The 250450-nt window shown below is 40.5% G+C and overlaps 7 protein-coding genes across 24 annotated transcripts; 4 read left to right on the top strand and 3 right to left on the bottom strand.

Moving 5' to 3' along the window:
* Positions 1 to 5480: 5480 nt before the first annotated feature.
* Positions 5481 to 9490, bottom strand: LOC134882274 (inhibin beta B chain). Its single transcript, XM_063909899.1, has 2 exons — positions 8886 to 9490; positions 5481 to 8502 (listed from the first exon to the last, which is right to left on the bottom strand). The coding sequence occupies exons 1-2, from the start codon at positions 9235 to 9237 to the stop codon at positions 7721 to 7723; spliced, it is 1134 nt and encodes a 377-aa protein (XP_063765969.1). The 5' UTR covers positions 9238 to 9490; the 3' UTR covers positions 5481 to 7720.
* A 1898-nt stretch (positions 9491 to 11388) lies between these two features.
* Positions 11389 to 59631, top strand: LOC134883397 (R3H domain-containing protein 2). Of its 12 annotated transcripts, none has more exons than XM_063911735.1 (28): positions 11389 to 11644; positions 12011 to 12057; positions 30983 to 31143; positions 31794 to 31949; positions 32141 to 32299; positions 32532 to 32573; positions 33123 to 33209; positions 33388 to 33511; positions 34118 to 34196; positions 34879 to 34938; positions 35471 to 35611; positions 38071 to 38179; positions 39837 to 39932; positions 40292 to 40341; positions 40949 to 41002; positions 43997 to 44232; positions 45085 to 45251; positions 45939 to 46037; positions 46616 to 46909; positions 50672 to 50807; positions 51517 to 51674; positions 52394 to 52533; positions 54066 to 54166; positions 55122 to 55291; positions 55478 to 55622; positions 56326 to 56417; positions 57315 to 57399; positions 58117 to 59631. In XM_063911735.1, the coding sequence occupies exons 5-28, from the start codon at positions 32141 to 32143 to the stop codon at positions 58497 to 58499; spliced, it is 3207 nt and encodes a 1068-aa protein (XP_063767805.1). In that variant the 5' UTR covers positions 11389 to 11644; positions 12011 to 12057; positions 30983 to 31143; positions 31794 to 31949; the 3' UTR covers positions 58500 to 59631. The 12 variants fall into 12 exon arrangements, with proteins under 12 accessions (XP_063767805.1, XP_063767809.1, XP_063767810.1 ...); XM_063911739.1 differs by having other exon boundaries at positions 32077 to 32299; positions 40310 to 40341; XM_063911740.1 differs by having other exon boundaries at positions 32077 to 32299; positions 45127 to 45251.
* A 9948-nt stretch (positions 59632 to 69579) lies between these two features.
* LOC134883192 (SH3 and cysteine-rich domain-containing protein 3-like) lies at positions 69580 to 77331 on the top strand. Of its 2 annotated transcripts, none has more exons than XM_063911448.1 (13): positions 69580 to 69746; positions 70573 to 70654; positions 70965 to 71043; positions 72495 to 72648; positions 72753 to 72850; positions 73002 to 73083; positions 73478 to 73575; positions 73841 to 73901; positions 74156 to 74205; positions 74310 to 74413; positions 74566 to 74617; positions 75192 to 75329; positions 76728 to 77331. In XM_063911448.1, the coding sequence occupies exons 2-13, from the start codon at positions 70638 to 70640 to the stop codon at positions 76824 to 76826; spliced, it is 1032 nt and encodes a 343-aa protein (XP_063767518.1). In that variant the 5' UTR covers positions 69580 to 69746; positions 70573 to 70637; the 3' UTR covers positions 76827 to 77331. The 2 variants fall into 2 exon arrangements, with proteins under 2 accessions (XP_063767518.1, XP_063767517.1); XM_063911447.1 differs by having other exon boundaries at positions 73478 to 73581.
* A 5384-nt stretch (positions 77332 to 82715) lies between these two features.
* LOC134883195 (neurexophilin-4) lies at positions 82716 to 186230 on the top strand. Of its 5 annotated transcripts, XM_063911454.1 has the most exons (5): positions 82716 to 82951; positions 83305 to 83418; positions 105591 to 105698; positions 146431 to 146532; positions 184847 to 186223. In XM_063911454.1, exon 5 carries the CDS (start codon positions 184904 to 184906, stop codon positions 185666 to 185668), a length of 765 nt encoding a protein of 254 aa, XP_063767524.1. In that variant the 5' UTR covers positions 82716 to 82951; positions 83305 to 83418; positions 105591 to 105698; positions 146431 to 146532; positions 184847 to 184903; the 3' UTR covers positions 185669 to 186223. The 5 variants fall into 5 exon arrangements, with proteins under 5 accessions (XP_063767524.1, XP_063767525.1, XP_063767526.1 ...); XM_063911455.1 differs by lacking the exon at positions 146431 to 146532; XM_063911456.1 differs by lacking the exons at positions 105591 to 105698; positions 146431 to 146532.
* Positions 186231 to 187942: 1712 nt separating this feature from the next.
* Positions 187943 to 206871, top strand: shmt2 (serine hydroxymethyltransferase 2 (mitochondrial)). The gene is given in 13 exon segments (XM_063910952.1): positions 187943 to 188086; positions 193546 to 193737; positions 195864 to 195943; positions 197106 to 197306; positions 197516 to 197597; positions 199478 to 199600; positions 201573 to 201712; positions 201893 to 202055; positions 202360 to 202459; positions 203545 to 203700; positions 204930 to 205037; positions 205180 to 205217; positions 205219 to 206871. Coding segments are annotated over 13 exon segments (1506 nt in total). The 5' UTR covers positions 187943 to 188053; the 3' UTR covers positions 205309 to 206871.
* Positions 206872 to 215493: 8622 nt separating this feature from the next.
* Positions 215494 to 221788, bottom strand: LOC134883371 (cytochrome c oxidase subunit NDUFA4). Of its 2 annotated transcripts, none has more exons than XM_063911700.1 (4): positions 221560 to 221788; positions 218557 to 218642; positions 216705 to 216768; positions 215494 to 215713 (listed from the first exon to the last, which is right to left on the bottom strand). In XM_063911700.1, exons 1-4 carry the CDS (start codon positions 221599 to 221601, stop codon positions 215657 to 215659), a joined length of 249 nt encoding a protein of 82 aa, XP_063767770.1. In that variant the 5' UTR covers positions 221602 to 221788; the 3' UTR covers positions 215494 to 215656. The 2 variants fall into 2 exon arrangements, with proteins under 2 accessions (XP_063767770.1, XP_063767771.1); XM_063911701.1 differs by lacking the exon at positions 215494 to 215713 and adding an exon at positions 216216 to 216283.
* Positions 221789 to 236821: 15033 nt separating this feature from the next.
* Positions 236822 to 245648, bottom strand: fam210b (family with sequence similarity 210 member B). The gene is made up of 3 exons (XM_063910477.1): positions 244982 to 245648; positions 239988 to 240169; positions 236822 to 237966 (listed from the first exon to the last, which is right to left on the bottom strand). The coding sequence occupies exons 1-3, from the start codon at positions 245483 to 245485 to the stop codon at positions 237750 to 237752; spliced, it is 903 nt and encodes a 300-aa protein (XP_063766547.1). The 5' UTR covers positions 245486 to 245648; the 3' UTR covers positions 236822 to 237749.
* Positions 245649 to 250450: the final 4802 nt, after the last annotated feature.

Genomic DNA, 250450 nt, shown 5'->3' with positions numbered 1-250450 from the left:
AAAAAAAAAACAGCCCAAACCTGCCAGAATTGGTGTTCAATACACTTGTAGAGATAGTTTTTACTCCACAAAATATGACTATGAGATACATTTCTCTGTCTGTGTATAATTAACTATGACAGAACAATTCGAGGAAGGATAATGAAGCATTTATTTGTTATAAAACCTTTTGAACTTTGTTTCAGTAATCATTTAATTTGGTTAAGAATGAAATGACACTGAAAATGACTTCAGTAATACATACAGACTTATTTTGACCAGAGGATTTACATGTAAAGCTGGTTTATGAGAACCGTTTAAAAGATACATTAATCAACTACTTTGTCCACTTGGGAGCAGCAACACAAATGTAATATACAGTATTATACCGTAGTTACAAAGACTTGCCTATTTTGACAGAAACAATAGTATTAAAGTAAACTTGCGTTATTTGGGCCTGCCAAGTGTGAGATCCATTCATTCTCATTTTAGCTCTTTTTTTGATCCCAAACAAGTTCTGAAAAAATGACCTTACTATTTGCTGCTAAAATACATGCATTTTGAGGGGAAAAAAACAAGTGCTATTACACAGTTGACTTTATATGATATCATAGCATTAATGAACATAGTGGTTTCCCAGCATAATAGACAGTCATTCATTTCATGTTATGTTATGTGTTACCATATTTTTTGTCTCAAAATATGTTTTATTCAGTTATGTATATTTGTCCACCAAAATGCATTCAGCTGCTGTCAGTGAAGATATCATTTCATTGCCTAAATGCTCAGCATGAACAGTGGAAACGGTCAAAATATATATTCAACATGCAGTACACACAATTAATAACACATTTCTGTCTGCCACCATAAATTATATTGGGTGTAAAAGTTAAAAGTGTCTTTATATAAGTGTGTCATTTAAAAATGTGGGTTTTTTTTTCTTTTTATTCAAGTCTCCGCCACCAGAGGACAGCGTAATACAAGCCTGAGAACATGGCAAACCAAAACAACGTACCGTAATACAATGCTGTCCATTATCTAATTGTAACCATTAAAGAGCCCTGAACACACAGGGGATGGTATTATCACTTAGGTACACAGTGTGAAGCACACATAATTTAGTCTATATATTCATTTGTTCACATACAGAAACATACTGTATGCCATTTCTCACTTTTTTTTATAAAACCAAAAGCTGTAGGCTTGAAGGTTGGGACCTCCCATCACACAATATTATACCAAGATACTGCACCTTCTGTTTTATTCCTAGCTTTCCAGTCCTACAAAATAGCTTACTTGAATCAGTGAAGGAGGTTACTAAACCACTGTGGTATCTTTGACACCTGACCAGCTCCAAACAATTGAAAAGCCCCCTGCTGCTCTCTAAGTAATGGCAGTTTCTTCAGAATACTGTGCATTTCAAAGCAAAGACGTTTTGTCAAAAGGGCAATTTGCAGCGGAAAAGTGTGTTGGCTCTGTCAGAAATGGATTTTCCTCTGTTGATTAAGTAAACATCTCTCCCTCTTTTATTGAATGGCACTTTTGGAGTCTGATCCATGCAGCACAAACATAATCCAATCAAGTTTTAGCAACAAAGCAGAGGCTTGGAAGTCAAATGCTACTCCCTCATGACTAGCAAAACAAAATCAACATGTTTGAATAGAATAACAGTGGTCACCATAACTTTAGTCTTACTTTACTCACTACAGGGAAGAAGCTGATTTCACTTACATGACACAGTCATAGTCATATTTCCTTATATTCCATTTTTATAAAAAGTACCGATTATTTTGAAATTGCATTTACTGTGCAGTCTCTGACCTGAGTTATTGGCACGGTCACAATAAAGCAGCAGTTTATATAATTTGTTAATTTAATATTATGATTTTGTAAATCTGTACGATCAATCCCCAAGCCTATTACTTTAACAACATCACCAAGTGGCAAAAACTGATGCTTTGTAAACTTAAATTATTTACGGGCAGTCTACCTAATACTTTGTTTCATTTAAAGAAAAATACAAATAATCTTTAAAGCACATAGCAATAGTTTAAATGTGTAGTTTTCTTTGGAGCAGCTTTTGAAAAGCATCAGTTTTGACAACTGTGTCAGTTGTACTTTTTTTTTTTTTATCATTGTGGGTTTAGTTTTCATTGGGGATGCCGGATAATGTTCTGTAACATGGCACTTCTGGTGTAACAGGTAAGTAGGTCCTCTGTAATGGGATCATCCTGCGGATTAAAAGTTATTTGAAGTGCCACCCACGCTGGGAATTTCCAAACAAATATAAACAAATAGTGACTCCTAAATAAATAGTGAGGCTTACTTAATGCATGTTGACATGATATAAGGTTTGGTATGATATTTTCTAAAAACTATTTTTATACGTTATATTCATGGGACATAAGGATATACAACTTTTACATTTCTCTCTAGAGTTATCGCATCTATGCTTAGCGTGTTTGTGTACAGAGCATTTAACCAGGTCAACAGGTAAACATCTTAAATCACTAAATTAAATAATTGATCTTCCTTCTGCTTAGGGATTCAATTTGACAGTCAACAGCAAGTCTGGCGTGACTTTCGGAATCAAAACAAGGCTTTCTCTACAATACTTTTTAGATTGTTAATAGCTGAATATCCTCAAGCATGATCACTTTAAGGCAAATAATCAATACTGCATGTTCAGTATGGAGAAACGGAGAGTGTGAGAGCAGTTTCTCACCAGGCTGTCCTTTAATGACACCGAGGGTGAAAACCTGACTGACACTTTAAACCTCCCGAGGGGATTTGTGTGGACTGTGAGTGGAATGAAGGATTAGGGTTTTAGCAGCACATGTAAACGGTGGGTTTGGTGGTCAGTGTGTCAGTATATCAGTGAGTCAGTAGGCATTTATTTTTCCCAGATTAGGTCAGCAATCTGCTTTCCATCAGTGGGGCCAATGCAAGTACTTCCTGGTGTGAAAGAGTATGTTTCCAAAACACTCTTTGGACATTGATGAAAATGTGTTCCAAATGGATTAAAAAGTGAACATTTGTGACTATGTTTTTTTAAATATTTATTTATGTCTTTTTTATGTCTTGTAATTGCACTGTTGAGGAACCTGCAATCTAAATGTTTCATACATTACATAATTACACCATCGTGTTTATGTTATGACAATAAACCTTTGAATCTTGAATCTATTCTAAGACAATGATATTTAACATTCATATTTAGATCATATTTCACAGGGATAGGTTATTGTTGAATTATCCATCCTCTACATTATAGATATGAATATTTTGTGAAAATAATAGCCTTTTCAAGCACATTTAGACAAGCTTCATTCATCTTCATTGTAAAAAAAAAAAGGTCTTAGGGTTTTGCAACACGCAGATAGTCTTGGTTTTGTTTGCCCAAGTTTAACTTTCAAAATACCTCCTGCTCAACCATCTTGTGCTCCTCTAATGCAATGGAATGTATAGAATGGAACGAAATGCTTTTGTGTCACTCAAAGCATTAGCTTATTAGTTTGAAAAGTTAGCATTAATGTCATTCTCTGAATAATCTACAGGCAACACTGCTGAGAGTGTTTGTTCCTCACAATCAGAAAAGGGAAGATGTTAATTCACATTAGAGTTCACCATCGCCCCAGATGGGGGTGCTAAATACCTTGACTGCTGTAGCTAAACCTGGAAGCCTGGTTAAGTTTTCAACCAGTAAAGAATGAATGAAGAGAGCTTTTCCTGCATCATACTGAAGCATCCACATAGGAATGCTTGAATGATCCTTAGGCTAATTATGTCTTTAAAAAAAAGTATGTTTCTTTTACTTATTTTTGGTAAGAGGATTTTGTATTGAGTGTGCAAGTTGTAGGACCATACCTTTGTGAATTTGAATGAATGTCTCTCACTTTAAGATATTCACAGTGATGTGGAGCTAACAATGCTGAATAGAGAATTGTGAACTTATAACAACTATATAATGTTAGGTATGTTACTGTTGTGCGTTTCCTCTCAATTAAAACAATTTTATCACAACACACGTACATTTCAGGTTTCCCTTTAAACTCATGAAGTGCATCCTTTAAGCAACTGAGAGAAGACAACAATGTTTTTTTAGTTAGGGAGATACAGTCCAGAGAGATCTGCAAGTATAATATGGATGGGGTTCACCTGTAATGTAGTATTCCCCCCTCCTCAGATAATTAAAAATAATCATGTATTGCTAACATGATAGTTGTGTTTAAGCCTACATATAAAGTCTTTGTTGTCAGATGTATGATGTTGAAGTATCGCTCCAACTGAATTTCCACAGTCTTGACTCTGAATGATACCATTTTACACAGTTTAATACATTTTTGTAATGTTTGCATAAAAAACCCTTGTTTAGGTGCCTTTAAGGTGACAAATAGGTGATTGATATGTCATGATTGAGTCTATCTAACAGTTATGCACAATGACAGTCCCCATAGGTATTGTTATTCATTACTATAAGAGGAAAAACCACAATGGACCCAATATTTGAACTTGCTATTGGTGAGTTATTATTGATGCTTAAATTTTGATCAAATTTGGTTACTCTTATAATAATAAATAACGCATTTGACCAATAGTGAAATAATTCAACCACGTGTGGTTTGGACATGTGGTATGTATTATGCAATATGTATCAGTATAACCTATTTCGTCTGATTATAGTCCAATTTTGACGGTGCAACCACAGCATTGCTGTTGGCTGTAGCAGGGGCGTTGACACATTTTGGCAGTAAAGGCCATGATGTTTAGACTGTTTTCATAAAGTTCAAGTCAAGGATTTTAGCAATTGATCTTTTAAGCATTAACTTTGAGATGGTTATAAAAATTGGAAAAGCAGTTAAGGTAAAATAAGAATCTTTACAATCATGGTTCACCATATAATGATTGTGTGCTCATAGAAAAAAGCAGGACACATACTGTGCAAGTTTATGAACACTACAGTTCATAAGCTTGCCAAAATCAGAAATATCTTCATTGTTTCTTTGATAAATTGATTGTTTATTTCTATATTAATGTTTGAGCTTTAGATTGGACAACCATATACAAATGCATGCTGTGAAAATGACAGCATGCCAAGAGACTGGGACAACTGTTTACACACCAAACACAGACAGTCCATAAAGCCACTTCCACTATTTGTATGAGCAAACATGCCTTTGACACACGGACAGTGCCAATGTGATGACTCTGCATGCAACTCGTTTCTCATGTAGGTTAAATTGGAAGTCTGCTTTAAGAAGAATAACACTGACTTGGCATTTTACTGTGGTTAAATGTATACTCAGACTTCTTTAAAAAAAATGCTTTGAAAAAAGCATAATAAAAACATAGCAAAACTGCGAAACTGAAACTGGTTTATTTTCTCTGCTAGTGAGTTTAATTTGTATCCATTTTCATAACAACCATTTTTCTTTGTGTTCTAGGTTTGTTGTAAATCTAGCAAAAGAGAATATATGATAAAGAAATTTGAAATAAACAGGTCAATTTAAAATATTCATTTATTTATTAAAAATATACTTTTGCTATAATCATATCATGTCAGCACATTGTGACAAACATTGTGCATTGTAGTGATATTACAACTCATACATTATGCATACAATATAGCATTATATAAAAATAAAGACAATAATTACAAATTCCAATTGAAACACAATTCTAATCCTGACTGTAACTGGTTTCCACCAGTTAGAGTATACAGAAACTGTATAAGTGCTCTGCAAACACATGCAATACAACACATTTAAACTCAACTAGAGCTTGAGAAAATAAGATGATTGACATTTGCTTTCTGTCAGCCTACAGTATCAGTAGTTTCCCAGTTCAGCTATAAGAAGTAGAACCAAAAAGCAAAATTTGCTCTAAAAATACAGTAGGGGGATAAAGTGCTTTTTAAGTTATGTTATGATGGCGCCTCAATATTACATTGAGTCATGGGACAGGGGATGGCTTGCAAGATAAAATAATGCACAATAAACTCAAAATTGTATTACACAGGTTTGAAAAAATAATACAAGACTAGCTTTTAGAGGCCACAGACAGCTGAAACAGGTTTGTGGGCTATTTGGACATAAATGTTATGAAACATCTTGTTAAACAGAAGCCCAAAATAAAAATCATATTTGCTTAATGGCAGTAGAATCCAGAAAATCCAGAAAAACATCTTTGGCTTTTACAAAACTCGGTGTAAACATAGGCAAGAAGTAAGGCCTGTGACTCAGGAATTCATTATGAATGTATTGTTATACCTTTGTAGTCTGTTTACCATACATTATTGTACTATATAATTCTTCCTACGATTAAATGACATTAATAAAATGTTAATCGGGTTAAAAAGAAGATGTTTAAAAAAGAAAATGAATACCAGATTGCTCCTAATTTGACATCATCCAAGAAAACTTTAGACTTTGAGATATTAATGGCAGCATGCAACCCTAAATGCTCAGTGACCTGCCTCACAGACCTTCACATTAACTGACACTGAGGCAATAGCTAAATGTTTGCTCATGCTGCTGAGAAATGACCTTGGGTTTATATGCTGTCAGAGATAAAGTTACCCAACTGATTAGCCGACTTGTGTAAATAATACAGTGGAGATGCTGATTAAACAAATTTCAACCTACGGACATCATCGGCTGTGCTCAGACAGAATAGGGTCTAATTGAACATGGTCAAAGCGTGACAAGTTCAAACACTCACCATAACTTCACAATGAAATGTACATTTCCGTTGTGTAATAAAAGAAAAAATCCAATATAAAATACAAATATGTTTGACATTAAAAGACAGCATTAGTCAGCAATAATACTCACTAATACTGGATCCTCTTTGGTATTAAAACTTGTGCCGTGACCCAAGTACTTTAAATCAGGATATTTTAAAAGCCTTCCTTTAAACTTTTGTATTTTTTTAGGTTAAGAAAGGGTGCTGATTAGTCACAGATATAAAAGTTATGTAAAGTACTGTATTACAGTAGGTGTGGAGAGTGGTCTGTGTTATTAATGTAAGAAAATGCTTTGGTCAGTTCTACACCCCATTTCCTGAGATTCACAAAAAAAATGTTGGGACTGATTTCCAGCAGCAATTGGAAAATACAAAATAAATAACCTAAATATGACGAAAATAAAAAAGAAGATGCATCTCTAAAATGCAATACAGTGAAGGCATTATAATAATATATTGGCGTTTAATACGACCTCCATAAACAGTGTCTTTAATATAAATGGGAATAATAGCCGGATTTACTTGACAGCTCTATGTATGGTTTACAGTAATATCACACACATTATTGTATGTATTGTATGTCTTTTAAGGTTTCTTAGTTTATGAACTGTGTTAAATAATGCCTCTGATACATGGATTTAAACAATGTGTCTGCATTGAGACCCTCTATAATTTCACTTAGGTTCTAGGCACTTAACATTTTCTGTCAAACCATTAAACAAATATAATGAGACACAAACTGTCTGATGTATGTGCACAATGCTCAATTATGTGTTTGTTTTTTTGTATTATTTATTATATAACTTTGTTTCATTTGGGACACAGAAAATGTGTTACTTCTGATTTAAGAATACAAATGAAAACAGTAGCATATTTAGAGTTGGTTGTCCCAAATGAGATTTACTTCTCCTCTGTTCATGTATATTATCATTCTGTTTGTCTATTTCTCCCATATTAAAAATGTATTTGTTAACTATACCATGTCTTTAAAAATCCTTTATGTACATCCACAGGAATCCACTATCATGTCAGGGACGTCCGTTTTGACAATGCTGTGCTGGGAGTTGAAGTACACCATTGAGAGCGGCCGTCGCTCAGTAGGAACACAACATGAAGATGCAGCCGTGTTAATGCCGTTGACTTTCAGCTGGCTGGAGACAGTCGCATGGAATGAGGACGCTATGCCAGGGGATCCAGCCAGATGCTGGGGGCACTGACCCATGCAGTAGTTCATATCGTAGCCTTCAGGTGCAATGATCCAGTCATTCCAATGGATATCTTTAAACTTGATGTGGAATTCTCTCTTGCAGCACACGCTTACATCATCACCACAACGTAATGAGCGCTTCCTGAGAGAGTGTTTGGAGTGGTCCTCACGGAGACGCACCTGGGCCACTAGGAAGGGCTGGTTGAGGTTGTCAAAGGAGCCATCCAGGGAGCAAAGGCTGTTCCCATCCTTATCGCAGTTTACTTCCAAACGCAGCTTGTGCCGTCCCCCGTCCAGAAAGGCCTGCAAGGTGCGGGTGATGGGTAAGGTGTGCCAGTTACTCTCCTGGACCTCCAGCCTCTTTTCCATCACCAGTGTACGGTTAGTGCCTGGCACCCCACCTTCTGCAGGGAGAAAAACACGAGCAGACAGGCGGGAGTCTTTATGGCGGTCCTCAGAGGAGCGGACATAGATCCACAGAGAAGACCGGAGAACCTGGATACTTTGGCCTCGCTCCTGTAGAAACTTGAAGGTAAGGCTGAGGCTGGCTGCATCACCACTCTCTGTCTCATCTATGGATCAATGAAATTTTGAGGACAAAGACTGTGAATGTTCTGGAGATGTTAGGGACACCTGTTGCACAAGCAATTGGGAAATTATAAAATGTAAATGTTTTGTAAAAATTGCTCATAAAATAAAGCTGCAGGTTTGCGTCAAAATATAGGTCTCCCATTTCATGCATTTATCTTATTACTTTGTTATGGTTGACTCTGCAGACATATTCTAATTCAATCTCAAAGGTGATGAAAGATATACTCTAAAGAAACTGTTACAGTATTTGGAGGAGTACAACAACCCTAAGTAGGTAAAGTGTCAATTGTATGCACTGATATGCGTGAAGATCCCACACCACACAGAAAAGTTTTTAAGTGTAAAATGAGAATAACAAACTTACTTAGATCTGGAAAGCTGACAATTTCATAGCCTTTATCTTTGGTAGGTATACTGTTTTCTAGTTCCAAAGTACCATGCTGTCTGACGCGCCCCGAGTGCAGTTTGCGCAGCGCGGTGAGGAGCGCTGCCCGGGGAACAGTCTGAGTGATGTTTGGTCTTTCTTTCAGGTTCAGCTTGTCTAAAAGTTGCTGCTTGACGATTTCTATCATCAGACTTTCTTCTGCGCTTCTTTCTACCGCCGGCACGCCACAGGAGGCACAGCCAGGTGATCCACTGACCCAGAGACCTTGCACCAGGAAAAAAGCGAATAAGAAAGAAGGCGTCATCTTCGAATCTAAAGTAAACAAATGCATGCCTTTGCGCAGCGTAAAAAAAAAAATCCTTTTCCTGAGTTTTTCTGAGTCACAAGTTCCACAAATGTTTCAGAAGCTCTGTTTAAAAGCTGCAGAACACAGTGAAGACAAGAGTCGAAGGAATGATGTTTTGCCCACCCTATGGTGAAGATATCTGGGGTAATCCACCAAAACTAGTGACACGTTGGAGGGACGCACCAATGAGCGCATTGTGTCACCGAGGAAATTACTGGCAAAGCATGAGTGTGCCCTGCTCTCGCGCAACACCTACACAGAGAAGGGATGGCAAACGGAATCAGTACGACGTCTGCCATTGGCACACCTGGTACATTACCCACTCACATCTCTGCATTAACAATTTCGGCTGTTTAGAAGTGACTTGATTCATGTTGATAACCTGGATTGTTTATTAGCTGCGTTTATCATGACAGAGTCGCCTGATAGCCCTCTACGGGGCAACTGTAGGCACGCCGATCAAAGTTTAAATTCAGTGCCCTTTAACCCAGTTACAGAATACACGAGCCATACAGCCACCAAATAATTGTAGTTCAAAACATGCCAAAGTGCTGGAGGGTGTGAGGCGGGGGACTGCAGCGCTGTATTTGAAACACGTTCTTTCATGTTGGCATATTATTACTGTAAAATGCTTTGTTTGTGTGTGTGTGTGTGTGTGTGTGTGTGTGTGTGTGTGTGTGTGTGTGTGTGTGTGTGTGTGTGTGTGTGTGTGTGTGTGCGTGTGTCTGCTTGCGTGCGTGCATGCGTGTGTGTGTGAGACTGAGAGATGAGCGGTTAGGAATAATGATTGTCTCTGTCATGCAGTTGTTTGTACAAGTCGTGTCTTTTTGAGACCTCACAGCATTTTATGCATGGGCCTAAAATAATATCCATGTTTCCACATCACGTTTTGTGTGAATCTGTTTGAATTACATGGCTGCTCTTCATATGACATAGATCTACAGAACACATATTAACATTCAATAATCCATTTTATATATTAACATACATGAATCCATAACATGTTACATCTGTACAGTTAGTTTTCAATGAGTTAGATGATGGTCAACGAGTGTCAATAAAGCTTCTGTACTGAAATAGTGACACATTGATAATTAAGTCTTGGGGAGCGAGCCCAACAGCCACGCACACAGAGGTAACATTAATGACTTCTAAAATGCTTAAAAGCTACAAAAATGAACTTTTAAAACATATAAACATTCCACATGAACATTCCTAAAACAATATGTATTGACAATTAACACATTTACTCAGAAATGTTCATACATGTTTGCCTTAGGGTTAAATATGAGGTTAATCGAGGGTCTTAAGATGGCATGGAAGAACTTGCCTGCCGACATGTGGGGAACTTTGGGAACTACAAAAAACTTCACTTATTTATTGGTGCCTTCGAATAAAGTGTAAAAATGTAAGGTAAAGACAAAGTTGTATTTCCCTCAACAGCCACCTTTTCATGAACTTGATATAAAAACAAGTTTAAGAGGTATAATTACTGAATTTTACACTTCAATTTAAATGTAAAGTTACGCATATGTATATATTATATATATGTTGTAATCCCATTCATTAAACAGGATTCATTACATTCTTTTGAAAAATATGTTTTCAAAAAATGTTTAAGGTTTCAAAATGATAATGCCTTTAAACTTTCATTGCTTTACAAAAGAAGTGGAGTGTTGTCAAAACAGAAGAAGAAGCACCTGAAATGTAAGAGTCAAATAGCTTTTGACCCAAGCAAATGAAAAATTAAAAAATACTTAATGATGACAGATAATAATAGCCTACATATTAAAAAATGGTGTTTTGAAACTGTAAAATGATGGTTTTGTCTTCTTGTGACGAGTGGATATGGTAAGATCAGACATAACTGTATTAATCTAAAGCCACAATTGCCAACAAATTAGAACAATGTAGAAATCATTAAAAAAAATTACAATCGAGTATTACAAATACAAAAGTGTATGAGAAGTAACGCCTACACCAGATGCATTAACAACATAGAAAGTTGTTCGGTTGTTTATTTATATTTAGTGTGTAGAAACGGTAGATACTACATATACAACTTTACTGTATCCTGAACGTCTCCCTGCGAGTGTGAAGTACGCCGCTGACGTAAACTGTCGGTGAGGGAAAAAAGTGACGCTGACACACATACATACAAGCCTGAGCCGAGAAGGAGGAATAGCGTTTTGTTTCTTTTTTCTTTAATTTGTGTCCTTTTATTCTTTGGCGTTTTGTTGTTACTTCGCTGTATTCCTGCAACGACTATCAACTGCCTCGCTCCTCAGCTCGTAGGCTACTCTCTATCGTTAACGTTCACGCCGCTCTCCCCTCACGCGGCGCTATTTTGACAGTCGGGGTCGCAGCTAGCAGCTCCATTATATTAGCATTGGTAAGTCATTCGGAAGCTAGCTAACCATTCCAGCTAGCACCTCCTATTTTAAGACCTGACAGTGCGAGCACAGGTTTACAACAAGGTACGCCTTCCTGTAAACATATGCTACTTCGTTGGCTAACCAGTTGTAATATACAGGCAACGTTTTGTTAACATAGGGTTGCTAGCGTACACTGAAAAGAAAAGGCTAGCTAGTGGGCTAACATTAGCTAGGTCTGCTAGGTGCTGTAGGTGGCTAATTATACTCGCCGGAGGAAGCAAGCTAATGCCGTGAGCTAGCTATTGTTAGCGTGTGGGCAAGCTAATATTTTCAATCACTTGCACAGCCACGGCTCTGACCATACTGCCATCTGTTTTCTACAGACACTACTTGAAGGATTCTCCACTCGGTACACACGGACAGGAAAGTGGTGAGTTGAACCTTTTAATGTGACTTAACTTGTATTCGTGTATCAATGGTTTTTAGTCCGATATATAACGTGACGTTAAGCACCATCTTTAAAGTCCTCGATCTCCATGCCTGACACGAGATGGCCATGTTAACATTGTATCCTTCTAATCTTAGCTGGGAGACGTGACTGAAACTCCGTGAAGGACTGCGTAACTAGGAATAAAGTGATAAGCTAATTAGCTGGTCTAATAAGAATGAATTGTTTGGAAATTGTTTGTAGCTTCATGGCAATCACGCTGAAAGCCCACCTTAGCTGGTGACAACAAGGTGTTATTGCCATTACATCCTTGCGGGTATACTGCGTGTTTGTGTCCCCTGATGTTCAGAAACGAGAGCAAATAAGGTGCAGATGTAACAACAAATCAGCTGGAAGTAAGAAAGCCCCTAGCTTATATTGATAATTGGATTTTTGTGGTGTTTGAGGGTGAACTGAAGTGAGTTGATGTAGAAATAATTAAAAACGATTAGACGACACCTCGGGGCTGTATTTATTGCATAAATTTACCATTGCATGTTTACATTTTGTGTGATGCGTTCCTGTACTTCCGTTATCATCCTCAAAACTAAAGTAATATCTGAGGACCAAGGCCTGGCTCCGTGAGGCAATTTCTTTTTTTAACTTGGTGAGATAAAACACACACTTGAGAAGGATTCAATTAGGAATTAGGGTTTTGTTGAGAAAAATCACTTGACAAATGGCCATTTGTCTTTTGTGTCTTGGCTTTAGCTAAACATTTTGATACTCAAGCTGAAAATAGATGGGAAGACTGTTGTGTTGAACTAGGTGGGATCACAGCACAGACTTTCGGAGCTGTGATCCCAACATCTGCTCTGGGAAAACAGCATGTATCCGAAAAAATAAATATTCATTACAATAGGTCATTCATGTGATGCAGGGAAGGACTACAATATAGGTGCATTTGATGTTGCAACTCTATTTTACTTTGTGGAGTGATCCAAGTAGGTATTACAGGTTAAGAGCTTTACCTCCTGAGCTGTCAGTACTTCTATGATAAAGCATTGGTATACACGCTTTTTCTCTTCATTTTTACTTTGACAGCCTTTCTTTTCTAACTAATACAGAGTCACACTGCAGGTGAAAGGGTAGTATCATTGAGAAAAGGCTTATCCCCCCCACATACCAATCAATTGTAGAAACTGATGTTTTTGAGGATAAAAGGATAAAACTTGAAAAGAGATTTGATTTGCTTAGTAGTGTGCATATATTTTTTGTTTGTGTGCAGGATACATAACTATAAACAAATACTTATTTATTCATACATCAGTTGAACATGTGAGTTCATGTGCTGCATGTAACCTACTTGCTTTCACTGTATCCACTTCCTACAATCAAATATTTATACAAGCAAAGATAGATGGTGTAGAAGCATTTTAATGCTGTTTTCTACGGGATGGTGTAATTTGAAATAGGCAGCTATTATCCTATAAGCAATGATCTGTACTGTTAATTGTCAGCGAGGTATCCATATCTTCTTCTGTCTCTGAATTTCTGTTTGCAGCAGCATAAGCAGAAGAGAGGCTTTTTCTAGAGAGATTTGAAGAGCTATTTATAGATCTCTGCCAGAGCACCAAGCGTGGTGCTGTTGCTGCTGCTCCTATCTCTCTCTTCTCTTAACCACTCCTGCTTCTGTTTCTCTGTCCCTCCATCTTTATATGTTTCCATTTTTCCTGTTTTCTTTGTTTTCATACCTCCCATTCTCTTCATGACTTCCTATGTCAGTCACTGTTTTTCAATCCGCCATTTCCATATTTTTCTTTTCATTGCTTGCTTCGATGTAAATTATTGATCAGAGCAGAAGGAGGTGACTGGTTGCATGGCCGTAAGCCTATCCTCAGACTGTGTATAGCTGCCTGATTTACTTCGCTGTAATTGCATCTAAGGTGGAGGGTTTTCACATAATAGTGGAGATGAGGAAAAAACAGAACAGAAATCAAATTTTAAAATGTACCGTTGAATGGTAGAGGGTCTGTTTTTTTTTTTTAATAGATCAGCTGTGAAATAACCCCAAATGTTATTAGAAAGAAAATCTATTGTCTTCATACAGAAGTCCCTTAATTTGATTAGTGGCAAACTATGCCTTGTGTAACCCATTCGGTTGAAGCCCTGTTTGCTTTGTAAATAATAACCATTTGTATATTCATTAATTATAGCGTTACCTCAGTCATGTGTTGCCTGTAGAGACTGCAACATCTTGTGATTGTGTTAAAGAACGGTTTATCTCTTGTATCTTTGGCAACTGATCCCTGTTCTGCTCCTCCCCTTTTCCCTTCCTGCTTTATAAGCCCTTTGCTGTCCTACCTTGCTGTCCTGTGGAAGACGCTACCTTGCTGCCCAAATGCAGAAGAAGCTGCTGAGCCAGGTTTGAGGAATTAGCCGGCATTAGTGCCTACCGTCCTCTTTATCCTAGTCATGTGGTCAAACCTGCTGGGCTCGCAGAGTCATTGGTTGGTTTCTCGTCCTAACTTGGCTAGGTAAGATAGAAGGCCAGCTGTTAGCTAAACATTAGTCCATGTTCTAACTATGCTAAATGTAACTGTATATTAAAAAACAGAATTAGACTTACTTTATTAGCCTGGACAGGTATTTAAACGTCAACCACTTTATCCTAATGCTGAAGAAGAACATTGCCTTGGTAGTCAAACTTAAGATTTGCTACTTTATAATATAAGTGGCAGACATATTGGGGGCAAACACACAGCACTAAAGAACTCGTACACCTAGTCCTGATTTCTGCCTCAATTGTACTGGTTTTGACTAGAGCAGTGTGGTGTCCTTGGAAATCAAGAAGGAAATATTATCATGCTCCACAATTATCCAGTATCATTATCAGGTTCCAGCACAAAACACATGTGTTTTCAAACTTAACTGCTAGAGCTGTAGTAGCAGTAGCAGTAGCAGTATTTGCCTAAAGTGCCCATTTTAACTTTTATAAACTATGAAAAGGATTGTCAAGGAGTCGTACCACAGATGGGCTTTCACATATTATCGATTTAAAACAATGAATATATACAGTCAAAGGGAGGAAAGAATGAGATGATGCACTAAAGGAAAACTGAAAAATCCAGTAATCAAAGCCCAGGGTGTTCATTGGGCACCCAATAACGTCCTCTACTTGGGTTAATTTAAAACTCTAGTTTTGGAAGAACTGGACATTTTCAGGTCACCATAGTTATCTCTGAAAACAAGTTGCTAGGTTGAAGCTTTGACTTATTGGACCTCTGATTATGCACATGTCAACCTGTGTGTTGCATGAATTGAAATAATCTACATTTTTAAGTGAATACATTTGACAAAGGAGTTGATGTCTGGTAGCCTTGACTGTGAAAAAGCATTGAAATAAGACATGTTTATTGTGATGTGTGCACCTGTGCTGAAGAGATAATAGAAAGTAATAGCTGTTTGGTTACAGTTTATCTTCCTGTCTTCATGTACACAAGTTTCGTTCACAAGTGTAACCAATGGTGTGGTTACCTTGCAAACCAAAGATCTTCATCATCTTATTGTGGAATGCTGAAACTGTTGATTAGTTATCCTCAATGTAGCGACACTTTTCTTTTAACAAATCTTGTTTTAACTTTTAAAGTCTGGTCACTGGTACTTTAATCTAATTCAGAACTACTGAAACACTACCTTAATTGGCACTATTGTTTAGATTTGGCCCAACGGAACCTTTTTGCTCCTGTCAGCTTAAAGAACTGAACCATCCATGAGACTGACATACCTGGACTTCACCTTGGGATCCCTGCTGATGTTTCTTTTGATGCTGAACTTTTGACTGCCTCTTCCGCTGCGCCTTTCAGCTGCTGTTGTCAGTATGGGAGCTTCAGGGAAAAGATGCAAATATGTTGTCTTGCGGGATTAAGGTTTTTCCGAGCTAATGAGGTGGTTTCATTATTTTCCCCCACAATTTATTTCCTTCAAATCCCCCTCATTTTTATTATTTATTTTAGAAAATTGCAGCAATGCTCTGTTTCACCAGCAGCTGTCAGCACTCTGAGCTCATTCAGTTAGTTTACACACAGGCTACAGATAAAGCTTCCTGTATCTCAAAGAAACAGAGAATATTGAATGGTGACTACAGTGAGCCTGGATTGTACATTTTGCCTCCCTGCAGATGTATGTTCCTTTTTTTTTTTTTAAGTAGCAAACCCCAAATAATAGTTGCATAGTATATACTGTAACCTCTCGTATATTTCTCCTGTCATATCAAGTGACATACTGTGTTCTCCAAGCAGCCCTTTAAACAGCTGGACTTCTTGCTAGCTCCCGTTTGGCTGTCTTTGCAGTCTTATTGTTACAAAGAAGCAGAGAGCAAACAAGATATGTAAGAGCAAGAGAGAGAATCCACACGAAAGGGAGGGTTGGAGGAGAAGGGAGCGGTGCAAACTGTGCGCATGATAGCATGCGAGCAGTAGGGAGAGAGGGAGGCAGCTAGCAAGGCTTTCTGTTTCCCTGTAGTGTGTGTGCTTCATTCAGAAAAAGAGAGGGGGCAGTCAAAAATGAGTTGTCTTTCCACTTTCATGAAATCCATTAACAAAACAGAGCTGTTGGTACCTGCAGTCAGGGAGGAAGAGTGTAATGGTGAAGGCGAGGAAAGTAGAATGAGCTGAAGAGAGAGACGTAGGTAAACACCCCTGAAACTCAGCTATTCACATGCTGAAGGAATGGAATTCATTCAACTCTGCTACTTAGCAAGATAAAACTAGCGTTATTTTGCTCCATAGCTGGTGCTGCTTCTGCTTCTCCTGCGATTATGTGCTTTTATCTGAGAGACACCTGATACCATCTGGAGATTCACAGAGCTGAACTCAAATACAGTAAGCATGTGCTTTGTGTGTCTTTGTCAGTGGCTATTATTCATTTGTAAGTGGGATGTAACTTGTTCATGTGCCTTTCACAACTCTGAGGCTTGGTTGAATGTGCAGCCATTGTCACTATTATAATTGTATCTTATCTTGACTCTTTTCATTGTTGGTCTTTGTAAAGTTCCTGCAGCAATTCCATTTAATTATGCCTTAGTAACAGTTCAAAACTCATACAATGGGGCTTTCTGGAAGATCGTACCATGCATACGTTTCTGCTTCATTAAGTGCGACTCATTTTGTCATTGTTGAAGCTGGAAGGAAAGGTTTTTATTTAGATGCATTCTACAGCTAACCGGCTCAGAAATGCTATTGGTAAGTTTGTTGTTTCATATGTTTTCTACAGATGTACACAAAATGTGTTTTAAGAGGCAAATGCTGAGGTAATAAGGAATTCCCTTCCACTGTGTCCCTGTGTGGGAGGAGGGAGGGTGGAGGTGGCCTGCTGGGGGTTTAGAGTCACTGAGAAGTAGGCGTCACTCTGCAACACTGTCATACTGAGGGAGGGAGGGAGGGAGGGAGGGGTGCCGTTAAAAAGGACAACCTATGGGCTTACATAAGGCTTGGTGTGGGAAGTCCAGTGTTATGAGCCCCTGAAGTTCTCCTCAAGGATCCTCTTGGCGTGAAGGTGCAGTAATGCATTATGATAATGACACTTTTATAAATGCATTTAGAAGTGATGAATCTTCTTTTTCATCTCTGAAGACACTATATTTACTGGCACAGTGCTTTCTCCCTTTATTTGTGGAACACAATGTGCAGCGAGATGAAGAACAGAGAGGTGAGAGAGGTAGCACACGCGTGAGAGAAAGCACAACAGCAGAGCCCTCTTGAATAAAAAATCTGCCGCTATTAATAGCGAGCTGTCCTCATGGCCTCAGCACTGTTTCAGGTTTAGAAGACCTTACTTTTCCCTCTCTTTTCCTCCTCCGATGGTTATTGCAAAATCATACAGTCCCCCTTATTGCTTCTTCCTTTTACTCTTTTTTTTCTGCACTCGACCCAGATCTGTCTTGTGCTGGATGTTGCCTGTTTATATAATGATTGTGTTTCTGTATGTGTTTGCACAGCATTATAATTAATCAAGATACATAAGTGTCCGGAGCAATGCACCACAATTTAACTAGTTTGATGCTCCTAAAATGACAATGATTCCATGATTCTACTCTCTTGTCAATTAGAAATGCAAAAGAGAGACAACCGCAGCAACCCCCAAATTAGAAAGAAGCTGGCCATTTGGTGTCAGGTTGCCAGAGCTAATGCTGTGTTCTTCCTAATATCTGCTGGTCTACACGTTAGCCCCTTTCCTGAGCCAGAAGGTAAATGGCTTAAGACGCCAAAGCTAGCTGCTCAGCCCCGACTGCTCTAATGGTGTTCATATTAACTTGCATTCAGTTTTTAGTTGGTGCATCCTTGTCTGTGAGCATGACCATTACCTGTGTTGTTTGTTTGCTCGTGACCGGAGTTCTGCTCCCCAGGTAGCTGGTGCCGCTGCAGCCTCAGTCCCGCATTCTAATTGCAAATGCGTGGGAAAAAAGAAGGAGTATGAAAGAGAGAGGGAGAGGAAGGGAAGAGAAAAATCAATAGCAACACCCCCAGAGTAACTGCTGCTTCAATTGCCTTTAAGTCAGAAGGTTCACACTTTATCAGGACCTTTTAAAAAAACAAATCTTAACAGCTTTTGATTTGATTCAAAAAACAGATTATGTGAACAAAATAGTGACAGAAGGCTTGAGAAACCTCCAGAGATTCCCATCCCCTTGACCCTTCTCATAACCGTCTTTCCTCCATATTCTAAATTGTTTTTGCTTTTTCAGTCTCCACTATCAAGTTGTTATGGCATTTGACATCATGTGTGTTACCCTGTTGTCGTCTATAGTGCATGTTGCTTAAAATTACACAATTTAGAAATGGTAGACTACAGTTATTCAAATAACACAAAGCAGACGCTATATGTATGTGAGCTTATAGTAGCTTGCAGGCTTTTGTGGTTATAAAACCCTTTACTACACTTTTTGAAACAATAAAATGTAGAGACAAACTAAACCTTGGTGCTGCTTTATGACTTACCTGCTAGGCCAGAGCAGTCTTATATCAGCCTCAGATGAAAGTAGCATAGAGACATAACCACTTGTTGAATTTCATGGGAGAGAATGGAAGGAGGAACTGAAAGAAAGCATGGTGACAGTGAGCCAAAAGAAAATGCTGTTTCCAAAAATAAATCCTTGATTAGTCATTTATAGAAGAGCTGAGGATGGAAAACATGCTTTACTTAGCCACAACAAGTTTAGGAGCGGTTGTTTCTGATGTCAACGGTTGTTCTATAGATGGAGAGGTTGCCTTAAAGAGCCAGAAAAACAGGAAAGACGGATAAATTGCTCTCCTTAGACAGGCGGAGGATATTGGGAGGGGTTGGCTTTCACAGGTAAACAGATGGCATAGTGCAGCGAGGCGCTGACCTGCCACCGCTGTCAAGTCAGCTACGTGATCTAGTGACTCGCTGCCGTGTGCAGTTTCTCTAACTAACACTACCTCATAGTCTGTGCAGGGTTATTATACAACACATACAACATTGAGTAAATGGCAATCTAAACAACTAACAATGGCAACACTTTTCAAGTGAATGAGTCAAGACTGTAATGGCATGCATAATGTGCATTGCTTTTGCTTTTGCTGAATATTCAAAGCAAAGGAAATTATTATTTTATCATTTGTGGACTCAGCTCTACTCCGTGTGTGTGTGTGTGTGTGTGTGTGTGTGTGTGTGTGTGTGTGTGTGTGTGTGTGTGTGTGTGTGTGTGTGTGTGTGTGTGTGTGTGTGTGTGTGTGTGTGTGTGTGTGTGTGTGTGTGTGTGTGTGTGTGTGTGTGTGTGTGTGTGTGTGTGTGTGTGTGTGTGTGTGTGTGTGTGTGTGTGTGTGTGTGTGTGTGTGTGTGTGTGTGTGTGTGTGTGTGTGTGTGTGTGTGTGTGTGTGTGTGTGTGTGTGTGTGTGTGTGTGTGTGTGTGTGTGTGTGTGTGTGTGTGTGTGTGTGTGTGCGTGCTTCCATTTCATTCAGGCATAGTGGGTGGGTTTTCCCTTATATGCAAGTTGACAAAGCAGCCTCAGTAAGACACTATGTTCAAATGATTCACTCCTCTTTTTGTTTCTTTTTGGCTCCTGTTCACCTCCTTAAATGAAATGTGTCGACATTTTCAGTTTTAAAGATTCTTTTTCAGCATCAGTTGGAGAAACTTGAGGCAAGTATCGTAATCAAAAGTCGAAGTGTTTGCATCGTGACAATGCTCCTAAAGTCTGTGCAGTATGCATGACGCTTTGTGTTCACAGCTCCTACAGACATGAGCAGTGGCTGTCCCCTTCCCCCTTAATCCCAATTCAAGCACAGCCTCGTCATAGTTGGAATGTTACAGTTGCCCATGTCCTGGTGTGATGCAACAAGGACAGAGGACATGTTTTGTTTGTTCAGTAACGTGTTGGCCACTGCTGTTCTTGCTTTTAATGTCCTCTATGATGTGTGTACTAGAGACATCTTGTTTGTGGTGTAGGGGGGGGCTTTTACAGACCCTGACCTGGGGTCTTTGGTCCATGAGGATCCGAGGGGACTATATTTAGCTGGCTAGGTGCCTGGGGAACGGAGCAGGGAGGAGAAAAACTGAATAGCAGTTGAAGGGGATGGCAGACATGGTGTGTTAGTTAGCTGAAGGGAGGGCTAAATGGCTGGATTGTTGCCCTCCTGCTGGTCATTCTGGAGTGCAACAGCCACATTGTAAGAGAGCACACTTCCTGCTGGCCCAAGGCAGGCTGCCTGGCTGTTTGACTGGCTGGCACCACTCGATTCTCCATCACTTTTCTGGCATTGCAGCCCAGTCAGCTAGCCGTCAAGGGTGGCTGTGGCAAATGGAGGTGTTTGTGAGGATCATAGAGGACGTTGGTCACCATCTGGACACTTCCAGCTGTTGGCCAGGGCAATATTTATCATTAACTCAGGTTACAGCTTAGAGCTTCTTTTTCATCATGCAAGTAGAAGTTCCACTCTGTCTGTTAGGGGGTGTTTAGACCAAAAATAGCACAGCATTAGAAAATAACGCAAGGAGCTGCGTTGTTGTGGGTGTGTTGCTACAGGAACCAGAGACATGACGACTTGCGAAGGTTTCCCCCGACTGTAGCCCCTTGAAAGAACAAAAGCATTTTCTTTACCTCGCCCTCACTCCTGCGTTCAGTGATATTCATCTCAGTGTGAGAATCTTCACTGCATCGGTTGTCATACTGCTGCGCTAATTTCTTTCATTTTCTGTCTCTCTTCGGTGTTTTAGAGAAGGCGGGGCTTTGCACACAGCGTAGCAGAGAGTCGGCATTCCAACTATAGTTAGACCACTACCCGATACAAGCTGCTCTGTTTTAAAACTGCTGGGCTTCAAAATCATGCGTTGACTTAAGTATTGAAGCACTGTGAGTAAAAAATACCGCCACTTGGCTCATTTATGCCAAAGGCTTTACCCTTACGCTTTTAGTGGGGGATAAGCCCCATCTTACGCTCTTATCTTTTTATGTTATATGTTGTTGTTTATATTTGCACTGTGGGACTGCCAGAAACGGTATTTCAATTTTCTGTATGTATAACACATGTGGAAACTTTGACAATAAAGTGGACTTTGACTTTGAGTTTGATCTGCCCCCCCCCCCCCCCCCGGAGCCAGTAAACTGAGGGAAACCCAATCACGCAAGTCTAGTAAAACATCCCGCAGTTTGAGTTTAAACAAAATGCTGTTCAAACAAGTGCACTTCTATGTGGAATTTCCACATACTAATGGGAGTTACACTCAGTTTAAAATGAGTTCTAAAATTCAGTTCCATTTGATTAAATGAGATGAAATGGTGAGAACAAAGAGCGATTGCTACTTTTGGTGGCATTTATTTCAACACCAGCAGAGAAATGTATTTGACAAAATGAGTCTGAAATGATTGTGTTGTTCCCCTTGCTATAAGCATTTTAAGAGAGCTAATGGATGTGCTTTAAGTGAGAAGTTGAACAGCGTTTGTAGGGAAACTCCTGGTGGTGCTTAATGGCGCCTGATCCAGCCCTCTAAAGATGTAGATACAGCAGGTACTGTCCCTCGAGTGCTGTCGTCACATAGTTTGTTTCACTGTTGGGTTCCCCCTGTAGTCATCCATCACCCTTCACTATGCTACAGCAGATCTGTCAGTCATGGGTATTGATCTACAATCTACAGTATTGAAGAGGTGGCAAGCTTTCCAAATTGCATTAATTGTATCTATTTTGATCATTCCAGGTATGATAATGGTCGAATTAGGAATAGGTCAACTTCTCTGTTTAGGTTTGAACTGTGTTGACTGACTTTCTGGTAGTTTGGGATGCCTTTTCATATTGCAACGTAAAGACAAAACTCACCATGTTTACAATGGAGCTTAGAAGTGTGGGATTTCTCTGTGTGTGATCAAAGAGCAAACAGAAGTTTTGTGATAACAAAAGGCTTTCAGGGCGACCAGAAATGGCTGCTGCTATTCAAACTGGATATGACAATAAATGATAAATATTTGGTAATAGAGAGACAGCCAAAAAATATAACAGTCAGGGCAGACGGTTAGGGCTTTAGAGGTAGTACTGGATATTAGGAAACTACAATAATAGGTCTGAGGAAGTTACCGAGTTGGAATGGCTGCACCCTATCTGGATCTGGAGGAAGCCTTATGGGGTGAAAAGGTATGCATCATGAGGGCCAATGCCAGCCAGCTAATGACCACCATCTATAGGGAGAGGGAAGGAGACAGCTTGAGACATTCAGCCAAAACTCGGAGGAGGGGCTTGATGCTACTATGAGAATAGCTCTGAAATAATAATAATAATAATAATAATAATAATAATAATAATAATAATAATAATAATAATAATAATAATAATAATAATAATAATAATAATAATAATAATAATAATAATAATAATAATAATAATAATAAGTCAGCCACATAATAGTTCCATCTTAGAGTTGTTGTTGTCACTACAAAAAAGCACGTTCATGCCGAACAGCCACATGGCCAGGGATCCAAAACATATTGGAATTAAATGTGAGACTATACTTATATGTGTTATGAGTCCACCCTTTCCCAGTGATGTACTCAGCCAATCCCTGATTGTCCAATGTCCTCCAATCACTGAACCTATTGCAAATGTATTGCATCATTTCCTTTGTCCTTACCTTGACAAGGAGTCATAGTGGCATGATAAAGTTTCCCTGAACACAGACCTGTGCAGGCTGCCTCACAGTGCTTGTCTGTTGTGCTCTGTCTAACAAAGGTTATAGTACACTTGGGCATGCGTCAGAGTTTCCTCAGAGACTTCACCTCTCAGCATGCATTGCTGGCGTAGCGTCTTCCCTGGATAGGTTGCAGTGAAATATTTGTATCCTTCCAGTATAGTTTTAGGATTAACCTCACCTGTTAGATTGGTGTGCCGTGGTTTACCGCGCCGTATTACCTAGATTTTCAGCTCCCTTGTAAAGCTGACAGTACTTTGTGATGCTCTCATGCAGACTTCACCTGCGCATCTTCAAGAGAAAGGTAGTTACTTGAGCTGAGGTATACTTACTTATTGTGGAAGTCTGTTCCTGTGTGTGTGAGCTCCATCTGTTTAGTTGAAGGTTCGGCTCCACCAGACATGAGTCAGTCACTGCTTTTATCAGGACGGGTGGAACAGAACTGTCTACAGTCGGTGTGTGAGGGGAGTCATCGACCAATCTGCACATTTTAAATAGCTGTGTTTGTTTGTGTGTGTGTGAATGACTTGAATTCTGATCGTGCCTGTGTGTACATCTGCAAGCCCTGTGTGGTTGCATGGTTGTTGTGTCTGTGCTATCGAGCTGTTTTGTTCCAGTCACCAATGATGCTTATGTGTGTTTCAGTATGCAGTTTTATTTGTGTTTACCCAGTGATAAATACACCGGGCCTTGTAATTGGGGAAACGAGGGGGGTCGTGAGAGTGAAAGGGAGAGAGAAATATGGGGGTGTTGAGGGATATGGCTGCTTTTCTCTTGGTGACAGAGCCTGTTGCCATGGAGCTGGTCTTCCCATTGGTGGAAGTCTGGTCCAATCGCTTAACAGCACAGATTGTTTCATCATTGAGAAGTTTTCCCTCTCTTCCAGTCTCACTAGCCACCCCTTGCTCCTCCATTTTTCTCTCCTCTTTTCCTTCTTCTCTCTCTCTTCCCGTCTCTTTCATTGCTTCCTCCTTCTCGCAGTTAAAGAAGCTGATAAATTACAAGGTTTATAATGAGTGCAGGAGCTGACACCCAGTTTGATTTTGACACAGTAATTCATTTATTATCAGCTGCTCAAGTTAAGCTGCCAGAATCTTCCACACATGTCATCTGTGCTTAAGACAAGATAACCCCACAATCCCTCATTTGGTCTTTATGTATTTCTTGGACAGCTAAGAAATCATTTTAAATCGGTCATACTGGCCAGAAGGTTTAAAGAGTCCAATGTGCCCATCTTTTGCACAGAGCGTTTCAGCTATTCAAATGACTCTCTCTCTCCCCTAGTAGTGTTCACAGTCTGATGCTCTATGCTGCTCGGAAGCTAACATGTTGTTGTACTCCAAAACAAACTTGTTCAGGACAGGTCCTCCACGTTTGACATGAATGTAAATAGAAATATTGCATCCCAAAACCCAGGAAAGATTTGGCATAATTAATATAAAGACGGAATGTTTATTTGTATTACAGACAAATAGAAAACTCTATATAATACCACTTTGTTCTCAAAGATTCATTTTATATTTCTTTGTTTTACAATTCAAGTACACCAGGAAAATTGTTGGGTAAAAAAACCCCCATAAAATATCAAGAATTCAAATAAATATTCAAAATGTGAATATTATCAATGAACTTCATGTAACAAAACATTCTCCTGACTCATGGTAGTGGAAATCAGGATGTTCATTTTGGAAAATAGCCTGGCTTGATCTGTTCTGTTAAACACGCCGCGGCTCTCTCAAAAATAGACTAGATGCGTATTATAGGCGGAGCAGAGAGCCGCTTCTAGGAGGCTTACAAAACACACTGCAGCGCAACACCAACACACAGCCTGACGACGCTTTGAATCCACCTTTTATAATATTCCATGCTTTACAGTTCAGTCTGTTTTAGTGATCAGGTTCTGCAATCTGTTGTGTTTACTTACTGTTGAAATCCTCGGGCACTAAAGCTCTACTTTCACGACCCTGTGTATGCTCAAGGTGTTATTTCATCTTAAAACTACTATGGCAGTATCCGTTTTGCCAAGTGAACTGTGGACTGAGCTCCATCAGGGCTTCCTGCATTAACGAACGGGGAACTCCTGTTTCCTTAGATGCATGTTGCTAAAGGTGTTGATTTTAATTCTTCATTGATAAACTTATGGTGGGTATTTTTTGGTAATGTTGCGTGTGGTTGTATGAATTTCACATCATTTGTTTTCTAGTCTAAAGAAAAAGTTAAAAGTAAGAAATGTAAACCTTTGTTTTTTGGTTATTTCATAATTTTCTACATTAATTGTCATTTAATAATTATTATCTATTTGACAGTTTTAATTTTTGGGAATTCCATATGTCACTCACACTCCAGGACTTTTCCCTTCAGTCCCCCCCCACTGGCATTCATTCATTCATTCATTATGCAGGAGGCAACTGTGCTTCACTGGACCAACACCTCTCACCTCTTTCCATCACTTCCTCTTTCTCGATATGTGTATCCTTTCTTTCTTAATACGCTTTCTGCATTTCCCCCTCATGCAGCAGATAACTATAGGTTATAACTAGTAAGAGCCAAAGAGACTTCAAGAGAGCTACAGAAAGGTAGGTAGGTAACTAGGGAGGGAGAGTATGAGTCATAGCTCGTCCCACAGGACTGAGTGGGTTGGCTGAGTGGAGGAGGATGGCGTCAGCAGTAGGCCTGACAATTTAAGAAGACACATTAAAAGAGAAGGAAAAAAAAGGCGAGAGAGACACAGAGAGCTAACACTTGGAAGTGGGTGGATGGGGAGAGAGAGAGAGAGAGAGAGAGATGTTGATGGGAGGGGTTGGTTTGGAGGGGGTGGAAGGCAGGAAGGGGTATCCTCTTAGCATTGAGAAGAAACAAGAGAGGGGGAGGCAAGGAGAAGGACAGAGAGAGACAAATATGGAAGAAGAGAAATCCTGTCTTCTGCTGCGTTTTGGAGTTCACGTCCTCCTCCTCTTTCTGTCGTGGCTCCGCCCTTCAGGATGTGTTCTCTCCATATCTTTGCTGCTCTCATCGAATAAGTTCCCTACCTGTTGTTTCTCAACGGCACCTTAATACCGGTTATACAGCTCCCAACAGAAAATATATACAGTATCCTTTAAGTGTATCAATATTTTCTGTGTGAGGCACGCACAGCTTTGGTGTGAAAGTGCCTGGACAGTTCTTCAAAAGTCCCCAGTACTCTTCCAGCCCCCCCCCCCCAACCCCTCCCTGTGTGAGATTGTGCAACCGATGCAAAGGGGAATCCTCTCTGACAGAGACAGACAGTGGGACGCACACACTGCGAGCGCTGCTGATATATAATATGTGCAGGCACTGAGCTTGCACAAACCCTGCCATTGAGAGAGAGAGAGAGAGAGAGAGAGACACACACACACACACACACACACACACACACACACACACACACACACACACACACACACACACACACACACACACACACACACACACACACACACACACACACACACACACAAAACACACACACACCAGCCTCCACTCCGCGAAGACACAACCTTGCTGCCTTTTGTGAAATGGGTTCTCTGACGTCAAACAGGCGAGGTGCACGGCTGAATACAGAAGAGGCGCCGAATTGGGTCGGACTGCCTGTGTGTGTCTCTCCCACTGCTGTCTGTGGGTTTGTACGTGCTCGCTCCGGCTTCCATTCACCTTCCTCTTCCATTCAGCTTGTGCAGAGAACTGGAGAGGCACGTCTGCCACGCAGAGTTCTCCATTATGAAATTGGAAATCATGCAATGAATGAAATTACTAACTGGTAATCGTAGCAGCTCGCAATCATCATCCGCACTGTAGGAACGGCTCATTCTGTGTTCATGCTGGCTGTCATTAATGAGAAATAGTAGGAAAGATACACACACTTTTATCAGTCTCTACTAGCTGTACTGTAATTGACTGTATTGCACGGTTCTGCTGCTGGCAAAATAATCTAATCCTGTTCAATTGTTTTGTGGGGAGATTTTTCGCCACGTTGTTTTTCCTTGCATTGTGCGAGTTTAATTGGATGATACTTGGGCAATGAATTTATTGATGTAAAAAATGCTGATGCTCATTATAAGATCCCCAAGGTATCGCCTTTTAATTTTCCTGGTTATTAAACAAACCATTTAATTTTCTATTTAATAGAGTAAATGTGCAAATGCTCACAAAGGATAATGTTCAACCATTTCTTTAGATCTTTGATTATTATTTAGGAATTCAAATCATGTAATTGCACACTTTTGATTGTTCTTTCAGTTTTTTTTTTCACTGCCTCACACTCCGCTGGCAGTCTTTGGGGAGGTAACCGGACACAGTGGGCAGGGTGGCCTGTCATCAGAAGGGCCAATGCAAGAGGCTGGGAGGTTTGGTCTGGAGTGTGAGGTGGGTTAGCGTGCCCTGCATTCTGACAGCTGAGGGGGATGATGTTGATTTTTTTGTGTGGGTGTTAGCTGCTGCACAATTAATCGAATTTTAATCACGATCACGATTTTGGCTTCCCACGATCAAAATCGCGTGATCGAGCGATATTTTAAATGTGTCCTTCGGTTCATAGAACGCTCAGTATCAACGTTTTTTTCCAAAGCCAATCTAGCGCTTCTAGCGAGTGATGGAGAAAACAAACCTCGTATACAATACAATACACAATACTGGGTTTTCGTTTTAAAACGGAGGCTTTTGGAAACGCTGCTGGCCCCGGGGCTGCTGATTAGTGTGGACAGGCAGAAACGCAGACTTTTGGAAACGCTAGCGTAGGCACCCATGAGCGCTTTCTGATTGGGTCTTATCGATCACGAGTATCCTTCTCTGATTCGTCACACTCCTACCATGTGACCCTTCCTTACCCGGAAAAATTCAAATCAGCTGGGTATCGGGTCAGATCAGCTGGGTATCGGGTCGGATCAGCCTTGACTACCAGTGGTAAACATGGATAACAAAGTAAAAGCGCTGTTTACCTTGTTGTCTGTGGTAGCAGTTGTTGTGCAGGTAAATTCTGCATTTTATAATGCTGCAACTGCAACCGGCACGCGCATGCCCAGTATGCGTGAATGGTCACGTTTTCGTTTTAAAACTCCGGATTAAAACGAAAACGCAGTAGTGTGGACGAGATATAGACCTATTTCATTTTGATGCACAAATGTGTACATTAGCAGGAATGTAGCACCTGGATGTGAAAGCAGTAATAATGAGCCTATGTGTCAATAAAAAATGTTTTGGTTAAAATTTAACAAATAATCGTGATAATTAATCGTGATCTCAATATTGATTAAAAATAATCGTGATTATCATTTTGGCCATAATCGTGCAGCCCTAGTGGGTGTTGTCGGCCTGTGTAGCCCATCCATGTGCTTCCCCTTGTGTGTATAAAGAAGTTGATGGGGAAGTTTCCCCGGTCTTTCTGTAGGAAGCTGTTGTTTTTGAACTGATAAATGTCCTCATTTATCGTGTTTTTAAGAGATTTTTATCTTTTGGAGGAGTTCCTGTTTCTTAACTAAGGGATAACAGGTTCAGTTTTCTACATTATTTATATATATATATATATACCACTTACACGACACACATTAAACATATATATATATATATGTTTAATGTGTGTCGTGTAAGTGGTTGTTGGTAAAATAATTTGATTGTTCAACCAGATCTCTAAATATTCAGAGTAGCTTGCACAAGAGGGAGACCTGTACTGGCAGTTCAGATGCATACTGATTTAGTAGTGCTCTAGTGCTAAACGTGAAGAGTTGTACAGGTGTATAGTGTTTGAGTTTTTCAAAAAATGGCCATTAACAAAAATAAATCATGTTCCTTTATTGTTTGTGAGCTGCTGGTCATCGACTTGCTTGATCAAAGCTTCCTGCTGTATGACACCAGGTAGCTTGTTAACGTGGTTTTATAAGACCAACAGGATGTGGATAACCCCTTTAGTTGTGACATAACTGGCCAGAGTCCTGTGTGAATCAGCTCCCCTTCTGCATGTCTGCAACCTCGTGTCATGGTGACAGTTGGCAGAGAGATGCCAACATCCGGCCCATCGACACACTGACTGATCTGGGACACAGCAGTGCTGCTGCTGTGATTTACAATGACCTGAATGACCACACATCGTTGTTTGTATCGCATACTCAGAGAAATCTGAGTATGCGTCGCTCCTTCCTTGCATCCTGCCTGGTTCTTCCTGCATCCCTCTCAGTATGTGCACACTGCAATCCACATATTTATTTTTAATATCATTCTTCGCCCTGCTACTCGCTCAACAGAAATGGCAGCAGTTGAATATGACGTTCCCATCTCCTTGGCAACTGTGTGTGTGTGTGTGTGTGTGTGTGTGTGTGTGTGTGTGTGTGTGTGTGTGTGTGTGTGTGTGTGTGTGTGTGTGTGTGTGTGTGTGTGTGTGTGTGTGTGTGTGTGTGTGTGTGTGTGTGTGTGTGTGTGTGTGTGTGTGTGTGTGTGTGTGTGTGTGTGTGTAAGCTGGAGGGAGTGTTGAGAGAACTGAGGACACATAAGAGAGGCATGGGCGGAGGAGGAGAGAATGGGTGAATCTGGTTTATTCATAAGCACCCCATTTCTGGCTCTGATTTACAAATCGTCCAGCAGCTCTCCCTGCCGCTTCTCTGACATCGGTCCGCTCAGCAACGCCATTGACTCTTGTGATAAATGATCCTTTCCTCCTAAACCAAAACCATTCATTCTTATGTTTGTGAGCTAGCAAAAGCTCATTTTTGTCAAAGAGACTGTCAGATAGTGTGTCTGTGTTCTGTGGCGCTGTATAGCTGGCTTATATAAGCAGAGCGAGGCTGGGGTGTGCTGGTCAGTTTGTGTTGTAATGCTGATGCTGCTGCCGATGACGCCCGTGCTGTTGCATTGCCTGGGTCTCCCCACACTGGGAATCCCTGCCCAGTTTGTTCACTCATCTCATCTGTCCTGCAGCACAGCAGTCCAGGCAGGGACATGCATGAATAGCGTTCATCTGTGCTGCATGCATCCAATCCGACAAACCCGCCTCTGACGCCTTTTGTACTCACTTGTGCTTCATCACACTCGCGCATGCATGTGCCGAGCCTACATTTCTTTTTTATTTCAACACAGAGTGGATGCAGCTGTTGACCCTGTGATTCCGGGTGATGTAGGCTTGTAGGACAGATGGATTGTTTTTCCTCTGTGTTTGTGTTTGTGTGTGTACTGCCTAAGGCATCAGAGTAAATGATCATAGCAAGAATTTACCTCAAAGCTGTTTGCAGTTCTGTTATCTTTTTCCATGCTGGGGAAATGGGTTTAATGATGAATACAGGATGGAAATGAGGAATAGAGAATACTGTTACTGATAAGGATATACTTTGTTGATGAAGATATAAAAGTGTGTTGTGATCGGAAGTTTTATTAGGATGAGCATGCAGCTGGACAATACAAGGAGGATGTGGGTTTGAATGGGAATAGTTGATTGTTTATGTTCAAACAAAGCTGGTCAGAAAACTGTACTCCTCGAAGTCAGCGTTGCTGCTAGTTTAAATTCTGGGGAAGAAACCCATTTTTAACTAGTTCTTTCTCAGAAAACACAAATTTTCCATTCATAAAGAGTGTTGCCCACGCTCTAGAAATCTGCAGCCCTGTGTGCTCTGAGCTCTCTGCTGCTTTGTCCCCCTCCCTGCTCGAAGCAGCAACAGCAGCAGCGATGAGTCACTCAGTGTGTGAAACATGACGTCATTCGTGTCTTCCTCTTCTGTTCTTGTTGTCCAGGGCTCCTGACTGGAGGACAGACCATGCTGCTGCACTGAGCCGGAGGGAGAGAAAAAGAGAGAGGCACCCCGGAGGACGCTGAGGTGGTGGCTGGCCTGTTGGTGTGCCCCTCCCCCTTGCCTGACTGGCTAGCTGCTGCCTCTTCAGTTCACCTGATCGCTGTAAATATTGCTGCCTTTCTTTGTTGTGCATGTGGACAGTCTTTTATTATTGTCCGGATAAAGATGTGTCTTTTGTACTGATGTCAGGAAACTAGAATGTCTAACTTCCATGCAGTAGACAATACATATATATAGAATACCCTTTTTGTTACCCAAGGGGAAAATAGAAACAAAATTGAAGAACATTTATTTACATTTTTATTAAAAGATAAATATGATGATGATTTATATTCTTGGCAAGTAGGAAAAGCAGAGGGATTGTATAAATCATTAACAATATTTCAAACTTTTAACAAATACCGCTCATAATGTGAGAGTAGATGGAGGCGGGGCTTTGCGGCACGTCGGTGGTGTGTGTCCACCAGAAACAGGAGAGAATCTATGTATTGAAAAATCATACCAAAATAATTAAACAGCTTGTTAACTTTTAATTACAAAACACATCTTATTTTAGAAAAATAAAATCTTGTATTTATTTATTCATCCATGTAGTGTTTTCTTTAAACCGTCTGGTTAATGTATCTGTTTAGATCCATTTTAAACTGGGTAGCTTTCTTCCCTGTTCTGAACACATAATGAAAACCACTCATCCAACACAGCTAATGTATTTTCTTTTTAATAACATTGTCTTCCACTGTGTTTCCTCTCAGCCCCATCCCGAAGGCTGAGGCTTGCTATGGACTGCGCTTCGCCCCCTGTTGCAGCCCAGCCCAGTACACTACCTTAGTGGGTTCCCCTCATCTTCCTGTGTGGTTCCCTCCAGACTCACTGTACGGAGTACAGCACAGATCTGGTACCCCCTACAGGTAGATATTATATTACTGTACAGTCACACATACTGTACGTGTCTTTCTCTAAAGTTATTCACTGTCAGAATCTTAATTTGTCAGAACCTTGAGTTCTCCTCTCTTTTTTCTGACTCTTTTCTCACAGCCACTCCTGGGTTCTCCACCCCACCCCGTCCCCTATTCCCACCCTCTCCCCTTCCCCTGAAAAGATGTCAGTGAGCCTGACAACAGACATCCAGCAGGAGGGAGAGAGTGGGCAGCTCATCGAGCCCTGCAGTCGAGGAAAGACCTCCCCTCTGCCACAGGGAACTAAGGAAGGGACAGGAGAGGGCCTGGAGCCGGAGGACAGCTCCCCACAGGATGCGCAGGTAAGGAACTGATAACATAAAGTGCTGGTTGTAACATTTACACTATTTATATCGTGTGTATCAACGACGTGTTTCTTTACTAATCCAATACAAGGAACGACATTAGAATGCATTTAAAGGCTCTGCAATTGTAATAATCAATGTGGCCCTTAGTTAAATCTATAGCTGGGGATTTCCTATGTGCACTCTTTGTCTTGATTAGGGCCAGTTAAATAATATATTTATCTTGCAGAAACGGGCTCCCAATCATAGCCATGGAAGGAAAAGGGCCAAGGTAAGCTAACTCTTGTCAGTGTTTTTGATATTTTTTATAAAACCAGATACTTTCTAAACCCAGTAACGTTGTGATCCTGCTCCCGATTTGAACCGCGTGCTGCTGTATAAGGTGACCTCCATTACTAGCCTCTCAACCACAGTGCGCTTCCTCTTATCATTGGCTTAACATCTTAAGTCCCATTGGCAGGTTAAAAGTAGTTCTGTGAATGCCCTAACCAATCCACAAGAATAAAAGAATAATAAATAAAGAGTGAAAGGCTGATTGTGCTCCTGCCATGCAAGCACCCTTTGTTACATGTATTTGAATGTTGTTTATTATTATTATCAAGATACCCAGCAGCTCATTTACACTTTCTCCCCATGTTTTTTCTTTCTCTACTGCCTAATTCTGGCAATTTTCTTTGAGCTATGCTTGCTTGTTCTGAGAGACCATACTGACTTTTAGGAGTATTGTCATTTTTTAGCGGGGGACTTTGAAAAACATTTGAAATCCATAAAAACAACACAATTTAGCCTCACAGGTAACATATATCTGATTGTGTTTCAGTCTAATGCCAAGCTGAAGCTGGTACGGAGTCTGGCAGTATGTGAGGAGTCCTCTGGTCCGTTCTCCACTGATGGACCTCCAGAATCGGTACTGTTTCTGTCTGTAACCCCTAACCTCTTACTCTGACTCTTCACCCCCGCAGTCAGCCTAGCCTGCATTTCCTCTATGCAACAGCAGTTTATGCAGGTTGAGCTACACTTGATAGAATGAAGAAAAATGGAAATGTTACCAACTTTTCTCATGGCAATGGAATGTGGTTTTCCAGGAAATTATCCAGCTTCACATCAGCTGTCCGTCAGACAAGGAGGAGGAGAAGTCCTCAAAGGATGAGTATGAGAATGAAGAGAAGGAGAAGAAGGACAAGGCTCCGCGGAAGATGTTGTCACGTGGTAAGGCCAAATATATCTTCTTGCCATTTTGTAACCATGCTTTTATTCCTGAACAAGACAGAATTATAAGCCGCTAATAAGTTGATCTAGTTGTTTTTGTTTATTCATCTTCTTACTCAAATACAATTATAACGATGTCATTGAAAATGTCCCACATTAATCATTTTTAAAAGGTTCTGACGTGTCACGACTGTAACATGTAAATGTGCGGTCCAGTGTGTTGTTAATACCGAATCTAATATCTAGCTCATTTCTCTGGAAGATAATGGGATCCCTCCCTCTTCTTTTCTCATTACCTACCTCACTCCCTTCCTTTGCTGAGGCCCTCAGGCGCCGTTAGACTCTGTGAGCATCTGAGATGAAATGGCTAGCCTAACTGTCTAGAGTAGTGGAAATGATCCCCGGAAGAGTGATAGTTTCTGTGTGGATGAATACATAAAAAACAGTGAGCTGGTTTCTCATGCTATCTGCTGGTTATGTTTATGCCAATTAAGTTGTTGCCATCCTTCTTTACGGAGGTGTCCCTCGCTCTGTACTGTACCTGACAATTCTCCCAACGTGTTCTCCTCCTTCCCTGCCTCTATTTACCTTTCCCATCTTTGTTAGACTCCAGTCAGGAATACACTGACTCCACGGGCATCGATGTCCATGAGTTTCTGGTCAACACACTGAAGAACAATCCCAGGTATGAGATTATCCACATCTGTAACAACAGGAGCCCAAGAACAAATAAAAACATTTTAAAAAAAAACAATTAAAGGAGATGGAGCTGGTCATTCATGTCCATTTTTGCTCTTTCTCATATTTTTTTACATGACAAACAAATTATTATATATATATATATATATATATATATATATCTATATAAATAAAGCAGTAATTGTATTCAGGTACATACTTTAAAACAGAATCATTAAGACATTCATCTCTCATTATGCTTAAGGTGAAATGTTACGCAGCCTGGTTGCATTGATGCTAATATGCAATAACAATTGCAACATGCATTTACGAGCAAAATACCTGACAACTTGTAAAGCATTTTAAAAGGAAACAAAAAAACACTGCTTGTCTTACGGTCTAATCCAAGGGTTAATATTCCGGGAGGATCTATGCATCGATTGCACAGCATTTATCCTCCATCCTCTGTACCAGTAATCAGATGAATTGTTGATGTCAAATGTCTTTAATCCCCTTCTTTTTTTTTTAAAGAAAGACTCATAAAAACACAATTTAAAAAAAAAGAAATACAAATATTCATCGCTATATATTATACCTTTGATCTTTGTTTCCGTATGCTCGCCGCACTCTACACTGACACACTCCCCCCTCTGATCTCTCCCTCTCCCTCTCCCCCTTTGGCCCAACAGGGATCGAATGATGCTGCTCAAACTAGAACAAGATATCCTGGAGTTCATTAATGACGACAAGTAAGCCACGTTCTCCTGGATTTAAATTTAGACTTTTATTTATAGATTCCTGAGCTAGTAAGATAAATATGGCATGTAGTAGTTGACTTTCTTTTTAAGTTTGGCCTGACAGTGATTCTAGCTCTTGACTCTGTGAACCCCTGTCAGCAGAACAGTGCTAACTTTTTAGAGAGGAAAATTATGGAGGGAAAAGACAGCAGAAGAGAATCCCAGGGTTACAAAAACAAATAATTGGGGTTTTTATTTTTATTTCAGACAGCCTGGTGCTTTGCTCAAGCCCTTAGAATGCAAATCCATTTGTTAACGGAGCAAACATAAAAGGGTTATGTTCTCCAAATATTTTAAATGCTGAAAAGAAATGTACACATTACAGCCTCAAACAAGAGACATAGTTTACCAGTGAATTCTAATGCTGTTTTTCTTCTCTTTTTAAACTCTGCATTCAAAATGTTATTACTTCTAATTTTACAGACCGAACATTAAACACATGTGTTTATATCATATGTTAATCTGTGTTTTGTGTCCCCTGCAGTAACCAGTATAAGAAGTTTCCTCAGATGACGTCCTATCACCGCATGCTGCTTCACCGCGTGGCGGCCTACTTCGGCATGGACCACAATGTGGATCAGACGGGAAAGGCTGTCATCATCAACAAGACGGGCAACACACGCATGTGAGTGCTGCTCTTAACTCCGGTTCAGACTTCAGCAGCTGGAGTCTTAATTATATTTTATTCTGATGATATACAGTGGTCAGCGTAAATGAGTACAGCCCCTTCGAAAAGTAACATTTTAAACCATATCTCAATGAACACAAAAACTATTTCCAAAATGTTGACAAGACCAAGTTTAATAATATAAGTTAGATTACACATTTTTCAGTTTTACTCAAATAAAGTCTCTGGAGAAAAACAACATTTTAGACTACAAATGTCTAATTTAACAATAATCAACCACAGGTGAGTCTAATTACTCATGACACAGGTGTCCAGCAGACAGCTGACTATAAAAGGGTGATTCTTACAGAAAACCCCTTCCCATTTCATGTTGTTAGCAATGGCACCACATGGAAGAGAAAGAAAATCATTTCTTTACACCACAAAGGTGAAGGCTACAAGAAGATCAGCAAAGCTTTACTTATCCGTCAGAATACTGCAGCAAAAGTTGTACAAAAACTTTAAAAAGATGGAACTGCAACCATCTCACAGAGACGTGCAGGTCGTCCACGGAAGTTAACACCTCGACAGGAGCGTTTTCTGATGAGAAGGGTGGAAGAAAATCGGCATGCAAGTTCACTGCAGTTATTTAAGGAAGTAGAAAGCCAAACTAGGGTGACTATTTCCCGTGACACAATACGGCGTACGCTGCAGAGGAATGACATGCATGGGTGCTGTCCACGGAGGAAGCCTCTCCTAAAGCTCAGGCACAAAAAAGCCCACTTACAGTTTGCCAGGGCCCATGATGACAAAGATGAACACTACTGGGACTCTACTCTGGAGTGATGAGACCAAGATAAATGTTTTTGGAACTGATGGCTTCAAAACTGTATGGCCTCGCAAAGGTGAAGAATACAAAGAAACATGCATGGTGCCTACAGGGAAACATGGGGGTGGCAGTGTCTTTATGTGGGGTTGCATGAGTGCTGTTGCTGTTGAGAAGCTGCGTTTCATTGATGGCGTGATGAATTCACAGATGTACTGCTCTATACTGAAAGAGAAGATGCTACCATCACTCCGTGCCCTTGGTCGTCGTGCACTTTTCCAACATGACAATGATCCTAAACACACATCTAAGGCCACTGTTGGATTTCTGAAGAAGAACAGGGTGAAAGTGTTTCAGTGGCCAAGTATGTCTCCTGATCTGAACCCAGTTGAACACCTATGGGGAATTCTAAAGAGACAAGTTGAGCATCACTCTCCATCCAGCATCCAGTCTCTAAAAGAGGTCATTCTTGAAGAATGGAAAAAGGTTGATGTAGCAAAATGATTCTGACCTGTTCATTCCATGCCTAGAAGACTTGGTGCTGTCATTAAAAATCATGGAGGCCAAACAAAGTACTAGATGTAGTAGTTTTTGTTGTGGGGTGTACTCATTTTTGCATCGCCCCTTATTTGAGTAAAACTGAAAAATGTGTAATCTAAGTTATATTATCAACCTAACTTTCATGTTAGAAGTTAAACAGATGTTATATTCAACTTGGTCTTGTCAACATTTTGGAAATTGTTTTTGTGTTCATTGAGATATTGTTTAAAATGTTACTTTTCAAAGGGGGTGTACTCATTTATGCTGAGCACTGTAGGTATGCAAAGCATCTACTAAAAATATTCCAGAATGAATAAAACAGCCAAAGAAACACCATACTTTATTCAGACATTTCTTAATATAGGGAATAATATGGTGTCAAAAGAGGTTTAGATAGGGGCTTTTATATGCAAATTCAATTCAGAAGTAATGTTAACGCACAAAAACTAACACTGCGGTTAACCACAGCACATGGGTAATAGAAGAAGAATGTGTTAGCAGGATGAAGAACCACCTGACGAGCAGCAACATGTAAGGGAAGGTTGTTTAAAAGCTGAAAGCAGCATCACCGCACCAGAGGAATCAAAGCGGCTGAACCTAAACGATTCCAACACAACAATGGGACATAAATACAAGTATTTTTATGATGATGAATCCAGCCAAATTGCCTAGCTTTACCGTGAGTTCCTTTAAGGCAATTCTTCCTTCTTTCAACTCTACGTTCATTGTCAGAGCCAGAAATATAGACGCTTAATGTAAAGACAGAAGGTTAGGAGATCATTCAACAGGCATTGAGGAGGAATGTAGAGGCTGAGGGGAAAAGCACCAACACAAAGACCAACTGTTTGGTTATAAATGCATGACTTTAAGTTCCCCAGTGACAAATCAACCATGCGTCCTTATTTAACTCTTATGGTTCAAATATGGAGTCCCACACATTAAATAGGGGGGCCCTTAGAAACTACTTTTCTTTGATTTGTCAGTTTCTCTGAAAAGTAAAAGTACTTATTTGCTGCTGCCTTGCTAATTTGCTCAATTTCTCTAATGCTGTTATAATATTTTGTAAAGTTTGTATAGGATGCTAAAATCATGTCATCATTGTCCTCTTCAGCCCAGAACAGAGATTCTCTGAACACATCAAAGATGAACGTAACATGGACTTCCAGAAGAAATTCATCCTGAAGAGAGATGACGCCAGCATGGACAAGGATGATAATCAGGTGAGCTGTATTGCGTACCGTCACATTTGTAGAGAACAATAACGACACAGAAGAGAAAGGAAATGTACACATCAGTTAGTTTTCAGTTTCACAGGCTGTACCGCAGCACAGCTAAACGACCCAAATCACTCTTTTGAAAAAACAAAAAAAGGAATCTGGTTCCTGGTTTACAGATAGATAGAAGAATCGGAGGATGAAACCCTCTTTATTAGTCACATACATGCACACAGCAGAGCACACACAGTGAAATTGGTCCTCTGCATTTAACCCATCCTAGTACTAGGAGCAGTGGGCAGCTATTGTGCAGCGCCCGGGGAAGATCTGTGTCTACGAATCAAATGAATCTGCTGTTGTATATACTTTCAAATATATTCTATACGTTACACTGGTACACCGCTGTCAGTCGGCAGGGATGGATTCGATGGAATAATACAGTTTAAAACGTTTCCAGTTCAGATGAAAAAGGCAGAGTCTTCTTTCGAAGCCAACTGGGCTGTGAATCTAACACTCACAGATTTCCAGTTGTGAGCCCACATATTAACTTGGCATCTGGAAGCAGAAGTAGTAGTGCTGCAGCATCATCTGTGAGAATAACTCAAAATAACCCTTTCATTATTTCAAAAAAGATGGGGATTTTAACAGGAGACTCTAACTCTGTGAAACAAATGTAGCTGTGTGTAAGAGCATGCAGAGTTTGAACAGAGATTACTGTTCATTATTTTCGTTTCTCAGGTGGGTGTGACCACAGGGGTCAAAATGAGTATGTGGAGGGAGATTTAACCACCTGTAAGACTTGGTTTGGTGCGAAAAATGGAGGAAACTTAACCGCCACATTTAGTGTTTGTTTAAGTCCAAACCCTCACCGTTCTGCCACCCCTGGTTTCAAGTTACTACACGGATAGAACGACTCAGACTCCCTCAGTGCAAAATGGGTACTAAAATAAGGACAGGGCATTCGGATGCAGTAGATTGCATGTTGTTGAACCTGTCTGTGATGCATTTAATAATATCTCCATTGTTGATTTCCTGAGTGTGAGCCACAAAACTGTGTAGTCCGGACATGTTCAAAACTATCCACACTGCAGACAGACTTAGAAGTGACGCAAGGTCCACATTTTAAACAACATTATGTCAGATATAAGTCTAACTAATAAATTCCTGTGTTGTTTCAGAAGAAAGTTGATAACTTAGTTATTTAGGTTTCAAACCAAACATTATACTTCAAGTTTGTAACCACAGAACGGTTAGATTTGTATAATAAGGAATAGTGTGTTATCGTTGTTGCTGAAATGTCTCTCTTCTTCTTTCATCCCGACAGTGTTTGTTTGAAACATTGACACTTTTTTTTGGGCGCCTAATGCGTGTGCATATTTGTCATTTCCCATTGTTCTATCACGTTCGTGGTGTTAAATCTTCCCACACTTTTTCCCTCCCTCAAAACACTCGGTTTGCAAAGTTTCCATTCTGCTGTTTTTGTTTTGACGGCAAGCAGCTGCTCTCCTATGCATGCTTCTGTGGTCATGTGACCTGTTGCTACTTATCTTTACAGCAGGACGCTACACATGTACCGCATTTACATAAAACTTAAGCACATTTTGGCCCAAAGTACATGATGGATTATAGCTGTTAGTAATTTGATTGTGTCTCTAAATGTTAGATCCGCGTGCCGCTGCAGGACGGGCGACGGAGCAAGTCCATTGAAGAGCGAGAGGAAGAGTATCAGCGGGTACGAGACCGGATCTTTGCCCGAGAAGTAAGTATTGGACCTGGAAGGGTTTTGAAGAGTGAGAGGTCAACATTTATTAATTGGACAAAAAAAATAGTTTGTTTCATAAAGGTTGTTAGGAGAGGTAATACAGAGCATCATCACCAGCTGTATGTCTGCCAGGTGTCATAGAGAGAGTCGTTTTCACCTTCTCTTGTTGTTTCTTTAAATAATAGAGTCTTTCAAGTTTTAGCCAATACAGTTTTCTTATTTTAATGCAGAATATCAAACCATGGGAACAGCTACTTTAATCACCATGCAAAATCCAATTAATTTCAAACTTGTGAAATGTTGTTATTAAAGAAAGGTTGGTCGCCTGGATGAATGAAGCATTTCATAATGTGCAGGTGTCCTTTTTCTTACAGTCCTCTCAAAATGGATACATCAACGACAACAGGTAAGATGATTCATCCTAGTGGAGACTGTGATGTGTGCAGGGTATTTATACTCCATGTCTGCCACCTTTCCCCTTAAAGCTGCAGAGCACTTGTTAGGCTCCAGTTATGTAAAATGGAGAGGGATAGAGCCATGAACATAACATTCTCTATACTGATTTATTTGTAGAAATTTGATCACTTGCTTTAATGTAGCCCCTATAATAGGTTTTATCTTTTACTGAGATTAATCTGTCTGTGCTGAGGTTTCTCTCCAGATGTTCCAGGGTTGTTAGACTGTGAGGGATAAGATGTCTTTGAGAAAGATTTGTAGGTAGTGGAACAAATGTTTTGTAGTTATCTCACACAGCACTTACAGCCAGCCTCCATCCCTTGGCATCCTGGCCATTGAGGTTGAAAGATTAGGACAGAATGAGAGGGAGAGAGCAGCGTGGGTTTTTCAATAGTCAAAGTTTCTGCCTTGTGTGCATTTTTTTTATTCGCAGGGTAAAAGTTCTTCAATGTGCCTGCCTCTACCTCCCACCTTATCTCCCCCTCCCCAAAACCCCCTCCTGTTCTCCAATGCAGTCCTGTAACCCCCGCATTTTCTCCTAATGTTAACCCCAACAGACTCTCCACTGAGGGCTACTGCTCTAGCTCTCAAAAGAGGAGGCAGATCTTTAGGTATTGGGGTGCTGCTGACTCTGACTTGTGTGTTGCCATGCCCATCCTTTCTAAGTGGTTTGGTGATGATAGTGGTGACTTGTGGTGGTTTTTATATCTTTGCTTGGCGTAGTCGGCTGATTGATGGCTATTCCAGCACTGCACCGTGGGGCTTCCCATGGCCCATGCATGGCTGCTTTGTGGTTTCACTGGGGACTGATTGACCTACTTACCCTTCCACTCATCCTCCCTCAACTACATTTTATATACAGTAACTGCATCGCTTCCACAGTAACCTGTTTGTTTTGTGGTTGACTTAGTCTTGTAGTTGTTAACATGTCACCTGTTGCATAGTAGCACATGAGCAAATGTAAGCAGTATGTACGGGCAATCGTGCTGTTGATCTGACAAAAATAAGAATGTAGAGTTCAGAAGGATTCATTGTTGTCTTAATTTAACAGTAATGGTTTTGTTCTAAACAATATCAGCCAATAGTGTTAAATGTGTTAAATGACTCCAAGTTGACACATTTATATTGCTTTTATTATTTATGCACTGAGGATTAACAAAACTATAAATAAACAATATTGCTTTAGACTAGTCCCTTCTGCAATTTATTTTTCCTTTTCATTATCCAGGAGTATCTAATATACACCCTGCTGTTTGTAAACAGGCCTTCTGTTCGCCTTATTTATTTAAACTTTATTTTGAGTATCTGTATCTTATTATTTGCAGACTATTTGTTTATTCCCTTATCACTTATATTTCTGATGCTTGCAGGAATGTCATGACAGGTTGACATATGTAATTTAATAATATGGCATTTATGATTTACTGTCTTTTTAGAGTGCACCTGAAAATAAGCCCCAAACCCAGCAAATGTGAATAAATGATTTTAGGTGTTACAGAACACATGCTGTAAATAATAACAGAATAAAAGCACAGTCTTCAGCTTAATAAAGCAGAACCTCTTTTGTGAGGCATGGATTCATTTAGCCATTAAAACAAAGCCGGAGAGTGGTGGAAGCACAGCCTAGCTTCCCCTGCTTGTGTGTGTGATGGGGAATGCTGTTGTGACGAGAGAGTGGAGATGAAAGATCATGTGATCAGCAGCAGAATCCCTCCTCCTCTCCCTCCTCTCCCTCCTCTTGCTCTCATCTTTGTCTGCAGAGCGAAGCGAAGTGTGCGCCTCCCTTCAGAGAGCGGCAGAGCACCCACCCTCCCTGAAAATAGGCTGTGCAGAGAAGACTCAAAATAGATCCTCCATTAATTACAGTCTCTCTGAAATATTTATCAGCCACAGCCACCTTCAAACACCACTCACTATCGCTCGGGTTTTACAACCCATACCACATCACTGTTCTCGTCATAGAGATTCCCATTATCAGCCTCTCATGTTTTCAATTCATTTCACTCTATTCACATCGGAATAAAGTCCTGCTACCCCTCTTACAGGGCTCAGAGGATTCAAAGAAACCAGAGTTAACTCTGCTGTCCTTAATGTCACTGGTCTCTGTGGACCTGCAGAGCCACATTCACCCTAATGCTACACCACCATGTAAAGTGCAACAACAAAACAGGAGCAAATGTTCAAAGCTGTTCGAATAAAACTAGGTTCAGATAAAAAAGTAAACAGTAACCGAGTATTAGCCAGAAAACAGAGCGGACATTGTAGAAGATCTCTGGTTATAAGGATGTTAATCAATCATGTGATTTAACATTTCTTTAAAATGAACACTTATGACAGTTAATGTTGACGTTACTTTAAATCATAGTTTTATTTTTATTTATTTTTTATACTTCAAATTGTATTAGTTTTATTTTTTACTAAAATAGACCTATAGACTGAAAAGGAGGAACATCTTGGGAGGTAATTATGGTAATAAGTATTAAACACAGAATTAAAATCATACCCCCTAGTGTCTTTGTGAAGGGAGGTCATGTGCAGTTTCAGATGTGTCATTTTAAATCACATTAGGACATTTTCAAATGAAGCAACACTATTCCCAATGCCGTCATGACAATGTTGGACCGAACCATTCAGCTGTGATAGAGGGGTTTCCCCAGGGCTTACTGTGTGATCATTGGTTTTCTTGGCAGCTGCCCTTATCCAGGCCGACAGCATCACAACAACACCATGAGTGTGTGTACACCAGTGGAGTTTACAGAACCATAGTGGTGAACCAGTTGTAGCAATGGTTATTTTGTAGATAGTGTGTGTGTGAGTCTGAGTGTTGATGTACATCTGACATTAATTTACAGGTGTGTGTGTGTGTGTTTCCTGTTTGTATGTCATTGTTTGTGTCCAATATAACATGTTTTAAATTGCATGTGTTACTGTGTACCTCATTTGTGTTTACATCATGAATGTATGCTCATGCTCATCCTGTGAATGGTGTCTCCTGTCTCTGATGGTGTTTGTGTTGAATTCCTGGAAGTCTGTCTCATCCTGTGTTACCGTGAAACCCCCCCCCCGTTGATTGTGTGGAGCATCTTTTCTGCCTGCATGTATGTTTTCCTTTGTGGATGGGTTTTAATGTGTGTTTGTGCGTGTGAATGTTATATGTTCAAAGTGGGATATAATATTGATGGTGGTATGTTGCCTGTGTTTTGTATCGTGGTTTAACTAAAGCAGCCAATGTGCATCAGTGTTGAATGCCCCATCCTAAATGAAGCCTGTCACACTGTGTCCTCTCTACCTGTTGATGACCTTACTCTTCTCTTCTGCTCTCCCTTCTATCTTGTTTTGTCTTTCATTCTATTTCTGTCTCGATCTACAAAATTCCCTTTCTATATATTCCTCCCTCCACCCATGTACATCGTTGTCTCCTTCCTCCTCTAAATGCAACTCTGCTTTCTACTTCTCTCCCTCTTGCTGCCTCCTCACTCTCCTCCCTTTCACTCTCCTGGTACTTTACCTCTTCTTTTCCCCTTATCCTGCTCCATCCCCATGTTATCCCCTTCCTTTCATCTCTTTGTCGCTCTCCTCTTCCTCCCCGTGCTGTCTTTTCTCAGAGGGAACCGTGAGAGCTCCAGTAGGGCGTCTAGCAGTCGTCAAAGCAGCACAGACAGTGACATGAAGTGCCTGGAGCCACGGCCCTGGAGCAGCACCGACTCAGACAGCTCCAACCGCACCCTCCGGCCACCCGTCACCAAGGCTAGCAGCTTTTCTGGCATCTCCATCCTCACCAGAGGGGATAGCCTGGGCAGCAACAAAGGCTCACAGGGAAGCTGCAAGGGCTCTCGCTCTGGTAAGCACTGCGAAGGAAAGGATAGACATAAGGTCTTTCTGCTTGTCATTAATGAACTAACTTCTAACTACGAGACATTAGTAATTATTAACGACCATAACTATTCTTACTTAGGTTAGACACACACAGCTTTTCCCACTGAGAGGCCATCAGAATGATTGTCCTCCCGCTGCTTGCATTTTCTTTTTGACCCTTCTTATACAATTTCATAATCCTGTTACTCTCGGCCGCTCGACAGACGCTTCAGTTCTTGCTGTTTCTGCAGTAAAGACATCAGGAGAAGCATTTGACTTATTGACTCAGGAATTTATTTCCTCTGTTATATAAACTATTGGAAACCGGATTCACTTTCCACCTACAGAAACTGGCTAATTTATCAGTATTAATGCTACGAACAACCCATAATGCAACACTCTCTGTAGAAGCTGTAGGTGGAATGGTCCTCTGAATTTGAAAGTTTTGAATGTGTAATTGTCTAGTCTTTTAATGTAATGCAACACGCCACTTTGTCTTCCTTTCGTGATCAATGTCCCTGAATTTTATTTTATTTTAACCAAAAAATGGTATTTAATGGAAAAAATACAGCAACAAAAGACAAGATTTGCCAAAAAACGATTTCAACAAATCAAAGTTTCAAGATTAATAATAATAAACATTACATTTTAAAGGGATTTAATCTGATAACATATAAATATTCGGGACATATTTTAGATGAATGTTTTAGGTGTAAGTAAGGACCATGATGCATGCATACATCATAGTAAATGACCCTCAGTAGCCAGTATCTCGCTCACAACCCAAAAGCATCTGCAGTATTATTGTTTTGTTTCATGTCTTCTTCTGCATCATTAGGTCTGTCCCTAGTCAGTCCTGATGTGTGTCCTCCACCTGCAGCCTCCCAGTCTAGCCGTAGCCTTCTTCCCTGCCCGTCACAACAGCCTCAGCCCCAGGTCCCGCCCCAGACTGCCCTGCTGCCCACCCCGCAGCAGCACCCCATGGGAAACCACATGATGGCTCAGGTATGTTTCTCCACTACATATGTTTTTGTCGAGCATATCAGTAGAAACCAAGTTACAAAGGACCTCATTTATTTTGTGATCATCTGTCCATCGACCTACGTTAAATGGTTGGATTAAATAATGTTGCCCCTGAGGTAGAGCGCTAACTGATACGTCAATTGAGATAGATCATCAACTATTTCAATAATCAGTCGATTGTTAAAGTACTTTTCCATCTCCTCTGACTTTTAAGAACATGTGACAGACGATTTATTTGACTATTATCTGTCATATATTAGCCGTAATGATGAATCCATTTTCTCGTAAATTTCCCAAGATTAATTGATTATGAAATGAATCATTTATCACAGCCATAGCCTCACATCATTCACATCTAAAGAGAAGGAACATCTGACCAACAAGCCATAGTTATTGAACGTCAACGACAGTATCTCTAATGACAGCCATTTCCTGTTGTGTCTCTCGTGGAGTAGAAGCTCACTTTATTGTTTTGGATAAACTATTTCTAAAACCACACTGGATTACCATTTCTCACCTGTCCATTAACAACTTTTCCTCTTTGTTTAACCCACATCTTTCCCTTTGATTAATTTCTCTTTGTTTCCATCTATCCTCCTGCTTCTGACTCCCGCCCTCTCTCCGTGCTCCGCCTCTTTATTTCTCCCCTCTGTCCGGTGATGTGTGTAGCCGGTGGCAACTCTGCAGCCCTCTCAGCCTGTCTCCTACTCCAGCCCTTCCTGCCCCCAGGTTCTCCTGCCAGTCTCTCCTCCCCAGCAGTACACAATGGTACTGACGCCACTCGTGTTAAACACTGCATTAAGCCCTCACACTATGTGCTCAGAGCTATTTAACCACAATCATGAAAGAATTACTTATTTGCTGACCTACAAATCTAGAGACTAATCTTTAATGTATGTGCCTCTCCTAGTTAGTGTCTGCATGCATGTGTCTTGCTGTGACTAAAAAAAGCAAGAGTTTTACTAAGTTTTATATTTTACCTGACATGGGTTCCCTTTAAACCCATGTCATGTGCTCTTACTGTTGAGGTAGCATTAAGGCTTTAGTGATCACTTTGAATCACTCACCCTTGCACCAACTTCTCAAGAGGCACTGAAACAGTGACGCCAGCAGCTCCAACGTATCTACAGACATAAGAAGCTTTAGATTGTGACGTATAGTTTCATCTATATCTGTCGATGGTTCATACAGTGTCTTGCTCTAACAATGCCTGCTAGTATTCAGAGTACTGGCTTTGAGTGAAATGTGCAGGTATTATTTCTATTATACATGTTTTATGAAATATTCTAGATTCTTGCTAATAATTTAGTGTAGTGGCAGTCAAACATCTTTCTTATTCCTCCCAGGGAGAAGAACTGGCATCGCAGTTCACCCAGATGACTTTGAGTCGGCAGGGCTCAAGTGAGAACCCTGAGCCCTCCCCCATGTATCAGGCTCCTCCCACAGTGCTCTCCCAGCACCCGCCTCCTCAGACCGGCTACATCATGGCTACCACGGGTCAGCCTATGCCGCCTCCGTCTGGCTATCAGCCCGCCACCGGACACCCCCATCCTCCACCTCCACCACCTCCTCCATCCCAGCCCGTCATGCAGGCCCCGCCCCCCCCACAGGGCTACATGCAGCCCCCTCCTCCTCAACAGGTACGCTTTTCTCTCCACAGGTTGCAATGCGAACGCATTAAACACAGGCTTCGTTTGTCCTCAGGATACCAGGAACAGGAGTATCACAGTATTATGTCTGTGATGCTGGGTCAATCTGATACTGCGATACACTTCGATGTTCCTGGAAGGATTTCTTCCTGCAGTAACACAAAAGAAAAAAAAGAAGCATTAAGGCTGGGACATCAACCTTTTAACACAGGAGATTGGACAGTGTAGTTTATATGAATTCTTTCCAGGATGAGCTGATGGCATCAGACTGATGATTGCCCTGTGTACTGGAGGAATTCAAGTATTTGAATCCATCGTTGTTCTGTATGTGTGAAATAGATAATTAGTCCTTTAGATTAAATTCCAAACACGCAGACACCGTCTGATCAGACTGTTCCTGCTTCCTTGAGATATTTGCCACTCTAAGGCTCATGTTCCTTACACCTCATACTAATGAGTGTTAATGTAAAGAATAGTTAAGGAATGAGAGGAGTGCACTGTGTGATCAACAGACAGATACAACTTGTGAGTGACAGGGCAGTCTTACGATAGTTTTCCATTACAGGAACTAAAGAGTAAGAACAAGAGTCCTTCCTGATTCATATCTTTGCATTACCTGGAAACGTCAGTTATTAAAGCGAGGATTATACAACAGCTCAGTTATCTCTCTTTACAGGAAAGGTGTACTGGAAAGTAGCTGCTGAAGCTGTTGGAATAAGACATCTGAGATGTTTGCTAACTGTGTATTCTGGTGCTGTAAAACAAGAGGTTAAGTTACTCAAATCACAACGTCACAATGAGTAATATTTTCCTGGTACAAGGAAATAATAACTGGTGTAATTGGCAAGCCAGATCTCCCCACTGCAACTACATTGTGTCTATTTTATGATTCCAGCTGTGGCACACTAAACCTCTCCTCTGGTGACAAAATGAGGAGGATCTTTTCCTAGTAATATGATAGGTTTCCTGGAAAGAGTTATGTCATTTTGTTGTAATTACAGTGAAAGTACACATTACCATGAAAGAACCCTTTGAACCCGAGTTAATATTCCTTCATTATAGATTCCTTTTTGGAAACCTAATCAGTCGGATGTGCACATTGCAATGTGTGCCTGTTGATAGAGGTGATGCTTTTGCCTGTACGTCTTTGAAATGACTGAAATAATATAAATACCTTTTCTATAAAGTGATTTTCACAACAAGTGTGCTCAAACACAAACATGACATGCTTTAAATACATGTTTTTTAAAACAAAAGAAAAACATGTCAACGGAAAACAACAAAATAAGTCTCAAACAATGAGTTTTTAAAAGTAACATTAAAGAAGATAATGTCTTAGCTTCCCTCCCCAGCTCAGCTGGCCCGAACAGAAAAAATGCCCAGCCAACTTTCAGTCCGACTGGGGAATGGCAACAAATGACCTCCCAAAGGATCTCAGGTTGCATTCAGGCTTATGAGGTCAGCTTTATAGTTATGTGTCAATAACTTCAAACAATGCAATGATTTTAAAACCGGTGTGATGTGTTGTCTCCCTGAACCCAGTTATGAGTCTGGCCATTTGAGTCAGCTGAAAGTCATTGAGGTATGGATTTTTGTTTCTAATTACTTAGAAAAAACTCTGAAATTGTTCTACATTCATAACAATATAATTGGAAAACAGAATCTGCTGTTAAAAGTAGAGGTGGTTATCAAAGATGAAATGGGTTCCTGCAAGGCTTATGTTGACTTGGGTTAGCTTATCCATTCATCAGGCTGCACCAGCATCACGCTGTCCAGAGTTCACATCCATGTTCCTTTCCAGGAAACTGCCTAGGTTATTACAAAATCCATAGAAATGCAAGTTACTATAAAAAGTATCCAGTGATGCAAAAATGCAATAAATATAACAGAATAAAAACTCAAAAGAGTTACGTGTGACATATCAGGGATGTGATTCCTGTGAAGTAGCAGGATTCACCCAGTGGGGGAGTTTGGTTCTCGCGCCCAAAGCTCCGTGTGTCACCTCCACAAGCTCCCTCTCAGTTCGCCTGTCACATTCCTCTGATTGCAGAGGTGGTGACAATAATGAGTTCTCTCACTCTGTCACTCACTCTCTACCTTCCCTCCCTTTAGACTTTTGCTTGAATCCATAAAGAAGTTATTATAATTCATTTGAGCAGAGAGAACTAAATTGACCTGGTCGTTAAACACCCAGTGGGAGACATTAGGTCCTGTAATGTTTCTCTGGAGCAGTTGGAAAGGAAGATCGAGTTTCTAATAGCTGAAGTGACTAAATGTCTTTTTTAATTGGCAATAGTGTTCATATGAAGTGAATATGCGGTCAGGCAGGCCTGCTTAAAGCATCAGAGGGTTTATTGTATCGGCTGCACGTGTTTTAAACCTCAGACAGCAGTGCAACCATAGTTAAAAGTGTTTCCTGTACATGAACTTGCTTTTAGGGTGGGGTTCCCCCCTTCCAGGAGAGTTCACAGACACAATGTCATGTGCATCATCAGCTGGAGATTCAGTCTAAGTGGCATAATATTTATCTGTCGAGGTTCTTAGAGCTCATGGCAACCCCAGTCGCCCCAAGTGAGCAGTAATGCTACGGCTGTGAACGTCCCACTGCATTGTGTGTATAGGTGAGTTGTCGGTGAATAAATGGGCAAGACCCCATGTCCCGTTTGCTACCTGTGTTTTATACTGGAGTAACTTTCAAAGTTAGCCATACTCCAAATTCCTGTTGTCTTATAACGGATCAAAGTGAATTTTTAACATCCTAATCATGGAGTACCCACTCCAATATTTGATACCTTTTTGTTGTTTTCTTGATAGTCCATCTTGTCTCCTATTTTCTGCATACAACTCTGGAAAAAAGGAAGTGACCACTCCAAATGTTTCTTAAATCTTTAGCTCTACATGTATGGCAGCCATTCCAGTGTCTATTGACTTCCAACACAGAGAAAATTGTCAGTAGTTTATAGAATACAATACAAAATAAATACATAATTTAACTCAAAAACAAACCTTTAAATAATAAAACAAGAGAAAATGATAATGCTGCAGTGGTCTCTTAACTTTTTCCACTGCTGTATGTATTTTATGTTTTGCTTTTTTTGCCCAAACATTCATAGAAATTACCCTCACTCCTTGATATATAAACAGCATGGGCCGTTAATGGAGGGAGCTCTGTGTTGTGTAGCGTGTGGGTGGTGGACGGTGCAGCAGGAGTGCAAATCTGAACACCGCTGCTGCCTCCAGATGGGCTGAATAATGTTGTGTATGCAGATGAGGTTTAAGACAGGAGCTATCGATCCTCCGAACAGTCAGCTTCCTCACTGTTATCCATTTTAGGCCTATAATGAACATTATGTATGCTTCATTTAGCCGGTCAGGTCATTTTGTTATTTTTCCGTTTTGGTGCCCTAGCTGCTCACTAAACAGCAGACAGACAAAGTTAGCAACCAGCCAGTAAATATAGTGAATCATTTATGAAGTATCGATTTTACAGCACATCCTGTCCTCAGTAGATGGAACCACTTTCTCAAATGGAAGCCTGTTAATTTTGTGGCTACTATTTCACAACTTTTGTTATGTACACCTCTGAAAACATACCGCGTTGTCCACCTTGCTGAACTCAATGGGTGGACCGCTCCATCAAGAGTGAAACATCAACTGAAACATGTCAGTGTGATTCACAGCGCTTGTGTCTGCTGCTTCAAGTGGCTTCATTTTGTATCTTAATCTCTAAATATTTGTGTTGTTTGTCTCCAGATACAGGTGTCATACTACCCTCCTGGACAGTATCCCAGCTCAGGCCAGCAGTACCGTGTGCCCCAGCCCATCTCCCACCAGGTGTCTTATCCTGCGCAGCGCACTCAGCCCATGCCTCAGCCCACACAGCAGTCAGGTCGGTTTAAAATGTTGTTTGTTTGTTGCTTCTATATTATGGTTATCCTACTTCTCAACAACACTTAAGCTCTGCCAGGTGAAAGGTAGATGTTAAACAACCTGTCCCCCTACATTATTCTGCCAACGCAAATATGATAGGACCAAAATAGAGTTGTTCTTGTTATTTTTTCTCAAGAGCCCCGACACCTTTTATCCCTCAATCTCTTTTTGTTTGGGGACTGTCAAGGTTGGTTGTGTGTTTGTACAGTAAGCAATAGACAGAACCGACTCTGGCTCAGAGTGAAAGCTGCCAAACCCATCATGCCCACTGCAGTCAGTCTCGCCTTGCATCAATCCATGGCCTCTGCGTGGTTTGAAGTTTGAGCTTTGTGAGGGGGAAGGTTTCAGAGACTTGAAAACTTTATTTTTATGAAGCTTGTTGGCTTTCTCAGTATAGCTTCAAAGATGAACCCTTAGTTCTCACAGCGACCTAAATCTCTTGTTGTACTGTGATTATCCCCCCCAAATCAAGGCCCAACTACCCTTCTCTTTTTCCCATCTCTTATACTAAGATAAGATACGATGGACCTTTTATTCATTGTCGTAGGGACATTCACGTGTCATGGCAGCCAAAGAAGACACAGATATTACACATGGAATTAAAATAAATAAAAGTACAATAAAAAATAAACTATACTTTATTGAAATGGTTCCTCTGCTGTCCTCAGGTCTCCAGACCATGATGCCCAGCCAGCAGCCGAGCTACCAGGGCATGATTGGAGTGCAGCAGACCCAAAACCCCGGTCTGCTCAATTCCCAGAGGGCGGGCATGGGAGGACAAATGCAGAGCATAATGGTTCAGTACCCGCAGATGCCATCATATCAGGTACAGACAGATTAAATCAGCTCTAAGACAACATCAACAATAAAACACCAGTTTTATTGTTCCTGGTGAGGAAAACAAGCCTTACCTGGAGACTCTAAGCTCCGCCAATGTCAGCATGCATGTGGCTGATCTTGGCATGGTTAACAGCTCCATCTGGTGCACACTTTGGGAAATGAATTTTACAAAGCCCTTTACCACTCATATAAACATCACTTTATTTTGTTATGGGAAACAAATACATTATCCAAAAGTAAACGTCAATTATATTTTCATTCAATAGCTGCTTATCTGCCGGGTCAGCTACAGCCGACATGCTCCCACAACCAGGGGTGGAGAAGTAATTTCCCTTAGTCCAAGTACAATGATTAGGACCACATTGTAAAATAATTAGGAAAAATAGTTGAAAAAAATGGCCCATTTCAGAACAATAAATATGATATCATTTGATAATATTTCCAGATGCATTAATGTGGAAACATGCAGATAATTGTACCTGCTTCATACATGGCTCGTCAGTTTGACCAGGTGATCGATATAATGTTATCCTCACTGATAATCCCTCTCAATGTATCTCTGGTTATATTTTGCATCCTCACCGTAACTTGAGATATCAAAAAACTGGTCTTGAGTTAATCCCTCTGTGAAACTGTTAAGCTTTGACAGCACTCAGAACTTCTCCTCTCAGGTGTTTTTATCTCTTGCATTTCTCATCGCTCCAGGTCCCAGTGGGGAATGAGAACCAGCAGGTGGTGCAGCAGCAGTACCAGCAGCAGGTGATGGTGCCGGTCAGCCAGTCGGTCCAGGGCCCCATGCCCGTCTACTACAGTGTTATCACACCCACACAGCAGAATAGCACAAGGTACGTCTGAATGCTTCATATGCATCACATTTCTTATTTTACTTTTTGATAAGTCGACAACTTAAGATCCTTTTAACTGACTTTCCTGCGCATGCATATTTTAACAAAGCTTTTCCTTTTAGCCTCACTGAATCGAACTAGAAGTCATGGCTCTAAAACAGGGGCAAACAAACTTAGCGGGAGAGTTTACTTGTTCGGCGTAATGACGTACAACGTCCTCGACAATTTCTGTAGTCCTATTGAGCCACTTGTTAACATCCATCGTTTTTCAGACACGTAAACTCTTCAGAAATCACCAGTGGGGGGGGGTCACTGCTGATATATTTAGAACAAAACGTCGGATCAGTCTCTTAAAGTTGTGTCAACCACCGACCTTATTTCGAGCTATTTTCTAAAATCCTACCGAGAAATCCCATTGATTCTGAGACGAGGGAACCGGAAGTGTTCAAATGTTAACTCACTTCTGGGTTTTAGGACTCATTCCTGCACCACTCTATTGTTTGGTCAATAAAATGTCAGACAAACATACAGCCGCGGAAAAAACCAAGAGACCACTGCAGCATTATAGTTTTCTCTTGTTTTATTATTTATAGGTATGTCTTTGAGTTTTATTATTATTGTATTCTTTAAACTACTGACAATGTTTCTCTGTGTTGGAATTCAACAGACACTGGACTGACTGCTATACATGTTGAGATTGAGATTTAAGAAACATTTGGAGTGGTCTCTTAATTTTTTCCGGAGCTGTATATATTTTTTAACTCCATTGCAGTTTCTCAGAGTCCAATGTGATGTCTTTAAATCGGGGGTGTCCAAACATTTTTCACTGAGGGCTTCATAAAGAGAAACATGCAAAGGGCTGGGCCCCTTACTGGAGCTGAGGTATATCGCCTCATAAGTTAAGTTATCAGTTAGCAAAATCAATCAAATGTAGGTAAATTATTATTGATACTTGAATATGCTTTAGGAAACATCACAGCTCTCCATAGGGGTTCATTTATTTAGTTGGCAGATTATTCCTTAAAACAGAAGTCTCACATTGCTTATAATAAGGGGAAATATGAAGGGTTTATTTCAAGCTTGTTATGCAGTTAAGTTATTGGGCATTTTCCCATCAACTATGATTTATTTGAAAATTTGTATTAATTGATTGAATTTATTTGAAAATGGGGCTTATTAATGCATGAATACTACTGTTTAATATGTGTTTACAATATATTTAAAGAACACTAGTACAGTATAAGAAAAGCACAAGTTTCAGGTGTGGGCCGTATTCCATTGTACTTAGCATTTGCTGAGGGCCAATTAAAAGTGGGCTGCGGGCTGCATTTGGCCCCCAGGCCGTGGTTTGGGCACCCCTGCTTTAAATCTCCTCTTATGTCTGCCAAATCTAAATATATTTACTTTAAAATTCCTTAATTGACAAAGGCTACCTTGAGAATAGTGTTGTTATCTGTTCACCTGTATGTTTGTCTGTATATGTACCTTTCCCCTACATTTACTTTTTCTCCCCTTTGTGTCTGATCCTGCAGCCCGTCTGTCAGTTACCTGCAGCCCCCCAGCTCTGAGCAGTATCAAATCACTCAGTCGCCGTCCCCTTGCAACCCTCAGCAGTTGCAGCAGCAATATTCAGGTGAGACTAAAGGGCAGCTAGTAACACTCCAGAAACAAGACTCATTCTTTAAGTATTATATCTGTATTCGTTGTATCTTGTTTGTGAGCATTATCCTCCCAAAAAGAATGTCCGGAGTATGATGCAATTCAGTGATGCCCTTCACACGAATCAGGGTAAAGGTATTTAGGGTAAAGGTAGCCCGAGGTACACAGGGTTGAACTTGTTAATCGATGTCCTTAAAAAAGAAATGTTTGAAGACATCACAAAGCTGCACGTCAGAATGCCTTTGCTCCCACTGGCCTTAAGCAAATGTTGATCCTCATGATGGTCACTTTATCCTCTCAACCTCTGCTCCTGATTGTGCCGTTTACTCAGCTGTATGTTGATTTGTCCAACAACCTTTGTTATTGGCCGGTTTCTCAGACTCAATTTTTTGGTTTTCAGGATCTGATTTCAAACTTTTCCCTCTGCCTTGATTCAACAATAATGCTTTAGGTGAAGCCTATTAAATGTGTTTGAAATAATGAACATGCTTCATGCAGGTTGTTTGCAGCAAAGCAAATGTTTTTAAGGTACAGGAGTTATTAAAAAGAAAACAAATGTTGTCTTTCACCTTTTATTTGGATTGTTTTTTTGAGATGTTTTGTGTTTCGCTGTTCTATCTGCGATGCATTTCCAGTAGTTCCAGTGCGTCTGAGGGCCATTTTCTGAGTTTATGGCACATTTTGATGATCTTTGAGATGATAATGTGAGATGCAATTATTTTGACCAGGCTAATCGTGTCTTTAGAACGTCCCAGGCCTGCCTGCACTTATGTTAATGATGACAGCAACCAACAGTTTAGGGTTCCATCTCTTCCCCTAGGTACCCAGATCATTTCTCCCTGCTAGAGAGACTTGTTGTTGTTTAGAGCTGCTCCAGTTATCATGTACTGCCGGTTTATCTTATGTCCGTCTCCCTGTGTGTTCCTCAGGCGTACCTCCTCCTGGGCCCGGGGTGATGGTCATGCAGCTCAGCGTCCCCAATGGACCGCAGCCTTCCCAGAACCCCCCTCTGGTCCAATGGAACCCGTGCAAGTACTACAGCATCGAGCAGAGGCCCAGCAAGCCAGGCGAGCTCTACAAACCAGACAACACTCCACAGGTACACACACAATATCTTCCTCACCAGTGGGGGGGCAAATAAATGTGAGAGTTCTCATACGTCCTGTGGTGCATGTTCATGCATTTATTCAACAGTCACCTATTGGTCCAACAGGGGAATAAGAATGGCATGACTCATCTCACGGTTTTGAATGTTTTCACTCTTCTTTTTTCTCTTTGTGTTCAGGCCAGTACCCAGCTGACGAGTCCCTTGGCCTCCCCCACTCAGTCTCCCACCCCGTCTCCCTCCGGCAGCGTCAACAGCGTCTGTCCCGGCCTAGGACCACTACCGCTCATTTCACAGTTTCCCCGGCCTGGAGGACCAGCTCAAGGTACAAATTAACAATAAGACAGCGAGTTTAAACACCTGCACACAGAAACAGCTGTAGTTTCCCCGGTAACAGCGACAGCAATCCTGCCAATTACAAATGAGTGCCACTAAGAGGACCAGGAAGTGGAAATGACTTGTTCTTCTCCGTGGTCAATGTCCTTCTTCTTTAACATAATTAGTTAACTTGCCCTGTTTTGTTCTTAAAGTTGACACAGTCTGGCTATTCTGGTTTTATCTTAGTCAAAAAGAACCATAACTATTTTCGTATACTTTAATGTCACCGCCATTACAAATGTGTGCTTGGACCCTGTTTGACTTGTGCCACAGTGACCTTTTTAACCCGGTCAGGTGGCTTCTGGTCCTGAGCCAACTAAAGCAGGGTCACACGAGTGGCGCCGTGACCTCTGACCGAGATTCCCACACAGAGACCCACAGTTTGAAATGAATGATTAAACGTTTAGTCTTACATCAGTCTTCTACCCCTGTAATATCACCGTGACCCAGCTTTATTCCTAAAGGAGCTGCAGTGGTCCCTTTGACCCACTTCTAATAGCGTCTTGATTGCAAAACCTTCTTTCACGGTTAAATCTATAAAGCTTTAAAGATGGCAGGAACACGGTTTGGTCTTTATATATTATTTATTGGAACGAGTAGTCCATTTTATTTAGGATACAAGAGTTTAACTTGTGGTTTCTGTTTTACAGGTGATGGCCGCTACTCTCTGTTGGGGCAGCCTCTCCAGTACAGCCTGTGCCCCCCCCTCATGCATGGCCAGTCCTCCTACAGCTCCCATCAGGTCAGTACTGGCAGGCCAACGCAACTCCAGCCTCCTACATGTTGAGTTTCAGATGCTGCTCTTACACACATTTCAAGCATGGATCGCTTCTTTAATTCAGTTGATATCTACAGTAGCTTAGAGCCATCCTGAATCACGAGCTGCAAAATATTACTGAACACACTACCGGATCGAATGTACACCTTCCAGTTTGTCAATTGTCAAGTGAAACAATGACATTTAGTTCAATGTAAGAACACAAGAAAATGTATCCTACTATTATTTATGTAAGGGATAATGTGCAGCGAGGCGGTCATTATGGGGAAAGAGTACCCGACAGGTGCACATTATCCCGCTTATTACATGGCCAGATAGTAAACAAACTAACGACTCGACTCCCAATAATAATTCAAATTATTTATTGACTCAAAAATGATTGTATTTCTTCCGCTTAGAAAAAAAAGAGTCTGTTCTACGGTGCAACAACGGCTGGAACTGCGACAACAACTTTACGGCAGCACTGATCTGTGTTTTCTGTAACTGTTCAAGTCTGATCACAGTTTCTGATCCACTAACAAGTCCTTAAACCCTGCAGAGCCCAGACCGTGTTCCTGTTAGTGTTTAATTCCTGTCTGTCATAGAAAGGTGTCAATGTAATTGACCAACTAGTGACCCAGTATTATAAGTAAATATAGCTGGGGGACAGTGGCAACTTTCCTCAGTTACAGACATAACATGTTGGCTGAGGAAATAGTTTGTAACCCTCCTCTGCTGCATGTAACCATTTGCAGTCAAGCCATAAAACACTGAGAGCTGGAGTTTCCATTTACCGAACACTAAGTGCCTCCACCCCCATCTAGTGGCTCGTGTTGGAACTGCTTGTAATAATAAGTCTCATAAAAGCTTTAATGTGTTCAGGGCCAGGGAGGAATGAAACACGGGGCACGAGGGAAGAAACAAACACTCAAATCCCAATCAACAGACCTCGGCACCACTGATGTTGGTAAGTCAGCCGTGCATTGTCACAGTCCATAATATCACCTGCCAGAGTTGTAATTCATGTTTCTGTTAGCTCTGTGTCCTCTTATAGGAACACCGTGCCCAAAACATGTTTATTTTCAGATGAGTTCAGCCTATAGTGTTTCCTCTCACAAACTCCTCCCTATTCCATGATTAAATGAAATAGAGACAAACACATTGAAACCTGTCAGACCCAGTGCCATTTACTGCAATGCCTTTTCAGTTGAAATGTATTTGTTGAATACCCTAGAGCACTTTAGGGGGTTTAATGCAGAGTGAGAGGAGGTCCTGTAACGAGATGGAGTGTTTTGACTTATTTAATAATCAATATTTTGTTATGAACAATTGACTTTCCAAGAAAGAAAAGTTTGATACGTTTTAGTGCATGCTCTCAGTTGTAGTTCTCAGAAGTTAGATTCAATGTAATTGGCACAGACAATACAATACAATTGCTATTAGTTCATCTCCATCATTAAATAGATCATGAGTTGCTGCTGAGGCTCTGCTGGCCTCTGCTCACACACTGCATTTATGTGTAGATCACAGCCAAATTCACCAAATAGATTTCCAAGTTAGAATCCCTCTGGCTTCAGATTTGTGACCATCACAGTTTTCCTGACATGCTCTGAAACGGACCGAGCTGGTCTCTGGATCAGGTTTCTGTGTGTAGAGCCTGCTAATGCTTCCTCTCTCTCTGCAGTGGTGAGTCGAGTCCTGGAGGTGACGGACCTGCCGGAGGGGATATCACGTCCGGAGGCTGAAAAGCTCTTCAACCAGCTGTCCATGTGCGGTGCCAAGATCCAGTGGTTGAAGGAGCCCCAGGGAGGCCGAGGAGGAGGCTGTGGCCCCTGCCCTGGTGTCGGGCCTGCAGGGCCGGGAGCCTCCGCCGGGCTCGGGGCCTGCATGGGAGGGAAGGGCGAGGACCCGGCTCACCTCTACACCGTCGTGGCAGTGTTCCCCAGCACCATGGCCGCCCAGAGTGCTTCCTTCAAACTGAACAACAGCGGAGCCAGCCTCTTCAAACTGAGGGCCGCCAAAAAGAACTATGACCTGCGTGTGCTGGAGAGGGCCAGTTCTCAGTGAGAGCAGAAGAGACGGGGGGGGCAGAAAGAGGTGGCAGAGACAGACAGAAAGAAAGACTCTTGGCGGAAAAGGAAGGAGAGCTGGGGCGGACAATTGTGTAGTGTACAATTAAAAACAAAACAAAAAAAATGTACTTGAGTTAAATGATGTGTCAAATGTATAAAAGGGAAGAAGGTGTGAATCATGAGGTGGCTGGTGTTCGGTTGCTAATTTGATTTTGTCGTTTTGTTTTTATTCATTGTTTTTGTTTTGTATTTATATAGCAGATGAGCACACAAGACACGCGACCATGTGTTTCACTGTTGCCGTGGAATGTGCGCTGCCATGATACAGAAACACATGAAACTACACACACACAGACACAACACACAACACACAGCACACACAGGCAACAGGGTCTCGTAGCACATAACAAGAACACACTGGACAGTCGCCCTCAGTCAAACCTTTTCCTCCCAACGCTTCCTCTCCTTCCCTAACTCTCCGTCAGCCAGTCGTCTCTTAATCCCACATATTTATACATTTTCATACGCACAGTTGCGCACTCGCTCTGCTTCCCCCCTCCCCCCAACCGCTCTCTCTTCTTGCCATGTCTCATCCTGCCCCCTCTCATGCTCCCTCACTGCTCTCTCCTCTTGCTTTCTGTTTGCCTTACTGCTGTTGTGGGTTTCTTGTATTGCGCTGTTCTGTTTTTTTTCTCAGAATTTTTTGTTTTTGTTTTTTGGGATTCAATATATTTATATAAGTGATGTAAGGAATAAAAGAAATCTATATATTCAGTGATTTTTCTTTCTTTCCCCCTGAGTGAAAAAGTTTAGGTCTTCCTTTATCCTTTACTCCTCCCCTCTTCATCGCCCTCTCCTCTCTCCTACATTTGTTTCCTCCTTACTGCCCTCTACCTCACTTCTTCGGCCCTCTCCTCTGACCCACATCCACTCCCCCCCCTCCCACCCACCCAGCTCCACCCTAACTCCCCTTTGTGTTTGTGTTTTTTTGTTGACAGCTGTGCAGAACGTTCAGAAGAAGTAGTTAAAGTGCACAATGATTGCATATGTCTACTGTAAATTTTATTTAATCTGTTATTTTTTGTTTGTTTTTAAAAATATAAAAGTTGAGAAAAAATCTATCAAAACATCCTCTGTGTCATGTGGTTCATTGTTTGTCTTGAAGCTGACCTGAAGTCTGAGCCAGACAGCTCAAATCGGGTGTGTGTGTAAGTACAGCATATGCGGACGTACTGTTGGCAGGAAACAAGATGTCCTCATGTGTTGGGCCAGCTACAACAGCTTCAGTGTTACTTGGCGTCGGTCTTTTTCATTGAGTGAGTAATGGCAAAATTACAATAGATGGATTAGCATATTTCAACATGTTGCATAACTGTCCATTGAAGGAAACACATTTCATTGTCACTGGTTGAAAGGCTCATCCACTCATGTACCATTTGTAAGTACAGGTAATATTGCATCCCCACAAACACAAACAAACTTATCCCTCTTAAGATCTATGGATGCTGGGTGATATAAATCTGCAGAGCTTCATCAGAATCAGAATATCACATAATATTTCAAACGTAAATTTCAATTTACAAGTAACGTTCATGATACGTTTCCAATTTGCATGTTGCACACAAGTGTTATTGCACAACAGTGGTGTCACACATACTAATGTATAAGTAGAACTGTACATGTATTACATCTGCACCAGTGTTACAGAATACACAGGATTCAGAAACATGTATCATTTTAACCCTTTTTGACTTTTCCTATTAATCAATTCCGATATTGGCCACACACAGTATTGGACCTGCTTGTCATCAAACATTACCTTATATTTAATAGGCGAGAGAATTGGCTGACTGAAGACTGAATGTCAATATGTGAATGGAATGTGGAACGTTGATTCAAAAAAATACAAAAACGCAAAAACGCAAAAAGCAGAAGAAGTAAACACTGAAGATGTCTCAACAAAAACAGGTATTTATTGTACTTTACTTGAGTATTTTCTTTATAAGACTACTTTATACTTCTACCAAACAAAGAGAATTACTGTATTTTTTATTGCATTTGATTAATTTCCCAGCTATGAGAACTACTAACTTTTTAGACTGTTTACTTACAAAAAATATGAGCAGTTTATAAAATGTGATGCATTGTTTCAGATTAAAACAACTGTATATGAAGCTGTTGAAATAAGCCTTAACATTTAGGTGCAGCTTATATGATAGCCAATATCACGGATCCAATAATAATATGATATCACTCAAAGGGGCCGTTCCGAGTGCTTGTTTGTTACCTGTGTCTTGATGCTTGAAGCAATCTTAATACTCTTTCGACTAATAGGGAAAAAATATTTTTAGAATTGTTGTTTTCAGCTAATGTGACTCCAGTTGGTGCAAATACCAATACACATGAATCACATACACTGGTAAACTGGTGAAGAAGGCAGAAATAAAGCCATAAAACCAGTGAACGTTTATTTTTGAACACCTTATAAGGTTTTTACATTACCTGCTTAAAGAAAGTAACATTATGAAGTCAATCGGTCATTTATAGTCATCACTATGATAAGGATTACTCTATATGTGCTTGGTGGCAATTGTAGTACTACTACTACCTGTATTTTACATTTTGTCACTGTTTCTTTCCAACAGAAGGTTTGAAAAAAAAAAAAAGCCCTCTGGATCCCGATATAATGGAGAATGAGGCAGAATATTTCATTGTCAGCGAGACAGATTTAAACTCCTGCCCTGCTAGCAAGAAAAACGAGAAGATGGCCTCCTCCACTTCTTCTGCCACCTCAGTAACCTCTGAAGTTGCCAGCACTATCGTCTCAGAGTTACTGGAACGATCTACTGGGAATTTATGGGAGTTGTTGCAGTCTATCTCGAGGTGGGAGGCAGAGGCAGCGTTCCGAGTCAAAGGCTAATGGAGATGAAGATAAATCCTCTGTTGCTAGTCGTGTTAACCAAAATATTGAGAATGAGTTGGATAGGTTTTTTGGCCTCCGGCGTCTCTTTGCAGAGTACCAGGGAGAGAAACTCGAAGACACAGACAAAGACGTTGCTCTTGAGATGGATTCAACACCAGGACCATCGGTACAAGAAGGACATGAGATTACATCTGTCAGTATACAGACATATGGTGATTCTGAGAGGATAGATGAGAAACCTGCAGGCAGTCAGATCTATAAGAAAATTAAATCTGCATTAAAGCACTGCTTTAAACTGGAGAACAAGACAGCAGAGAAGAACTATGATGGCTTTTCATGTCCTAAAGAAGCATTTCCCTCTGCCCACATACCCCCCAGTGAGGACTTCAGGGATGCAACTGAAGAACAGAGCCCTGTCCTTCGGCAGGTGGTTGATAATGTGGACCATGAGAATTTGACAGTGCAAAAGACTATAAATACTTCCTCACACACGGATGATATTGTCGGATTAGACAGCATGGAATCAACATCTAAAGACACTAACCAGCAAGAGGTGTGCTTCCAGGAGACAGATGCACCCTCCCAGAACAAAGATGTCTGTCGGACTGCTCTGACTGTCAGTGCACAGGACATTTATAAATCTGACTGGACAGATGTGAAATCTGAAAGCAAACGTGAAAGCAACATCTGCAAGATGAAGTCTTCACTAAAGAGCTGCTTTGAAACAAAACCAAAGAAGAAGGTCCGACTAGCAATTGAAAAGGATTTGGATGAAACTGTTGAGTCTTGCTCTACATGTCCTGAAGAGGCATTTCCCACTGCCTCAATTGGCTCAAGTGAGGACAGCAAGGTTGCTGAGAAAACAGACCTGAACTCTGTCCCTCAGGTGTTGAATAATAATGTGGAGCATGAGGACGTCCCACCAGAGAACGAGGAGGTTCCTTTAACTTTCTCGCTCACTGGCTCCACTAAACAAGTTGAGCATGGTGAAGAGAGCTCTGATGTCATGAATGAAGACCTTGTCGCTAACATAGAGTTTTCATCAGGACCCCCAGGGCAGGATCTTGAACCTCCTCATGTCCACCTGGCAGCTGAGCAAAATCTGGAGGAAATTATCCAGACAGCCAACAACAACTCAACATCCAGCCGTGAATCCCCTGAAGAGGTGTCCATCACTTTCTCCACTGGCTCCAGTGAGGACTTGAAGGTTGCTGAGGAACAAGACCTGATGGATGTGGCAGAAAAGTTTATGGAGAACAAGCTGGTCACAGTAATGGAGGCAACACCAACTGTTCCCCTGGTGCTACCAGGAGCAGAACATGTGGATAGGGAGGTCGAGTCAGCCAGTAGCGACCTGACATCTGAAGACAGCTCTCAGTCAAAACCAAGATCCCTGTTTTCTGGAAAGTGGTCTTTTATGGAGACAGATGCACCCTCCCAGAACAAAGATGTCTGCCAGACTGCTCTGACTGTCAGTGCACAGGAGTTTTATAAATCTGACTGGACAGATGTGAAAACTGCAAGCAGATGTGAAAGCAATATCTACAAGAAGATGAAGTCTTCACTGAAGAGCTGCTTTGAATCAAAACCAAAGAAAAATGTCCAGCTGGCAACAGAAAAGGATTTGGATGAAGCTGTCGAGTCTGAATCTACATGTCCTGAAGAGGCATTTCCCACTGCTTCAATTGGCTCAAGTGAGGACATCAAGGCTGCTGAGAAAACAGACCTGAACTCTGTCCCTCTGGAGATGAATAATAATGTGGAGCATGAGGAAGTCCCACCAGAGAACGAAGAGGTTCCTTTAACTTTCTCGATCACTGGCTCCACTAAACCAGCGGAGCATGGTGAAGAGAGCTCTGATGTTATGGATGAAGACCTTGTCGCTAACACAGAGTTTTCATCCGGACCCTCAGGGCAGGATCCTGAACCTCCTCAGGTCCCCTTGGCAGCTGATCAATATGTGGAGGAAATTATCCAGACAGCTAGCAGCAACTCAACATCCAGCAGTGAATCCCCTGAAGAGGTGTCCATCACTTTCTCCACTGGCTCCAGTGAGTACTTGAAGGTTGCTGAGGAAGAAGACCTGACGTCTGTCCCTATAGACCTGGTGGAAGTGGCAGAAAAGTTTATGGAGGACCAACTGGTCACAGTAATGGATGCAACACCAACAGTTCCCCTGGTGCTACCGGGAGCAGAACATGTGGATAAGGAAGTCAAGTTAGCCAGTAGCGACCTGACATCTGAAGACAGCTCTCAGTCAAAACCAGGATCCCTGTTTTCTGGAGAGTTGTCCTTTATGGAGATGGATGCACCCTCCCAGAACAAAGATGTCTGCCAGACTGCTCTAACTGTCAGTGCACAGGAGTTTTATAAATCTGACTGGAAAGAAGTGAAATCTGCAAGCAGACGTGAACACAACAACTACAAAAAGATGAAGTCTTCACTGAAGAGCTGCTTTAATTCAAAACCGAAGAAAAATGTCCAGCTGGCAACAGAAAAGGATTTGGATGAAGCTGTCAAGCCTGGCTCTACATGTCCTGAAGAGGCATTTCCCACTGCCTCAATTGGCTCAAGTGAGGAAATCAAGGCTGCTGAGAAAACAGACCTGAACTCTGTCCCTCTGGAGATGAATAATAATGTGGAGCATGAGGAAGTCCCACCAGAGAACGAAGAGGTTCCTTTAACTTTCTCGCTCACTGGCTCCACTAAACCAGCGGAGCATGGTGAAGAGAGCTCTGACGTCATGAATGAAGACCTTGTCACAAACACAGAGTCTTCATCAGGACCCCCAGGGCAGGATCTTGAACCTCCTCAGGTCCACCTGGCAGCTGATCAATATGTGGAGGAAATTATCCAGACAGCCAGCAGCAACTCAACATCCAGCAGTGAGTCCCCTGAAAAGGTGTCCATCACTTTCTCCACTGGCTCCAGTGAGGACTTGAATGTTGCTGAGGAACAAGACCTGATATATGTGTCAGAAAAGTTTATGGAGAACAAGCTGGTCACAGTAAAGGAGGCAACACCACCAGTTCCCCTGGTGCTACCAGGAGCAGAACATGTGGATAGGGAGGTCGAGTCAGCCAGTAGCAACCTGACATCTGAAGACAGCTCTCAGTCAAAACCAAGATCCCTGTTTTCTGGAAAGTGGTCCTTTATCGAGATGGGTGCACCCTCCCAGAAACATGACAAAGATGTCTGCCAGAATGCACAGAGGTTTGATAAATCTGACTGGACAGATGTTAAATCTGCAAGCAGACGTGAAAGCAACATCTGCAAGAAGATGAAGTCTTCACTGAAGAGCTGCTTTGAATCAAAACCAAAGAAAAATGTCCAGTTGGCAACAGAAAAGGATATGGATGAAGCTGTCGAGACTGGCTCTACATGTCCTGAAGATGCATTTCCCACTGCCTCAATTGGCTCAAGTGAGGACATCAAGGCTGCTGAGAAAACAGACCTGAACTCTGTCCCTCTGGAGATGAATAATAATGTGGAGCATGAGGACGTCCCATCAGAGAACGAAGAGGTTCCTTTAACTTTCTCGCTCACTGGCTCCACTAAACCAGCAGAGCATGGTGAAGAGAGCTCTGACGTCATGAATGAAGACCTTGTCACAAACACAGAGTCTTCATCAGGACCCCCAGGGCAGGATCTTGAACCTCCTCAGGTCCACCTGGCAGCTGATCAAAATGTGGAGGAAATTATCCAGGCAGCCAACAGCAACTCAACATCCAGCAGTGAGTCCCCTGAAAAGGTGTCCATCACTTTCTCCACTGGCTCCAGTGAGGACTTGAAGGTTGCTGAGGAACAAGACCTGATGGATGTGGCAGAAAAGTTTATGGAGAACAAGCTGGTCACAGTAAAGGAGGCAACACCACCAGTTCCCCTGGTGCTACCAGGAGCAGAACATGTGGATAGGGAGGTCGAGTCAGCCAGTAGCAACCTGACATCTGAAGACAGCTCTCAGTCAAAACCAAGATCCCTGTTTTCTGGAAAGTGGTCCTTTATGGAGATGGATGCACCCTCCCAGAAACATGACAAAGATGTCTGCCAGAATGCACAGAGGTTTGATAAATCTGACTGGACAGATGTTAAATCTGCAAGCAGACGTGAAAGCAACATCTGCAAGAAGATGAAGTCTTCACTGAAGAGCTGCTTTGAATCAAAACCAAAGAAAAATGTCCAGTTGGCAACAGAAAAGGATATGGATGAAGCTGTCGAGCCTGGCTCTACATGTCCTGAAGATGCATTTCCCACTGCCTCAATTGGCTCAAGTGAGGACATCAAGGCTGCTGAGAAAACAGACCTGAACTCTGTCCCTCTGGAGATGAATAATAATGTGGAGCATGAGGAAGTCCCACCAGAGAACGAAGAGGTTCCTTTAACTTTCTCGCTCACTGGCTCCACTAAACCAGCAGAGCATGGTGAAGAGAGCTCTGACGTCATGAATGAAGACCTTGTCACAAACACAGAGTCTTCATCAGGACCCCCAGGGCAGGATCTTGAACATCCTCAGGTCCACCTGGCAGCTGATCAAAATGTGGAGGAAATTATCCAGACAGCCAACAGCAACTCAACATCCAGCAGTGAATCCCCTGAAAAGGTGTCCATCACTTTCTCCACTGGCTCCAGTGAGGACTTGAAGATTGCTGAGGAAGAAGACCTGATGGATGTGTCAGAAAAGTTTATGGAGAACAAGCTGGTCACAGTAAAGGAGGCAACACCACCAGTTCCCCTGGTGCTACCGGGAGCAGAACATGTGGATAGGGAGGTCGAGTCAGCCAGTAGCAACCTGACATCTGAAGACAGCTCTCTGTCAAAACCAAGATCCCTGTTTTCTGGAAAGTGGTCCTTTATGGAGATGGGTGCACCCTCGCAGAAACATGACAAAGATGTCTGCCAGAATGCACAGAGGTTTGATAAATCTGACTGGACAGATGGGAAATCTACAAGCAGTGGTAAGTGCAATATCTGCAAGAAAATGAAGTCTTCACTGAAGAGCTGCTTCGAATCAAAACCAAAGAGAAAGGTTCAGCTGGCAACTGAAAAGGATATGGATGAAGTGGTTTTGTCTGGCTCTACATTGACATTTGAAAACAATAATCTGACAAAACCAGGTTCCCCGTTTTCTCGAGAGTTGTCCATTGTGGAGTTGGATGCACTCTCCCAGGAGATAGACAAAGTCCAGTTGAGAACCAAACAGGATTTGGAAGAAGCTGCTGAGTCAAAAAGCAAGGAATCAAAATCTCTCTCTCCATGTCCAGAGGAGGACAAACTTCCTGAGGATTTCGTAGAGGACATTGTAGAAGCATCCCTACCCCAGCTCACTGGCCTGAAAAACATCTTCTACACGATCAAGGGATTCAGTGACAGCGTTACTGAAGAGTAAGTTATTTAATTTTGAAAGTCCTTTGAACACTTTAATACAATTCACATTTGTTGTGAATATTTTTTGTGATTAAGCTTTGTTTAACTGTTTTTTTTTCTTCTATTTTTAGACAGCGGATAGATATAGAAGAAGGTGCTTACAACATTGACTTGAAGGACCAGCTGGCTAGCGTGTGTGCGGAGGGGCTGAGTGTCGTCATTGAGACAATCACCGACGGCCTTTCACAATCTGTGAATCCATATGCAACACCATGCAATTCCTTGACCTCTTTGCAGGCATGTGCCAATTTGTTCTCAGAGACTCTCCAAAATAAATGTGTCATCATCGAGGACAACCTCCAGCTGACTCTGAAAAGCTCCTTTGCAGAGGCTCTCAGTAGAATTGTTGATGCTGACATGTATCTTGGCATAACTCCAAAATTTGCAGAGGGCATCGTGAGAGCGATCAGTGATGAGGTTAACTCTGTTCAGTCAGAGAACATAAATGCCTTTCTGAGTGGAGGATCCTCCAATCTTCACTCTGACACCTGCTGCAAGTCCTCATGTTGCAGATTATGCAAGAGGAAGATGGCAATCCAGGAAATGCAATCCCTCTTTCCACAATACAAGGTAACACCACAACAATCAGATGCAAGGAATAAAGATGAACATTTTACCAGCGCTCATACCAGAAAAGTGCAGGAGAATAAGTTGGAGTGGTGGGTCTGCTTTCGTCAAACGAAGGAGAATAAGATCCACCCGTTTTCCGATGAACAACAACACAAGGAGGCCAGAGCGTCATTTGGACACAAACCCCCCTCGTCTTCTCGAGGAGCCCCATCTAACATCTGCACCACGCCTCTGGAGTTAGTTGATTATGAAGAATCGGATGAGGATGATAGATCAATGGACACCAGAAACATCCCATCTCCAGACTGGTTTGGCTTTTTTAAAACAAATTCCACGGAGGAGGAGGAGGAGGAGGAGGAGGAGGAGGAGGAGGAGGAGGAGGAGGAGGATGTCATGGCAACCGATAAGAGCAAGGTAGGGATAGATTAACCTGGGAAATAAATTGATGAGACTAGTTTGAAAGAAAACACAAGACTAGATTAAACAAGTTGAGACATAACAAGTTCATAGTTCAGTTACATTGTATAAAAGGGCGTAACTAAAAGGCCTTTACAGCTCACTATAGTATATGTATATGAATTATACTTGATAGAGCAACTTTGTGTATAAAATTACTGGAATTGAAGTTTCCTTTTGTGGAAATTAATATTATGTTTGCAGTTTTTGAGGATCTGAGGTTGTGAAATGAGACCCTTCAGTTTGCTTCTTTTGCAGATCTCTCATGTCGTCTTTATGCTGAACTGTACAGGTATATTGTTTTCAAACTCTTTATTTATGCTGTTTCTACATTTTTATCACAGGCTCAGAAAGCTTCAGCTCAGGATCAGCCTGACGAGACCAAAAGGCGATCTCTGCTGAGAAAGATGTTCTGCTGCTGTTCCCTCAATGAGTGACTTCTCAACTCAACTTCTTATCTTTTTTCTGCCTTAACTTTACTTTAACTACAGACACAAAACTACTGCAACTACATTCTACAAAAGAGACTCAAAAAACAACAAAGAGACACAAATATTCTGCCTCACCACCCTTTTTTCACTTGTCTATTTTTTGATAAATAATAAAGATAGAACTGCAGGTTAGTGTAATGTTTTTCATTAATTCATTAATGGTAAAAACAATGTCCAGATTCTTGAAGTATGTTGTGTTTGTAACATGCCAACACAGCTAAGGGTTTAATTTTAGAACTTCTCATGCAAAGAAATAGGTCGTTTTTCACACATTATAATGTAGTGTATTATTATACAGGGCTTTATACTTCAACCATGACAAAGGGGTTAGGTGACTAGTCTAGGCAAGTTTATTTATAAAGCACGTTTCAACACAAGGGAATTCAAAGTGCTTTAGAGCCTTAAGAAATAGTGCAGCAGAAACACATTATAAAATGCATTTAAAAACAGTAATTGAAAAGCAAAGACAATAAATAAACATAAAACAAGCTAACATAGAATATGCAATACAATAATACAAGTTACAGTGCAGTGTAAGATATGAGCAGTTCCACATCACAGCTAAGCCAGTGTTCTCCTTTTAGAATAACATGAATGATAAAAGTGGGAAGCCCTCAAAAATGTTCCAACTAAAGACATTCCTCACATGTTATGCTGTAAAATCAGGGAATACGATTCTAGAAAATCATAAAGGCTCCTTAATTTATCTCTTTTAAACATAGATTTGATACATTTTTGTCAACTAATTATATTTTTCCCAGCTATAAATCTGACCTCTTACAAGTAATTATAACTTTTGTGAATGAGATACTTACTAAAGTTACTAAACATGTTATTCATATTTGGTAGAAAATCATGTTCATCTACTACATCTACGACAAGATTTCTCTTTCAAAACTGACAACATATATGAGGTGCTCAAATTGTTTGGGAGTGTGACAATATTTAACATGACGCTTTAATATGCTGTGAGTGAAGCAACAGAACTGAGCAGAGCTTCTCAGCTTCAGTAGTGCTCAGCTGTCCCAAGCAATCACACACACACACACACACACACACACACACATATACACACACACACACACACACACACACACATACACACACACACACACACACACACACACACACACACACACACACACACACACACACACACACACACACACACACACACACACACACACACATCCACCCACCCACAGGGCATTACTCATCCCACCTGTCGGAGTCTTATTTAGAAAGCTGAGCATGCAAAGGACTGATCAACAAGGCTGGCAGAAAACGCTAGAAAAAGTCCAGGGAAGTTTGAAACTTCAGGGATTCCTCTGTTAGAAACAATCTGACTTTAAGAAGACGTGGAATTTCCAGTTTCACGGTCAGTTGTATGAACGATCTCCCCCCCACCCTCTTTTTTAACCTTTTACTAACACTCACTGCTAGTGTTGGATCACAGAATGTTTTTTGTTTATGTAATTTAACATGAATAGAACTGATTCCCAACCTGGGGATTGGGGGTGTATCCTTTTCTATGATATTCACATGACCTTTATCTCAGGATTGAAGTTATTTAGGAGAAAAACCTAAATGAATACATTTGTAAAGTTTGGATCACTATTTTTGTTCCAATGTAAGGACATACGGTAAGGAAAACCTGAGCAAAAGATTTCTTTACAGAGCCTTCATAAAAAAACAGCCTTGTCATGCAAAAGAAAAGTAAAAAGCTGAGGAACCAAAGAGATGAAGAACAATGGCCAAGCCCAGGGAGTAGAAATGCCTAATTTGTACTAACTTCATTCAAATGGCTTTTTTCACACAAACTTTTTGCAGTTATTGTGTTGAGTTTTTGGATACATTGGACAGTTAATCACTTTTTCTGTACAGAAGCTAATAATAAGATAATATGAAATATGTTATTGGTTGTCGGGTTAGTTATCAAAAGAAAGGGTCCATTGTAAGGTAAGGAGCCACTGATGTAGAGCAACCACAGAAGGTGGAACCCTCTAAACTGGAATGTGTGGATATGTTTGCTTTACATCTTATAACAGGTCATGAGAAAGCCTGTTTAACTTTTCTCCATCCATTGATCATTTATTTTAAGTCAAGCTGAAATAAGTCGCTTTAATATCAGATACTTACAGGGATTTCAGAGGACACTGTTTGTGGAATCACAGAAACAGTGATGCTTTGTGTTTTGTTGACAGTGCCATCTGCTGGTCCAGACTCTGAATATCTGGAGGAACTAAACCTCAACTGACCAAAAGACACCATGTCGAACTACGACTTGTAAGTTGTGGATATGTGGATAACCGTTACAAAAGGACACATTGTAAAGTAGGGATTTTTAGGAGTTTTCAGGCAAGTATCCCTATGTGTAGTCTTTATAAGGTAACATTAAATCTCATGTAAATATACATACACCAACACAAAACAGGAATGTAAGAAACCCTTAAAACCCCCCGGAAAAAAACCCAGAATGTGACTTCTAGGGCATTCAATGACACAGTCAGACCACCGTGAAATGTAAACCACATATTTGTCTTTTGCGTTTAAACATTTACTTCTCTATGTGAAATTTGATACCCGATGATGACAGGATGGATGACAAGAACTCTGTGGATATTCATGACGATCCCCCTCCCCCTGATAATGTGATGAAAGAGGAGGACAACACGGTGAGACATTCAATATCCTCAACATACCATGTGGTACACACACATGAAGGAGCTGTTTACTGTTTATACACGCCAAGAAACTGTACGTAAATGTGACATTGCATTGGTAAATTTGAATGTCTGATCATCAACATTGAAGCTGATGCTTTATCCAAAACACTGGTTGAATACAATTTAAAATAACCAAAAAGAAAACTGATTTCTGTTTTATTGTTTATGTACTTTTAGTGGACATTGGATTAAGCACCATTGTTTATAGTTTATTTTCAAATCCATACACTTTCTTTAGTCGAAATTATCACTTTTCTAAATCCATTACATTTGTTAATTTGTATTTATTTGTTTTGTTATCACTCAAATGTTTGGACAGATATCATGTCCCCTGTTTTAAAGCTCTCTTGATTTGTGAAATATAGCCAAAGTGGGTTTGAATAAATCGACTCTAAGCTGAGATATACTGAGACAGTGTGGGAGGTTTGTTTAGGATTTCTGACAGCTAAACAGAGTTGCAGATTGATGGCGCTGTAATGTGTGAACTGTGCCGGGTATTATCAGGTATTACAGTTTAAATCCACAGCCGGCGGCCACAGGACGCCGCTAATCCTGCCAGGGATGGAGAGGCAGAGCCAGTGCAGCCTGTCAGGCGTCCCTCTGAGTGTGTGCATGTGTGTGTACACATCATTGGATGTGTGTTTGACATCCGTATGGCTCTGTTTGACTAGTCTGTAGTATATTTAGGAGTAGGTAGCAATGTGGAGCTTTGTTACATTCAGATGGGGATTCTGTCTGGCTCTGGTGAGAGCTATTTTGAGATCTACATAAGTCTCTCCCACCTGTGGATTGATTGTGTTTGTGTGTGTGTGTGTGTGTGTGTGTGTGTGTGTGTGTGTGTGTGCGTGTGCGTGTGCGTGTGCGTGTGCGTGTGCGTGCGTGCGTGTGGGTGTAGGTGTGGGTATGGGTTTGGGTGTGGGTGTAGGTGTGGGTATGGGTGTGGGTGTGGGTGTGGGTGTGGGTGTGTGAATTCATTATTCACAGCTCTGACTCTGGCTGATATCATACAGTTTGTGAGGACAGACACCAGACAGCCTACATATGACTCAGTCCGCAGGGTGCTTCAGTATAATAGCATCATTCTTTGTTGTGGGTTGTGCAGGCTACTAAGACTGATGAATAAGTAATAAGGCAAATGTAGGACAATAGTAAACAGTTCAATGAAATCCTAAAACTGAATCATTCATGAAGAATTCATCTTTCTTTTCCCCGGCTTTGCATGATTGAAGCCACAGATAAATGGCCCATAGGCTTTTTGACATTTTCCATTGCTGGCTGCTGTTACACTAAATCTAAGTTCATTGTGTTTGTGTTATGTTATGTACACGTTAAACACTGTACATGTATGACCCATATAATTCTTCTCTGTTGTGTTGATATTCAACCCTTTCCTTTCCTAGGTCTATTTCATCTATGATGAGGAGGTAGAGGTGGAAGAAAAAGAGGAACCTCCCATAGAACCAGTGAAACCAGTCAACGACAGTCCTCACAAGTTTAAGGACCATTACTGCAAGAAGCCAAAGTTCTGTGACGTCTGTGCTCGCATGATAGTTTGTACGTCCACCTCTCTTCCTTTGTTGTATGACAAAAAATGTTGGACTCCATTGCATATTGATCTATCATGATGTCATTTTGCTTGACCTTGTTTTTCTCTTCAGTAAACAATAAGTTTGCATTGCGATGTAAGAACTGCAAAACCAACATCCATCACCAGTGTCAGTCCTATGTGGAGTACCAGAAGTGTTTTGGCAAAATTGTGAGTTTATGGAATGATATGGGCTTTAATTCAAAAATGCCCTGTAGCTAATTTCCCTTTAGATATTCTCTCCTCTCCTCTCCTCTCCTCTCCTCTCCTCTCCTCTCCTCTCCTCTCCTCTCCTCTCCTCTCCTCTCCTCTCCTCTCTCAGCCTCCAGGTTTCAGGAGAGCATACAGTTCTCCTCTGTACAGCACTCAGCAGAATGCCACAATCTCACAGCTGCTGCCCTTTTGTGAGTTCAACTTGTTTACATTTCTTACAGCTAAATGAACCATTTTTGTTTTGCTTAATCTTATTTTGTAAATATGCTTCAACAGGTAGAAGTATTTCCCTGATCAGATGTTGCAAAAGCACAAACACTTTTGGATCAATCTTTTAATTTTGACCTCCTACTCATTAATATTAAGTCATGTATTTGAATTATTATCAGAAAAATGGAAGTATCAATCCAAACTCACTAATAACATACAGACTAAGATCGCTGGAGTAAAACATCCCTGTATTAAGTCCGTCACTGCAGTCACACTAAAGCTGATTCTACTTAAATATATTTTTTTAGAACTGCATACTCGTCTGAATTTGTGTTTTCTCTTTATGTTTATGGATCAATGGTATTTGATGCGCAGCACAGTCAAACCGCACCGACCCAGTGTTTGAGACGCTGCGTATCGGTGTGATCATGGCCAACAAGGAGCGTAAAAAGGGGTCAGAGGAGAAGAAGAATGTCAGTGTAAATGCACTAACAAGTATATTTGTATTGTATCTTTTCGTAGACATTAATGTCAAAGTGCTTTACTCAATGTTTAACATATCATCTACAGTACATCTACACTGCGACATTGCTGCTTTTTAAAAAAAGATCTGAGTACTTTGTTGACTACTGTCTACTGTGTTAACTAGTTCACTACACTTTGATTTACGAGTATCCCTGGTGTGTTATGGTATATTTTTTATAATGTTTTATGTAATGTTTATCTTAAATTGTTTAGATAATGATGATGGACGATGATGAGTCTCAGCCTAAACAGGAGGGTGAAGAAGTCGAAGAAGGTGAGTGAGAGCTGAAGAGTTTTCAACATTGGAAAGTTTTTTTTTTTCCATATTTGAAAGAAATGTTGCTGTGATAAATCAATGAAAAAAAACAAAACACATTCCATTTAGTTTCTTCAGATTTTGGCCTTTAGCTAGTTTTTGGGGAGTTGATGTAATGTTAATGTTTAACAACCACATACTGTAAATAGAATCAAATGATTACATTAAATGATTTGTTTGTTTGTCTAATTTGTATTCTTGTGATGTACCAGCAAACACAGAAGGAGACACAAGAGGAGACAAGGCTCCTGTAGATGACAAGGTATGAACATGTGTCAATGCATGATGATAACAACAACAATGATGTAAATGAAAACTAAACTATGATACTTTGTTAAGGCAGCACTTTGTGTTTTTGTTGATCAGAATAAAAAGCTTAATGTAGGGAAGATCGGCGTGTTCAGTCAGGCTCACTACTACCTGGCTCTGTACCGCTTCAAAGCCATAGAGAAGGACGACCTGGACGTTCAGTAAGCCATCCCGCCCCAACTCGCTTACTTCGTCTCACAGTGTCTGTAAAGCACTTCTTTGTTCTTTTTACCCTGAGTGTCTCACTGTCACCAAACATAGTTTTTTAAATCTTTTCAATATTTAAATATTTAATATCCTGTGTGTTCCCAAGTGCCGGTGACCGCATCACAGTGATAGATGACTCCAATGAGGAATGGTGGAAGGTGAGTCCTAGATTTGTTTTCTCATTTTCTTCAGGGTGTTGTTTTTTTTTTTTACTTTACAGAAACTCCTCAATCACTTTATTATCAGTTTGGTAGATTTTGCTCATACTCCAGGATTTTGTTTTTGAAGAAAGAAGTGGATTTAAAGAGGTGTGAAAATAGTGAAAAGTTAAACTGTGATATATAGATCTGCAGCTTTGCAAGATGCTAAGTTTTGACCTTTGATACTTTACAGTGATACTTGAAAAAAAGTTTAAAACATACATTTAGAATTTGCAGTTTCTCAACTTCAGCCACACTTGTATTTCAGTCACCCTGGTCTGTATGGTTAACTAGCCTTTTTCTTTGAATGAACATCAAAGTATGTAGGCTGCGCCATACAGTACACTGTCTATCTACACCTGATTAGATAGACAGTGTACTTACAGTCCTGACATTGGTCTTTGCTCTCAGGTCACTCAGGTTTCAAAGCTACAATGAGCAACATGTTCATGTTTAAATTGAGCCACCAAAGAACACTAAATTAGAAACTGGGGGCGGCACCTTGTCACTGTAAAAGCTTTCAATCCACCAGGGGAAGATCAGAGAGAGAACCGGCTTCTTCCCGGCCAACTATATCATCCGAGTGCGAGCAGGAGAGGGGGTCTACACTGTCACACGCTCCTTTGTCGGCAACAAGGAGATAGGCCAAATCACTCTGAAGAAAGACCAGGTTAACACACACACACACACACACACACACACACACACACACACACACACACACACACATACATCCACATCCACGCACGCACGCACACCCGCACGCACACACACAACCACACACACACACACACACACACACACACGATTAGATCACCTTACCAAATATGCCTCCTATGAATAAATTTAATCCCAGTATCCCTAAACTGAACACACTAAAATAAAGATATAAGAGATTGAAATATATTGTGTATATCTATGAAATACGTTGTTTGAGGACAGTTTATCCTCATAAGTACAGTAACCCAGCCCACCAACACACTTACATGCGGCCTAAAATACTGTGTGACCAGTTCTCAGATAAATTCTCTATAGATTGTTTGCTTAATTAAGTCAAACTTATTCCAGTGTTTTGCATAGACTGGAACGTTTTGGAGTTGTATAAGCCTTAATAATTAATAAACACAATGATCCAAAGGAGGAAATCAAAAATAGCAAACACAGTAGTCATACAGTTCTTCACACAAGGGTTTTAAAACAGTTAAAAACAAAAACAACATGCTGCTTTTCAGTTCAATTAATTCCACATTTTCTAGATATTCAGTTAGATACAGACATAGTTTGTTGACATGATGAATATAAAATCATGATTAGACAAGCACACAATCTCTCACACACACACACACACACACACACACACACACACACACACACACACACACACACACACACACACACACACACACACACACAGGATGTGTGACATGGAGAGACAGATGTTGACTGCTTTGGGTTTAATGGCTGACATCTATAACAGTGTGGAACTTCACAGCTGTCTTGATGTAACCCTGGCCGTAAATTGTCGGCACATTCACTTTAAATTCTTGTTCCTCTGTTGTAGACTTGATCTTCCATACATAATTGCTTTAACAAATCTGCAAATCAAAATAAGTTAAGAGAGTTTAGAAACAAATCCAGAATTTTAAAGTGCACGCTCTTCAAAATCTGTCTTCACGTTTTTCTCCAACTGCAGCTTAAGCAAGAGTAGCTTAAAGCAAAACCCCATATGTAAATCAATTTTGGTCAAATCTTTTTTTTATTATCGGTCTGTCAGATTGTACAAATCCCCCTACTGTTTGCTTACATCCAGTGACATAGTTCCCCTAAAATGGCTCCAAACATGTTCTACATTTCTGTTCTTTATTGCCATTTGTTGAATGTGTTCTGCATTCATAAATATTTCACTTAACTGTTACATTACAGTTACATTTTTGCTCAAAATTCTTGTGTCAATAGATTTGTAATTGATATGTACTGTAGCGAGAAAAAAACACATCAAGCCTACACTTGCAAGACATATTTAAGAAATGTCCCAGTCTAAGTGTGTTTGCTGTGTGTGCATTCTCAGATTGTAGTAAAGAAAGGTGAGGAGGTTAACGGCTACCTGAAAGTCAGCACAGGACGGAAGCTCGGCTTCTTCCCCTTCAACCTGCTGCAGGAGATCTGAGGAGGAGGGCGGCATCACACAATCCCTCAGTCAACTTTCATCTCAGTTTCATCACCTGCTCTGGCTGACACACTAGTTTTCTTCCAAAGACTTGAATCTTGATTTCATCAACCTTTTTTTTTTTATGTTAATCGCACAACCTGACAAGGCCTGTGTAAACTGCAATACAATCCTGATGAATTTACTCAGCGTGCGAAGAGCCATCTATTAAAAAGGGAGATTAATAACGAAGTAAAAGTTTAAAAGGTCTAGTCTTTAAAAACTTATATCACTGTCAGCAAGACTGTGCAGCACACAGGTCACTTTCACTCATTTATTTTAAGGCTTATTTTGTATTTCAGATATATTCTGACGACATTACTGAAAGTTATTTTTTATATTCCAGGACATGCTTTATTGGGGAGCTCTTGTTTTTAAGTTTTTTTTAATTGCAATTTTTGTTAACCATACTGTGTATTAAGCATGTTTTTGTGATGACAATAAAAGGAGGATGTTGTTAAAGCTCTTTCTCATCGTCATGGAGTCACTGAGCCTTTCCCTGAAGAATCTGAGGCTTCGTAGTTGGATTATTTGGTTGGGCTGCTGTTCCTTTTTAACAGTTACTTTACATTAATATTTTACACACTATTGTAAATGTAAAAAGAGAATGTATTCTAAACCAGAGTTCTGCAAACTGGACACACATTTGTAGGCACAGAATTATAATAAATAATATGCATGCTGCTGTTAGTATGGACGAGACAGTAGGTATTTTCCCATTCACCATCAATGAGATGAATTGCACTGGACTCAGTTCCCTGTAGCTTTTAAACAATGTTAAATGTGACATTTGATCAAACGTATCACCGCACAAGCATCTAGAATTAGGTACCTTCTTGTGAAAATAACAGCCCTTTCAGACATTAAATGTGTTTTGTTATACAGTACAGAAACAAAGAGGTGAATATGTGCTGTATTTCTGAGCCATTTCTGTTTTTGGAGTCATTTATAGTGGATGAAGGAAAGCTTTTATTTTATGTATCATTTTGTTTCTCAATTCAAATGAGACATAGGCATTTCCAGAACTTCAAAAGGATGCAGAGCTATTTTCTGAAGCTACCCTGAGTGCAGTGTAATTATCCTTAGGAAACACTGTGGGGATGGCTCGCTATGTAAAGGGACTGCTCAGTCTTCAGGTATGCAGGGAATGGCATCTGCAGGTCCAAAGAGACATTCCACTAGTGGCTGCAGGCCTGGATAACATGACAGCGAGACAGACAGACACAGGTTCACTTTTATTTTTCACATGCATATCTATTTTCCCTTTTTATCTTGCGTTCTGATTGTTGTTAATACAATATGTTCTTTAGTTCTTGTGCATTTGCTGCGTCACTGCTGTAGGTTAGATTCCCCCTTTGTTTCTGTTTGTTTTGTTCTCTCCCTGGTTTCCTCTATCATTCTTTCAACGTTCACTTTTGGATGCAGATGATGAGTTGCCTGGTCACGTCTCCTTCCTCCTCTGTTGTCTGTCAAAGGAAAAAGGGAACTAGCGTGGCCCAGGCAGGTAGCGCTGCCAGGCTCCAGCAATCCTCTGATAGGACAACAGGGCACCCCTTCAGACATGGGTCATTTCCTCCTGGGAAACAGCCTCTGCGTCATGCCGCTGTGGACCCAGGGACCGCGTTGGAAGATATCACAGCTGCCATGTTGTCAAACCCGACCTCCTGACCCTGCCACTCCAGAGGAGGGTTGCCAAAATGTTTGCGGACTGGGTGGGTGGATGATTTTATACGAGTGTGTGTGTCTGTGTAAGCGGGTGCACTGATGAGAGGTTGAGGGCATTGAGTGGGGTGACGGTCTGATGCTGTGACAATGAATCTGTTCAATTCAAGAGAATTTCATTTTCATTGTGGACACCACATCAAGAGCCAAACATAGAGTCCAGCTGTAGTTAAACTTGTATGTATTTGCTCAGGTTTATATCAAACAATGACACAAACATAACATTGAACAGTTAAAAAAGGTTCATAACCTCAACGTAAATAATAAAGCACTCATTTTTGCAGTGCACAAATCCTCAATAACAAATTTAATGTGGAAACAAATTGAAACTCAATCTAAATTGAAGTCATAAGAAGACTTTGCATGTGTAAAAGCAACACATATCGCAACAATATACTACACACTGAAAACAAAGTGTGGTCCGGAGACACAGTGATCATGCAATGATGACTTTACCCAACAGAGGTCCCCATTGCCCCATTTAGAGCCTACATTCGTATTGTGAATAATAGTTGTGAAGGGAATGTGGGGGCTTTCCAGGCCAAAAGATCTCACGCTGGCAAATATGAAGAAATCATTTTATGTTAATGATAGTGTGGTTTTAAAAGAATGTGCAGAGGTGCTGGAATAATTATTTTGGTCACTAGAAAACATGATAAATCCCATATATCGTGTTTATGTGATTTTGTGCCTTTATAATATAATGCAGACTTTTTAATTAGTTCTCATCACTATCTGTGGTACTCCACAGAGATCACATAACAGTTAAAAGCTTGATAATTCCCTCTCCTTTATCCATGATACCAAGTTGTTAATGATCACACCCATGGGTGCAGTTTGAGGCACACAGCTGGTTACTCTCCATGCATATCAGACATCTTCTTGAATGCATAATTTGCAGCAGGTTTGCACAGCATTAAAAGGCAATACAACTTTGTGAGGTGTCGAACTGCACTTATGGATGTGTAGAATGTGGCGCATCCATTTTTAAGAGTGCAGGCTCTGCATCATCCCATTGACCCACGGTGTTCAGAATCACATTTAGCATCCAGTCGAATAGAAAATCCATCTTCTCCTCCGCCAGCCGCTGAGAAATGTAGCAATGTGTGAGGAGAAATAATAACATAAACTATATTAGAGATCCTCTTTGCCTAGCAGAGAAGGTATTGATTTTTTGAGAAATATTTCAGAAAGTCTGTTCCATGGGCCAATGCTTAAGCTGCCTCTTTTATAACTCCTCAAAGCAACATAACAGCATTTTAGGCCTTTTATGAAGCTTACGGACCTGATTTATTTTTAGGATGGTTTTATTCTTCTTGATCTCTGTCTGTCTCACTTTTTGAGACACAAATGTGTGTAAGTGTGCATAGGAGAGTATCAAATCTCATATTTCCTGACATAACCTCTGAAGCATTAGATTAAATCCTTTACATGATCCTTCAAGAATAACATCCATTTTATTTCCATCCACTTTTCATTGAGGCGCCAAAATTCAATTATTTGATCTGATTTGTATGATTATTAATCTCCCTTACTCAAACATTCAAAATGACTTTGCATTTTCATGTGTCTTTTTTAAAGTAGGATTGTAATGAGGTATGGTGATAGTGGAAGATTTGCTCCTTGCAGGGCAGGGGTCAGAGTCAAAGACTTGATGGACAGGTAGAGGGATGGAAACTGTTTCCTGTCTGTCACTATTTTACAATTCACAGTGTTTATAGGCATCGGCCAAAATGACATCGCAGTTGCAGACAGTGAACAGTGTGTTTCAAGGTTTCAAGGTTTTATTGGTCATATGCACAGCATATACAACGTATATGTTGGCAATGAAAATCTTATGTCCCATGCTCCTCCAACAACTCAACATACATGGTGCCAATAAGATAAATAAAATAGTGCAAAAAGAGAGAAGAATATTTACAATAACAACAATAAAGATTTGAGGATGTGAAATATATACATATGTGGAATACATTGAAAGTATTTAAATACTTTACATTGTTGAATGAGGAGGTATGGACAGATGCATATATTACGTATAACAGATGTATATGGCAGATATGTATAATATATAGATATGTGTACTATAAACAGATATGTATGGCAGATGTGTATAATATATATATATATGTATGTATGTGTGTACTATAAACAGATGTGAGTAGACATTCGCAGAGGTCAGGAGTTCAGCAGGCTTATAGCCTGTGGTATAAAACTGTCCCTGAGTCTGGTGGTCTTGGTCCGGATGCTGCGGTACCGTCTGCCAGACGGCAGCAGACAGAACAGATTGTTGCTGGGGTGATGGGGGTCCTTTAATATCCTACCGGCCTTCTTCCTACACCGCTGGGTGTAGAGGTCCTCCATGGATGGCAGCTCCGTCCTGGTGATGTGCTGAGCAGTTTTCAACACCCTCTGTAGAGTCTTACGGTTGAGGGCAGTGCAACTGCCATACCAGGAGGTGATGCAGCGAGTCAGGATACTCTCGATGGTGCACCTGTAGAAGTTGCAGAGTATCCTGGAGTCCATGTTGAACTTCCGCAGCCTGCGGAGGAAGAAGAGCCACTGTCGAGCCGTCTTGGATATATGTGTGCGTGTGCGTGTGTGTGTGTGTGTGTGTGTGTGTGTGTGTGTGTGTGTGTGTTTGTGTGTGTGTTTGTAGGCAGAAAGACAGAAAATGCTGGTGTATAAGTCTCATTTCATGCTTGTGCAAGAATAAATTAAAGATAGTGACGACACATACACAAACAAAAACACACACACTCAAACACACCAAGAGAAAGACAAGTTTACTGAGTGAGTCCCAAGGCCCAGAGAGAGATTGAGGAAGAAAAAGGAGGGAGGGAGGGAGGGAGGGAAAAAAGGCTGGAGAGAAGACTGCAGGGTTGGAACCAATTAGGACAGGAGAGGATCCCTCCACCTGCACTGCGGGGCCCCCGGGGGAGAGCCCTAGTGACAAGATGAGGGATCATCATCATTACCATTATTTATTTGCTAAGCAGAGGCCGACTCTGGGGCCAATCCTAATAGGATTTGCGAATTACAATGAGCGTCTTGTTTTTAGGGCATAAGGATGCTTGAGGAGGAGGGGAGGGTTAATGCATGGATAAAAGCGAACATGCATTTGGAGACATCAGCAGCAAATGCCCAAATAAATGCCTTTTAATCAATTATGCACACCTATTACAAGCTCCCATAGCATCAATAATATATGTGGTGTCCCTGGTAGTTCAGTATGTGTGAAAAAGTGAGGTCAAACTGTCCCCTGAAATCTATTCTGTTTATTTAGGTGATTATTATTGAACTCATATACGACCAGAATGCTAATATATCTATGGCTTTCAAGTCATATTATTTTGTGTAATGTATTCAAAATATCAGCCCAATCTTTTCAGTAATGTTTACTTCCATTACTATCCAAGCTTTATTTTGTATTTCTATTTTCTAGAAATGCATTCCCTTTTGCATTTTGTAACTTTAAATGATCAGGGCAATAGGGTCCATGTCCTATAAAAAGTTTGAGCCCATGCATTGAGGCATTACTATGATATTGGGCTTTAAAAATAAACTTGAAATGACTAGTTGTAACGCAAAATAAAATATATATTTAGTTATTTTACAATTTTCCTCATATTTCTGAGGAAATATAATCAACGTTTCCTTTAAAACTTCTGTTATTAATGCTAGTGTTTGGGAAAGCATTTAAAGAAAGAAAATCTGTCAACCAATTCGCAGAGAACATCTGTGCTTAAGGGATGTTTCATTTATTTATTCATTTTAAACTCACTCTGATGTATTCTCCTTCTCCTAAAAATGGAACTGGCTAAGTGTTCCTTGATGTGCCCGTAGTTTCATATGTAAAGTCATTTTCTGTTAGATGTCCAACATGCATTTAGGCAAAAACTCACATTAACACGCACCTAAGCACCATAAATAAACACAGAAAATAATCTACTGCTATTCAAAATTATAATGATAATCCATTCAAAATAAGTGAACGAATGAATGAATGAATAAAAGAATGAATGAATGAAAAAATAAATATACGTGTGGGCTGTGGGGGAACGGAAGCAACGGAACACAGGTGTTGAAATTAACGTAACAGGAAGTGCCTGCTTAAGTGGACTAAACTAGAAGTAAGCTAACATCAAACACGTAAACTCATATTTGTGTTTATTAACCCAACTAAGACACTAGTAGCAGTTAGGCCACTGGCGAGACATATTAAGTGAGAATAACAAGTTAGATAAATTAGTCGAGTTTGTTGATCATTTTATGCTAAGCTAACAGTGCTAACAACGCCTGTGGACTTCCTCAGACTGACAGTCCGAGCCATGGACCCGGAAGTGCTGTTTGCATTGCACAAGGTAAACTGTTGTTGTAAACGCCATGTAACTAATGTACAATCTGTAATTGTAAACGGAGAGGCTACAAGTAGCTTTTCTGCCAATATCTCCCTTGTAACAACGTGTCCCAGTCAAGGTGAATAAGATCATTTTACCTATTAGTGCCCAAACGTATGCTACGTAAGGATTTAACAGTCAACTTTTGTCATTCTTAGATTAGCTGAAACATTTGAGTAATACCGTAGCCTGTAATACATTATTGTCTAACAGATTAAATATTAAATTTACGCTGTTGGCCCATGCATGTTTACTTTTGAGTGCAATTTGATTGGATTTCATAAATACCCAACAATGTACAATATTTCACTTTGCAGCCTGCACCTGCAGCCACATGATGTCCTGGTTACTGCTGCTGAGCTTCAAAAGAATGCCTGAAAGGATATTACCAGAAGGCTCACCAGCACTTTCTGTCTTTTTCCATTTTAACGGTGAGTCAAGCTGTATTTTTTTTCTAACAATGTTTATTATTGGGTGTCTCATTAATTTGTACATCACACACATCTGTAGCGATCGATGGTGTTGAAAGATTGATGTAATATTAGACAAGAGTGTGATATATATTTATATACTTTATTATTGCCGTATAAATGAAGAAAAACTTGTCAGAGGTCACTGCCGGATGTACATCTGAATGCTAATGAGCAAAAGCACAAGAGGTTTTAATGATACCTTTTAAGTCAGTTAAAATGAAGTATGTTAACTGTGTGTGTGTGTGTGTGTGTGTGTGTGTGTGTGTGTGTGTGTGTGAGAGCAATTATGAATATGATCAATATGTGTGCGTCCTTGTTTTTGCACAAGAGGGCTAGTGTGCATTAGGGAATGCTGTGTGTTTGTATTCTGTTATGTGGTGTGAGTGTTTGTTTGTGTGTCTGCTTTTGATTCAGGTGTTGTGGAAGAGTGACTATAGTTAGTCCATAACTCATGATGCTCTCCATTCAGAAGACACCTTAGGGCCTGCATTACACCCAGTGAGACTCAATCACAGCCTACGCTAAATCGATAATCCTGGAGATAGTTGGTGGGAGGGAGAGAGAGAAAGATGGAGGGAAAGTGGCTGGGGGAGAGAGACGAGAAGGAGGAGAAGGGGAAGAACAAGTCTAGGATGGGAAGATGAAAGATGAGGGCTGGTTTTCCCACAAACTCCCAAAGGGCCCTTTTGCTGACTGTGTTTTATCTGAGAATGACAGGACATTGTTTGGGTGAGAGAAGAGAAAAAGGAAGAAGAAGAGGAGAATGAATGTAACTGAGAACTCATCAGGAAACGCTTGGAGAGCAAGTAGAGATACTCAAAAAACAAGATGTCGTCTGCACCTTTGTATGAGAGCTTGCTTTAACCTTAGTTCATATAATTGTGACTCAGCTCCTGTGGGTTGCATTTTTTCAGATTTAGAAGAAAGAGTGACAAGAGTTTAAATATCACTGATTTTCCATTTAACTGCCATCCAAACCAGTAAAAACCTACAGGTTAGTTCAACTCTAAATACTGTTTGACTACCTGGTCTCAAATATAAATTCTCATAATAAAAATAATCATTTATTTGAAAAGTTAATACTCAGGCATTGTAGTTTTCAGCAAATTTGACTAAAACAGGAATAAGAAGTGAATTTCGTCAGGACAACTTTCAATGTGGAATTGAATATAACTTGGTTTTGGTCTTTCGATCGTAATTACCAACTAGCCATCCTACCCTTTAAAGACTTTTTTAACGCCATGGTATATTCACACTCCTTAGGACTGTGCTTAATTTCACTTTCCTGTTCCTGTTCCTGTCAGTAAGAAGAGATTAGTAACCATATAGTTGCCTGTACTGGTCTGTATAACTTCAACCTGATCAGCAGAGGTCTAATCACCACAATGATTGAAAACACCTGTGTGGTACAGCCTTTACCATGCATGGGCCACCTGGTGGCTAAATGGTTTTAGGTCATCAATATGGGTTCAAAATATTACAAGTTCACAACAAAAATTACATTAACAAGCTTTAAATGTCACAGTAGCTAGCAAAAAAAACCAAAAACCTATTATCCTTTATATTTAAATGCAACAACAGCAGATGTATTTCTTTTTGAAACAAGGAGTCCCAAAATGTATAAACATCTCAATACCTTTACTTAAAGAAGGCAATCTAACACTATGGTTTGTCCTACAGGGAAAAGGACAAATGAACTGGCATTGATGTACATTAAACGTATAGTCAGAAGAAATCTATTGTTCGTATGTAAAGCTTATAATCACCAGCATTTTAAAAATATATGAATTTAGGTCAGTTGAAACGGCATGGTAGTCATAAACAAGGTTTTTCAACAAGACCCCTGAAAGTGTCGGGGGGGGGGGAGTTTGCTTTGGCTGAAATGAGTGGCTTAAATATGTGAAAGCAACGATTTAAGATACTTTTAATGTAAAGAGAGAAAAAGCAAATCTCTAAGACTTTGTGAATTCAAACCATTTGCAAACTTTTCCCCTTTTATTATTGGGATTGTGGTCTGCAAACCGATCAGTCTTTCTTTGTTACTGTTGTAAAAGGAGTGTGAGCAGTCTACTACTACTATTTGTATTTTTTGCAAAACACAGTAGTGAAGAAAAGAGGATTGCAAGTAGGGCAAGCATAGGGAATTAAACCCTGGTGAGATTCGATCATTGGCTGGTGGGACACTAAGGCAATCTGTGGACACAACAGGGCAGCCCCAACAGGTTGGCTCAGAGATGAGCAGCAGAAAATCTCAATCTGTTTCTTCCTTTTTCTCACTGTGTTCAGCCCTCTTTCCATCACCCCTGCGCTCTGTCTCCTAACCCTCGCTCCCTCATTTACTTTCACTCACACCCTTCAACTCATTCTTGCATCTCCCAGTCTCTTCAGCTCCCCCTTTCCTCTCTTTCTCTCTGAGGCGTTGCGGCGTATGTCCCCCCCCCACCCCCTCTCTTTCCCTCTCTTTCAATGACTTGCTGTTGTTTTTGAGTGATGTGCGGCTGATGGCGAACGCTGGGCGATGACAGATGGATGTGACAAGCAGATGGTTTTGCTTGTCGTCTTTAATCACACAAATTCAGTCGGCCATGAAGCCAGAGCTCTGTCTTGTCAAAGAAACACAAAGTGGAGACAAATTTATCCAACACGCCATAGATTTTGATACAGAAAATGTGTGGGCATTTGTAAAGGGAAGGCTTTAAACGTAAATGGGGGTCTTCATGTGGAGGTCGGCCTTGATATTGTTTTGATAAGTGTCTACTTTGGTTTGGTTGCATGGCAAGAAGTTGAACTCATCTGACAGCTATGTTGATGTGAAGTCGAAGCTGGACAAACAATAGCTCCCTGCATTGTGATTATGGAATTGCTTGACATTATTATGAGCTTCACTCATTATATGCCGAGTGCAATTTTATTACAAATGCGGTATTGTGCTAATATTAAAGCAGTCCATTTTATTAGTTTGCAGTAGTCCCTACCTTACTAATATCTAACATGGGCTACGGATTGCTTTCAACTTTTAAAATATTTGACAATATAATACCTGAGTTTTTATACTGATTGATATTAAATAATATTGATCAGTTTAGAAATAATAAAATATATTTTGGACCATTTGATCTTTTCTTTCTCTGAATGGCCATCAAAAACATCCTACACACACTCGAAGCCAAGGTGGTTGCCTGAGAGACTGATCCCCAAGGCTTTACAAATGAGTGGTGTAATTAACACCTAAATGATCAACTCAGCAAAACTAGCTGGCAATTGTCTGATACACACACATAAACAAACACACACAACACCATATCCCCCCTATCTTCACTTGGACAAGAATACACAGATTTCTCCATTTGTGTAAAGTTAAGCCAGCAGTAGCATCATCATCACCATTTCCCCCTCCATTTCTCTCTACTGATTCTTCCGCATTCCACTATCAGCACAGTTCTTCGTTTCAGTGTCAAGATTACAACGGCTCTCGATTTCAAGGTTAGGCTTGCAAGGTCAAATTGACTTTAGATTAATTAACTGTCAATTAAGGGAGTAATTGTTTCATAATGTGGTGTGCCCCCGGGACAAGGTGTGTGTGAGTGAGGCCAGCACTGTCAGAGCTGGTTTGAGCCGATAAGGTGGTGAGTGAAGCCTCTCGGAGAGCTGGGGAGGGGGAAAGGATACAGGTGAATGTGTGGATGTGCTGTATGAGAGGACAGAGAGCAGTAAGAGGTGTGTGAGAGAGAAGGATAGAGCCCTGTAATGAGAGAAACGAGCGATACATCCTCCATTATCCCATAACAGCGGCGCTGCTGGACATCACGCTCCGCTGCCATCAGGGTACATCGGGTCGCCCAGAGATGGCTGCACATACAAACACACACTCGCAGACACACACCTGTGATAGTCACATGCATACACAATGGGGGTTGTATTTTTCATTCAAATCAACATTTATCAGCGCATACAGAAAAGGAAAAACATGTATCCTCCACCACAGTCCACCAAGGGAAGGAGAAACGAGCTCAGGGAGGGAAAGGAGTGATGAAATTAGAATAAAAATGAGAAATGGAAGAGGAAAAACTAAAATAAAAATGAAGAAAACATGAATAAAAGAGAGAGGGGAGAGGCCATTCAGTGAGCGTTGATGAAATGGTGATTGGCTCTGGCTTGCTAATGGTCGGCCTGGAGGGGTGTCAGAGAACACGTGCAGCTAAGCGCTTCCTCTGCATTTTTGCTCCTCTTCCCTTTATTACTAGTAAGGTTCACCTTTGCAGACTATTGCAGATGTTCCATTGAGAGAACAGAGGAAGAATCAATAACAATTTAATAATTGAAATAGAAAACCTTGCAGTTCACCAATATTCACTTTTCCCCTGAGGGTAATAACATACAGAGCCACTGCTTACCGCATTGGTTTACAGCAAACTGTATTTTCAGGGTCCATTTTCATTACCCCTTTTTCTGGAGACCTTCAGTGATATTGTTTTTAACACCAAAGCTGCTTTTGATTCAATATTATGAAACGTAAAACAAACAGGGAAAAGGAGAACAGGAAAAAATGAGCATTAAAAAGAAGGGACAAGTTTTTAACTAACAGAAGGCGTACGACATTATACAAGGGGACATTAGTGACAATTGACTAAGCATTGCCATGCTAAATTAAGGATAACGTTTAGTGGCCAAAATAATTGGAGCAGTTTAAAGTTTGAAATGGATGATTCAGATACAGATATCCCACTTATCACGTCGAAAATCATCACCCACTCAATTATTGCACCCCAAAACTGAGCTTTAATTTATTTGCATACACATTTTAAACCAAGATGATACTGGAGCTAGCTGAGTTTCAAAGATTCAAGATTCAAAGGTTTTAATATCTAATGTTTTTAAAAGTCCTGAGCTTCAAGATGAAGTTTGAAGTTTACTTAAAGATGTACCTTATGGTGTTTGCCGCCCACTTTGATACACCACTAACATATCAAGAAATAAACATTCAAACGTTTCAGACTCATTACAGAGATGCAGTTGATCCTACCAGCAACTGGCAGTGTGGTGGATCCACACAGACACATGGCACGTTTGTTGGTACCAGATGGGTGATTCGAGCTGTACAGAAACGTCTCATCTACGGGGATTTTATGATAAAATAATATATAAAAAGCCGTTTCCCAAAACTATGCTTTAATCCGCAAAGATTCTGCATTTCAACAGTTTAAAAAAAAAATCCCTGCCTTACTGTACACGACACAGGAGAATAATCCTTAAACACTAATCCATTTCAATTACAGCGTATATCTGTGAACAAGTAATTGATTTTAAAAGCGAGACTCTCTTGGTAATCAACTCTTTGGAGCAGTGTCTGTACATTGTTTTCATCAGTGGTTTTAATTGCTTTCCCCTGTTGCTGTATTTTGCATTTTCCCACATCTACCGAGTCACCGAAGTGACTACAGCTTGCACGGGTTATTGATTGAAAAGCTCCTCTGTTTTCCGTTTGTCTGTTCGGAAGTCTAACGTAAGGTCTGCTGTGTTCATGTGAGGCACTTTAAACAACTTAGGAGCAGTCTTGATGGAGCCGTTGGAAACTGATGGAAGCAGGCGTGTGTGTTAGAATGGATGGATGGATAGATGATAGACAAATAGATGAATGATGGGAAGATAAATGGATGGGAAGATGAATTGCAGGATGGGTGCTCAGATGGATGTGTTGATGGACTGATTATCTGAAAAATGGAGGAGAGGCAGAAGAATAGTGGAATGGACACAGTTGGTTTTCATCAGATGAGCTGATTATTAAATGGGCAACCAGATAGGTGGATGGCCTGGGAGAGATTAATAGGTACTTTCCTCGGTGGGCCACCTGCACCCTCAGCATTTAGAAAAGTGTGGAGAGCAGATACTCATCTGTAATAGGGGTAATGGAGCTCAAAATAAACTCACAAACAACTCTATTTCGTTTCTCCCCACCTCTTCATCCTGTCAGCACACCCTCACTCCCTCTCACACTCTCAATACGAACATTTCTCATGTACCTGGCACATAACTTTGACATTTTATTTTAGGGAAAAAATATAGAGTATGCTCTGTAAAAATAACAGACAAAATGCGAAATGCCCGTTCCTTTCCGCCACATCAAACTCTCATGTGTTTCCTGTATTTTTTGGAATACGATAAAAACAATTCCAACTTACTATTATTGTCATTATCAATTAATCTAAGAATGCTATTTTTATTCCATTTATAACTATTTGACTCTGTGACAAGCCAAAAATATAACAGTGGTAAAAAGATTATCCCCATTTCCCGGTTTCCAAAATAGTCGGAGGTCTTGTTTTTCCCCAAGCTAACCGTCCAAGTAATTATTTAGTTAAGAGTTGCCGTAATGTAAATGCAGTACCGATTTAAAAAAAAAGTTTTTGTAGGCAATGATTCAATCTTGTAGTTATTGTGTGATGGTTTGAAAATCTCTTCTTGGAAAGTTAAAAATATGGGTTTGATAAAGAACTGCCACTGTCCTGCAGCGTGGTTTCCACCGTTTTCATGCACAAGCCTTTGTGGATGTGTGTCGAAATGTGGAAAGTGCTTATACTGTACATTTCTCAGGGTTTTCTGAACTAACATAATGTTCTGCAAGCATAAGCGTATGTTCATCAGTTTTCTGTTATATTCAATTACAATACTTTATGCTCTCTCAAAAGTGACAGTTGACAGCGAAACACATTACTGTCATTTTCTCCTCTCCTCTCCTCCTCTCTCTTTTGCACGGTTTCATTTCGCTGTCCTCTCACAGCAGATGGGCCAGACACAAACTGCTGGTTCTGTGTGTGTCTGGTAGTGTGTGTGTATGTTGGCTACATGTATTTATTCCTCTCTTTTGCTCTCTCTCTGTGTGTCATGTGTTTATGTTAGTGGGTGTGTGCGTACAGTGTGTGTTGACAGGTGGCAGTGGATGTGGTAACGCCGCCATCAGCCACAAACTATGAATACATTTCCATGTCTCCCCCCCCATCTCACTTAATAGTCATCCTGGTGGCTTCTGCGTTCAAACCCACTTATGCTAATGTATTTTGGGGTATTAGACTGCTTGTTCTTTAACCAATTTATATTGGCTCTATTGATCATCACTTCGCTGCAAATAAATGTGCAGATAACTGTTATCTGTTGGCAGGAAACGCAGGACATACAGATGGGCAGAAAAAAAGTGAGGAGTGTGCAGAATAGGAGAGGGAAATAAAAACAGCAAAATCAATGGAGCGTAAGCAGTTTATGTTCTCTTGAGAAAAGTTTAGGAAAATCACCACGATGCCTCTCTGCAAAACACAGTAATTCAAACCAAGGAAAAGGTTGGATGTCTAAAGATCAATAAACATTCCTGTTAATTGCAATTGTAATTAACATTTGGGTTGGAGAGACCTTGACCAACAGTCCAGTTTTTTTGTTTGCAAGCAGTTTTTAGTTCACTGTGATAGAATAAGTCCTGTTCCCCTTTCTGCAGGTGTTTCTACACTTACACCCCTTTCTTATGAACCTTTATTCTATTTAAATAGCTACATGCAGGAACCCTATCCGGATCACTTTTTCAAACTTGTTTGAACCTTTCCTTTAAATATTTTAAGTTGTGGCAGTATACAGCCCTTAAAAGAAGCAGTAAAGTGACAAAGGGAAAGATAGATGGGTATTGACTATTGTGTTCAAGTCTTTATCTTTTGCTAAATCACTTGTATTGTGAATGACAGAATGATCAACAAATTCATCTGGAGAATATACCGGGCCTTTACACACAGATTCTGAGAGATGAACCGTCAAATCAAACCTGAGGGAAACATTGTGTGGGAACTCATAGTTTAGATTCTACATGAATCTCAGGATTCTGGGAGCACATATCAACAAGAGTTATGGTGTTTTCCCCCTGGGGGAGTATTGGACACCAATGGCTATTACATATTTAATTAGATTTGTGTAAATTTAGTCACACTGAAGGTAGGGCTTTAGTGATGGCCTTTGAGTTGGTCTTGCGCTCTTGACTGAATGAACTGTCCAAATGTGGACATGAATGGTTCAAAGAATTACTCTACTTGGTGAATCACCTTTGAACACAACTTAATTTAATCATGTTTTTAATGTACACAAAAATGGAAATATGCAATATCAGCAAATGAGATCTTAATAACGTAGGAACACATTTTATAGGTGGAGTGTGTACAAACACATGTTTGTGGAAGATTAAGAAAAGAGGATTTACTAATATGTAATCCTTTCTGTCCGGCAAATTAAAAAAAACATGTCTCCAATGCCAAACGCTTTGTTCATCAATCATTGATAATTGAGGACCTATTTGTTCTTGCTCATTGCACCTTTATGTCTACACAATCTGCCAGACTGATCATATTATTCTAGCATTAATATACTTATTACTAAATCATTTTTTGCCAGCATACTTTGAGGTGTTTGTTTCAGGAGTGATAAACCCAAAGTCGTTATCTTGTTGGTGCTTTATTTTTTTATGGAATTAATTAAAATGAAAAATCTATTTATCACGTTAAAAGCTGCTAACAAGGTGAATGAATTTATTAACACCGGGTGCAAGTTTTTCTCATATTGCACTTCTTTTCCTACCCTTACTGGGGGGAGGGGCAATTTTTATCACTCAGATCTGCACTTCGACAGCCTGCCTACTAAGGTAGAAGTACTGTATCTGCGCCGAGAAAGGACAGCAGTTTTCTGTAAAGAGAGGATGGTGACCATCTCTGGATCTCACACAGTCACTTGACAAGTAGTCCAAATGCTGTTGAACATTGGGAAACAAAATGATCAGTGTTGTACTTGCTGGTGTTTAACCAATAATGAGAGTTATGTCTGTTAGTAGGCATTATACATTATGGCTAAAAGAATACCAATGATTTCCTCCATCCCTGGTGTGAATGTTTGTTTTGATTCATGTTTGTTTAATTAGAGATTCAAAACTAAATTGTCTGGCTGATATAATCCGCCACTAATAGCGTTTTTACAGATGTATTTAGTTATGGCAAATACAGTGGCCAGTAAATACCAATACAGTGCAGCTGAAATAACAAATATATGTTGATGGTTATTTTAAAACTGTGTCTCAAGATGTTACATTTTCAACTCTAGGATGTCCTGCTTATTACACAAAGTACCTTGGTCATATACTCAGATTTAAAAAGAATGTTTTACTTTTAGAACACATATACAAAATCACCAACAAAAAGAAAACTATATACATTATAGTTTTCAGTACATACATGCTATAACCTATATATATATATATATTGTTTGTGCAATGGCCTTTTTCCTGCCTAAATTTCAGCATCAGTATTGCCATGTTAAGGATGGCCATTTTCTCAATTTACTCAGCCCATTAATTCAGTAATTACTGGTGAGAGATATGTTACCCATGCATTAGTTCCAACTCGTACATGCATTTAAGTATTCAGTTAGTGCACACACATTCACACTCACGTGCAGTTCTTTGGGTTCTTGCCTTAAAGGCAACGCAGTCAGGGTCGTATGTTTGGAAATACAGGCTGACCTCCACAGCCTCAGGACTGATAGGACTCAGTGAGAGTTAGGGTTGGAGAACAGTGTTTGGATGCCAAATGTTTAAAGGTGCCATAGAATAGAAAACTGTATTTACCTTGGCATAGTTGAATAAGGAGAGTTCAGTACATTGAACTCACATACCGTGAACCTCAAACACCATTGTTTCCTCCTTCACGTGCAAATCATGAATATGCATATCACAGCGGTAAAACGGGTGAATTACAACAATCCCTGTGTGTGACGTAACACAAAGTAGTCCAGCCCCAACATTTGCATACACCAGCTACTGGAAACACTAACGCTAACACTTACCACTCTGTAACGTTGTTCTCCAATCTGGCTGTTCTTCAAATTCATCCGTTTCCTCCTCCGATAAAGGCTCAAACATTTAAGGTTGGATGCCAATAGCCTCCATGGTTCATCTCTCACAGTTTCGCGAACTTCACTTACTTCTGTGGGCTGAGGCAGCCATGGATTGCTCCTTGTAAACCAGCCAATCAGAGCAGAGCTCGTCATAATTATTTAAATGAGCCCCAAATAAGGCAATTCAGCTTGTTTCATTCTAGCACCAAATCATAGGGTTGTAAACTGGCCTGTAAAACTGCATCTGGACATTTTTTGGATCAACCAAAGTTATATACCTTCTTTGTAGACATCAGAGAACAATTTAAAATACCAGATAGATGCATTATATGGCCACTTTAAGGACATGAATTGTTCAACAGTACTTGGGAGGGCAAGTTTGAACCATATTAAGCATACACAATAAAAACAAACTGTATACACAATTTAATATTTCCCAAAAATTTAAAAACAGGACAAGTAATATTGCTGGGGGTTTCCAGATTGCAGTTGGCATAGAAAAATATGGGGTCAGTCTTTTGATAAAAGTTGCCAGCTGGTTGCTTCTCAATTGCTTCATTGTGTGGCTTTTCTGCCCAACACTGTTACTTTATGACAATCATTTTCAGTATTTTTTGTCCAAATGGAAGTGTCTGATAACCAAAACCCCAATCAGAGACCTAATATTATTGCAATGCCCTCTGTCCAGACTTTTTACATCTCAACCAAGAGGAAATCATTTCATAGTGAACACTGATTTAATGAATAAATGAATGAATACACTCAGATTAAATCTGATACTATAATTAAAGAATTGATTGACAGAAATGTCACATTCAAAGTAATTACATTAATCCTGTAAATGCAGTCATAGAACCGTATCATTTCCAAGATAAGCATACAATACACTACATTTCTCTGGCTATACACAGTGATGATGACCTGTCAAACTGCCCTGACCTACTTCAAAGTGATACCCCTCTGTTTCTTTTCCTCAATTGCCACCATGACAGACCAAGGTTTCAGGTTGGATCATTAAGGTGTCTGACCCCTAACAAATGCTGCCAAATTGCTTAGCAACTGCCCATAACTCACAGAAACCACATTAATGAACCCTTAGTGCAAAGTAACAGAGCATATAGATAGCCTCTGTGGTTTTCAAACCATATCATCAGATAGTCAGAAAAGTAATCCTAAATGTTGAGAATGGAGAGGTTTGACACTATACTGTGTACTATTAAAGGAGATGAGTATGCTGCAGCTCAAGCACAGTTTTTAAAACATAACACTTGAAGTCATATCTTCCACTCCTCACACACAAATCATGTAGCAGTGCCGTGTCAGTATTTATACAGTTGTGACCTTCCCCTCTGTGACCTGCTGATCCTCTTCAGCATGTATAGTTTACTGGCTGCCTGTCCCACATCAGATAAATCACATTTGATCTGTTCTTTATCTCTCTCTACCTCCCTCGTGTCCCCAAATACTGCTCTCCAGAGAAGACATGTGAATACCAGGTAAAGGCAGAGACACGATAGACTGATGCTGCGTGACAGAATCAATGGATCCCGCTATCAGCAGCGGCCAAAAACTAGATGCAGAGAAAGACATGTGTTCTTGTTTGTGTCTATTCCTGTAAATGCACATACATGCATTTAAAAGTACAGCAGGTGACACATCAAAACATTTTTAAGTGAGTCCTTACTCATTATTATCAAGTATATTCTCTTTGGTGTTTTGATATGGTTGGTGAAAAGTGCTGTCTAACATGCTGGTGTTCAACTAGTTGGAAATCAGGTAACTGAAAATGCCACAGCTTATAATTCATATAATCTGTATCCACATTAATCCATACCGTGACCCCTTATCTCCATTCAGTATAGAAGCAACTGTTTATGTTTTTCCATGGTTTTATGCTTGGTGTATTTTACCATTCAATAGTTGCACCATATAACAAAAATGAATGAAATCAGTTGTATAAGCTCAATCTACTTTGATTCATGTTTGTGAATAAGAAGGGGTCAACTTTATATCTACAACTTTTTTGCAGCCTTCCATCTTAGAATGTATTACACTCTAGGTCCTTTTTTTGCTAAGATATTAATATTATATGACCTTCCTAATCCCACCTTTCCCAAATACTGACATGACTGTCCAGCCGTCTCCTGTAGTTGTCACAATCACTGCCGGTTCTATTTCTGGATGCAATTTATCTGCATAATAAAACATTAAGCTTATAGTTTACTTTATCTACTCCAACAACAATTTTGTAGACAAGGACACAATTTTGAGCTCAGATTCCACAAGCCATCATTTATGTCGCTATCTGTTTATATACTTCCAAGTACCTGCCATTACCAGGGACTTTAAGAGGATATATTGATGTACAGTATAACAATTAAACAGCGCAGGGAACAGACCTGAAACTGCAAGTTAATTATTTATTGTCCGCTCATCTTTTATAGAGAAGTGTCCACTGAAACCATGGTTGTCTCTTGGGTGTTAAGGCTATATACACCTGTCACCGCTCCATGATCAACCTGGAGTCGGGAGTACAAACCTTTCCCTGATATTTAATAAAAAGCCCCTGTTACCTGTTTGAAATTTAAAGTGTGAACACAAAGGCTCAGTCGCTTAGAAAGAGGCAATGTGTACCCATTTAACATCTCAAGTGTAGTTAGAGAAGGGGCTCCAGTGCGTTGGAGGCCTCAGGAGACACATGTTGACAGGAAATAATGAATCAGGAGGAACCCTCTGGAGGTTCAGGAGATGAGGAGAAACACAAAAAGAATGATGAGGGAATGAAGGGAGGGAGAGAGGGGAAGATGAGGAAAAAATGGCTTTGGGCTGTTGATGGGAAAATTCCATCTTTACCTGCGTGGCATTTTTGTTGCGTGTGAATTTGTTTTTTATGTTGCTTTATCCTGAGTGAATGTGTCTGTTTCTATTCTTCAAGTAAGCTTTGGTATCATATTCATATGGTCCCTTGGGAACATTTTGTGACAGTCAGTCATATCAACATCAGACTGGAGTGATAGATTAACATCTGTACATCTATTTTTAGACATTTGAAGCGATTCTTTCACAGTAATATTTTAATCCGGAGGAATTTAGAAACACGGGTGAGAAGAAAAGGCAGCACTCTCGGATAAACGAATAATATTAAATCTGACAAGTGGCCAAGAAAATGAATGCATTCGTCAGTGCCACATTATAAATGCAGACAGTTAACATACAAAGGTGACAATCAGAAACCATCGTTGGGAAAAAGAAAAAAAGACGAGACATTCTCTGGAAACAAAGTCCCCTCGTTTTATTGAAGAGAAAAATGATTGTGCTTCTGCATGTGGGGAGTAATAGGAGATAAATCCTGTTTCAGAAAAATGAATTAGTTAGTAGAGAGTGTCTGGTTGAGAAATGGCTCTGTCAGGATGAGAAGGCACAACAATGGTGATAATAAAGCAAAATGATCTCTGCAGTATGGGTAGTCGCAACAACAGCAAACCGTATGGATACAATGGGACCAACTGGTCACTTCTCAAAAAGCTGATAGTGACGCTGCCAGTCTTAACTTTGTGTCTATCATCAAGTTAATGGCTGTTTTGAGATCTGAGCCTCACAATCTAGTAACACTAAACAGTTAAATTATCTGTACGTAAAATAGTGATGATAGTTGTATGTCTTTGAATGTACACCAGTTTACATCACTTTATGGTACATGGTTTCCTGAGGGTGGAAGGTTTTGCCAGTCGTTGATTAGCGACCATAACCAGTGCTTTAAATGTATTTTAATTGGGGATTTAAATATTGTATGAGAACATTTTTTACCTGTGCCATAAATATCCACTTATCTGCAAAGATTTGTTATAATACTCTTCTAATAATAATGTTTAAGAAAAATGGATATTGACATGGACATCTTTGGACATTGTCAAAGAGAAGCTTTGTCATATATTTCTAAAGTTACAACATTAAAACTTGCCATTTACTTTACATTGGTACATCTTAGTCATTTGTTTGTTCATGCATATGTGATTGGGCGAGCATGTGGATCGTGTGTACATAGCACATGTGTGTACATAGCACATGTGTGTACATAGCACATGTGTGTACATCTGTCTTTAATTTTTTTCACACAACCCATATGTGAGATGCTGACGTCAGCTGGTCTTAACTAACACATTTAGCCGTGCTGATGTTTGATTAACCAGACAAACATGCTCTGATGTACAGGCATGCTGAGATTGGCTTACAAAACACATGCAGACCGAGGGCTGGCACTCTGGCCTCTGTCCTGTTCCAGCTGGGATCTTATCAGAGTGTGTGGTGGGTGGTAATCAGAAGATATAATACATCGGGCAGCTGGCCGTCCAACTACGATGGAGGGAGCATCGCTCGTACAGCCACACTCTCAGCAGCCAGTGTCTTTGAAATAGAGAATGAGACTGAGGTGGAAAAATTAGAAGTCCAGATGATGAGTTTGACCAATCCTGTCCACACTCAGTCTTTTTTCATGGTCAGATTGGATTCCACATGGGGTCATCGTCTGCTGTTAGGCTGGTACTGTATGACTTTACTGCCAAACATTTGAAATAGCTGAAGAATTTTTGTAATCTTCCTGAAAGTTAAAACTCTAAAGATTTCTATGATCTCAAGCCCCAATGTTGATACTATGTTGTGGGACATGTATGATGGCAGTAGGCACTCGTATTACTTATATGTAATGTAATCTCCTCTGTACGATACAGTAGTTTCATATTACTGTGTCTGCTTATCCTGAGAAGGTTCAAAGTGAATGTCTTGGCTCAAAACTTTAAAATGTTATGATGTTATTAACCACAGCCTGCATTCACACATTTCACATAATGTGGACCACAACATGAGTTCAGTACTGTGTTAGAATACTTGGTTCACCGTCTTCTTCAAATTCACATTTTCAAAGTGAAGATTTGTGATTAAAGTATCATTGAAAATTGAATCTTGTAGTTTTCTGGACCAAAGAAGCAAATAAAAGACGCCTCAGGTTATGGGAAATTGTGATTGGCTCTGTTTACTTATTTCATAAAATGTTTAATTAATTAAAATGCAATATTTAAAACCTTCTCACACTTTTTTCAGACATCCGCTAGCATAAAGAAAAAGACAATGAATGGTTTTCGTACCAATCTCTTAAAATGTCTTTATACCAGACACATCTATTCCTTTCCCTCCCAATACTTCAGGTACTACAGTCCAGCTTCACCTCTAAGGCGAGAGCACCATCAACACGGTGACATTGTGTGGTGTGGGATTGTTTAATCTAAATTCCCTTATTCCATCTGCTACAGTGCCTCTCTCCAGGGGTCCACGACTTCTCTGGTGCTCGCTGTCACTGCTCTGCTCTCTGCCTGCCTAAATGAACAGCCCAGCCTGCGTCTCAGGGTCACCTTCCCAAGCTACAAGCCTCCACTACCGCCACCTAATTTCACCTCCTCTCCTTCTCTCTCCTTCTCTCCCCTTCTCTCCCTATCTGTTTTTACTAGCTGTGCTTCCCTGTCACACACTTTATCCGTCATACCCTTCCTTTCACTTTAACTTTCCTGTCAGACAAGGGTCCATGTACTGGTGTAAGACTTGAAGGTCGGCTGCAGAAACAGCATTTCATTAACTGCTGTTGGTATCATACAATGAAAGCACTGATTGCCCTACAGCATAGCCAATACCCATCCTTAGAAAGCCTAGTTAAGCCCAGGACAGGGTAGACTCTTGAATCTTCTTTGTTTTTAACTGTTATGAACCATCATGTTGCATGCATCAAGCCAGAATCGGGTATTAAAAAACTCACAAGAGCTCAAGTTAAGCACACAATGGTAATGACTTACCTTAAAGACTGCAGTAGGGATTTGTTTGGACTCCTGTGTGGCCAAAATATCTCCCCTGGTTCCATGACAGCTTTGATAAAGCTAAATCCAATACTTGAGCTACTTTTCGGTCCACATGATTGACTCTAGTTCCCAAGCCAAGTGTGCAGTCAGGTTATGTTGTGCTAAAAAGCAACAAAGTTAACTTTTCTATCTTGGACATAATATGAATCTGATGTGATTTAAGCATGGTTTTATTTAAGCCGTCTGAAAAGATTTAATTCCGACCCACGCAGTTATTGTATACACGGTAATATTACTTTTATTTCAATTACTTGCCCTAAAAAGTCACATCAACATGCTGCAAATTAGAAACACATTTTCACCAATATTGACCAAGAGGTTCCAATTAAACTTTTAATATTCCCAGTAATTACACTCTGTTCAGGATTTCAAGTTCTACTCAAGAGTCTTTGGATCAATGGATCAATCCGGCAATTAATCACCTCATTAATTACATCAGTTGCTGATTGTGATCAGGTTGAAGGTCTAACCGCAACGACAGACTAGACTGTATACAACATGGATGCTGCTTTTAAAGCAGGTACTGCCAAAGTCTTCATGGTTTCCTTAGATATTTAAAGTAATTTTTTGTAGCTTATTTTTTGTTTATATTAGGTAAAGTGAATGTAACGTGTTAATTACAAACCCACTGTCCCTGTAACTCAGCCTGTCTCACTCAACAAAATGAACACCACAGTATTCTCATGTCACTGTTAAATTAGACATAATCTTTCACAGCAGATTCCAAAATGACTTTAAGATACCGACATACACTTTAATAACATTTCAACACGCACTGCATTCCATACATTTCACCTATTGATACGGTTGTGTTATATTTGTATTTATTTATTTCACAGGGATAGTGCACCTCCTTAGCGTTTTACCAGAGTGAGCTATACGTTTATTTACATCTGTAGTCCCTCGAAAATAGAGAATAACATCTCTCTAGTGAAAATAAACAGTAGAAAAACACAGACACTCAACAGTAAACATTTAATATACCACACCTTCAGTAACAAGATAACAACAACATCAAGACATACACACATCACAACAACAACATGAATGTAGAGCAACAACAACAACAACAACAAAAATGTGAATCCTAAAAAGGTGATTTACAAGCTGACTTTTCATCGACTCCTGAAGAATTTACATGGTTTCCAGCTCTCCACCACCACAACAACAATAACCACACAACATCAAGCACAGGAAGTGTTTGTGTTTAAGCATAATGGGTTCATGACTGAATAGATTTTAGCCATGATTTCATATCCTGGTTCAAGCAACACATGGCAGGAAAAAACCCTTTATTGCTGCGATATCTCTGGCAGTGTAAACACTTCACAACTATAAGTGTTCATCAGATATGGAGCGCCGATAGTGAGTGCAAAACTGACAACATTTCACTGAGATCTTTTCCATGATAGCACACTGTTCACCTTTATTCTCCCTCAGCCTTACCTCACACAGAAGACTTGATAACACCAAAGCTGCTTCATAGCATTACTCCCTCCACCCGCTCTCCCTTTTGAGAGGACCTCATTGTTTATCAAGCACAACCCTGAAACCAGCGTTCTTTCCCTCTGGGCAGCACTCAGTGTTGTGTAAGTGATATGGTTGTTGACTACTAATTGCATTTGCCAGCGGGTTATTGAAGTTTGGCTCTAACTTGTGGTCAGCACAGAAAAGATGACCTCAGTCACCAATTCATTAGACTGAGCATCAGTGAGTGCAGGCAGGCCGGGCGGTGAGTTGTGCGACCCAGCGTGGTTCCCATTAGTGTCAGCCACACAGGGAAATATGGAGGTCATTTAACTCCAAGAGAGGGACGCAGAGTCGGGATCTTAACATTGAGCTGTCGTTGTTAAGAGGCCCCCTGCTCTGTGGACTTCTAGCAATGTAGATTGGGTGATGATTTTTATTCAATTGATATTGTTGCATGAAAAATTTGAATATGGCCCGTTTACATAATGTGAGATACACCCTTCCTTGCCTATTCCCCAATCTTTACAGAGTGAACTAAGTACAATTACTTTTTAATACATTAGATCAACAACTATTTATTTTGAAAATTGTTGTCTCCGAGCTACCAGTTTTATCAAAGGAAAATAAAATGAACACCCTGAAGTGATCTGTGTGGGTCGGATGTTTGCAATTAGTTTTAATAATAACATTGCTGGGTAATTAAATTGTATGACTGCACATGGAGGGGGCTGATTAAGAGGGGGATTCAGAGGGCATGGAAATGACAGCAGGTCATTATTTAAGCCTCGGGCGCTCTATCTAGATGTCTTAAAATGTGTGGACGCACACAAACCTCACACTTAACATAGAAGTGCATGAACTAATATATCATATACAAAAATAAACTGATGCCCTTACTATATCCTTCTCATCTACAATTCTCCAAATGGGCAGTAAACAAAGGAGGAGTCACTGATACCGAATGAGTTCAAAACACATTTACAGGCAGTTGTAAACCCAAAAAGCTACAGCGTGAAGTGTGTTCACCAGGGTGCTTTTTATCTAAAAAGGGTATTTTCTTATCCTTTCTTCTCAAAGTAGCTGACTGTCACTGGGTTATGGGGAGCAGGAGACCATTTTTGTCATTTTGTAATAAGATGTATTAAAAATAATAATTAAAGATGATGAATGAAAATGTGTTGAATAGGTTAAAGAAAAGGGGTCAGTTTACAACGCTACTAAACGCACATCGATAAAAAGTACATTTGTTCACTGTATCCATCTGCAGCGTAATATATTTAATGACATTAGTCGGTGTTAAAATGAACATAAAGGCTCCTAGGAAAAAGGAGTTAGGTTACCTGGGACGTGATCTCAGGTATGATGGCGAGACAAAAGATTACAGGGGATATTATCTTTGCTTTCTGGACTCGCTGCAGAACAGCCTGAAGAGTCTGAGTCAGGGTGCCGAGGCAATTCCAATTTGTCGAGAGGGTGTCGTTCGTTGGTCACAGGGAGTTAATGAGGCGAGGCCCTGAGTTCTAAGTCATCCTGCCAACGCTGCCGATCCCAGACCTGATTACTGTAATGAAATGGTCAGGAGATTATTAATCAAACATCGCTATATAGCCACATACTGTACACACACATACACACACACACACACATGGATTGAATCTCCCAAACAAGACAAGACAATTTAATTGAGAATAAAAATGACACACGACTGATGGAGAGTACGTAACCAAAAACACAGAATACACACACTACATCACTGAACTGTTCCAGGCAGTCTTCTCCACTGATAGACTGGAAGTAGTAAATGCTGAGAAATGTATTTTCTAGTGTGTAGGAAAATGTTTAAGTGCTATGACTTCCCCCTGCAGTCAGGATTTGTTTTGGATTCTGGTGCCACAAAAGGATACTTTATATATACATTATAAACTAAATGAAGTATTTTTGGGTTAATCTAAAGTTCATTTTCAATTCATGTTTCAGGATTTTCTTGGGGTGTGTGCAACTGAAAACACAGTTTGTTTTTTTTACTGTAAAAGCCTTTTTCAAAACATCATTTTTATACCGAATTATCTCTTAAATGGCATGTTCAGTATGCTTTGCATTCCTTCTCACCATTATTAGGGTTATGTTGTAGGTTCACAATATATATTATATATATACTTCTTTATTTTGCCTGGCTGCTACAGTACGGGCTTATCAATTCAGGTTTTACTCATTGCTCTCAATAGAGTTCACTGAGAGAGAAATTGTGTACTGCATACTCTGGTAAACCCCAAACATCTCACTCTAAATCAGCCATATTTTTTTCCCTCTAGCCTGTTTTCTTTTCATACACATACCCTCAATTAAGATTGACCGTAGCCTTGACACTATTAAAAACTCATTCTCGCAACATCAATTCCCTTGATCAGATTTGATTGTCCATCCACCCTCATCCCATTTTGATCCCAATACTGCCAAATCTTTATTAATGCGCAGAAATACACGAACCCTCTTTTTTTTAATACTGATTTTTTGTAACACCATAAACAGAGTGTAGAGCAAACAAAACAATGAAACAGTTTTGTGAAATAGCCAAAACTTTATTTTCATTTTTTTCACGTGCCTTAGAATAATGTTTACAAGTCACAGGATATGTTTATCAGGTGTGCCATCCTTCTCTTTGGGTAAAGGGTTACTTTTTATTGTTGGCTGATAGGAGTAGGGTCGCAGACAGGAAGCCTAATTTATAACCTTTGTCGTTGGGCCTTTTGTGGAACATTGTGCACCAATGAGAGGAATTGGCCTGTGTATCGAGCAGACCGTTTGTCCGTCTGCCGCTTTGCTTCCCCCACAGAGAGGAGAGTTATTTTTCACTGAATTATCTCCCCTTAATGACCAAGGGATTCTAATTAAAGGCATGATTAGGGATCGTTCTTAAGCACCTTATTGGAAATTAAGTACAATCCATTCTGCCTGACAGCGAGTTTCTAGAGATACACTTTTGCTGATCACCACCTGCACAGCAGGGGGGGGGGATGCACGCACAGTCTCTCTTTTTTTGTTGACACAGGCACAACAGGCCAGGCTTGTGGCCAGTTTTATCCACAGAAATATTTTTGGATGAGTATCTTCAGATAAGATAAATGATACCCCCTCTATTTCCACCAGGACTGTTGAATGGATTATAATGCCTTTTTATCTCTCCATTTTCTTAATAACCACCATCCTCTTTGGCTATAAGGTTAATGCCTCATGTTTCATCTAAGTTATTTCACAAGTGAGATCCCCCAGGGTGCTAAGGCGCAGTGGGAGAGGTGCTTTATTTTCAAGGTGCAAGTTAAAGGTGTTCAGCCTGTTCTGTAAGACGTTACCTGACACATCCTGTCCCATCAGAGCTGTGAACAAAAAAAAGGCGAAGATATTTGAAAGGAATGTTCAGAAGATTTTCAGATTTCCAAATTTACATCATATATTGACAATGAATGTGTTTATGTTTTGGGATTTATTTCTCTTTAGTGTGCAGTAACATACAGAAACAATAATATACTAAGGAGGTTGTTTCACAAGCACACATGTTTAATATTTGAAATAAGATGTGTATATCTCGCAATTAAAATAAATAATTGATTATGAATATTTTATGACTATGTCCTTTGGCTACTACCATTTAAATCCTACAGCTTGTCCCATCTATACACACACACACACACACACACACACACACACACACACACACACACACACACACACACACACACACACACACACACACACACACACACACACACAAATTAAATGAACCTCCAGCCGCAGTGTTATCTAAATACAAAAGAAAAACAATTCTATTACAGTCTATTGATTTGCTTGATGCAGCAATAACAACTGTAGAGTATTGATCCCACCTAATTTGGCTCTGTATTATTTGAAATGCACTTGAGGTCTGAAATGCTTAAACCCATCTTTTTTATCCTACAATGTCACTTATAGTTACACTTTTATTGTTTCTTTTTGTTTCAGCACAGTGATAACAATGGTAACAGTTAGTCTTCCTGGATCAATTGTTTAACATGCGAGGGCACTTTGCCTACTTCTAGACTATTCTTCATGAGCGAAAAAATAAATAATTTCTTGATTTTCTCTCAAGACCTCTGACCGTAACCATGTGACCAAACAAAGAAATCCATACTGTGAATTTTAAAGGTGTTAGCTCTGCAATTACTGCATCGTTCACTATTCTGACAAAGTTTCTTGAAAAGGTCACTGATATCCTGCTAAAATTGAAAATCCTTTAGGAGAAGATTCTCTACCCTTTTGTAACCTTTACACAAGAATTCCCATTGGGTTTACTCATTGTGCAGCGGAGGGTCTCGTAAATCTATATCCTATGGAATGGATGTCTCTAATCAATGGCTTTGGGTGCTTGTCTCATTTAATCACCTGGTCGCACCCATTGATCATGACAGCTGGGTCAGAACTAGGAAAGCAATTACCAATCACAATACCTGCTGCTTGTGAGCGGTGTATGCATGTGCATACGGTAATTATGTGCCTACTTCAAAGCCTGCAGTACCTGCACAACTGTCTGTGAGCTAATTGAGCTGCATTGGTAGTAAATGGATTGTGGGGCCTTGGCTGTACCAGCTGAAGTGTGGAGTGTGTGTACGAGTTTGCAAGTGTGTGACAGGAAGGGTCAAATGTTCCCTGAGGGCAGCAGGCACTCCTAACCCTCCTACAACACCAATTTAACCATCGGTTCGTCCATGTGTGGCACGAGGTGGGCTGTCGATGGTGGGCTGTCTCCATGTCTGAGGGTTTGTGGATGTGTTCGGGTGACATCTTAACTAAGTCTGTTCCTATCAATTACAGTGAAGAGGCAAGAGGCTGCAGCGCCAAGGGGAGGACAAAGGTGAGAGAGGGACAGAAGAGAAATATATTGAAGAAACGAAACTGCAAGGCACAGCGGTGCAGAGAGAGGTGGGTGTTCAGCGAAGCCCTTAGATAACTACATTGGGATTAAAGTCTTACTTCAGTGAGTTGGAGGGTGATAGAAAATGGCATATGACTGCACAAATAATCATTAAACTTCTCTAAGATTTTTTAATCATATGGATAAAATAACGTCTTTAGCTATTGCTCTGTCTGTCACTAATAACATGTATCAGAATCAACATGCTGGACGGGCTTTAAAAAGCAAATTTGAAGGACCCTGATCATAAATATCTTATTTTTGAGGTCAAATAACAAATTCTGGCAGATAAACCATATTATAATCTTGCTTTTAAAAGGGTTACCACCCCCTGATAATTTAGTTTTTCTGACCTCTATCGGTTTAATTCTTCACCTTGAAGAATTCATACTCTAGCTGGAAACCTGAAATTCCTTTCTCTTAGTTAATGCAGGACCCTTTTAGACCCGAAACCAGTCACTGTTACCTGGAAAGTGTTTGTCTTGCTTAACTGTAGTAACATTGACTTACCCAAAATGAGCCTTCAGTTTGAGCTTGTAGTCCGATGGGGTGATGTAGAAGTGTACTCAGGGTTTTTTTCAATACACTGAGAGATCACTGTTAATAAAGCACATTTCCGACCTCTTCAGAATAACTCAAGCAGTGAAGTGTCCTCAAACACAGATTAATTTAGCTTGGTTAAATTATTCTCAACTCACTCTTCTAGCCTCAGAAATCCAGGGTTAGTTTGGTTATGCTACACACCAAAATGATTCAGTTATAACATCTTATAATAAGATGTAATTGATGGGAATTTGGCTGATGAAAACCTTCATTAAATTGTCATTATGGCCTTGCAATGTGAAATCCATACAGACCTGTATGATAATGAGACGACCCTCAAGGGCTCCTTTGACTCTTTCATGGCAGTTTGAACACCTCTTTCCTTCCCTTTATTCTCCTTCAGCCCTTCCTAATGTCAAGCCCATCTTTACGCCCTGCATATATAAATAGCCAAACATATTGTACCATAGGTCATTTTGCAAGTCAGTAAAGATGCATGGCCGTCAAGCAGAGACATTGAAGCTCAATGTTTGCCGACAGATTTTACATTGTGTGAAAGACTACACAAGGCAGCAGTTTCATATTTACCAAAGCGAGACATTGTTGGTGTTTTCCCAAACAATTTGTTTTACTAAATTTGTCTTTATCAAGTTCTTCGTTCACCTTCCTTTTGATCTATTCCAGAAACACTCAACAACCACTAGGACTGCAAACATATTTTCTTACATGCAAATCAGATAGAAACAGATGAATAAATGAAATAAAATATGAATGAAACGACCAGCACAGTTTATAACGCGAGAGTTGACATCCTAATACATACTGGCCATTGAATGGGTGTTCCATCACAATCAGCCTCAGATATAGATGTAGTGGGCTTCTTGTGTATCAGACAGTGCCTCATCAATCTTAGCGGCTCTGTCCCCACAACAAAAAGGAGAGGAAAGCAAATTGCTGTATTTAATTAATGCACTGCCTCCTTTGTTACACTGCTGCTCAGCATCTTTCAGTCTACAGTAAGGGAGGAGGAACAAGAGAAACTCATTCACACAGCGCTGTTCACACACAGCGAAAGCAAAAAAAAGAGAGAAAAGGTGGCAAAAAGATGGAGAAAGAGAGAGAAGTTCTAAAAAATGAATGGCTGAGCAGAACAGGCTGCATCCATCGGCAAACTTTATAATGAATGTCTAAGTTTGGTAAGCATGATGGATGAGTCTGGAATGGTGTTTGTCACAAATGCAATCTTCTTTGAATCGCTCTGCTGTTTGCTGGTTCAGGGCAAGGCCTCGTGTGCTGTGCTGAACCAGCTAGAGCGTTACCCTAATCATGTCATTAACATTTAATGATCTGACAATTAACTCAACGACTACAGAGTACATATGTATGACTGATATGTCTTATCAGTGCGTGTAAATGTTAATCTCGTTAGACTTGTTTACAGTAACATATTGGACAATTAAGGCAAAGCCACAGAATATTAAATTAGCTTTGAGTGATGTGTTGTAGCTGCGGAACTAAATTGACATAACGTTTATACAGTATGGGGGGTGAGCTCCCTGTGTTTGGTCAGAAATAAGGTCAGCTCAAAAATCTTTTGATGGTTGTACTGTAAATGGTTTTGTCAATATAAAAACATTATTGATGGTATAACTCGTTAAGTTGCAGGGAAGGAGATTAGACATTTTTCACATGTAGGTTTATAATACTTGATCTTTGAAATGATGACTTGAGTTGTCAATTCATGTACTAAGGACTCTTATCTGGCAAACTTTTTTGTTTTAAATTCAAATGTTAAACTTTATCCTTTATCCCATGCAACTATAGAAGACAGAGAGACCATACTATACTGTAGTATGTGTATGTGTGTGTACATTATATTATCCTCAGGCATGTGTAACACTTTTATGCCATAAAATTGCCAACAACTAGTGCTATACTCCCCTGACCTAATGGTACCTTTCATATTAATTATCCCATAATGTTCCCAGCAGTGTGATATACATATTTCTGGATTAGCGAGTGGGAGAGAGCTGTCGATGGATTGATATTCTGTATTGGAATTGAAGTATTTGACTCAGTATCAATAAAGGCTGCGTTACTTGTTTAAACATTCAAGGAAATCCACAATACTTATTTAATTGATTGAGTCCAAATACATAAAGGTTGCAAATTTGGTTTCGAGCTTGTGATTCAGTTCATTTACACTTGACTAAAATTATCTTACCCACGGTCTGGTAGTTTGACTATGTGATTTTGCAATTGACTTGAAGCTTCTTTTTACTCTTAAACGAGTATGAATACATATCTGTCTACAGTTGAATAACTTATATCATATACAATATGGAGTTAATTAAACTACAACTCAAATGCACTTTTACCCATTTGTGGAAAAGAAGCTCAAATGTTTCTAAAACTATTTCAGTTTCAGAGTTTCATATGTGAGCTGATGTTATGGAATGCTGTTGGTCGTCATACATTTTATCATAACTGCCCACCGCTGCTGTCTGTGTGTCCGGGCAGAAGGTCTCCTGCAGTCTGCTCGGTCTAAAGGACGAACAGCAGGGTCCATTTCTCAGAGATGTGGGTGGCCGGCTGCTTGCCCACCCATCAATATCATGCAAGTATGTTGCTGTGACCCGCCATGCGTGTCACCTCAGCTTAGATCAATAACATGAACAGATTGTACACCCCCCCCACCTCCACTCTCTGAGGGATTAGTGTGTGCCTTTTCAACATCATTATCATATATCCCCTCTTTGAAAGGGCCGTGTCAGCTAGGCTGTTGGAACACTAAAGCAATTCAATTGACAGTATAAGCTCTGTGAGATATAATGAAATAGATAGTAGTTTAGTGTAACAGATGATGAAGCAGTCACATGATCTGAGTGAGGGCTCTTTTAATGAATTTTATTGAATATATATCTCAGTACAGCCTCATCAGTTCATTTTAAAACATTGTGATACACGTGTGGGATAAGAAAGGCAAGTTTTTTTATTGTACACTCTTCAGATATAGAAAAAAACAGAAAAAACAAGACACAGGATATCATCATTCACACACACTGGGTCAAAAACAGACCAAAAGTAGACGGACCACACGCATCAAGTCTCAGTGGAAAAGAGGACACATGGGATGAAGGGGGAGAGAGAAAAGAGAGGAAGGAGAGGTGTTCACCTTGAGAGTGCTCATCCATTACAGGAAGGCTGAGGCCCGCTCTGTCACATTGTCACAGTGATGCCACCTCTACACCACCCGAAAGGTCACCCAGCACTTCACTGCTCTGCCTCAAACATGAAATACACACACACACACACACACACACACACTCCATTCGTGTATTTTACAAAAACGCAGATGAACACACTCCCATCTGTCGCCCTATCACTGACAAGTCGCAGCCACACAAACAAATAGGCCCAGATATGCAAACAGCTACTGTTATGGTGAGAGGAAGATAATGTTCCACCTGTCACTTTTAAACAAAAAAAATAAAACATTTAAATATGTTGTGCCTGGAACCACTTCTCCTCTGCAGTGTGAAGGGCTTTTCCTACTAGTCTTTGCAGCCCACTAATATAATCCCTATTTTATATGTATATTACCTCATTTACTATAAATCTAACCTTGTTGTGCATGGTGCTGTTTTGGTCTCAGCCTGCTCCTGTCTGTGTGTTAGCAAAGTGTATCAGGTCTGCAGGGAGCACATATTAGGACATTTCTATGTATGAAATCACACCTTTATAAAAGATACAGCATCTATTGATGTGCTTTTGTTTGGATTCCCATTGTACTACATTTTACACACTGACCTTAATATTCCTTTTACACCGGAGTAAACGACAGCACAGCTCCATGATATTATAGTCTACATCTCCTGTGCATCGTTATAACTACATTTTGGTTATTTAACTTTAGATTTCTGTGATTTTATATGCCTAAAGAGATCATTTTGTGTTATCTGTTTAGTTTTTTTTTGTAACCGCAATGTATTTATTACCCTCCATCCGTAGTCAATTAACGAAACGACAAAATGTAAATCTGACAACAATTAGAAAAGCAATAACTAGCTTTCCAAGTAAAATAACAGATTGTTGGTACTAAAAAGAGATGGTAGAAGACTGCAGTGTATAAGTTAAATATGTGATTTTCTGTTCTTGAAACAGATGAATGGATCCCAAACACATTTCAAGTTGGACAAACACAATCAGCATGTGTGTGTGTGTGTGTGTGTGAGTGTGAGTCATCAGAGAGCTGCAACTGCTCCCTCACAACGCAACACTATGGTAGAGGGAGAGTATTGAGATTCTTTTTTAATTAAAAATGCTAGGCAAGGCAATTTACTAATACCACATTGGAAAGATTGCCCAGTATGGGCCGAACAAAGTTGTACCATAAGAACAGTAATCCTCCTTTTATAACACTTAGTAAATATGGACAATTCTTTACATAACAAAACAGTGAACTACAAGCGTGTGTAAATAACTCTAAGTTACAATAGATTTTTTGGGGAGCTTGTTTTGTTGAGGCTAGCTCAAGTCTTGTCTCGTCAGTGACTCTAACTTTTACTATCGCAGACCTCAGTTCATATTGGGAACATATGGAAGTAGAAAGCGGGATTGGAGAAAAGTACCTCAAATTAGTACTTCAGGAAATATACCGCAATCCATCTTTATGGAAATCGCAGGCTGGTGATAATGCACCTTAAGCTGTTGGATAACTGCAAAAAAACAACACCACAAGGAGAGAAGCGTTTGGACTTATATTCAGTCTCTAACAAAATCCCATGGATACATTTTATGTAATGCATGAACTAACAAGCAAGTGAAAACTAACAAGCAAGTGAAAAACTCAGACTCAGTAGCGATATGTATTCTCTTGACCCAAGATGCTGTAAGTGTAAACGAGGTGTATGGTTTTGGATCCCCTGCCGGAGATGTTGTCCTTTATTTTATTTTATTTTTTGCCACCCCCTTTAGAGCAGAATACACTGCAAGCTTCTTTAGAAGACTTTTATTCAGCCAACATATATTTGCTTTACATGTGGCTTTTTCTCTTAATATTTATCCGCTTATGTCCCTGTAGAAATAAGTGAACAATTATCTAGACTTGAGAGATGAAGGAAAACGGTAGCAAAGGTTGGCGAAAGAGGAGTGTAGGAGCGGAGTGAGTGAGAGAGGGTATGGCAGGCGGACGCAGCTTCTTTAGGATCCGGAGAGAACAGGTGGTGTTATGATATCAGCATGGTGCTTTAGAGGCTGCCGAAGCACAAATGTTCATCTAAGCGGCCAGTTAGCGGTTACCTCAGCATCTGCTTGCAGAGAAGAGCCTCGCAGCAGGACATTTAGGACCATCAATAACCCAGTAAACCTGCCAGCTTTCTGCAGTATGGAGTTCAACAGACTGCATTTTAGGGATGCTGGGTCCAAGATCTATTGAAACAGTAGACTACTTTGTTTATGAATAATGACACTTTTCATAGTCTGGTTGCTTATAAATGTTGACCTTTAGCATGAGGCTATAACTTTTCTTCCAGACTTTCATATGTTTCACTATATCATTATTAGTTGGAGCTCAGTACATGTTTTCGTCAAGGTGTTGCTGTTTCTAGTGGGTATTGTTTCTTTAATGCAGCAAAACAATGTAGGTGTCAGAAGTAAGAATAATGTTTGCTGACAAGACTTTCTTTTAAGTTGTTTTTGGTTTGATCTTGTCAGTAACTGTTTACTATCCCATATCTCACTTAAGGGGACATATCAAAGTAGAAAGAAAAATACACCTCAAATGTGTACATAAGAACAGTTCTTGAGGAAATCTAGTACAATCCTCTTCATGAAAATGACAGGTTGACGAGGATAATGCACCTAAAACGGCTGGATAACTGCCAAAAACTCCAGAGGAAAAATAATCTATGCAATTTGGCATATCCATTCCCAGTCTATCACAAACACAACGAGTGAAAAACAAGCCCTCACTCTCTTGGAGTAATTTTCTTGGAATCATTTTAATGTAACTTTGCTTTTGATCCAATAGTTATGTGATCAGTTTTTCATTGGTTTCTGCTTCTTTAATACCTCAAAACAATGTAAGTTTCAGAAGAATAAATCATTTTGATAACAAAACTATACTTTAAACACAATTTCTCCATATTTTCATCACAGATATTACATTTTATTTGCTCTTAATCACAACATGTGACTTGCATCATATTGCCCCGCAGTGTTCAATAGCTTTTATGTGCGGACAGTTTCCATCAGCATCATATATAATCCACTATATCAGTAAATGCCGCAAAAAAAAAATACTTACAGCTCACAAATAAGAGACCATATATATCACTATGTAACCCCCTTATTAACAGAAGAGTTACCATAGCAACCATCACAAAATTGTTAAAAATGCTGTGCTTTATGGAAATAATGGCACAGCTGGGTGTGACTTTAAACATTCTAAGTGCTCGGGTTAAAACCTCCTATTAAAGGTAACTCTTTTTTACATTCAGGAAACAGTCAATTATGAGGCTGTCAATTATAGTTATCAGATAGTTTAAGTGCATGTAGTCGGAAATGTTTAAACATGTCTGGTCTATTTTTGAGTAAATTTGTGCTGTGAATGAAACATTGACGTATGTTAACCAACTGCACCAACTGCAGCCCAGAAAATAAATTGAATGTTGGATGATTATGCAAAAAAATCATGGACATTGTTTACTAATAAAGTCATTTTGAAATGGTAAAAATGTTACTCTAATCTTTCTACAAAATCTGTGGTATCAAGGTTAGAATTGTGTTTCTGTCACATAAACTATGGTTAATATTAGTCAACTAAAGATAGTGGTTACAGTTAATAAAAATCCAAACGTTGCACTGACGCTAATGCTCTGATGTGCTGTTTGCTCAAAACCACTACCCTTAGCTGCACATCTTCCCTTACTAAGCAGTTTAGTACTCTTTAGTTGTCTATATTCTCATACGGGGAAACAACAGTAACATTACTAAAACAAACCCTGCCATTTATGAATTAACTACACTAAATCCAACCTTTGGTAAACGGTAAATTCTCTCTGCTGCCTCTTGGACAAATTGTCTGTTGACACTGCCACCATTCTCACTGCTTTGCCAAAACCACTCAACTGTAACTCTGGATCAGACAGACTATCTGTCCATAAACCATCCCGTCCTCACCAACTGTGTTGTCAACATAAAAAGCCAAGTGCACTAAACGGCCCTGAAATGAAATGTGATATCCTTGAATCCTTGATTGTTTGTCCTCCATGTTCATAAAAACGTGGTCGGCTATACTTTAATAAATAAATAGTCTAGAATTTTATATGAAACCCAAAGACTGGCTGTATTATTATTGCCTCTGAACGGCTAGGGTACATGTCCTCCAGCCTGTTTACTGCCCTGTGGTTGTTTCATCCTGTTACTGTTACTTCCCCAGTTGATGTATTAGGAGGCCTTTCACTTGTTATTTGGCCTTTGGGAAGATGGGATGGCGATGAGGTCTCCATCTTGAATCCTCTTCAGTCTTGGAAGATTACTCCTTGCACTCTGGTAACATTTTGAAAGTACTGTAATATTACCTTGTTAGGTACAGTGCCTTGCAAAAGTATTCACCCCCCCCTTGGCATTTTTCCTATTTTCTTGCATTAGAACCAATAATAATAAAATATTTGGATTTGGATTTTATGTCATGAACCTTACACACAAAACTCACACACCATGCAAGGAGAGCATTGATCAGAGGCAACAAAGAGGCCAAGGATAACCCTGAAAGAGCTGGTAAGCACCACACCAGAGAATCTGTACATAGGACACATTAAGCCGTACAGTCCACAGATATGGGCTTTATGGAAGAGTTGCCAGAAAGAAGCCATTACTTAAGGAAAATACAATTTTGATGCAATAAAACAAGAAAAATGGCAAGGGGGGCGAACACTTTTGCAAGGCACTATTGATGTTCATATAATCCATTTTTTTCATATTTTCACATCTGTTTCTATTGTGAGAAGAATGGACAACACCTTTATTGACTGAAATCAAGGACTTGATGGCTTAAAAAGCGCTATAGGTGAGAAGTCAATCACCAAGCTATGAGTTGCCTACAATTTAGTATAGGTGAGCTTTTGGTTTCTTTTGACAAAATGTGTGGAGAAAACAAACTCAAATGTTCACATTTCCTCGTTGAAATCATAAAATAAAAACACAGAGAGTTTTAAAGTATTAAATGTTGGAGTTCCCTATTTCCTAGCATTGTTTTAATTTCATGTTAAGTTGCCCGATAACGAGCAGCAGCATGCAATTGAGCTAACTTTAATATACTTTTGAGCCTTTGACATTTAAGTGGAAACACACATTTACAGTAGAGCAAGCCATAATTGCAACTGAACGTGGTTAATGAACAAGATGCGCTTTAGAAATTGTTCATGTTGTGTTGAAAGAATAGGCAGCTTGTGATTTCTCTGCAAATTAGCATCACAAAAATATTCCAACCGAAAGCACAGGTCACTCCGTGGTGCCAAGCCCAGTCGTTCAGAGGAAGAATAAAAAGAAAGAAGTGAGAAGAAATCTAAAACTGTAAGATTAAAGCCTAATAAGTGTCGGGGAACTGCAGCTGGTGACAGCTCCAGTCAGTGAAACCTGCTGCCCCCGGTCTGCAGTGAGATAAAGGAAAATAGAGAGAAAGAGAGCGGCTCTGAGAGAAGGAAAAGGTTAATTGTATCTAAGAATACTTACGACTGTTTGCATTTTCCATCATTCGCCAAGGCCCACCTTGAGGTTCCCTGACCTTTTGTTTGCTGCCTAATGAAACTTGTGTAATAAATCACACCCTGACACACCTCTTCCTGCTCTCCTACTCCTACTTGTGTATTTACTGCTGCTGGAAGTCCATGTGCTACCTCTCTGTCTCTCTCTAATTTTTCTTTCCCTCTCTCTTCTTTTCTCTCTCTATCTCTTTATCTGTGTCTCTCTCCCTTTTGTGGACCCTGAGCCTGCATTAATAACACTGACACTCCAAACAGCGGAGATAAAGGGAAATAAAGATGGGAACCAGAGTCTCTCAATATGTGCACTTCATCATATACCAGACAGTCTCTGAAACAAGTTGAGGGGGATGCAATGGAATGGGGAGGAATGAAGAGAGGGGGCTGTGGAAGGAAAGGGAGGGACTAAGAGATGGAGGGAAGGGAAACTGGTAAGGTTGACTGTAAGCAGGGAGAGAGGAATGGGACATTCGGGATAAAGGGGTCGACAGGATTATTTATTAAATAATTGTTGGTAAGGTCCTGGTTAGGTGGCATTCAAAATAGTATGTCATGAGATCCAAAGCTGCGGGATAATGATCACCACCGAAAAAAGGGAGGTTTCTTTGGTGCCAGTCAAGGACCTATTTTTTAAATAAGAGCCCCTTAAAGAGGAACTCAGAATAGGGCTGTTTTTAAAATAAAAGTTCCAGGGAGTGACTGTATCCTAACAGGAAGGGCCGGATGAGGCTAGTTTTTATTATGCTCAAATTTCAGGTTTCATATTTGTGTTTTGAGCCTATACTGATGCTGCCTATGCTGCAGCACCTCTTTTCACCCTCTGTCTGAAACCAGGGCCCATACTTTTCTGATTGCTTAACTGGCCAGCTCTGTTACAATTGGTCAACCGCATGGAAGAGGTCCCGCCCCTAAGCTTATCACGCACAATGTGATGAAACGCTAGACAAAAGAAATGCAAATGTCACATACTGTAGTGGTGTTACAGCAGTAAACAAAGGAGTCCATTCAAGGCGTTTCAGGCAGGGGGGGAGAGTGTGGAGGAAACGTTAGAATTTTATCCTTAGATCATTTTTCGTGCACAAAAACCTATATAACACCACAGAAAAGGGAAAGGGAAAACCCCAAAGAGAATAATAGGGCCCCTTATCTTACAGTGTAACTGCCTCAGCAGGGAACCCTTCATACGGCTTCTGCTGCTTTATAATGAATTCATATTCAAACTTCTGATCCAGTTTACTTATTTATGTTCATAGTCCAACTGTATATATATATATATAGCTATATATATTCATAATACTGGTATTTTTATTTCTATTTCTTCTGTATGTTCATACTCTAGAATTGTTTTGTATTGTATTATGCTGCTGCTACACAAACATTCCCCAGTCTGTGATTAATAAAGTAAAGTCTTATCTTATATTATTCTATCTTATCTTATCTTATCCATACGCCACTCAAACCATTCAAGGGGATAGGCGATAGAATTAAAACAAATAAGCAAGTCTATATGTTATATCCTTTCAACAAACTTGTGGTTTTTTTTATCATCATATCCTCATCAAGTCATTGTGACATTAGCCCTGGTGCCCTCTTTATAATTGGCACTGTGTTCACACTGAGAAATAATCCTGGTGAAGATTAATGATGTTGTACTGCTAAAATGCATGAACATAGACCAGTAGTAACAATACAATATAATATAATATAATATTTTATTTTTACCTTCTTCACAAGTGGTAATTTGCTATTTGGACATATTATGTCAGTGTTGTGTTTATAGCTTGTTACGTTGTCCCCAAGGGCCAAAACACCCATTTAGCATTTATTGAGTTGGTTGATTTGAGTAATTCTAAATCTGGGTTATCCCAGGACAGCATTATTATCTTAAAGCTCCCATATTATGCAAAATGCACTTTTTGCTGTCTTTTATACTGACATATGTGTCCCCGGTGTATAAGGAGACTCACAAAGTGTCAGAAAATACAACCCTCTCTATTGTCCTCCTAACCCATATCTCGGGGTACAAACGAGCTGGTCCAGATTTGCTTCGGTTATGACATCATATCCGAAATGAGGGCTGGCTTTACATTGAACTCCTGGCAATGTCTCGCCTACGTGACACATCCCAACCTATTGTCCCCCATATACAGTCGGCGAGCTGAATCCCCTCTGCAGCACCTCTGTGTGTCTGTGTATTCATAGAGCCGGCTTTATATAAGTGAACGAGAGGAGCCGGCTGGCTCCCTTGAAAGAGCCGTTTAAATTTTTTTTTTTTTAAAAGTAATGCATGCAGTGACTGAATGTCACGTGAGGAAAGAAGGACCATGCCACCAAGCAGGGAGGGGCGGGGTGCGCTGCTGTAGCTGAACAGAGGGAGAGGAGTGCCAGTTTGCGCTGCGCTAATACGATCATGAGTGACAGCAGGAAAAGAAGCAACATTTTAACAATTGTGCAAACACAAAGGCTGAATGCAGAATTAGCTAAATTAAGCTCTCATATAGAGCAGGGTCTACAAACAACCTCCACAGGCACATGAGAACTGTGCATCCAACAGTTCAGTTAGATGAAAAACGTCAGGCCAGCATGCCTGCTTCTGCCAGTGCCTCTACTCCACCTGTTGTTGCTGCTGCTACAGGATCTACCCCCCATGCATCAGGTACACAACAACCAACAGCAACACAGAGCTCAATAAGCACATTTATGTCAAAGGCAATGACCCCAACAAGACAGAACATAGGTGTTGCTATCTGCTTTGTGTAGCGTGGTTCTACAAGCAAGTCAGTGCATTCATTGGGTGGTATCAGAGTTACAAGGTCTGTAAATGCAATGAAAACAATTGGCCACAGCAATTCATTTATATTAAAATGTAATTTTTTACTTTTGAATACTTCAGTACAAAGGACTTATTGAATAAATGAAGTGCTTTATGTGTACACATAAAAATCATTAGTCAAAACAGGGCTACATTTGATTGAATTATAAAAGGTATATGTGATAAAATGAAGAGCCGTTTGGGAGCCGAGCTAACTGATTAGGCTCACCAAAAAGAGCTCCAGCACTTCAGGAACAGGGCTGAAATAGAGGGGTATGAGCATGGATGTATAAGAAGAACCGGGACCTCGTTCATTCCTATGCCTATGAGAGCTGCTCATTTGCGCACGAAGACAAAACAACTTTAAGGACCTAAGGTTTTTAATAAGGGCTATAAAAGGGTTCATACTGGCTGGTTTATTTGATTTACAGACGTCTCTTTCCCAATGTAAGTCAATGGGGAAAAGTCTTTCTGGGCCGGGTGACGTCACAGACTGATACGAAAGTTGTAGTAGCCGCTGTTTGGCCACTACGAATATTTTTCTCGAAGTCCGGAGCATTTCCTGGGGGCTTGGGTATGAGGCATGCTACTATGGGTGATCTGTTTGATATTTTGAGCAAAACACTTCACAGACAAGTTTTTCATAGATATTGCGCTACAATCTATTGTTCAAATATAGCATAATAGGAGACCTATTTTGTTGACGGGTAATAATCTATTGTTTATTCATCTCATATGTATTGTCTGCGACTGAAAACTTTGATTCTGTTTCATTGTATGAAATATAAATAAATTGTAGGGTTTTTTGTCCAGTGGTTTTGGAGTGCTCATACAGGCTAGGCTGTCAGAAAGGATCAAGCTATTGTTCACATAATGTAAGTGTCAACACGAAGATTTATCCGTCAAAAGACAACTTAATGGGTTGTTAATAATAAAGCAGATCTACAAGACAATATCATTGCCATTATATTAATCGATCACCTTTCACTTGCCTCCCCCAGTTCAAGGAATTGAGAAAGTTCCTTCCTCCCTTCTTCCCCATCCTGCAGCCATATCTTTAATAAATCTGTTGAATTACTTTTTTAAAGAAAATAGCAGAAACTTTGTTTTTAGAAGCAGATTGTTCAAAACTCCCACCAGTAATTAACAAGCAGAGACATATGGAGAGCGAGAGGCAAGCAGAAAGACAGATTCTCAGTGGCTTTAATTGGAACAACATCTCACACTGTACAGAAGTGTCGTAGCGTTCCCATCATCAACAGCCCCCTGTTTCCCTTCGTGCCTCCCTGTGCTCCGCTTTTTTTCACTTCTTCACTTTCTCTTAGCTCGCCTTCAATTAGCACTGGCCAATCAGTAGCCCAATTAAGTATTTTTGTGACTTCCTGCCTCTCTCCTCTCAAGCTGATCAACATTCAGCTATCTCCCAATTAGAGGGATATTAATTAGGATTAACGAATTAGGGATCACTGACTGCAGGCTCATCATCTCACTCACTCTCTGCATTGATACATTTTGGAGAGTTTTTCTCATAATTAGAGGTATTGACATTTAGTGAGACACGTATGAGGACATAAAGTGGGTGCGTGTACACATTATGAATTCCCTTATATGATTTAGTCTTTTTTTTTGGCACCACACATTTTACCATGTTTCAAAACAGCCTTGACAACCAGCATAAAAAGATTCTCCCCAAGCCAATCCTAGCCAAACCCAGCCTCTTCCCGTACCTCCTGTTGTCTGCCGCGTTCCTTCACAGGCAGACAAAGTAGAAGCAATGAGTCAAGGCAGCCATGCGAGGCTCCTGTGTGCGGCTCTGTGAGCTTTGTTTGAGCTTGAGGATGCTCAATGAGACGCAGAGAGTGTCATTTCTCAGGCCTGTCCCACAGGCTTGCCGAGAGGGTGGAGAGGGGAAAATGGAAGTGTAACAAACAGACTGTTCAATTAGGGGCGGAATAGTGTGAAATTGCCTCCAAATGATAAGCCTCTATTATAGCAGTGGCTGTGTACTTGCCTGGTAGGTGAGTAGTTATGTATCCCAGAAAGAGAAAAACACACATTAAGGAGACGCTATGCGAGCATGCATCTTTATGATTATGAAAAACAAGTATTATAGCTATGGAACATTGTGCAGGTCAGAAAATGTGATGAATACAGACATTATTTAGTTAGTATAAGGGGCTTTTATCAGACTTGTGACAAATGAGGATACAAAACTGAGCTTTCATCTGTTATTCACTACACACAGTTTCAGTTTATTAGGTACACATAGCTCAAAGTAATGCTGTGTATATCGAGTCCTGTAATAAATCCTGCCTTCATGTTCAGTTTTTGTTAATACTGTTGTATAAAGGTGTTAATTCCACTCTATGAAAATTGTGGGGGTGTAGTTTGTGGTGTACGTTGAACTTTATTGCTTTATACAGACATTATCTTCTGTTAATATAGCCTATCCTCATTGATATGGGGTTTCAACAAAAACTGAACTTCTTAAATTTATGAAAGTAGGATTTATTGGAAGACTGTTTTATTACAATGTATTAGCTTTAGCTAGGTGTATGTACTGTAATTGAACTGGCCACATATATTTTAGTACGAATACATCGTTGCCTATCTCCAGTGTCATCCTTAAGCTCTTATTATCAGATGGTTTTGACTTTTTTTTTTTTAAAACCCATTGAATCTATTATCACTAATGACCCACTAGAACCCTAACCCTGTGCAGCGGTGTTTAAAAGATGTAAGATCTTAAATAAGATGCACTGGAATCAGACACATTGGAAGGAGAAGAGTTCAATACTTCCCACTTATACATAGTTTAATTATTTAAAGCCAATTTAAAACATAACAGTCCTGTTTATGGCTTTCCCACTCCTACTGTGCCATACTTGACTCTGCTCTGACATTACGAATGTGCAGGCCTGCAGCCACCCCTCCTAGCTCATACATCACCAGATAAAGGTTAAGGAACAGAACCGTCCTCAGACAATGGGCCCAGGAAAGGGCATGTGTAAAATATTGTGCAGGGCTTTCTTTTTTCCCTCACAATAAAGAGGTTCAAATGAACTATTGAAACTTCGCTGAGCACAATAACTCATAGAGAACTACAGCTGTGCAAGTACTTTTACCTTGAGACAAACATTGATTAAGACGCATTATGACTGTGAAAATCCAGATGAGGCACTAGGATAATTTCTCTGGCCCCTATTTTCTACATGGTGTATACTCATAGTAAGGTCAATACTCATACAAAAAGGTTCAACTAAGTAGAGTTGTGCAGAGGCGGGAGAGGAGAGGCAGAGGAACAAATAAGTAATTGGCTGTGATTTCTAAAAATAATACTACAATAGCTTTTCAGTTTCAGTGCACATTTATACCAAAAAGTGTCTTACTTTTGCAATTGGATGGTTGACCTTTACTGTGCAGAGTTAGACTAGTTTTTGAAATTCATCTGCAGAAAGGTTTATCTGTGCTCATTTAACATCAAACTCATGCACTTAAAAGATCCTTTAATCGTGACCTCAAAAGAAGTTTGAATCAATTGTGCTTCAACATGTACTGAAATGAAACCTTAAGCCTCATGAACATCTACAGACTAACATTGGAAATTAGATTTCTTGGTTGAGGATATAAATAGTTATACTTTAACAACTTTGTAACTATTCAAAAATGTCATAGAGACTTTTTTTTCTCAGATGGTTGGTTTATGTTTTACATGCTCAAGGGACGCACAGGCAACCAAGTGTGCAACTTTAACAGTGGTGTAGAGGTACTTGTACTTTACTTGAGTATTTCCATTTTATGCTACTTTATACTTCTACTCCACTACAATTCACAGGTACATCATGTACTTTTACTCTACTACATTAATTTAGTACCTTTAGTTACTTTGCAGATTTGGATTAATGATGTGAAATATAATCAACACTTCAATCAGACTTTAGTTACATTTAGAGTAAATTCACAAGCTACCCTGCAGTATACAAAGTCATTCCAACTAGCTGTGCCTTTACCAGTCGAGTGGCACTAGGTGACCACAGAGGAGGTGTTTCTTAATGCATGTTCACATTGACTTCTTCACTCAGCCGTGGTAGTTGCTGCTTGTATTTGACCCAAATTGTATCTACAAATGTAACAGGGTCAGTGTGGTTTATCCCCAGTCAGTTAAAGCTCTGCAGGGATTTGAGCTCCACCGCCCTTTTGATATCTTCACCACCAGAGCCTAACATCAGCTGCCAGAACGCAGAAAAATAATAATTACATTTTTATGGATGACTTTATCGAGCCGAGTAAAGAGGCTCTCACACTAACAATGCCGCGCAGGTATGATGGTTAAAACTCTATCCTGCTGAAATCAGCAGAGCTTACCATTGGTGTTTTTTCCTCAAGCAGGTTCCTGACAATGAAAAATGTCCGTATTCTCAAAGTGTGTGTGTGTGTGTGTGTGTGTGTGTGTGTGTGTGTGTGTGTGTGTGTGTGTGTGTGTGTGTGTGTGTGTGTGTGTGTGTGTGTGTGTGTGTGTGTGTGTGTGTGTGTGTGTGTGTGTGTGTGTGTGTGTGTGTGTGTGTGTGTGTGTGTGTGTGAGAGCTGGAGTCAGTTACAGAGAGAAGAGTGGGGGAAGTGAGTAAAGAGTATCAGAGTATGCATGAGCCTATAGGTGCTGCTTACTGTGGTGTAAAGACCCTGCACAGTGAATTGGTCCAGTTAGTGAGTGCCTTGCTTCTGTTATCCTTGATCAATAGCATGAGGTGACTGAATGGGTCCCTTCACAGTGTGTTGAGGGGCCAATCCTCATCCTCCAACCAGCTGGCCCTTGCAATGCCACCTAAGACAGATAGCAACATTACACATGCATACACTAAACCATCACATTGCCACACACCTATCCCACCAAAAGAGACAGGATTTTATTAACAGATGGGCAGGACGAGGTAAAGCCCCCTGCAACCATTCTGCAGCCACTCGATTACTAAGGAGTCATAAGATTTATGGCTGACAGGCTCTTAGTAGTTTTTTTCATGCATTCCTTCACCATCTCCACTTCTCCTTTCCCTCACTCGCCATAGCTTTTGTTGATCATGCTGACATAAGCAGGAAAACCTCCGGTCTATGTTTGTGTCCTGATTAAACTCCCCTCATGAAAAGCTTGCGACCTCTACAGAGAAAAATGAAGACAGAGGCAAGGTGCATCTAGGAAATGTTTTAATAATGTATCCGGTAATACTAAGGTAAAAACTGAGACATGGGGGTTTAAGGAGGAGGCTCATTGATATTTCCTGATGATAAACAACCATTTTATTCATCTCTCAGCACTTTTGTGCATCGTTTCCTGCTACAGCAGGTGTTCATTTGCCTGATGAGCATTAAAGAGCAGCATGTTACTGTGCATGAGAAACGTGATACATTAAAAACGCCTATAGCTATGATTACATACATAATACATTTGAATCAAATAATTCATAACTTTATGAGGTTGGTGTGAATCTGTTTAAAAAATGTATCTTCCCCATGGCTTTTATTTTAAGTATCCTTTTTATGATAGTAATAATTAAACGGTTTAGTATTACCCAACAATGACAATGTTGGTGGATTAACACAATAAAATTAAATATCTGCAAAAGGAGTAGCAACCAGAAGGAGATTAACTGGTCCCTGTAAGGCTTTTGGGGGGTCTCCCTTTCCTGTGGTGTGTTATACAGTATGGTTTGTGTGCATATAAATGGTTTGCCAAGGCTAAAATCCCCAAATTCCCTTCTTTGTTTATTTTGTTTCAATGGTAATTTATGAACTGTTGTTTTACCACTCTTGTTTTGTATTTAATATTCATACCATTCTAATGATGGACCATTTTCCATGGTGTTTTTAGACTACTTTAGATTAAATGCTGGTGCTCTTGTTTGCTGGTACATTCAAAAGGTGTCCCCTCCTGGAAACTCCTCGATAGTAGTACTTTGTTTACTTACATGACACAGTGACATCACTATCTATCACTCGCGCTTCTATTGGCTAGCACACTAACACCAGAGCCGGCCAGATATCCAGTCAGAGCAGACTGGGCTCTAGTTTTCAGACAGTGGGTGAAATTAGATTCTGTAGCAAAGGGAGTATGACAATACAAATAAATAAACCCTTTAGAACGTAAATAATCAATTAACCAGGGTTGTCTACTGGTCTGAAAAAATAGGCGAATTAGTATAGACTTTTTAAAAGGGTATTTTAAAAGCGTATATACAGTGGAGGAAATAATTATTTGATTTTTATCGTAGGTTTATTTTCACGGTGAGAGACAGAATATCAAAAACAAAATCCAGAAATGTACATTAAAAAAAAGATATAAATTATTTTGCATTTAATTGGGGGAAATAAGTATTTGATCCCCTTGCAAAACATGACTTAGTTCTTGGTGGAGATAGCCTTGTTGGACAGTACAGAGGGCAGATGTTTCTTGTAGTTGGTCACCAGGTTTGCTCACATCGCAGGAGGGATTTTGGTCCTCTCTGCAGATTCTCTCAAAATCTAAGGTTTGGGGGCTGATGCTTGGCAACTGGAAGATTCAGCTCCCTCCACAGATTGTTTATGGGATGGAGGTCCGGAGACTGGCCCCTCCATCACCTTAATGGGCTTCTTCTTTAGCCACTCCTTAGTTGCCTTGGCCGTATGTTTTGGGTCGTTGTCGTGCTGGAAGACCTATCCATGTCCCATTTTCAGTGTCCTGGCTGAGGAAAGGAGGCCAATATTTTACGATACACGGCCCCCTCCATCATCCCCTCGATGCGGTGAATCCCCCTGTCCCCTTAGCAGAGAAACCCCCCCAAAGCACAATGTTTCCACCTCCATGCTTGATGCTGGGGATGGTGTTCTTGGGGTAATAGTCGGCATTTCTCTTCCTTCAAACACGACATGTCGAATTGTGGCCAAAGATCTTGATTTTGGTCTCATTTGACCACATCACCTTCTCATAAGCCTTCTCTGAATCATTCAGAGGATCACTGGCAGACTTCAGACAGACTTTGTACATGTGCCTTTTTGAGCAGGGGACCTTGCGGGCGCCGCAGGATTTTAATCCATTACGGCGCAGTGTGTTACCAATAGTTTTCTTGGTGACTGTGGTCCCAGCTGCCTTCAGATCATTAACCTCCTGTGAAGTTATTGGCTGACCCCTCACCTTTTTGATGATCATTTATGCCCCAAGAGGTGAGATCTTAGATGGTGGAGCCCCAGATTGAGGGTGATTGATGGTCATTTTGTGCTTCTTCCATTTTCTAATAATCAAACCAGTTGTCTCTTTCTCACCTGTTATGCCTCGTCAAATCTGTTAGTTATGCTTATTTATTATGTCTGTCCTTTCATGTTTAATCAACTATTTATGTCATACCAAGTGAGGTGTTCATGTATTCACGTCATGTCATGTCTAGTCAAGCCCCTGTGTTTCATGTTGTGTCTCGTTTTCCATTTCCTGTTTTATTTTGTACTTACCTTGTTTCTCATTGCAGGCCCTGTTACTTTCTGTCTTTGTGTGTTTTCCCGCCATTGTCCGCATCTGCCCCGCCCCTGATTGTTGTCACCTGTTGCACTCATGTTTCTGCCTCCCCTCCCCAGCTGTGGCTTGTGTTGTGATTAGTGTCTTTGTATTTAGTGCTGCTTGCCCTTGTGTTCTCTGTCAGTTCGTTATCGTCTTTCATGTGTTCAAGTCAAGTGTTTCTCATGCCCTGGATTATCGTCTTCATGTGTTCAAGTCAAGTGTTTTTCATGCCTTACCTAACTTTGGATTGTTGTAAAACAGCTTTGGAATAAAGCTCGCCTTTTGTTTCTACCCATACCTGCCTCCCTTGTTGCTGCACTTGGGTCCTATTTCCCCAAACCCTGACAGAACGAACTGACCAAAAGATGGACCCAGCAGACAGACTCTATGAGGTAACTTATAATCTAACTTGCCTAAAAAATGACTGTCGATACGCCTCCAGTACAGAGGAGAGGCATGCCATCATGGCAGAGGCACGCATGGAGATGTGTTCGAGGCCGTGGCTAAGAGACTTATTACCCGAGTGGGTGGAGGAGTTTTTTGGAAGCTGTGAGGCAAAACTTGTTTCCCGGCCTGCTAGCCCCAGGCATACTAGCTCCCTGCCTGCCACAGCTCCCCACTTGGAACCTTATGTGGACCCTTTTGTTGGCTCCCGCCTGCACCTATTCCGTTGGGGGTCCTGCCGTCACCTGTTCCGATGGGGGTCCCGCCAACACCTGCACCTATTCTGTTGGGGGTCCTGCCGTCACCTGTTCCGATGGGGGTCCCGCCAACACCTGCACCTGTGCTCCATGTCCCTGTCCAGTCGGGGGCCCGGCTGACCCATGTCCCTGTCCTGTCGGGGGTCCCGCCGACTCAAGTTCATGCCCCGTTAACTCAAACTCATGTCCCGCCGACTGTAGTTCATGTCCCGTTGGTGGTCCAGCCGATGCCAATACTACCGGGGGTCCCGCCGAAGCCATCGCCTGTCCCTTCCGAGGTCCTGCCGACTCAAGCTTATGTCCAGTCAGGGGTCCCGCCGACTCTAGTTCATGTCCCGTCGACTCAAGCTCATGTCCCGCCAATCCATGTCCCTGTCCAGTCGGGGACTCCGCCGACTGAAGCTCATGTCCCGCCGACTCTAGTTCATGTCCCGTCAGTGGTGCTGCCGGCCCCTGCACCTGCCTCTTCCGGGGTCCCGCTGACACCATTACCGCCCGGGTTCCCGCCAAAGCCATGTCCTGCCTCTTCCGGGGTCCCGCTGACACCATTACCACCCGGGTTCCCGCCAAAGCCATGTCCTGCCTCTTCAAGGGTCCCGCTGATTCCAGTACCAACTGGGGTCCCGCCGACAACAGCTCATGTCCCGTCGGGGGTCCCGCCGACTGGTGCTCTTGTCTCCTCGGTGGCCCTGCCGCCTCCCGCTCCAGGTGCTCCTTACTTTCGTCCAGAGCGTCTCGCCGTCCTACAGCCCGTCGTCCAGAGGCGTCTCGCCGTCCTACAGCCCGTCGTCCAGAGGCGTCTCGCTGTCCTCCAGCCTGTCCTACAACCCGTCCTCCAGAGGCGTCTCGCCATCCTACAGCCCGCCGTCCTACAGCCCGTCGTCCAGAGGCGTCTCGCCGTCCTACAGAGGCGTCTCGCCGTCCTCCAGCCTGTCCTACAGCCCGTCGTCCAGAGGCGTCTCGTCGCCTTCCAGACCGTCCTCCACAGCTGTCTCGCCGCCTTCCAGGGTGTCCTCCGGAAGTTTCTCGCTGCCCTACGGAGCTATCCCGCTGTCTTCCAGGCCGTCCTCCGGAGCTGTCTCGCCAACTTCCAGGCCGTCCTCCGGAACTGTCTCGCCGCCCTCCGGAGCTATTCCACTGTCCTCCAGGTCGTCCTCCAGAGTTCCCTCGCCATGGTCTACGCCTTTGCCTCCGCCCCTGTCTCCGCCCATGTCTCCGGCCTCCGGAGTTCCCTCGCCGTGGCCTCTGCCCATGTCTCCGGCCTCCGGAGTTCCCTTGCCACAAGGCCTGTCCGTGCTTTGTCTCATGCTCTGCCTTGCCCGTGGGCCGTCGGCCCGAGACACCCTTCTCATCCTCTGCCTTGCCCCCGGGTCGTCCGCCCGAATCCCGCCTCCGGACCCCCTCCACCCACCCTTGTGGCCTTGGTCATGCGTCCCTCCTCCAGACCCCCTCCACCCACCCTGTTGGATTTTTTGGGACCCTGTTGGGATGTCTGGAATCCGCCCCTAGAGGGATGGGTACTGTTATGCCTCGTCAAATCTGTTAGTTATGTTTATTTATTATGTCTGTCATTTCATGTTTAATCAACTATTTATGTCATACCAAGTGAGGTGTTCATGTATTCACGTCATGTCATGTCTAGTCACGCCCCTGTGTTTCATGTTGTGTCTCGTTTTCCATTTCCTGTTTTATTTTGTACTTACCTTGTTTCTCATTGCAGGCCCTGTTACTTTCTGTCTTTGTGTGTTTTCCCGCCATTGTCAGCGTCTGCCCCGCCCCTGATTGTTGTCACCTGTTGCCCTCATGTTTCTGCCTCCCCTCCCCAGCTGTGGCTTGTGTTGTGATTAGTGTCTTTGTATTTAGTCCTGCTTGCCCTTGTGTTCTCTGTCAGTTCGTTATCGTCTTTCATGCGTTCAAGTCAAGTGTTTTTCATGTCCTGGATTATCGTCTTCATGTGTTCAAGTCAAGTGTTTTTCATGCCCTGGACTTTACCTAACTTTGGATTGTTGTAAAACAGCTTTGGAATAAAGCTCGCCTTTTGTTTCTACCCATACCTGCCTCCCTTGTTGCTGCACTTGGGTCCTATTTCCCCAAACCCTGACATCACTAAGCTTTTTACTGATGGTCTTGTCTTCTATCCCAGCCTTGTGCAGGTCTACAATCTGGTCCCTGATGTCCTTAGACATTTGTTCCACCATGATCACAAGACCTGTCTCTGGTCTTCCCATTGTGGAAAGGTTGTAATCTGATTTATTGACTGTGGACAGGTGTCTTTTATCCAGGTAAAGACTTGACATCAGGAGTATTTTCTTAAAGCAAGAGGACCTATCTAACCGCTCCGTGGGAGCCAGGATCCTTGTTTGTTGCAAAGGGATCAAATGCTTATTTCCCCCAATTAAATGCAAATCAATTTATATATATTTTTTAATGTACATTTCTGGATTTAAAAAAAATATTCTGCCTCTCACTGTTAAAATAAACCTACATAACAATTACAGACTGTTCATTTCTTTGTAAGTGGGTAAACTAACTAAATTGGCATGGTATCAAATACTTATTTCCTCCTCTGTATACAGTGGGGAGAACAAGTATTTGATACACTGCCGATCTTGCAAGTTTTCCCACGTACAAAGCATGTAGAGGTCTGTAATTTATCATAGGTACTCTTCAACTGTGAGAGACGGAATCTAAAACAAAAATCCAGAAAATCCCATTGTATGATTTTTAAATAATTAATTTGCATTTTATTGAATGACATAAGTATTTGATCACCTACCAACCAGTAAGAATTCCGGCTCTCACAGACCTGCTAGTTTTTCTTTAAGAAGCCCTCTTGGTCTCCACTCATTACCTGTATTAACTGTACCTGTTTGAACTTGTAACCTGTATAAAAGAGACCTGTCCACACACTCAATCAAACAGACTCCAACCTCTCCACAATGGCCAAGACCAGAGAGCTGTGTAAAGACATCAGGGATACAATTGTAGACCTGCACAAGGCTGGGATGGGCTACAGGACAATAGGCAAGCAGCTTGGTGAGAAGGCAACAACTGTTGGCGCAATTATTAGAAAATGGAAGAAGTCCAAGATGACGGTCAATCTCCCTCGGTCTGGGGCTCCATGCAAGATCTCACCTCGTTGGTCATCAATGATCATGAGGAAGGTGAGGGATCAGCGCAAAACTACCCGGCAGGACCTGGTCAATGACCTGAAGAGAGCTGGGACCACACTCTCAAAGAAAACCATTAGTAACACACTACGCCGTCATGGATTAAAATCCTGCAGCACACGCAAGGTCCCCCTGCTCAAGCCAGTGCATGTCCTGGCCCATCTGAAGTTTGCCAATGACTATCTGGATGATCCAGAGGAGGAATGGGAGAAGGTCATGTGGTCTGATGAGACAAAAATAGAGCTTTTTGGTCTAAACTCCACTCGCCGTGTTTGACAGAAGAACAAGGATGAGTACAACCCCAAGAACACCATCCCAACCGTGAAGCATGGAGGTGGAAACATCATTCTTTGGGGATGCTTTTCTGCAAAGGGGACAGGACGACGGCAGCGTATTGAGGGGAGGATGGTTTGGGCCATGTATCGCGAGATCTTGGCCAACAACCTCCTTCCCTCAGTAAGAGCATTGAAGATGGGTCGTGGCTGGGTCTTCCAGCATGACAACGACCCGAAACACACAGCCAGGGCAACTAAGGAGTGGCTCCGTAAGACGCATCTCAAGGTCCTGGAGTGGCCTAGCCAGTCTCCAGACCTGAACCCAATAGAAAGTCTTTGGAGGGAGCTAAAAGTCCGTATTGCCCAGCGACAGCCCCGAAACCTGAAGGATCTGGAGAAGATCTGTATGGAGGAGTGGGCCAAAATCCCTGCTGCAGTGTGTGCAAACCTGGTCAAGAACTACAGGAAACATCTGATCTCTGTAATTGCAAACAAAGGTTTCTGTACCAAATATTAAGTTCTGTTTTTCTGATGTATCAAATACTTATGTCATGCAGTAAAATGCAAATTAGTTACTTAAAAATCATACAATGTGATTTTCTGGATTTTTGTTTTAGATTCCGTCACTCACAGTTGAAGAGTACCTATGATAAAAATTACAGACTTCTACATGCTTTGTAAGTGGGAGAACCTGCAAAATCGGCAGTGTATCAAATACTTGTTCTCCCCACTGTATATGGTAATTGATCAAAATGATTTGCCATAAGTCAGTGAGCATCAATAGTTGAGTATTTGTTTTCAATCCAGCTCTCTGAATGTGGGTGACATGAAATTAAACAATGGAGTTGTTGCTTTAACTCAAGTAATAGGTACGTAAATTGCTTATAGATGTGTAGGCAAGGTAACGCAGTAAACTACCTGTAATGTAAGAGTGAGCAAGTCAGTCTCCCAGTAGTCAAACAGATCAGCTAATTAGAGATTGTAGAGTAATAAATGTAGCTCTCCAAACTCTGATTATCGGTCGGATGACAAGGGTGAAATCTCCAGGGCAGTAAAACGAGATGGAAGAACGATGATGATGAGATAAGCCCTAAATTGGAATATGTGGCCTATCTTTCTGTCTAATGGCGCAGATGAGATGGAGGAATAGAGCATTATGTGTTCAACTCCCCCCCCCTTCCCTGGAGCTGGAAGGTACAGATTTGACCGTCTACTCCTGTCGATCAGCGTCTGCCAGGCGCTGCTCTCTCTCTTTCACCTCCCAGAACTTTTCCTCTGCTCCGACTCCCGGGCTTTAATTGAGCCTTAGGCACTACTAGGCAGCTTCTCTCTGAGCATAAATACATAATAAACATGAGAACAGTTAGACGTATACAGACAGGTGGACAGAAAGGCTCATAAAAGTCATGTGCCACACACACACACACAGACACAATAACATGCAATCAGTTATTATAAACACAATTAATTTGAATGTAACACAGATACAGCTGAGGTCTCAGGGTTCCTCAGTCCAGCTAGTCAGTGAGTCGTTGTCTAGGCTCGACCGCCTCTGAATATAAAGCATTATGGAAGCTTTGCTTTACACCCCTCTATTACGAGCCCAGCAGCATGTATAGCATACATATCTGGGAGTATTATTTGTATCGACCATTAACCAGGGACAGGGATGAGGAAATGATTTGATTGGCAGTGTGTGGGGAACACGACTCCAACACAGGCATGCAGAGACACATTTTAGATAGCTGGTATTGTGCCGGCACAACTTTCACTGACAAGGTGAGGGAAGCATGCTCCGAGACTAAATTATAACCCTCGATCAGACACAGCCCGTGTTTCCAGCACCTTCAGACTCCATCATTACCTATTCAGAGCCTTTTCCACAAGACTGTCATGGGACTCATTACTCCGTTGCTTTGTGAGGCTGCAAACAGTCGCGGGCTGTGCGTTGGGAAAGAGAGAGAAGGCGTACCATGACCCGGGGCACAGTGCTGACATGCAGTGTCTATCAACACACTCATAGACTACACAGGGTTTGACCGCACTAAGGGAGGTTTAGAGGTAGAATAGTCCAACCCACTGCTCAGGGCTGGACTCCATGCAAGCTGCACAGAGATGATGTAATATTGTGTTGGAGCAGCGCTGGTGTGAAGAAATGCAAAGGCTTCTCCCAATGTATACTGGGAAAAAGACAATATTAAAGGATAGATAGTATTTTTTTTCAAGTCTACCTTAAGGCACAATATTGTTCTGGTGTGGTTTGTAAACACATCTTTCAAAGTTGTCCCCTGCTCAATGAGGGTAGGGGGTAAAGCCAACCCTGAGAGTTAAAAGTGTTGGAACCAGCTATGCCTTAAATACTGATTTTGTACTAAAAACAGTTAAAAAAACGGCCCCTCATCTGAGCCATTTAAATGTACTTGGTATCCAACAAGTCTTCCATGATAAGCAAGGGAAATAAGAAGCTGTTCTTGTCCTGGATCGATCACAGTTTGGGTTAAAACTAGAAACTAATAAGGTTTAGGGGACCTTTGTCATAATAACAGTAGGAGAAAGTTATTACTGAACGACATTTCTACTGCTACTGTCATACTTTTTGGGAGGGAAGTTAAATCCCCTTATCCCTTATAATAGCTTGAGTTAGAAAGGAATGCTTTTTTTACTCCGTGTGTGTGCGGGGTAAAGAGGGAGACAACTGCGGTGTCACAATGTGGCATCAGACGATGAACTCGTCTTTATCGCGAGTCTTTCGCCTCACTCCTCTAGTGTTCCTCTCCTCTTTTCTCCTACCACCAAGTTCTCATGACCAGGGGGCCCTGAGCAATTTGCTATCAAACATGCGCCTCTCAATGGACCCAGTTGGTCGAACAAACCAGAGATTAAAAGTAATCGAAAGGAAAAAAATGTTAAAACAACAGAACCTAAGAGCAAAAATGTAACAGAGACTTGCTGAGATGGATGTGAACGTGCACAGCCATATAGAGAACACATGCATGCAGTCACACACACACACACACACACACACACACACACACACACACACACACACACACACACACACACACACACACACACACACACACACCGCACTGTGTTATATGATCCAGAAAGAGCAGGGTAATGGAATAGCCCTGGGGGTGTGAGAGGATTGTGTCTTCTCCCTAGCTACAACTCTCCAGTGTCCGCCACCTTACAATCCCTCAGACCACTCCACTGAAACCTTCAGCCAAGCTCTAAAACGCTCATTAAAGCTGTGTTGCTACAAAAAAAAACTTAATTTGTTTTTAAAAAAAAGCTATTTATTTAATCTGTATCTATGGAGTGGCTGCTCAGTTAACCAATATCTTCCCGGTTATACATTTAGATAAAATGATACATTGTTGGATGGTTATCGAAAGAATCCCGCATTGCAAATCCAAGAGGAGAGAGGAGATCAGACCAGCCTTGCTTTAACCTGGCGGCTATTGCAGAATATATCCTGCTCCATAGATCCAATTCCTTTGGTGGCGACTAGCTCAAGATGACATGAAATTAGCCCACCTTAATTAGTGCCACCATTAGTGGCTCATTAAACAGGTGTGCCATCCCTACATCAGAGACCACTTGAAAATGTCACAATATATACACACAGATCAGCTCTGTGATCAGACCCCCTGCCCCTCTGTTTTACTGCATCTCTTCCTTTCTCTCTTCCCCTAATAGAAACAAATAGAAAACAGCCACATTATAGTTGTCAATAAATGTCTCTCTATAAATTGTATCAAAAAGATCAACCTGCTGTAAGGTGGGAGGTTTTGGATTATCCCCTCAGACTTTTTCAGACCACCGTACCCAGGTATTTTGCTTAACGACATACAGTATATGCTATTTCTACACTGGCTAGATTAAATTAAATGTGAAGGAGATGTCTCTAAATACCTTAAAGTGACATTTTGTATTTGCTGCCACATTTTAAAATCAGAATCAAAAATCCTTTGAGTCCACAACGAGGACATTTACATTGTTACAGCAAAAGTGGCATAGCGGGTATAAAAAAAAGGCATGCAATAACACAGAGTAAGCTAGCATTATTGTATAGAAGAAAAGCACACATTAGTCATACTAGAATACAAATACAGACTACCAAGTAGACATCCATGGCTAAAAATGATGAGCAGCAACTTCAGAACTGAGTGACATATGTTATGTAAGGTGTTGAGAAAAATAAAACATGTTGGGACATTAAAACTGAGCTGTAATAGATTCACTTTATTTCGAATTGAGTACTTTTATGTACCTGATTTGCTGTGGTGGTATTGTTGTGGTTATACAAGACCGATGTTTGAGTTTATCTCTTTATCCCAACATCAAATACAACATCTCAGTCCCAGGCCAACAGCATTAACAGCATCCCACCAAGTCCAAGTTTTCTTGTTTAGAGAGAACACAAGTACAAATATCCCAAATATTTCCTCAGCACACAAGGTAAAAATACAGGCAAAGAGAAATCCATCCTTCTGGGATGACTGAGGTTTCCGTTAAAGGTGATGGTAGCAGACTTCTCTTTTATTAACGGATAGTAGAAATTCAATGCACAAAGTATTTAATTCAACAGTTGGATTATAGTAAATCAAAGATTATTATATTATGTAATGCAGGCAATAAAAGAGTCTGTTAGGTCTAATTTAAATGTCTGATGAATAAGTTAGATTTCATATGACATTTCAGCAAATCAATGTTCTTTAAAGGACAATATTATAAATAACCGTGTTTTCCAAGTTTCCATATCGCTTGTAAAATAGGCTTCACAAATGTAAATATACTATAGTTATTCACCGCATAATTAACACTGGGAACTGTGTACATTCATAAACCATTTTAAGTTATGTTTATATTGTGTAGCTGGAATTAATGTATTCTGAGGTCAAACCTGGGCGGACTGTAGGCTAGACTAGCGAACTGCAGAACATGTATTAGCAAACATTAAAGACGAAAGTTAATAATGTCAAACCTTCATTTAGGTGTAATCATTTTGTGTTATTAGCCACTCTAAAAAAATAATATTAATGTGAGTCTGTGTTTCAGAGTGAGTGTCACCCTGACTTATAAGTACCAGTCACAGTGAGTTTTTCCACGGACAAGCTTTTATTTGGAAATGTATTACCGTCAGGCATTTTCATGAGCATGTGCTTAGTTCTGACAGTTTCACATGAATGGTGTTGAGATACTCTACACTGTCAAACAGAAGCCCGGCTGCATTAACACATTTCATCCCAAAAATTGTTAATGGTCACCCCCTTAGCACTTCACGAAACAAGCTCACACATCTCATGAAGTTGATGCCACAGATTTAATAGCCAGCTCTCCCTTGTGTTTATAACACAACTTTAAATACGAGACTTTTGTGTCAAAGAAACAAAGTAATCACTATTAAACTACCATACTAGCTTTAAAAAACAGTTAGCTATAGGCTACCTGTACTAATTAGCGAACTCTGTACCTCACTTTCTGTGAGTGCACCTCTCTTGTTAGTGTTCTGTTCCTGAGAGTCTTAGAGAGGTGCCATGAGCACAAGGAACATATTGGTGTGCTTTATGTGGAAACTCGTTTCTCTATTCTCACATATTTTTACTTTTCTTAAATCTAACAACACGTTTGTCGACTCTCACATCTTCATCAATCTCTTCTGGCACCTTTTTCTCTTTCTCTGTCTTACACTTCTGGGCCCTTCCCTTTCTGAATTTTCCGGTAATTCACATCAGAGGGTCTCAGTTCAAGGGAATTATAATGACATTGGGGGTTAACAGTTTTCTTCAATCCGCCAAAAGAATATTAAGATTGAATTTACCCTAAAATGTAAAGAATAAAGTGGCCAAAGAGTAGTTCATAATTTACAGCTTTAGTAAAAAGCTGCATTGTTTGTAACATAACTCTTCTGTCAAACAACAGCTCTGACGTGCTGTGTGCCTTTCTAACACAACAGCATTTGCCACTCCCAAACATTGTGTCTTGCTTATTTAACAAGTGTAGAGATAGAACATGTTTATACCAGGCAGCTAGCTTAAGGTTTGGTCCTTCAACAACGATCTTTGCTCCAACATTAGTTTATATGTTTGCAAGCTTCCTTGTTTATGTCTACCTTTTAATCAAGTTGGATGTTGTGTGTTCTACATTAAGTAAATGATTAGGAAATGTTACCTTTCTCTAAAGCTATAAAAAGGTAAAGTCTCTTACGGAAGGGCGGTCTCACAGTTATTGAATCTACCAGATGATAATAATAATAATAATAATAATAATAATAATAATAATAATAATAATAATTTGAATTTCTTTAGCGTCTTTCTAGGTACCTAAGGCCGCTTTCCATTTTGTGAGGACAGACAGAAAACAAATAGACAAACAAAAAACTAGGGCAAATAAAATAATAGAAAAATAAAGTAAAATACAATAGAAAACAAAAATGGCAGTTGTGGTAGAAGAACGGGGGACTAAAATGAGTGATTGATCAAAGGCTATGGTGAAGAGGTGAGTTTTTAATGCAGATTTGAAGATGTCCTGGGAGGCAGCATTGCGGATCTCTGCAGGAAGAGTGTTCCAGAGGGTGCGGGCCGCAACACTGAACGCCCTGTCACCAACGGTTCAGAGGCGAGTGTGGGGAATAGAGAGAAGGCCCGTGTCCAAGGACTGCAGACTCCGAGTAGGGGTGTAGGTGTATAGGGATGGAGGGGGTCTGATAGGTACTGTGGAGCGAGGCCATGGAGAGACTTGTAGGTGAGGATGAGGGTTTCCATTCAATGGAGATCTCTATTTCCAACCATACCTTCTTAAATGAAATACTATTCCTCAGCAATGTGATTCTGCATGGGACAGAATGTGACACAGATTGACAGTAAGGATGACGAACACCCTTTTTTTTAACGGCTGTTTATTACCATTATTTACTCATGTAACATACCTCCTACTGAACATTTGCGCAGAATGCTGCTCCTGAAAATCCTTAATGCAGAACAGTGACATATAAAGTTCACAAAAAGTTGCTGCAGTTTTCTTTACTCTCATTTGAAACTGCATTAAAGCTCCCGACTTTGTTTCTCCTCCATTATCTCCATCTCTTACCATCTTCCAGCAGTAAATATGCAAACTGTATATGCCTCCTAATGCATTTTAGCCTGCTCTCTTCACTTCTCCTCATCCTGTCATTTTGATCCCTCTTAAACGTGTCAGACTCTGGATCGGCTCCCCAGGGAAAACCACTACCGCCAATCTGAAAACTGAGCATCATGCCTGAATAGCAGGTGATGTGGACGGAGGGAGGAGAGGGCAACACGAGAGGGGGAAGCGGCTCAAGTGAGGGAGGGTGAGAGAACACCTTGACATACCATAACTTTGGAAATATGATTGCTGGCAGATGATTGTTTTAAAGGGAATGCCTCTTAATAAGCTCCCAGGGTGCTAAGTAAAGGGGAACCCGGCTCTGCGCTGATGGGAAGGCACCAAGGAGCTCATTAGGAGCCACAGCTAACCTGCCGTCTCCTGCCCTAACCTGCTCCATCCACATCTCTCACGCAAGGATAGGACCTGAGCCTTGCATTCAACTTTGGAGCATGCATGCTAATGAACCTTGTGCATGCTGCTGGGAAGGGTTTGGGTTGTTGGTAGGTTGGTGGTGTCTCTGTGTGTGATTGCTTACTGTGTAGCGAAGCCATATTGTTTGTTGTGAGCGCCAAACGCATTAACATTGTGAGTGAGCATCCATCTCAGATCCATCATCATAAATTCATGGTTTACAGCTTCATGGTAACTGGAAACTATGCACACTGTTTCAGGTGGACTATAGCCATCAGCTGTAAAACATTAAAAAAGGTATTTATTTCATAGCTGCTGATTTCCCTTTTTCTTTCTTCAGTCTTTCTGTATGCTGTACAGTTCAAGGTGTAACATATGTCTTCTCCAGTCACAGAACCACTCTTGGATTACAAACACATTTAATTGCTTGTGCTGTATGATGTAAAGGTTTCAAAGCCTTTGATATAAATAGCAAAGAGAAAAACACTGGAACATCGTTAGATGTGTTTTGAAATGTGCAGTGGGTTTATTTTTTCAACAACAATGCAACAGGCAGCTAAGGGCCTTCAGTTCAGAGGTTGATATCACATGGACCTTACTATGTCATTCAGAGGTCACAGCTGCTATTTGAAGCTGTTGATTAGTCCTAGAAGAAAGTTATCAACTATTGCTTCAAGAACTCACTTTAGTTCTTATAGTTATTGGTGATTGGGTAGTCTATAATCCATATAAATGTTGGTTATGATTAACAATATTTGTTATGTTAATTTTTTTAACTTCTAAATAAACAACAACAAAAAGAATTAGCCAGACATGTAATTTGTAGAAACAGAAAATCATGTTTTCATTCTTACATAAAGCTCCAGCCAGGTCTTTGGCTAAGTAAAGAAGATATGTCTCTCCTTCACAAAAATCCTCTGGAAGCTAAAACAGCATAACTATCAGGAAAACAAACATGTAGAAAAGGCTTTAAGCAAACAACTTTACAGCACAATAATCATGTTGTGAAACTAGAGGCATAATCATGTTGGTTTTGATCGCTGTGCATTTAAAAGGACAGCTACATGGTACATTTAATGTAAATTATACAGTGTAGTTCAGTGTATGAATGTGAATCTTTGAAACCTGTGGCATCAGTTTAACCACACGTAAGGGAACTTAAATGCCCTAAAGTCTGCAGTCTATAAGTAGTAGATTTAGATTGTGGGGCAAAAAAATATAATCCAATCTCTTTCCTCCCTGTTTAAAGAGTAATAATGAGCGCCAGGCTGCAACCTAGACCTGCTCCTAGGTGGCAGCCTAGAGGACATTCACACTAATCAGACCGGTGTGAAGGTATTAGCCTTGCCTGTCTGCTTCGACCGCCTCATTAAACACCTCAACTGGTGTGTGCCACCAACCAGAACTTTACCTGAAGTCCCTCAACCTGACCCTCTCCTTTATGATGTCCCTGATGTCATTGGCTCCCTGGGCAATATTCACAACTCTCGAGTCCCAAGAAATTGGTGTCAAGAATGTACAGATACATTGTGTCCTTCTACAAAGTGTCCTTGTGCAGTGCTATATACAGTATTCAAGTTCTGCGCTATTGTCTTTTGTTTTAAAATAGGCCTTTTTATTTATTTAACAAGCAATATCTTCATAAATCTAAATGCTGCCTAGTTTAAATCCAAATGTCTAATGGCGTGTTCAGACTAGATGACGTCAGCCTGAGAATAGGCAGACTTGTGTGACGCATCCGTGAAAATGATTACAGGCCAGAGAAAAAGGCTAGCGTGTTAGAAAATGCTTTCCTGATTATGACATATACCACTTCATGTTTCCTGGTGTTGAGCAATAGGAACACAAAGTATTCCTCTGTGCAGAACCTGTAAACATGGTGGAAGAGGGATGAGGATGCTGATGCTGTTGAATGAAAAATATGAACCAGAAGACAGTTCACTGTCCCTTTTCTTTCTTTTACAATAGAGCAAGCAAAATGGCAAACATGCTCCTGTACAAGGCAAACAAAGGGGGAACTTTCCACCTTTTATAAAATGGTAGGAGGAACAGGAAGAAATGCAATCCTTGCCCCCCATCCCTCCCCTTGTGGCTGCTGTGGTTATCTGAGTATTTGCTTTAACAGCACGGCGGATCAGGAGTTAAGTGGCTGGATTCATTTGTTGGAGTGCAGTGGGAGTGCTCAGAGTGAGGAGTGCCACAGAGAGAGGAGGAGGGGGAATCAGTGTTAAAGGATAAAGAGAAAGGCAAGCCGTGGGAGGTGAGAGGTAGATAAGCCAGGAGAGAAAAGAGACAGACGGACGGAAAAGAGCAGGAGCAACACAGGTAGTGAGAGGACGAGAGAGGGGGGAGGAGAGGCTTCAGTTCCCGGCGATCGCAGACAGGCACTCTTCCCCAGAGACTTCTTATCTACAGGGGGCATCTTTGACTTGATAATCCTGCTCCTCGTCACTTTTACCACCATGAACCCCCCCCCCCCCCCCCCCAAAACACACACACACACACACACACACACACACACACACACACCACCTCTGCACCCCTGCCCAGGGGAGTGAAGAGCTACCTGTCACTGTGCCTATACCTCCAGGCAGCTTGTGGGGCAGGGGGGTGGGGGGTTGTCACTGTGCCCAACTTAGAAGTCACCTTTCGGGGATATGAATCTTAATAAGGTGGGGATGAGGGAGAGGGGGGGCTAGAGGAGCGGGGAGCAGATGCATGCTGCTGCTGTTACAGTTTGTGTGTGTGCTTAAGTGTGTGCACGTGTCTGGCTATGTGTGTGTTTCTTTGCATGTGTGTAGGTGTGTGTGTGTGACAGATGGGGAGTTCCAGAGTGCTGACAGGCCCTCTATGCTTCCTGGGTGCCAGATTATTTTTGGTAATTTATAACCATTGTTGCTTAAAGGATCTTTTATCTTCAGCGGTATAACAGCACTCCAGCAGAAGCCATGCAACTGGCTCCAGTAAGACTGCCTCTCCGGTTATTTGTGTTTTTATGCTTTCTCTGTTTTTTTGCATTTTTTGTGGGGCTGTATTTGTATGCGGTACAGCACTGAGGGTAGAGGTGCTCTCACTCAAAGATATCAGTCTTTCTGAGAAGATGTGCAGATAAACAGACAGGCAGATGTACTATTCTGTTTGTGAACCCAGAATGTAAAGGCCAAATAACATAACCGCTTGAATTTATGAAAAATGACTCTGATTGTGATCACTGTTGCTTATTGTATGGTAAGTATCGCTCGCTCATTCTTCCACTGCTTGTGTTACAAACTATGTCCACTCATATTGAGCACAGAACCTATTAGTCTAATATTAATGCTTGATTCTTCTCTCACTGAATTGTGATGTTTGTCATATGATGTGATCTGGCCACTTTAAAGTTCTGCCTGATAATAATAACTACTTTCCGTGATGTTGGCTTAAAAAACTCAGATTAGAATTTAGATACTTAGATATTTAATAGGTATGTCACTGTAAAGGAATTGACATAGATCAAGTGATTGCTTGGCTCTTGCCTGCCATTCTTTATTACATTAGTGTTTCGTCTTTGATTGATGCGGTTTTCTTGGGGAGCTTGTTTAGTTGCAGCGCGGTCTGCAGCAGTGAAACAGAGCACAGGAGACCATTTATAGTCAACGAGACTTGTTATCCTGCTTGCTTTACGTTCTGGTAAATAGACATTTTAACTGTAATACCATTCCCTCCTGTTATAGCAAGAAAGAAGGAGCGCAGCAAACAGCTGTTTTTTCCCCCCTGCAGTGGCCTTATGTTGTTATCTAGTCATTCTGATCGCCAAAATACTGTCCCTCAAATTTTGAAATACAACTGAGTAGGATGAAGAAGACAAAAGATGTCAGCATCATATAAAGGCATTATTTTGCACAGAAATTGCTTTTTGTTTCTACTTATTTTGCAGCAACAGACACTCTTAGTCACTGTGTCACTGAGTCAATTTTTTATATTTCGCAAAAACCCAACATGCACCTGAAATAGTACAACTCAAATACATGATCTGGAGAAACGGGAGTGGATCGTCGAGTCAGACGGGGGAATGAGATTATGTTTGATCAAAGTGGCTTTTAAATGTATCTATTGATGATGTTTTGTCTACAGCCTCAGTGTGACATGATGGATTATGTGCATGTTGTCAGATGAGTTTGATGTTATATATCATCTGATGCATTTGGACACATCAGCGATGTAACCTGAGGTCACACAATGCTTAAGGTCTTTCAGCATTAAACAAACTCAGCCATGCCTCCAGGCCAGAATCGATCAGTACCAGCTTCTGTCAGAGTCTGATCTGTGGGCCTCCAATCAGTCTTCATTATTCATGGCCATCCCAAGGTTTTTTATAGAACCCATGTTGGTTTCAGTGAGTACAGTAAGTAAATAATCTAAGGGGGATTCCAAAAAACAAATTCAGCTACTGACCGTTCTATCTTATCAGAGCGGCATAAAGAAAATTGCATAAGATGATACAATTTTCAAAACATGTAGTCACAGATATCTCTCACTAAGGAATATTTAAAAGCTAGGGTAGGCAATTTATTTTAGAAGCATTATTTGTAACTTTTTAGGGGGGCTTGGCTTTGGAGGCATGCCTAAATGAAGGCTAGGATTTCTTAGTTTTGGATACATTTAAAATCTAGTTTACTGTTGCTGGTTTGTCCAAAGTAGCTTACCCCAGCTTTAGGAAGACTGAATGCCACATTGAGACCAACTTTGGCTCTGTGTAAAGAAGGGCAGCCTTCTCATTCATTTCACTTACCAGTCCTGTGTGCCGAGCGGGAGTGCCAATGTAAGGGGGTACAGCGAAGAAACGCATCCTTTTTTAAATTTGGAACGCGACTCAACAAAACTTTATCTGACATTGCTTTGCTAGAAAGGTGTGTTTACATTGTTCTCCTTCAGTATGCTTAACTAAAGATTAATTGAGCATTCTAAAGTCCTGCCTCAGAGAATAAAGTAAGTAGAGCTTATTAAAACTGTCAGTAATGCAGTTCTACTTGAGAATCAGTGTTTCCCCAGTGGAAGCAGGCTGGAGCAGCTACAGGCTAAAAGCTAATGTATGCCTAGCATGTTTCTGATAACTTTAGATCCAAAACATAAAATTGCGTATTTATCTGACCAACAGACAGACATTGGCTGGATTCACTTGAGTCACGATGATAGGATGGTCACAAATCTCAATTGAGACAATTATCATTCTCTTGCATCGGACCAACTTCACAAAGAGCCTTCCACATGGTGACAATGTCAAAATAATTCCAGACGCATATTATGTCCTGTCCTGTTCTGACAGACAGACGTAATCAAATCCAATTATACCACTTCTCCCTTTGCTCCCTATTAGTGCTCATCTCCCATTCTCCTCTCAAATTCCCTTCCTGCAACAAAACATTTGAATGACAATGGCATAGTCCTAACACCCGCAACAGGCACGGCGCTCATGCTCTTCTCCTGTGCCTCTCTCGCCCTGCCTTCTTTCCACACATTCTCTTTCTGAAATCGATAGAAAGGAAAACAAAATGACAGGGTTTCATATCACTGCTGTGATACCCTGAGACTACAGAGGGAAATGACTATTTCCACACACAAAAGGCTCCATTACTGCCAGGTGACCCCTTGTCATTGTGTTCCTTAACCCCTGAGTTAGACAACCCAGAATCGCAGCTTCAGTGTATGTGTTAGCACCCCTCTCTCTATCTCTATCGCTGTCTTTCTATCTCTCTCCTTCTATCTCTTTCTGTGTGCCAGAGCTCCGCATGCAATAGCAAGGAATCTGTCATTCATACGACTCTTTTTTTTCTCATTCAAAGGCATGGCTCATTATATTTTTCATTTTTCAAGGCATGCTTGCAATTACATATCATCATCCAAATATTTCACCTTTTGAGACAACAAAAGGCTATACTCAATTAGGGTGGCAATTGGAATGGTTTCCAACTCTGCAATTCTGTCTTATGCTGCGTTAGGATTTTAGTGTATAGACTGTCTTAATGTTGTGTATGTCAACATATTAACAATTGCATTCTACCGCAACACATTTTTATGAGCAGATTGGATCGCTTTTAGATATAAAAAAAAAAGCTTGAATGCAATAAAAAATCATTAAAGACAGAATGAAACCAATTGTCCAAAACACATAAGATCTGCTTTGAGGTGCATTCTGCCAAGATGAATAAAAGATGAAAATGTGCCTTTCTCTTTAAGAAATCGTTACTACTCCCAAATACAACTACATTTGTACGCCTCTGGAAATAGACAAGGTCTGTCCCCTTAATAAGGCACTGAAAAGGCGCTAATATTAGACACTGATATTAGCCATTGTTCTTCTGATTTCATTACAGCATCAGGGAAAAGGCGCATTCACTGATTTCAACACATGCGATCATCCAGAAGCAAGTGTGTTTATCTCCTGTCAAATCACCCGGGGTATTTATACATATAAGTGAGTGGGCAGCGTGAGTAAAAGCTCTTGTCTCAATCATAGACCATAGATGGGTGCCATTTTCATGTCTTAGGTAAAGAATAGATACTAAAGAAGCTAACTTTACTAACATGGTCCAGTGCCATCCTACCACTTTCCGCCTACCCTTGATTGTCAGGATTCTTTTTTACAAACATCTTGATTTTATTCAGATATGAATCAAGAGAAGTATGTTATTAAATCACAATATACAATCCCCCCTCAAACTCATGTTGAGACGAGCCCATTGACTGTAGTGTTAACCTTCCTGTCTGCGTCATCTAAATGCTTCTGTCCTTGTCCCCGTTATACGCGTCTGCTCTTAAAATGTGTCTTTTATTTTTGCCCTGCTTGTGATTTGTCTTGCTTTGTTGTTTTTATCAGTGTGAGTATTTCTCATTGAGAGGGGACCTTAGGTGTCCTGGAAGGCATCTCCAAAATAAAATGTATAATAATAGTATTGTACATGTCCCTAGTGTTGCAGTGATGATTGGTATAACATGAGTTATAATTGGAAACATTGACAGTATATTATTCAGTTCTTTGAATCCACAGAACCCCCCCCTTTCTTTTAATTCTTTGTCCCTCTTTCTGCTCCTCCTCCTGGTTTTTCCCACCATCTCTCCCATTCTTCCTCCCCAACTCCTTCCTATTATTCCTCATTTGCTGATTCTCCTGTTTCCACTTGCTGCTGCATCTTCCTCCATACTGGCATTGTTGTCCTCCTCATTCATCCATCTTTACCACCTCCAACTCCGCCTACATCTGCTTTTCTCTTAATCCAAAAGGCCATTAATAGTAAAGTGCTTTGATGCTGCTTAATGCTTGAATATGTGTAGACTTCTAGATGCACTTAGATTTGGCTGTAATTTATTATCTTCAATGATACATACTACTTTTCACTCAACATGAAGATGATAAACAGAAGCAGCCTTTAAGTGTGCAGTTTTGAAATTGATGAAAAGTTTTTTTCCTGACAGTTGGGGAGGAGGAAGAGGAATAATGATGTGAGGATGATATCTGTGAAAGTAGATGCACTCGGCTCTCGCTCAGAGCATGTTCATTCATTTACTATAACCATGCTGCGACCGAGTGACTCGAACAGGAGCATTGCTGCTAAGTGGAACAGAGAAGGGGAGCAGCTGGGCGAAATTCACCTGCCACTTCCAATGTGGATCAGAAATTGCATTTACACCAGCTACCCCTCTCCGACAGTGGTGGAAAAAATTTAGGGGGAAACAGGACGACAGAGTGTGCTGTGGCGATACAAATCAGAAACAGTAGATTGAATGGCGGGCAGTGATGGAAATGGGAAATGGTCACATTCTTTGAGACCTGCTGTGTTTGATGGACACGTTTTCATGGTCGACTGAAGATGAAGCAATGGGTGATACACGTTGATTTACAGCAGCTGCAAGATTGGTAGAAACCTAAAGAGAAACTTACTCTGAAGGACTTTGATGGCCCCTGTGAAGTAGCTAGGGAGAAATTAAGTCAGATTAGTTTTTCCATCTGAAAAAGGTCCCAATAAGTTTATCACAACTCAGTCAAAGTGTGTCTGTTTATGTGTTTATATTTTAAAGGAAATGTCACTCAATCAGAGTTCTGTACCATATCCAAGTTGTATGAAGGTGATCAGTAAGGTACTATAAATATATTACCCATAAAAGCGAAGGACTTTGACAACAGATCTAGAGTGTGTATCCTGTGTGGAGTTTAAACAATTAGTGTTTTAAGATTTTAAAAAATGTTGTTCAATTGCAGTTAGTAACTTTACAAATAAATAACTTTTCTTTATATTTTCACTAACTGGTAATCAGGTTCCTTGGCCTCCCAGCAGTGCTCCATATGGCATTTGCAAAATATCACCGCACAGGAAAGAAAACAACCAATCAGTGCAGAGGAGTCTCTAGTGTGTATTGCTGCTCGTGAACTCAGATTAATCTGTCAGGTTTTTCAGTGCTGTTCAAAAATAATCAACATTTTTGTTGCTGTATTGACTATTCTAACCATAAATATCCTCAGAAACATTTCACAGCGTTACCATGATGGCTAGCTCAAAGACTTTTTCATTTTACAAAATGGACTGAAATACATTTGTGTAAACATTTGAGGTGAGGTATAGGTAATGTGGCAGAGGAACATAAATGTTGTTCCTTTGGCAAGTACTCTAGGGGGTGTATGTATAAACACCATGAAACACTGGTAACGGCGACTAGCACTGGTTGGCTATCAAACGGACACTGTAGGTAAAATGACATATTTCGCCATCGAATGCTTGCAGATGCTTTTCATGTCATTTTCACTCCTTTTAAAGATAAATTCAATGAAAATATTATTTAATAATGTCAAGTACAATTGTCTGTCATCACAGTATGTTTTTCCTCAAAGCACATTTGTTGTTGAAAAATATCTGGAAATACAGCATAACTTTTTCTTTTTGGAATAATGATCTGGTATATTCTGAACTCTAACTCTCTTACCTTTAGAATCTTTTTTTTACTGAAGTTGATCATGCTCTCCTTATTACAACTACAACAATTGCTCCAAGATTGTTGCAAACTTATTTTGCTATCTAGTGTTATTACCGGCCCTTTTTGTTTCAGCAGTTTGATAATCCAGACTTTATTTAACAGTAATTAACGGAATTCATTCCTGAACTATTTTTAACTCTGTTGCCCCTTCATTCCCTCCCTTGTGAAAACACAGTGCCAAGTGTACAAGCCTTTCTAAGCACTGAAGTTTTTCCCTGCATGCAATGACACTTCGCCTCGCAGGGAGGCAGCGTTGTGTCATTCTCACACTGAGAGCCACAGACGGACTGCAAACAGCCTGCATTTCAAGGACTGATAACAGATTGCTAATATACAATATATAGAGGCACACATAACCACAAAGCAGCTCGTTTTACACTGACACTCCTCTCCATCTGTGACAGGGTCTCACAGAAAAGGCCCATCAACATGATGTGCACTTTGGCCAGCAGTCCCAGAGACGGGCCTCATCAGAGTAAGAATACAAGTGCAAGGACGTGCCACAGGTGAGCTACACACTCTGATATCAGATGAGGGAAGTGCTGCAATGTCTGTGGTTGACCATCTTTTGTTCATAGTGTTGTTTTCTTGAAGAAGACAGTGAAAAGTAGTAAAGCATTTGAAAAAAAAGGAATTGATTTACTAAACATGCTGTAAATATTTGGAAAACAGAGACATAAAAACGGATGAAAAACATTGAGACAGATGGGTAGATAAAGGTGTGTTGGAAAAAACAAGTAGACAGGTAGCTGGTCAGTCAGTCATTCAGACAGATAGTTATCCAGGAGGGACACACTGCATCATAGACAGAAAGTCGAGACATTATGCTTATACAGAGGAGACGTCTGCCAGTCACTCAGTCAGATATGTTTGACTGATTGACAGCATCATATTATTACGCCACACAGTCAGACACACTAACAATCCTGCAGACAGATATGCTTATCTCCACATGGATAAACTGAGACGGGCGCACCAACACTCACTGTGCATCCCAGATCAGTTCATTTTAAAGGTCCACAATCAGGCAGGCAGCAGCTGGGACTGGCCATCAGGGAGAGATGTGGGGCCACGCTGCCCCAATATATCCACGCAACATTAATATTTCAAAATTGTTTTTCTAGGATTTTATAGTCGGGCTAGCTTGTGAAGTTGGCCTCCATCACACACAGGCATGCAAATGAGGCAAAGTTCATGTCTTTGTGTGTGATAATGATTGTTTCCATGATTTACCTTGATTACAGGTTGATTCTCCAATCTGGTACAACTTTATTTCAGTTCGACAAGTATTTCATGACAGTTTTATCATTTCAAAAAGCTTGTATAGTTTTCAAGCTATAGTTGTCAACTATCTATCCATCTCTCTACTGTATCCATCCATCTCTACTGTACCTGTCTGTCTGTCTGTCTGTCTGTCTGTCTGTCTGTCTGTCTGTCTGTCTGTCTGTCTGTCTGTCTGTCTGTCTGTCTGTCTGTCTGTCTGTCTGTCTGTCTGTCTGTCTGCATACTATTTTGTTGGTTTGATTCCTATTAATAATTGCATTTATTATATAAAGCTAACAGTTTGTAAAAATTCAGGCAGAAACAATATTCATATTGTTTTGTTAAATTTGAGGTGGTTTATAAAAGGGGCTGCAACTACAAAACTTGTTTTTTTATTGATAGTATATCCATTTTTTTTACAAGATGTCGTAGATATTAATTGGAAAATCTTCACATAGATTGTATGTCTAGCCATCACAGAGCAGTTTGGCTCTTCGATAGGCAAATGGATGAAATAATGGTAAGCATGTTAAAGTCATATTTAAATCCAACTTCTTTCTTTGATTGCACACAAGCTTTAATGACTCTATGAAACAACTCATGACATCCTCTCTCTGTTGAATTACCTCGAATATAGTCAATATCCAAACATTGACAGGAAAACATGTTTACATGCTGTTTTGGTCACTGTGGTTAAGAATGAACGAGAGCTGCGGTGCGCCATGGCACGTGGAGAGAGAGAGAGAGAGAGAGAGAGAGAGAGAGAGAGAGAGAGAGAGAGAGAGAGAGAGAGAGAGAGAGAGAGAGAGAGAGAGAGAGAGAGAGAGAGAGAGAGAGAGAGAGAGAGAGAGACAGAGAGAGGAGAGAGAGAGAGAGAGGGAGAGAGAGAGAGAGAGACAGAGAGAGAGACAGAGACAGAGAGAGAGAGAGAGAGAGAGAGAGAGAGAGAGAGAGAGCATTCCTCTAAATCAACCAGTCAGTATCCTAAAAGCACAAGTAGCGCTGGCGATCTTCAATGAAATCCCCTCCTCGCCTACACCCTCCAAACTGACCTCGTCTCCGCGCAAACTTCCAGCAAACATCCAGCATGAGCGGAGGCACACATCATGGATGTGCCACATGAGGCGGACCAGACTAACTGAAGCCCCCGCTCAAAGTTTTGCCCCACAGAGACCACTGTGACACTGACTGAACAAACACTCAACTTTACTTCATCGGTGTTTCTGCTTTCCTGATACTTTTAACTTGTCGCTTGCCTGTTGGGATTGCTTGGATTCCGCGCTGTCTCTTATATATGTTCAGCCAGGGAGACGTGTAGTTTTTCGGGGTGGTCCGCTATAAGGAAGCTGACATGCAGGTTCTCGGTTGGACCATAGTTTTCCTGTGCCAGTGGATCCTACGGAAGGTGAGTTCACTATCCTCTTGAGACAAAAAATACTATAAATCCAACCACAGTAATGTGTGTTTGGAGATACACACCTGCCTTCTCATTTTGGATGTTAGTTCCCTGGAAATATTCCCTTTGCATATTGCAGTGATACCTGCAATAATGGTATTTATACGCTTTATTTATTGTTGATTGTTGAAGGTGCCGTACATGTATTTTCCCCTTGAACTTGATTTAAAGTTGTTAATTCTTCAAGGGAGCTGTTGAGTTTACAACCAAAACGCTATTTCATATTCGTAATTGTGTTTTGTTAGTTTGAATAAAAGGCTGTGCGACTTTTGCCCGATCAACAAACGCGCAGATTTCCGCTGGCTGAGCGTTTCCGCTATACTCCCAGTTAAGCAGCCCCCTTATCTATTTATCTAGTTGCGCTCTGAGCAACTTCCTCTAATTTTTCTTCAGAAGTTAAACATGCCCCTGGCTTGTTTTATTATCTCGGCATCGCTATGGCAGAGTTTTGAAAGCCTGGTTGCTGCAGCTGCTGATTATGTGTGGGTTAAATGCGTGCGTGAATGTGCGCGCACAGTCATGTTGGCTGTTTGCGTATTATATTAGAGTGTTTTCCCGATAGCTATACATATATATCTGAAAATCCCCCATTACACAATATGATACAACAGAATACAATAGAATACTGTCCCAGTAGATCCATGTCTTTTGACTCGGCAAGCAATGAAAGAGAATAAAAACATGACCTTTCACCATGATCGTCTTCCTCACCTTTGACTCCTTGATTTTCTTCCTCCTCCGTTTGTTTTTTCTCCTCTCTCTTCTTCCTTTATGCATCATCTCCCCTGAATGATTTTCATTTAAAAGACACTTGTGTATCTTCAAAGTTGTACAAATATTGTAATGTATCTTTCTACACTTTCAAACGTTTTATTTATGTTTTTTACTTACAAGGCCTAAACTGCAGCTCTGAAAGGATAAAACAAGTTATTAGCAGAGGAACATCTCTGAGGTGGCGGTGGATTGTGAACATTCACTGCTAACAGATTTGCTTAGTGCACGGCCCATGGTTGCCAGCATTCTATCCAAACACAGGTTTTAAAAAACTGCTAGCAGATTGGGGCTTGTTGTATTGTGACAGGTAATGACACCTACGCTTCTTTTGAAGATTGAATGCAAATTATTCCTGCTACAAAGGGGAACGGCTGTGCCTCTTACGCATGGGAGTGCAACACTGGTTCAAAGATTAGCATCGACTTGGTATTAGATTATATCAGCCATATTTTTCAGTAATGTGCCATTTGAAATCAAATTGGATAGTTTTTTCTTTCTTTTTTTTTTGAAAAGTGGGGTGGGGGGTAAGAGTTCTGTTTGTTTTGTATGAGGTGTAGATGGCACCGTGATATGGCTGACATAACATGACAAGTGACAACCTTGGGAGTGCTATTAGCTTGAGGGACTAATAAGACAAGAGGTAAAGGAGGCAGTGAAGGAAGATGAAACATTTTGTTAACAGAGAGGAGGAAATAGAGGAATTAGAAAAACAGGAACCAGCAGAGGAGAAGGAAGAAAAGGTAACACTAACCATCCTCCTAACTTCATTTAATGGTCTATTTGAACAAAACCCACCCTCAATGGCAATTTACAGTAACTTAGAGGTCTGTTTAAGTGCATGTGTGAGTGCACAAGTGAGCATATGAAAGTGAAGAGGATATTGCAGGGAGGCAAAGAGATAAAGGCGGAATCCCTTCATGAAACCTTCAAACTCAATCATTTATATTTTCATTAACAATGCTGCATTAAAATAAAAAAATGTCAAACATTTTTTTTTATTATTTTGAAAAGTATGCCTGGAAAAAAGAATTTGTTCCACCATACAGGATAGGATTGGGTTTTTACAATGCATTTTAAAAAACTACCAAAAACACTGCCTGTGATGTCCAATGCTGCAATATTCAATTTTTTTCCACCTCGTGCTTTGAAGCGATATCTACAATAACAGCACTACAAAAGAAGAAAAGATGTGTGAAAAGCTTCTTTGCTGTTTTATGCTCCCAGTAGAAACAATAGCATTAGCCGGCATCTCAACCTGACAAAATCCTCTTATCTCCCCCCCCATAAAACAACTAGCTATATACCCCAGGGATATTACAGCAACTGAGTCACTTTAATTTCATTATACTGTATATCCTACTTCCTTTGCAATCGGTTTCATATTTTCTGCATACCTTTGCATTTCAGTCCCTGCACCATTGAAATGTGTATGACAAATACAACCGAGTGTTTTGCCATGCCTCATGTTTGTGCCTACATGTTATGCACTTACATTCAGCGCCATTGTGGAAGGGGAACAAATTTGAGCCATCAGAAGAGAAGAATCAGATGTTCTTCCACCATGAATTAAACCAGGTGGATGTTAGTTTAACTCCCACTCGCTGATGTCCTGTCCATCTGTCCGTCTGTGGATCATCTAAACTGTCAACCCCTGGCTTGTAATCTGTGTAAATTATATTCTCTATTCACGAACCGATTAGATATGTAATCTGTTAAAAACATGATGACAAAAGCAATCACATTACTGCTATTGCCTATGAAATTGTTCCCTGAGATCAAAGCATCCTTTAACCTAAAAAAAATGGCACAGATTCATCCAGTGCTTTAATGGATTCTAACATGGTTTGCTTAAGGTTAAGCAACGATCCATTTTTATTTAATTTGTTTTCTCCCCTTTCAACAGCCCTGTGCCCCATTTTTGACAACCCATTACTTTAAAAAATGAGTTATCACTGGCTTGGTGCAGTGAACAGTTCCACCTCAGGCTTTGTATTAGCCTTAAGGAGAGGGGAATTTAATTTAAATGTGCGAACATGTCATATGTTTTTGACTAATGTGAAATAAAACATTGTCACGGACATGGAGATTCTGCTTTGTCCCAGCATCTGTTATCAATTTTCAGTTTGTGAAGCTTATGTAGGACTGTCAAACTAAACATAATTGCACTTCTGCTGATTTAATTAGAATGTTCTTATATCGTTTTAAGACAAAGTGTGGCATGTATTATAACTCCATCATAAATATCATTACTATTTTGCCATTTTTTCATGATCCTCTCTTAATAATGGAGGCAAACATCTTGCACAGGAATAAAGTACATGTTGCCAAAATTCAATTACAAACATGTGCTCCCTCTGTTTGACTGACAGCTCCACTAGACCTGAGGTTCTAAAAAAGGAAGCATTATTTTTAAAATGATTGATAAGGAGATGGTATTATTTTTAATGCAAAAAGGAAGAGAAATCCAAAAACATTTTCTGGAGCATTACCAGCAGCTGCTGCAGCTGAACAGGACTGTTGTCTGCGTTTGGTTCTCTTCCTATTGGAACTACCTGTTCCTGTTTGATATGCAATGTTAAAGGTGTTGCTGGGTCCGAGGATCAGCTGCTTATCATGCATAGTAAACGCCTTTCATCACTATTTTTTAATTAATCTCGGAGGTGATTTCAGACAGGTGAATGTATTTAGATTACTTATTAAACAACATTGTATATAGAGCCTCACACAAAGGATTCCTCTCAATCATCTCTTATGACCCACTAGAAGTGTGTGGCGGTGTGTTTGCAGAGGCCCTATCCTATGCCTGTCTTTTCTCTCTCTTTTCCTTTTGCTGTTCGGATGTTCCTGGGTGTCTTTGAAAACAGAGCATCTAGGTGCCAGATTGTAAGCATGCATCCAAGAAGAAACTCAAAACATGTTGGACACCACATAGGGAAAAAAAACAAAACCAACTAATGCAAAAAAAGATCTTTAAAAAACAAGATTGAATCTTGAGTTGGCTTTTACCAGTTGGCAAGCACAGTCACCTTTGCTTAGGTAGAGAGAAGGGCCCACCTCTGAATGTTGCGTTTACAAACCTCAAGCAATGGATCCCACACATTTCAACTTTTACTTGAATAAATACAGTAATGCCACACTGTAAGAGCACTCATTAAAAGATCAACTACTGCAGTTACTCCTCAATGCTTCATTTAAAATCCTCAGAGGGTAAACTGGACCTGTTTTTTTTAAAGAAATGAAGATAATCGCGTCCCACAATTCCATGCAGCAGCAACATTTAAAGCAACCCATTTGTTTTCCTATAAAGTCTGCTGTTGTTATTTAATTGTATCTTGTATATGGATAAATCATGGATAAATTGAAAACATGCTTTTTTTAAAGTTTGGGATTATGTTTTGTACAGCATTGAGTTGGTTGCAGTATCCTACTCATGGTATATGTATTATAAATAAAGTAGGCCAAAAAACAAATTAAAAAAGTAAATGCAGTCCAATTCTCTTAGCATCATGAAAGTCCTGATCTCCTTCACAACTGTCCTTGACATTTTTCCATTGAAGTCAAGTAAAAGTGGCTATGAAAAGACATTGGACATCATTTATTTCCACTGCTTTACATGATTTCCATATTCATAATGGTTTACCCACCGGGCAATATGACTGTTTAAAAATGTCCTAGCACTGGCAAAGCCATCTTTAGACGAAAGCTCCTGACCATACAGCCCCACTCACCCATCTTTTTTTAAAAGCAATACATTTTGATGTGACATGTTAGTTAGTGAGTAATATTAGTAGCGATGTTCACAATGAATCTGCAGATCATTGAGAAGAAGGTACAAGTCTATAATCAAGGCCCTGTGTGCAAACACAGTTAAACTCACCACAGTTAAATGATCTATCGGCTCCCTACATTCACCCTGCTAGTACCATCTCCTGCTATGCACAGTTGCACCCTGGAATGATTGATGTGACTGCTAATTTCCAGCAGTCTGCTACTTTGTTTTAACATTTGCGGACATTTTTAGAGTGCTTTTCTAACCTTGTGACGTATTTGCTTTCCTTTTGTCCCAGGTCTGAGCTGTTGTTCATAGTTATTTCTAAATGAATCCTTAAATAGGACAAGGTACTCACAGTGAGAAAGGACAGGATTCTGTGAATAATCAAGTACATTTTCTGTTTAATTTTACAAAGTAGCCTCCAGCTGTCATAAGAGTCTTGCTTTGGTTTGGATTGACTTGTTGTGAATGCCAGATGGTGGGCTTTCACATAACTGCAAATAACATTGGCAATTGGTTGAAGCTTTTATGTTGGAAAGAAAAACATGGGAATCATAGAAGCAGAAGCAGACAACTTAAATAAAACGGATCCTCCTGTCCCGTCTGGGCTCTCTCTGGTGTTCCAAAAGCTCAAGTTAAAATAAAATGTTAAACATAATGACTTTTTCATAATACCAGTTTATGGCATCATGGCAGTGATCACAAACACCAAATGTGTTTCCATTTGTTTCTTGTTGAGTGATTCACTAACGAACTGGCTGAATTCAGCGTGTATATGTTTTGTGTCAGTTTGAAATCAGTGGTTTTTTGAACAAACAAAAAAACAAACAATTATTATAATGTTTGCATATAAAACATGTCACAATTAACTCTGATGTAATAAAGTCCTGCTGAAAAAGGAACATTTTAATAGCTGCACAGATTGTGTTTGCATAGTTGAGAGTCTACAAACAAGGTATACAGAACCTAATCAGAATATCATAATGTTAATGTTTGAACATCCTTTTGGACAACGAATGGGAATTTAAGTCTTTTGCAGAGCTTGGTTTCCTAGCAAAGCTAGCATCCAAATAAACTTGCATTAAAGCGCAAAACAGGGAATACATTTGCATAATGTCATGGCTGTCATTGTAATGTGGTGTTTCTTTCAGGAGAGCACATCGTTATATTTCTTGCTGATGAATTTAAAGCATGTGAATCACTGTTTGTTTCAAGTAAGAAGGGAGAGTGAAACTTTAGTTTTACTTATGGAAGGTTGTTAAATATTTTTCTTTAAACCCTATCATTGACATAAAAATGATGTCCAAATGTGTTTGATACAACCAATAAATACTAAAAGAACAGTGATGGCAGAAATATTTAGACTTTCTAAAAATTCAGAAAAAGACTTTGACTGTTAGATGTTAAATAGATATATATATTGCTGGATTATTGTGGCAGTTGCTCTACCATGTATGCTGTATGTATACTATTTGTAAACTTCTTATTTCATAACTTCATCAGATGTTTTGGTCTTTGTGTAATATCTTTATCTTATATAAAACATACTGCAGTAGTCAATACAATTCTTTCCCATAAATGGTGGGATTACAGAGTATCATATACAGTAGTACTGTATATCAAACACTAATTTGAAGTGCAAGCATACAGTACATCAAAATTGTACTTGCATTTGAATGTACATAGTTTCCTGCGAGGAGAGACTATCAATGTAGAGTTTCAGAGGGTGTAACCAACTTCAAATTTTAGCTTCATAATTAAATTATATGAAACGCTCTTTAGAGGTGAATTTGATCACTGCCAAACATTTCGCAAATAATAATATTCCTATTACTGTATATCTTTGAATAAAGAGCTACACATGTAAAGCAGTCATTGCTGCCACTGATTGTAGGCACACAAACAGCAGTATAAATCCGAGGTGTGTCCGTCAGAATGACACCAGAAAGACTCTGAGTCACATAATCACTCTGTGTTCTGCATCATGGCAGCAGGCTAAAGAAAATATGAATTCTAGGTGAGAAAAAAAAATAGTTACCTTCCTACATTTATTCAAGCCCAAACAAAGTAATACAAGTAGTGGTTAAACAGTCACTGACAGCACAAGCATACAATAATAATATAAAACATTTCCTGTTGTTGGAAATATTAGCTCCTCTGCTTCAATCAAAACACGGCCAGAGAGAGTCAGAACTCCGGGCTCCACATCAGACCATACCAGGCTCTCTCACTGCCAGGACAATCTGGGGAAAGAGGCCTGTAGACAGCTGCTGCCTCAACCCCAAGAGGGTCTCACATCTCGTGGCCTGACCCCCAACCAGGCCCTACCCAGCCTCCAACACACTCTTTTTGTATCTGCCAGCTTGGGTGGTGCAGGAGGACATGTTGATGATTGAGATTATTGGAGACTTTTAATGATCTTTGTTAATAAATTGCAAAAAGGAAGTCTTTGACCCAAATGTTTTCCCTATTGTTCTAGTTTGTGTATCATTATGCTTGTTCTATAGTTTATCCTTCATACTTTCTCAACTTCTGAGTTTCCTCGGTATCATCTGTTTGCTCTCTTCGTCTTTCGGTCTTTTCTTCCCGAGTGAAGGAAAGGAGGACGAGGGCAGGGCAGTCAAAGCACACATGGAGGTCCAGGTCAAGATAACCGCATCTGAGCTGTCTTGTACTGAGCTCTACCCAAACCGCAGAACATACACTCACATAGCATTTTAATGCATCCTCGCCTGCCTCAATGGATGGGCTACCATTATTACAATAGTGCTGTGTGTGACTCACCAAGCCTTACAGAACGACTGGGGAAAATTGCTCCCCGAGAAGAGTTGCGGAGGGCAAAAAAAGGGAATGCATGAGAAGACGATAACGCCTGAAAAGGAATCAATTTGAAAATATTACTCGTAATCTGTTCACCGAAAGATATATGAGGCCCAGGCGTGCATATATAGAATGGAGCTGTGATAAAATAAATTATGCCCAAGCACAGTCATAAACACACGTATACAACAGAGATTTTAAATTCACGAATCCTACCTACACGAGTGCCCGATTGTTCATGTTGTCATGACTGAGGTGGGATAGACGAAGAGCTTATCTATTACGCGACAATTACCATTAAGGTACTATGGCCATGATGGCAGAGGAGAGAAAATGAACACTTAGCTACAGCCGATAAAGGGACATTACGACTGGATGTGCCATGGCCCTGTAACGTTGTCTGCTGAGAGGGCACACATCCATCACTGCACAGTGTCCTCCTGAGCAGAGAAGGGCAGGGTGAGCTCCATGCTTCATCCATCATTTCACTTTTAAATGTTTGCTTTACCTTTGAGTGCGGCAAAGAAATGTTTGCTTACACTGTTTAATATATTCATGCTCCTTAATGTTAGATCAATCCAACCATCTGACATGGTTCAAACTCATGTATTTAAAAGATCATTGAATGACTGTTAATTCATAATCTTGTTTACTGATTGTTTGAACAGATGGTTACTGATTTAGATCTTCTTTTCAATTCCCAACTTTTTTTTGCTAAGCTCCTCTTAAAATATGTGTTGTTACTAATGGCAGCAACCTGGACCAAATTGGCCAGTCCAGTCCAAAATATCTTAACAACTAGAGAAAAGATTATCCTGACATTTTGAAAAACGGGGATGTTTCCAGGAGGATCACCTAATGACTATGGTGATCCCTTAAATTCATATACGGGCAAATATCTGCAAAACTTGAGACACCGACTGTAGTTTGTTACGTGCTAGTTAGCAAATCAGCCTACTATAATGCTGAACTAAGATGGTACATTTAGTAAACATTATATCTGCATTACATCATGTTAGCATTGTCATGAGGAGCATATTAGCTTAATAATGTTATGCTCAAAGCAGCCGAAGAACATCCTCACATCCCCTCTATCATGCCTGGCGACTCATGACACTTTTCATATTTCAAAACTTAAGTGAACTTTTAAGAACAACATATTGATATTTATAAGAGACAGTGAAAAGAGATTTTGTTTTAGTGTTGTACTGAAGCTCAGTTTCCATATTGACACTAGTATTGAAAAGCTGTAAGTTTGTGTAAATAGAAATACTTCAGCTTTTTTCGAGGTGGCTGGTTTTAGTTTGTTTTCTTTAGAAATTTAGCCTGTTCAAATATTAGTTTGCATGGATCTCCATTGGGTTTTGTTGTTGTCGTCCTCTTTTGCATGACTTAATAAATAAAGCCGCAGGGGGAGATTCTGGGTGTAAAGCGGTCAGCCCTACTTTGGATTGCTCTACTGGTGTTGCTCCACTTTGAGAGGTCCCCAGTCCTCTTGGTGATGTGAGCAGTGTGTTAATCTCTCTCTCTCTCTCTCTCTCTCTCTCTCTCTCTCTCTCTCTCTCTCTCTCTCTCTCTCTCTCTCTTTCCTGGCTGCGAGGAGCAGAGTTGAGCTTGGAAATAAATCACATCAGAATGGACGCTTGGCTCCTGATGATATGCACTGTGTTTGTTTCATACATGCATGATGAGTAGCTCAGCTCTCGGTGGGGGCCACCAGTTATAGCATCACAGCGCACGGGCATTGCCTAGTCTCGGCTCCCGCTGGGTGAAAACACACGCTGATTTTCATACTTTTGCTATTTGATATAGCAGTGTGTATTCTGATGCGGTCACGTTTGTTTATTGGTGCGGGAGACAAGCATGAGAACTGAACATGGCTCACGCTGAGTGCTGAATTGTTGCATAAAAAAAGAAAACAACAGGTCATGCGTGTGTGTTGGGTTGTGGGTGTTGAGGGGCAAAATGTTTAATTATCTCTATATATACAGTCGATTCACGTGTCTGTTTTTTTTTTCCTACACATGAGCACAATGTTTGTGCACGAGTCTGAAGGTATTAGACAGCCTTGGGTTTTCACGTCCTATGATTAATAGTGACACACCTGGGGGAGATATATAGAATAGCATTTTGTGCCTTTAATGAAATATTAAAGTGTTATCCGAGTGACACCAAATATCATAACTCATGGTGCAGGCGGCAGAAAACGCTCAGGGTCAGTATGGTGTGAAGACCCTGCCACAAATGGGGCTTTGGAGGAGGGATTAGTTTTTATCATTTTTAATATCTTCTGCATGTCATGCTATACATTAATTCAGACATGCATTTGGATTTATTGGAGAACTGAGGCAGTATGAGAGTTTAAAAGAGCTAAGATATACGTTACCCAGCTACACTGGTGACCCATCTAGTAAGCCTGGATATACACTGGCAGCATCTTAATAAATAACAATCCTGCAGAAATCTAGTGGACATACCAGAATATGAGGGATTCAAATCCCTGAGATATTGTCCATGCATGTAATAATGGAGTCTTTTTTGCATTCTTCCTCATCCTTTCAGGATTTCAGAGGCTACATGGGATGCATTATTAAGATGAAAGCCCCACAATATGCTACAAGCTGTGATTTCTTTTGGAGGGATTTGTTCTCCTAGACTGTGTTCTCATGTCAAAACTTCCTATATTTATTGTTTACTGGACTCCAGCTTAATGGACAGTGGTCAGGAGATTTCAGGGGAGAAGTGAGCACTCCGCAGAACCATTTGGTCACACATGCCTTGCACCTCTCAGTCTATTTCTCTGTCTTTCTCCCTCACTGTCTTTCATCTTACACCTTTCTCACCTGCCACCTGCCTGTCAAAACCTTCACAATCGAGCTTCTATCTAGCGCTCTGCATCCCCATTTCTCCTCTTGCATGCACTTCGCACTTCCTCCTCTCTCCTGCTCCCTCCGCCTTGATACCGGTCATGCCCGGACTGCATCTACTTTTGTGTCTGATTAAAATGTAGGCCTGGAAGAAATAAAATATGTGAGTAGAATTTCATAGTTTCAGCTTGGAGCTCCTTGCGCTCTGATAGCTTGTACTTTTCTTTTCTGGCTGTAGTTACCATGTTTCTCTCTGGGTGTTTCTGGATCAAGACATGGCAGTTCTCGCTGCTGAATTATATAAAATCTCTTGGTTGGTTTTTAGTTAATTAGCTCTAGCAACGAAGAAGCAGGGGGGATGGGGAGATTGATGGCAAGAGGGAATGGAGTGGTGTGTGCGGATGCGGCAAGGGTAGACTTTCCCTCCTTTAACTTGGTCCAACTTGGCCCAAAAGAGGTTGCTGGGCAGGGAGTCTAGGTCAGGGCTAGGAGAGAGAGAAGTGCAGAGCAAACTCAACTTGAGGCTGTGTGGGCAAAAAGGGGAACATCAGGACATCACCTCACATTTTAACTGCCCTCACATTGGTAACTTCACTTCATTAGTCCCCACGCAGAGCTTAACTGTCAGCGTATGCTAGAGGACCTTGACATGTTGTTGATGTTACCACAGATGCTGAACAAGGAATTTTTATATTAACAGGCTGTTCATTTTTAGAGACTGTCTCTGCAGAAATGACATTTGTTTTACTCGCTGCAGTCTGACAAGCTAACTATGTTTGTTTCTGTAAGAGACATCGGCTGGTGTAGACAAAATACCTTCCCTAGATACTGTTTAATCAACGGCCTGATCATTTACTATCTGAAATAGAGCGGCAGTGATCAGTTGACTTGTCTTTTAGGCGATCAACAGAAAACTATATTGATATTTTATTTATTGTTACTCTTGAAGTGATTTTTTCTACAAAAATAGCAGAAAATGCCATTTTTTTTGCAGCCTCCCAGTTATGGAGATTTCCTGTTTTTATATCATATTCATCTGAATATCTTTATCTTTTGGAATAAACAAGACATTTTAAAACATTTGACTTGAGAAAATGGACATTTTAAAACCTTCCTGTACCACAAAAACTAGCTAGTTTTAGTGAAATTCAAATGTGTTTCTCTGCATGTCCTGGTTAGAAAAACGCAGATGGAACCAGTTTTCTGAAGCCCGGTTCACTTTGCTCACCAGATGTCACCCTCCCCTCAACAGACACTTGGACCAGACCCCAACCTGCATGTAGCGACATGACCAGTCATTGACAGTGACATAATGTGGCACCTCGAGAAACAGACAGACAGAGAATGAGGGCTGGGAAGTGACAGACAGAAGGAGAATCACATATGCTGCAGCAGCAAGAGGTTGGACGTCTCTCTGCAGACGACTGTGCTTCTGTGTGTTCAGCTGAGGAGAGTGTGAACAGTCTAATGCAACATAAACAATGGAGGGCATCACTGGAATGAGTGTAAGCCTCCTAAAAACCAACTGGTGATCAAACTCTTCCTCCTCTCTGTATGACTTCAGGCAGTGAAGTTGGCAACAGTGTGAGCCTATACTCAGTGCATGTCTGCTGTAGTGATAAATGTTGCATGAGTGACTGCGTGAAGTTCAACTAACTACAGTTTAGGGATGACAGACAGTGATCGCTTGAGTGAATTAAGTTAATTTGCAAGTTCTGTGATGCATTCAACTCATCCTGTACACACTGCTAGACGTTTGAAATCTTCATTTTATATCATTCTGTTTTTTTGTAAAAAAAGCTTTAGCTATAAACCAATGTCCTTTTTTCAGTCGTTACTGAATTTAGAGCCTGATGTTTTCCCCCCTGCTTCAGGAAACAAATATGCTCTATAAATGATCGACTATTTTAAGAAGAAATACCAAGAATGGAACAATTTATATTTCATATTTTTAGTTTCATGACCATGTTCCCAGTGTTCTCAGACTGTTGCTACTTTGTCTACATAGACAGACATAATTTGTATTTGTTTTGTTTGTTTACATTGACTACCCATTTCCCTGCTGGCTCGGCTGTCAATCAAACACTGGCCCACCCACTTAATGGAGGAGCATTTCTGATGATCTCTATCTCCTCTGATGATCTATAAAGACCTATTTGTATTTATTTTGTATTCCTATTGCTAAGCTTTATATTTTTCTTCCCTGTAACTAACTACAACTAAAACATTGGTAAGGTATGGTTTCTGAATTTGATAATGTTAATATGGCTCTAGAGACTATGGAGACCCAAATCCATAGTCAGTTAAGTATGTAATGTATGGGCTTGTGTATATACTAGTCAGCTTCTAAAAAGTATTCCATATGATTTTTAATCCAAATTCGAAAAATGTCCAAATTGGATTATATATGTTTATGCAATATTCAATTGAAATCCAGACTTCCCATCTGATACTCCGTTGAGTGTGCTCGAAATCTTTCTACAACTCGTAATTTATTGCAATTAAATTCAGTACAAATGCTCATGTTATCCCAACTTGTTATAATGTTTGTATTCTTGTCCTTTTTATCTACTCATCTAATTATATCACGCAACCAAACTAAAATAAGATGATGCTTTTTGGTGTTAGCATTTAGCTCATAGCTTTGCAGAAGTAAAGCCTCTTCTTCTACCACCTCCTCCTCTGCTCTTCAGTGTAACCCCTATTCCGATTGTTTTCCAGGTATTCATTTCCTTTACATTTTTTCTTTGTCACTCTTTATGTTTGGATGTTTTCACGTGGTTTAGATAACAAGGCTAGTCTTGCTAAATCAGACAGGAAGAGTATCGAGGGGCCAGCATCGTGTCCTGATCGCCTGCTGAGCCACATAAATCAAACACCCGCACACACAAGGACGGAAAGAAAGAGATTGAAAAGATATCTGTGAGAGATTGACTGCCCTGTTGCCTTGTAAAATAGATCTGCCAACAGATTATTATTTTTTTAAACATACTAGTGTAAGTACGTATGTGTGTAGTAGGCTGGTATCAAAGATCCTTGTGTGGACCTTGAAAGAGTAAACGCTCGCTGAGAGAGTGACACACACACCCACAATTTATGCCGTTATTTACTTTCTGAACATCATTCTTAAGATGGACTTGAGGACTTCACCTAAGAGTAACATCAAATATGATGCATCCACAAATTTTGCTTGGACATTATTGTGGGCCTCAAGGTTTATCACATCTTGCAAAATCTCATCAGGCAAAGCAATTTGTATTTAACTGGATTTGCATTATTTGAAGATTGCCACATCCACTAAATACAGATTCAAATGAGATTTACAAATGAATGTTGCCGATAAATGTTTTTTGTAATTTTCTCTGTTTAATCCACCAGGTCAGGTGCTTCCCACAAGCCTCCCTGTGTCACCCATATCAGTATTTAACACCCCCCCCCCTCCCCCCCCCCACACACACCATTTTCATGTTTATAACAGATACATGACCTGCTCCAGGTATTTCTTTTCACAGAACATAGATTACAAATTGATCTGACATTCAATGTGTGTTTCTGACCACTTTCTGTAACATCGGCAAAGCACCTTTGGAGTCTCTCTGCACGTTGCCTCTACATTGAAATGATTTCTATTTCGGCGCGAATTGATTTCCATCTGTGATAACAAATGTTCTTTGTCTTGTATCAACCCACCCTCACATTTTCATTTACCAAGTCTGATGTAGCAAAGATTACATTCTGTTGCCGAATGATTCAGTAAGTGATTTGATTCTTGTTGATCATTGAGTTATCAAACCACTGTGTCACATTTTCATTGTAAGAAAGGAGAGTACAATCTGTCGCTAAAGAATTTCGGACTTGTTATGTGGATTAGTCTGAATGCCATGTGAGATGAAGAGGTGTCAATCCTTTAAGTCCCAGAGGTTTTCCCACATATACATCCAGTAATTTACTTGTGAGACAATATTGCTTGCTTGATTCTCTTCCTTCTTTTTTTAAGCATCTGGAAAATCAAGAAAAATGGCAGGCAGATTATTGAATTACATATAAATGCAAAGCTGTATTCAAAAAAAGCGTTGTCAGTGTCAATATGTAGAACAATTAGCATCATAAAAAAGGTCTGGCATGACTGGCATGCACAGACATTGAATCAACTTGTAAATGAGAGATTTTAATAGTAAAACCTATTTTGTCGGATTATTTAAAACAATTGTAATGATTAAGTATTGATTTATATGTTTTTTGGCAGTCACCCATTATGTTTACGTGTTAAAAATGTTCAATATTTACTTTTAAAAATACTTTCTGTAATCAATTCTTATAAAAACAAGCTAACCATGCTGTTTAATGAAACGAGATGCGAGGGAAAATTCTGTGAGATGGTGTTGAAATAGCTTGACGTTTGTGTTCCATTCATTTAAATTCAGTCATCTGCATTAATTCTTCTCATATTTGAAGGTGTATCTTTTTATACATTGTGTCTCTAAAACAACTCTAAAACACATTAAATAAAAGGGAAATCCTCTATTGGCAGAGGATCCCTTCTTGTCATTGTGTGTTCTTATGCTTAATAACTTAGAGCAGCACAAGATAGTTACCAATAAAGTTACGGTTTCCTCTGCCAAGCAAAACAGCTTGACTGGTACCTATTTAGGGTTAGGTGTTCACAATGCATCTACTGTATTTTATTTTTTAATAGCTTCGACAGATGTTTGCCCCATTACGACTTCTTTGTAAGACACTAACTGTGTAACATAAAAATGCAGTGTGATAACATTCAGTTGTATCGGGGGTTTTTTTTTGAGCGTCAGAGGAAAATGTGAAAATGGTGCAACAGCAGAAGAAAAAAAAAACATATCCACACAGCATTTCATTTTATAGTATTTTCCAAACCCTATTATAGGGTTGCAATGCTATACACTGTGGCATGAATTAACTTTTGCCTACTCTACTATAGTAAATTGACGTTGTGTGGTTTGTTTTAATTCTGACACAAGCAAAAAGGCTCAATTTCATTTTAGATTTCAATCACCAGCTAATTGGGGAAAGTCCAGAGGGCATGTGAACAGCTTTAGCAAGACTGAAAACAAATGTTTGAATGAAGAGTGGGCTGCTGGCTTTATTGAATTGAGAGTGTATTGGCAGAGCTACCACAGAGCTTAGGTTGTTCTGTTTGTGGCTTAATTTGGCCCTTGAGACCAAGCAAACTGTAATGAGACGATCTGAAAGGCCCCTCGTCGTTTTGGGAAAGGGCGATAGTTACAAAGTGTGAAAAGAAAGTACCTGTCGATACTTTGGATCGGTTGTGATGCGAATTTTAGATTCATATGTTAGGGGTTAAAGATTAGAGGGGAGGGAAGGTCATCACATTCTTTGCCCTAATCTGTGGTGTAAAGGTAACATCTACTCAAGTAGGGTTCAATTCTGAGGGACTTTTATTTTAAAGCTTCTGCATACTCTTACTCCACTAAATGTATCTGAAAGCTTACTCAGTAATACAAATGAATAATTTCCCAAACCTGCAATCAACGTAAAGACAATGATGTCATTGAGTTATTTCGTTGAACCAACAGTTCTGTAATAACTATAGTTGGCTTGACCTCAGCAAGCTACGACATTAAAGGTGTTACATGTCACTGCATAAAAAATAATATTAAGAGCTATTTGTTATTAGCGCTGGGATCAGACCTTGTGCCTGCATTTGGTACTTTATGCTGTCCATTTCTTCAGATAATATTGTTCTTTTAAACAGTTATTTCAGTTTCAGGAGTACAGCGTCGATGCTTTTACTAAAGTAAAGAATCTGAATATTTGTTCCCTCATTGGTCTTTTTAAACTTAATCTCACAGAAAATTGTTTCTGAAAAACACTTTAGCTTTATAAAATGAGTTAGGTAAGAAACATCTCAGCAGCAGAAATCCAATGACCTGGTCAAATTGAGCCAAAATATTTGCGTGGCTAAATGCCACCAAAAGTTTGATCAATTTTGTTGTTGTTTTTTTTGTGCATTGAGTGAACTGACTCTGAAATATCACATTGAAGAGTGTAATTACTTAACGGCATTTGGATTATCAATCGTGAACTGCTCGTTACATTTGTGTGAGAGTGAATATCTTTCTTTTGGTGCAGTGAAGGCAGAAATCAGAAGCTAGAAGTTAGTGTTTGCTTTGCTGAAAGCTTCAGAGTGCAAGATGCATAATGTCATTACGGATTCAGTCAGCAGAGGGGGTTGTCAGGAAGGATGGAGGGAGTGGAGGAGGAGGAGGAGGAGGAGGAGGAGGAGGGTGCAAAATCTCTGCCAAAATTAAAAAATGCTACAAAATGAAATAAAGATGAGTGCTCCACTGAGCCACCGACTGAATATAAAAGACAATGTTGTGAAATATACATGGCTGGCAGGAGAGTTGAGCAGAATGCTAAGCTCCAAACTCTACCTGGAACTCACAGCGCCGGCCCTGATCCTGAGCCCGCTGATCATCCCTGAACATTTAGGGATCAAGCCAACTGCTGCGATTTGTCCAATGGAGCAATTTCCTGCTCACCTAGGCAACAAGAGACAGGAAGACATTGAAGAGAAGAGACCATCACCCATATTTAATAAGATTTGGTGTTATTTTTCCCTGTCTGTAATGCCTTTATTATTGCAGATTAGCTTAGCGGTGAAAGGTATTGATTGTGAGCCAGAGCCCCAACTGGGAATGAAGAGGCGGAAACTGCAATGCAGGGTGTGGGCTGTTACCAGCAGGTGATATGTGTTTTTAAAAAAACATGTATTTTCCCCGTCCTGTAAGGTGTTTATTTCCAGAATATTTTACTCAAGCAAGCGGGGTGCATTTATTTATTTGAATAATTCAAAGCAGTTGTACTTCACTGCCTGACAACCTACTGTACCTCAGGGACATTTTTTCTAACACGATTTGGCATGTAGTGACAATCTAACAGTAACAATAGGTGTGTGGACAAGTTAATGCTCAACAATCTATCTGTACAAGTTGTCAGGGAGTCTGAGAGAGAAAGAAAATACAGGGAAAGTGATTTTTCGTATTAAAGAAAATAAAACACATTGACCTCATATTTATTAGTCTTTCCTGACCAAAAAAAAGGAATCGCAGAAAAAAGGAAAGATATACAGAGAAGATGAGTGAGTTATTGTGTTCCTGTTCCTATTCCTAGCCCTGTGGAGAGGGAGCAGGACTAATGATGCTTCCCGACCTTAATGCCTAGCTCACAAGGTCAGCCCTCCACTGATGCATTGTGGGCCAGGTGTCCTGGACCGCTGAGGAGCACTGCCAGATTGAGTTTGGTGGTGTTGTTGTTTTTTCCGTGACTTTGCCCCAGAATCTATCACTGTTGTTCCTTAAAGAATAACAGATACAATCGCAGAACAAGCTATTTATTCAGCAGTGCAGCTCTGAGGGGGAACTACCTGCAGTTACTCTGCCACTTACACACTACATTTATCACAGTTTCCTCATGTTATGCACTGATGATTTCAAGCTAATGAAAAAATAAGACAATAACTTTTCTAAGACATGGCTAGCTACTGTATAATGTAGCATCTTGAGAATTTGACATCACTCAGTCTCAAAGCACGATTCGACTAACACTTTATTCAAATGATTGTGAGAAAGACTGACCCGACACCAGTCATTAACATGAAGATGCCTGTATGAATGTCTGTGCCTTGTCATTAGGTGTCATTGGTCAATTTTAATGCAAAAATAGTTTGGCGCGTTTTGATTATGAGAACTTGACAATAACCCAGACAACATAGTCATGAAGATCCCATAGCTGGCCATAATATCCAAACTATTTAGCTAACTGTTACTGCAGTAAGCTAGTGGTCAGATTAGCTGTCTCGGCCCCGGGGTTTGCAGAATGAAAACCACCTCTGAACTGTATTCCTCAATCTGGCCTCCATCTCTCGAAGGTCCATTGTGCAACCTGTTTTTTATTGTAGATTTATCTAATTTAAATTTGCGATAAATCAAATCAGATTTTGGTTTATCTATTGAAACGTTACAAAACATTTTCATGTTGTTGAAAAGTTAGTTTTTTAAATTATAACATTTGTTTAAATGATGATTTTTCTTGCTGTTCTACACAATCCCTTGGATTTTTTAATTTAGACTTAAAAAGAGAAATAATTTACATTCATGACACATATTTACAAGTTTGACCTGCTCATCTCCACCTACAAGCAGCATTTTAGTTTACCAATGATGCCTTTTTTCTAACATGATAAATGTGAATGCTCTCACAGCGTTGGAGGAGCAAAAAGTGCATAAAAAGACAAAGCAAAAAGGATTATAAAAATAAAAGCCCAAACAAAGAATAAGAAGGAGAAGCCAATGCAGGGGAACACACAACTTGGAGGAGGGCTGAATGTTGACTAGAGGGAGGGAGAGTCAGCCTGTCTCACTTGCTCTGATCATTAATTTGTGTTCTAATTAGCGGGAATGCCACAGTTGGAATGTGATGCCTGCATAAGGAAGAGAAGCGGGCGTGCGTGTGTGTGTGTGTGTGTGTGTGTGTGTGTGTGTGTGTGTGTGTGTGTGTGTGTGTGTGTGTGTGTGTGTGTGTGTGTGTGTGTGTGTGTGTGTGTGTGTGTGTGTGTGTGTGTGTGTGTGTCCTGTGTATGTGACCTGCCCTGGCTGCAAGTCTCCTGGCTTGTTAGAAATGACAGATTGGCGCTCTCCTGCACCCCCTACCCACCAGGCCAACCTACCCATCTGCTCTGGAAGCACGCCAGATCCTCATGCCCGTCTTGTGTTTTCGCCGTGTGGGCGTTTGTCAGTCCGCTCAGTTTTTCTGCAGGTGTGGTTGTACCAGTGGGGAGCTTGGGAAAATTCTACTCGTGCTTTTGTTGCATCCATCAATTGTTGCTTCTGTGAATCCCAAGGCCTAGCTGGTTCTGTTTATCTGACTGTTTAGCACATATTGTCCAAACTGAGACTGTGCTACAGGGAACAAAACAGCAATGACATCCTTTGTTGGAGTGTTTGCTTAAGATGCAGATTAAAAATCCTTGGATTTAAATTTACAAAATGACCATTTGCCAGCCGAGTGAAACTAGGAATTCAGCTAAACCAACTAACTGTCAAAGAATATCTATTAAAATAGCAATAATTGACTCCATAGGTCACTATTAATTTCCTGAGTTTCCTCAGTCATTGTGGATAAGCTGCTTCAGCCAAGCTTTTCATCAGTTGTCCCCTTTTTTTTAAAGACCCATGCGGTGCAGTGAGCCTGATCCTCCTCAGGGCCTGAAAACATTCATTTAGATAGTGCCAATATCCAATCTTCCGATGCGTTTCTTCTGGACATATCTTTAAGGGAAAAAACGAGGGAGAGAAATGTATCAGTGTTGATATCCTTTGGTCAGTGACATCACATTTATAAAGGCTGTGTGTGCGTGCTTCAGTGTGTGTGTTTGCTGAATCCATTGCAGTAAAGCATCTAGCCCAGGGACAGAGGAGAGCTGCTCCATGCGGTAATTGAACCACAGATCCTGCTGGACTATTAGTCACAAGTCTCGGCCTGTCCAGAGCCTTTTATCGCTGTTGGATGAACACAAGCACTGTGAACGAGAGCAGGTCAGTAATACAAGCTATCATAGCAGTGTGCCACATTTTACTTTCTATATGAATCTCTTGCTACAAGTTCTCTGAAAAACTATTAGAGGTTTTCTTTTTGCAGAAATCAGATGAAGGTGGGACTGACAACATCTATTTTACCTTTATAATTATACTGAGAATAATTTATGTATCGTACCTGGTTAATTGCCAAAATATGGAAACACAAAGACTTTGCTTAAAGTGAGTCATAGGGGGCAAGACAGCGCTGCTCAAAAACTAGTGATTTGGATAATCTGGTTAATCTGTTGATATTTTAATCTTTTTGCAGATTATATCTGCAGCAAGGCTCAAACAATAGCCAGGCCAGTATAGCAGCCAATATCTGCTTATCATAAATTGAGCATTTTTAATGGGTTTTGGTCCTAGTTGGTCGGACAAAACTAGCAATTTCTAGCAAAGGCATTACTTTGTGTTCCAGAAAATTGTGATATATTCATCAAGAAAATGAGCTGCAGTTTTGCAATGCGCCCTTTTTGCATCACTGAAAAGGTTATCACTTTTTCAAATATTTCCTTACTGATTTCAACATGTAAAAAATAGGCTGCAGCAATTAACCCATAATATGTGTATTATGAATGTTGCTATCTGCGATCAAGGACAATGTTTGTATGTGCGTGTGCAATTCAGATTATATATCAGCCACCGGGCAGCACGCTGCAGGTGAGATGATCTGAGCTAAAACAAAGCTACTGTCCCATTAGAGAGAAAGTGGAATACTGCTGTCTTCAGTGATGTTTTCGGCCTGATGGAAAGACAGCAGGCATGCAGGCGAGCGGCACGGAGAGATATAGGCCGGGAGGAGTGGATAGCATGACACAAATAACCGCGCTGGACACAATTGTCTGTTGAAAGACAATCCTGTGGTTCTCATTTCTGTTCATATCTGCTCAGATATTGGGTCTCGGAGTGTGAAACCAAGTCGAATGATGGAAGGACATCGTCTCTGGAGGAGCGCGAGCGAAGGCAGAGTGTGAATGAATACTTCAGACAGTTCTGGTTGAGCAGAGACAATGACAGCTCCTCTCCCTTTTTTTGTCTGTTTGAGACGCTCTCAATTTATCAGTTCTAGAGATATTTCAAATCCTGTACACTAAGCAGTATTAACATTGATCAGTTTTCTTTCTACAGTATACGCCCGCCCCCGATCTTGCAGTTCGTCCAGAGGAACAGAATGAGAGCAGGGCCACTGGTCAGCACTCTGTTTTTTTTTTCGTCCAGATGGTGGATGTGAAAGATCCCAGTTAGAGGTCCCAATGCTGCGTCCTTGAAGCCGGGTGATTTATACACTGGCAAAGGCATTCCAAAAGGCAGAAGAGGAGAGAACTTGCCATACATTGTTTGTTTTGAATCTTTAAGTCTTGTCATATCGTTATCTATCTTATGTTTCGTGTTATTTCCAGCCCCTATTAATCAAATTAATGATAGGTGAAGCTAACGATGCTTTCTATGCAAATAATATTACACAGCCTCAGTAGCAGGTGTGTGTTATAGTGTGCATAACCTTGAAGTGAAAGGGGAATGACGCCCTATCCTGCTGCCAGCATCTCTGAGGGGTTTTATTCATTGGAACCTCCCACTGTTTTCTCTCCAATTATCTCTGCCATCAGCCCCAGTGAAGTCAGTGTGCCCCAAAGCGGAGGGCCTCCTATCCCCTTCAAGGTTTGAGCTTTGCCCCGCAAAACCCCACTAAGCTTAGGTCCCATCACGTGGAGAGCATCCTTCGCAGCAGGAAAGGAGCAGACATGGAAACGCTTAGTCTTTTCATCTTTGTCTAATCATCCTTTTACATCCCAAAACTCGGCTGACTCCCAAATCAGGGAGAGAGAGGCTGGGAGGCCTGGGCTCTGGCAGCCGGATGAAAGGGAAGTGGGAAGGAAAGAGGAATGGAGGGATTTATTTAAGGATGATGGGTTGTAGAAATGAAGTAATGAAGTATCAGGAGTTAGTCATGGATGACTTAATGGACCGGTTGGCCGGATGGAAGCAGGTTAATAATCGAGGTAGGAATGGGAAAGGGTAGAGGGATGAGAGGAATGAAGGAGAGAAGACGATGAAAGGAAGTCATGTCAAAGGATGGTGGAATGGGGGGCGGAAATAAACAAGGGAAGTCATAATAAACTAAAGAAGGACTTAGACATCAGAAAATTACAAAAGAAACAGTAGGATTGTCTTTGTCGCTATAGAATTTTTTCTGACAGAGGTGCTATCAGGGCGCTTGGGAGAGCCTCATCACACCATATGACCACTCTAACCGCCTTTGTCTTAAAAGACTTGAATTGGCCTTTTGCTTTTTATTATATTCTGCAATTATCTATTTGTCTGACATTGCTTTGACCATCAACCAGAGGATGCACATGAGCTTGTCACAGCTCAGTCAGGCAGTTGTAGAGCAGGGAGAACAATCCGCATGTTGCAAGGTAAAATAAGAAAAACATTCACCAGCAGCAACATTCATCCGCCTGGTCAATATACTCCCACAAATGGGCTTTTAGGTCTTTGTTATGAGGCCTTTGTTTTTGTCTGACATATTTAGGTAAGGACAGACGGACACTTCCAAAAATGTCCTCCATTTTAAAAGAAGGGCTTATCTGAGAAGCTGAAAGATATTCAACAAGAAACTCGGGTAGTGGTCGCACAAAAAATGGCGGAGCGCTCAGAAAAGGCGGTCGCATTCAAAAGCAAATGCTACGATATTGTATTATTCAATTCTTCCCAAAGAGGATTGGGAACAATTGAACGAGACGATGCAGTTGGAAAAGATTTTTTTTTTTTCACTAAATGTAATCAGCGCCCATGAATCAAATGAAAAAACTCAAATCTGTTAATGGGTTTGGCGATGGCGGCTATATTATAAAGTGAACATGTCTGCTACATCAAGCAGCAGAGTAGCATTTCTGATGTGACTGTGTTTTAATACTGTTGATATAACAATAATCTAAAGGAAGGAAGAAAAATGAAATGGGTGGGTGGAGACAGCATAGGACGAACGAGAATTTAGGGATGTAGCAAGTTGAAGGGAACAAGAGAACAAAGTAGAGAGGGAACAATTAAAAAAGGAAAAACCAAGAGCCAGTAATGTTGAAGCTATTAATGTTTGGACAATTAGACAAGATGCAAGAACAAGGAAATGAAGGAAGAATGGAAAAAATGAAGGGATGGATGGCATATCAGAAATGGAATAAAGAAAGGATGGAAAAATGAGGGCGAAGGAAGAAAACAAACAACGGCAGATTAAAACAAAATGAAATAGGTTGTAGGCAGTGGGACCGCAGGTGGCTGGGAAAGAAGCGAAGGCAGGAAAAAGAGCAGGTCTTTATTATAGTGAGTAACTCTGACATGCTCGCGTTGCGCCCAGCGCCAGTCCATCCGTCATCCAGCTCTCCTACTGATGAGCACTGGAAACAAATGTGAGGAAGCCGGGCTTATTTTGCCGCCTGGGTGACTTGTCGGAGTTGTCACAGGCCCATGTGTCCCAGTATCCCTCCCCAACTGACATCTCCCAGGCTCAGCCTCACCCGCTGGGAGTCTCTGCCTCTCTTCTCATCTTTTCATTATGCAGATAGATAGTCCTTCTTCTTCTTTGCCAGTCCCCTGTGTTTATTTGATTCTTCATTTATCTCAAATGTTTCTGCTGTTTATTTGTGTGTTTGCAGAGTGAGTGTTTATATGTGCTTGATAAGTTGTGAAACACAAAGGGCATCAATCACTGTCACTTAGCTGCTCCACCCGTCGCTCATGCTGCCAGAGCCCGAGCACCTCCTCGGAAACAGGCTAGCTCTAACCTTGATGAATTTCAGACTTGTTCAATACATAAATCTATGGGAAAGAGAAGAGGGGGGGTGGAGGTTGTGGGTGATAAGGACAAGCGCTTTTGTGCTTTTGCAATCTAAGTCAAATATCTGTTTACACGTTTACAAATGAGAAATCCAGTAGCGCCACGTCAGTTTTCATATTCCCCACGCCCATAGCAGCCTGTCTGGCTGTGGCCCCCTTTGGAAGAACACTTCTGCAACAGTTATTTAGATGAATGATTAAAGTTAAGGCACAGCCGGCGAGAGTCTCACCACTCTTATTTAAGGAAGAATGGGATGGCTGTCATCTTTTGATGCATTGCCTGCCATCCCGCATGCAAACGAGACACCCTCATCCACCAATGCCTCTCCGCTCCTCGGTTCCTCCCTTCCTCCTCGACGGGTCCCCAAAGAGTTGCCTTGGGTGATTGATCAGGTGCCATGGCATCACTGCAGACATGTGGGAAGTCTGCCCACCCAGCCAGGTTGGAGAAAACACTCCAGCATGCTGATCTGATGTGATCAGGAAGATAGGAGGAACAAGGGAGGACTCCGCATGCCGTGATCTATGGCCACTGAAGTCAGGCTCCTGAGAGCAAAATCTTTTAATGACTTTATAGATAAAGCATACCGCGGTTGGTATTCACTCCGTGTGTTGTCTACCTTTCGGCAAACGGTAAAGAGAGATGTGAGAGAAAACATGAAATGTGAGCTCTGTTTTCCTGGTCCTGTTTGTCAGTGATTTAAAAAAGTGATTAGGGTAAGAGTGAAATACCGAAGTTAAGTTGCAAGACTACAATTGACAAGCATAGAGTCACTTTTTCATTTTCATGTCTATTTTATCCTTTATTTTTGCCATTTCCCTTGATTTGTCATTCATATACAACAATAATATTGTTCAGTAATACTTGTTGAACACTATGATTTATCCATTGACTTACCTAATGTCATCTCTACTTATTTACAGTTTGGTAGCATGTCCATACTGTATGAGTCTTACTTACCTACAACCCTTTAATAACGTGCCGAGGCTTACTCCCAAAATAATATATCAGACAAAGAATACCAAAAAAACTCAGAGACACTCTCTTTTTAAACAATTAAAATGCCTTCAAGGCTTGCTGCAAAGACACGTCTGAGTTGTTTTTAGGTCCAACATTAATATACAAAGTCAAAAAAAGGAATTTTAATTGCCTGAAAAGAAGAGTTGTATTAGTATTTTTTTGGATCCTTTTAGAAAGAGCATCACACTCTACTTCCAGGAATTCATACTAAACTAAACTAAAACATTATTTAAAGAAATAAAACGATAGAAAATGCATTTTTATCTTCACTGACATTTCCTATTAAGGCCTTTTCTAGGTTTAAAAATGTTTTGTTTTATTAAGTTTTTTAGGGTATGTGTTTGTTGTTTGCCTGTATTTGTGCTTTTGGCAGATTTCACCCCAGTTAGGTGGCTCCACTCCAATTCTCATTACTTTGTTACCTGGTTGTAAACCTTTATATATACAATAAGGCCTTTACCACAGTTTGTGAGATTAACAGCCTACCTTGCTACAGGCATGACCGTATGCCCTGAGGAAGGCAATCCAGTTGACAGCTGCTGTTAAACTGCTCCTATTATCCCTCATATTGGCTAATATTAACCTGAACTATGTAAATACAGGAAAGCCTGACTGATCTCCTTTAAGGGCTGTAGCTACATTTTAATTAATTGTTTATTTTCGTTCATTCGAGGATGGTAGCAGTCCAAAGGTTTTTTTCAGCTGTCACATTTGGCATTCATGTCAAGCCTGATTCTGCTGCGGCAGCATTGTGTAAAAACATACATGAATGAAAACTCCCACTCACAATACTGGCAGCAATGCCCAATGCATTTGCTTACATTAGCAATGATTCATACACTGGGTGAGTGTGCAGTGTCCTGGGTTAATATCTTACACCGCTCTCTAATGCAACCTTGTTTTACAAAAGGGATGGTGTGCTAGGGGTCAGTTAATCTATGTTTATTTACAAACTTACTTTATTTCTTGACGCTATAGAGGTTGTTGTTGTGTCATACCTCCAGTATTTAGCTGTGGATGTTTCTTTAAATGAGTGATCCTAATGTGCAGTGGAATACATTACAGCTGAGTGTGAAAGCTGGCAGCAGTTTAGATTATGATGCGTGTGTGTTAAATAGTAATAGACCTATTCTTCGGCAGACCTTTTGACATAATATACTAAGGAAAGCCCAGGTGTATTCAATCCCATGAATTATAGCTGCATCCCACGCATGTAGAGCCATCATTAATGTTAGCAATTTCACCTGTGCTTTTTCTACTATGGCAATTCAAAATGTCTGGTGTGAGAATATGGCTTGAAGATAAGAAGATCAATACCATTTTATATCTGTCATATAATCATCATTACCTATACGGCTTCAGACAAGTTATTTTAACCAAGCATAAAGACCAGAAACAGCAAGCTTAGTCATCATAGATCCACCCCTTCCTGCATCACTGTAGCTGGGCTTAAGCTAACCGGCTGCTAGCTGTAGCCTTTTGTTTACGGGACGGTAATGTTATTTGTCAAATATTAATTAATATTTTAAAAAGAGAAATACTGCTTTAACTTTATGACTGTCTTCTTACATGATCTGTCCATTGCAGAATAATATGGTCTTCTAATTGACCTATAGCAAGTGGGAAGATTCTCTTTTTGATAGTATAGATAAATAGATAAACCCTGTATATCAGAAGCTGCCCACTCTCCCCCTCACTGGATCTCTTGTGGCTAAAGACTGTTTTTTGATTGTGCAATAATTGCCAAACTCACCAAGTGGAATCATTTTAAATCTAAAGGTGGATTTAGGATTTGATATGACATTTAGACAAATACAGTAAAACATATACATTTAAAGAACCATAGAAAGTGTCCTAACTATGTAACAGAAATGAAAATATACCTTGGAGGTTTGTATTGCAATACTTTCAGATTGTGTCCTGCATGTGTTTCCTTGCACGCCACGACAGGGGCTTTACATTTCCCTCTCAGTCCATTTTTTGTGGCATCTGCAATATTGACAGCATATAACACTTAAGCTAGCACACAATACCTTCCTTTCTTCCTTCCCTGTTGATGCTTGATCTTACTTTAATAAAGCTTTATCCGTGTATTCGAGTAGATGTTGGCCTATAAGGAATGTACAGTTTCTGTTATATGAAACTTTTGCTCATGATCAACCAGAATACTTTTTACATTTTGACAGATACACAAGAAAAAGACTCCATTCCGTTTTTAACTAAAAATAGTTTCAGAGCTGAGCTGGTCCTCTCTAAAACAATATTAAAGATATTACTTCTCAGAAACCTGATTCTCATTTTTGTCTTATTGCACTTATAATCTCTCTGTGTGTCGTATATATATTGTCTTTTTACCTTTTCTTTCCTTCTTTGCAGTTTCCCCTCACATTGTCTTACAGTCTTCTCTGCTTTCTCTACACTCGTTCTCATATTCGTTTTCTTCTTTTCCCTTACTGTGTTATCTGTCTCGGCTCCATTTCCTTGCTCCCTGATACTCCCTGAGTCAGTAGCTTTCATTTTCATGATAATCCAGCGACACCACTGGACTGCGAAATCGCTTTTACTGCCTTTTCTTTTTATTCGCTCTCTCTCTTTTTCTCTGTCTCTCACTCTCTCTCTCTCTCTCTCTCTCTCTGTCTCTCTCTCTCTCTCTCTCTCTCTGTCTCTCTCTCTCTCTCTCTCCATTTTCCCCCCACTGGTTTATCTTTTTTCCTCCTGGCTTTATTTTGCTTTTTGTAATTAAATGTCATTTTCAGTTCTTCATTTTTTTTGCAAGAAGGAATAGAAGTTATTTTTTTATTATATGATCGTTATCAAAACAGAGTGGAAGTCACTGCTAGGAAAATTGGACATGTCGAAGCCACAGCAGCACATTAACATCACCTAATAAGTTGAAGTATACCTTATCTTTTTTATTTGCTTCACAAATTGGTTATATTATAACAGCAGCATGGAGCCTTTTGTCAAATTAAGAAATGCCAATCCGGCATACTGTAGGCTCAAATTGTATCATATCTAATGTGTCCCTTGACAGCTCTGTCCAAAGACATCTTGATCAGTTGTGAGGGGAAGACGATTTTCTGTTTATTCGCCTACTATGACATTTCCAGGGTGTTGCGGGGCAGATGGGACATGTAATCCCTTGGATGAGACCTATAGGTCAGCCCTAGGCCGCTTCAATGAAACATTATGATGCTTCAACATCTGTAAATGGCTAAAACCCCTCAACCTGCCCTTTTCAATGCAAGTAGCAACGTCTCTACTCCATGCTCCACCCTGGAGGTTTTAGTCTCTCAAAACAAAAGTGAGCCTAAACACACACAAAACAGGATACACATGTTTACAGTATGCCTGTTGTAGATACGAATAACAAAAATGATCTGAACCCAAAAGTGAGCCCAAATACCTAACACTCCAATTACGAGATGTGTTTTCTTCATTCGACTTATTGTTTTGTTTGTTTCCGTTTGTATCAACTGTTGCCTGTTGCCAAACAAAGGCTTTTAAAAATCAAAGTCTGCTTATGGGTCTCACCTTTGACACTGTGATATCAGCAAAATGTATCCATTATTCAGTATTATTTGTTTAAGTTAATCGACCTACTGTAGCTATACCAAAATGCATCCTTATTTCCAAGGCCAAAAATCTGATCGATGAGACCTATGGGTCAGCCCTAGGCTACTTCAATAAAACATTTATGATGCTACAACAACTGTAAATTGCCAAAACCCCTCAACCGGCCCCTTTCAATGCAAGTAGCATCGTATCTTCTCCATGCTGTACGCTGGAGGCTTTAGTTTACAGAATCAAACCAAATCTCACAAACTGTAAGATTGACAATAAAGTTGAGTTTGACAAAAGTGAACCAAAACACACACAAAAGTAAGATACATTCACGCTCACACACACAAAATCAAACACATGTCCACAGTATGTCTGTTGGAGATACGAATAACAAAAGTTATCTTAACCGTGAGTGAGCCCAAAAACCTGACACTCCAATTACAATATGTGTTAACAAAGGCTTTTAGATTTCAAAGTCTGATTAAGGGTCTGAACTTTGACACTGTGATATCAGCAAAATGTATCCACTTTTCAATACTATTTATATACCAATACGCATATATTACAGCCCAGAGGCATCAAGTCTGTTAAATAACTACCACTACTCCAGAAAAATGAAAACTTCATTTGAGCAAATTAGGTACAATTAGAAAAAGTGAAATCAGTAGAGTGTATTTCTCTGTCAGGAGTGTCTCCCACTCCCTTAACAAACAAAGAAGAGTTTAATCTCTGTCCCGTACAGTCAATACTGGAGTGAAGATAACAGGGAAACAGGGACTTGTTCATCTCTTGTGTGCCTGAGTTTATTGGATCATAACATATAGGGTATATAATTGATCTTTTTTACATGGATGTAAGTTTTTGAGCCACTAAAAAGGCTAAATGTTACCTGCAACCAACTTGGTTAGGCTTGATTTTAGCCTAGACAAATGCCAGAAATGCTATTTGCCACCTATCGTAGCCCCTAACAGTGGGTTAAGAGGAGTGGAGAGTACGCTGGAGGTAACAGCTCCAGCAGAGAGCCCCAAACTTCTCTTTCCCTGGCCACATCAGCCAGCTCTGACTGGGGGATTCCAAGGCGCTCCCAGGCCAGCGAAGAGATATAATCCTTCCACCTGGTCCTAGGTCTACCCCTCGGTCTCTTCCCAGCTGGACGTGCCTGGAACACCTCCCTAGAGAGGTGCCCAGGTGGCATCCTTACTAGGTGCCCGAACCACCTTAACTGGCTCCTTTCAACGCAAAGGAGCAGCGGTTCTACTCCGAGTCTCTCCCGGATGACTGAACTTCTCACCTTATCCCTAAGGGGTAAATCCTATTTCGGCCGCTTGTATCCGCAATCTCGTTCTTTCGGTCATGACCCATCCTTCATGACCATAGGTGAGGGTAGGAACGAAAATGGCCCGTTAGACAGAGAGCTTTGCCTTCTGGTTCAGCTCTCTTTTCGTCACAACAGTGCCGTAAAGCGACTGCAGTACCGCTCCCGCTGCTCCGATTCTCCGGCCCATCTCACGCTCCATTGTTCCCTCACTCGAGAACAAGACACCCAGATACTTGAACTGCTTCACTTGGGGTGAGGCCTCATTCCCTACCTGGAGTGGACAGTCCATCGGTTTCCTGCTGAGAACCATAGTCTCAGATTTGGATGTGCTGATCCTAATCCCAGCCGCTTCACACTCGACCGCGAACCGATCCAGTGAGTGCTGCAGGTCACAGACCGATGAAGCCATTAGGACCATATCATCTGCAAAAAGCAGTGGTGCAATCCTTAGCCCACCGAACTGCAGACCTCCTCCCCCACGACTATGTCTCGAAATCCTGTCCATGAATATCACAAACAGGATTGGTGACAAAGCACAGCCCTGGCGGAGGCCAACCCTCACCGGAAATCGGTCCGACGTGCTACCGAGAACCCGGACACAGCTCTCGCTTTGGGAGTACAGAGATTGGATGGCCCTGAGTAGAGACACCCTCACCCCATATTCCCGCAGAACCTCCCACAGTATCTCCCTGGGAACCCGGTCATACGCCTTCTCCACAAAGCACATGTAGACCGGATGAGCGTACTCCCAGGCCCCCTCCAGGATCCTTGCGAGAGTAAAAAGCTAGTCCGTCGTTCCACGACCAAGACGAAATCCGCATTGTTCCTCTCAATGTGAGGCTAACAATTGGCCGGACCCTCCTTTCCAGCACCTTAGAGTAAACTTTTCCGGGGAGGCTGAGTAATGTGATGCCTCTGTAATTGGCACACACCCTCTGATCCCCCTTTTTAAAAAGGGGAACCACCACCCCGGTCTACCACTCCTTCGGTACTGTTTCCGACTTCCACGCAATGTTGATGAGACGTGTCAACCATGACAGTCCCTCAACACCCAGAGCCTTCAGCATTTCTGGGCGAACTTCTGGTAAGAAAAGAACAAATCTACAAGCTTCAAATCAAAGTTGTGTTATTTAATAATGAGTAAAGCATTTAACAGGATCAAGTTCCAGCTGGAAGGCGAGTTAACCTGCACAACCAACATAGTGCCAGGATCTGACCCGGCATTACAGAAACGACAAGTCATTTATACAGAGGAGCAGGTAACAAAGGGACATAAGACATGCTAATTATAACAGGTGACATCTGTATGATATTTTGCCTGACAATGGTCCAGTGCGACCTCCTGTCTGACGATTGCTAGACATAAAGTTGCCAGTGTTTTGTATAAAAGGGGGTTATAAAAGCCTGGGAATGACAGCCGTGGTAACTATGAATCCAACCAGGGAAGTAATTACATGACCTATATATATAATTAAATAAGACTTATGATACATTTCTATGATAAGAACTTTATTTATTGTATAACTAGAATACATATGTATTTATGTGTTCCTCTCTTTAATAGACTGCTCGGCAGTGTGATTAAAATAACACATCCTTCTTCAGTAGTTGATAATATTTTTATTTTTAATAACATTAAGCTGTCTTTGGGTCTTTCTGCTGTAACAATGCAAATTTCCCCTCTGTGGGACTATTAAAGGTATTCTGATTCTGATTCTGATAATAGTGTGAATCTGAAAAGTAACTGGTAACTGATGTTGTCAAATAAAAACAGAGGAGTAAAAAGTGTAAAGTAGCGTTAAATGGAAATATTCCAGTACAAGTACTTGAGTAAATGCACCACTTATTATATAAAGTCTGAAAAGAAAGACCACCCTCAGACCCCATCATAAAATACAAATAGTATCCTTGAAGTTTAGAGCTACGGAAAATAACTTTTTTTGTAACTTTAAGATGTTCCACTTTTCACCCGCACCTTGAAGAGATGTATGGCGCATTTAAAGTGAATAGTTACTTCAAAGTTAAAGCTGATTTGCATTCAACATCTCCTTGTGAATTTTTCCCCTCTAACTGCTTATAAATAGTTTGTGGCCTCTCTTTCTCTTCGAGAGGAACAATGAGCTAAACCTGAAAATGTGAAGAAAAAGCAAAAGCTATTTTTGATTGTAATCACAACAAACAGTAAAGTAGAAGAAACAAAGTATAAAACTCTCAGTAGCTGACATCATAGCCTGTGGTTTGTAGTGCAGTGGGAGTGTAACTGTACATTTGATTCTTCACTGTGACAGCAGATCAATGCAGCCTGGAGCACAGATAGACATTAATTGATTGTCACCAATAAAACTCCAATTAAACAAAGGAACAGGCCTTGGAGAAAGCTGTGAGACAAGCATCTCTCATTTTCTCATCTGTCCTCAGGGGGGGAGGATGGGCGGCAGGAGAGGGAGTCGGATGTGGGCTGGGGGAGCTGATGAGCGAGGTCCTTTTGCTCTGAGTACTCTCGCTATCAAGGAATTGTAGAAGTTGTGGATAAAGGTGAGAAAGCGTGCTGCTGACTGAGATCAGATACCTGATAGACAGCAAGAGTGTGAAAGAAAGGGGGAGCAGAGGTGCTGCGATTGATCCAACGCTTCCCTTAATGATGCAAAGAGATCTTAATTTTGGCGGCATGTCATATCAGGTCTCAGCAGTCAATTCTACATCTCGTCTGACCTTCTCTTTTTTAATAAGTTAGTGCCCTTCACCACACAGTCTTTCACTTCCTCTTTATAAACCCTTCCCTATCTGCCAGTATGTGCGTATTCTTTTTCTGTCACTCGGTCGAAGCCACACTCAAAATGTTCTCATTGAACAATCTCTACATTTCATTCCTGCATGTGCTTCCAGGTATAGGCCTCCCACCTCAGCAGCCACTAAAGATGCTTTTTTTACTCATATGCTCCTCCAAATGAAGTTAAAGATGATTAATGTTCGGCATTCCTAGAAAATGTACAAGAGCCTCTTACTCTCCCTTCTCCTCATCTCACTTCTCCGCTAATAACATTTTCTTCACTATCTCCCTCTATCTCCCGAACTCTGTAATCTGATTGTTCTTTCTATGATTGTGCTGTTATTGAGTTGCCTGTTTCATACATATGTATAAGTCCACCACAATACTTATTCCATCTTCTGCCACAGTCCCCCCCTGGCATTAGAGCCAACAGATATCTCAAACATAAATGGAGGAAACACTAATGCTGTGTTGACACATGTAGAGCTTCAGTATGTGGGGGACACTGCAGGATGGGAGCCCAAATAACCACAAGCCGAAACACAAAGTCAACTTTTCTCTAAACTTTTACAACATTACTACATTTAATTTTTAGTGTGCTGATTGAGTTAAAAGTGACATCTTCCTGATATGTTTTTTCATTTATAAAAAGAGATATTTCAGCAAGACTCTGCGTAGTTGCTTTATGTTTAATGTGATAATAGAGAAATGTGTGGTGTTTATTTTATTGAATTCAGATTGAGATTATTAGCCATGCATGTGCCCTAGCTCGAGGCAATGTCATCAGGTCAGTTCATACTGAAATATGTCTTCAGATATTGAATTGTCATGAAATTTGGTTCAAACATTCGTAGCGCCCACCTTTGTAGTTATATCAATAATTGGATTCATCGCAGTAAAGCGTTGTACATTTAAGTGGATCATTTCAAATTTGAATACATTTGTAATCCTACCTTTTTAAGTATAGCCATTACAAACTTTGGTTCGTGAAAAAAATACTTACCATATATTATCCTACTAAACACCATCATGTTAACATTGTCTTTGTTGTTGCTGTTTTTATCATTCACTTAAAACACCACTTTACCTACACTTTAATACAGCCTCACAGGAATTACAGAGGATTATTTAGTTTATCCCTGCTTAATTTCTAAATATACTCACCTGCAAGAGCGAGTGACCCATGTTCAAAGGCTTAAACCGTGAGCTGCTGTTCTATAGTCAAAGTGAAATTAAATCCTTAAAAAAGCAGAGTGTCAAACATAGACTGATTCCTGATTATGAACCTCTAGATTAATAATTATTTAACAAAGGCAATAAAAAAAAGGACTAAATCCATGCATTAAATGGCTAAATTGATTTACTTGCTAATCTCGACTTTTCCCAGGTAACAGTAGATTTATATATAAATTACTAATTAATTTGGCGTACTATAGCATAAACTAAAATGTGTTTAAATCTACTACGTATATGTCTGTGTGTGTGGGTAGACTTATGTGCAATAAACACCTCTTCATCATCCCGGCAACATCTCTTCTGCTATTGCTCTAAAAGTCACTTTTCACACATTGTACCCTAGGTGAATAGTGGCTGAGGAGGAAGCGTGAAACTGCATTTCTCAAACCGTCAATCTCTCGCTGGTTGTGGCAGCCTGATGTGACCTTATAGCAAACATCCGCTGTTTTGCAAAAAGTCTATAGCTTATGGATTTCATGTCAAAAGAAAATATCTGATATTTCTTCTAACAAATCCTCACCCTTTAAATAGATTTACTGTCCAGTACAAACATATTTCATATTTATGCTAATAGGAAGTCCATCCATTCATTGGCGTCTGTTGGCATTTTATTACTGTCGTGCAACAGAAGAAGAAGAAGAAGAAGAAGAAGAAGCCCTCTCTCCATACGCATCTTTTCCCACTCGATCGATGTTTGTTAAAGTTGCTGACTGTGTATGGATGCTTTTCCCCACTCACAAATACCCGCACCGACGTCAGCCCCTTCATACAGCTGACCCTGAAGGTTAGGTTAAGGTTCTTGGCGGGATGTAGCCGCTGAAGATGGTTAAGGATTATGATGATGGTGCTAGTTCGGGCTCTGTTCGCCATCAGCAAGAGAAATGATTAGGACTGCACCAGCAGAGTGTTAGCCTGACAGATGGCAACACATGGAGCTCGCTGACAGCACTGCTGACAGCGCATTCACAGAACGTCCCCATCTAGCATGCACTGTACACACCGTTTGTTGCTGTACGTTATCTGGTGTTTTTCTGCCATCAACAGTAGCTTATCCCTGCCTGTCAACACCAAAGTCGGCTCACATCCCCAAGTTCACTGGCTTAAAATCACGAGACCACTGCATAGGCATCCTAGCACGGCACCAAAGGGAAGTGAGGTCTGTTAAAACGTTGGCCTCCTAGTCACTGGTCATTTATCAACACCTGTCCTACTTTGGTAATTAATTCCTCCAGTAGTCAATAATCATTCAGTTATTTCCCCCTCAATCAATCTACTTAGAAATCAGATCTGCGGGCATGTTAATGAATGGCCAAAAGAAGTAGATACATTAATTGAATGACTGAATACATTAGGAGCCGCATTGAGCGCTGCACTTTTGCCTCTGCGGATAGCAATATAGAGTTATTATTAGGTTCAGTGATTGATGAAGTATGAGGATTGTTTTGGCACAAACCTGTCTGTTCCACTGCCCTGGATAGAAATGAAGGGAGGCGGAAACTGTCCTTGCATGAGTAGACACAAAGATCTTATCCTGTACTTCTTTAGAAAAGCTGTTTTCATTTATTTCTTTGGTTTGTTTATCCACCAGAACAGTTTAAAAACTATTTCCAAATGCGTCCTCAGGGGAAGCACATGTAACCTCCGAATCGCTGTATTTGTTCTCGCTGTCACTTCATGACAGCTTCGAGCTTGAAGTTTGCATGTGTGCGAATGTGTTTGTGTGCTTGGTTGTGTGTGTTTTAGACTGTGTACATACATGCATATGGATGTGAAAATGGCAATGATGTGATTGATTAGACATGAAAGAGAGCAGGGGAACATTTCCAGTCAATCAGCGCAATGAATAACCACCTAGGCTGTGGATTAAAGGCAGAAAGCTGTCTGAACTAACAAAGGCTCACATCCATTACCTTACATGCAGAGTTGTTTTTCTCTCCGGAGCAACACTGACAACAAAATTAAAGTGTGTTAACAAAAATAGATGGTTTTGTTTTCTTGAATTCTAGAGATGAAACACAGCCACATCTAACAACTTGGGTGCTTGTGGAAATAAAATTCACGTGAGGCAAAGAGTCTCTCTCTGATAGTGACCTAAACAACACTTGAGATTATGATGATGTGTGTAAAATTAAATTGGACAACATGGATTTGTTTTTATTTAAATAATTCCGCCACTTGATCTCGTATTCATGGCTGCAGGTTGCTGGTTAAATCCTAGTACTAACAGAAGTGTTTTAAGACTATAGTTAACAATAGTGTAATCAGTTTTGAAATGAGCAAATTATCAATTTCAAACTATAACCAGCTTGTTCCAACATTATAAGACATTCTTTTTGCAAGTTGTCTTGACAAATTGTGGAAGTAATACGTTTTAATCCGTGCACGACTGCTGCTTTCTGTTCTGGAGAATATTTGAAAATGAAAAAACCTTCGGCCTACTGTAACTAAAGTTTAATTTTTCTTCTTTTTTCTGTGTCTTCTTTTCTTCAGGTCCAAGGGTTGGAGAAGCAGGTGGAGTTCTCAGACCTGGGCTCAGTGGGGTCCGTGATGAAAACTCTTCCCTATGGCATAGGAGGAGGCACAATGGGAGGATCGTCAGGAGGAGTGGTGAAGCCTCCATACCAAACACGTATCTTCTCCACTTCCATCGACCAGCCACCTATGAAAACCAAGCCACCCACCTACAGTGTCTATAGCCCTTACGACACAGCCCGAAATCAGTCCCTGATGCTGGACCAGACAGGATACCGCTCTAAGCGCAAGCCCTCGCTAAAGACAGCCATGAAGACCAAGAAGATCTTCGGCTGGGGAGACTTCTACTTCAACGTCAAGACCATGAAGTTCAGCTTGTTGGTGACAGGGAAGATCGTGGACCACATCAACGGCACGTTCACCGTTTACTTCCGCCACAACTCGTCCAGCCTGGGGAATGTGTCGGTCAGCATTGTGCCGCCCACCAAAGTGGTGGAGTTTGAGGTCGTCCAGCAGCAGCAGCAACTACACCCTCACACTCAGCAGGTAGTCCAAATCCGAGAGACCCAGCAGTCCACCGTCGACCACAAAGAGACAAAGACCTTTAACTGTCGGGTGGAGTACGAGAAGACCAACAGATCCAAGAAGCCAAAACCCTGCCTGTACGACCCCTCTCAGACCTGCTTCACAGAGCACACCCAGTCCCATGCCGCCTGGCTCTGTGCCAAACCCTTCAAGGTCATCTGCATCTTCATCTCCTTCCTTAGCATCGACTACAAGCTGGTGCAAAAAGTGTGTCCGGACTACAACTTCCAAAGTGAGCACCCTTACCTTGGATAAGAAAGGCAGCTTCAAATTCAGAGAGATAAAATTAGAGACAATGTTAACGATAACAACGATGATGGTTATGATGATAATGATGGATATCATAGTCATATTGATTACGATGAAGAAGCAGGGGACAGTTTTTTGCCTCTTAACTGCTGTGAATTGTGGATTTAAATCAAGTATAATCAGAGTTTTGAATGGTTAGGATATGGCTGATTTCTCTGACTTATTTTTCAACTTTGTATTTGTTAACCTCTGTTTTTATTTGCTTTTTTCTGTAAATAATGTACTCAACCTCAGCACACTTATTGTTTTTAGATATTTGTTTCTCAGTGTTATTACTTTTTGCAGTTGGAAAATTCGGTTGAAGACAGCTGGAATCAGAATTATGCCCTCCGAGTACAAGGGGAGCCTCTGAGGCGGCTGTGCTGTGCCACCACTGTACGGCAGAAGTAATGTTATGGTAGACTGACTGTTAATCATCCTCTCAGCTCTACTTTCCCTGGATAAAAGAGAGTTATATGTATGAGAAATGCTATGCTGGATATGCATACAATATACTGTATGAAAAAGCACATTAAAATCTCTTAAACTGTCTGTGTTTTACTGGCTGAATGTTTTCGTTCTGCACTTCAAGCTAAATTGCAGCACAGAAGCTGTTATCTAGCTAAGCAAGCACACTATTATGAATTAAGTTACATTTCCCTCGGATTGGAAATTCCTGTCAAAGCCTTCTTTGAAGATATGTAATTTTTAATTTTCTGAAACATATCGAAGGGAAGACTTTTAATTTTAACTTGAAAACCAACCGTGACATATTCTTAAGATGGTGATAATGTTTGACTGCTTTCGAAGGAGTTGTTAGGTACAGTTATCGAAACCGAGAAAGAGACATTTTTTTATTATGTACCCTAAAACTGAGAAGAGAAATAATTAACGTGCTTGATCGTGTTGCACATCTAAACAAGCATTTTTCAGTTACACTTACACCTGCAGGTTCACTGCTGTGTTACTCAGGACACTGTTATTATCTCAGCTAACTAATAATGTTTACTTGCTTTCTTCATGGGAAAATGCTTTAAGCTTGTGAAAAAAATGGGCAGGATGCCATCACTATTGCTAAGAATGTATTTATATTCTTGCATCAAGATTAGAGGTTAAAGCGAAAACCATAAATCAACTGTGCCACCTCTAGCTTGATTTAATTAAACAAACACAATTGGTACATCTCCGCATAAGAACTATCTCAGATTGTTTCTCTGCTTCCTTGTTCACAAATGTTCCCTCTCTCAGCACAGTCATTGGCTCTCTAGACATTTGAACAGACGATAATGGTGCTCAGAATTTCCTTAGAAAACACACAGTCGATGCTAATTGAATCTTCACTTCAGAATTGCTCAATACCCTATTATGCTTTTGATCAATGACTTGAGATGGAGTTCCAGGGTGGTCAATGTGTCTTACACAAGTTGCTTTTGATACTCTGGACTCGAAGATTGATGAAGACCCTTGAGTTCCCCTCTTTGTAACACAGATTCCTTACAGTGTGGGATGATGAGGATTCACTGGACAAGTTGTTGTGGACAGATCGGTAGGTCTACCTTTTCTCCCAAAAAACACATTTCACATACTTTTGAAGAAAATTGAATATAAACTTGCTGATAACACCCCCGACAGCTACTGTAACTTCACTGAGATTATTGAAGGCGCAAAATACCTGATTTATCAACAGTGTTGGAAGGAGAATATGTTTTACTTAAAAGTAAAAGTAAAGTGGAAAAGTAGCAATACTACATTTTAAAAATTACTTTGTTATAATTAAAAGTCCGGTACTCAACATATTAAGTAAGTAAAAGTGCAGTTGCCTTTAAAATATACTTAAAGTACCAAAAGAAAAAGTACTCCTCATGCATTAATTATATATGTATATGTATACTAGTTACTGGGTTACTATCATGATTATTAATGTCTTTGTATCACAGCTTGTAAAGGTGGGGTTAAATTGAATACCTTTAAATGCTGCTACTGGATATTTATGGATTTATGTCAATGTTTATTTAATAATTGATTTATATTTTGTATTAGCTAATAATCTGAATCTAAAAGTAACTAGTAAATAAAAGCTGTTAAATAAATGTAGCGGAGTAAAAACTACAATATGGCTTCTAAAATGTAATCGAGTATAAGTTTAAAATAAATGGATACTATTCAGGTAAAGTACAAAAGTATTGTATATTTGAGTAAATGTTCTTTCTCAACGTCCTACAATTCCCGGCAGCCCTTTCGGCCGGATCAACGTAACCAGCCGTTGCCAACAATTCCAAGTAGCATTTCTCAGCCTGTCAGCAGTGAGTCGCCTGGCCGTGCTGCTTCTTCCTCTGGCCTGAGACTGGAAACATGCTGTCCTTCGCTCTCAGACAACTCACACGGGTATGTGTATCACAAACAACGGTTTTTATGTCATTGTTTATTTAAAAGGCGTGTTAGCAACTTCCCCCTCTCTGTATGGCTGAACTGTTAGCTAGCTTCACGTTTCAACACGCGTGGGGGTCTAAATGTCCCCCCTGTGCTGTATCATGTCATCAAATGTAAAGGTATTTGTAGTTGTGAACCATAAACTACCATTTCTTTCATCTTGACATCGCATATTTCACATTTTGGCAGTTGTTAGGTGGCCGATAAGCTAGCGTAGCTGTCACTGCACGTTACATAGCTCCAGCTGTAGTGTCCATGTAATGATGCAACAGCGACTGCTCAGTTTCATCATGTTAGAAAACAACACGGAATATCAGGAAAAACTTTAGGTTTAGCTACTGGTGTCTGTCTTTGCGGTTGTATTCACGTTAACTTTACCTACTTGTTTTTATATTTATCAGAATTGCACAGTTTTTTTGTTTTGTTTTCATACTTAAAGGGGTTTATTGAACTGAAATGCTTCAGTAATGGTCTCTCTATGGAGACAACACATTCAAGAGAGGGTTATCAGCCGGTGATAAACAGAAGGACCTTAAATAACGGCCAAAGTGCAAAATACGGCTGATATACAGCAATAGCTCTGAGAAAATATTAACTTATCACCCTGAGACAGTTATGTAAAAGATAAGGCTGGTTGCTCAAAGCAATAGTCATAGTTTCAGCAGTGTTGGCAGATTGTGCAACAAATACTTTAGGGTAGCTACAATGTACGCTTATTAAATATGTATTAATGGTGAATCTAAGCTACACAGTCTACCTTTTACATTCACTTGCAGCTTTTTAAATAGCTTAAAATAATACTGAAACTATAATATTGACCTCATTTTCTTTTTAATAATTGGGTTGGGCAAAAAATATTTCCTGCAAAAGATACAACAATAGCTCACAGTTCCACAATCTGCAGCCATCTTTGACCTTAAAAAAAAACCCCTCTCAAACCAGCTCAAACAAAATGTAAACATTATTACCTTCAAGTATTTATTGAGGGCTTGTAAATATTACCTTCAATAAACATATTTCTTGCGGTGTGTGATTTTTTAAAACATTTAACAGATAATGCTAATGTTAGTTGATCATTTCTAAGTTATATGAAGTTTTATATTTTGACAACTTTTTTGAGACTCAATCAGGGTGACTAAGTTGGTCCATGGCTATTTCTATCCTAATTTTTGCACTTTAAGAAATGACCCATCTTGAAATTGTATGTTGTGCAGAAATAACTAGGCTACCAAGTTTATGCCAAATTCTGTGGCATGTGTGCAGACCTTGTTTTATTAGTCACTGTCAGTTTGTCTGAAGTTTCCTATTAAACTGAATTTTTCACGTGCTTGCATGCTTTTCCTATTGGTGGTAATCGGTTCAGTGTGCATCTTAATTGAATTTCAAAAGGACTCACAAGATTCTTTATTACATGTTTGGTTACAGTTTGCAGTGTCCTCCTCACAGGTTGTGTTAGAGAGAGTGAGTTTACATTCCTGTCCAGTTATTTCAAAGTGCTGCTGACACCAATGTTAGAAGGACAGTTTGAAGCTGTTATTAATTGGGGATTTATTTACAGTTTATTGGTGTAAAGAAGGGAATCTCAACTTTAAGACTTTTTTTTTAAAGGGTAGATCTGTTGCTGAAGATGATACTGTAATGCTTGGAGCAGGTCAGGAAGTTTAATAAGTTATTATTTTCATGAAAACATACCAATCACAACCTGGTCTCAGCTTCAAAAAGGAGAGGATGTGATGCGTTTGTACTCTAATATTTTTAAAATTAATTACTCCAAGATTCACATAAGGCCTTGAGAATTGATAACAGACATGTTTCACTAGTTTCAGACATTTTATAGACCAACAATTCATTGATTAATCAAGAAACAATCAGATTAATTGATAATGATGATCTTTGTTAGTTGAAGCCTTAGTTTAGTCGAGTTTGATACACTTGCCCTTTTTTACTAGATATTTAGATTACCGGGAAATAAAAAAAAACAGACAGAAACTGTCCTCCCTTTACTGGTGATATGAAGTAACTTTTATAACTGATTTTGGATGATTTCTTAAACTCAAGATTTTACAATGCAGGAAAACCCAGTTATCATCTTTGATTTTTAGTGTGCGCTCGACGGGGACAATGAGAGGGTTGTGAGTAGAGGTTCTCTCGGACCATGCCAACAGTTCAGTCCACAGCATGCATCTACACTCCATGAGTCACCAGAGAGCCCAGTGTGCAGCCCTTCCACCATCATCTCAAAAAGTGTTGTGGCGGGATTACAGCATAAATCTAACGTTCCTCCCTAAAGATTGGCTTTGTTGCCGGCATCGCTTAAGTCTTTGATTGTCATCCTGACAATCCTTTGACCCGAATAGAGTGAATCCGCCCTGGACTCAGACTCTGTCCCTTCACGCCTCTTCACCCCGTCCAGATTTCTCAGTCTAGTGTTATCCAGACTGAATCACAGGGCAATTTGTAACGGACAGCCCAGCTATTAGTCAGTGACGGGGAAAGAAGCAACTACGTGTCAGGCTGACGGATGCTGCTGCCCTGTTGACACTTCTTCTTACGAACCTTACATATCTTGTTTTTTTTCTCTCTCTGCTGTTTCTTCTCTCCGGTCCCTTCTGTTTTGCTCCTGTTACCTGGCTGATTGTTGTTTGGTATAGCCTCTGATGGACAGCAGTCATCTGTAAAATTGACTCGCCTCAGGAGCTGCTCCAGGAAACAGAAGAAGTAATGCCACACTAGTATTGAGGGACTGATTCTCTTCTTGCCCTTTCTTCTTCTCTGTTGTTGGTCTTTGGGCCCAGATGTTTAACTGGAAAGGTAAACTGCCAACAATTACCTTAGCGTTGTCACGCAGATGCCGTGCATCTGTGACTCTGCCATCCCCTTGTGCTCAGCGCAGAGTTTGATGTGGCCTATCCCGCCCCCTTTTCACAGCACAGTTTTCATCAAGTTCACCTTCAAACGACAGCATCATCTGTCGCCCTAAAAATAGTCCCACTCTGACATATTTGGTGCTTGTATCTTGGCTCTCACTTTCCTTGGATGAGTTTACCTTGTGCTCATTAATTAATCTCTCGTAATGATCAGGGCTGGGGAATGAGGCAGGACAGTGAAGAGGCACACCTTAGGGGCTGACCTGTGTGTGTGTTTACGCTCAGTGCTGTCTCATTTGGACACCGTTGAAATGATATCGAAGAAGAGACATAGGGATAAAAACGCCACATGAATGCTAGTCAGCCGAGTGTGTTAAGCAGCCTAGAGTGACAGGATGAGGATGGGAAAAGAAATCCAGGGATGGAGGTGGAGGCGAGGAGGAGGAAGAGGAGGAGGAACCTTGTCTGTTTTGCAGTCTTGGAAAGCATTATACCCATGGTAGCGTTAGCTTGCTTGGGGTTTTCCTGCCACTGCTCTCCCTTTCCCCGGCCTTGGTGAGTCCCAGCAGAAGTGCAGACAGCGAAGGACAGTTCCCGTCAACATTTAATGACCCGTGTGATTTCTCAGCGAGAAACTCGTCCTCAGAGGCTGCCCAACCTGTCTCCCCAGGCCCTCGTCTCTTCCAAAGCACAAAGGGAGGGGCCTTCTCCCCCTGCTACTGGTGACAGAAGCCCAGAGTAGTGACTGTTAGGGATCGGCCATTAATATGCCAGTTGTCTCCCCCCTTGTGTCTCACTACTGCCCCCTCCACCACCCCGGGGAGCAGATGAAGAGGAGCAGTGGAGAGGATGGGCCTTACAGCGATGCCCTGGATAGACTATCTGCCCGTTGCTCCTCAGGATAAAGTGCTCTTATTAGCTTCTTTTTTTTTTTTTTACAAAGGATGTGGAATTATGAGGCTATGGCTGGTCAGCTTTTATTATTTCTTCCCAGCATTAACGCTCTTAATTGTTTTTCTTAAACAATCTCCAGTTACTGCAGCTGGTTCACAGTGCAATAAAGCCGCTACAAAAGATGAATTACCTCAACATTTCTTACACCACATGGAATAAGGGTAAATTGCATTTTTCGTGTTTTTGTTTTTACAAATCGGTGTCCTCAACCAGTACTGAGCATTGTGTTAATTACTTTTTAATGGCGCTATTAAAGGGAGGTTCTCCCTCTCAGTCCTGCACACCTGTACACATGATAACTATGGGTTGGCCGTGGTGGGATTGATCTCCACAGAGTCCTCGTCATATTGCTGATTAAATGATGGGAGAGGGCCAATTTGTTCTAAATGCAATCAACCTGTCAGGGATTTTTTTTCTTATTTTTGGAGTGTTCTCCCACACAGTGCCCTCGCTGGGTTCATGCAGAGATCTGAAGCATAGAGGCGAACACGTAAAGCTTTATTACATGACCATCATTTGTGGCCTGGAAAGGTTTTATGTGTAAATGGCAGTGAAAATAAACTACTGAATGGAATACAAAGCCAGAAATGTAGTGTTTTATTATCCAGGCATAGTGCGTATAACAAACAGGGTTGTACACTCATGTTTGACTCTGAAAAAATGGGAAAGACACTGAAAATTGAATGGACTCTGCACGCTCACATGATCGGGCATTGCAGCAGCAGCAGGAGAACTGGCAGTCCAGATTAGATAGCAGGAAGTGCTGAATCTGTTCTCTATGTTCCTCCTTCGGTACACTGAGGCTGTAAAAGTCGCTCCCTCAGTTTGTAGAAGTGCTGATAGAGGCATAATTGGACAACCGTGCTGATTATTGATATCATGGAAACACGCCAGTTTCTAATTATACCGAGCTACATATTAGAGAGGAACAGAGAAGGGGACTGTCTTCTTATTTATATAGGACAAATCAGGCTGTTAAATATCTCTTGATTTCATTCCAATTGCTTTTTTGTGACTGAAGCCCCCAGTAGTTAAATCTTCATATATAATAAGCATCTAAAATACATATTGTTGAATTTTTGATACATTTAAGTCTTGCTAAATGTTCCTGCTAAAATAAAAATCAGCTGCTAAACAAAGACTAAATGTAGTCCTATATTTTTACCAAACTTTTGTAAGCTATGATGATCTTCATTGCAGTTAAATGAGTGTGGTTTAATTACATAAACCATTGCCACTTGTAACACTTTTTTTTTTTGTGAAATCATCCATTATTACAACATGTGTTCATGATAACTGTAAACACTTTAAATAACTAACATATAAGGACACCCCCAATTAGTCGACAGAATGTTTTACCATGCTGCTATAATAACATTCTCTATCAGCCTTTGAAACTGGAACCATTTTGGGAGAAGGATAATAATTATAATATATCCTATACCTGGGACGATTGGTCGATTAATCGCCTGAATTGACGAAAATTAGTTGACTAGAAAAATCTTTAGAGGGCAGCCCTACGTACATACTGTCATTTTTGTTCTCAATCCTCCATCATTCCCCCTAACCCTCCTCCTCCTCCTCCTCTCACAGCCACTCTGCCAGCGAGCCCCCGTCCGTCTTTGTGTGCGTGGCCAGCAGTCCCACGCCGCCACCCACTCAGTGGATGAAGATCGCCCATGGACAGGCCAGGAGAGCCTGGCTCAGGATGACCCCGAGATGTGGGACCTGCTGCTGAAGGAGAAGGACAGGCAGTGCCGCGGCCTGGAGCTCATTGCATCTGAGGTGAGTCACTTTCACCAGGATGTTTAACTTAGAGTGTTCCTAAATGTTTCAGGACAGCTGGATTAAAGCGTTCAGCATAAAGGCCTTTATAAGAAGGAAAGTGACATTAAACACCCCAAGCTTGGTTAATATTTTCCTCAGCAAAAAAAACATCCTTTACAAATGTTGTACTGATTGAGTACTGGTTGACTCGTTTTAAAATAAAGACAGTCAATGAAAACACTGAATGCGTAAGAGCTGGCAGCAGCTATCCTGTGTGTTGGCAGTGCAGATCACCTATATTTAATTTTGGGCAAAATGAATGAATGGAGACTTCCTAGCTTCTCAGAGATCCTGGTCAAATGTGTTTCCATATTATTGCTGGCAGGCAGCCCTGACAGAAAAGCTCTTATAAGGGTTATCGGGTCTCATGCTGTAGATAAACGCAGTACATTAGTACAAGACATGATAATGATAGCATTTTGAAATTCTTGCACTGCAGCATGTGTAAATCATTGTTTCTTCATGTCGATTCCTAAATCTTTTTGCTGCTGTAGGTTTTAATATTCTATAGCAGTACATTTGGTGTTTTAAAAAATATTTTCAGCAGCTACTTGGGCAGAGAAACTGTGACCCTCTGACTTGAACATACGAATAATAAAACGGATATCATGCACTCTGAAAAGTTCACATCAAGTTGTTCAAACTGAACACACGCAGTGGATACGGTACCCTCTGTACGCAGGGACCCCTGAAACATTTGAGTTACTCTTTGTTTTAATTCCAAGGCCGAATTATGTGAAATTGGAAAAAAAATACCACTCCAAAAAGCAGAAGAGGGTTTATCTTGTGTTCTTTCTCTCTCCTCCTGTCTCGCCACAGTACTTGTTCAGTGGAGTATATCAGCCTCTCTACACACAGCCGGACCGCTGTAGTGTGAGATAAAGTTGATAGCTCTATTCTGCCTCCTACCCACCTTACTCTGCTCAGGCAGGCATTCCTTGAATGAAAAGACATATGTTTACACACACACACACACACACACACACACACACACACACACACACACACACACACACACACACACACACACACACACACACAAACACATAGAGCAAATGTTCTTATTGTAATATATGCACAGTCTTGGGTATGACAGACGGACGCAGCAGAGAGCTTTTACTGGAGCAGTTATCTCCCTTGATCTCTCGGCTTCTATGTGAAGCATTAGCATAACTACACACACACACACACACACACACACACATACATTAACAAAGAGAAGAGAGTGTGGAGACTAGACTGTACTGTTTTGTGACTTTATTACTGGACAGTGTGTTAATAAACAGTACAGAGTGTTGTGTCAGGAGGCCGTACCAAGCGAGGTGTGGATAGTTAGATGAGCAGACAGGATGTACAGTTTTTTAAACAGGAATTCACTCGAGGTTTTATATGTGTAACTAATTACAGTGTACAGTGTTTTAAGGGTGCAAAAAAGTATTGTTGGACATTACAAAATAATTTAGCTAAATAATAGTGGTACTTGTTTTAGTTCTAGTAGGATTTCCAATATTAAGCACTCCAAATAAGCAACAGTCCGCTATAGACATTCATTTACAGTGATTTTATAACCACTCAAACAGATCGTCCTTCTCTATCTTTTCCATCTATTCCATCACAACAGGCAACTCATTAGTGCAGTAGTACCTTCATCTGTAACCGTGTGGTTAACGATGGTGTTGAACGCGGCTTAGCAAAACACAACATAATCAATTAGAATGAATCCTAATTCAGCTGAAATCAAGCTAATAAAGCCTCAAACTATTTGCCCTACCCCTTATGCAGCAAACCGTGCTCACTTAAATTAGTTTTTCTTGGAAAATGCATTGCAAAGGGATTTTAAAAAGGCCGTACCAATGCTTTTCAGCATGGGCAGAAAAGTTTATTACATTATCTTGTATCCTGCAGCAGCGAGGCGATAAGCATTGTGAAGTGCAGAGTGTTAGTCTATGGAAGGATCGTCTCTAGCTGGAGGGGGTATCTCTCACTATCACTTAACAGACTTTAATTTGCAGTCCTTGTCCCTTCTGTCCACTCGCGCCATTGATCTGAGTGTGTGTTTTTGCTTGTGTGTGTTCTCGCCACAGAATTTCTGCAGTCGAGCAGCTCTGGAAGCTCAGGGCTCCTGTCTGAACAACAAATACTCTGAAGGCTACCCAGGGAAGAGGTGAGTGGTTATCCGGCCACGCCCCAGCTTATTACCACTGCTGATATTGTGCGCTTCAGGATATTTGTTACAGATGTGCACACATACACATTCACTGGCTTATATGCTGTTCTCTAGCTTGCCCTCAAATAATACAACCACACAACACATAGGCTAATCCACTGCCTCTTTGCCAAAGATTCCTCAGGGGATACATAGGAGGAATTGCCCAGGCTGATGGTGGCATGATTTCTATTTCCAGTTGTCCTTTTCCTCAGATAAATTCACATTTATCAGCGGCAAACAGAGAGATCGCCTGTTTTTTAAATGTTTCTCATTTGATGATTTTGATTCCTGGAATACAAACTGATACAATCTCCCTCCCACTGAATATGTTTTTGATTTTTGACCCCCCTCCCCCAACATCCTACTCATCTTCTCTTCTCAGTTAGATGTAATGAGACAAAAGGATAATGTCATTGAATGAGTGGATTGTGCAGGAGCCATCTGTTGCTTCTTCATCTGTAATTTCACTGATGAGAATTCTCACCTGAGATGTCCCCGAATCCACTGTGACAGTGCTGCCGACTTAGAGCGGCTATAAGCAAAAAGTGTGGATGTACAGCATGTGAAAGGGGTCATCTGCAGCTCCACTGACCTTCATAGCGAGATTCAGCTCATTGTTTAGCTGTTTGTTATATAATCTTACTGTTTTTGTCCCCTCTGACCTCTTGCGTAATATTCAGCAACGTGCTTCCTGTTTCAAGTGACATTCCCACTGCAGACTGTTGCTTAACACCGAAAGCAAACAACATTTTTTAGTGACTAGCTGGTTAAGCATGTAGCTGCTGAAGAGACACATATTTCCCTCAGGAGTTAGTAGAGACCAAATAAAGAACTAAACTGATCAAAATTGGATTTTGAGGCCAAATTTGTTCAAATGAATGATAATGGTACCCTGTAACTGCTCTATGTGTAAATGGGCAACTGTACACTAACCAGTTTGCGATATGACCTTAAAAGGTGATATGTTAGTGTTCAAAACAGGTATTTTCTGCCTGTGGCTTAAGAAAGAGTAAATTATTTAAGGTTTAAATGTAATTATAATGAAGTCCTAACCTGAGCAGTGTATGTGCAAGAGCATCGGTTGGCCTAACTCTGTATTTTGTTTCTCTGCACTCAGATACTATGGAGGAGCAGAAGTGGTGGACCAGATTGAGCTGCTGTGTCAGAAACGAGCCTTGGAGGCCTTTGACCTGGACCCAGCTCTGTGGGGAGTCAATGTCCAGCCGTACTCCGGCTCCCCCGCCAACTTTGCTGTTTACACCGCCGTGCTCAATCCCCATGACCGCATCATGGGCCTGGACCTGCCCGACGGAGGACAGTGAGTAATAACTACTGCTTTCTCCCCATTACACACCTGCACTCCTTCACTTATTCTATCTAACACTGTTTGAAGCTGTCCTAGTTTATTTGTTGGTCAACACTAGTGTGCCATCTGCACCTCCCTTAATCAAATAGTTTGGAATGTAATTCAATATTCATGCTATTTTTTTTTTACGTCTGTTTACATGTTCTTCTGTTTCACTCCAGTCTCACCCATGGCTACATGTCTGACGTGAAGAGGATCTCAGCCACCTCTATCTATTTCGAGTCCATGCCTTACAAGCTAAACGTAAGTAGAGACACACACTACTGATATCAACTGACATGCTGGGGACTTTCTTATACCAGTTAATAACGGGGCACAAGTTAAACCAGAATGGGACAAAGTGTATATGAAAAGATTTGAACGGGTTAAATAATGTGTGGTTTTATTTTGGTTGCATGTGTCTAAATATGTCTTATCCTCTTTCATTGTCAGATAAGAGGGTTTTTCTTAACTCCAATATTTAAACAACATAGTCGCTGGCAAGGTTTTAGAGTCAGCTGTTTCTCCGCTTGACCTTTGACTTGACCTCCACATGAACCAGTTCTGTGGGTCAGAACTGCCCATATGCCGGGGCTGCAGGCTTCTCACTACTGCAGCATTCTGTCTCACGCCTTTCAGTTGTACTGTTGATCATCTCTTGTCAGTTTCTTTCCTTCATTTTACAGTTTTGTTTACAGTTAATGTTTGCACGAAAAAAACAATATGTTGTGTACGTTTGTTTTATGCAATCCTTAAATGTCACTGTAAAGGTCACAGGGAAACTGAAAAGACTGCACAAGACCATTGTGCCACAGTATGACCAAAACATAAAGCATATTTTCTGCTTATAGTAAAACATTTTTTGATTAATGTTGCTGTCATTAGGTTGGCAAAGAAGTTTCAAATGACTATCTAAATTAATGCCAGATATTTTAGTCTTAAAATCTTTTTGAAAAACAATTCAATGACAGGATATTGATTTAAATACACAGAAAATCTAGGGTAAGAAGCTGTAATCGCTTTTTTGGGGAATCCTGTTTGCTTTTTGGCCCACACAGGTAAAACACAAGGCAGTGTGGGTAGGGATTTGATAGGAGTCTAAATTAAGAAACCTTAGCCGACAGTGCTTGCTATGGCCTCTTCAGTCACAATGCAAACGTGCAGTCCTTTACGTTAGCACTGTTTGTGAAACATTCAAAGTGCTTTCCAACTAAGTACAAATCATGACGGCCGGGATCCCTCCGATGCAGGCCTGCCTATATTAGTGTATAGCATTTTATTCCGGGGGTCATAGTTGTGTGCTGGGGTTGGTAGCGGCTGATGGATGGCCCTGAGGGTCTGCATGTCCAGACCTGCTGATGTATGGGCCGGCAGCACCCCTCTGCGAGAGAGATAATGGGAAATCGACAGGCTGGCCAGCACCACTGGCTCTGTCTTCTCAATGAGCAGCGTGATGGAGTGAGGGGGCACCCATAGATGTGCTCTGGAGATGGGAGATTATCAGGTTGTCTAAATAAAGCTTTCCCTTCTCGTCTTTTCTCTTCTTTTTCTTGTCTGTGTTTTGCTTTATCCCTTTTGTCTTTCACTTCCTGTTCTTTGCTGCTGTATGTCCCCCTCATGTTTGGAGTACGGGGGTGTAAATGCAGGATTAGGCACGCAACACACAGGTCATTTTACATTCCAGACTGACTCATTTTACAAGGCTCAGACATGCATGCCCTGAATAATGGATTTCTAACATATATCTCAAAGTGCTTATTTCAAAGACGAGAGCAGATAACTTCTCCAACCCAACCTCTGATCTGTTCAGCCTCATCACACCAGTTGAATAGACCCTTGAAACGTTGAATTAGGATAAGTAGGGGTGCTTTGCTGCAATCTTCTTCCTTGATATTATAGGTTGAAATGTCTCCTTTCGATAAATCCCTTCCTGTTTTCAAGGTAGCCAAAGTACTTCAAATGCATCCGCTTCAAATGAGCTTCAAATGGAAATAAAATCTCTCTTCCGTGTTGATATGTTTGCTCTTGATCCTCAAGATATCTGAAATGTATCTCGTGTTCCTTTTTTTTTGCTCCTGAACCTTACTCTCCACTTCTTTTTTCTTTTTTCTCTCTTCAATCTGTCTCCCTCTGTTTCTCCGCAGACTGCAACAGGACTCATAGACTACGACCAGATGGAGATGACGGCCAAGCTGTTCCGGCCCAAGCTCATCATTGCTGGCACCAGCGCCTATGCCCGCCTCATTGACTACGCCCGCATCAAGAAGGTGCACGGAAAACTCTCTCCATATTCAAAACTCAACCAACTTTTGTGTGTGGGGTAGTGTTTTTCTCATCCTCTCCTGCGTCCAATGTTATGAAGGTCACACCAGTTTTGTCCTCAGTCAACTTTTTCCACTGCCGTGTCAGGCACACCTGCTCCTCTTACTGATAGCCAGGATTGCTCCAGACTATATTTTTAATAATTTCTGTCCACACTCAGAGGTAGAAGAAGTGCTCTGGTCTCTTAGGTAAGTAAAATAAATAATCCAGCAGTCTAAATACTCCTGCATTCAAATTTCTACTTCTAAATGATTAGTTCCCTCAGTAGGAACCTGTTTGCTGAAAACACTGAGAACATATCAAAACACCAACACTTTTTCTGCTCTTTCACACTCGCGCTCAACATCACAGATGCTCTCCGTTGCCTACTCATCCGAACTGCACGTGGCTTCACGCCGCTGACTCGCGCAAACACTGCAGCAACTTTTAACTGCACTTCACCGCTCTCTCAGGCAGCGCACAAGAGGCCCCTTTATCTGTTTTGTTATACCAACCCGCGGATTCACTTCATTCCCTCCCTTTGTTGCAGAGCCTCACTTTAGCTAGTACCATCGGATGGAGTGTCCCTCCATTACAGAGCTGTGTTTTTATTAAGCACCATAACTACACTGCCACTAGGCCTGAAGTGGGGCCATATTTCCCCCTGGCATGTCTCTGTGGAACTCTTCACTGGTTTATGGCAGCAGGCAGGGACCCTCTCCAGGTTTTCAGTGTTGTTACCTAGATTGGAGCAGGCATCTTTTTTTAAATCTGAAATTTGTTTCACTATCAACGTTCTATCAGCTGCCGCACATCACCCTCTCGTGTTCTTTCCCCCCTCCAGTAACCCTGCCATCCTGCTGCCTTTTTAATCTAATAAACATGTGCTGATCCAGTTTAGATATGGGAGCAAGGAAGATTGTCGTGATAATGAATATTAATTGGAGCACTAAAAAAGATTGTTTACTGCTCTGATCCTTCGCCAACGAGTCATTTGCATGTTAGCAAGCTATTTATTGTGTGCCTTTTTCAATAAATGCTGGCAAGAGACACCAAGGATTTATTGAATTACACTGTAATACTCCGGGCCTCTGAAGACTGCCGAAGAGTGTAATAACACCAGCTCAGATTTGAAATATATGCCTTTTGAAAAGATAGGTAGTGCTTACAAATGTTGAGTTATTCTTTAAATGTTAACCTTGGGGATAAAATGTAAATTATTGGAGCGAAGACTTTCTATCTCACTTTCTTGTATCTCAAATTTCAATTTGAAACATTCAAGTAAAATATGGAGGATCACTTATGACAAAAAGGCAAGTCTAAATATGTAGTTAGGTTTTATAGTAACTATTATAGTTTATTTTACAAGTGTATATATCAAAAATACTACATGCATATACAGAGAAGTTAATAAATATTTGCTCTGTGCTCCAGGACACTTTAAATTAAACAGTGACTGAGGCTGAAGGGCCAACTTTCAGTTTGCCAGGGGATTGAGTGCGTTCAAATCTATATCTATGACTCTCACCTTTTTCGAACATCGCCCCCATATTTTAAAGATACTGAAAAGGTACCTGGAGAGGTTTGTTAAGCCAAACACTGGAATGTTCATAGCAAGCTAAATCAGTCACCTTAATATAAGGTCGATGGCAGGAACACATCTGAAACAAGCAGGAAGTGAACAGGGCTGAAGAGCGGGGTAGACTTCAGGCGGTTAATGACTTTTTAACTCTATTGGACATATTCTGAACTTGTCTCTTGTCTATGCAAAACTAGGGCCATTATTCCAACACTGTTACTAATCTTATCACTTTAAGTTGTATATTTTATAACAATTTAAGGTCTTGTATGTAATCAATTTAAAACTAGAGATTTAAAAATAACTTCCAGCCCCATGTTGTACCTTTGAGTCCTAACCATGTGTTTGTTCCCCCTCAGCTGTGTACCGACATTAAGGCCTACATGCTGGCTGACATGGCCCACATCAGCGGGCTGGTGGCAGCCAAAGCCATCCCCTCTCCCTTTGATCATGCTGACCTGGTCACATCCACCACACACAAGTCCCTCCGCGGAGCCAGGTAAGAACTAGAGGTATATAGCCTCTTCACTGAGCAACAGGGAAATTATGACTTGTTTTTAAGGGTAGTAATAGTAGTCAGTAGACGGCTGATGTCATACAGCTGGGGACAAATCAAAAACCCATGGATGACTCCTTGTTTGTTTTTTTAGAGAAAAGTCAATAAGTCTGTTCTGTCCAGGGCTGGCCTTATCTTCTACCGCAAGGGTCTGCGCTCGGTTGACAAGAAGGGGAAGGAGATCATGTACGACCTTGAGGACAAGGTCAACTTCTCTGTGTTCCCCTCGCTGCAGGGCGGCCCTCATAATCACGCCATCGCTGGTGTGGCAGTGGCACTCAGACAGGTCAGCTCAGCACACAAACACACAATTTCAATTTAGAAATGTATTTGTGTTGATGTAACAATGTATCACCACGGTCTGCTATTTCCTATAGACGTTTAAAAATGCTTAATCGCATTTTGCAGTGAAACTAAATCTTACCGCTGAGATGCTTTCGTACAACTTCCAGAACTATCTGGATGTTAAGGCTGTGCAAGGCAGCTATTGACTTGCACCAATTGATGTTTAGGTAGTCAAAAACTAATTCTTAAAACCTCATTAATAATTTCTTGGCCTCAAACTTAAAATATTGGTATTTCGTTTCCAGACACTGTCTCCCATGTTCAAGGAGTATATCGGCCAGGTTATAAGGAACTCCAAGGCTATGGCTACAGCTCTTCTCAGCAAAGGGTACACCCTGGTATCAGGTAATCTGATTTGTATTTAAGCATTTGTTTTGTAATTCCAGGGAGACACTGGCACTGCAAACAGCAGAAAGAAACACAGAAGAACACACAACACAGTCAATAAAGAGAATGTCCTGTCACAAAATGCAAATAATTCAACAGAAAGGCATTTAAATTCATGATGTGCAAATAGGCTAATGTCAGTGCAGCTGTCCTGTCAGTCAAGGGACTAAAACCAGATGAAGGTGGTCACTTTCTGGTAGTGAGCAAGTGCTGGAATCTCGTACTGCATTTAATTTGCTGGCCTCAGCTCTTTTATGATGCATGGCCTTCAATTTATACCCTAAAAAATACAGACTTGTCCTGTGCTTACACTGCATTGTGTGCATGCTCCTTTTTTCAATTCCTTTTTAGATATGTGCTAAAAAAACAGAAACAAGGTCACAATCAATAGCTCACTTGTAAAAAGGATTTTGTATTTACTCAAATAAGCTTGTTCTATTAACAGCTGAATGAACATGTTATAGAGTTGTGTTTAATGCCCAGTTTCCAGTTTGTTATTCACCTTTACCTCAAACAAATGCAGTCTTATAAAATAGGCCTGTAGTAATTCAACATTTGTGATGATTATGTTTATTTTTTGGCGACACTATTTTGGTGAGGTGTTGATTAGAATGTGTGATATAAAAGTCTCTTTCTCTGTAAAACACAGTTCAGCAGCACCATTGACTGAACCCATGGAACTGTTGTATTAAACTTGATTACCTTTAGTTGGTTAATATCCTGCAGGCCCAAAGTACGTTTTGCTTAATCATGATGGCAGTCAATCAGTGATAGTTTAGTTAACTATGAAAATAAAGCAGATATGAAGACAAACACGGACAAATGCATGAGAAAAAATCAAGCATTGGAGGCACCAATAACAAACTACCTAACGATAATTGAGCTTCATCATTAACTGCTTTCAGTTTCATACCCTACAGCTATCAAAGAACATTACCTCATCATAAACTAAAGTAAAGGTTTGAAAGTGAAGTTTGTTTCTACGAAGCCTCAGACTTTCCTGCTCTTAGATTTGTTTTTACAAAAAATGTTGAATATTTCAGATGGGACTGATAACCACCTTGTCCTGGTTGACCTGCGGCCTAAGGGCATCGACGGAGCGCGGGCCGAGCGGGTGCTGGAGCTGGTGTCCATCACTGCCAATAAGAACACCTGCCCCGGGGACAAGAGCGCGCTGACTCCTGGTGGCCTCAGGCTAGGTAAGGAGCAGCTTCACTCTACATTACATTTAACTTGACTAAGACCAGCTCTGTTTGACTTATTATTAGTAACCACAAAAAGTATGGTAATCTGTATATTCAAGATTTTAACCTAAGTAACATACTAATGGTGCGTTCACACCGGACGCAATGCAAATATTCGCATCGATCCTATCGCTCGAGTTCACCGCGGCTGTCAGTTGTGTACCTGCGCCTTTCAAATACTATGGTAGATACCAACTACATCAAAATGAACATATTTTACCGGGATTTAATTGTACTACACGTTTAATAATAATGCTGAACTAACAACACACTGATACCGGTTTGTAAAAACCATGAATTAATGCTTTACCACGTCTCTTCACAAGACGGCAGATGAAAAACCCTTTGAAATATGTGTTTTTCGAATGGAGATCGGATCAATCGGGCACACACTCACAACATCATGCAGACATAAATAAAGCAGCGACTGTATTCACCATGCCATAGACAGTCTGTGTTTTGTACATATATAACTTTTCTCCAGTTTCTGAACAAACATGAGGAGCTCGGGGCTCTGTGTGCTAACGGCTGATGTTTTGGTTTACTGATTCAACGGCAGGCTGAGATCCGTACCGCTGATTGGTTAACGCGAGAACACGTTAGCGCCGCGGCGTCCTCTTCATGCACGCCGCTGGAGCGAATCCGCGTCTTTACATAGACTATACATGTAATCGCGACGAGCCCAAAAATGCACTTGGGTCCGGTCTGAACGCACCATTAGGGTCTTTGCAATATATTTGTGTTGAAATGTTGGTCAGCTTTTCAGCAATTTGTGTCACGTATTAAACTAAGTCAAGTTTTTCTTTGTAAAATATGCTTTGCACTTTACTTTGCATCCACTTGCCTTTATTATTTGCCATTTCCCTCACTGTGTGAAAATGTAGTTCTGCATATGGAAATGAGTCAGCCACCGATTGAGCCACAAGCACTGAGCAGATCATGGTTTATTAAATATGTTTGTGTTTTTAATCATCTTCCAGGAAGTTCAAGAGCTCCACATCTACGCTGCCACATTTATAGCATTGTCTTCAGGCGATTATCGTTTTACCTTTTTAACCATAGGGTTCCTAATGAACGGAAATGCAAAAAACTTTATTAAGGAGAGTCCAACCTGTAAAAGCGAAAGGAACCACTCTTTACTTTGTGTTTTAAGATGCTGATTTTGTGTTCTTCTTCCTTCCCAGGTGCTCCAGCCCTGACATCCAGACAGTTCAAAGAAGCTGACTTTGTGCAAGTTGTTGAGTTCATGGATGAGGGCTTCAAGATTGCCTTGGACGTCAAGAAGAAGACAGGTAAGCACGTAGTTGTTAGAAAGGCAACAAAAGTACAATTTGCTGAATGTTATATTAAATTATTGAATGCTCAAACAAATGTAGCAAAAAGGAAATCAGAATATGCTGAGCTTCCGTCTCTCTATTCTGCTGTCTTCTCCAGGAAAGCTCCTGGACTTCAAGAACTTCCTTCTCCAGGACCCGCGAGACCGTGGCTCGCATTGCCAGCCTGCGCCATCGCGTTGAAGCCTTTGCCAGGCCCTTTCCCATGCCAGGCTTCCACGACCATTAAACCAACCAACGTAGAGTCTGAGGGGCTGTAACAGCCAGTCAGCAGAGAGCTGGCTGGGCAGGAGTGTGCCTGTGATCTGGAGGACTCCCTTTCCTCCAATCACATCTGGAGGGTTTTTTTATATTTGTTTATTGCAGTATTCCATCAATCTGTTCTTGTAAAAATTTGGCCTGGTCGAGCTCAACAAAAAATAAAATGTGACTGATTTTGTAGAGCCGAAGAACCTATTTTCTATTGTATGTGTGAAGATCTTTCTCAGATGTCTGCGTTTTTTTTATGTGGGAGAAAAAAAGAACATGTCAACCAACAACTCTGTGGCTTGATTAGCAAATAATTTGTTATTAAAATAAGCATCACTGAGAGGTCTTCATGCTATAAGACTGTTAACTAATGTCCCGTATGTAGATTATTAAATTCACATTGAGATGTGTGCATGAAAGCTTTCCTTTCTGTTTGTGAAACCAGGTCAACAAGAAGCCAGGTCATACCATGTTGTGTTGGCCTTTACATTTCTGTAAAGCCAATTTTGATGATCACAAACCAACCCGAAAGGTTGTCAAAATATAATTTATGAAAGTTAGCTCTCTTCAGAATTGTGCAACTTGTCTCCAAAGGCAAACTTTGCAGGAGTGGTCTAAATCAAAGGTACATATATTAATATCCTATAGTAAGGCTATACCAATGAATTTTTACAAAGGGAGTTTCTAAAAGCAAATGATAAAACTCAAGAGATTCAGATAGTAAAACTAAATGGTTATTTGTATTAGATTGTTTTACAAAAGGACTATGTCCACCTCTATCCCTTAATGTTTTTTGTTTTCCATCTGATGACTGCATCATCATTTTTCTTTAGGCGTATCATTTAGTCAAATTATAACTGCTATATATGTTGTAATGATGGATAAATTAACAGATTAAATAACATAAATGTCATCCTGAATTATTTTATACTTTAATTTTAGTGTGTTTACAGAGAGTATATACTTTTCTATGAATTATTTAAAAATAATTGATAATGTAACATCCGTAATATGTTAAGGTTTCCAATACCAGCTGAATTGTTGTACTAGAAGAAGGACTATTTATAGTGCAGTCTGCCTGTTTTTAGTGTCATTTATTTCACCACAGTGTTCAATGATTGAAACTGTGAAGCAGCTAGATTTAAAAAGTGTATTTCTGCTTCACAGATTGGAATTGTTGTCATTATCGCTGCATCAGTGAGGAAGCACGAATTCTGTTTGTGAAATGATCGTACAGCACAATCAAGAGAAGGGTTAGAAATGGAGTGGTTACTTTCTTTGCACAAAACACAGCTTCCAAAGTGAACCAAATAATATGATTATTCACAACACAAGTTTTTGACAGCCAATAGAGTAGATTTTTGCCAAAATTACACCAATAAGTACTTAACTACAATGTTCATAAATCTGCTATTTGACTGTATCATCTCTGATATGTTGCCATCCTTTGTACATCAACAGTTTAAACTAGCGTTCCTTCAAGAACTTTGTTTAAACATTTAGTATTAGCCTACTCCTAATAAAATCAATAATGCAAACAAAATGTGTGTTTTTTATTTGATAAGGAAAATCACTTGTCAAACACTTTGTCACAAACACACCAGGCTTTATATTGTGTCAGATGCAGTCATGTTTATCTCCACTTCTATGAGACGTCTGTTTTGTTTGTTGTGGAGGGAAACACGAGTTGAATGATAAATTCTCAACTTGTTATCGTACAGTAGGCCTATTGATTAGGAGAATCACTCTGAATCAGCGGATTAGTGGTGGAGTTGTACAGTATGTAGTTTATCTGTCAGGTTGAGAGTAACAAGTACACAAAAGCACCATCCTACATTTCATTTAACCACTTTTTATTTTATACTCGGTGAAATGTAGCAAAGTGCATTAACTGAACAACAATTATATGTTTTAAACTACTCATGCTTTAATTTAACTGTAACATATTGGGCTTTCAAGAAAATGTATAGCTTTCTTAAATGTAGCTTTAATGTTTTTGGACAGAATAGGCTATTCTATTATTATCATGCTTCTGGCGTATAATTATTATTTCAGCAGTTGAGGCCTACGCGCTAACTGAGCTAGGTTGTTGTTAGCACAGTTTTAGAGTTTGTTCCAAAGCTTGCCGCTGTATTCACACCCTCCACCGGAAAGAAGGGAGCCTCATTCAGCTGCGAGTGTGTCTACAGACGGAGTTCACTCCATCATGGTGTGGAAGTGGGTAGGGTGTGGTTTGGAATTGAGCCTCTATCACACATGACTCCACACAGCGGCAAGACAAATCAAACGCACCCTTTCTGATGGGGCCGGTTATTGTATCGTTAATTCCCTGTCCATATCAATTAGCTCTATCCATCTGCTGCTTCACAACTAACCTGTTATAACTGTACTAAAAAAACACTTGGTGCCCCTACTATTGCTGCTTTTGATGCTCATATAGCATAATGCAAAATATAATAATACTTTTACGCAATTTGTGATCAACTGCAAACGGATAAAAACGTACCTTGTGGAGGACTGTTCTGCTAGCTGCTGTGATCGAGTGTTATCGCAAGCTAAAGCAATGAACCATGACTATTGGGACTCTTTCAAATGGAATAACTTTCTGCTAAGATGCCGGAGTTCACTGCTGCACAAAGTAAGTGTTTTTAGCTTGTGCTGACTATGGTGCTAACATGGCTGTCATGAGTTGATGTTTTGGCCCTGTTTACATCTGTTGTTGACCTTCTTGGCTTTTACATCGGCTTTAAGTGTTGCTTGATGCCTTCTGGTTTCCGCTGCTGCTTCAGACTTCTAGATACTGATGTTTTTGTATTACTTGTGAATTAATTTACTCTGTCAATGTGGATAAAGTTACTTTTTCTTCAGTTGGTTGTTTGGCAACTGCATTAGGGTCATTTCATACTTGAATTGAAAACTTGTGAAAACTTTTATTAAATTCACAGGACCTTGCTTAATCCTGTAGCTCTGCACCAAATTCTTTCTGGTTCTGAATATTTAAAGTTTTGGAAGTTTGTGTATTCTAAGCCTCACCAATTCTTTATTTATCACTTTATTGGACCCCAAGGACAGGCCAGGCCTATTGCATTGTAATAGCCTTGCACTACTCAATACCAGATAAACATTTGGTAGCAAAAAAGTGAAAACTTGGAATATTAAAGATTTTTCGTCCCTGAAAATATTATAATTTCATTACTTTAAAAACATTCAGCAAAACAACTGAATACAAATTGAAAATAGTTCTAAGGGAAAATGAATGAATGTGAATTAATCATTAGTTATTATATACATCTTTTCTAGATGATCCATGACATGAACTCGGGAATCTTCAGAATCAGAATCAGAAATGTATCCCAAACTGGGATTTTTTTTCGTTGCAGCAGTGAAATACAAAAAGAAGCAAAACAAATAACAAATAATTAGAACTAAAAATAGAAAATAAAAAAGAAATATACAAATGTACAAATAAAGCAATAATGTAAATCAGTATAATGTAAATGTACAATGTTGTGTGAAGGAGTGCATGTTAAGTCCAGTTCACAAGAGAGGCTACGGAGCAGTCAGTTGTCTGCCAGCCAGAGGGAAATTATTTTACAGAGTTATTGCAGTGGGCAGGAATGTTCTCCTGTATCTGTCCTTGTGACAGCAGAGCTGGAGCAGTCTGTTCGAGAAGGAGCTCCGCTTGTTGAGTTGGTTGGAAATAACCTGTTAAATATTACGCTATTGATGTTTTCACAAGTACAAAATGCATCTTAGAACATGAATGACATGACCGTTGGGCTCTTTAGGTTATGCAGCTCGGGTGGGGGGTATATTTTGGCAGTCTGCTCATTTCCAAGCTCCTCTGTAACACTGCTGCCTAGCTTTATGGCAGCAGAGACATTTAGGATGATTCCTGATATTTCTCCAAGGACATTCTCCTTCCCTTTTAACAGCTGAAAATGATAACTCAAATTATTTTTGATTACAAAAAAGGATGACTAAAATCCCAATTGGATTGTCCTGTTAATATGAATAGCCGCAGATACAGTTCACATTGGGTCACTCCTTCCATGTGATATTTGAGCATCAGTATTGAACAATTAACACTAATGGGTTATCCAAATGTGTTATCGCTGAACAATATTTAATCAGGGATTGTCTGCTGAGCTCTTTCTTTTTTCCATGTTTGTCAACAATGACTTCTGAGACCAATATTATCCCAGCAGTGGGGCACAATATTAAACAGAAGACAATGAAGCTTTCCTGAATAGCGCTGTTAATGGAAACTGCTTTGAAAAGCTACGATATTTATATGAATGAACATGCACGCAACCTGCAGGCAGCATAAACCTGTTGTTTATTTATGAAGTGGAGCCTTCTCTTTTTTCTTAGGGGGATTTAATAAATTGGTCCATTCCATAGAATAAACCCAGATGAGCAATATCTTTTATCAGCACAACTGATTGTACAATCTGTTAAATGAATGGGTCAACAAGTAAGAAAAAAAGCAATGAAAAAGTACGTACTCTTCAGTTGTAATTGTCATTATTGTACACACTATAACACATCTGGTCCGTTTCACATTAATGTTGGTCATATATCAAAACTTTGAAACTCCCCTCTCTGCCCTCTGCTGTTTAAACCAATGTTTCATGAAAAGATGATCAAATTCACTTCTCTTGCTAACTGATCAGATGATTAATCATGTTGGTTTAATGAGGAGAGGGATAAATGAAAATGTCAACAACTAGAATTTTATCAGTCTGTCATATCTATGCGTGTGACAGAGTATGTGTATTTACATTATGCATGGTTGTACTTCTGTCCTTATAATACCTTTCATAAATACACCTTGCAGTATTTAATATAATGTTGAAAAACATCTAAATATAGCCAGTAAGAGCTGCCTGGATGTAATGAAGTTGCAAATCCTATTCAGATATCCAAGCCACACTAATGCGCTGTAATTATCACGTAATGAAACATGAGCACTCATAGTGTTGGGCTGTCTGTACAATAATCCTAATGCCTGTCCTCATCTGTCTACCCTACACCTGCTGTTGCTACTACTGCCACTTTGCTGTCGACACAGTAAGCCAAATGCTGCACACTAAGGCATACCAAAAAATCAATGGCACTCAGACAGCTCATACCAATGCCAAGGCCATGCCCTGTTGTGCAGTATTAATGAAATTGAAAAATAATTAGTTCTGCCTTGTTTTTAAGATTCGCTTTTACATTTGATGGATTCTCCCTTGGCCTCTGCTTCACCTTTTTACCAAGTTTTGTGAACATTTGGCATGTAGTTCTTCTGTTGTACTGCTGACAAACAGACTCAACAAATGGGAAACATTACCTTTTCCTAGCAGAGGTTATAAAAAAGACAATAGAAATAAATAATGCAATCTAACTTCTTTGGCAACTTCAATAGCTTGGAGACATTGTTAAACTCAATATTAATGCCTGTGCTTTTAAGTCTAAATAGTGTGAAAAGGGTACATTTTGCTCATTTGTTTAATAAAAAATTGTAGCACCTTCAACTTGTGGATCCTGCCCATGTGTGCTAATGAAATTAAGTCAGTGACATTGTTCATATGTGTTTAAAAGAGCCCAATACACCTATTTTGTACCCAGATATTCCTTTATTCCCTTAACCTGCAGTTAACCTGTAGCAGGAAGCTAATTATTGAAAACCAATTTTTTTTTTATCACCACCTCTAACTTTTATGGAAACTTGATTCACTCCTGAAGCAATGAGAGATTCCAGGAACAGGAATGTCAATGCAGCACAATTCTTTGTCCTGCTTTTCATACAGCCCTAGCTATTCTCATGCTGGATATCACAAACATGCCACTGGCATATTTAGAATTGTATAATAGCCAGGATGCTGCCTAGTACATTGTCATATTTTTAGAGAGATGTGCTGTTTGCTATCTGCAGAATGTTTGTACAAGGGGCTCACTTTTGGTGTAGTTTAGCACTCTGCATTGGTCAGCTCAGCATCACTTATCTAAATGTTGAATTCTTCTCTAAAGCAATAAACTTATCACATAAAAACTGATATATAAAACCATTTTGCCAAATGCCCCTAGTAGCTGAAATATTCTTATGTATGAGTTTAATAATATTCATATTTAACTTCATTAACACGTTTTTTGTATTACAACTACAGAATAATTTCAGTTGTTAGGCTATATTCACAAAAGTAGATACCAAAGCAAAGTATTTTTTCATTTATTTGAAGAAAGTTTACAACACCTAATGAGTAATATAACTGTAAATCTATACAGAACAAATGTATATATTTTTGTTTAAATTGTTCAACCATTTACTGAGATAATGGATAAATATGTGTATCACACACAAACCCACACCCACCCCCCCTCACACACACACACACACACACACACACACACACACACACACACACACACACACACACACACACACACACACACACACACACACACACACACACACATACACACACACACACTCTCTTGTGATAAAGAGTGTTTTTTTCCTTCTTGTTGTGCAGTTAACTAAAAAGTTTCCCAAGATGTTGTTTTATGAATCTGTCATTACTATATCAACCAATGGACCTTGTCCTCTTAGACTAGGAGTATTAAGTAGATAATTACATTAATCAAAATCCAACCTAACAACGTTATGAAACGTGGCTCCATTTGAAGGTCTGGACCAACACTGGTTTGCTCTTGTATTGTGATGTTGCACCTCTGGGAGAAAGCATTAGCCTAGCGGATGAAAGGCCTCACTATCTGCAATGGATCAGTGGATCTGCCCAGGGCCTCGCAGCGACAGCCACACCACCCCGACGCTGCCACCGCTGCCTCCTGTTTTCCTGCATGTCCTATTTACTTATTTATCCGTCCCTCCTCCACCAAAGTCTACCGTCTTATCCATCCATCCATCCATCCATCTTCTCCCGCTTTTCCGTCAGGGTCGCGGATCCGTACCGTCTTATCTCGTCCATTAAAATTAATCCTCATCCAAAAATATCTACTCTGCCTTGTCAGAGAGGATGTAATCGAAGAGGAGACTGTCTCTATATCTCCCTCGCTCTCACTGACAAGTGCTCAACTTATCTGAGAAAGTGCTCTACCAACGTCTGCCGTAGTAAAATGACAAATACAACCTGTGTTTGTAAAACGGAGATGCTAATCACACACTGCAATACTTTGCTTCACACTGAGGCCTGGTGCCTACTGCATGTGTTCTTTTCATGTTTGTTTTGGTGAAGGACTGTTTGTTGACACACACACTAACTGTTGAAGCCATATTGAATGTAGTAATTTAGCTCCATAGGGCTGTTTTTTGGAACAACAAGCTGGAAAAACGTCTAAAAGCCAGGCATGCAAAACTTTTGAGAAGGGACTGTGTGTTGAGATGATATAAAAAAAAGTGTTGACCAGCATTAAAAATGACATGTATTCAATCTAAGAAAAACAATCTCACAATTCTATGTTTTATCCTAAATGGTAGATTGTTGGATGGCGAGCCTCTTTGTTGTCAGCCCTAAACTTTTGCCCTGACACTAATACAGCGAGGCAATGCGATCCCAGCGTCCTGGGAAGCTGCTCAGGTTGGATAATATCCGTCCCCCCTCTTTGTCCGTGTGTTTGTGTGTGCGTGTGTGACCTTGTGATTATGCCCCAGTGTGATGCTTTGGCCCGGCTGATTACCTGTCAGCAGGTTTTGTGCATCTGACAAAACACACACATACACACACGAATCACCACCCAGCAATAGACAATACCCACTGGGCAGGTCACCACACTGTTGCAGGAAGCATATTGCTGTTTAAAAGGAGCAGACGCAAACACACACACACACACACACACACACACACACACACACACACACACGCTACAAAAGCAAAGTTCAGACAGAAAGTATTTTTAGGCAATTCCCCTTGCCCACACACACACACACACACACACACACACATAAATGGGCCCATGCAGGGTCTGGAACATAGATTGTCTATTAAGGAGTGTATTAGGAGAACCCAGGGGTCTGGCATTGAGACAGTTTGTGTGCCATTAGAGAGGGATTTTATGTTGCTGTCTGGCGAGTGATATTGAGTGAGGCCACACACACACACACACACACACACACACACACACACACACACACACACACACACACACACACACACACACACACACACACTCACACACAGGTGCTTGCAGACACAAACATTCATCATTCAATGAACTCTCCAACATGGGAGAATCATGCCGACAGGGCGCATATTTGGAAGAAACTACTGATGCTGTCATATTCCTGCTTCATACCTTTAGTGAAAATAATGTTTTGGTTTTTGAGGAGCAATGATCAAACAGTTCAGTGATTTGTCTCCTTGGGCTGCATTTTTCTGGGAATGGAAACTGGTTCAAAAAAGCTCTATGACCACACAAATACTCGTCTCTTATGATTGATTTCTATTTCGGTCCCTCTTCATCTGCCACTTCATATCTTAGCTTGTGTGCATGTGTGACTTACATGTCTCAGAAATGCTGGTTTGTGATATGATGAGCTCATGGAATATTGTTTTTTCCAAGGGAAATTTCAAGCATGATTTTGGTTTTGTTATGAATTCGTTGACACAGTCAGCCGCCGATATTGGCCATTCATGGTATGCCCAATAATGTCCCACTTTAATACGTGTAGCTGTTTGGTGGCATAGTGAGCAGGGAGATGATTTACCAACAATATAGGACCCGTGAGGGCTGTCATTTTATGATAATATCAGATAATCATATTTCTTTAATATCTTTTTTTTTTTGTTAGTTTTTCGTAACTTCCAGCCATCAAAGGGAGCCACATTTGTTGTTTGTTAGCCACAAATGTGACCAGTTGAGCCAAAATGTATGGATTTTAGATAAAAAGCTATAAAGATCATTTTTATGGATATAAGATCTGAGGTATAGGATTGCTGTTGGAAAAATACTTCTTTAAATGAAGGGAAGCCAGACATTTAATATCACAGAAGACATGCTATGCACTTTGAGGATGGACATTCATCTGACTATGAAAGAGTTGTCTGCATTTCTGTGGGTTCAGACTTTTGGAAAACCTTTTGCATCTTCTGTCGGTCCAATGTTGTGAGTAAACAGACAACCCGTGGCCAGATTGAGTGATCAAGGTCAAAGAACATCCCTTTCAACTCGAGACTTCATGCGACCAAAACTTTACGAACCTGCCAGGCTTTGGCATTAGCTATTTCATTTATCTCTCTATTGTATTTTACAAACCGGGAAATCATGCTTTGACATTTACAGTGACCGATGACACATCTTGTGCGTCACCCAAGAGAGAAATCACAATAAATAAACAGCTTACCTAAACTTCAATTCAGTAAATCCTCCCAGGATCTTTTTCACCCTTCTCTTTTTCTTTTTTTTACTTTTTAGTGTAAACATTGCTTACAGACAGTGCAGATGCTCCTGCCCCATTTTATTTTGTTACAAGAACATGCAATAGGTGTTCTCTCAGGGTGTCCCAAAATAGCTTTGCGCTGTTAAGCCGATTTTCATTGTTGCCATTTTGCCCCAAAAATATTTTTCAAGTAGAAATGAAAGAGGGTTGGTAATGTTTTTTAAATGACTTACTTATTAACTCATTACATTAGGTTAGGTTTTAAAAAATCAGTTGTACCCTACTAGAGGGTTACTCCCCCTGCTGTTCATATAAGTGAGCTGTGACTGAATGGCTGGGAGTGGGTGTTAAAGAAAAAGCCCATGCCCTTGCTCTTTGGGCCCCACGGATGCTGAAGATCTAGGTATTTTTATGCGTGGTGAAATTCTTTGCATAACAAATTTTCCCAACAAGCGACCCTAACATAAATGTAGTCATTTGATTCATTGCCAATATAAAATATTGATCAGTGAAGTCTTAACGAAAGACTTTGTTATTCACAACAACTGAAAACTGTTTTTTCACACCCTGACTTGTGACCTCTCAGCTGAGGGGTTAACACATGAAAGAGAACTAACAGAAAATATGTAAAGAGATTCAACATCAATGTTACTGAAGCTGAAATTCAAGATTCATTTTCATCTTCAACATCGACCCAAAGTAACGGTTGTTTTTGTTTGTTTGTTTTGTTTTTTTAATTAGCAGCATCTTAATATTTGCAAAAAAACATTAACCATGAACTGAAGAACCAGCCTTCTGCCTTGTGTAATCTTTAATAGTTTTTTTTCACAGGGAGGTTACTCGGAGCTGTTGTCCTAAGCATGAGGTGAAACGGTTCCCATCATTAAGGCGACAGCAGGAGGTCCTGCCAAACTTGGTGCCCCTGGAGTTGCCTGGAGGACCTTTAGAAGTCAGGGCCCTCTTTCTTCAGGTTCTTGTAGTCTGTGTTGACGGCCACAAACTGTGTGAGGCAGGAGGAATACATTTAAATCTGCTTTGCTTAAATTAAATTCATCAGTGCTGTCTTTAGGAGAAAATATTGGGGGAACCAAACAGGCAGGGGTGAAAAATGTTTTCCCCTCTATTGCAAATATAGTCTCAACAAAAAACTTAATTCTTAATGATGCTTTATAGCTCATTTATTTTCCAGATTTGCTTTAGGATAACAGCGTGCATATGTCATGGATAATATATATATTGTGTGACTGCATGCCTATGTTCTGCATACATCACAACTCTCCAACCATGGAAAACGCACATTAATGCGCTGGCAGTGATTATTTTCTCCCTGTGTTTTTTTCTTGATCGGTCTGCCATTAAAACTCTCGCCTCCCCACACCTCACTCCCCTTTTCCCCCACTTCCCCCCTCCTCATTACGATCATTGTTTGGACTTAAGTGGAATTTCGATGCGAGACCTTTGCCTTCCTTTCGAGAATTAAACATGCCTTGTCCTGACCTTTTGTCTGCAGCGACTTTCATTCCACTGGCGAGCGGCGCAGCCTTGAAGCGCTCAGAAAACGCTCTTTTCTCTGAAAAACACACCAGCATCAGATCTCCTCTTCCGGGACTTGTCAGTCGGTGGTTTTTGTGCTCTATTTTAGGTCAGCGTTGATTATATTTTGTTGTTGAAGAGTTAAGGCAAATTGTTACGGACCATTAAAAGCTCCCGGTTCCATCTGCCTTAATTTGCTTTTGAAAGACACTCTGTTTTCCTTTTGTTTTGATCAAATATGAAGGAAACAAGGAAGCGGCCATGTTGATCTGAAATAACTTTGCCAGCAATGTTTGATTCAGATCTATTTTGGTTTTGGTTTTTAGGTTTGTGATGAAAGTAAGATTTGCAGTGACTAAAGTAAACAATGGCATTTTTATTTCTGGATTAGTTTTCTGGCAGACATGATGGTTCTGAGCCAGAATGGGGTCATACTGTATATGAGGGGGAGCAGCTACCTTGTACTGGTAGGTTGGGTCGAGCTTGTTCCAAGGCTCCGGGTTGTTCTTCTTGTCCCACATGCTGCAAATACGGATCGATTCAGGGCAGGAAAAAAGCAAAAAGACAGATAAGACATGATAAACAAGGCATACTTTTACATCAGAGCTATTCAATTCATTTAGAATGGGGGCTGGTTGACTTAAAAGTTAAATAATGGCTTGTAATATGAGCAATCCTATAGCTACATACGCTACTACAACAACATAGTTTTGCATATATTGTATTAATTAAAAGAATTACAACAATATGCTGCGTTGTATTGAAACAAGGCACATGTTTAACTTATTTAATCTTCAACATAAAAACAGAGCAAACAAAAAAACGGGCTTGTGTGCACAGTATGGCATTGAATAATAACTTCAGTATTTTATACAGGCTAATTATAAAATGCATCAGACACCTCATAGCCTCCAGGTAAGCCATATGTGTAGAATTTAACTAAGTGTACACAACATAAATAAAGCATGACTGCATAAAATTTCAGAGAAAATCAGCATTTTATCAATGGAAATATTTTCTATTTTGAAATTGCATTGTTGCATTGTAACCTGTACATGATAGAGGCAAAGAGCTCAAGCAGAGAGAGGGAGGACTATCAGAAAACAAACAAAACAAGAAAATAACGTATAGGAGCAGAGAGGCAAAAGCAGAGAGACAAAATGAGATGAATACATAATTCTGAATGGAGACACAAGATGAGGTGAACTTGGCCCAGTGACTTGGCAGTGCTCCCCTTTTCATTAACCAGCTTTCCACTGTGGCCATCCACCCCTCCTCGTCCCCCCATCTCTGGCAGCACGTCATGCCACCAAAGCATAAACAAAGAGACCGGGGGAATGATGGCAGAGCGGGCTTGCCCCCCCCCCCCCCTCTCTCCATTACCGCAAACACTAGACAGTCTCTGAGAGCGAGGCAGCCGCAGACCTCAGCACTCATCATCAGCCGCTGATGAGGTCAGGCTTCATGGCTGACCCTCAGAACAAGTGGCTCTGTGTGGCCCCAAACAGGACAGGAACAGCATGTGTTCAGTCACTGAGTTCAGTACAGCCATGCAGGGTTTAGTACAGCCTGCAGTGTTTTTTTATTAACTTTTTCAAATTCAACATTTTTGTAGCTGTAAACAACGCTTTGTTTCAATACTCGTATCAGATTTGAACTTCACACCACATCACATCTACTGTATGTATTCATAAGATATGTTGGCCAATCAGAAAGAAAAAAAGTAAATAAATGATTGTTAGCCTTTAGTAACTGAAGTTAGAGGACACACTTGATTAAAAGGTGTAGCTTTCTTATCATGAACATCTTTCTTCTCACATACTTGGCCCAATAAAAGGATCTCCACATCCCAAACTTATTAACTGAAGATTTTTAAATATTGGTATGATATAATACCAATAATACATTCATAATACATCAAATCTAACTAGGAGGTTCTGCTATCACTGACACTTTAAAGAGGCCCTATTGTGCTTTATGGGTTTTCTCCTTCCTGTGGTTTGTTAAATAGGTTTATGTGCATGTAAATGGTCTGCAAAAGCTAAAATCTCATAGTATGTGCACAGAATTGCAGAATTTTCATTAGAAAGAATAGTTCTTGTGGACAGTGGCAGCCTTTCCAGCTTTTTACCCAAATCAGAAAGGCCACTGAACATCTGAAGGATTACCAACTCCAATGTTACTCATCTTTATGTAACCAACGTTTGCATTCAGGTGACAATGAAGGAACATTTCTATAAAATATCACAGTGTCAAAGCAAGGTGTAAGATACTTCAATGGCTACAAGATTAAGCAGACTAGCATCTTACGTGACATGAGGTCCTCTTGCCAGGCGGATCAGATAGAAGGTGGCCCCTGTGAGGCCCATACCCAGGAAGAAGAATTGCGGGATTAACTGTGGGGAGGAGGAATGCATTAGAGCACAGAGACAAATGAAGGTAAACAAACATATTCTATCAAGTGGTTGCCTGTGAAACGCACCATGAACATACACCTGTGTGAATTACACACACAGACACACACACAGGTAGTTGTTATTCCTATTTTTCCTCCCCCTGTCCTCCTCCATATGCATGAGGCCCAGGCCATGTGTGAGGCAGCTCCCTGTCAGCCTGGGTTGAATGGGCAAGGACGCTGTCTGTGTGTGTGCGCCAGCCTATCCTCCTCTCAAACCTATGCCTGTCAGACTGAGCGACAGCATTACACGCACCCACACCCACACCCACACCCACACACAATGAGAGGTATGCATATAGACTCACACACATGCACGTAAATGAGCTTACACTGAGAACTCAAACACTGGAACACACACACAGGCAAACACACACACAAACACACTCTCACGGATACATTTCTATTTGATGTGATGATGACAGGAATTAAAATAGAAAAGCACATTTGGGGGGACAGGGGGATAATGTGATATGTCATCTTATACACCTAAAGCTTAGTTGTGTCAATCCTCTCCCCATGCAGCATCTATTCATCAACACCACACTGCCTTACATTTCCTGTCTGCATTGCTACATAGTACTTTATCTATGAGGCGGGGAGAGAGCGGGGGAGAGAGTCACGCTGCTGTCGAACAGCTGTTCTCAGCCCACACAGATCCAGTCAAGCTGTAGAGAGATGACAGTTTGATCAGGTTGAACTGAAGGATGTCTCTACTCAGCTGCATCTAGACATCTGTCTTCTGTCTGATTGCTTGCCACTTGCCTTGCTGTTGATTAGGAGAGTGATAAAACTTGGATATTCACTACCTTAAAGCTGTGGTACAGAGGCGAGGAAGTACCTCTCCCTCGGCTACACACTCAAACCGCTCAGATATTTGATAACTCAAGTATGAACTTCCTGCCTGAGACTTTGACTTTTTGTAAGTGATCAGATGCCCAAGTTGAAGATTCTGAGGGCTAAAACTTACAAATATTAAATGGTATACTAACTTGCAGATTATTTTCCTAAATCATCGTTTTAACATTTTCATTTAATAAATTTTTTTTTAAAAAGTAAACTATTACAATCTTCCAGGACCCAAGATGAGACACATTTTATTCAACCATCAACTCATAAAAAACTGGTTTTAGTTTAGTATTGTTTAAAACAAAGGAATATGCATACATTATTCTATTATTTAGGAAGGTGGATTGGAAATACTGCTTGAAAACAAAACACTTGATGGATTAATACAAATGTTTTCTTTATACTTTTTAGTACAACATTACATTCTTACCCATCACAATTTCCCAGGGGCCAAATGCATGTCAACAGTCTAGTAACCCAAACTTTTGCATTTGGAATTATGTAAGAAAGTTGCCTAACATGATTTACATTTGGCTTGCTGAACAATGGGTATGTTTTTTTATTCTTAAATGACTTTGATTAATAATTGTTTAGTATAATAGACTTTAATTGCCTTAACTAAGTGATTTACTGTCTAATTACTGTACAGTTCGTCAGCAGTAGTCTACTTTCTTACCCTGCATGGGTTTAATCATGTTTGCTGAATAATTCTACAAGTTGGTTCACTGTGAACTCCACGACTTCTCTCCAAGCCTACCCTTAGAAATTAAAGTTAATTTTGAACACCAAGTTTTCACTGAAACACGCGTACACACACACATCTGCACGCTGGATGCAGACATTCTTGGACATTGAAGTAAACAGAAACTCAAAGACGCACAAACAAACACACAGAAGCAGGTCAGCTTAAACACATCACACAAACACACACACACACACACACACACACACACACACACACACACACACACACACACACACAGCGAATAATCAAGATAGGCCTGTGTGTTTGGAGCTGTCCACTCCCCAGTGCTGGTATCTTCATATCGTGCCACGCAGTGAGTGTTCTGCATTTCAGCATTGAGCCTGACCGATATACGATGTGTTTTAAACTTGCAGGGGTTCAATACTCTTGCTGCCCTTATTACTTTTCTGGTGCACTGCCAAGCCAACCCTGTCAATCCATGAATTTGGGTCACCCTCAGCATAGTTATGAGGCAACAGAGAAAAAAATCAAGCAAAGACAGCCTCTGTGTCTTTCCTTTTCTCTCTTCCTACATTGTACCATGATATCAATAGAGCGCATTGACATGCCACTGATACTTAGTAATTATGTGCAGTCATGGTGCTTGTTTTTAATGAGTCAGATGATCAAAATCATTATGAAAGAAAAATGATCTCAGATCAAAGGTCCTCTTAGCTTTTGGAGTATTCAGCTGCATTTCAAAATCTACTTGAGGTTCTAAATATATTCATATTATTATTTAGATTATTCGTTGTCAATGGAAAGTTAGTAAATAGTATTTACACACTCATCACAAGTCGCAAGAGCACAAGGAGACACTTTTTAACTGGTTGTTTTGTCAGACCAACAGCCCAAATTATATTTTCTCATCAAATCATCACATTTTTAAAATGAAAATTGTCAGATATCTACAATTGTTGCTTGAAAAACATCTCAAATGGGATGGTTTGAGTTGAACAGATGTTTGGTTCACATGAAATAAATTGTTTCTTTCAAGTATACTAATAACAAAGTCAAAGTAAATGGACACTTGCTTTTTGTGCCCATAAGCAGTATGCACATACGGTACATATGAACTGATGTGGTACTGTACATGCATACACCTTTCAGTGAATTCAAAACTTTCATTTTAAAGACCAAGAGCGCAAAAAAGCTATATACTGTACAATCATTATAATAAATAAAGAAACCTTGTGTTTACTTAACTCTATGGAAAAACAATAACTACAAAGCTCTATAAATGCCTGAACATGATGCTACCTACCCCTGGATATCTCCTCGCTTGTTCAACCAAGGTCTTGATCATGTTTATTATTGTTCCAAAAGACAATTCAAATAAATCCACCAAATAAAAACTCCACTGAATAAAAGGAACGGCTAACGTCTGAAAAATGTCCCTGTGCGAATTAAACTCTGCGTGCAGGTTTGTAGACAAAGCTGTTTGTTAGCTGAAGTATGAAGCATGTTGGCCAGTGCAGTGAGACTTAGTGCCAATCCCCTCAGCTCTGTCCCTCACCCTCCCTCCCTTTTGGGGAAAGATAGGGTCAGAGAGAAGAGGGAGAAGGGGGTAGAGCCAGTCTAATCCTCATAAACTGATCTGTTGAGGACACTGTATGTTTCCGCTACGGTTTATTGGATACACAGTGTACTAAACGTTTGTTATACAACAACAAACTGACACAGCAGATACACACATTTTGTCCTGGAGGTGCAGCAGCAGTGCAGCCTGCTCCTGTATTAGCTTCGTATTTAGACTGCTTTCTTAGACCGCCACACACTCTAAAACAGTGAGATTGCTCCCCAGACGCAGATGAACCTTGCTATATTTGCAGAGCATCTTGTTCAGTGTAAGGAGTAGGATATATATGCAGTGTCCAACATGTCCCTGGGGTCGAGACCTTTGTACCTGCCATGATGATGGCAATTGATTAGTCAGTGATGCAGCGCCTGCAGACCTTTCAGGTTCCCTAACTGCACTTTGCAACCTAATGTAATTACGCCAAAATGCCAAGCTTTGCAAAATGCACAGGTCATTACTATTTCTTAGTTAGGTGCTTAATGTGTGCTCACCATTTGTCATACTTAAATGGAAGAAGACAAATCATTGCGTTCTTAGGCCTTCTGGTTTCGTGGCTCTAGGGATGTTGGTCTGTCAGTCAATTGGTCCACCAGTTTCTTCCTAACTGACCTTTGATCTATGATTGTGAATCCTCAGAAAACTATTGGAAAGAGGAGTAACACTTCTGTTCACTGTATAACAGTTGTCCAATATTTGGGAGTGATTTATGCTTCCATCCTGCATTCTTGTGAGCCACCACAAGTTGTTTTACCTGACGTTTGTCAGTGGAAAGAATACTATTTCAGTACCCCACATGACAAAAGTAATGGGTGCCATTTTTCACCCGGCAAGGATAGAGAGATTGATGAAGGTTGATGGGAAAGGAAAGGTGTTCAACAAAAGAGGATGGGTGAGGTAGTGTGTGGAGGGTGAGATGCATTAAGACGAAAGGGGAGCAAGAAAAAGTCAATACACGCTCCCCCTCCCTCATCAGTCTACTCCATTGTTCCCCATAACAGATTGCAGGCTGCGTGTTTAAAAGAAGAAGCAGAGAGCAATATCCAAATCTGTTTCCCACTGGTGATGTGGCTGAGAGGGTGAGTGGCTGTAATGAGATTTCCTCTTTAGGAATTGAAACAGTAAGCTGGGCCTGCCTCCACAATATCCATACACTTACATTGAAAACAATTAACATGTTACTTGTTGTCTTTCTTTGTTGCACACTTAAAGCCGCTGCAATCAATATTTCTTATGGTACATTTATATATATTCTCTTTCATTGTTTACCTTTGGTTACAATTACTTTCCAAATCACTGCTTTGTAGCAGGGTGGATTTATTCAACATGGCACTTGGTTGTGTGGTTTTGTTTTGTCTGTTTTCCCTCTCACGCTCACTCTTCAATTTCTTTTCTTGGCATTATAAGTTATTCAAAACACTGAGAGCTACCTTTCCATCAGAAAAGTTACTAGCTTTTATCAGGAGTTGTTTGAAACCATGAGTTAAAGGACATTGAATTTCAGATTTATAAACAGAAGAACAGAAACGTAAATGAGTTATGTTATGCTAACGCTAATGCTAACTAGTTTTCCACGTTAATAATAAATGTTTCAAAGACAGGGTTGTGTTCACAGCTTGTTTCCGTTGCCATAAAAACAGTTATTCTTTATCTCTTTTCGTTTTAATTTTCTGTCTTTCCTGCTCCCTCCGACCCCCAGACACTAAAACAAACTTCGGCAAATATACACAATGGGATAAACACACACCTCAATACAGCGGGGTCGTGCAACCTGCTGTATCCCAGAAATCCACCACATAACCCGACACGCACACTCAGATTTTCTATACATTTCAAGTGTTCTTTCAATCCTTAGAGAGTGGTGAGGAGTCGCAAGTACCCATCAGTGAGACGACTTGGAAACATCCAGGGAAAACATCAGCGTTATCCAAACTGAGTCTGCCCCACTGTACAAATAAGCAGTGACCCCAACAAGTGACCCCACCAGGAGAGCTCTCAAATAATAGATGGCTGGGATAGGGATTTCTGTCCTGTGATTGTGACTCATCAGCCTACAGTGATTAACTGTTAGGGCGGTTTATCTTGGATTTAAACCTCAATTTATTTAGATATTGGACACAGGGGTACATTATTAGATTCTAGGTCCAATAACAAGGAGAGACTGCTCTGATTCATAAAATGTAAAGTGAAGTTTCATGACTTTAGGTAGCAACCTTTTTGTCTCCTTACCTGTCATTCTTTATGTTTTTATTGTAATCAGTAATACAAATCCTTTAGTGATCCTTTATTGGAAATGAATTATAAAGAATAGCGTTTAAAATGGACAAAAACAGAGTCAATGTTTATTATATGTATTTTTAGCAGATCAATAACATGTATAATCTTGTCCTCTCACTGCATTAAAGTTATCAGTCTGGAAAAAAGTAAATGTAATCTAAAGTTATTTAGATATTTATTCTCCTGCACTTTTTTGCTTCTTCTGTATGTTCAGACCAAACAATGCACAGCATTAATAAACACTGTATAATAGAGGTTTGTGGGTGGGAGGTTGGAGTGAATACATTGTTTTGTTTCTGTAAATCCCTTGTTATCTGCATTTTCTGTTGCTTTCAGTCTGGGGAATATACTACTACTTTCACTTTGTGTAGATTGGAAAAATAAAATTGGACACATTTCCCAATTGCAAAACTTCTCCTTTTGTTGAGTTTGATCTTGCGTTTCATGTTTTATTCAGGTTCAAGTCAATGGCCTTCCACAGAGCTACTTTCAACATCAGCATACTGCATTAGATACACAATAGTTTTGAATTACCGTACAGAGCAACATTATGGTAAGTTACATTTAGGGAGCAATGCAAAATCCTCCAGTGGGTTTTTACCTCAGAAACAGAGACTGCAGGGAAAATATAAACAGATCAGAACATTGTGGCTCTATAAAAAGCACAGCTGTAGTCAGTCTGCTGAGTGAGGCCTGAAATAGCTAGGTGTGATGGGCTGAGGACCTGGTTTTGATATGGAGAGCAAGATATATAAATTATGCTGAAAAAGACTATTCAGAAACAATAGCAGGTTATTTCTAACAGTGGCGCTGTGCCCTCTTAATTTCGTGCGGTCTCATACCAAAATTCATTTTCCCCAAAAATGTTTAAAGTGATGCCAGAAAACAATAATTCTGTTGGTAAGAAACTGAATAATGATTCCAAAATATCGTGTAAAATAGACCATCAGATGGCATAGACAGCTTTGCTTTTACGGAGCTCTGACTTCGCGTTGTTGTTTATGTCCACAGTGCCTCGTATTTGAGCGTCATGTTCTCACGAGAATTTATATATATTATATATAAGATCAGTGCCACAGTATTGCCCTCATACTATTTTTTTGTAATAGGATAATAATTTTTATTTTTCCAACTATCATTTTCCTGCTTATTTTATGTAGATCACAATTCTTAAATTTTTTAATTTAATGGATTCTTATTTAAAATTGTAATGTTTTGACTTCAATTTACTGATTTAGATGATAAGTTGATTAATTGATTAATCGATCGAAAACGAATCAACTATTTTGATTTTCAATAACTTTGTTAATAACAAGCAAAAATAGCTAAAACCTTCTGGTTCCAGTGTCTTGAATTTGAGGATTGTTGCTTTTCTCTTTTCAGTTATTTGTAAACTAAATATCAGGATAAAATAAGTTTGTGTTGTCAATGGCTCACCTGAAATATCATATTCATAAAACAATTTAGCGGTTAAAGAGAATAATTGGTTGTTTCCCCTGCAGATTATTTCAATGATAAAGCACTATTGAATCAAATAATTCTACCATAAAAATCCAGTATCAGTCAGGGTATTGATATCTAATTAAAAAATATAACCACTGTAACATGTGATTCACCTTCAAACATAACACATTAGGCTAGGGCTGTCCTGGACTAGGGACTTTTTAAGTCAATTAAAACCATTATGACAGATTAGCCGACTAGTTGGATTAGAGAGGGCGGCCCTAGTGTAGGCTTACTTACCCAAAGAAAGGCAGAAGTAATAATAGCAGCTATGGTAGTAACAGCATGAGCTCCGCTGCTTTAACCACACAGAGATTAACTTCTTTTCCATTTAAAAAAAAGTCTTGGTGAAGAATGACAAAGCAGCAGATAAGTGAAGAGTGGGACATCTGTGGGGAATTATACATCTGCAAGTGATCTCATTTCAATTCCTAACCATCAGGGCATGTGTAAGAAAGTCATAGTTAGACTGTGGCCGTCGTTATTTACGATTTCTCCGACAGAAAGTGGAGGAGAGAGTTGTTCTTAAAGCAGAAGGCGTTTCAGCTAATAGCCATGTGTGAATGTAAGCATGTCAAACAACACAATCTGTTTTTCAAGAGGCATTAAAATACAGTCAGTGACAAACAGTTTCTGTACACAGAAGCACACACACATTTTACATCTAGGCAGGCACATCCACAAACATTACAGGAATCTGTGTAGCCATGGTCTGGCAGGGCACTCGTTTTTATTATTAAGTGGCACAGTAGCACATTTCCAACCCTCCACTATAAACAGCAGCTCCCTTCCTTCCTCACCACTGCGGTTTGGATGATGGTCACGACTCTGTGTGCCCAAACCCGGTCCCACGAGTTCTGCAATTGCTTTGATGCATTTTTCAAAAGGGCTGTGACATGAATGCCAAAAACACATAGCTTCCAACTCCTCCAGACAGCACACACTATCCTCACCATTTCTCCTTTGTCACATTTTCTTTGCCGTACAGCAATTTCTGTAAGAATATAAGTTCAGTAGCGAGCTCTATACTGTACCGTCACACTGCCAGCTGACAGCACTGTGGCTGTGCTGGAGCTTTGTGTTGTTGCACTTTGTAATGAAACTCCTCTCTCCTCCTTCTCTCTTTTTGACTCTTCCTCTATAATGTTTTGTAGGTGAGACCTGATTTTATGTAGGGTTGTGTTTATCTAGACCTCTGCAAAAATATAGCTAGGAAACCTGGATATTGTCTCAGCACAATATCCTATTTCTATTAACATTATTGTGTCTTTTGTTATTTACTTTTACTCTCTAAATGTTGGTTTTAATTAAAGCTGCACTAATAAGTATCCTACAGTAGATCAAATGGCCATGTGAAATTTAAAAAGGTGTTGGTTGTCGCGACAAACCAACAGAATATTTTTGCCCAAGCACAGAGCTTTCATTTTAGATTTTTCTGACCCATCGTTTTGATTTCTGGGCCACAAACTCTGCTCTCAGTTATTTTTAAACAAAAAAAAGCATTTATGAACTCACTGTTGCTACCTAATTGGCCTTACTTTGAAACTATTTGCAGCTCACCATTATTTTGTTTGCTCATTGAAGGCTGCCTCAAAAAACAAACACTTCTAACTTTGACAATGCACGAAGAGATTTGCAGACCACTCTGAGCCTCAATGCCGGTCCTTTAGAATAAAAACAACTCCACTCCATTGCATCATGTTTTACCGATCAAATGCTTTTAGTGTGGTAAGAGAATCAAACATCTGGACCGAGGTCATATGGGCAGAAAAAGCTTAAAACATTTGCCAGGAAGTGGAACAAGGAAGATGGAGATTGATACAGATATATATTGTTGTAAGTGTTCTTACAGATACAGTATCTCACAAAAGTGAGTACACCCCTCACATTTTTGTAAATATGTTATTATATCTTTTCATGGGACAACACTGAAGATATGACACTTTTATCCAATGTAAAGTAGTCAGTGTACAGCTTGTATAACAGTGTACATTTGCTGTGCCCTCAAAATAACTCAACACACAGCCATTAATGTCTGAACCGCTGGCAACAAAAGTGAGTACACCCCTAAGTGAAAATGGCCAAATTGTGCCCAATTAGCCATTTTCCCTCCCCGGTGTCATGTGACTCGTAAGTGTTACAAGCTTCTCAGGTGTGAATGGGGTAAATTTGGTGTTATCGCTCTCACACTCTCATACTGGTCACTGGAAGTTCAACATGGCACCTCATGGCAAAGAACTCTCTGAGGATCTGAAAAAAAGAATTGTTGCTCTACATAAAGATGGCCTAGGCTATAAGAAGATTGCCAACAACCTGAAACTGAGCTGCTCTCTTGAAAATAGACGTATGACTGCTGCCAGCATTGCTGCAGAGGTTAATGGGGTAGGGGGTCAGTCTGTCAGTGCACAGACCATACGCTGCACACTGTATCAAATTGGTCTGCATGGCTGTCCCAGAAAGAAGCCTCTTCTAAAGATGATGCACAAGAAAGCCCTCAAACAGTTTGCTGAAGCCAAGCAGACTAAGGACATGGATTACTGGAACCATGTCCTGAGGTCTGATGAGGCCAAGATAAACTTATTTGGTTCAGATGGTGTCAAGCGTGTGTGGCGGCGACAAGGTGAGGAGTACGAAGACAAGTGTGTCTTGCAGTCAAGCATGTTGGTGGGAGAGTCATGGTTTGGGGCTGCATGAGTGCTGCTGGCTGTGGGGAGCTACAGTTCAATAAGGGAACCAACATGTGCCAACATGTACTGTGACATACTGACGCAGAGCATGATCCCCTCCATTCGGAAACTGGGCCGCAGGGCAGTATTCCAAAATGATAACGACCCCAAACACACCTCCAAGATGACCACTGCCTTGCTAAAAAAAACTGAGGGTAAAGGTGATGGACTGGCCAAGCGTGTCTCCAGACCTAAACCCTATTGAGCATCTGTGGGGCATCCTCAAACGGAAGGTGGAGGAGCGCAAGGTCTCTAACATCCACCAGCTCCGTGATGTCGTCATGGAGGAATGGAAGAGGATTCCAGTGGCAACCTGTGAAGCTCTAGTGAACTCTATGCCAAAGAGAGTTAAGGCAGTTCTGGAAAATAATGGTGGCCACACAAAATATTTACGCTTTGGCCACAATTTGGCCATTTTCACTTAAGGGTGTACTCACTTTTGTTGCCAGCGGTTTAGACATTAATGGCTGTGTGTTGAGTTTTTTTCAGGGCACAGCAAATTTACACTGTTATACAAGCTGTACACTGACTACTTTACTTTGGATCAAAGTGTCATATCTTCAGTGTTGTCCCATGAAAAGATATAATAAAATATTTACAAAAATGTGAGGGGTGTACTCACTTTTGTGAGATACTGTATGTCTTTTTTGTGGTCAATGTAAAAAATGTGTGTCTGGTCATATACCAACTAAGCTATACAGCTCAGTTGGTAGAGCTGGCGGCCAATGCACTGGGGCTTGTTCCCCATGCAGTTGACCCAGGTTTTGAATCCAGCCTGGGACCATTTTCCGCATGTCTACACCACTGGTACTGGTTGCCCAAAACAATTTAAAAACAGAAAAAAAGAATGTGTTGCTAGCATCCAACGATTGACAGTAGGTGAAGAGCAGCTGAAACTTAAATAAGGTTGTGGACTCAGCTATGAATTTTGGACTAGGAAAGTACAGGTATAAAATAAATGCTAAATGTGCTCCGTACGTGCTGTATCTGTAAATAAACAACTATTTGTAACTTTTTAATAAAAATGTACACGTGGATAATATTCCAAGGATGTGGGTTCAACTTCTTTTGTTGCGTTTTTTAATAATATAATGCTTAACTTGCAATAAAGTGTTCTCATACTGAAGTGTGAAGAAATGTGAATTGACACTTTCTAATTCAAGAGTCTTACACCTTTTTAGTTTCCTTGTGTTTAACACCTGCTGTAGGCGTATTTCAAGGCACCACATGTGTAAAAGGTTGTCTGAGTGGAAAAGAATCTAAATAACCAATTAAATGGTTTCTTTTCTCCCAGCATTCAGCTTTGAAAGCTTTCACATACTTTCTCCTCAAGTATTATAGATTGATGCGAGTGTCATAAATTCTGCCAAATAGCCTAATATCATAATATAAGAAGCAGCGTCAGTCTGAATGTGAGAGGAATAATAGGTTTTCCTCCATCTGTCTGCGGGTCTTGATGAAAACCTCATTTTATCACCACAATCATAATGGAATTATCTCCAGGTGTGATGAGGGCATTTAATGAAATCATTACAAAGGATTACTTGCTCTTTTTCATGGGCTTATTAAAAGGCCCTTTGTGAGCGAGGCTGAGAAAGAGAGGCTGTGTTTTTTCTTTCTCTTTTTTTCCCTCTTCACTCTGAGTGATTGCATGTTTGTCAGTCTGGCAGTCGCACCATTTGTGGCTGGCATAAAAGCCTGCAGGGAGCCACCAGATCTGATTGGGAATCTTAGGGAAAAGAAGGAGTTGAAAAAAAAAGGAAAAGATAAAATACATTGGCCGCTGCAGCGTTGTATTGATGTGTTTGAACATAGGGCTCTCATTTTCATGCCCTCAAAGCACACATAAAAATGGTTTTTCAATAAACGCTACACTTTGATGCATAGTTTATCTGTTCAGGCTATAATAATGGAGTTTCTCTCTGCCTCTCTGTCTCTCCTCCTCCTCTTTTCCCTTCTCCTCCTTTTCTAAATGTCCCACTTCCTCTCCATTTCTCTCAACTCCTTCCTTTCTTACCCCTTGTTGTATCTGACCACCTCACCCATGTGGTTTCACCTCTCCTAAACATTGAACTGTATTTAACCTACCATAGTAAATCCACTTCCTATATGGCCCGGGGGGAGATGTAGATTATGGGTGTAAAGCTTAATGAGCAGCAAAGGCAAATCACAGTCCTATTGCCATCCATAATTCTCTTTGATTGAGTCCTGCATTGTTAAATCGATGTCTCCTTGCCCCATGTTCACTTGTAGTTGATATTTCTTTGTGTGACAAAGCAACTTGGTGTCTTCCTTCATCAACCAGCGGTGGCCTGAGGATCTCACATCAGAATTTGACAGAAAATACACTGAATAATTTATTCATCTTTATTGTTGTTATTGACATTACTGTTATGTCAAGGTTTTCTGAGGGAATTGAGGGGCCCAACAGTATTTGATCTCATCTCACTTTAACTAAAACTACTCATTCAGTCCAGTGGTGGAAATCAAAGCGTACATTTACTTAACTTGCATTTTTGTACGTTTCAGAGAGAATTATTGTACTTTGTTGATACTTTTTTACTTCTTTACATTACTTTGACAGCCAAAGTCACTCAGCGTATAACATATTTTCGGTTAAGTTTATTAGTTTTAAGATTGTGCGACCATGCAAACAATAAGTGTCAACTGGTGTTCAAAAAGATATTAAATGACAATCTAGTAAAAAAAACAGTTGTAACTGTCATTCAATAATAATATTGAATGGTCTTCATTGGAGAAGTTATATTGCTGACATATACAACACAGTAATAAAAACCCCTGCAAAACATAATTACAGCTACAGTGTGTTTATGAAACGTTTATCACATATTTCTCCTACACACTTCTTTACATTTATTTCAATTACATTTTTAATGCATGCACAAATGTAACTTATTTTTAATTGCTCTTTACTCAAGAAAAGGGACTGAATATTTCTTCCACCACCAATAAGCCAACAGCCGTTTAGCAGTGACACAGAAAAAAGACAAATGACTAACCGGCCCACTTTGAACCGCTCCAACAAACAAAGAAATGTGTTTTAATTAAACCTCATACTATCAATAAAGCATACTGTAAATATAGGAAACAAAGTAAAAACTGAAGTAGTTCAGTAGGCTGCTGAGTGTCGGAGTCTTCCTCGCTGCAGCTGACACTGAGGGTGAGTGATGGTCACGTTCACAGCTGTTGTCAAGCTGTGATGAATAGCTGCGCCTAACTACTCAGGAATAATGCTTAAAACAGAAAATGAATCCAAGTCGTGAATAAATGTATTAAACATTTGTGTTGTGCCTGGTCAGCACTGAAATCAGTTAGCTCAAGGAAGGAGGTAAGGCGAGGAAAAAAGGAAAAGAGGAGCAGGCGAGTGGTATAGTGGCACAAAATCAAGCACTCAGCAGCTCCACAAAAGCCCATTAGTCTTCATTTTCAGCAGGACATGCAACAGGGCCCTTACGTCTTGAGGAACAAACTAAAATGTATTGGGCCGGCCAGTACGGGCTAATTGAAAGAAATTGTCTGTCTTTTTGCTTTCCATTAGGTCTGTAGAGGGTGGTGGGGTGGGGCGGAGCAATGATCTGGGGCCCAAGCGTGTTGCCCTCCGCCCCACACCCTGGCCCGGTTTCCTGTTAATGGTTTGATCCATGAGCGCCCTCCACTGAGCAGACAGTCTGAGCTGTGGGAATCATTTAAGGAGGAATCGTTTAAGGAGGATTTATGAGATGCATTCATTACGAAGTGTGTACAGGCAAACAGACTTCGATCGGTAATGGCAGCTCATCGGGCGGTTTACAGCACTGTTTCTGCACTTGCTGTAGTTTTAGTTCATTTAACTCCCAAAGCGCAAACACACTGATTATGACTGATCATGTCGGCCCTGTGACTTTGGAATAATGTTGTAAACCACGTGAGGATCTTCCATAAATGTTGATTTAGGATTCCTGCTGGTTTAACTGTGAGTCTTTAGGTTATCAGGTTATTGCTTGTCATTGTTGCAGTGTTCAAACTAGTCAAGGCAATTGTTAACATTTTAGTTTTTGAATCTTAAATCCAGTTGTTTGAACTGAACGTGTGACCTTTCGAAAGGTCATTTGAAATGGCTACACGGAGCAGCCACTTTGCTTTAATCACTGTGACATGACATCTATTTTCCCTCAGACAGGAAGATGATGATAAAGACAAATAATTAAAGATTTAACATAAATAGATTACAATCAAACATTTAAACAACTCAGAACTTAGGGTGCGCGAATAAGGATAATATCACTGTCATGGTATGATCCTAGAAATTGTTTAAGATTCTAGATATTGTGATATGGCAATAGTGTTTTCTTTTTCCTGGATTAAAAGTTAGAGTAAAGAGATACACTTTTTTGAACTTGAAGCCAGACTGTTTGTGTTATTTGCACATCGACATAAATATATAGGAAGAAAATGTAACACTTAAACATAGCAAAATTGTGTACTTTTGCATTCATACTACACGGTTATTAAAATTATCTTTATGGAAAGATCGAACAACTTTTTTTCTTTGCTTGTCATCCACATTGCTAATGTCAATGTCATGCTCTTTGAGGTACACGAAGGAAGAAGACAGAATAATACAAGCGTAGATAACAGTTTAACAAATCAAATGTGTGATGTGTAGCACCTAAACCACCAATTGTATCTGATGTGAAGTAGTCCTGCATCTAAGAATGATTTTCATTATTGATGCATTTGCCAAATATTTTCTAGATTAATTGACTTGGCGTATAAAAAGGTTCCAGTTCTAGAAAGTTCAAGATTATCTCTTTAATGTGTTGTTTTGTGATATTAAAGATATTCAGTAAGTAACTCCAACCTTTGAGGTGAATATTTCTCTATCTTTAGGACAATCAATCAATCAATCGCTGCAGCTCTAATGTTGAAATATCTCATTGCACAACCAATTTTGGATGGGAAAGTAACCATGTGAAAACAGCAGATGTAGGAGGGCTGGTTGTGTGTCATGTTGCATTCAGTCTGTCATCTCATGTTGAATATGTTTTTTGTTTATTGTGAGTAAATCTTCACCAGAAAATATTTTTGAAAAAACAAATCCCATAAGCCATTTAGCCAAATTAATATTGTAATGCCCACAGCGTCTGTGTACTTTTAGAAACAATATTATGACTCCAACGAAAACAGAATGGGGACCACAATTGTAACTAAGAGGCGGATCATTAATTGGACTGAAAAAGTATGTAGTCACAGTATGCTGCATCTGAAGTATTGCATTAACTGAATGCCCCAGCTGCCTGTTGGTGACAGGCCTTCAGCTAAGTTACAGTAACAGACAGTCGAAAACATAATCCACAACTGCCAAAAACACTTTGACAATTTATGCCTGCTGCCACCTCTCCCTCCTCTTCTCTGTCACAGGCTACAAAAACCCTCTGCCTCTTCCCCTTCAACCTCGCCTCCCTCTCTGCTCCATTATAATTACTCACATTTAACAGCTGAGCTTCTGAATCCTGAGGAGCAATGAGGAGGAGGTGGCAAGCTTAAAGATATATTATGCACGCATCTCTGGCTGAAATTGACTGGCACCGGTGTTTAAAATAATAAGATGCAGCTGTTGATAGTAGCGACTGTCTCCAGGTTTACTTCCCCGTGGCCCCTGTGGCAGCACAGGAGCCATGATGAAGGCAGACAGCTGACAGGTGCTCCAGGATGATGCTGCCATCAGGTGCATCTGCTAAACTTAACTCGAAGACAGGAGAGGAGAGATAGCGAGGAAAAAAGAGCGGAGGAAAAAGATGCTTGAGAGAGACACTGAGTGGGGGAGAAGGTAGAGGAGTGGCCAAACTAAGGTTTCTAGAAACAGAAAAGAGGCGCAGCATGGAGAGAATGCCAAAACACACACAATAAGTGTGATTGTGTACACAGCGTGAATGATTTTAGCACCTTAAAACTATATGACACCCTTTCTCATAAAAATAAAATTCACAGGATGGCTTTAAACCCGGGAGTTTGGCAGTCGAGGTGCTTTTCTGTCTAGACGTTGACACTATGGAGGGCCAACAATTTTACTGAGCGGGTCACGAGAGGGGAAGATGGCTGGGGGAAAAGGTAATAAGGGGAGATAATGAGCTAGTGCAGAGAATGATGGGAAAGGAAATGGGAAGAAATAATAAGAATGAGGAAATTTAATAAAAGAAGGTGCAAGGGAAGAAGGCAGCTTGTGAGGGAGTTTGTGTCTGAGGTCTGCGTTTGTGAGGAAAAAGGTCTTTGCTGTTGCCATATGTTTATATATCCCTGCATGCATCAGCACTTTGCAACTGCTACACAAACATGCCTTCCAACTCTGGAGTCACAAACGCCATAATGGATTCACTATGTGTGCCGCTCCGACAGTGGGGGCGCTGACGGTGTATCTGACTTTAATAAAAGCTGCAGCGGGCACAAGTCCCCCCCCCCCCCACACACACACACACACCTACCCACCCACCCACCTCATGCTGCAGGAGGGGCAATTCACGAAACTCGAGGACAACCAGATGAAGTGTTCACCCGTTGCACGACTCGGTTCTGGGCCGAGCAGAAAGGTGACGAGGAGTGTGACAGAGTAGCTGATCCTGCTCCTCTTCTTTTTCTCATGTGTCTCTAGATTTCCACACACACAGACACACACAGTTTCATACGCAAATGCACAGCAGTGTGGAAGGAGAGGAGCCTGACAGAGCCCAGTGCATCGCAGGTAGCCCGACAGAGTGGCTGGGAGCGCTGTCACCAATTTGTTCCTAGCCATGGGGGACATGCAGGGGATGGAGAGGCGATGGCAGCTCCCTGTCCTCATCATGGCTAATGAGGCCCAGGCTTCTCCTTCTTACTCTGTGTGGATCTGTGTGTGTGTGTGTGTGTGTGTGTGTGTGTGTGTGTGTGTGGGCGCGCGCGCACGCGCGCATGATCGGTTTGTATCACTTCATGTCACAGCGCTGCCGAAGCTCACACTCCTGAAAAACCCGGGTGGATATCTGGCACACACCACCATGCACTCTTAGTTCTCCATATACAACCCTTCTGGCTAAATTATTCACCGGGGCCAAGAAACACACTCACACACACTCTCACACGGACACACACACTCTCACACGGACACACACTCTCACACGGACACACACACACACACACACACAGGAGATCAGGTCTTGTTCAAGGCACCTTCCCGTCTCTTCAGGGTAACACACCAGCTGAGGTTTGCTGGCTGTGCTGACTGACCCTTCACACCATCAAGGAAAGAGAGGTGGTGAAGAGTAAGACGGAGAGAGGAGAGGAATAGGATCATGCCTCCTGTGATAAAATACAGCCAGAAATAATGAATTCGTTTGAGTGAAACTGGTCAGCGTGTAACTAATCCACTTACACTTATGGCACAGCATCATCACAAGTGCTTTACTTAAACCTTTTAATGATGGAGTTTTTGTTTAAAGTTTAAGTATCATCCAGTTTTCTGTGACAAACAGAGTAAATTATTTAATGTTTTGAGTAATCTCACAATATTTGCACACTGACTTTATCTTTGCTTTGTAGACACCGATCTGTCAGATGAACAACACTAGAGAAGTTTGGGAACATAACTGCGGGACGCATGAGGAGTGATGCTCCTTCTTGTGATATAATGCCGTTATCCATCTTGAAGACATTAAGAGTACAAAGACATTCAATCATATGAGAGATGAGAACTGTATGATGCGGCTGTTGCGCGCTGTTGGAGTAATGGGGAAGAGCGGCGGCTCATTTGTAGATCAAGAGCTCCCCAGTGTGGGAGGGAAGGAGAAGTGCAACATAATGTGGCATACTTGAAAAGTACGGCAATGACAACATGGTAAATATTGTTGAAAAAACTGAAAAATCTAATGGTACTACAGGAAAATAAAATGGAAAAAATGTATATAAAAAAATGTGATTTTCACAGATGACAATGGGTTAAAATCTGAAGAAAATGTTCAAATGAAATCAAACTGGTTATGTCGTCCTCTGGATGAAAAACTATTACACGAGAACTTTAGTATGAACCACAATCTACTACCATTTTGTTTATATGATGGTCACGTTTGCTTAGGGGTATTTATTTTCCTTCAGCATACACAAAACAACATTGAGAGTAACTTCTGTATTCACTCTATCGTAGACAATCATCAGTAATAGAGTGGAATATCTGGCTCTTTAGCTGCTCATTGCTCAAGTTTCATACTTTACTGCCGTTTGGTGCTAGGAAGGTAACGTCCAGTGGGTTTTTAGAACTGTATTTGTTTTAAACGTTGCTGAGTCTGGTAAGGCTGAATTAAAACAGTGACGTTTGGAGCCGGTAACAAAACTAAAGGATGAGCATGAAGAGTGGAACAGAGAAAAGAAGTCAGGGGCTAATCCCATTTACATTTGACAGAGGTAATATAAGAACATTGATTACAACAGCTTTAATCCACAGAGGCCAAATACAGCAGTCATTATAACTGTACTGCCTTATTTCCTGATGGTATTTTTAAAACACAAAGACAAAAACTATAAAAGATCACTTTTTTTAATAGTTAAATACAGTCCATTCACTAACCAACCTTTTTCATCCAAGATTTGGAAATAATTACAATCAGATTAATGGAATCGACATTAATGCTTGGGCAGAGGCCTTTACAAAATAAAAAAGCAAGAGGGAGTGAAGATAGAGAGAAAAAGAGGAGAGAGGATCAGCACAGGGGGGAAGGGAGGAGGAAAATGGATGCCAGGAGGAGAGGTGTTGAGGAGAAAATTAGCAGGGAAGCAAACAGTAGAAATAAAAACAGAGCGTAGGCGTCTGAGCAGGGAGGGAGAAGCATACAGAGAGGAGCGAGGTAGGAGACAGAGAGAACCTGAATTATTCTGCTGATTCACACAACACCGGAACATGGCCAGTCAGCTAGCAGGGGACAGTGGAGGACAGAGGAGCTTTTTTTAAAGTGTCCCGACAGGGAACCTCACAGCATTAGAGCCAACCCCGCCCACTGACAGAGCTTAAAACCCCTGATCATACCTCTGATTGTAAATAAATATTTGAGCTGTATCAGTCTTTGCTTCTGGAACGCACAAACATCGAGACATGACTCCAAATGTTTTGTTTTCAGAGAGCAGTCACTCTTCAGACTTTTTAATCCTACAGTAACACAACTAAACACCTTGGTTCTGCTGCAACAAGATCTAATGAAGAACATGTTTCACTTCACTTCACCACCGAGAGAAGATGAGGCATTTCTAGATGAAGGCAATGAGTAAGGATATTTTCAGGCTTTGTAATTATGGCTTTAAATGGTCAGGATGTTTGTTGTTTAATGACGCTGCAGAGGAAGGGGGGGGGCTTCAGGGTGCAGGTGTGGGTGGCTTAAAGAGACCAGTCTTTCTGAAGTAGCGCACGATGAGAGGCACTGACACCAGAGTGATGCTGATGCGAAGCGGAGCGAAGAGCTTGTGGATGGCGTAGGCCAAGACAAACATGCTCGTCCCTGCAGCCATCTTCGAGCGGACGACCGTCTCACTGAAGCCCACTTTGCAGAGGACAGCCGCCATATCGATCCCACTGAGGAGACAGAGAAGTGGTTAGAAGCACAAAGAAATGTTGGGTGATGACTGAAAAATGATGTTGTTTTGACATTTTTCTATGTCTTAAATGATTGGCACTACTCACACACACAAGACAGACTTCCTCTGTGTGTGTGGTATCTGGGATTATAATAACCTCAACTAAATTATTAGGCATGTTATTTACTATAATTATGTTTTTCCTGAGGCAACCGAGGAAAAAATAAATGAATTCAGTGTTTTAAAACAAAACAATAAAAAAGGTCAAATCAAGTATACAATAAAGTAAACTAAAAAAGGAAAAGCATACAAATTGTTAAAAAGATTCAGAGTTGCTTTTGCATGATTCTTTTCTGTACAAAGAAATGTGTCGATTAAATAAAATGAAAGATTCTACAAAAAAACCTAAATGGATTAAATTGAGGACAAATACCTTTTTGTGTTTTGTTGTTCTTTCAAGTATTTAAAAGTGCAAAACCCCTTCATCTCCACCAGAGGGAGCTGTGTTCAATAACAGATTGCTGTATAATCCTTTTCTTTCCTATCTTACAGCCTTTTGAACCACTTAAACTGATTAAATTAGCATAAGAAGCACTGCAATGTGGAGTGCATGAAATCAAACAGAGCGTATCACCAAGCTACATGTTTTACTGCCTTAGAGACAGTTCTGTAGAGTCCTGGCTTTTTCATCTGAGCTATTCTGGGGAATAAATATGTAAGGAATGTGTTAACACGTGGCTTCGAGCGGCCCCAATAAATACAACTCTCTCACACATTAACAACTCTGTTGCACTCAGCAAACTTGAGTCAGCTAAACACAAGAATCCTTCTGCACCCTGCCAAGTGTTTCCTCTGAACACAGCGCTGCATTAGATGAGGCCTCACAGTGATAATGCTCTGAGGTCGTTACAGTCGGAGTAGGTTTTCAGTTCAAGGGTCAGTTTCAGCTTTATGAGGAAATGTCTGAGCTGTCAGATAATCTCTGCTAAGTCTCTCTGAAATTCGAGTCACTGGCAGACAAAGGCTTGAAATCTGTTCGGACTGATAACTATGGTTTGTGCTGCTTTAGCCTTTAACTGTCTTCCATCAAAAATGCACAATGCTATGTTACACTACTAGCAACATAGCATCAGGCTACTTGTCATTTTCAGTGGACGATGACATGAAGCTACAATCTTAGAGCGGCACTAGTCCCTGTGCTACAAGAAGAGTTTTACAACTTTTGTTATCACTTCAAAGACGCAGTGGAGCGTAAACCAATCATGTTTTTGTTTCACTATCCCTGGTCCATTTTCTTTTGCCTTCCATGTCGTCTAAAAATATTTTAAGAAAAACAGATTTTTTTGCCGTGAACTGGTGCCCAGCGATATTTGTTAAATAAATACGTAAACAAATGCTTTAACAGCGACTTGGATGCCAGTTGTGTTGCTGTACTGCTGGTTGTGTGAACCTAGCATTTGATTGTTTGATGGCCTATACTGAAAGGACATTCTCAAGTCTCTTTTCTGCCAATTTGTAGCAGACATGTTGCATTCCTTGGAGTACAAGCCGCCCACGGGTCAATAATTTCCTGTGCACAGCTTGAAATGTGACACTGCTGATCATATCTCTACGTGATGTTTTATGCATGGCAGAGATTTTATAATACGTTGTAATCTTGTATATTATTACTTCAGTCAGTGGTTCAATTAATTTCCCCAGATACTTAGGAGAATTTTCATAACGCGTTACATAATATTGATTGTTTTGGACTATTAAGGTTTGTCAACAATAAAAGGAATCTCTCCATGCTTCTCCTGCTGAAAATCAATATATACACAAATAGAAATAAAACAAACTTGTTTCATATGAAGTCGACTGAGATAAGAGAAAAGTGTTACAAAACGTGAACACAGGACCAGATAAGGTTGAGGTCTGTTTAGGGGTACTAAGTTGGCAATGATTTTGAACTTATAAGTCAACTTCATAAGTTTCTCATCTTAGTTTTTAGAAGAAAAACACAATCTGATGTTTTGTCACCTGGATACAAGGAGGTAGAACATTCCCAGAGACATGAGGGACATCCCGATGTGAAAGGAAACTCCCACTGCTCCATACTCCTTGAACACTTTCTTCAGCTGCTGGGTCTTGTTTGGTTTTCCTCCCTCTGGCTCCGTCTCCCCCGCGGTCTTCTCTGTGGATGAGGAAGTAGTAGGGGCCTCCTTTATATACAACAAAAGAAGAGAGCAGAGTCAGAGGGAGTGATACGGGTAAAATGAAACAAGAAGATGAAAGAGAATCTATCCCCGCTGCTACAGGAAGCAGAGGAACAGGAGGCAGACTATACTTCCAGACAAAAAGGGAGAATAGATATGAGGCGGATTTTGGAAATTTAGAAAGCATTCATGTTAGTATTCCAAGAGCTCCCCCTAACTACAAAACTGACAAACTTCCAGATGCAAGTGGCACTTCTTTTTTGGAAGGAAAAAACTTTTTCAACAAAAAAAAAGTTCAAAACAACAACCAAAATCATGGTTAGGTTTTTATGTTTTAAAATTGAAAGGAGTGCATCCTTTTTGTTGACGCTCTGCCGGGTCACAGACAAAGATCTATGTAGGAGATATTTTGCACAAACTGAGCAACAACAAATATATATCATTACATTTAATGTCTCTATAAATATAATGGCCAAAAAAAAGGTCACACACTCTAATATTCGTTGGACCGCCTTTAGCTTTGACTATGGCACGCATTCGCTGTGGCATCGTTTCCACAAGCTTCTGCAATGTCACAACATTTATTTTTGTCCAGACTTGCATTAATTTTTCGCCAAGATCTTGTATTGATGACGGGAGATTCGGATCACTACGCAAAGGCTTCTCCAGGCCATCCCAAAGATTCTCAATCGGGTTCAGGTCTGGACTCTGTGGTGGCCAATCCATGTGTGAAAATTATGTCTCATGCTCCCTGAACCACTCTTTCACAATTTGAGCCCGATGGATCCTGGCATTGTCATCTTGGAACATGCCCGTGCCATCAGGGAAGAAGAAATCCATTGATGGAATAACCTGGTCATTCAGTATATTCAGGTAGTAAGCTGAACTCATTCTTTGGGCACAGAACGTTGCTGAACCTAGACCAGACCAACTGCAGAAGCCCCAGATCATAGCACTGCCCCCACAGGCTTGTGACTTTTTTTTTAGCCGGGCAGTGTATCGCCATGCGTTATCAATATAGAAAACAATAGTTTGCTGTGACTGTGTTAAAAGTGATCCAGCTCATAGAAAGCCTGAACTTTTACAAACATCCTTTACTGGTCTAGAGCCGAGTCAGCTGATTAAACACAGACGGCTGCTGCTGTGCGGTAAGCTTATTCACATTATCACTTACTCTTTCACAAACTCACATCAACAAAAAGTCTCTCACTCTCTTACAAGCACGCACACAAAGAGCTTCTCATAGCGCACAAACACACTCATTACGGTGTGTGCGTGACCTCCAGACACACCACTCTGCTAGATGAACAATCCAACCGTCTGACATGTAACAGGGAGCAGGCAGGTCACGCCAGTGTGTGCTGCAGCTAAACTGATTAGTGAACTACAACACACTCAACAATGACACAGCAGACGGCATCAGAGAGCTGACGGTGTATGAGTGACTCAGGGAGCAGATAGGTAAGCAGGGGGGTTTCTTTAAAGAGTGAAAGCCTGCAATAACTTTGACAGTTCAGCTGTCAAAACATATTTCTCCAGTTCTTGAAACACAGGAGAATTACATTTGATTATCTTATGAAATACTCAGTATGTGTAAAAAACCTTTCGTCATATCCTTCCTGAAGACCTAATTACCATTTTTGATCTAGCACAATACTGATTAAAGCAGCATTCTTTATTTTCCTAGCCTAGGAGCTCTACCTGTTTTGGCAGAATACTGCTATACAAACCCTCTGGACGATGTTATTTAATGAATATGTGACTGGGACAACATAAACCTAAGACTAGCTCTTTAAAAGTGTGTTGCTTTTAGGAATTGTATAATGATTACGTATTAGGGACACCACAGAACTAAAGGGCTTTCTTGTAAATATGTTTATCCTAAAGAACTACTCAGGGTTTTGTCTAAACCGGGTAACCGGCACTGGGACTGCTTATTTTCGGCGTGGACCCTCATAACAAAATGCCGATTCCCCCGTAAAATGTTAAAGTGATGCCAGAACACAATATTTCTGTTTGCCAAAAAAGGCATAATTGCTCCAAAAATATGAAAATAATGTCAAATAGACCATCAGACAGCTTTGTTTTTGCTGAGCTCTCGCTAGAATTTATATATCTTATGTACAAGATCAGTACCTCATACTATATTCTTCCAGAAAAAACCCTGCTACTTATATCGTTAACCGGTAAGATGAAGCCTTCACATGTTAACCCACAGAAAGCAGGCCAACGTTACCCCTGTGATAAAGTAAAAGTATGACTGCAATCAGGAGAAACTTGACCAAAGTACAAATAAACACCAAGAGACTGCATTCAGACACACAAGTGAATATGTCAACAGTCCAGTGGACAAGGTCATCCCTGATCATGCAGCTGTAGGAATGAGATTACAACAGAAACTATTTTACTGAGCCCTTACGGGGTTAATTAGAGGTTTCAATTTGGAGTAAGGATACTGAGGGAATAGTAATTTCAGCTTTATTGCCTACCATTTCCTTTTGATGATGGGGGTTGTTAAATTGGAAATTGAAACCATAAAAAGGGGCAGTTGACATGATGGCATCGTGTCCAGTGATTCAATCTGAGACAAATATACTTTCTGCCGAGAGGAAACACAATCTGAGCAAACAGGAAGTAGCTCCAGCCTGTATTCAGCCATCATCAGACAAAATATTGACTTTTTTCCTACAAAGCTGGGACTTAGTAATGACTAAGAATACTGCAGCGACCTATTTAACAGGCGATTTATTATTATAGTAGACCATCAAGTCAAGGTCAATTTGAACAGTAATGTGGATTAAATATAGGCTGATGGAAAATGTGTCTATGAGCATACTTGTCCTGTTAATTCATCTCACAGAAATGAGCAGCTGGAAGATAAGGAAGACTCAATGATCCTTATATTTCTGCTTTGAAACATTAAAGCTAGTGTAGTAGCTTTACAGATGTTTGCAAATGTGACATATTCAGTTTAAAAAAAGGTCCAAATCAGATGAGCATGTTGTCCAATCACTGCCATGTGTGACATTTGGCCTCAAATACAGTAACTCTCACTCTAATCCCTCTATGCCTTTTTGCTCTGTTAACATTCAGCTTCCTTTGTGAGCCTGAATCAGACAATTTATCAGAAGGGCAGAAACAATGAAAGCAAAGAAGACGAAGAAGAAGAAGGGAAGAGGAGCAAAACAAGCTGATCTTTCTCTTCAAGGCAATTCGTCTTGCTAAATTTTGATGAAGCCAGTCCCAGTGACGTATCCACTGGTCCGCCAACAATGGACAATAGGAAGGCCAGAGTTGGCGAGGGAGCAGGCCTTTGCCTTTTAGAGGCGGGTCAGGCCGAGCTAAAAGTAAAGGCAGACAGCAGCGAGGGAGGGTCATGTGAGCGAGCGGCCAAAGGGAGTGGTGCCAGGGAGGGTGTATAGGAGGGGAACAGTGGGACTGCTGTGTCTGATAACAGCTTTTCAGAGCCATGGAAACACATGCCAAGTCACAGTGGTTTGCACACAGTCAAAAACGCACTTGAATGCACACAAAACAGAGCGAGAGGGGAATGGTGAAGTGGTGAATTCCTCCTGTGCAAGGCTTAAACAGAAGCTAAGAAGAAACTGAAAAGCATTTGGTTTTGATAAGACATAAAGTTCAACTAAACTCAACAGTCAACTACTGCAGCATCCTGCAACAGAACTTTCAAATCTATCATCTCATTAAAGGGAAACTGTGTCAATTTTGCACATCAAGTCTTTTAATTCCCACCCATCTCAGCAATTCTTGTTACATGTCAGCCGGTGTTCCCAATGATATGATGCGGCAGCCAATGTACATGTCAAGTCCTAAATCACATGTTCCCTTTCTGTGATCAAATATTGACCATGTTTAATCTTTAGGGTTTTTTCATTAAACAAAAGTAAAGATCAAAGTTTTAGATACACGTTAGCTACACTGTTAGACACTGGTGAGGACTGAAATGTCCCAAGAACTGCTATCAGCCTCATTTGCACTCTTTGCTGATTAGCAACTGTTAGCATGCTAATGGTGAAGGTGAACATAGCAAATATTAATCTTGCTAATCTAGCATGTTACCATTGTAACTGTGAGCATGTTAGCATGCTGGTGTTAGCCTTTAGGTCGGAGCAACACTGGGCCTAAGGACACACTCTCAAGGCTGCATGCATGAAGTAGAATCTAAGCCATGTAATCATTGTCTAATTCAGAGCATGACTCAAGCTCAAACCCTGCATAACACTGAAGAGTATACAGTGTTTAGTGTGCTTTTTTTTTTAGCTGCTCATAGCAGGTTAAGATCACCCACATGTTTATCTATTATTCTTTTCTTACTACTGTTGTTGACTCACACTTAAATACCATATGCCAAAACTATTTTAAGGTACTATAACGCTCAATAAAAAAGGACCCAGATTCAGTTTCCTGTCCAGTTTCTAAGAGTCCTACTTTTGTATGCCTGTTGAACAGCGAGTCAGCATGTGCTGGCTCAACTCTTTGCTACTGATTTAAGTTGTGAAGTGATCTCAATTATGCAGGGTCATCTGTGAGTTCCCAGTCCACAGTTGAGCGCGTCATGCAGTGTTGTATAACACGCCTGCTGCATGCTCACAGGATGGCTGTCACAGAGGCCCGGGCATGCAGGCGGGCAGGTTATTGCATATTTCATGGTTTGGAGTTCAACCAGGGCATCACTGGGACATTATAGTGGTTTCCCCCACCAGTTGAACACTGTGTTCACACCGACTGGGACGCGCGTGCTCTTATTAACTGGTCACTGGGGTTAGACAAACACTTGAGTTCAACAGTTTAAATTACCTCTTTGTTGTTAGCCGTGTGCTCCTCTCCGGTTTCGCTCTTCTTCGTGGAAAAAGCTCTAGTCTGCATTGTCCCAGTGGAGCAGAGTCGACTTGAAACCCCCCAGTAACCTGTAAACAAACCATTCCCCAGCTCCCCTCTGCCCAGCGTGTTTGCATGCGCGATAATATCTACGTTACCGCCTTTACTTTGCACGCATTTGGAGAGATTCACAGCTATAGTAGCCACCCGGTTCAAGTGTCCCCGGTGTGGAGCACACGGTGAGTCCCGGTGCTGGACAGGTCCCCGGTCCGGGTTATGTTGTTGTTTCCCCAGGGGGTCAAGAGCTTCGTTGGTACCCGGGACTGATCCACAGAAACACCCGTACCGCTGAAACGTGTAACCCTTGCGTAATGTCACAGTGACGTCCCTCAGTCTGTTTGCTTTGACTCGCACTAGAAACGAGTCCGTGGACTTGAAAGCCGGATCCAAGGCAGACAGGCTCGCCGTGCGACACAACAACATTGTCGACGACCGCCACAAAAACAAGCTAAGTGTCTCGGATCAATATGAAAAGAGGTGGGTGAATCTTTTTGAACAAGTAATTATGATTCAGTATCTGTAAACGTGCTGCCCTGTGCCCTCCTGCCTCCCTCCCGTACTCTTGTTGACCGATTATCACAGCCAATGGGAGCTGACGCGCAATCGCAGATAGTGAAGCTCGCGCCGAGGAAGGGGGGAGGGGGGAGGGCACTTAAAGGTGTAACCGTGTTAGTAACTAACAATCGAGTCATGGTGCCTCCGGGGAAGCTTTATGTGTCTATACCTAATGAATTTGTGTTCAAAGATAGGCAGCTCGTTTTGAACACTGCAGGTTCAGGCTGTTGACTAACTATAAGTTAATGTGATCTGTCTTGTCATATTCCAAATGCTTCTGCAGTAATATTGCTCTATTAGTACCTAGTAGGTTACATTTAAACTTGCTGATTTAACAGTAAAAATACGGGTGGTAAAGATGGGGGATCAAAGTTTCAAATAACATCATATCCAACTTTATTTCTATAACACATTATAAAAAACAGAGTAGACCAAAGTCTTGTACATCTATATATTTTTAAAAACAGCATATAAACATTTAGGAAATAAATAAAACAAAAGTCACAATAGGACATACAAGAATTGTTAAGCACGGGACAATAAAACCAAAGTTAAAGCCAGTGACTGAAAACTCTCATAAATTACTTAAAAACAATATAAAACCCAAATTTAAAAGCACCTTCTGACATTCCTGTCTGCAAACGCACATGAGAATAAGTGGGTCTTAAAAATGAGATTTTAAAAACAGGCAAAGTGGGAGCAAGTCTGATCAGGGGAGGCAAATCGTTCCACAGCCTGGGAGGTGCTACAGCAAAGGCCCCCCACTGTTTAAACCTCAACCTAGGGACCACAAGGAGGAATCTGTCAGCAGACCCCAGTGACCGTGAGGATAAGATTGTAGGAGTTCTGTAAGGGGGGGCCAAAGCATTTTGGGCTTTCTAGGCAAACAATAACATTTAAAATTCGATTCTAAAATGTATCAAAACTCAGCAGACAAAAGGTAAGAGTTTGATATAACAAAATCAACACCAAAACAGTCAATGAAAAAAGGAAAAAACAGTGCTTACTGAAAAAGACCTCTGCAACTCTGAGCATGATGATTTATAGTTGTTATCATTTTACATCAAAATCAGATATAATGCATAAAAAGTTTAAACCTTGAAGTCTAGAAGTATAAAGTACTCAAGTAAATGGTCAAGGAAAAAATGTTACTTCAGTATACATTATTTAAAAATCAATGTACATTAGTAGTAGCAGTACTGCATTAGTTACTTGTATGTTTGTCATGTAAGGTTACAGGATATGCAAAACAAACAAAAGCCAAACCTGAACAGGAAGTGGCGAAAAGCACAAGATCAGAAGTTCTTTGCCTCAGTGTTAAAGAATGGTGCCATCATTTATTCAATATTATAGTGTTTTATCTGTGGTAATTGTTGTATATAAACATGACCTGCTTTCAGCTTCAAGAGAGTCTTTATTTACTTTGGCATTTACAACTCTCCGAAACACACATTGCAGTTAGAAATGTACCCACACAGATAAAGTAAAAAGGCGGAGAAAAGCAGTGAGAGTGAGTAGGAGGAGAGCTAAAGAAGAGGGCGGCTGTTTGGCAGGCTGCCACCACAAACGGCTCACAGTCGGCGCGGCAACGGAGCCTCTGACCTTCCCTCAGCAAAGACAGGAGATCAACATGTGGGATGATTTAAAATAACTGTTCATTTTAAAAGCCTCTCTTCATATTTGGGGTTTGGTAAAATAACCTTTTATTAGTTCAAGTTCAGAACATTCATTTTCCAGAATGGGACAAAGTGACATAAATATATCAGAGTTTTAGAGAAGCAGCCAGAGGTACTGCTACTCTAACTGTCAGAAGGAAGGGTTTCTTATCAGTGCTAACAGATAAAGACAGTATTGTCAGAGAGGATAGTCCGGGCAAACACAAATTGACCGTACTTTCATGAACACTAACAAATACTCATCTATTTTGGACATTTGCCTTTGAAAGAAGGCTCAGCTTCATGTTATTTATTGGTAACCGTAGGTAGATTTAGTTTGCAGATAAACATTAAAGGGATCCATCCTGACACACACCAACAACACAGACAACAGAAAAATCTCTATTAAAAGTCCACCCTGCTCCGTCACATCTAGAAACATTTAAAAACAATAGCACAAACATCGGCTTTGGAAGTTAATAAAAAAATAGGCATCTTTGTGACACTGCTACGACTTACTGTATTCCTTTGTGGGATAGCTGTTGGATTAAAGCTGTCTTTATACTTCTTTGTTTTACCCTTTGGGACTACTAACTTCCGGTCCGAAGGTAGAAATGTTAAATTCTGAGTGTAGAGGGTGAGAGTCATCATTCAGTATAGCTGGATAACCACTGTAACTAAGGTACAGGGTCTCCAGGATTAGCTGTGGCTCACCAATCAGTCTGCTAGACCACTTTATGATCTGAGTTAGAGAGTTTCTGCTCTTGAGGCAGGTTACCAAACCATGAAATTAAATAAAGGAAAAAATTAACTAATTAAAAGTACTATGAAAGAAGTTATGGTGTTTTGAGCTAAATGCTAATATCAACATGTTCACAATGACAATGCATATCTGCCTACATTCAGAAGTTTAAATGTAAAGCATGTCCACCATCTTAGTTTATTGTGTTGGCATGCTAACATTTAATTGCTGAACACAAAGTACAGCTGAGGCTATACATCCATAACTTTAATTGATATAATTTGAACTTTGACCTGATGACGCTGGATGAAAAGTGCAGGGCATCACCAGATTAGCAACATGCATATCTGTGTATAATTGTATTGCTTACTGTACATCCAGAAGCGATTGAGATATTTTACTTGTCCTGAACAGACTGAGATTGTACTCCACTGCCACACTGCTACTTTAGTTTGTAAAAAAATATGATTTTGTTGTATAACTCGCGTAAATGTTTTAGCTATTACACTGAAACAGTGGTCAATGCCTAAGACTGAGAAACTAACTGCTAAATCCCTCGGTTGATAGACACTTATCAGGAGACAGACATTGGCTCACTTTACTTGGTCATCTTTAATTCAGGTCAGTGAGAGCCCTGGAGCCCTGTTAAGTGCAACAGAGCCTGGGAACTAGGAAGAAGTCCTGACTCATTGAGCCATCCCTTCATCCTGTCTTTCTTTTTGTGCAGCTCCTCTGTGCAGCTCCTCTATCCGTCTCCTAACAAGCTGGCAGGATTGTCAATAGTCCTCCCTCAGCAGGCCCTCTTTCAGGACTGCCATCCACCCGTCTTTATTCCTTTAGTGGGAACATGTCCTCTTCCACCCATCCCTCCATCATGGTGGTCAGAGTCTAAGCAACTCCTGGCATCACTTTATGTTTCTACTTCCACTCTCCCCACTGCTCCTCAGTGCCGTCCATCATCTTTCCTCCATTTCTGTGTCCAGCTGAATGGCCAGTATGCGTCTGTATGCTCTTTCTGGCACTGATCCACTTCGTCCTTCAGTGAAGAGGACTGAAGGACTGGGACCGGAGCCAGCTGGCCTGGACTCCCTGTAGCTCCGGCACAATAGCAAAAGCCAGGCCACGCAGAGGAGGTCAATGCAGCCTGGATCATGTGCTTTCAGCATCATTGTCCTCCTCTCTGTCTATATGCCTTAGACATACTGAGGGAGCTTCAGATGAAAGAGTGATTCCTCTAAACATTTGCTCAGGTCACATTGACGACTGTTACTTTATTTGGATGTTTGAATTAGTTAATGTTAGTGATGTTTTAATAGCCAATATAATGTCCTGATAAGCTTCTTCATAGAAGACAGACAACTCTAGCAGTGCTGAAAGGGCGCTCCCTTAAAATCAACACAAATGAAAGGGATGAATAAGCACTTGTGTAAGCCAATGGCTGCTGTCAATGTAAACAGACTACAAGTGGAGAAATTACAGCATGTTAAATGGCAGAAACAATGTTAAAAAATATAAACATTTTAGAAACAAATATATTATGTATTTTCAAAACTCTCTTCTTTATTCTCTAACTGACTGTTATGTGTCTGGAAAATTACTGCCTGGGTGCAGCCTGTAGAAATACTCACACTGCTGACCCTGCAGCCAGTGAATCAGAGGAAGTTCAGAAGGAGAGTGGAAAAAAAGACAACACAGAGCATCATTGAAGGAAGCAGTTGATGCTGAGCCAAGACCCTGACAGCTGTGTGCTGAAGGACGCTTCAGGGCTGCCTGTGTTCAGCTGCAGAAGAAGGGCAGAGGAAGCAGACATGTCTGGTTAAAATAAATTGTTCGTAACCTTTATACGCCATGCTAACGTGAGCTGCACACATTATTCATCGGATGTCAGTTATTCTGTTTCTCAAAACCGTTTTCAGTTATTAATGGTGATGCTATGCACTAAGATTAATGGCGCAACCAGGCAGAGGTGTGGATGTGATCACAGTCCAATAAAAGACTGCATGGTATAAGCAAGGTGGGCAAAGGGGATAGTTTGATGTTACATTTATGTGGACAGACTTTGTGTTGTGAACACTTAGTTTTATGATCATTTTTAGGATACTATGAAATTGTGCCAACCGTTACAGTGAACCTGCTGTTCTTTTCACCTTGTGAGTTGTTTTTTTTGCTACACCTACTGTAGCAGGACCAGAGGTGGGAGGAGTCGTCAGATCTTGTACTTGAGTTAAAGTAGAAGTGCCAGAGTGTAGGAATACTCTGTTACAAGTAAAAGTCCTGCATTCAAAAGATTACTAAAGTAAAAGTACTACGGTATTAGCATCAAAATATATTTAATGTACCAAAAGTACAAGTAGTCATTGTGCAGATTTGCCCATTTCAGAATAATATATATGATATGTTTTGATTATAATTATTGATGCATTATCTCTTTCTCAA

Source organism: Eleginops maclovinus, chromosome 20 (assembly GCF_036324505.1).
Source record: "Eleginops maclovinus isolate JMC-PN-2008 ecotype Puerto Natales chromosome 20, JC_Emac_rtc_rv5, whole genome shotgun sequence".
Lineage (NCBI taxonomy): Eukaryota > Metazoa > Chordata > Actinopteri > Perciformes > Eleginopidae > Eleginops > Eleginops maclovinus.
Note: the sequence above shows the minus strand (reverse complement) of the source record. Positions and strands in the feature narration are given on the sequence as shown.

Coding starts and splice junctions, on each gene's coding strand:
- LOC134883192 (XM_063911447.1), top strand. Junction 71,044..72,494: donor TGAAAGAGGAGGACAACACG/GTGAGACATTCA, acceptor TTCCTTTCCTAG/GTCTATTTCATCTATGATGA. Junction 72,851..73,001: donor AGAAGTGTTTTGGCAAAATT/GTGAGTTTATGG, acceptor CTCCTCTCTCAG/CCTCCAGGTTTCAGGAGAGC.
- LOC134883371 (XM_063911700.1), bottom strand. CDS start 221,601: ATGATCAAGACCTTGGTTGAACAAGCGAGGAGATATCCAGGG. Junction 218,643..221,559: donor AAGCGAGGAGATATCCAGGG/GTAGGTAGCATC, acceptor TCCTCCCCACAG/TTAATCCCGCAATTCTTCTT. Junction 215,714..216,704: donor ACCCAACCTACCAGTACAAG/GTAGCTGCTCCC, acceptor TGCCTCACACAG/TTTGTGGCCGTCAACACAGA.
- fam210b (XM_063910477.1), bottom strand. CDS start 245,485: ATGTTGTTGTGTCGCACGGCGAGCCTGTCTGCCTTGGATCCGGCTTTC. Junction 240,170..244,981: donor ACACGGCTAACAACAAAGAG/GTAATTTAAACT, acceptor TTGTATATAAAG/GAGGCCCCTACTACTTCCTC. Junction 237,967..239,987: donor TTCTACCTCCTTGTATCCAG/GTGACAAAACAT, acceptor CTGTCTCCTCAG/TGGGATCGATATGGCGGCTG.
- LOC134883195 (XM_063911452.1), top strand. CDS start 148,641: ATGCAGGTTCTCGGTTGGACCATAGTTTTCCTGTGCCAGTGGATCCTA. Junction 148,695..184,846: donor GCCAGTGGATCCTACGGAAG/GTGAGTTCACTA, acceptor TCTTTTCTTCAG/GTCCAAGGGTTGGAGAAGCA.
- LOC134883397 (XM_063911735.1), top strand. CDS start 32,141: ATGTCAGTGAGCCTGACAACAGACATCCAGCAGGAGGGAGAGAGTGGG. Junction 52,534..54,065: donor ACACAGCAGAATAGCACAAG/GTACGTCTGAAT, acceptor CTGATCCTGCAG/CCCGTCTGTCAGTTACCTGC. Junction 56,418..57,314: donor CCTCCTACAGCTCCCATCAG/GTCAGTACTGGC, acceptor TAATGTGTTCAG/GGCCAGGGAGGAATGAAACA.
- LOC134882274 (XM_063909899.1), bottom strand. CDS start 9,237: ATGCATTTGTTTACTTTAGATTCGAAGATGACGCCTTCTTTCTTATTC. Junction 8,503..8,885: donor TGTCAGCTTTCCAGATCTAA/GTAAGTTTGTTA, acceptor ATTGATCCATAG/ATGAGACAGAGAGTGGTGAT.